The 282,627-nt window shown below is 47.5% G+C and overlaps 12 protein-coding genes and 1 pseudogene across 16 annotated transcripts; 9 read left to right on the plus strand and 4 right to left on the minus strand.

Moving 5' to 3' along the window:
* Positions 1–81,751: 81,751 nt before the first annotated feature.
* Positions 81,752–110,010, minus strand: Sema4f (ssemaphorin 4F). 3 transcript variants are annotated; one of them, XM_059256737.1, is made up of 14 exons: positions 109,842–110,010; positions 107,098–107,249; positions 106,093–106,152; positions 105,768–105,866; positions 101,143–101,236; positions 88,975–89,094; positions 88,725–88,876; positions 87,927–88,105; positions 87,584–87,731; positions 87,254–87,476; positions 87,009–87,118; positions 86,728–86,900; positions 83,177–83,235; positions 81,752–82,931 (listed from the first exon to the last, which is right to left on the minus strand). In XM_059256737.1, exons 1-14 carry the CDS (start codon positions 110,008–110,010, stop codon positions 82,318–82,320), a joined length of 2,352 nt encoding a protein of 783 aa, XP_059112720.1. In that variant the 3' UTR covers positions 81,752–82,317. The 3 variants fall into 3 exon arrangements, with proteins under 3 accessions (XP_059112720.1, XP_059112721.1, XP_059112722.1); XM_059256738.1 differs by lacking the exon at positions 105,768–105,866; XM_059256739.1 differs by lacking the exons at positions 88,725–88,876; positions 88,975–89,094; positions 101,143–101,236; positions 105,768–105,866.
* Positions 110,011–120,211: 10,201 nt separating this feature from the next.
* LOC131906438 (small ribosomal subunit protein uS19-like) lies at positions 120,212–120,703 on the plus strand (annotated as a pseudogene).
* A 3,298-nt stretch (positions 120,704–124,001) lies between these two features.
* M1ap (meiosis 1 associated protein) lies at positions 124,002–198,740 on the plus strand. Its single transcript, XM_059258022.1, has 9 exons — positions 124,002–124,247; positions 132,233–132,418; positions 145,499–145,667; positions 167,100–167,273; positions 172,107–172,269; positions 172,924–173,065; positions 194,565–194,771; positions 196,775–196,915; positions 198,342–198,740. The coding sequence occupies exons 1-9, from the start codon at positions 124,011–124,013 to the stop codon at positions 198,498–198,500; spliced, it is 1,578 nt and encodes a 525-aa protein (XP_059114005.1). The 5' UTR covers positions 124,002–124,010; the 3' UTR covers positions 198,501–198,740.
* Positions 198,741–199,485: 745 nt separating this feature from the next.
* Positions 199,486–202,554, minus strand: Dok1 (docking protein 1). The gene is made up of 5 exons (XM_059256740.1): positions 201,959–202,554; positions 201,353–201,652; positions 201,122–201,215; positions 200,820–201,004; positions 199,486–200,638 (listed from the first exon to the last, which is right to left on the minus strand). Exons 1-5 carry the CDS (start codon positions 202,223–202,225, stop codon positions 199,829–199,831), a joined length of 1,656 nt encoding a protein of 551 aa, XP_059112723.1. The 5' UTR covers positions 202,226–202,554; the 3' UTR covers positions 199,486–199,828.
* Positions 202,555–202,791: 237 nt separating this feature from the next.
* Loxl3 (lysyl oxidase like 3) lies at positions 202,792–220,129 on the plus strand. Its single transcript, XM_059258024.1, has 14 exons — positions 202,792–202,880; positions 204,049–204,393; positions 205,991–206,154; positions 206,946–207,160; positions 216,629–216,848; positions 217,174–217,354; positions 217,469–217,623; positions 217,829–217,996; positions 218,128–218,290; positions 218,456–218,699; positions 218,801–218,916; positions 218,990–219,126; positions 219,240–219,351; positions 219,830–220,129. The coding sequence occupies exons 2-14, from the start codon at positions 204,075–204,077 to the stop codon at positions 219,901–219,903; spliced, it is 2,268 nt and encodes a 755-aa protein (XP_059114007.1). The 5' UTR covers positions 202,792–202,880; positions 204,049–204,074; the 3' UTR covers positions 219,904–220,129.
* A 133-nt stretch (positions 220,130–220,262) lies between these two features.
* Htra2 (HtrA serine peptidase 2) lies at positions 220,263–223,943 on the minus strand. The gene is made up of 8 exons (XM_059258025.1): positions 223,289–223,943; positions 222,973–223,177; positions 222,689–222,883; positions 222,419–222,451; positions 222,117–222,222; positions 221,895–221,964; positions 220,734–220,829; positions 220,263–220,635 (listed from the first exon to the last, which is right to left on the minus strand). The coding sequence occupies exons 1-8, from the start codon at positions 223,918–223,920 to the stop codon at positions 220,470–220,472; spliced, it is 1,503 nt and encodes a 500-aa protein (XP_059114008.1). The 5' UTR covers positions 223,921–223,943; the 3' UTR covers positions 220,263–220,469.
* Positions 223,944–224,061: 118 nt separating this feature from the next.
* On the plus strand, positions 224,062–227,431 carry Aup1 (AUP1 lipid droplet regulating VLDL assembly factor). Of its 3 annotated transcripts, XM_059258026.1 has the most exons (12): positions 224,072–224,233; positions 224,312–224,449; positions 224,529–224,679; positions 224,899–225,083; positions 225,286–225,358; positions 225,440–225,513; positions 225,742–225,808; positions 226,298–226,400; positions 226,506–226,625; positions 226,727–226,842; positions 227,026–227,144; positions 227,247–227,431. In XM_059258026.1, the coding sequence occupies exons 1-12, from the start codon at positions 224,184–224,186 to the stop codon at positions 227,281–227,283; spliced, it is 1,233 nt and encodes a 410-aa protein (XP_059114009.1). In that variant the 5' UTR covers positions 224,072–224,183; the 3' UTR covers positions 227,284–227,431. The 3 variants fall into 3 exon arrangements, with proteins under 3 accessions (XP_059114010.1, XP_059114011.1, XP_059114009.1); XM_059258027.1 differs by lacking the exon at positions 227,247–227,431 and having other exon boundaries at positions 224,062–224,233; positions 226,727–226,877; positions 226,964–227,064; XM_059258028.1 differs by lacking the exon at positions 227,247–227,431 and having other exon boundaries at positions 224,063–224,233; positions 226,964–227,076.
* Positions 227,432–227,537: 106 nt separating this feature from the next.
* Dqx1 (DEAQ-box RNA dependent ATPase 1) lies at positions 227,538–237,511 on the plus strand. The gene is made up of 12 exons (XM_059258029.1): positions 227,538–228,028; positions 228,215–228,460; positions 228,685–228,878; positions 229,204–229,591; positions 229,919–230,152; positions 230,242–230,341; positions 230,436–230,594; positions 230,696–230,887; positions 234,855–234,974; positions 235,129–235,319; positions 236,625–236,815; positions 236,988–237,511. The coding sequence occupies exons 2-12, from the start codon at positions 228,233–228,235 to the stop codon at positions 237,142–237,144; spliced, it is 2,154 nt and encodes a 717-aa protein (XP_059114012.1). The 5' UTR covers positions 227,538–228,028; positions 228,215–228,232; the 3' UTR covers positions 237,145–237,511.
* A 1,477-nt stretch (positions 237,512–238,988) lies between these two features.
* Tlx2 (T cell leukemia homeobox 2) lies at positions 238,989–240,306 on the minus strand. Its single transcript, XM_059256741.1, has 3 exons — positions 239,907–240,306; positions 239,285–239,522; positions 238,989–239,205 (listed from the first exon to the last, which is right to left on the minus strand). Exons 1-3 carry the CDS (start codon positions 240,304–240,306, stop codon positions 238,989–238,991), a joined length of 855 nt encoding a protein of 284 aa, XP_059112724.1.
* An 8,670-nt stretch (positions 240,307–248,976) lies between these two features.
* On the plus strand, positions 248,977–251,712 carry Pcgf1 (polycomb group ring finger 1). The gene is made up of 9 exons (XM_059256742.1): positions 248,977–249,124; positions 249,547–249,652; positions 249,781–249,933; positions 250,086–250,157; positions 250,300–250,405; positions 250,563–250,596; positions 250,693–250,779; positions 251,443–251,523; positions 251,600–251,712. Exons 1-9 carry the CDS (start codon positions 249,032–249,034, stop codon positions 251,645–251,647), a joined length of 780 nt encoding a protein of 259 aa, XP_059112725.1. The 5' UTR covers positions 248,977–249,031; the 3' UTR covers positions 251,648–251,712.
* A 5,073-nt stretch (positions 251,713–256,785) lies between these two features.
* Positions 256,786–258,690, plus strand: Lbx2 (ladybird homeobox 2). Its single transcript, XM_059256743.1, has 2 exons — positions 256,786–257,157; positions 258,205–258,690. The coding sequence occupies exons 1-2, from the start codon at positions 256,962–256,964 to the stop codon at positions 258,591–258,593; spliced, it is 585 nt and encodes a 194-aa protein (XP_059112726.1). The 5' UTR covers positions 256,786–256,961; the 3' UTR covers positions 258,594–258,690.
* A 14,130-nt stretch (positions 258,691–272,820) lies between these two features.
* On the plus strand, positions 272,821–279,486 carry Ccdc142 (coiled-coil domain containing 142). The gene is made up of 9 exons (XM_059258032.1): positions 272,821–273,878; positions 274,244–274,330; positions 274,406–274,555; positions 274,643–274,773; positions 274,847–274,960; positions 277,926–278,040; positions 278,464–278,641; positions 278,766–278,965; positions 279,104–279,486. The coding sequence occupies exons 1-9, from the start codon at positions 272,924–272,926 to the stop codon at positions 279,358–279,360; spliced, it is 2,187 nt and encodes a 728-aa protein (XP_059114015.1). The 5' UTR covers positions 272,821–272,923; the 3' UTR covers positions 279,361–279,486.
* A 112-nt stretch (positions 279,487–279,598) lies between these two features.
* Mrpl53 (mitochondrial ribosomal protein L53) lies at positions 279,599–281,074 on the plus strand. The gene is made up of 3 exons (XM_059258030.1): positions 279,599–280,221; positions 280,404–280,516; positions 280,620–281,074. Exons 1-3 carry the CDS (start codon positions 280,130–280,132, stop codon positions 280,778–280,780), a joined length of 366 nt encoding a protein of 121 aa, XP_059114013.1. The 5' UTR covers positions 279,599–280,129; the 3' UTR covers positions 280,781–281,074.
* Positions 281,075–282,627: the final 1,553 nt, after the last annotated feature.

Raw genomic sequence — 282,627 nt, forward strand, 5'->3', positions numbered from 1 at the left:
TTCCATGTGGGCCATTGGAGGTGTTGTAAGGATTATGTCCTTAATTATGTCACCAGCCTGTGACGGTGTCCCAGCCTAAAAAGCGGGCGTGCCCTCTCTGTGTCCACTTTTCCACTCTCTCTTTCTGTATTCTCTCTCTGTGTCTCTCTCTGTCTCTGTCTGTCTCTGTCTCTGTCTCTCGGTCTCTCTCTGTCTCTCTCTGTCTCTCTCTGTCTCTCTCTCTCTCTCTCTCTCTCTCTCTCTCTCTCTCTCTCTCCCTCTTTCTCCCAATAAAGCTCTAGAAAGGTAACCATGGCTCGTGATTCTTCCCCCATGGCAACATCCGTCGGCATGGCCGCCGCAGGCAACAGCCAGCCATGAGCGCAGCCGCTTAACCAACAGGTGTTGTTGAGACTTCTTGGCTGTCCTGATTTGTTGGTTTTTCTGCTAGTTTTAGGAAACCCCAGCATCACAAGTTAAATACTGATTCCACTCACACTTTAATGAAAGTCAACATCCCACCCTCTGTGCCTCCTTCCCCACCTGGCCAGAAGGTGCCCTTCCCTCAACTCACCCATACCTCTTTCCTTTTTTTTTTTTTTTTCATTTCATTTGCTTCTATTGTTATTGTTGTGACATTTTTTTTTCGGTTTTTCGAGACAGGGTTTCCCTGTGTAGCTTTGTGCCTTTTCCTGGAACTCACTTGGTAGCCCAGGCTGGCCTCAAACTCACAGAGATCCGCCTGGCTCTGCCTCCCGAGTGCTGGGATTAAAGGTGTGCGCCACCACCGCCCAGCTGTTTTGACATTTTTATTCTATTTTATTTTATTCATATGAGTGCTTCACCTGCATGAAAATATGTGCCTCGTGTGTATGCCTGGTACTCAAAGAATTCGGAAGAGGGCATCAGATACTCTAGAACTAGAGTTACAGGTGGTTGTGAGGCATCATATGGGTGCTGAGAACCTAATCTGGGTCTTGCACAAGAGCAAGCACTTTTAACCACCTAGTCATCTTGCCAGCCCCTTGTTTTTGTTTTCTTGAGATGATCTTCCTGGGTAGTCCAGCCGACTGGCAACTCACTATGTAGCCCAGGCTAGCCTCAAACCTGTGGCACTCCTCCTGTCTTCACCTCCCAGGTGTTGACAGCTTTGTCCTGTGCTTTTGGATGTTACCAGGAAGGTTGTCTTATCTGTCACTGTCTAAATACCAAGCTCGCCAGTTGGCTCCTTTGACCAGGGCGGGGAGGGGACTCAGACTCCAGGGTCATTTGGTTTGTTTAGAAAAGAAAGCTGCCGGCGGTGGTGGCACACGCCTTTAATCCCAACACTCAGGAGGCAGAGGCAGGCGGATCTCTGTGAGTTCGAGGCCAGCCTGGGCTACAGAGTAAGTTCAGGAAAGGAGCAAAGCTACACAGAGAAACTCTGTCTCGAAAAAAACAAAACAAAAACAAAAACAAAAAACACAAACAAACAAACAAAAGAATGTGTTTGGCTGGAGAGATGGCTCAGCGGTTAAGAGCACTGGCTGTTCTTCCAGAGGTCCTGAGTTCAATTCCCAGCAACCACATGGTGGCTCACAACCATCTGTAATGAGATCTGGCGCCCTCTTCTGGCCTGAAAGCATACATGCAAACAGAGCACTATATGCATAATAAATAATTAAAAATTTTTTAAAAATTAAAAAAAAAGTAAGTTAAGGCAGTCCCTCTTTATGGCTCATAAGGCTCAGAAAGCTAATGAAATGTACTGTGCTGTGAAACTCAGGAAGTCACAAGACTCATAGTCCCCTCCCCAAGGTCATTCAAGGACTGGACAATTTCTGAAGAAGGAGAAACTTTTCGGCGGAATTGCCCACTAGCTATTTGGGGAGCTCCAGAGATGCAGTTTTCACGAGTCACCATCCAAGCTGGGGTGGGCTTTAGGTGATGCATCTACTTGCAAATAACCCCAATAAACTCCCTGGGTCACTTAGCTAGACATGAGTGAAATCAATTCTTTGGTCTGTCGTTAGGGCCCTACTTAGGGTGAATAGACACTGTTCATGTCTCCCCAGGAAAAGTCACACCACACCATGCAACTGTTCCCTCTTTTCCACATTCACAGTCTAGAATCCATTGCCAAGCAACCTGATAAAGGACCTTAATCTTCTGTAAGGACAAGAGCTCCAAAACTTATCTTTTCATGAAAAAAGAAAAAAAATCATCTTTTGATCTGTGCAGAGTCAATCATCAGTAAAGCAGTAATAGATTAGTAATGTCTGTCTTGATGGTGGACATAGCAAGATATATTCTTTGTGTTTTTCATCTTTGGTCCACAACCAGCTGAATTATGGAATTGTTGAATCTATCATATCTAGGAGCAGAATTCAGCCCACTGCATCTGTTCTTGGAGCATAGAATTACCATTTTTTTTTAATCTGTATTCACCTGGGTATCTAGATCCCATTTCATTATGCTACCCAATTTCTTGCATTGAATTAAGTATTTACTGAGATCCATATACTGAATGCTATTCTAGAACAAAATGTCTTCTTATAATTGTTTCTGTGCCCCCCACTTTAAGTCTAGCCTGTGATAGATAATTGCACAATGTACATTTAGGGTGACCTTTTTTCAGTTCGTCTTATTTCGTTATTTTTATCGTGTGTGTATATGATATGTGTAGTGCAGGTGTGTGCATGTGTGTGCCACAATGCACATGTGGAGGTTTGAGGACAAGTCTTAGGAATCAGTTCTCTCCTTCCCCTGTGGGCTCTGGGCCCCGAGCCCTGGTCCGCAGGATTACACAAACACTCCACCCTCTGAGCCACCTGGCTGGTCTTCCGGTTAATTTAAGTTCTACCACCAGGTGCCAGTTACATAAAATCAAGCTCTCCTGTTTTTTAGTCCATAAATTTCAAATGTATAGAAGTAGCTCTAAAGTTTCAAAAACCTGCTAGGCAAGGAGGTGCATACCTGAAATACTCAGGAAGTAAAGACAGAAGGACCCCAGGAGTCCAAGGCCGTCCTTAGCGCCGTAGTGAGTCAGAGGGCACCTTGAGCTGTGTGAGTTCTCGTTTTAAAATGCTGCTGGTGATGATAGTAATCATTTTAAAAATAAAGTTTGGGGTTAAAGAAATGTTAAGAGTGATTACTGCTCTTTTAGAGGACAGTTCCCAGTACCCACATCAGGCATCTTACAACTGCCTGTAACTCTTCTGGCCTCTACAGCCACCCACATACATGTGTGCATATACCCACACATAGACACACACACACACACACACACACACACACACATTTACACCCTCACTCACACACACACACAACTTTTTGCACTGCTGTAGATCTGTAGATTGAACCTAGGGCCTTGGGCATGCAAGGCAAGCACTCTACCACTAAGTAATATTCCCAGCTCCGAGAGGTCTCATTAAGTTGCTCAGACTGACCTTGAACTTGCTTTGTATAATTCAGGCAGGTCTTAAATCTTCAATCTTCCTTCCTCAGTTTCTTGAGTGCTGGGATTATAGGCATGAGCTGCCACACCAGAAAGACACCACTCTTTAAAATATTTGTTTGTTTGTTTGTTTGGGGGGTACATGTGCCACAGCAAGCTTGTGGAGGTCAGAAGACAATTTTCAGGAGTTAGTTCTGTCCCTCCACCGTGTGGGTCCTGAGGATCAAACTCAGGTTATCAGGCTTGGAGTTAGTTCTGTCCCTCCACCGTGTGGGTCCTGAGGATCAAACTCAGGTTATCAGGCTTGGTGGTAAGTGCCTTTATCCCCTAGATCCATCTTGCCAGCTCTAGAGGTACCACTTTGATCAACACATACATCTTCACCCTACTCTCAAGTATCACTTCAATCCTACCTCTTCTTGAATTATTAGAATTGCTTAGAAGTACTTAGAAGTCATGTCTCAATTTTCTATCCTCTGTATTCTACATATTTTTCCCTTTTCCTCCACATTCTAGGAAACTCTGTTCAGCTGTCCCTCACATATTTCTGCCTTTATCTTGTATGTTATCAAACCTGTTCTTTATTGGTAGTTTTTATATGTGTCTCTGTGTGTGGTGTGTGTGTGTGTGTGTGTGTGTGTGTGTGTGTATTTATTGCATAGTCACGTTAGTGTGTATGCATGTGTGTGGTATGTGTGTGTTTATGTGTGTATGTAAGCCCTGTGGCTGATGTCTGGAGTCTTCCTCAGCCATTAGCCACTGTGTTCATTGAGGTAGGGTCTCTCAATTAAACTCAAAACTAGCCAACGTGGTTTGTCCAGCTGGCCAGCTTACCCCGGGGATCCTGTCTCTCTACCTTTTGATGCTAGAATTACAGATTACCATACCCATTCCTCATTTACATGCATGTTGGGGATTTGAACTCCTTTCCTCGGGCTTATACAGCAAGTGCATTACCCACTGACTAATCTCCCCAGCTTTTTAGGAGCATATTTATATCAAATTTATTATTGTCATCGTTATTATGTGTACATAAGTCCAAGCACATGAGTAGCACTCTGTGCACGTGGAGGTCGGAGAACCACTTTTGGGAGTTGGTTCCACGCCCTGGGCTCATGGTCAGGCCTGCGGAGCAAGCCCTGATACTCACGGAACCATCTCACTGCTGGCTTTACCAGGATTTTAAAATTTTGCTATCTAATTTTTATTTCCTTGTGATTTTCTGTCCTGCTTCAGAAAGATTTTTATTCTACTGAGGACATCAATGCCCGAAAGTTCCTTTGGAGGTTAGGTTACACTATTTTTGAAGATACATTTGGCCCTGGGATCTCCAGTACGTTCCTTTCCCTTGTTTCTGTAATTTATTCAGGTTCTTTATTGAGCTGCTTTTCTCTTTAATCACAACCTTACTCAGCATAAAACAGCCCACGTTTGTTGAATGGTTTCTGTGTATTGTGCCGGTGCTTCGGGCTGACTCACACACTCCCCGGGACTGGGAAGAAAGAAGCATCGTTAACCTTGTTTTACAGGAGTGAATGCTGAGCCTCGGAGGTAGGTTGGGTAGCTTGCCCACAGTACAGAACTGTGAATGGCAGAGTCAGGATTTGAACCCAGACAGTCTGGCTCCAGAGTCCCAAGTACCTCTCCGTCATATGTAAGTCATTTTTAAGGGCGAATGCTTTCTAGCTCAGTATCTGACACTGCTGCACATAGATTTCAGGAAGCTCCACTTCCATTTGTGTGAAGGATGAGTTGTACACTCAGCCCCACAGTGGAAAGGCAGGTTAGGTACACAGTGGCCAGCCTGGTTCTGACTTATGCAGGGTGCTCATCCAGTTACACTGAATGAACAACTGTGATATATATATATATAAGTTGTTGTTGTTTATATATTTATTTTGTGGTGTATGTGCATGCATGTGTGTAAATCAGAAGATATTAATGGTAGTCAGCTCCTCCAGGATCGAACTCAGGACATCAGGCTTGGCAGCAAGTGTCTTTACCCGCTGGGCCATCTCATTGGTCCCAGAGTAGTTTTGAAAAACTACAGTTCTAACTGGTTCCAAAGTTCTTTCTCTGAATGTCCAATCTGGAAGCTCTTTAATTGTCAGGATTGTTTGAGCTGGAATTGGGGGGGGGAGGGGAATTACTGTTAGTCCCTCACCCTGGAATCTCCAGTTATACACACATGCACACCCCAAACACACACATAGACACATACTATCCTTCAACTTACTGTCTTCTTAACTGGTGTGTGACTGTTGGTGAACGGAAGTAGATTCCATTTCTATTATCTCATAATAGGAGTCTTTGACTCAAAAAGAAAGTAGCAGGGCTTGGGCTTGGAAGACGGCTCAGCCTGTAAATTGCCTGTCACACAAACAGAAGGACCTGAGTTCAGATCCCCAACACTCACATAAAGCCAGACAAAGCGGCCACCCCTCTGTAATTCCAGCATTGAGGGTCAGAGACAGGGAGATAGCTGGAGGTCAATGGACAGCTAGTTCATGGATAAGCTCCAGGTTCAGTGAGAGACCCTCTCTCCAAAAATACAGTGGAGAGTAATTGAAGAAAATACCAATGTCAACCTCTGACCTCTACATGCAAATACCCCCACATACATGCACACACACTACCTGAACATGTACATTCAATACACACACACACACACACACACACACACACACACACATACACACACACACACACAACCAACAGTGGGGAAGAGTGAAGGGTCTTACATTTTCAGCTACATTCTGTTTCCTGAGTCAAATGAAGGAAAGTGTATCTTACCCTTCCTTTGCTACAGATACCTCTGAAATCCTGCGTTTCTGCTCTTTCTTCAGTTTTCACGGTAGTTATTTGCCTCCCCCAACCCCCCTCCTTCACACCCTTCTCCCCCATTCTTGTGCCCATCCCCTCTTCTCTGCTATGGCTTCCTAGACACTTTAATGAAAAGTCAAGAATGTTATTATAGCCTGGCACAGTGTGGCACACTTCTGATGCCATCACTGAGGAATTCAAAGCCAAAAGATCTTAAGTTCAAGGAAGCCTGGGCTACCTAGTGAGACCCTTTCTCTAAATGAATAATTAAGTAAGTAAGTAAATAGATAAATAAATACAAATGCTGTGACAGGCTGTTGATCAGAAGAATTGTAAATCAAAGCTTCTCTCAGCCATTGCTTTTAAAGCTACCAAGCAAATTAGAACAAATCAATGATCAAAGGCACTCTGAAACATTTTAACATTGATTTCCAAGTCCAAGTCATTTCACCAAAGGCCTACAGGTACTTTTCAGCTCATCATCTTCCATCCGACAAAAATATCCAATCTAGACTATCTGGAACAGCCTGCATCTGATATAACCAATACTAGTTGTCTGCCCAACCAAAACCACCACCTCCCCCCAACACAGCATCATCTTAATGGGCATGACTACATTTGAAATAGTCTCAGATAGCCCAGGCTGGTCTTGAACTCACTCTGTTGCTGAGGATATCATTGCACTCACAATTCTCCTGCCTCCAGCACACAAATGCTGGGATTACAGGTGTGTGCCACCATACCTGGTATGTTAGGGTTACTATTGCTATGATGAAACACCATGACCAAAAGCAACTTGGGGAGGAAAGGATTTATTTGGCTTACACTTCCATATCCTAGTCCACCACTGAAGGAAGTCAGAATGAGAACATGGAGGCAGGAGCTGATGCAGAGGCTGAGGAGAGGAGCTGCTGACTGGCTTGCTCCTTATGGTTTGCTCAGCCTGCTTTCTTTCTTTCTTTCTTTTTTTTTTTTTTGTTTTTTTTTGTTTTTTTTGTTTTGTTTTTCGAGACAGGGTTTTTCTGTGTAGCTTTGTGCCTTTCCTGGAACTCATTTTGTAGCCCAGGCTGGCCTCGAACTCACAGAGATCTGCCTGGCTCTGCCTCCCAAGTGCTGGGATTAAAGGCGTGCGCCACCACCGCCCGGCTCAGCCTGCTTTCTTAAAGAACCCGGGACCACCACCAAAGGGTTGGGCCCTCTCACATCAAATCATTAATTAAGCAAATGCCTTGCAGGCTTGCCTACAGCCCTGTCTTATGGCAGTATTTTCTCAACTGGGGCTCCCTTCTCTCTGATAACTGTGTCTAGTTAACTAGCTGTGTCAAGTTAACATAAAATTAGCTAGAATACCTGGCTCCAGACACCTTTTAAATTTGATAGTTATGTGACATTATTTCAGCTGAGGAAACGGGAATATATGCTATGGGAGAATATGTAAGAGGACGGTGCATAGAAGAAAAAAAGGAGAAAGGGGGAAGCTCTCTTAAGCTGGCAGCAGGAAACCTTAGCTCTTTTCTGCACTCCCTCAATTCCTCCTGCTTCCTACCTTGAATATGCATGTGATGGCTGGATATGCAGCAGCTCTTTTAGACCATGAGCAACCTAGAATGGAAGCCCCGCCTGACTTTTTTGCAGTTTCTTGGGTGGTAAGTATGTCTTTTATTATGGGTTCTTGGGTACCTTCAGCACAGAGGGCTTGTCATGAGAAAGACCAAGCCACAGTTAAAAGCTTGCAACTTTCAACCCCACCCCTCCATCCCTGGGGAAGAGGAGAGGGACTTCAGAAGGAGTTCATCAACCATGCCCATCTCATGAAGTCTCCATGAAATCTGAAGGGAAGCTGAGAGGTGGTACAGTCTAGAATCCCAGGATTTGAGAGGTGAAACAGGAGGATCAAAAGTTCAAGTTCATCCATAGCTATATATAAGCTCAAGGCCAACCTGGTCTACATGTGACCCTTCCTAAAAAAATAATATTAATTAAGAGCACTGGAACCTAGGTTCAGTTCCCAGTACCCACATGGTAGCTCACAACTGCCTGTAATTCCAATTCCAGAGCATTCAACACCCTCTTCTGACCTCCAAGGGTACCAGGTACTCACACAGCACACATACATACATACACACAAAATAAAAACAATCTTTTTTAAAAAACTGCTTAAGGGCAGGGTTTGGAGAGCTGCTACACATAAAATAAAAATAATCTTTTTTTAAAAAAAACTGCTTAAGGGCAGGGTTTGGAGAGCTGCTGGGTCAGTGGACACACCCACGTGCCATCAGAACAGAAGCTCTTGTACTTGAGACTCTTCCAGACTGGACCCTAGGTGCCCCTTCCCCAACACGTCCCTTCGTATCAATGTGTCCTTTACAATAAACTAGGAAATGTTGTGTTCTCCCTCTAGCTCTTCAAGCTGTCCCAGAAGTTACCAAGCCTTGTTGTGTGGCCAAGTCAAAAGTGTGGGCAGCCTGGAGACAAACTACGTGCTATTCAGTCTGTAATTTTTATCATCATTAATGTGCACCGGTTGGACCTATCACTGTAACATTTGCACAGCATATGTCTTATGATTGCTGTCTGAAGCTTTGTGTAACTGAGCCCTTCGCCTATGGCTCTGCAATAAATTAAGTTGTAAGATTGCAGGTGGCATCTCAGAGAGAGGGAGGATGGGTTGGTGTTGGGGGAAAACATACATACCTGGTATTGTAAGAGACATATTGAGAATATGTGTGTGTGTGTGTGTGTGTGTGTGTGTGTGTGTGTGTGGTGTTTTTCTTACACAGTCACCATGCTGACATCCTACTCCAAATATATTTTTTAAAGGCCAGAAAGTTGGGCATGGCAGCACATATTTGTAATGGCAGGCAGGGGCAGGAGAATGGCTGCAAGTTCAAGGTTATCCTTGGCCAATATAGCAAGTTTCAGGTCTACCAGGCCCTATAGTGAGACTCAATCTCAAAAAACAAATGTGAGCTGGAGAGACGGCACAGCAGGTAAGAGCACGGACTGCTGTTCCAGAGGACCCGAGTTTGGTACCTAGCATCCATGTTGGGGGGCTCACAACTGCTTATAATTCCAGCTCAGAGTACTCATGGTGACGGAGAACACCAGCACTTACACACACACACACACACACACACACACACACACACACACACACGCTTACTTAAAAACAAAATAAGTCTTAAAAAAATTAAACAAATTTTGCAGGAAAGCACAGGCAGCGGGATGGGACAGCCACGGCCCCAGCTCTCTCACGTGATTTTCAGGTTCCCAACACCTTTCCTGGTAATGACGATTTTCAGAGGATCGTGTCACAGATGTTGACAAGAACCCGGCCTGACAGTCTACTGCACTGAGGCTGCGTAGGAATCCTGGCCTGGCATCAAGGGTTCTGTTGGATGCAGGTGCTGGGCCTCCTCCTGCCTCTGGGCATTCCAGCTGGAGCCTACATTTGCCTCCCTGGCAGAAATCTCACAGTATAGTCATTCCCCTGGCAAAATCCCAGTTTATTCCACAAAAAAACAGAGAAACAGAGCAATTATAAAAATTAGGTATTCATAAACCTTTGACTCTTCCCTTTTTAATCTTTTTTTAAAGATTTATTTATTTTTAATATTTTTTATTTATTTTACACTCTAACCGAAGTTTCTCCTCCCTCCTCTTCTCCCAGTCCCTTACCCCCCACCTCCCCTCTGCCTCACCCCCCTCCCCATCCACTCCTCCTCTGTTTCTATTTAGAAAAAGGAAGGCCTCCTATGGATATCAACAAAACATGGCATATCAAGTTACAGCAAGACTAAGCACCTCCCCTTTTATTTAAGACTGGGCAAGGCAACCCAGTATGAGGAATAGGGTCCCCAAAGCCAGCAGAAGCATCAGAGACAGTCCCTGCTCCCTCTGTTAGGAGTCCCACAAGAAGACCAAGCTACACAAATGTCACATTTATTCAGAGGGCCTAGGTCAGTCCCATGCAGGCTCCCTGGTTGCTGGTTCAGTCTCTGTGAACTCCTGTGAGCCCAGGTTAATTGATTCTGTGCATTTTCTTGGGATGTCCTTGACCTCTCTGGTTCCTACAGTCCTTCCTCCCTCTCTCCAGTAGAATTTCCTGAACTCTGCCTAATGTTTGGCTGTGGGTCTGCATCTGTTTCCATCGGTTGATGGATGAAACGTCTCTAATGACAAGTGAGCAAGACACTAATCCCAGTACAACCCATAGGCAGGCCAGACTGTAGGTGGAAGGTCATGTGGCTGGGTTGGTGTCCTAATCTCTCCACTGAAAGTCTTGCCAGGTCATAAGCGATGGCCAGTGTGGAATACATATCTCCTATTGCTAGGAGTCTTAGCTGGCGTTATCCTTGTATATTCTCGGGAGTTCTCTTATACCAGGTTTCTACCTGACTCTGAAATGCACCCCCTTTCTAGTAGTCTCTTTAAGTATTCTCCCCCTCCATCCCTCCCACCTGATCCCTCATGTTCCCATCTCCACCCATCCCCAGTACACCCATGAAATCTCAGTTTCCCCTTCCTAGGGAGATCCAAGTGTCCCCCCTTGACCCCTCCTTATTACCTAGCCTCTCCAGGTTAAACATACCATGTTTGTCTTTCTGGGTCTGGGTCACCTCACTCAGGATGATATTTTCTAGTTCCATCCATTTGCCTGCAAATTTCATGATGTCATTGTTTTTAACAGCTGAGTAATACTCCATTGTGTAAATGTACCACTTTTTTTTTCTTTATCCATTGTTTGGTTGAGGGAAACCTAGGTTTATTTATTTATTTTTATTTTCTGTGCATTGGTGTTTTGCCTGAATGTATGTCTGTATGAGGTGTCAGATCCCCTGGAACTAAAGCCACAGACAGTTGCGAGCCGCCATGTGGGTTCTGGGAATTGGATCTGGAGCCTCCGGAAGAGCAGGCAGCGCTCTTAACAGCTGAGTCATCTCTCCAGTCCCCCAAACCTTTGACTCTTTTATTGCAAAGTAGTTAGGTCCTTGGGGTTCAGGTCATTAGCATATGTCAATCAACAGCCCAGACCAGCACTCCTGGTTTCTGCTGCTGTTTCATTCACAGTTCATCATGGGATAATCAAATGCATCTATAAAGCTCCGGGACTGGGTATACAACTCAATAAACAGGGCACCTGCCTAGCATGCCAGATGCTCCGGGCTCATCTTTAAAAATTTAAAAATTTTTTTTAAAAAATCTCACTCCCTTCGATCATTTATGTATGACTTCGAAGATCTAACTTTTTTGTTGTTGTTATTTTGAGATGGAGTCTCACATAGCCCAGGCTGGCCCCGAGTCAGCTGAAGCTAAAGATGACCTTCAGCTGCTGAGCCTGCTGCATCTATCTCCACAATGCTGGGATTACACGCATGTGCTGCTCTATTAAAAGCATGATTGGATAGTACACAGCAAAGGTCTTCAAACTGCAAGACATCCCCTATCCTCATCGCTAACCTCTGAAATCTCTCACTGCGCACCTCTGTTATTCTTCCTTCCCATGATCCCTAGGTACAAGAACAACAGACAACAGTGACTTTTGTTCCGCACGGGGAGTGACCCGGGTGTGTGAATAGTGGCAGCATCAAGGCGGAAGCATCCGAGAGGTAGAGAATAAGGATCCCAGAAGCCCAACCTTTGCTCCGGAGCCTGAGCCAGGAGCCAGGAGGATTATCCTGAATTCTAGGCTAGCCTGAGCTACATAGTGAGACCCTGTCTTACAAAACAAACAAACAAAAACAAAAACGAGGGTGTGGGGCAGTAAGAGAAGTGGGGCCTCGGAAGAGTTGTCAGAGCGAAGTTGTGAAGACACGGAGAGGGATAGGGCGTGGTGTGGAAACTGAGGACGGGATACAGATAGTCTACCTGGAGCAGGGAGTTTTGCCACTCCTAGCTCCCCGGGGACACTCGGGAGGGAGACTTCACAGCTAAGGGTGTGGTCTCCAGGGGACAAGAGGGGTGGAAAAAGGCAGCGTGTCCAGTGTCTCCTGCTTCACGTGGACACTGCCTCACTAGGATCAGCGTGACCACCATGGATGTCAGCCGGGCCTGGCTCCTCTTCCCAAGGTCAGGCTCCCCGAAGCTGGTTACCCAACCACGTGGAAATGAATCAGGGCCCCGCCAAGCTGCACGGGGCTTGGGTGTGGGCCGGAGCCCTGGAGACTTACACAAGCCTAGAGAGCTGAGGTCATCGCCCTCAGCACAGCTGCCCTGAGAAGGCCAGAATTGACAAAACCACGCCCCCCGCCCCTCCCACCCACACAGCCCAGGGACCCGGAGATCAGTGACTCTCAACAGCAGAAAGGCTTTAATGCTCTGGGTTGGCCTTCTGATACTCCCTGTCACCTCCTGGGTCTGCATATTAGCATAATAGTGTCCTTCCTGTCTGCCTCCGAGGGCAAGGGATGGAGGTCCTGGGTATGCTCTGGACAGCTCCAAGCTTGACCTTTAGTGCCTGGCCTGCCACCTGGTTTTGGTGCATCCCTGGGGACCTCTCTGAACTGGGTCAGAGAGGAAAGGGACTCCCTCTAGAGCAGCATTCTCTTGTGGTCACCAGTCAGTATGGGTTTGGGGAGAGAGGGCAAGGCCTCCAATCCAGTCTTTGGGTGGGGATCTCAGAGCCAACCCGAGCCTTTAGCACGTTTGGGGTACAGTTACTTTCATGCCCTGAAATTGTGGAGTAAAGGTATAGAAAACAGATAACTGGCCTTGAAGAGCCCATGGCTCCTCACAGCTTCGGTTTGTCTCATCTGAGCTGAACTCAACAAGGAAGCTCAGGCAGTAAATTTAAAAGGGGATGCTGGTGGTGTAGGCCAGCTGGTAGAGGGCTTGCCTAGTTTGCACAAGGCCCTAGGTTCCATCCCCAGTACCACATCAGCCACGTGTGGTGGTCCACGTCTGAAATCCCACCACTTCAGAGCAGAAGCAGGAGGGTCAGTAATTCAAGGTCATCTCTGGCTACATAGGAAGTTTGAGGCCAACCTGGGCTTCATGAGACTTTGTCTCAAAGTAAACTAAAAACTGAAACTTAGGAGGAGGAGGAGGAGGAGGAGGAGAAGGAGAAGGAGAAGAAGAAGAAGAAGAAGAAGAAGAAGAAGAAGAAGAAGAAGAAGAAGAAGAAGAAGAAGAAGCTGCCGCCAAAGCAGCTGTAGGAGGAAGGGTTTTGTTGTTGTTTTGGTTTGACTTTCTTTCTTTTTTGAGACAGGATCTGTCTGTGTAGTCCAGGCTGGTTTTGAACTCATGGTTGTCCTGCCTCTGTCTTTTGGGTGCAGGAATTAGAGGCATGTGTCACCATACACACATACCCATACCCAACTGAGGGAGGAGTTAAACCACCACCTCTTGTCACCTGCAGTAACTGGGAACCATCTCTGTGATAAAAGTGGCTGCAGTGGGAGCTGAGAAGTGCTTGCAGAGATGGAAGTTCGGATACCTGGTACCCATGTAAAAGCCAGGCATAAGGGACACCTGTATTGCCAGCCACCTGTAATACTAGTGGTCAAAAGCTGGGGGGCAGTGGCCCACGCCTTTAATCCCAGCACTCAGGAAGCAGAGCCAGGCAGATCTCTGTGAGTTCAAGGCCAGCCTGGTCTACAGAGCAAGATCCAGGACAGACAGGCACCAAAGCTACACAGAGAAACCCTGTCTCAAAAACCAAAAAACAAAACAAAACAAATACTAGTGGTCAAGAAGCAAAGACAGGAACCCCTGGGGCAATCTGGATAGCTGGATTAGCCAGAATTGGCAAGCTCTAGGTTCAGTGGGAGCTCTTGCCTCAATAAATAAAATGGAGAGTGATTAAGGAAAGTGTAGCTGGAGAATTTCTCTCTAGCTCCCGCCAAGTCCCGCCAGTCCCGGAGCCCACTTATAAAATAAACACACAGACTCTTATATTATTTAAACTGCTCGGCCATTAGCTCAGGCCTACCATTGTCTAGCTCTTACTCTATACTAAGCCCATTTCTGTTAATCTATATGTTGCCACGTGTTCCGTGGCTTTACCTGTTGCCTCTACATGATGCTCCCTGAATGGCAGCTGGTGTCTCCTCCCCTCTGCCTTCCTCTCCTTTTGCTCTCTCCTCTCTGCTAGTCCCGCCTATACTTCCTGTCTGGCTACTGGCCAATCAGTGTTTTATTTATACAGAGCAATATCCAAAGCAGGAAGGTACCTGGCATCCGTATCGGGCCTCCACAGATGAACACACACCCTTGCATATATGTGCACCCACATGAGCAAAAACACATACACACATGCAAACATACACACACATATAAATGCAAAAAAAAAAAAAAAAAAGCCACAGTAGTGGGCAGAAAGCTACCGTGACTCTGCCGAGCTCCTCCTACATCCTGTCACGCTTGGTGTGTGTTCTGCACGGTCCTGGGACAGACATAGGCAGAGAGTCATGGTGTCAGCACTCTGGGCTTTTCTGAGTGTGACAGTTGTTTACTCATGTGTCCAGTCACAACACAGGAGGGTCAGGGCAGCTCAGCCTCAGCCTGAGGCTGGGAGGAACTCTGAGCAGAATGACCTACTAGCCCAGCCTGATCCTAGATAGCCAGGCCAGTAAGGCAGGGTGTCAGGCACAGACCAGCTCCAGCTCTGATGGACCATGGGGCAATGCCAGGGCCAGAGTGGGTGGAGAGCCGTGAAATAGCGTCAACAAAGCAGCCACCTGAAGTACAGCCAAACAGGGCACCATCGTGGGCTTTTGTTGCCTTGCTCCAGGCTGTGGGAGAGCTCTCACATTCACAGCTGGGGAGTGGGCAGACATACACAGTGAAGCAGAGGCCCCAGAAGGTCGACAAGAAAAGGACTCAGGAAACATCTGGGGTTCTGTCTTGGATCTTAGAAGGTGGCCCTAAGTCACCATGTTAGAGGAGTGAAGGGAAAGAGAATTCATGGCACAAAGTTGTAAGGGAATACAGACCAGACACCTGCCAGGGGAGACGTCTGCCTGAGAATCCAGAGCTGAGGGAAGGGGTGGGATTCTAGAGCAGAAAGAGTGTGGTGTCTGAACCTTCCCATGCACAACCAAGGTCTCTACTAGTCCACATGGAGACTGTGTATGGACTGAAAATGGTGTCCTCCTAGGCAGTAGTGGCACATAGACGCCACCTCTGTTGGGAAAGGCTCAACCTTCTCCTGCAGATGCATCCCACACCTGGGCACACAGCTACGGACAGAGGATGTAGGATTTTTCAGGTGCTGTCCACACGCCATACACCTGTACGTGGATGTCCTGGGAACAGCTCAGAGAGAACCCTCCTGTTCTCCCTGGCCGTGGGCAAGCCCGGACCTCCCAGTGAAGAGCAGTGACTGAAGGTGAGCTAAGCTCTGGCAGGGGAAGCTATGGGGTGAGAAACTGATCTTCCTGAGCTTGAAAAGCCAGCGGCCACCCGGCAGGGGAGGACTCCTTAACTGATCCCTTGTTCACAGGGCTTGGAATTCCAAGAATGGAAGCTAGTGAAATCCCCTCCCCACCTTGCAATCCCAGGACCAGAACTGGAGAAAGGCTGATAAACTAACTAGGTAGCTCAGCCACAGCCTGCAGTTAGAAGCCTGCAGGTTAGTCAGCAGAAACAATTAAAAGTGCTTAAACAAGCATGCTCTCCCCTGCCACCTTCCACCCCCACCCCACAGCATCGCATCCCGGCCCTTCCCCCACATCCTGCTTCTTCCAGTCCATCCATGCTTTGCCCCTCATCACACACACACACACACACACACACACACACACACACTCTCTCTCTCTCTCTCTCTCTCTCTCTCTCTCTCTCTCTCTCTCTCTCTCTCTCGCACGTGCACGTGCACGCACACATAGACACATACACACAGAGAGAGACATACATACACACACACGCACGCACGCACAGATACATACATACAGACACACAGACACATACATACACACACACACACACACACACACACACACACACACACACACACACACGCAGGTGTATATCTTGGAGTCCTGGTTGGTTTCATCTCAGGCAGGTCCTTCACAAATGAGAGAAGACCAAGAAGCCTCACGCCGTATCACAGAGCACATGGGGGTGTGCGGACGCTGTTTGTCTGTGTTCCCATCACAGTCCTATACATTTCCTGCCTTCATGGTACACAGCAAGTTGTCTTGCCTTCCTGTGCCTCAGTTTCTCCGTGCATGAAATGCGGGTGTTAGTAGCTGCTGCATGAGTGAGGTGATTGTTTAAATCTATAAATAGGCCGGGTGGTCCCAGCATTCTGGAGGCAGATGCAGGTGGATCTTTATGAGTTCAAGGCCAGCCTGGTCTACTGGTCTACCTAGCAAATTCCAGGCTAGCCAAGGCTACATAGTGAAACCTTGTCTCAGAAAAACAAACAAACAAACAAACAAATAAATAAATAAAATAAACACATAAAAACTTCAAACAGTGCTTCCAACACAGAGAGGCTCTTCCCTTCATAACCTTCTCTGGAACTAGGGTTGCCAATCTGTATAACATCTCATACCTTTTTAACTAAGCCATTCATGAGTCTGTTTTTATTCATTTGGCTGTATTTTCACAGTGCTAGGGGTGAAATCCAGGCCTTCAAACTTACTAGGCAAGTGCTCAGCCACACCCCAAGCCCTTTGTTGGTGTGTGTGTGTGTGTGTGTGTGTGTGTGTGTGTGTGTGTGTTCACGTGAGGACCTGTGAGGAGGGTGCACGTGCATTATGTGCACATACCCATAGAGGGCAGAGAGCAGCCCCGGGTGTCCCTCCTCAGGAGCTGTTCACCTTGTTTTTTGAGACAGGGTCTCTTGTTGGCCTGGAGCTGGCTGAGCAAGCTAGGCTTGGCTTGCTGATGATCCCCAGTAATCTACTTGTCTGGCCTCCTCGGCTCTAGGATTATACATGCATGAGTCACGGCCATGAGTTCGGAGCTCAAGCAGATCCCTTACCAACTAAGCCTCCATCGCCTCTCTTCCAGCTTTTTTGAGACAGGTTCTCTCTAGGCATGTCAGACTTGTCCAGGACTCGGCATGTAGCTCAGTCTGGCCTCAAGCTCTCGGGATTCCTCCCTGCCTCAACTTCCTAAACGCTGAGATTATAGGTGTACACCACCACACCCAGTCAGCACCTCACTTGGTGCAGCAGCCCATTTATGAACACACACAATGGGTCAAATGATGCCGCCCCACCTCGGAAATGGACTCACTGGGAAGCTTATTGAGTGTGACTTGACCCCACATGTCAGGACATGGGTGGCCAAGTCATCAGAGAATATGGCCAGAGACGGAGTTGACCTGATGAGAGGACAGGTGCTTCGGATTAGACAGGGCAGGGAGGAGCAACTGGCTAATGGCGACCACGTAGGGATACAGACGGAGTCAGCCCCATCTTCCCACTTTTCAATAGAAGCCCCTAAATACTGATTTTTTTGAAATTATTTCTATTTAATTTTTTATTAATAAAATGTATTTATTCCATGTGTTTTTCATATCATGTATCTTGATCCCATTCATTCCCTGTCTCTTTGCATCTGCCTTCTGCCCCTGCACCACCACAACCGCAAATTAAAAAAAAAAAAAATTCAAGAGGAAAAAAATGAAGAAAATAAAATGAGAAAACAAACAAACAAACAAAAAACAAAAAACAAAAAAAAAAAGAAAGGAATTAAAAATCTCGTCATGGAAGCTACAGTACGACCCAACAAGTCAAGCAGTATATTCCTTGGTCCATACATCTCTACTTGCAAGTATTTATTGCAAAGAGTCATTGGTCTGGTTTGAGGCCCCAGTCTCTACTACACATTTGATGGTAGGCCCCCACTAGGACTCCTCCTGGACATCTGTGCTGCTGCCCTGTGTTGTGGAGATCCTGCAGCTTTGGGTCTGTGGGTCAGGTCCCTTCATGTGCTCCTGCAGATCATAGATGTTGGGGCAGGCCAAGTTATAACCCTGGGTCTGGGCCTGGGCAGCTGTAGGCTTGGTCCACGAGATGAGAAATGGGGACAGCTGTCCCATGCTCATGATTTCAGGGCTGGCTCACTCACCCCTGCTCTAATAGGGTTGGCTTTGTTGTGCTGTTCTCCCGAGTGTGGCAGCCTGGTGGGGGTCAGGGATGGCTCTCCCACTCTCTTTTTTTAATTGTTATTTTTTTGTTTTTGTTTTGTTTTGTTTTTTCTGAAACTGGGTTTCTCTGTATAGTTTTGGTGCCTGTCCTGGATCTCGCTATGTAGACCAGGCTGGCCTTGAACTCACAGAGATCCTCCTGGCTCTCTGCCTCCGGAGTGCTGGGACTAAAGGCGTGCGCCACCACCGCCCGGCAACTCTCCCACTCTTTTGACCACAGGGCCATCCTCCTACTACTTATTCTCTCTGTTAGCCAGCCCCACCTATCCCTCTACTGCCTAGCTATTGGCCATTCAGCTTTTTATTAGACCAATCAGGTGCCTAAGGCAGGTAAAACAACACATCTTTAGATCATTGAACAAATGCAGCATAAACAAATGTAACACATCTTTGCCTAGTTAAAGTAATAGTCCACAACACAGGCCCAGTTGTAAACAGCTAGCTTACTCTGCTCTCCAGGCTGCCCTCTCTGATCCAAACCCTGGGAGCCTGTGGTGCCTGGGGACTGCATCTGCCTCTCCACATGTGGACTTGTCTGTCCCCACATGGACACCACCCTGTTAATTCTGTTCCTTAAGTTTTGGTTTTGTTTTGTTTGTCTGTTTTGGTATTTTTTCCAGGGATTCTCTGTAGTCTTGGTTGTCCTGGAACTAGCTCTGTAGACCAGGCTAGCCTCAAACTCACAGAGATCTGCCTGCCTCTGCCTCCCAAGTGCTGAGATTAAAGGTGTCCTCCATCACCACCCAGCCTGCCTTAGTTTTATAGTAAGTAAGAGCTGAAATCTTATATAACCCAGACTGGTCTCAAATTTGCGATGTAGGTGAGGCTAGTCTTGAACTCCTGAATGTCTTGCCCCTACCTCCTGAGATCTGGGTTTAAACCTGTTTTATTTTTTTCTTTTTTGGTTTTTCCAGACAGGGTTTCTCTATGTGGCAGTCCTAGCTGTCCTGGAACTCACTTTGTAGACCAGAACTCACAGATATCCACCTGCCTCTGCCTCCCCAGTGCTGGGATCAAAGGCGTGAGCCACCACGCCTGGCTTAAACCTGGTATTAACTTTTTAATTTTTGTCTTAGGGAAGAGATTGATATCATGTGAAAAGGCCTTACTAAGAGGAAGAACTATGGGGCCTGGTATCTCATACCTATAATCCCAGCTACTTAGGAAGCTAAGGCAGGAATATCATGAGTTCAAGGCCAGCCTAGGCAACTTAGCAACATTCTGTCTCAAAATAAAAAGTAATCACAGGGCTAGGGATTTAGCTCAATGGTGGAACACATCTCTAGCATGCATGAGGCCCTGGGTTCAATTCCCAACACGATTAAAAAATAGATGGGAACTCAGTCTCATCTGCCCTGTCCCCCCACTACACACCTGTAACATGACACATGGAGAAATGCAGAAACCTGCCCAAGCCTGACTGTTGGATCCGGACAATATGCTCTCTTCACAATTCCAACTTCAGTGTGCGATTCTGCTTTTGGGGTCCAAGATTCCCTCCTTGAGGTGCCTCCACACCTGTGTCAGTCTCAACACATTTTTCAGGGGTGCTTTTGCAAGGACATAGTGCCTCCAGAGCCCCAGGAAAACAACTCACATGTCTAGGTTTCAGTACCTGGTGACGCAAAGACTAGCGTGTGCTCCTCTGCCTTTTAAAAAGGACACAAGTCATGGAAGAAAGAAGCTGAGCTCTCATATAAATGTCACCTGTAGTTGGGTATGGTGGCATCATCTGTAATATCAGCACTGAGGAGGCAGAGGCAGGAGGATTGAAAGTTCAAGGCCACCCAGGACTACATAGATAGACCCTGTCTTCAAACAAACAAGTGTAATTACGTGGAAATTGTGAGACACTGTGAGGGTATATTTGGTATTTTTAAGACCCTCTTTTCTTGCCTGGATATATTAGTTACATGTTAGTATTGCATAGTTATTACTATATTTCTCCATTCTCCTGCTAAAAACATGTTGCTAAGTAACTGAGCCACAAGGCCTCTGAGTTTGGTCCAAGAATGTTGCAATGTTGCTCCTTCTTCTTCCTTCCTTTCTCCTTCTACTCCTCTTCCTCCTCCTTATAAGACAGGGTCTCCCTACATAGCCCTGGCTGTCCTGGAACTAACTATGTAGACCAGGCTGGCCTCAAACTCAGAGAGAGCCTCCTGGCTTTTGCCTTCCAAAAGGTTTGAAGGCATGAACAACCACACCTGTCTCAGCCTTTTTATTTTTAGTTTTAACTCGTGTGTGTGTGTGTGTGTGTGTGTGTGTGTGTGTGTGTGTGTGTGTGTACTTTTGCTACAGCTTCTTTAGCTTTTGCTTTTGCCTTGGTGACCTCAGTCTTTCATTATCATGAGCAAGGAGAAACAGAAAGAAAAGGGGAAATCACCCAATACAAAATGTTCTCATGATTCCAAAGGTTATTCTTAGAAAATCACCAATATATTCTTTATCATCTTTTACTAAACACAGGAACTATCCCAGACTTAACACCAAAGCGAGCATAATTTATTTTTATTATTAATGATTATACAATCTTTTGAGCACTTGACCCAGAGGCTAGCAACATTTAATTTTGAAAAAAGGTAAAAATAAGAACAGTGGTCAGTGTACCAGACAGTGATTTCCTTCTCACACAGCCTGCTCTGACCTCAAGACCCCTGCAGCCACCTAAGTTCCTCCTCAGCCCTCGGCAAACACCAAGCCCCGTGACTGGTGGGCCACAATGACCTCAGACAAGAAATCTGCCCCTGCAAGTCAGCAACTTATGTCCTTCTATATCCAACAATCCAAGGAAGACTTAATCTGATTTATAGAGCTTCTATGAAAGGAAGCTCCCCTTTCCTGGCAGCCCTTTTCAATCTAGGAACCCCATAAAGCTTGGAGCAATCATTCCATCAATTGTCACATTGTCTCCACACTCCTTCAGGAGGAATAAAAAGTATCTGGATTAAAGTTGCCATCCCCATTTCATAGTGGAGGCCACCATTTTCGTCCTATTCTAGGTTCCCACACTCCTCGTTTGTCATCCCATCTATATGTTACTCCATCCAGTCTTCAGCCAATACCCCTTAGGGTCTCAAGTTTTACATAATGTCCTTGAAATATCCTCAGAAACTGAATTATTCATCGTGGCCAATTTAAGTCCAGTGTGTTGATACACATCATACCATGTGCTATAGTTGACCACACATTCGGTACAGTTTATCCAAGCCTAAAAAGCTTCTCCAGGCTGCAGGTTCTTTCCCATGAACTACATAACTGCCTTAACCCCAGCCTGGGTGATCATCTCTGTATAATTTCCTGTGAAATTTACTTCACTCCTTTCCTGCATCACAGAAATCACCATTGATCTAGGAACACAGAACATGAAGATCAGATAGAAGAAAAAGACTAGCATTACAAGAAATATTTATATGGAGGAGGACATGACATGTGCACGCCATAAAGCATGACCTTGGGACACGTAGGCATTTTTGCCTTGGCCCTCTAGAGGCATGCTAAGCAGAAGATCAGGAGGGGAACACATGGAGGGTTGATGGTCCACAATCTCGGTTCCCCTTTTCTCCTATCTCTGCTGGCAGCACATCAGCCATCTTATATGCTGTCCCCGGCACAGGTATGGTGGCATTCGTGCTGTGGTACTCCTGTAGAGGTCAGAGGATGGCTTTGAGGGGTTGGGTCTCTCCACCAGGGGTTCCAGGGACAGAACTCCAGTTGTTCGGCTTGTATGGCAAGTGCTTCCACCCACTGAACCATGTCCACCTGGCTCACTGTAACACATGATTCATTTTTTTCCAGTATTGAACCCCGACCTAGAGCATGCTAAGCAAGAATGTGCTACTGTGCCGTATCCCTAGCTAACAAGTGACATCTTAGGAAATGGCACAGTAAAAACCAGCAAAGAAGAGATGTACTTGAGCCCATGCATACAAGCACAGTGCCAAGAGCCTAGCCAGCGGGCAAAGACAGCTAAGGAGGTGGCCCTTGGAAATTCACCCTGGCAGCTTTCACACTCCATCAACCCAGGAAACCCAACTTCAGGTCACCCAACTTTTCTGGTATCAAGAACCAGCAAGTGGCTGGATGTGGTAGTGCACACTTTTAATCCTAGCGCTTGGGAGGCAGAGACAGGCCAATCTCTGTGAATTTGAAGCCAGCCTGGTCTACAAAGTGAGTTCCAGGGCAGCCATGGCTGTTCCACAGAGAAACCCTGTATCAAAAAACAAACAAACAAACAACAAAGAATCAGCAAGCACCTTGGCTGGGCCTGGTGGCCCTGTACCCAGCTGGCACTGGAACACCTTCTCCTTGACTTCTGCATCCGTTTGGCAGTCTTGGTACACACTGAGACCAGACTGTTGTAGCCAAGAATGACAGAGACAATGACCTCAGTAGAACTGCAGGATTAGAGCAGAGGGCAAGGGAGAGGGTACCTGTGCTCACATGCCCGCCAAGCAGGTTGCACCAGCTGGTAGTGCCTCAGCTGGAGGGGATCAGCATTCAGTGCAGAAAAACTGTTTCCAGAGGAAAGAGCTGAAGACCAGTGACATGTAAGAAGCCCCGGGGACAGAGTAGCCTGTGGCCTCAGCCAGAGGGGTCAGGGATACATTCCAAACTTTATCATTGGGATAGTAATTAACTTGGGAAAACCCTAATTGTCACTTCCCTATAAGCAGGAATTATCACTTTTCTTGTTGCTGTTATTACAAAATACCAGACAAGGGGCCGGAGAGATGGCTCAGTGGCTAAGAGTGCTTTCTGCTCTTTCAGAGGATCCAAGTTCGATTCCCAGCACCCATGTCAGGTGGTTCACAGCTGCCTGTTACTCCACCTCCAGGGAAATACTACACCTCTGCCCTCTGTGAGAACTTGCACTCATATACACATACACACACACACACACACACAATTGAAAATAAAAATAAATCTTTTTTTTTTTAAAGTTCTAAAATACCTATTTAAAAAACACCAGACAAAAGTAGCTTGACAGGGAAAGGCTCCTTTGGAACACAGTTCTAGAGGATGCTGTGCATAACGGCAAGGAAGTCAGGAGAGCCGGAGCACGGCTGGTCACACTGCATCCGCAATTAGGAAGCAGAGGGTAGACAGGAAGTCAGGCTGGGCTGTGGAGCCCCAAGGCCTACCTCCGGTGGCCCACTTTCTCCAGCAAGATTCCACCTCCTAAAAGTTCTACAGTCTTCCAGAATATTGCCACCAGCTGAAGACCAAGTGTTCAAATACGTAGGAGACATTTCATACTCCAGTCCCAACAGAAGGGAAAACAGAAGTTTGGAACTAGTCAGTGCTTACGATACCCCAGACACCGCGTGAAGCACTTAGCATATGCAACCCTATTTCTACAGTGAAGTGAGTCCTGTGGTCATCTCCACTGCTCAGATACAGGAGTTGAGGGTTATCAGCAGCAAAAGAAGAGAGAGAGAGACAAGTTATTGTAGAAGTGGGAAATGCTGGAAATACCTTTATTTTCAATACTTACTTTAATTACGTACATGTGTATCTCTATGCTGGCATATGCATGTGGGTGGTGCTTGTGAAGGCTAGAGACGCTGGATCCCCTGGACCTGGACTCACGGGCCACCTGATGTGAGTGCTGGGAACCAAACTTGGATCTTCTTCAAGAACAGCCAGCACTCTTAACCACTGAGCCATCTCTCCAGGCCCTGGAAATGTCTTTTTAAAAGCAAGTGGATATCAAGTGAGCCAGAGAGGATAGGAGTACATTGTGAGCAGAGATCAGGTTACACCGAGGCCCAGAAGCAGGAAATGAGCTGGAGGGCTCAGTGGGGGGATTAGATGGGGAGAGTCAGAGCTAAGGAATTGGGTAGTGATATGTCATCCCAGACGCTGAAACGGATAATCACATGACCAGTCCTGTTAGGTGCACGGATGATTTCACTGTGTCTTTTAGAATCCAAGTTTGCCATTAATTATGGCTCCAGTCCTGTCTTAATTCTGCCCCTCTCCGTCAGGGTTCCCATTTCAATGCTCTAGTGTAGAATATGGTTCTTAGAAGGACACAGGACATCTACCAACCTACAGGCACACACACACACACACACACACACACACACAGACTTGCGGGGAGGTGCAGGCCAGGGGACAGAAAAGGGCAAGAGAGAAATGGAGGTGGGGGCGGCAGGGACCATGGGAACAGGCAGAGTAAACAAACAGGTCGCAGCAGCCAGAGGAGAGTCAGAAGAGGGAGCAGCTGGTCTGCGTGTCACATGTCCCTAGAGGTTAAATTGGATGAGGACTATAAAAAGACCCAGGGATTGAGTGATGAGAAGGTCACCTCGGACCACGTAAGTGTCAGATAAAGAAATACAGGCAGGAAAGGCAGACGTGCAGTCCAGCAGTCTGCAAAGAGAAAAGGAGTGTGGAGTGAAGTGAAGGGAGGCCGTTTTGACCGCAGTCTTTCAGGCAGAGGGCTGAGGGCATAGTTGTTGTCTTTTGTTTTTGTATCCCAGGCTGGCCTTGAACTCATCACACCTCAAGTTGTTCTGATCTGACTCTCAGGTGCTGGGACGTGCCACCCTGTCCCATGTATGTGTTGTGGTGTCATGCAGCAATAGCTGACCTTAAACTCCTAATCCCCCTGCCTCCACCTCCCACACGCTGGTTTGTGTTGCAGTTTTTATTTGCAGGGGTCAGGGTGGAGGCCGGGACTGTGAACAGGGATGGAAAGAGAAGCCCTCTGACCAGGGAACAGCACGTAGGGACTGATATGGACTTTAGTCTTGGATATGGGAAGAAAGCGAAAGTCTACATTTCGGGGTTCCCCTAGGAATGGCTGAGAGATGGGAGTGTGCAACCTGACCGACGTACCTGAGAAATGGGTTTATATCATTTCTTCCCCTCTAAATACTGAAAAGGCCACCGACCCAGCGGCAGAATCCAGACACTTTATCCCTCTTCGTGTATCTCTGGGGCCTTCCCTTCTTAGGGCCTCACTTTTCCGGCCTGAGGAGCCTAGTGGGGGTGGGGCACCTCGGAGGGAAGGATGGCAGAGGAGGGCAGGGGCAAGCCAGAGCTTGGTGATGCAGGATCCCAGCCCGGGGCCTTCCACATGCTGACTCCAGCTTCTCTGAAGAGCTGGGCTCCCTCCCATTGATGGAACCATTCCTGTCCCACCTGTTTTCCGATCATGCTTCCAGGCCCATTCCAAAGATGGACTCAAAAGAAGCGCACATCCAAGAGAAGGCTGGGAAAGGAGCCGTAGCACATGGGTTGGGAGAGGCCAGTGGCTGCAGCACTAGGTATCACAAGGACGGCTGTGAGTCACAGCAGCGGCGGGCGGTGGTGGCGGCGGCGGCAGCTAGAGCGGCTACAGCGGCAACAGCGCTCCTTTAGAACCTCGGCCTGCAGCAGGAGCCCAACACAGCCCTCTGCTGCCACAGTCTGGCACAGGAGGGCTGCCTGCTGGCAGACTCAAGACTCTGAGCTTTCTTCATCTGGAAGGGAATCCCTGACCCCCCAAAATACTTCTCTGAGACAGCAACAGCAGCAGCAGCGGTCCACAGTGCAAATGTCCCCGGAAGAGGTGACACATGGAATCCCAGCAGCTCTGTTTTGGTTTTAAACATTCTTTAACAGTCTCACAAATGCACATACTGAATTTTGGTTATTTCACTTTCATTTCTCTCTCTCATCCCCCTCACTCTCCCACTGAAACCTTTCTGCTTCCTAGCAAGTCTCTCTCCTGCTTAAAAAAAATTACATTTAGTTATCTACTTTGTATACGTGTGTGTGTGTGTGTGTGTGTGTGCAAGCATGTGCATGTACACACGTGTCACGATCAGGAGCTGGCTCTCTCCTTCCACTATGCAGATCTTGGGGGTTAAACTCAGGTCATTAGACTTTCCGGCAAGTGCCTTTACCCATTCAACCATCTCAAACCCCGGCCCCTTAACTTTGGGATGTGTGTGTCCCACTGTGTTTAACTAGAGTTGTTTACAAGAGCGTAGGAGAGAAAAAAGATCCCAGCGTTTCAAAGCTGAGAGGATAAGGCTGGGCACAGTGGCACATACCTTTAACCCAATGTAGGGCAGGCAGATCTTTGTGAGTGCAAGACCAGCATGGTCTACTGTGGGAGCCCATTCTCGTGTTCCTCGTGGCTTTACCCAGCAGGTCCGCATAGAGGATGATTAGACCACGGGCCTGAGTGCAGGTGTCTGAGATGGTCTGCACTTGGCTGTGCTGGGGGAGGAGGTCTTTTGCGCCACCCCTTGGCGTCTCTATAAAAACCCTGGGGCAGAGACAGTCAGGGCCCGTTGGAAAAGGTTCCAGGCCCTCTCGCGGCTATCCTTTATTTTCTATCTGTTTATCTCCGCGATATTCTCCACAATAAATCCTTCTATCTAATATTTCCTGCTGCTCGCACTCAAGAAAACTCTGGGGGAACTGTGGGGGTGGTGGGTAAATGCCCCACAGTCTACATAGCAAGTTCAAGGCTAGCCAGAGCTTCATGGTGAGACCTGTCTCAAGAGGAAAAAAAAAATAGTGCTTCAAAGCTGAGATAATCTTTAGAGTTCTCCTTGAACAGACAGGAAGCTGGGCAAGGTGGCTCGTGTCTGTAATTCCAACCCTTGATGGGGAGCCTGAGGCTGTGGGACTGCCATCTTGGCCAACACAGCAAGTTTCAAGGCAGCCTGGGGTATTGTATGAGAATGTGTCTTAGTAAAGCCAAAACCAAAGAGGCAAAACCAAAAACAGGTAGGAAACCCTCAAGTCCAGTGTCCAATGAACAACAGCCGAAGGTCGCACAGTGAGACAGAAACAAAGTAGGCGCCCGAGCCTGGGGTTCCGTACCTGCGCGGTAGAGGACAGCATCTTAGAGCGCCGCCATCTAATTCAAGCCGGAAGCCACTGGTGTCCCGGCTTCGCTGTGGCCTCACACAGCCCTAGCAAAGGAAACACGCAGGGACTGGTAAACCTGGAAGAGGAAGAGACCCTAGCTCTGGAGTGAGCCAAGAGAGGAAAGGATCTGAACTCTAAGCTCTGGAGGTCCCCCTGGGATGACTGAGAGAAGAGCGGTTTCTACCCATCTCCACCTCCCAGAAAGACCACAGGGGTCACTGACGCAGCCACAAAAATCCTGGCCCTTCGTGTCTGTGGGACAGTTTTTAGGGGCTCACTCTTGCTGCCTGAGTCACCCCAAAGGGTTTTCTCATACTCTCCAAGTTCCATTTAGAATTCTCATAGCTCAGCCAGGTGTGCTGGCTCTCCCCTTTAATCCCAGCTCTCACGAGGCAGAGGCAGGCGGAATTCTCACAGCTGGAACTGGGCAGGGGTTGTGGATGGAACTGGGTCAGATTCCAAGTCTGTCTGTCGGGATACGGCTCTGTCACAGACACTTCCTAGCTCATGGGGCATGTTATCTAACTCATCTGTGTCTGTCTCCATTACCTCACATATGATGAGACAAAAGCCATAGGTTGTTGTGAAATCACCGAGATAATTTATGAAAAGTGCTGAGCAGTCAGTGCCTGGTGTGAGAGCCTTTCTAGGCCTCTGCCCGATGAATGCTGATATCCCTGTGTGAGAACATTGCAACGGTCACATCCCATACGGTGGTGTCTCTAGCAGTGGCCAAAGGTAGATGATTGCTATGCTGACTGGTCTTACGTCAACTTACTAGCTAGAGTTATCTGAAAGGACGGAACCTCAATTGAGAAAAACGGCCCCCGTAAGACTGAGCTGTAGGCAAGCCTATAGGGCATTTTGTGAATTATTAACTGATGGGAGAGACCCACCTAACCCATGGTGGGTCGTGCCAACCCTGGGCTGGGGTCCTGGGTTCTATACGAAAGCAGGCTGAGCAAGCCATGGGGAACAAGCCAACAAGCAGCGCTCCTCCATGACCTCTGTATCATCTCTTGCCTTCAGGTTCCTGCTCTGCTGAATTCCTATTTGACTTCCTTCAATGATGAACAGTGCTGTGGGAGCCTACACCAAATAAAACCTTTCCTCCCCAGCTTGCTTTTTGGTCATGGCGTCTTGTCACAGCAATAGAAATCCTAGCTAAGACAATTGCTGAGGGGGACAGATCAGATCACCTCAAGCATCCTCCACAAAAGATTAAAAGCCCCTTCTGAGAACATGGCTCACAGAATCAACTAAGCAGGTCTTGTAGGGGTTCACAGAGACCAAAGCATCGATCATAGAGCCTCTATGGGTCTGAGCTAGGTCCTCTGCATGCATGTTATGGTTGTGACTCAGTGTTCTTGTAGGACTCCTAACAGTAGGAGTGGGGGTTGTCTCTGATTCTTTTGACTGCTCTTGGGGCCCTGTTCCTCCTATTGGGTTGCCTCATTCAGCCTTGACATAAGGGTTTGTGCCTAGTCTTATTGCATCTTGTTATGCCATGTTCGACTGATATCACTGGGAGGCCTGTTCTTTCCTGAAGAAGAGTGGATCAGGGTGGTGGTGGGGATGAGGAGGTGCTGGGAGGAGTGGAGGGAGGGGAGGCTGTGGTGGGAATGTATTGTATGAGAGAAGTATAAATAAAAAGAAAAGAAGAAAAAAAGTCCCTTCTGCTACCCCAAAAGTCTCCCCCCCCCCTGTGTGTGTGTGTGTGTGTGTGTGTGTGTGTGTGTGTGTGTGTAGGGGGTACACACTACATGTGTACATGTATGTGTAGGCTAAAGGTCAACCTTGGGTGTCACTGTCACCATACCTAACTTCTTCTAAGAAGTTTATCTAACTTTATCTAAACAGATGTGCTGTGGGATGGTCTGTATGTCAAATCTGTTGCTCTGACTGGTCAATAAATAAAACACTGATTGGCCAGTGGCCAGGCAGGAAGTATAGGCAGGACTAACAGAGAAGAGAATTGAGAGAACAGGAAGGTAGAGGGAGACACTGCCAGCCGCCACCATGACAAGCAGCATGTGAAGACGCTGGTAAGCCAGAGCCACCTGGCAAGGTATAGATTTATAGAAATGGGTTAATTTAAGATGTAAGAACAGTTAGCAAGAAGCCTGCCACGGCCATACAGTTTGTAAGCAATATAAGTCTTTGTGTTAACTTTGTTGGGTCTGAGTGGCTGTGGGACTGGCAGGTGAGAGATTTGTCCTGACTGTGGGCCAGGCAGGAAAACTCTAGCTACACAGATGTTTATAAGAACAATACTTTATTCACGTCCCTGTTCTGTTTGAACATGTTTAGCTTTTGAGACAAGGCTGGCCTCACTATGTAGCTCAAGCTGGCCTCAGGTTCATGGCCAGCTTCGTGCTTCAGCTTCCTGAGACATGAGCTACCATACCTGACTTCTATTTAAACATGTTTGAAGGCTATTACATTCTAGGAGAAAGGGCCAGTAAAAATGAACAATAGAAGGGAGGCATTGAATGAAGCCTGCAGGGGTGAAGTTAGAGTGAGGAGCTGGCTGAAAGCAAGGGATTGAACTTGTATATTAAATGAGGAGACTCACACGTCTTTACCCTGCTCGTTTCCCAGAGAGCTGGAAACCAGGTCCAGAGAATTGAATCAAAAGCAGGAGAAACAGCTACAGGTCCTACAGCTACGAATGCCTGCAAGCTCCTCAGTGCAAAAGTCTGTCTGTCCAGGTGTCCTCGAGCAGGTCTGCGGCTGTGATAAAATCCAACAAAAGGCAGCTTCGGGGAGAAGGCGGTTTATTTGGCTTACAATTTCAAGTTACAGTCTCTTATAGCAGAGGGGTAACAGTGTCGGTATCTTAAACAGCTAGCTACTCACGTCACATCCACGACCAAGAGCAGAGAGAAATGCACGCACCCACGCCCACATGCTTGCACTCTGCTCAGTTTCTCCACTCTTACATCAGCCTAGAGAATGATGTCACCCACAATGGACAGGCCTTCCCACCTCAGCTGATGTAATCAAAACAGTGCCCCATAGACACACCCACAGGCCAACCTGACTGGGACAATCCCTCATTGAGATTCTCATCCCAGGTGATACCCGGTTGCGCCAAACTGACAATTAAAGCTCGCCGTCACCATTCCCGTGTGTCCCTCTGCTGTTTTCTCACTTCATGCTCCCAGGCCATCTCCAGTCTTCCTTCTGTCACTCTAAATTAATTGGCATTTTTGAGAATTTTATAAAAATCCCATCGTACCAAGATGTACTGTTCTAAGATTCTACCAAGATTCTCTCACTCAGCGTAACTATTTTGTGATCTGACCATTTTGGGACTATATTTAAACCTTTTTTAAAAAAACAAATAATTTGAGCTTGGAATGGTGATGCACAGCTGCAATTGTAGTCTTTCAGGAGGCTGAAGCTGGAGAATCTCTACAAGTTTGAAGCCAACCTGGGCTACAAGGTAAGTTTGAAGCTAGCCTGGGCTACACGGCAAGACTTGGTATCAAAAAAATCCAGAACTACCAGAATTAATTCATTCATTAACATTTTGAAACATCTTTTGCTCTCTAAGCTGAAATTCATAGTTAAAATAACATATCAATAATTTTGCTTAAAAAAGTCATTAAGGGGATGGGGAAATAGAAAACTGGGTATAGTTCCTGCTGTGAGTCTTTAAGTTCAGATCTCCAGCACCCACATCAAAGCTGGGCACAGCAGGCTGGTCTGTAACCCTCGAATTGGGAGGAAATGAGACAAACCAACCCCAGGGCTCACTGGGCAGACAGACGAGCTAAAACAGCCAGGTTTGGGTTCAATGAGAGACCCTGTTGTAGCCGGACTTTCCTTTGGGTCGCCAGCTCACAAACAATGACATGGAGACTTATTATTAATTATGAGAGCTCGGCCTTAGCTTAGGCTTATTCCACTAGCTCTTATAACTTAAATTAATCTGCTTTTATTAATCTACATTTTGCCATGTGGCTTTCTAGCTTTCTTTCATTCTGTATGTCTGATTCCTTCCATGTCTCAATTATCTCCTCCTACTTCCTCTCTCTGCCCGGAAGTCCCGCCTATATCTCCTGCCTAGCTATTGGTTATTCAGCTCTTTATTAAACCAATCACAGCACTGCACCTTCACACAGTGTACAAATATCTCACAATACCCTGCCTCAAAAAACACAGTAGAGAGTAACAGAGGAAGACAATTTAACAATGATCTCCAGCCTCCACATGTGCATGCCCAAACAAGCATACTGGCACACACACACACACACACACACACACACACACACACACACACACTATTAAATTGTCGTAACAAAGGAGAAAGAAGAGAAAAGCAATTTATGATACAATGTAGATGTTTCACTGTGAGCTGTACATTCTGGAAAACATAATAAAGTAATTAGATGGTTTCACCATCTTACAGTGAATAAGCTCAAGACAAGTTAAAGCCATTCAAATGAATAGCATCCACACTTTCCTCATTATACTGTGTTGTATTTCTTATATTGCATTTGCCATAAAAAAACTCTAAATTCCTGCATTTGCATTCTCATGAGGAAGGGAGGCATTTACACACAGATATCAGTATATTTAATCATCAGCAGTGCCCTTGACAGTGACATGTTTTTCTAAGTCATGACAACTTTCAGTTACCAATGAAAGTCCAGTCTCCCCTATATTTACACAGTAGTTACATTCTTTAAAAATCTAAGGGGTAGATGCTGAATATCAGATGTTACATTATAATTCATAACAGTAACAAACTTACAGTTATGAAGTAGTAAATTGATTTAATAGTTGGGGGAGTCACCACAACACAAGGAACTGTATTAAAGATTGCAGCATTAAGAAGGTTGAGAACCACTGCTCTAGAGGATATGGAGGCCTGAACACAGACACACACACACAGGCAAACACTCATATACAATAAATAAATAAATAAATAAATAAATAAATAAATAAATAAATAAATAACAATTTTAAAAAAATTCACTGGGTATATTAAATCCATGTTTTAAAATTATTTGTATCTGCATATAAGCAAACTGGATGCCATGCATCAAATAATTATAAACACCCATGCTCATACAAGCTGTAATTAAATTCAGTGAATCACAAAGCCCCAAAAGATATGGAAGTAGGAGAACTACTGGGAAAAAGAAAGGATTCAGAAGGAATGAGGGGGGATAACGGGGAGGTAGAGGGTATATGTAATTAAAATACACTATATACATTTGTGAAATTACCAGAGAACAAAATCATTCCTAGGTTTTGCTCTCAAGTGTCTTGTCTGCATAGTCCCAGACATTCTTTGGCTCTTCATTAAACAATGTTTATATGGTCATAAACCAGAAACCCGCAATCCAATTTAATTGGCATAATTTAAATTTATGTAGTTATTTTGTCAGAAAGAGGAGCCAGAAATGAAGAGAGATGGCAGGAAAGTCATCTCATATGAGGAAGCAGTAAGTGAAGTTCAAAGCTGGTGACTGAAGCCAATCATATATGCATGTCACACAAGAAAAAACATGAGTAGTAAAGACGCAAGGAAACTAAAATATAACCTAGGATCCAGCAAGCCCACTACTAGGGGTCTAACCTCAGGAAATGAAGTCAGCAGATCAGACACACCCAGTGTAGCACTCTTCATAACAGCTAAGAAATGGAATAATCATGATTATCTAACAGCAGACAAAAGGGTGAAAAAAGATGTGGTATATCTGTACAATGGAATACTACTCTGTCATAAATAAGGACACAAGTCCATCATTTGCAGTCATGCCAGTGAATCAGGAAGGCATTATGGTAGGCAACATAAATCAAATACACAAAAACAAATACTGTATGATTTCTCTTACATATAGAATTTAAGAAACTAATGTAACAGGTACTTCTACCTAGTAAGACACTGGTTACCAAAGACTCAGGGGTGGGGAGCAGGACGGAAGGGAGGGAAAGGGTCCCAGTGTTTGAACTCATGCCCTTGGGATTACATGATGTCTTAATTAGAGTTTCTATTGCTGTAATGAAACACTATGACCAAAAGCATTGTGGAGAGGAAAAAGTTTATTTCCTCTTATGCTTCCAGGTAACAGTCCATCACTGAGGGAAGGCAGAAGCCTAGCAGGGCAGGAACCTGGAGGCTGGGACTAAAGTAGAAGCCATGGAGGAGTGCTGCTTACTGACTTGTGATAAGATAAAAAGGGAGATTATTGAATCTACTTTTAAAAAGGAACTACTTGTTTTAAATAGGATAAGAAATGAAAATTTTGGTCTGAATTTATCAAATGTTACTGGACTGGACATTGTTAATATATATAATGGAGTTTTTTGTCTGAATCTGTCAAATGTTAATGGACTAGACATTGTTAATGTAATTCTTGACTGTATATATTGTATATACTTACTAGATATAGTTTTTCTTGTATTAGTTATAGGCTTTTTTTTAAATTTTAGACAAAAAAGGGGGAATGTAGTGATATTGTGTTCCCCAAAATATTATGCACCCTAATAAACTTATCTGGGGTCAGAGAACAGAACAGCCATTAGATAGACATAGAGGCCAGAAAATGGTGGCACTCACACCTTTAATCCTAGCATTCCAAAGGCAGAGATCCACCTGGATCTCTGTGAGCTCAAAGCCACACTGGAAACAGCCAGGCATAGTGACACACACGTTTAATCCCAGGAAGTGAAGGCAGGAAGCAGAAAGATATTTAAAGCGTGAGGACCAGGAACCAGAGCCTGGTTAAGCTTTTAGGCTTTTGAGCAGCAGTTCAGCTGAGACCCATTCAGATGAGGACAGAGAGGCTTCCAGTCTGAGGAAACAGGATCAGCTATGGAATTGGTGAGGTGAGGTTAGCTGTGGCCTGTTCTGTCTCTCTGATCTTTCAGCATTCACCCCAAAACCTGGCCCCAGGTTTGTTTTATTAATAAGTCCTTTTAAGATTCATGCCACAGACTTGCTTTCACAGCCTGCTCCTGCTCAGCCTGCTTTCTTGCTGCACCCAGGACCACCAGCCCAAGGGTGGCCCCATTCACAGTGAGCTGAGCCCTCCTACATCCATCAAGAAAATGTACCAAGCCATGCAGCTGGAGAATTTCTCTCCAGCTCCCGCCGCCAAGTCCCACCAGTCCCAGAGCCCACTTATAAAATAAACACACAGACTCTTACATTATTTAAACTGCTTGGCCATTAGCTCAGGCCTATCATTGTCTAGCTCTTACTCTTATATTTAGCCCATTTCTATTAATCTTTACTTTGCCACGTGGCTCGTGGCTTACCGGTACTTTACATCTTCCTTGTCCTGGCGGCAGCTCCAGGCAGTCTCCCCTCTGTCTTCCTGTTTCCTCTTTTCTCCTCTCTGTTAGTCCCACCTATACTTCCTGCCTGGCCACTGGCCAATCAGTGTTTATTTATACAGAGTGATATCCACAGCAAAGCCAGGCATAGTGGTGCATTTAATTCTGGTACTGGTAGGCAGAGGCAGACAAATCTATATGAGTTTGAGGCCAGCCTGGTCTACATCTGAGTTTCAGGCCAGCCAAGGCAATGTAGAGAGACCCTCTCTCAAAAAGAAGAAAAAAGAGAGGGGGAGGGAGAGGGAGAAAGGAAGGAAGGAAGGGAGGGAGGGAGGGAGGGAAGGAGGGAGGGAGGGAGGAAGGAAGGAAGGAAGGGAGGAAGGAAGGAAGGAAGGAAAAAAAGAAATAAAATTTACAAAGAAAATGCACCACAGGCTAGCCCGCAAGCCAATCTGGTGGGGACATTTTCTCTATTGAGGGTCCCTCTTCCAAAATGACTCTAGCTTGTGTCAAGTTGACACAAAGCTAGCCAGCACACATGACAAGCGCTTTAACCACTGAGATATCCTGCTAGCCCCCAAAATTTAAAATTAGATGTTCCATAGTGCTCTTGTCACAAGGATATGCTAAACTTATGAATGATCAGTCAGTATGCCAGCTGCCCTACACAATGGAACACTATGACAATGTGATCTTGACACAACATAGCTATGTATGCAAAATCCCAAATGTGCATAGTTATTATGTCATCATTAACACATACAAAATTATATATGTATATGTACATACAATATCTTTGAGACAGGGACTCACTATGTAGCCTTGGAAGGCCTGGAACTTGGGTACACCAGGGTGGCCTTGAACTTACAGTGCTCCACCTACCTCTACCTATTGAGTGCTGGAATTCTAGGTATTGCAAGCATACTCAGTTTATGTGGTGCTAGGTATCAAACCTTTAAACTTCTGGGTAGTCACATGCCTTTAATCCTAGCAAGTGCCCTTGCCTGGGAGGGCACGTGTGGAGGTCAGAGGTTGGCATGTCTTCCTTTACTATTCTCTACCTTATTATTTTTATTTTTTAGACAAGGTCTCACCATGTAGCCCTAGCTGGTCTAGAAGTTGCTGTGTAGACCAGGCCTCAAACTCACAAAGATACATCTGCCTCTGCCTTCCAAGTCCTGGGTCTAAAGGGCACTAGGAAACAAAGAGTATAGATCTGGCAGGTGTCAGCTGGTTTCCTTTATGAGCCCCTGATATTGCTTAACTTTTTAAGTTAAGTGTGTGCATCTTAGGAAAAAGTAAAAACTAATTTCAAGAAATTAATGGCTCTGGCAGAAGTGATCTAGAAACTTAAGGGCTGTTCATTCTTAAGCTGACTTTTATCAATGAATGCCTTTCTTCTGGTGATGAGGCAATACACATCAGCTCCTCTGAAAAGGGAACCCAGGGCCAGGGACATGGCCCGGCTAGCAGAGTGCTTGCTTGCCTAGCATGCAGGAAGCCCTGGGTTTGCTCCCCAGCACCATAAAAACACCATTAAACTGCATGTGCTGGTAGTACTTAAAATCCCAGCACTTGGGAGGTAGAGGCAAGAGGATCAGAAGTTCAAGGTCATCCTTGGCCTCAGACCTAGAACATAAGAGACCTGCAGTGGGTAGCCATTCCAGCTTTGATCTGGAAGTTCTAACCCCCATTGAGACTTTGGCAACTGTCACACCTACAAGGCAGGGCCAAGGGAGGCGCCTGGAGACCCGAGATCTCGATGGGCCAGCGCTCTCTCTGTTCTGGGACCCTGAACGGTGGAGGTGGGCCGAGCAGAGCTCCAGAGAACACCGCTGGACTGCGATACACCTTCCCCAGACCCTACGACCTACCTATCCCTTAATTTGTAAGTTACACCATTAAATAGATCTCCTTTTAACTACGTGGAGTGGCCTTAATAATTTCACCAATAGAGACCCTGTAGTAGATTGAGGAGGAGTAAACATCCTATCTGATAAAAAAGAGCTCAGAGGATGGGGATGGTAAAGGACCCTTTATAGCACCACTATGGGCATATTCTCTCTCTCTCTCTCTCTCTCTCTCTCTCTCTCTCTCTCTCTCTCTCTCTCTCTCTCTCTCTCTCTGTGTGTGTGTGTGTGTGTGTGTGTGTGTGTGTCTGTCTGTCTCTCTCTGTCTTTCTCTCTCTCTGTCTTTCTGCCTCTCTCTCTCTCTGTGTGTGTGTGTGTGTGTCTGTCTGTCTCTCTCTCTCTCTCTCTCTCTCTCTCTCTCTCTGTCTTTCTCTCTGTGTGTGTCTTTCTGCCTCTCTCTCTCTCTCTCTCTCTCTCTCTCTCTCTGTGTGTGTGTGTATGTGTGTGTGTATGTGTATGTGTATGTGTGTCTGTCTGTCTGTCTCTTTCTCTGTGTGTGTCTGTCTTTCTCTCTCTCTGTCTTTCTGCTTCTCTCTCTCTCTCTCTGTGTCTGTCTGTCTGTCTTTCTCTCTCTGTGTGTCTGTCTTTCTCTCTCTCTCTGTCTTTCTGCTTCTCTCTCTTTCTCTCTTCCCTCTCTCCTCTGTCTGTTTCGCTCTTCTTTCTCCCTCCCCTTCCCTCCCTGCCTTCCCTCCCTGCCTTCCCTTTCCTGATTCATATTCTGCCAAGTCACCGAGAGCAGGAAGCTGCTTTCTCTATTATGCAGACAACAAAGAGATGAGATGGTTTTGATAATGAGGATTGATAACTGTCCAAGGCAGAGAAAGCCAGGGCCGCCCAAAAGCTTTAAATTACAACTTTGATGGCACGATCCAAGTTCCTAAAGTTGCAACTGGGACACAGAGAAGCCGCAGAAGAAGAACACAGAATGTTTTTCTCAAATACAAAGAAGGACCTGGAGTCAGATTAAACAAAGATTCCCTGCTACTGAAGCAGATCGGGTGGGGTGAGGGAAGCAGATTGAGATGTTCATCTCTTTAAATCTTGCTCTAAATTGCAGGTCAGTTGCCTTCTAAGTGGGGTGAAGATTAGAAATTATCACATGGTTATTCAGTTTCTAATGGAGAGTTTTATTTTGGTAGGAAAAGAAAACCACAGGCAGTTGTATGATGTGGGTAAGTATATGATAAGCAACTCAGTCCTACTCACGAAAGACTCACCTGCTTGGACCATAGTTCAGAGCCCGGTGGCCACTGTTCACTCCATGGCAGCCTTGCCACAGCTTCACCCCTAGTGCCTAGAAAGACTAATTGGCTCATGGTGATGTCATCTGAAACCAGGACTTGGTGAGAAACAGCCTGTTCCTATCTCATCCATGTGTGCATTTTCAGCCTTGGACATCTCAACTTCTAACTCTGTAGACAAGGCTATACTGTGGCCTGGATGCATTTCAATGGCTAGCTCATGCCCTTGGAGCACGACAGCCATTGGGGTGCAAGGGTAAGGGAGCAAGTCATTAACACCTGGCTCTCCTACCCAACCCTGGACAACTCTGAACATCAAACACAGTTCAGTCATTATCTATGGGACCAATCAAGGGTATTACAATAATATCACAGCCCAGTTTCCTCTCTGTCCAACACTGTCTGATCTTGTTCCTTCTCTTCCTCTCCCAGACTCAGGCACTGATCTCAAGAACTCCCTGTAATGAAGGCCTTCGAATTAATATAGGGAGGAAGCAAGGGAAAGGGCCTGGAGAGACTGCTCGGTGGTTAAGAGCAGTGACTGTTCTTGCAGAGGACCTGGGTCCCATTTCCAACACTCGCTCATAGCCATAGCCATCTTACAATCTGAAAGGATCTGATGCTCTCTTCTGACATCCATGGGTACTACATGTACATGCACAGACATACACACATGCAAAACACACATACACATAAATATAAATATAAATATATATATAATTGGTTTTTTCAGGAAGATTCTAACCACTTCTGAAGAGGTCCTCCCAGACTTTGGTTGATTTTTTTTTTTCATTTCTTTTTTGTTTGTGTTTGTTTGAGACAGGATCTTCCATGGTCCAGGCTGGCCTCAAACTCAATACATTGCCAAGGATGGCCTTGAATGCTGGAGTTATGGGTGTGTACCACCACATCTGGCTTCTAATTCCTTTTCTTGTTTTGTTTTGTTTTGTTTTTGTTGTTGTTGTTGTTGTTGACTGACTGCACAGTAAATAATTATGTCAAAAATCTAAGCCACTATCTTATAATTCACATACTGGATAATGAAAACGTATACACGGGAAACAGCAATGTAAATAAATATTTCAGCATCAACAACAGAAGCCCCACCCAACAAGAACCCCCACCAAGCAATTTTTAGAAGCTTTGGAGAGGAAAGAGCCACCAGTTCAAGGATCTTGAATCATTTCTATCCCTTAAGCTTACAGGTCACTGGAGACAGAAATTAAGCAAGAAGTGAAGTCCTGTGAAGATGCTTTTGGGATTCTGCTTTTTAACAAAATAATAACTTAACGGAGTTGTACATGCATGTGTCTTTGGGATAAATACTCTGTTTTACTTGCTCTCTCTCTGCCTCTTGGATGTCACCCACCAAGATTCTGAGAGTTGCATGTTCCAAGATGTATTCTATAGAACCCTTTGCTCCCTTCTGGGGATCGGCCCAGGTCTACACACAAACACACCCTCCCACCCAGTAATGACAGCTGGTCAAAAAGTGCAGGGCAGGGAACTGGGGGAATGGAGAAGGCAGCCTCTTACCACTAGACTCAGTTTTATTTGTTGCATTTTTATTATTACTTTAAATTACGTGTGTGGGGGGGATGGTATGTGCACATGAGCACAGGTATCCACAGAAATCAAAGCATCAGATTCCCCCTGGTGCTGAAGTTACAGGCTGTTGGGAGCCTCCTGACATGGATGCTGGGAACCAAACTGGGGTTCTCTGTAAAAGCAGTCCTCACTCTTAATCACTGAGCCAACTCTCCAGCCACTGTTGCGCAGTATTTGAATAAACTTTTTATTATTCATGTACATCTGTGCACTGCATGGTGCAGCCTGGTGCTGCCGAGGCCAGAAGAGGGTACTGGATTCCCTAGAACTGGAGTTACAGATAATTGTGAGCTGCCATGTGGGTGCTGAGAATCAAACCCCAGTCCCCTGAGAGAGCAACCAGTGCTCTTAAGCACTGAGCCATCCCTCAGCTACCGGAGTGTTTTGTTTCATTTTAGCCTGTGTTTGTTAGTTGGTGTTTTGAGTCAGGGTCTTTCTGTGTATCCCTGGCTGTCCTGGAACTCATGATGTCGAGCAGGCTGCCCTTGAATGCTCAGATATCGACCTGCCTCTGCCTCCCAAGTGCTGGGATTAAAGGAAGGGCTCACCACATTCCATTTTGTGACTCTTAAATTTGTTCATGTGTGTGGTATATGAGTGTGTGATGCACGTATGTGGGTGTGTGGCCGTGCACAGCTTAACATATACATGCAGAGGCCAGGACAAGATGCTGGGTATTTTCCATCCCTCTCCACCTTATTGCCTAGAAATGGGGGTCTCTCACTGAACCAGAAATTGGCTGTCAGGATCCACCTATCTCCAACCCTCAAAGGCGGGGCTAGAGGCACACACAGCCATGCCTGACTTTTTTTTTTTTTTTTTCTCTCGAGACAGGGTTTCTCTATGTAGCTTTGTGCCTTTTCTGGAACTCACTTTGTAGTCCAGGCTGGCCTCGAACTCACAGAGATCCGCCTGCCTCTGCCTCCCAAGTGCTGGGATTAAAGACATTCACCACCACCGCCCGGCCATGCCTGATTTTTTATGTGGATGCTGGGAATTCAAACTCAGGGCCTCACGATTGCAGAGCCATCTGCCCAGCTCCTGATGGGTGAGTTTTAAGTTGAACGTTTATTTTTATAAACAGCCCATGTGCTCACAGTTGAAAAGGTGAAGGGAAAGAGATTTCTGCAAGGGAAGTGAAGTTCATTCTGCCTGCCTGAGGAAGAGATCTCAGACTATGGCCGAATCTCCCAAAGGGAAGTGAAGCATAGTCACTTCTTCTCTTCTTGCTGTTGCCAATCACCTGACAAGAAGTAACTTCAGGGCAGAAGGGTTCATTCTGGCTCAGTGTGTGGTGACGCAGCCTTTAGGGAGAGGAGGGCGTGCTGGCAGACAGCCAGCTTCACGGTAGCAGGAGTTGTCACAGGTGCCCTCACATCTCACATGGCACCCAAGCTCCGCCCATCCCAGCCCCACCTCCGTGACCCACTTCCTTCAGTGGGGCTCCAACTCTTTAAGGATACAGCCCTCCATGACAGCCCCACCAGCCAGGAAACCACGTGTTCAAGTACATGAGCTGATGGACGAGAGGCATTTCAAACTGCAACAAAGACTCATTTCTCAATGCTGCATACATCTTCCTGATGGTTTATCCTGAGAGGGTGGGACTGTAGGAACAACCTGTAAAGAATAAATGAAATAAAAATAAAGCAAACTCTGCCTGCCGTCTAGTGGCCCGGTCTATACTCTGCCTCCTCCTTGGCTAAACAAAGATTTCCAAGAACTCTCTGTGTGACGGCCAATGGCACGGCAGCTGGTATAGCTCCTGGGACAGGAGTCTTTCTCAGAGCTCTTTCTTGGCCCCCCTCACTCTCCCTCAGACACTCAGTGCCAGGGTAGTGGAACACGCTTTTAATTTCAGCACTCAGGAGGCAGAGGCAGGCAGATGTTTGTGAGTTCGAGGCCAGCCTGATCTACATAGCAAGTTCCAAGCTAGCCAAGGCTACAATACATATTGAGACCCTGACTCAAAAACAGAAAAGCTGCTCAGTGTCATCCTTGCTTATACCTTTGACCCGTGTGACCTTTTTTCTCCCTATGTTCCTAATGTCAAGTCTCACTCCTGTTCACTCTAGAGTTGCAAAGTTTTCTTAGCAAAATTATCATCACTGGGCTTAGGGGTTTATATTTTCTGTGCATAAGTGTCTTGCCTGCATGCATGCATGTGTACCATGTACATGCCTGGTGCTCAAGAAGGACAGCGTAGAGAAAGACCATCCTGCAGCACTGGGTCCCCTGGAGCCTGAGCTACGAGGTGTGCTTGGAATCAGACTAGGGTCTTCTGCAAGAGCAGCCAATGGTAGCAATCACTGAGCCTTCTCTCCATAAGTTTTTTTTTTTCAAGTTTCAGAAAGTCTGTGAAAAAGTTCCCACCTGTCTTCCTTTTTTAAATTTTGTGTTATTGAGACATGTTATAATGTGATCCAGGCTGGCCTTGAAAACACTATATAGCTACATAGCTTGAACTCTTATCTTACTGCCTCTACCTCCTAGTGCTAAGATACACATGCACACTCCACCCCCAGCATCCTCAAATACCGACGTGTTATCTACCCAGAGTACATTTATCAGCACTAGGAAATAGCAATGAAACAATACTATCCACTAAATTACAGAATCTATTAGAATTTTGGGGCTGGAGAGATGGCTCAGTGGTTAAGAGCACTGGCTGTTCTTCCAGAGGACCCGGGTTCAATTCCCAGCAAACACATGGCAGCTCATACCTGTGTGTAACTCCAGTTCCAGGGCTTCTGACATCCTCACATAGATATACATACAAAACATCAATGCACATAAAATATAGATAAATTACGTATCTTTAAAAAAGAACTTTGCCAGTTGCCCACTATTGTTTCTAAAGTTGTCTTTTGAAAAAGCTTTCTACTAACTTCATGCTAAAGGACTGTTTTTAATTTCTAGGATTCTGAATATAGACATAAGAAATGATAAGAGGGAAATTTAGAAACTACAGCAAGGCATACACAAAGAAGATAAAATACACCCACCTCTGACCAAAGACAAAACTACTCATTTGTTGGGCACACTCAGAACAGAAAAGCCTGTGATAGCACACCGTGGGCTGGTGTCAGCAGTAACCAGCACTGATTCCTTAGAAAAAGAAAAATCGGGATGAGAGGACAGCCTGTGTTCTCAGGAACTCATGAGACAGGGCAGCCAATTGCAGTATGTAAACTCAGCCTGGGTCCAATTTAAATACGCTGTAAAAACAACTTATAGAATCTATAATCTGTCAACTATCAATATTTATATAATAATGCAAAAAAAGTGTTAGTTTTTCTATTAACCATCCTCAGACTTCCATTGGATTGATGTAATATATCAAAAACAATTATCCAAGCAATCTTTTCACCGACACAGAAAAGATGAGGTGAAATGGGGAGAACTCATATGAGCTATTGTATAAACCATATACTCTGATGTCGTGTGAAGCAAAGTCTGCTTCTCAGTAATGTATTAAATTTTACTTTATTTTACCCCCAAGACAGGGTTTCTCTGTGTAGCTTTGGAGCCTTTTCTGGAACTCACTTTGTAGACCAGGCTGGCCTTGAACTCACAGAGATCCACCTGGCTCTGCCTCCCGAGTGCTGAGATCAAAGGCGTGCACCACCACCATCCGTAAATTTTACTTTTTAACAGCAACAACAAAATGTTAGTTTTTAAATGCGACAATGGTACTATGCTTATATAAGAAATACTCATTTTAAATGTTATTTCATTTGTTTATTTACTTGGAGAAGCATGTGTGAAAGCCAGAGGACAACTTTGGGGAGTCGATTCTTTCCTCCCATTGTGTGGGTCCTGGGTTTGGAACTCAGGCCATCAGCCTTGGTGGCAAGCACTGATGCCTGCTGAGCCATCTTGTGGGCCCACAGACACACTTTAGAGATACTTGTGGAAATATTTACAGGAGCAATGACTACTTCAGAGTCATGGGGGTGGGGCAGGTCAGGAGTAGGTGACACAGATTAGTTCTGCACTAATCATTGCTGAAGATGAGTGACCTGTGAATCAAGTTCATTACACTTGAGTATATTTACAATTTTCTATTATGAAAAGTTCATAAGTAATCCTTTCTTGTTTCTCATCAATGAAGTCCCATTTTCTTATACTCTATTAACTTTCTGCTTAGACAATTTCATATATGTATACAATGTACTCTGGCTACCACCCCCTGCCCCTCCACCACCACCACTGACATCACATTTTGATACACTTCTCTTAGACAAATGTTTAATGATCATGTTATTGGTATATCTGGGACTAAGTAAACTTGGTGGCCCTTACCGTCTTAAGGCTTACAGCTTAATTCAGAAGATTACTCTTTTTTAAGATTTCTTTTGTAAAATGTACGCATATATGTGTGTCTATGTATGTGCACATGCATGTGAGGGACCAGTGAGGGACCAGAAAAGGATGTCAGATCCTCTGGAGCTGGAGTCACAGGCAATGGTAAGCTGCCTGGGAACTGAACTCCGGTCCTCTGCTAGAGCAGGACAGGCTTGCTTAACCACTGAGCCATCTCTTTAGCCTGGATTATTCCTTTATTTAGATATAAAGATTCCTTTATATAAGGATATAGACACATAACTAATTCCTTGAGAATTTTATACAGCATATTTTGGTCATACCTACTCTTCACTTCTCTCCCTATCTCCTTTCAGATTGACCCACACCTCCATATCCTCCCAACTTCGTGTCCTTTGGGTTTTTTTTTTTTTTAATAATCCAGAGTCAAATTTGTGCTGCCCATATACTCCTGGGTGTGGGGCTATCCCCTGGAGCGTGGTCAACCAACAGGGAGTCACACCCTTAAAGACCCCTCCCTGCCCAGAAGCTATTAACTGTCCACAGCTCCTCACTCAGGGGTAGGGGTGGGGGCTCGTGAACCCCTTAAGTTCCATGCTGGAATGATTGACTGGCTGGATCTTGTAAAGGTCTTATGCAGGCAACCACAGGCGCTGTGGTGTGGTGGTATTGTGTTCCCCAAGATACTGTGCACCCTAATAAACTTACCTGGGGTCAGAGACAAAACAGCCACAATATTAAACATAGAGGACAGGCAGTGGTAGCACAGGCCTTTAATCCTAGCATTCCAGAGGCAGAAATCCCTCTGGATCTCTGTGAGTTCAAGGACACATTGGAAACAGCCAGGCATGGTGACTCATGCCTTTAATCCCAGAAAGTGAGCCTTTAATCCCAGGGAGTGAGGCAGAAAGCAGAAAGATATATAAGGCGTGAGGACCAGAATCTAGAGGCATTTGGCTGGTTAAGCTTTAGGCTTTTCAGCAGCACAGTTCAGTTAAGAGGCATCCAGTCTGAGGAAACAAGATCAGCTGAGGAATTGGCAAGGTGAGGTAGCTGTGGCTTGTTCTGCTTCTCTGATCTTCCAGCGTTCATCCCAATACCTGGATCTGGGTTTGTTTTATTAATAAGTCCTTCTAACAGTTCACGCTACACTGTGGGGTCATGAGTGCGGCATTCCTGTCACACCCAGAAGACACTGTTTTACTCCAGTCCTTTCCGACCTCCGGTTTACCATCTTTCCATCCCCTCTTCCACGATGTGCTGTGGTCCCTAAGTCTTGTGGGAGTGTGTGTGAGATGTAGATCACCAACTTGTGAGTGAGCACTCATTTCACTCACGCTTACTCTTTGCACTTTAAATCACTTCTGATGTCCACGTTAACCACCATCCACCTCACAAAGAAACACAGAAGATTACTCTTTCACAAAGAAAACCAGGGACAAGTCAGGACGATCTGGAACAATGCATTTCATCAGCTATCATCAAATTCCACGGGTGTAATTTAGACACATGGTTTCCTGGGTGGTCAGGTGGGGAGCAGTAGGTAGGAATGAGTCGGTGAGGCAGGGGGGGAGGGGCAGAGGCAGGGAGGGGCAGAGGCAGGGGCGGGCAGAGGCAGCAGGAGTCAGGTGAAGGTTGAGCTGGCTGAAAGGAAGTCCAACTCAGGTAAGGAAAGTTGAGTGAGGGAAAAATTTCCCAGAAGACTAATGACTCCAGCTTTAAGGGAGGGCAGGAGAGGGTAGACCGAGGTGAGTCTGCCACCCACCAAGTTAATGATTCTTTGTGTCCTAGTGCCAGTAGGTGACAAATGATGCCAGCTGCATTGTTCATGTGTGGTCACTGTCATAATTATAAACTCCGGGGAGTACTGTTTACCTGTCAGCAGACTGGCTGAGTAATAGATGTCTCCCAAACCTGTCGCCGAATAAACACAACCTCTATGCTTATGATTCACGGAGTGTTGGGGTTTTCTTTGAGTGTCTAAGTTACTGTTTGGATTTACAAGGTCATGTTTCACCTGAGTGGATGTCGGGAAGCTCAACTGTCCTTTCTTTTCTTTTCTTTTTTTTGGAGCTGAGGACCGAACCCAGGGCCTTGCGCTGGCTAGGCAAGCACTCTACCACTGAGCTAAATCCCCAACCCTCAACTGTCCTTTCTTAAAGAAGCACAGCTGACCACGAGTTATGAAACACAATTAAGGAATCCAAGAAAGAAATCTGCAGTGCAAAAGCCCTTTCCCTGAGAGCTTGCCCACCTGCCTGCAAATGTTGTACTTCACCCGGCAGTTCTGTCCCCTCCCTGCCCTGTGCAGGAGTGTGAGCCTTCCTGCACAAGGCACACTGAAGTCTGTTATCTACTGTTAGAATTTATGTGTGTGTGTGTGTGTGTGTGTGTGTGTGTGTGTGTACATGCATGGAAGTGCCGTCAGAGAGCAGAAGAGAGCATCAGGTCCCCGAGAGCTGTAATTACAGGCAGTTGTGACCCACTAGATTGCACTCTGGTCCTTAACAAGAGCAGCAAGTGATCCTAACAACCCCAGTTACCATATGTTTGTGTGTGTGTGTGTGTGTGTGTGTGTGTGTGTGTGTGTGTGTGCGCGCGCGCGCGCGCGCGCATACGGGTGTCCGAGGAGAGCAGGAGAAGGGCGTTGCTTTCCAGGTGGTTATGAGCCATCTGCCATGGGTGCTGGGAGCTGAACTTGGGTCCTCCGGAGGAGCAGCAAACTGCTCTAAACTCTGGTCACAGCTGAGACATCCCTCCCACCCAAGTCTGTTATCTGTTTGTTTTAATATGATTAGCCTATCTTTAAGGGGAGAAAGAGAGATCCCTGGGGAAGAAAGAGTCGGTGTAAAATAATTAACGCCCTGCCTGGTCTAAAACAAAAAGCCTCCTGTCTCAATACCTGGGACCCAAGGCCAGCTTCTCTGCCCCTGCAGGGGCCAGCCAGCCAGTCAGGGGACGCCACAGCAGCCCACCCTTGGACGACAGCACGTGGGAGGGCCCCCATGCTCACATCCGAGTGGCCGTGGGCGAGGTTACGTAAGATCTTATGGAGCACGCAGGACTGGCCCTGGAGCCGGCAGGAGGGCGGAGGAGAGTCTCACAGCCACGCAGGATATTAATCACCCAGTCTCTGCTCACAGTCCCCCCAGCCCCACCCCACCCGCAAAGACCTCCCACCTGCTGGGCAAAGAATGCTACGCCCGCCCTCGCCCGGGGCCCACCCTGTGCTGCAGGCTTGCAGGACCCACCAAGCCTGCTCCGGTGGCCTCTTGAGTGGAGCTAAACTGGTGGGGGTTACATGAGTGACGTCTCCTACCGCGAGTTTCTGACCCAGCTTTCCGATGCGCAAGTGACTCAGCCCCGAGCGCCCTCGCGCGGACGCCCTGCGCGCTCCCTCGGTGGAGCGGACTGGACTGCAGAACTAGGCGGGGACTGGAAGGAAATTCAGAGCCGGGTACCAGATATTCCAGTTTACGCTTGCCGTTCAGATATGCTAGTTCTGAAGTACACATTAGCTGTCAAAAGAATCTAGCTTGCACACTCGCTCTCCCTCCCTCCCTCCCTCCCTTTCTTCCTTCCTTCCTTCTGTCCTTTCTTCTTTCTTTTGACCACCTTACTCCTCCTCCGAGCCAGTCTCTCTATGTTGTGGAAACTGGCCCTGAACTCCCAGCGATTCTCCAGCCTCCGTTCATCAAGTGCTGAGTTATCATGCCTGGCCACTTATTCGTGTTAATAAACTCTTACACAAATACTATTCAGTATTGTAAGGTGATGTTCACCACCAAAGCTTGTAGTTGGGGCGCCTCGGTCAGAGCATGTTTTCTACCCCTGCTCGATGATGTCACTGAGATTTCCCATTACAGTCTGCTCCGCCCTGTCTGCATTGCTCAGAGTGACCAGACTGACATCACCAAAGGTCATGGCCTGGGTCATTCACAGTGTAGCTGGTTACTCCATCACCCTTACTGTGAGCAAGGAACTCTTTCCTCAACATTCTACCACCGTGAGTCTGAACACAAGTGGATATTACAAAAGCTGTGTTTTAAATGATTGCATTAGCGTGGTGGCGGAGAGCAGGGCTCCGAGTTTGACACCAGTTACCACTAGTTTGTGATCTTGGTGTTATTTTCAGTGAGCTTTAGCTGCTCGCCTACTACCTGGAAATCACAGAGTCCTCGAGGGACTCTTGTGCTTTTCTTTAAGACTGGGTCTCAGGTACCCCAGGCTGGCCTCAAACTCACTATGTAGCCAAGGATGACCTTGAACTGATCATCCAGTCTCCATCTCCTGAGAGTGGGATTATAGGTTTGTGCCGCCACATCCCATTTACGTGGCACTGGAAATTGGAGTCAGGGCTTAATCCATGCTATGAAAGCACTCTACTAGCCGAGTTACAGTCACAGCCTCTGTTGTGCACTGTAGATGAGATGGTAGACACACTCCTGTACAGTATAGAACTGAATAGAGAGAGTTGCTTCGAGCCTGAACATCTGATACGAACTCAGGCCTTAAATTAGAACTTGCTGTTTGCAGAAGCTGGGGTGAGCTACTTCCTTTCTCTGTGCCTTGGTTTTTCATCTATAAAATGGGTTTGAGAAGCTTGTTCATGAAATCCCAGCACTTGACAGGTTGAGGCAGGAGGACTGCTATGATGAGTTCAAAGACAAACTGGGTGTTACGTCATGAGTTCCAGACCCATCTGAGCTACAGAGTGAGGCTTTCTCTCATGCAACAACAAAAAGTAAGATAATAAAATAAAATGGGGTAAGAGAATCTCATCAGGTATTTATGAGATTAAATCTCACATGAGATTATGTCTATCATACTTAGGCACAGTGAAGACTCAATAGTGTTAGTCTTTTTTCCCCCCTTATTGAGACAAGGTCCTATGTAGCCCAGGCTAGCCTCAAATATACTATGTAGCTAAGGCTAGCCTTGAGCTCCTGCTCTTTTTGCCTCCACTTCCCAAGCACTGGGATTACAGATGGGTGCCACAAACCAGACACTGTGAGTCTTTTAAGTCTTTACTAGTGTTTGTTCTTTTTAGCATTCTGCTGTTTAGAAGACTGTTTGATTTTATCCTGAGTTTTAGACTCCTGGGTAAACAGTCTTACTCTGTTTGTTCATTTTTTGGCATTTGTCTCTTGTGAATTATATGTGACCCTGCCACCACCTTAGAAGGAAGGTGTCCTCACACCAAGTTTATGGACAAAGATGCACAGGCTCAGGATAGTGTGCTTACCCACCAGATACGGACTATAAGTGGAGCCAGGGTACACAGATCTCCTTCCTCCAAGGCCAGGGCTCTGTCTGTTTACCATAGCACAGCTTCCTCACTAAAACTTCTAAATGGAGACATGTGTGTGCATGCATCTGTGTATGTGTGTGCATGCATCTGTGTATGTGTGCCTGTGCACATGCATGTGTGTGCCTGTGTGTCTGTGTGTGTGTGTGTGTCTGTCTGTCTGTCTGTGTCTGTGTCTGTGTGTGTCTGTGTCTGTGTGTCTGTGTGTGTGGCCAGAGGTCAACCCTGGTGTCATTTCTCAGAACACTGTCCACCTTCATATTTGAATCAGAGTCTCATCTGCCTGGATCTTGTCAAGTAGGCTGCAAGGCCAAGGAGCTCCAAGGAGTCACCTGTTTCTGCCTGCCCAGCACCGACTAGCATTGCAGCTGTCAAACACTATACCCTGCTTTTTTAAGTAGCTTACGGGACTCGAACTCAGATCACCATGACTGCTCTCCAGCTCTCCAGTCACTTAGCCATTTTCTCAGCACAGTGCACATTTTATTATATGATCCTCTGCCAGATACCTATGCAGGTGTGGTTTTTGTCTTTCTTTTTTGGAGACAGCGTCTCATTGTGTAACTCTAGCTGGCCTGAAACTTACTATGTCAACCAGGCTGGCCTGGAGCTCACAAAGATCCTCCTGCCTCTGCCCCCCGAGTGCTGAGATTAAAGGCGTGTGACACTATGCCTGGCCTCTGTTTTTACATTCTTCAAGTTACAGCAGCTTCCTAGCCAGACCTCAAAATTTCAAGAAAACTGAAAGAAATCTTCCTAGAAGCCTAACACCTCATCTTCACGACTTCTCAGTGGCCCATTCGCTAACGCTTCCAGAGCAGTGGCTCTCAACCTTCCCAGTGCTGCGACCCTTTAATACAGTTCTCATGTTGTGGTGACCCCCAATCATAAACTTTTCATTGCTACTTCATAATTGTAATATTTCTACTGCTATGAATTGTAATGTAAATATCTGATACGCAGGATATCTGATGTGTGACCCCTGTGAAAGGTTCACTTGACTCCCAAGGGGTTTGTGACCCAGAGGTTGAGAATCTCTGTTCTAGAAGGCAGGCTGGAGGGGGCAGCGGGAGGCAGCTGAGAGTCCTGCGCTTCGTTGTCTTCCCCAAGCTTCTCCCAACACCTGACACAGCTCTTTCCAAATGCTCCTCCACTGCGGTGACATTACTCACTTGTCATACTTCATCTCTGACAGACTGTGAGTTCTAGGAAGCACAGGATAGAGCCTAATACATCCATCCCTAAAAGTGCCATCACCCTGTCCGTTTTCTAGCTGAGCCAGGCATGGCGGCAAACATCTGTAACCCAAATCCTTGGGAACTTAAGGCAAGAGAGTCGTGGGAGTTTGAGACCGGTCTGGGCTCTGCAGTGAGATCCTGTCTGTATTAATTTGCTTCTCTGTTGCTGTGATAGAACACTGACCAAAAGCAACTTGGGGAGGAAGGGGTTTATTTTATCTTACAAGTTACAGTCCATCATTGAGGGGAAACCCCGGCAGACACTCGAGGCAGAAACACTGCTTACTGACTTGTTTCTTCTGGCTTGCTATCTCTTATAACCCAGACCCACCTGCTTAGGGATGACACCACCCACAGTGGGCTGTGCCCTCCTAAATCAATTAATAATCAAAAAAATGCCTCCACATGCATACATACAAGTCAATCTGATGGAGGCAGTTTTTTTTTCAATATTTATTTATTTGTATTCTATATGTATCAGTACATGCCTGTTGTTATTAGTGTGCACTATGTACATGCAGTGCCCGCAGAGGCCAGAAGAGGGAGTTGAATCCCCTGGAACTGGAGTTAAAGGCAGTTAGTAGCTGCTACATGAGTGCTGAGAGCCAAATCCAGGTCCTTTGAAAGCACAATCACATCTCTTAACTGCTGAGCCGTCTCTCCAGAGATTTGAGCACTCCTGGATTTTGGTATCAGTAGGGGTAGCTGTGAAGGCAATACAGACTCCATCTTAGGAGAGGTCCACCACCTTAGACCACCTGCTGTACTCATTTCCTGGAAGAACCTCAGGAATGTGCCATGACAATTCGAACAGATACAGGACTGTATGCTCCTGTAGACATTCTGTCTGCGGTTTATGGCCCTTGAAGATATCTAGATGATCCTGCCGAGCAGCCCAGATAATCCTGCTCAGCAAGTTGTGGTTTCCTGCCAAAAAGTCCAACCCAATAGCTTCAAATATGGTTTCTTGCTGAAAGTCTAGACCAATAGTTTCAAAAAATTACCTTGCTCCATATCCCTTCTACCCAATCCCAAGATGCCAAAGCATGTAATTCCCGGCTTGTGGTTTTTCCTATAAAAACTCTCGACCCCTGGTCTCGCCACCGCCACCGCTGCATTTCCCTCCATCTGCCTGGCGGCGGCCCAGGTTCAAACCTGACAATAAAAGGACCCTTACCTGCTTGTATCAGAAACCAGCTCCTTGGTGGTCTCTGGGGGTTTTGAGAAACAGGTACAACAGTAACCAACCCCCATGACACTGAAGGATGGCTGTATTAGTTAGTACTCCAGTCATTTTACTGAGAAGGCTCAGAGCTTGGATCAACCAGTATCACATGCCCAGTAAGAAAGTAATAGACTTGAGCATAAGTCTGTCCAACATGGAGCAAGAAGACTTTAACCTCTGTGCTTCCTGCCTCTGGGAGTGGCTGGGCAGCTGAAGAAGTGGAAGCCATCTCAGGGAGGTCCTCGATGTGAAGAAACATGAACATGGCCTGCAAGCAGCACCCTTCCTACATGGACCTTTGGTCCCTTCTCTTTCTTTTCGGCCTCGGTGATGGGGGCTCTTTTCTGGTTCATTCTCCAGGTGCCTGGCAATCCTGACCCTGACTCATGCCCAGGGAGCTCTGTCTCCCAGTCCCTGGCACTAGGCAAGGAAGGCTATCCAATGTCTACAGATCAGCAAAGCCCTCCATGTGACCCCCCGCATGGACTGGCACTTGTCTGCCCAGCACACTGCAATCACATTTCCAGTGAGTGGTTTTGATGGCGGTCAGCCAAAGTAAGGCCAAAGTAAGGCCAGCTCTCGCTAGGCCTGTCGCAGAAGCTGGGTCACAGAGCAGCTGCTCCTGGCATGTGTCTGGCCTCAAAGGCCAAGTGTTTCCACTCAGTTGGGCAGTCCTAAAGCCTCCCCGTTCCTCTACCCAAGTTCCCTGTTGTCCCTTTGGGGTTGATTTCTAAATACTCAACAGCCCCAGTCATTTCGGCAGTAACTGGGCAGGCAGCACCAGAACATCGGATGGCTTCCATGCTTAAGACTATTTTAAAGGTTTTAAAGGTATTCTAGTTTGCTTTTGGTTGCTTTGACAAAATACTCCACCCAAAAGTAACTCAGGGCATGAAAGGGTCTATTTCTTACAGCTCCGACGTCACATCCATCACTGAGGAAAGTCAGGGCAGGGACCGCAGCCAGGAATCTGGAGGCAGGAACCACGGAAAAGTGCTTATTTCTTTTTCTTTTTTCTTTCTTTTTTGGTTTTTTTTGAGACAGGGTTTCTTGTCTGTGTAGTTTTGGTGCCTGTCCTGGATCTCACTCTGTGGACCAGGCTGGCCTGGAACTCACAGAGATCCACCTGGCTCTGCCTTCAGAGTGCTGGGATTAAAGGCGTGCGCTACCACTGCCCAGCGAGAAGTACTTATTTCTAACTCACTCACAGGCCTGTTCTGGTGGAAGGTCCACCTCAACTCCCATCCTCCATCTCTCTCCCCAAACCTACCCCTTCAAAGCCCGCCAAACAGTGCTCCTCCCCCAGAGATGCTCAAGACCTCTCCCACTGGGTATTTAAGCTGCATCCCAGAAAATAGACACATGGTTTTCCGGTCTCTCATCCCTGTCTCCTCTCTGCAGGGCCAGAGAATCACCTGGGAACACTTTACCCATTGAACCCGGCCTTTTTCTAATTAGGTCTGATTTGGTCTGATTTGGATTGCGGCATCTGCCGAGAGGCTTATTGGGGTGCAAAAACTTTAAGGCCCATGCTTAGCTACCTTTTTTTAAAAAAAAATCCTAATGGACACAAGGTGACTTTTAATTAATTTATTTATTTTTAATGTGTATGGGATCCCCTGGGATGGGGATTACCGACGATTGTGAGCTGCCTTATGGGAACCAGGGTCCTCTGGAAGAGCAGCAAGTGCTCTTCATTGCTGAGCCACCTCTCCAGACTCTTAGGTAGCTTTTTCATATATTCCACTTCCACGTGCCGTGGGGTGGTACCGCCCACATTGGGCTGGCCCTCCTATTCAACTAATAATCAAGACAATCCCTCATGTCCAAAGGCCAGTATGCTGTAGACAATTCTTCAGTCAAGGTTTTCTTCTCACATGACCCCAGGCTGTGTCAAGCTGACCATTAAGGCAGACTATAACAAAAGGCTTATTTAGAATTTTAAACTCTTTTTTTCTGTTGTCTTTGATTCTAAACACTGACTAAGCCCCGCACTGGCCCTAGAAACCACTAGTCACATGCTAGACCCTGCAGGAAAGACATTAGCATGCCAACATGTTGTTTGAGGAAAAGTATCTTCAACTACAGAAAGTAAAGGGGGCTCAGGGGCTCTGGGGCAGGGTCACAGCAGCTTCCGGGGCCACGAATAATCACTGTTTCCCTTTGCAGTGGACTGTACAATCCAGCAGTAGCAGCAACATTGCCCGAGCCCCTTCCACGTGGTCTCTAATCCAGCCCTTCCAAGGAAACCCTAACATTTACGCTATCGTTATTCCTATTTCACAGAAAAGGAAACTGAGGCTCAGAACTCAGGTCCATCTATCTTCAAAGAAACCACAACGTAGCACAGGCAGGCTGAGTCACTCTAGATACTCTTTCAAGTTGAAAGTTACACAGCCAGAAAAAAACCAAAGTTAAACTGCAGAACGGGGGTGGGGTGGGGTGTGGGGGAGCTCCACAACCCTGACCTGCTTTGATAGAGCACCTCAGCCCCTGCCCAACCCACCGGGGGTCAATTTAATGTACTTGACCCCGGAAATCTGACATTTCTGAGGCCACCAAAATGAATCTGTTTCCTGATCCTCACATCCTGACCACTTTCTCCCAACTGAAGTGAAAAGTAGGAGGCTAAGAGTGTAGCTTAGTGGTAGAACACACGCCTGGCATACGTGAAGTCCTGGGTTCAATTCCTAGAGTGGAAAATAAGCAAATAAGAGATACAATTAAAGAAAATGGATACTAGGAACTACACATCCCAAGAACCATTTTCATCTGGGTACTGAATTAAAAGACAGAAATAAAAAGGAAAGGAAACATTGCTGGTCCTGGGTTTCGGCACCAAATGAATGAAAAAATAAAAAATAAAGAAATAAACAAAAAGGAAAAGGAATATGACTGGCCCCGTATGGTGGGGGAGAAGGTTTATTATAGATATGTGGGAGAGCATAGCCAGAGGTAGGAACATCTGGGAGAGTCCAGTGTGGTCATGACCAGACTGAGCTGGGCCGTGTGGAGAGAGGGCAAAGGAAGGGAGGGGGGAGAGAGAGGAACCAGGCACAGCAGCCAGGAGGCTCAAAGGTAAAAAGGGGGTGGGTAACCAAAATGGGTGGGTTATATAGGGAGGGCAGCCCAGTCTCCTAGCGGGAGAGTTCAGGATAGGGGGCATGGTATGCCAGCCAGGAGGGCCTTGAGTGGGGATTGAGGGATGCAGGGAGAATCTGGAGGGCTTGGCTGCCACATCTGCTTTGATGTGTTAAGTAGGCACCTCAGCCGTTTGTCCAGGTTTGAAACCTAACAGGTACCACTTTCAGGGATTGTGGGTGTGTTCATAGGGACTCCAAAACCACAGGCCACAGCGGGATTTGCCCATACCTCTGACAAACAGATGCAAAGCCTTAGCAAAGAGCCAGGGTATGCCTTCTCATCAGCAGCTCATGGGAGGGTCAATCCAGGGCAGCCGTGCTCCCCTCAATTCTCACGATACCCCGATCTGGAAGCGAAAGCTGTTATTGAGAGGCTGGGAGTTCAGTTATTAATGGAGCCAAAGACTGGGCTTTCCTTGAAAGACGCCCTCTCCAGCCAGTTCTGACCAGGCTATGAAGGGGGTTACTGAAGCCACTGGGGTGGTTTTCGGCTCTTGTTAGCGCCTCCTGATGACAGCATCTTCCTGGAAAAGGCCAAAGTTAGCCTTTCATTCTGGCCCTGGCAACAGAAAGGGCTTCCCAGCAGCTGGCAGAGGGGAGGACAGGAGAAGCTTGCTAAACTGTTTGCCAGCTGAGCCCACTCCCCGCATGCACGACACTTTTCCAGACCACGGTTGTCAACCACCCTTCCCTGCTTTGCAGCTTCTCTGGTCTTCTAGAACCCTGTTTGTCTCCATCAGTCATGCCCACAATGTCTCATTTGTTCCAGCCAGTGTATATCTGGAGAGCTGAGACTACATTTTAGGATATTTGGGGGGATGAGGTGGGGGGCAGACTAGGGTTGTAGCTCAGTTGGCAGAGTGCTTACCTAGCTATTGTGTGACAGACTTTCCACGGGGAGACACAAGTCACTCATCTACTCACCCCAGAAAGGGAGGCTAGGGCAGACCCGAGTAATAATTGAACCAATGTCTAATTTGGTAAGGTTTTCCTGGAGTTACTAATAGGACTCTGGGGGAGGGGTCCTTACAAAGAGCAGCAATGACTCAAAAGCAGCTGTGTCACCAGAAAGCCCACCACAACATGGGTGACATGTCCCCAAAACTACAACCCCAGAGCTGTCTATGCAGCCTACGGGCAACTCTATAGCCCTAACATCGCTTTCTGCGTTTGGCAGCTCAGAGTCTCCACCTCCAACAGCTGCTCACTCCCTTCCATACTGTTGGCAGTGGGCCCTAAGAATCTTCCCAATTTTTGTGCTCCCTGACACCTGACTTTTCCTTGACCTCCTAGGAGCCTTCCCTCCCAGAGGAAATGTTTGCGTGGAGGGTGTGTTGTCACTTTATTGCTGTGTTCCTTTTAGCAGAATAGTAGTAGTAGGTGTCCCCTAGCGTGGCACATGCCCTGTCTACTTCTTCTGCAGGAAGGGGGGAGGTGTTGGTGCCAGCTTGTTTTTTCTTTTTTTTTTCCTTTTTGTTAAAGTCTGGGCCCCATCCCGCAGGAAGGTGCTACTCATGGTCAAGATACCACCCCCTACTCCACGAGTTAATCCTCTTTGGAAAAGCTCTCTGTCTCTCTCTGTCTCCATCTGTCTATCTCTCTCTACCTCTGCCTTCTCCCTCTCTCTCTCTCTCTCTCTCTCTCTCTCTCACACACACACACACACACACACACACACACACACACACACACACACACAAAATGTGCTTCATTAATGCCCTAGCTGTTTGTTTATTTTCTCATTTTATTTCTTTATTTTTCTCTGTGTGCTTTAAGATTTATTTTATTGTATGTGTATGGGTGTTCTGCTTACGTGTATGTCTATGCACCATGTGTGGGCCTGGTACCCATGGAGGTCAGAAAAGGGCATTGGATCCCCTGGAACTGGAGTTATGGATGGTTGTAAATTGCCATGTGGGTTCCGGGAAGTGAGCTCTGGTCCTCTGCAAGAGCATGTGCTTAACATGAAGCTATCTCTCTAGCCCCTGGCAAGTTACTCTGTCTGTCTGTCTGTCTGTCTGTCTGTTTGTTTGTCGTCCTCTTGCTTGAGCTTCATGTTTGTTTATCTGTTGATGGAACATCTGTTCATGAGGTCTGAACTGATCTCAGCACCTGTGAAAACATTTATGATGAATACTTTTGATTATCAACAGCTAAGGCTGTGCATAATTGCTCACACCTTTAACCCCAGCACTCAGGAGGCAAAGACAGGTGGATCTCTGTGAGTTTAAGGCCAGGGTGATCTATATAGTGAGTTCCACACCAGCCAGGGCTATACAGGGAGAATCTGTCTCAAAACAAAAACAAAAACGAACAACAAAACAAGGGCTGGAGATCTGCTGGTTCATAACCACCTGTAACTCCCATTCTAGAGGATCTGACGCCCTCTACAGGCCCCCATGGACACTGCACTCACATGCACATAGCCACACGCACACATAAATTTTAAAAGTAATGAATTCTTGAAAGAAGAGAGAAATAAAGAAGTTGTCACATAGAAGTGTCCAAAACACTTCAGTTGCTGCAGACACTGCATTAGGAGGTTCAGGCTTCCCACACTTCCCTTCTCACTGGATCCTGCTGGCATTCCATGAACACGTGTATCAGTCACCACTGTTTGGTGGCTGGCGTGATTAACCTCAGACATTACTTCTGAGATTCTCTCTCACCCTGGCTTCCATGACTGCCCAAAGCATCTGGAAATAAATGCCCCCTTTCAGGACTGGAATCACAGTCTGGGCTGGACTCTCATTTGCCTCTTCAGCTTTTTTTATATTGACGCTTTTTTATATTGATTCCTTGGACCTGAATGAAGCAGGTAACCTCAGTCTCATTGCAAGGACTGTCTCATGTCCTTTCTCTTCATATTCTAGGCACAGAATTTGCTGCTGTTGCTCATGACCCAGTCAGTATTCACCCTCATCCTCCATTGTGCTTGGATCTGGAGAGTATGGAGAATCTGGGCATCTAGAGGAGGGGAGAGGGCCTCAAAAGGCCTGACCAGTTGGTACGGGACATCTGAAATGTACCAACTGAGGGGCTGGACAGGGAGGAGTTGGGGGAGGGGTGAATATGATCAAAATACATTGTATGAAATTCTCAATGAATGAATAAAGACACTGTCTTTTTTTTTTAAAGGTACTGACTGAGGGCAGAATATAAAGATCTTTTAGCAGCATTGAAAACCAGCTGAGGGAGGAAGTCATCAATCTGTCCCCAGCTGGCCAGTCTAACTGAATTTTCTCTAGCTCAACTCAAGCATAGACAGCAAATGATAGGAATGACTATGTTAGGAAGTGACCTGACGCAGGCAGATAGGGAGAGTGAGTCGTGGGTCACTGACAAGGACGTAGCTGATCAATTGGCAGGGGGTCCAGGGCAGGGTAAGGGACAGGAGAGTCACTGTCCCTCCATAGTCAAACTGCAGGAAAACCAGCCAGGACCTTGAGAGGTGTAAGCATGGGGGTACCCAGGAAAGGCAAGTTCAGGATGAGGGACTGATACAGCCTGCACTTCAAGGCACACTTGGATTCAGTACCCTCAGCAGCTACTTAGTAAGTTGGAGGCTGGCCTAGGCCACATGAGACCCTCTTTCAAAAAGGATAAAACTAAGAGCACATTTAAAAAAAAAAAGAGTGCTTCCTGTGTCCTTTAATGCCATTACACTCTTCCTCAAGACTGTTATTCCGTCAACTATCCCTTTTTTGCCTAGCCCCTACAAATCTCTTCTTATCACCCTTCCCATGAGTGTTGGAAGCATCTCAGATCTTGGCTGAATGTAGACTGAATGGCTAGCTTGCATGAAGCCCTGAATTCCATCTCCAGCACCGCACATAGATTGGATATGGTAGCTCACGCCTGTCATCTCAGCACAGGTGAAAGTGGGAAGATCCGAAGTTCAAGGTCATCCTAGACCATATTGAGTTCAAGGCCAGCCTCGGCTACAAGAGACTCAGTTGAAGGAGGAGGAGGAGGAGCAGGAAGAAGAGGAGAAGAGGAGAGATGAGGAAGGAGGAGGAGGGGGAGAGGTAGGAGAGGAGGAAGAGGAAGCAATAGCTCAGATCTATCCCATGGTAAAGCCAAGCACCTTGCCTTTTCCCCAACAGGCACTCCAGAAAGTTGCCTCCTCTCCCTGACCATTTCCTCCTTCCCTGCTCTCTCCCTTCCCTCGGTTCTGGTCTCACTCACTTTTAAGAAGCTGACACCTGCCCATAGCTGCCAACATCTGGGGCTCTTTCACTTGACCTCACTGTAACCTGGGTTCAATTCTCTCCTATGGGGTGACTGTCACCAACACTCTCTTTCCATGACTGTGCCTCTTCAATCACTCCTTGTGTTTTGTGGGTACCTCCTTCTTCTTCTGTCATCCTTAAAGGATCCAACTTCCCCCAGGTTTCATCATCTTTTCACTTAACAGTGTTCCTACGGAACTCCATCTATTTTCAAGGTCTTCACTGGGGCCTATAAAAGATAATGATTCTCAAATCCAAACCCACCAGCTTCGTCCTCCTTCTGCATGTCAGAGCATCTGACAGCCCTAGGAGTTCTTCTCCCAGAGGCTTCATACATTCAATATGTGGGTTTAAGGGAATTCCCGAAGCACTATCCTGTGGAGAACAGCTGGAGACAGAACAGGTGTCCGTACTTGGTGGTGATTCCAATGGTCTGTGTCATTAAACTGGACTACAGTGGTCAACCAGGAAAGGGGCTGAAGGTATTCTCTCTGTGTTGTGTCCTGGTTACTTTTCTTATTGCGGTGACAAAATATTGAACAAATCAACTTGAGGAAGGGCTTATTTGGGCTCTCCCAGTCTAAGGATGCCTTTCATCATGGTGAGGAAGACATGGTAAGGGAATGAAGCAGTGGGTCACACTATGTCCACAGTCAGACAGACACAAATACCACTGCCCAGCTGCCATTTTCCTTTTCATTCAGTCCAAGACTCCACCCCATGGGATGGGGCCGCCTACATTGAAGGTGAGCCCTTCATCCTCAGTTAAACCTCTCCGGAGATTCCCCTACAGATATGTCCAGAGGTGTGTCTCCTTGGTAATTCCAAATCCAGTCAAACTGACAATGAAGATTCACCAATACATGCCCCCACGGGCCAAAGGAAGACCAATGATTGGAAAATTGGAAAAGATAAAAATTCAGCTGAACCTAAAAAGGAACGTTTGGAGCTAGAGCGACTCAGAAGTGGAATTAACTGCTTTAAAATACTCTTAAGACTTCAGTTGCCATGGTTACTAGACAGTCCAGTTACTGGTCTCTAAGGCTAGAATTTACCTCAGTCAGGGAGCACTTGCCTGGTATGCCTCGAGCCCTGGGTTCAATTCTCAGATCCAGCCCCCCAAAAGGGTTGTCAACTCCTTCAAACTTCAGGAGTCTATCACTTTCTAAGAAATAAAAACTGAGTTTCTAGAGAACTGAACAAATACAATGAAACCTGGTGTTTCTGCTGTTGACTGGCCATGAGTTTGCTGGATAGAGTCTAAACCAGTGGTTCTCAACCTTCTTAGTGCCATGACCCTTTAATACAGTTGCTCATGTTGTGGTGACCCCCAACCATAAACCTATTTTCACTGCTACTTCATAACTGTGAATTTGCTACTGTTGTGAATCATAATGTAAATATTTTTGGAGGTAGAGGTTTGCCAAGGAGGTCACGACCTAGAGGCTGAGAACCACTGCTCTAGAGCCTTGAGACAGAAACGGCAGCAAGGACACTTGAAGACACTCAAGAGACTAGAGGAAGAGGCTATTGTCCAGAGAAAACCCACCCGGTGAGTAGTTGGCTTCCTGGAGTGTCTGTACCTGTTTTCTGTGTGTGGAACCGTCCACATAGGATTTGTGTTACACACGTTATGGTCGGATGTTCAGGTTTGAGTTCTGGGCCAGCAAACCTAACCCAGGGACAGTCAGAGACCCCGAAGGCCGGGAAAGGACTTTTGTGCTTATTTCTACAGACATGTCTGTTTCTTGGGTAGAGAACAGAAGACAGACAGACACTGCTCTCTGAGAAAGGAGAGTTCAGTCAGCTCCTTGGATATCTAGATGACAGCTCCATCTCTGGCCGTTCTGCCTCATAATTTTATACTTGTGGGTTTTTTTCTTTCTTTCTTTTGTTTTTTTTGTTTTTGTTTTTGTTTGTTTGTTTGTTTGTTTTGAGACAGGGTTTCTCTGTGTGGTTTTGGTGCCTGTCCTGGATCTCGCTCCGTAGACCAGGCTGGCCTCGAACTCACAGAGATCTGCCTGGCTCTGCCTCCCAAGTGCTGGGATTAAAGGTGTGTGCCACCACTGCCCAGCTATACTTGTGTTTTCTTGCTCACACCCTACAACCTCTGCTGGCTTTCTCCCCATTGAAGCGCTTTTACTGGCTAGATCTCTTAACCTGCACCTAGATTCTCCCACCTTACACGACGCCTTCAGATTGACATCTCCCTGGATTCTTTCACGCAGTGCTTACTGTTGCTCTGGACTCCCTTTGTCCTCCTCCCTCCCCTGTCCCTTGTGATCTTCATTAAAAGAATTCAGTTATATGGGGCTGGAGAGATGGCTCAGAGGTTAAGAGTACTAACTGGTCTTCCAGAGGTCCTGAGTTCAATTCCCAGCAACTACATGGTGGCTCACAACCATCTATAATGAGATCTGGTGCCCTCTTCTGGCCTGCAAACATACATGCAGACAGAACTCTATGTATAATAAATAAATAAAATCTTAAAAAAAAAAAAAAAAAGAATTCAGTTATAGACCCGAGCTCATGGGAGCTCATGGACCCTAGATCAACAGCTAGGGAACCTGCATGGGACCAACCTAGGTCCTCTGCAAGTGGGTGAGAGTTGTGTAACTTGGTCTGTTTGTGGGGGTCCCTAGCAGTGGGACCAGGATCTGCCCCCGGTGTATGAGCTGGCTTTTTAGAACCTATTCCCTATGGTGGGATGCTTTGCTTAGCCTTGATGCAGGGGGGAGGAGCTTAGTCCTGCCTCAACTTGATATGCCCTATGTTGTTGACTCCCATGGGAGGCCTTACCCTTTCTGGGGAGTGGGTATGGGGAGGGAACAGGAGGAGAGGAGGGAGGGGAAACTGTGGTTGGTATGTAAAATAAATTTAAAAATTAACAACAATAAAAAAGAATTCAGTTATATTTGAACTAAGGACTGTTTCTATTGTCTGTCTTCAGTCCAGAGCTTAGTCTACAGCCAGCCCTAGGTGCTACCCCCTGCTTTCTTCCAATGACCCGCACCTCTTGCAAGAGGCAACTGTGGCTCAACCATTTCCCTCCCCAAATGCTACTTTATCTTTGCCCCATCCTGGAAGAATACCTCAGCCCTCTCTGCCTCAGTGTCTTCAAGGGTCAGACTGGACTCTGACTTGCATCCATGGGGTCATTCCGAGGATAAGTTTAGAATTGGCCACCTGATAGCTCAATGTTCAGGGCTATTCTAAGCAATGACCTCCCAAAGAGAAGCGACAGGACGAGGAGACCTGGGGCGTGAAACACCGATAGTCTAGGTACCAGTTGTGCCAATATGTAAGTCTATGCTGGCTATATCCTCATGTTACCGAGCATGTCTCAAAACTGTGTACCCAAGAGATGAATCAACATAGGATTTTAGTCCAAGAAGAATACAGCTTGCGAAGGCAGGTCTCCAGCAAAGACTAACACATCTGTTCTGCCAGAAGGATTTCAAAGTGGTACAAGCTTTTTGGAAGGCATTGGAATAATACCTGCCAAAACTATATATGCAGGACTGGGGAGATGGCTCAGCCAACACGCTTGCCACACGAGAATGAAGGCCTAAGTTTGGATCTGCAGCACACACATAAAAGCCAGATGTGGTGGCACACATATGTAACCCCAGTGCTGGGGAAACAGAGAAACTCATTGGCCAGCCAGACTAGCTGAATTGGTAGTTCCAGGTTCAGTGAGAAAGTGTTCCTCAAAAGAAAATAAGATCAGGGTGGATGTAGATGTAACCATCTTGTTAAATAAGAAACACAGAGCCAATGCAGAGATGAAAGCCCAAGAGGTCAGAGCTAAGAGCCTCACCCTTCACTGCTGCAGCTGTCCTCTTCAGCCAAGAGAGCTACTTCCTGTCTGTCTGTTTTATAGACTTTCTATTCTGTCTTCTCATTGGTTGTAAACCCAACCACATGACCTCCTCATCACTGTCTGTCTGTACAGACCTCCAGGTCTTCTATGGTTGGTATTGAGATTAAAGGCATGTGTCTCCATGCTGGCTGTATCCTTAAACACACAGAGATCCACCTAACTCTGCCTCCCAAGAGCTGGGATTAAAGGCGTGCATCACCAACGCCAGGCTCTGCTATGGCTTGCTATTAGCTCTGACCCCCAGGTAACTTTATTTATTAACATACAAATAAAATCACATTTCAGTACAAATAAAATATCACCATAGCGGAGAAATAGCACGATGGTTAAGAGAACCAGTCTTCTAGAGGGCCAGAGTTCAGTTCCCAGTACCCACATGCAGCATCTCACAACCACATATAACTCCATTCCAGGGAATATGATACCTTCTTTTGGTCTCTGCAGGCCGTGTGTTGGCATATACATATACACACCGCACACAACCAACACATACATACATAAAAAAATAAAATAACATTTTTTAAAAGGTGGAAAGCAATTGAGGAAGATAGCCAGCACCAATCTTGCGCCTCCACATGTGCGTGCGCGCACGCTTGCACACACACGCGCACACACACATACACACACACACAAAGGTGCCTAAGAAATTAATAAAAGAGAAGGGAAGATTTTCCACATGTATCTTTTTATATTTTAATATCTTATTTATTCTCTGCCAATTTTATGTATACATACAACGTATCTTGAGTATATCCACTCTGTATATTTTTATTTTAAATGATCCCCCCTGGCACTGCGTAACCAAGGTGACGTGGTGTGTGTCTGTGATCTAGCATTCAGGAGGTGGAGGCAGGCAGATCAGGAGTTCAAGGTCATCCTCAGGTACTTGGTGAGTTCCAGACTAGCCTGGGATATATGAGAGCCTGTTAAGGAGGAGAGGGAGAAGGAGAGAGCGGGGAGGAAGGAGGGAGAGGAAGAAGGAGGAGGAGGAGAGAATGGAAAGAGACAAGACAAGAGTAAGGAAAACAAACTCTGAGGAAAGTTTTCCAGAAGAGCAGGGTGCTGGCCTGGTTGACAAAGACCAGTCTTGATCCTGGCTGGGCCTTGTCCACTCTGCACCTCCTTACCTGGAAGCCAGGAAGGGTGGACCTGGGTGCCCTCAGTTCCTCCCAGGCCTCCTCTTCTAGAAACCCAAGGCTTTCCGGGAATGGGCCCTATTTCATGTCATTGTTACTTTCTGTGCCCTTCTGCCTGTGCCCACAAACATAAGCCGACCAACCAGCGTGGGCTCGCCAGAGTCGGGAGAATCCCCAGCATCTCACAGTTCATATCGAGTTACTTCCTTCTCTTCGAGTGACATGTCAGTTATCCGTGTTCACTTGCTTCTCTCTTAGGCTTAATTTAGAAGCTTAAGTTTACACTATGGCTCGAGTTAATCCTTTTAGAAAGCAATTTGATCATATAAAAGTTAATAGTGCGAGAGTGTAGCAGAGCATCCTGTTCCTTGGTTAATTGCCCTCTACATGACAAAGTCCAGTTCTGGCTTGTTCATTCGTTTGGAATTATTTCAGTTAAGGTTTGTGAGGATGAGGGAACAAGGGTTGTAGAAGCCCATGGGTACAGGATGAGTATAGATGAGTGGATTGCTCTGCTGTGTCTAAAGTGGAGAAAGGCAAAGCTCGGGAAGTCAGAGCTGTGTGTTGGATCTGGGGACTTCCCACTGCTCTGCAACGGACAGAAGCACCACTACATGGTCTGATGTTTTGTGGCGACACATTGTGAAAGAGTTGGAGTAACAGGAAGCCAACTAAGGGCTAAAGAAGGATGGAGGCCAGATGTTGTAATCCCAGAACTTGGGAGTCGAGGCAGGAGGACTGAAGAAACTTTGAAGCCAGCTTGGTCAATTTAGCAAGTTCCAGGCTACGTACAGAGACCTCGTCCTGAAATCATCAAAATCATAATTAATGAAGGATAACAGAGGTGCTCTGGGGATGTTCTGAGCCAGCTGGCTCCACAGTTGGATCTGGTCCCAGCTCCAGAAGGAGCTGCTAGACTGTCACACCTGCTAGTGTCTGATGGACAGTGTTGGTATCACCCTGAGACACCTCTCCATCCAGCACATCTGTTCTTTTTTTTTAATATATATCAATGATTATATCATTCTGGCATGTATTAAACCTTTTTTTTTTAAACTGAAGAAGTTCTTCAGTCCAATAATCATGTCACTTGATATTTACCCAAAGGGTTAAAAAACTTACATCCACCCAAAGCATGTGCATATGACAGTATCTATAACAGCCTCGTGTATAATTGACAAAACTTCAAGGCCATCAACATGTGCTCCAAGAGGTGAACGGTGAACAAGCTGTGGACAGCCATCTGTGAACAAACTCAGACGATGGAGTACTACTCAGCACTAAATACTGCTCAGCACTAAAAATAAACGAGCTACTAGCCAAGGGTGGTAGCCCACACCTGCAATCCCAGAACTCAGGAGATGGAAGCAGGAGGACCAGGAGTTCAAAGCCAGCCTTGGTTACATGAGGTCCTGTCCCAAGGTGGGGAGCAGGGAGGAGAGACAAGTGCAAACTCCGAAGTGACAGAAGTCATTCTCAAAGGGCTCTATGTGGTGCGTGCTGCATGGCTCCAAACACTTGCCATTTGGGGAAAGCTGAATCTGCCTCACTGCTAACAGGGCACAGAGGACCTATACAGTAGTGTGCAATGAGTCTGTGTGATGCTGTGATGCTGACTACAGGTCGTATGACCTTGGTCAAAACCCATTGAAGGCACAACTTCAAAGTGATAGGGATTTTTTCTTTCTGAGACTGGGTGTCCTCACAATACCTTCTAAGTTGATCTGTTCTCCTGCCAAATTTGGAGTTTCACTTTTCTTTGGAGCTGAACAGCGTTCTGTTTTATATATGTGCCACGTTTTCATTGTCCATTCATGTGCTGATGGGCACCTAGGCTGGTTCCACTCACTTGCTATAGTGAATAGAACAAGAATAACTATGGATGTGCAGTTATCTCTGTGGGAGGGTGTGGGGTTCTCTGTGTGTACGTAAAGAGTGGAGTGGCTGGGTCATATTCTGATTCTATTTTCTTCACATTTTTAAGGTCCCTCCAAGCTGATTTCCATAATGGCTGTATTAATTTGTACCCACACCAGCAGTGAATAAAAGGGGTTTGTTTGTGTTAGTAAACTGCAAAAACTCTGGGTTTGGTGTCCCAGGTTTCAGCACCAAATGTTAGTAAATTGATGGCTGAAACTGCGAGGAGACAGTTCAACCCTAGAGGGCAAGGGTTGGGTATCCTGGACACCTCAGAGCTACTTAGGACAAGAGCTCTGCCCTGAAGGTGTCCCGGACGCCTGGAGCTGTTTAGCACAACAGTGATGGCAGAACTGGAGACAGTTCAGCCCTAGAGGGTGAGGTATCCTGGACATCTCAGAGCTACTTAGGACAAGAGCTCTGCCCTGAAGGTGTCCCAGACACCTGAAGCTGTTTAGCACAGCTGTGATGGCTGAACTGGAGACAGTTCAGCCCGGACAACTCAGAGCTACTTAGGACAAGAGCTCTGCCCTGAAGGTGTCCCAGACACCTGGAGCTGTTTAGCACAGCTCTGATGGCTGAGACTGCAAAGAAACAGCCCAACCTAGGAAAGGAAGGTTTTCTGACTTCTCGGGAGAGTCAGTCCTGGAACTGCTTCAGCAAGGAAGGGTATCCTGACTCTTTAGGAAGGTCAGGATATACCTGGTATGATGGTATGATGGGGGATGGTTTCCCCGCAGGACACAGCTATCCTGCTCCTCTCCTGGAGAGCCACAATCTCTGGCTCAGTGTTACCAGCTCTTTCTCGCTCAGTCCACTATGGGACATCCCAGCAAGGTTCTTCTGTTCAGCTCCCCCTTGCTCAGTCCACTATGGGACATCCCAGCAAGGTTCTTCTGTTCAGCTCCCCCTTGCTCAGTCCACTATGGGATGTCCCAGCAAGGTTCTTCTGTTCAGATGTCAATGAAGGTCTTCACCCAATACTCTTTTGAGAAAGAGGTTTATTTGGGAAGGAGGAGTCCAGGAGAGTAGCTGCCTCTACCAGGGTGGAGAGAACAGCTCACAACTGACCGAGCAGGGTGGTTTATATAGGATGTCTGGGGGGGAGTCAACTGTGATTGGCTAGTTTATTTTCTGCCCAGAGATTGGCCAGTTTTGTGAGCAAGGGGCAGAGATGGCCCTGATTTCAGAGCTAAACTGTGTTTCTCTCAATGGCTTTATCTGACCTATCCTTCCCTAATTCTGGGCTCCAGGGTCAGGGTGGGTTTCTCTAGCCAGCCCCTTTTCCCTACAGTTTGTTTGTTTGTTTATTTTGTTTTGTTTTGTTTTTGAGATAGAGTCTCTCTATGTAACCCTGGCTGTCCTGGAACTTACTATATAGACCCAGCTGGCCTTAACCTCATTGACATCTGCCTGCCTCTGCCTCTGGAGTGCTGGGATTAAAAGTTCCTATTTCTCCACATCCTCTCTAGCATTTCCTGATGACAGCCATCTGCCTGGTATGAGGTGGTATCTCAAAGTAGTTTTAATTTACATTTATCTGATATTTAGGAATAATGCATGCTTTTAAAATAGTTATTGGCCATTTGTGCTTAAAGAAACTGTCTACTCGCCGGGCGGTGGTGGCGCACGCCTTTAATCCCAGCACTTGGGAGGCAGAGCCAGGCAGATCTCTGTGAGTTCGAGGCCAGCCTGGTCTACAGAGCGAGATCCAGGACAAGCACCAAAACTACACAGAGAAACCCTGTCTCAAAAAAAGAAAGAAAAGAAAGGAAACTGTCTACTCAGTTTATTGTATTATTTACTGACTGGCAGTTTTATTTCCTGGGTGTCTAATTTCTGCAGTTCTTTGTAAATTCTGATTGTTAGCCTCTTGTCTGTACTGTAGATGTTAAAGATTTTCTCCCATTTATGTAGTCTCTCAGTGTGCTCCGATAATAGTTTCTTTCTCTGTGCAGAAACTTCTTAGTTTCTTTTTTTGTTTAGTTTTGTGACAGAGTTTCTCTATGTAGCCCTGGCTGTCCTGGGACTCTCTTTGTAGACCAGGCTGACCTCGAACTCACAGAGATCCACCTGCCTCTGCTTTCAGAGTGCTGGGATTAAGGACATGTGCCACCACAGCCAAACTTTTTAATTTCACATAGACCCATCTGTTGATTCTTGGGGTCAGTTCTAGTGCTACTGAAGTTCCGTCCAGAAAATTCTAGTCTACCCCAATGTCTTGAAGAGTGTTCCCTATATTTCATTGCTTCTGTTTTAGGGTTTTGAAAATTATTTATTTATTTTTATTTTATGTGCATTGGTGTTTTGCCTGTGTGTATGTTTGTGTGAGGGTGTCAGATCTTGGAGTTACAGACAGCTGCCATGTGGGTGCTGGAAATTGAACCCGGGTCCTCTGGAAGAGCAGCGTTAACTGCTGAGCCATTTCTCCAGCCCCTGATTTTAGGTTTTTGATCTATTTCAAACTTACTTTTCTACAAGGTGAAAAGAAAGAATCCAGCTTCCTCCTTTCACAGATGGCTGTCCGGTTTTGACAGCACCATTTCTCTAGTACTTTTTTTTTCAATGTGTGGTTTTGTTTCTTTGCCAGAAATTAGGTAGTCATAGCTATGCTGGTCTATTTCCAGGTCCTCCATTTTGTTCCATTGGTCTACCTGTCTATTTTATGCCAATACCAGGCTGTTCCTATCATTGAAGCTCTGTAGTATAATTTGAGGTCGGGTATTGCAATTCCTCCAACAGTGTCCTTACTCCTAATGATTGCTTTGGCTACCCGTGGTCTTTTGTGGTTCCACATGAATTTTTGGATTGTTTTTCTAGATCTGTGAAATATGACATTGGAATTTTGGTAGGTACTACATTCATTCTGTAGGTTAATTTTGATAGAATAGCCATTGTCAAACCAAACTAATTAGAAGCGATAACAGGGGATACTATGTGTCAATAAAGGGAGCGATCTGTCAAGAGGTTAGAACAATTGTAAACAAATGTACCAAGTATTGGATAGAACAGTGCCATAGAATAAACAATAAAAGGCACAAAAGGGCCACATAGGTCCTAACAGAAAGTGAGGGATTTTAATACTCCTCTCTCATATTCATATAATTCTTCCAAACTAAGTACAAGTGAAGAAACCTCAGAGTTAAGACACACTCTGCACCTACTGGACTGCACAGATGGCATACACACAACACTCCACCCAACAGATGGGGAATGCACATCTTTCTCAGTGGCACGTGAAACCTTCTCCAAAATCGGTTACACCATAGGACACGAATTAAGTCTTAACCAACAGAACATAATTAAGATAATACTTTGCATCCTATCAGGTCACAACAGAATAAAGCTAGAAACAGGCAACAAGAGAACGTACACTAGTTTTATTACAAAGCAGTGCTACAGATTAGTTTATGTCATCCATTGTCTTAAGATCTACATTGAACGTTTCCACTGCTCTTCCCAGCCTCACTTCTCGTAAATTGATAACTCCATAGTGGAAATGGGTGGTCTAGACAGGTGTGGAGGCTCATGGTGGGAGCCACAGCACTACAGAAGGAGTGCAGTGAGTTTGAGGCCAGCTGGGGCTACAGTGAGAACCGGTCAAGAAAGAAAGAAATCAAGAGAGAAATGGAGAAAGAGAAGGGAGAGGAAAGAAGGAATGAAGGAAAAAAATAGATGACGAGAAGGAGGAAGGGAGGGAGGGAAGAGGGAAGATGAATAGATACTCTTTGCTGGTTTTTCTATGACTTGACCTAGATGTTAATAAGCTCGCAGACGTAAAGTTTACTTTGGTTGTGTGGAGAGGGGCGCCAGGAAGGAGCAGGGATTTGCATTGATTGAGTGTGTTTATCTTACAATATATACAGTCCTTCCTGGGGACGCTAGTTGAGCAACATTAATTATCCAGTGGGGGTGCTAATTCATAGAATAACCAGTCAACTTCCACATTGCTGTTCAAAACCAGGCTTCCATTTGTCTCACGATGAGTCCTGACCTAAACTTCTACACTCTCTATAGCAACTTCCCCATGGCAGATGCTCCCTGAGTGTTCACTAATCTGACACAATCTGACATCATTTTTCAAGACAGAGTTTCTCTGTGTAACAGTTCTGACTGTCCTGGAACTCATTCTGTAGACCACGCTGGCCTCGAACTCACAGAGATCCACCTGCCTCCCAAGTGCTGGGATTAAAGGTGTGCACCACCACCGCACGGCTGTTTGTGTTTTAAGGAAGGGAGAAATAACACACTCAGACCCTCTAGCACAGTGCCTGGCCCTGGAAATTCAATGCCTGATAACCATTGTAGTTGGAATGAGATGTGCCCCCATAGTCGCAGACATTTTAATACTTGGTCCCCAGTTGATGGCTGTGGTGATATTGTGTCTCCCAATATATGTGCACCCTAATAAACTTATCTGGGGTCAGAGAACAGAACAGCCACTAGATAAACATAGAGGCCAGAAAATGGTGGCACACACCTTAATCCCAGCACTTGAGATCTCATGTCTTGCTTGGGAAAGACACATGCCTTTTTTAATCCCAGGAAGTGATGGCAGGAAGCAGAAAGGTATACAAGGCGTGAGGACCAGAAACTAGAGATGGTTAAGCTTTCAGCTTTTAGCAGCAGTACAATTGAGATCCATTTGGATGAGGATTCAGAGGCTTTCAGTCTGAGGAAACAAGATCAGCTGAGGAATTGGCAAGGTGAGGTTGGATGTGGCTTGTTCTGTTTCTCTGATCTTTAAGCGTTCACCCCAGTACCTGGCTCCCGTGTTTTTTATTAATAAGACCCTTTAAGATTCGTGCTACAGGTGGCACTGTTTGGGAAGGCTTAGGAGGTGCAGCTTGGAACATCACTGAGGGCTTAGAGATTTCAGAGCCTCATTCTATTCTCAGTTCACTCTCCCTGTTCCCTACTTGTAGTTTGAGATGTGAGCTCTCAGCTGCTGCTCCAGCCACCATGCCTGCCTACTGCCAGGCTTCCCTACCATGATGGTGATGGACTCCTGTCCTTGAATGATAAACTCAAATAACCCCTTCCCTCTGTCAGTTGCCTCAGTCATGATGTTTTAATCACAGAAATAGAAATGATTATTATTTTCCTTGGTGGCTTTGCCCCTCAAAAATCTGCATGAAAAAAATCCCAGCTCTTAGGAGGCAGAGGCAGGTAGATCTTTGAGGGTTCAAAGTCAGCCTTGTCTATATAGCGAGTCCAGCTATCAGTCCAGCACTATACAGTGAGACTCCTCCATCTCAAAACAAAATAAAATCCTTGAAAGCCTAGAGGTAAAAGTATGAATATAAAAAAGGAAATGTAAAAAGTATAAAAGAAACACACACACACACACACACACACACACACACACACACACACACACACGCTCCCAGTTCAACAGTGTTTGCAGAAGTTATTTTTATCACATGTAGATAGTTCATGGCTGAATGATGTGAACCCTGTATCTATTAGAGTTCATCTGTTTAGTTGTTGTCTTTAAAAGGCTCAAAGCGTCTGTTCACTTCATCATACAAAGTAGTCCCATTTCTGAGAGTGTCTACTGAAATGTACACCCATAACATGAGGCATGTTCTCAGGGACTGCTGCAACAGACATCCAGAAACACCTCAAACCCCTTTCACTCAGGAACTGGTTCAATAAACTATGACACAGCCACACAAAGGAACACTCTGTGGCTATAACCAGAGAATGAGGAAATGCTCTTAGAGCTGATAGGAAACAGCTTCCTGGATTTACGGTAAAGTAGAAAGAACAGGTGTCTCATGGGTTATAAAGCGCGCTATCTTTTCTTTAAGACTTCCGAGAGCGGCAAATTCCCCTTCCGAGATCACAGAATCGTTAACACAGGGGTCATCCCAGGACAGGTTCCACACCAGGACACTTAGGGGAGAAAGGAGAAAAACTACATCGTCGTATTAGAGAAAGCCAGGAAGTTAGTTGTTTGCTGTAACTCAACATCTACTCAGATTCTTGTGTGTCTCTCCGCGTGTGTATGTGTTTTATATTTTTTTGACACCGGCTCTTAAATAGCTCGGGCTAACCTGGAATTTCATGTGCAGCCAAGGATGACCTTAAATTCCTCATCTTCCTGCCTCCATTTCCCAAGGGTTGGGATTTTAGGTGTGTGTCACCACACCTTACTCCTGATTCTCTTAAAATAAAAATATAAAACCCTATGTACGTTAGAAAAACCACAAAAATACTTCCTTGATACTATAAATCTGGGGCCCGGGGTGACGGCTCAGCAGTTTAAAACGCTCGCCGAGTGCTCTTGCAGAGGCTCTGAGCTCAGATCTGAGCACCGGTGCCAAGCTGTTCACAGCCACCGGTAACTCCAGCTCCAGGAGATTTAGCACCCTCTTCTGGCCTCTGCGGGTACTGCCCACAGAGACACAAATAAATAACAAAATAAGAATTTTTTAAACGCTATAAACTTACTGGAAACCAACAAGAAAAATGAACAACACTGCCAGAAAACACTAGAGGTTCTGCTACAAAACCAAAATGGATTCTGTCTACGCTTGTTCTGGAGGTTCTAGACATCTTGCTGAAATAAGAGAAGCAAATGTATTCAGACGCGGTATCAAATGGAAGAAGCAGATCACAAGACGGTTTCAAACTCAGATTTCATTTCCAAACGTATTTACAGATAAGGAGACAGTTCAGTTGGTGAAGGGCTTGCTGCACCAGCATGGGGATCTGAGTTCAGTTCCCAGAACCCACATAAACATGCAGGCTTGGTGATCTTAGCACAAGAGAGGCGGAGACAAGCGGATCCCTGGGACTTGCTCATTGGCCAGCCAAAGTAGTCCACTTGGTGAGCTCCAGGCCAGTTAGAGGCCCTGTCTCAAAAAACAAAATGCATTTGAAATTTCCGGGGCGTGGTGGAGCAGGCCTTTCATCCCAGAACTCTGGGGTTGGAACTCACTATGGTTAAACCAGGCTGGTCTCAAACTCACGAGAGAGCCACCTGACTCTAACTCCAGAGTTCTTCCAGAGGACCCAAGTTCAGATCCTAGCACCCACATGTAAGTCCAGCCACCTGTGACTCCAGTTTCAGGGGATCTGACACTGTCTTCTGACTTCCACAAGGACCAGGCACACATGTGGTGCATTTAAACACATGCAGGCCAATACTCACGTGCATAAACTAAAAATAGATAAATATTTCAAAAATTTTTACTATATTTTTTTTAACTAAACTACAATAAAGTATACTGCATCCTGAACAGGACACCTAAGGATGTCCTCTGGGTCCCACATGTATACACACACACACACACAATATATATATATATATATATATATATATATATATGTTTGTGTTGAATAAATTTTTCCATATCTGAGATTATACCCCTGACCTATGGGGCTAGTTTTCCAGATCTTTCAGTATTTCCTGAATGCTTTATTGTGGGGTGTATTTATATAACAATTTAAAAAATCAATAAATCTCTTTTGCCCACTAATGGGCTGTGTGTATAGAAAACCCATTTCAGGGTACATTTCTCATAAAGTGGTGATGTTTGTAATCTGAGGCCACTTTCCAGCTCACCTCCACCTCTGAACTCCCAAATTTCTTTGCTCTGCCTGGTCCCAATACTTCATTCAATGGAAAGTTTCACATCCCTGGATGGGAAGAAGTTTCACATCCCTGGGTTCTAAAAAAGCCTAGTCTGGGCTGAGTCCCCAGGAGACCACAGATTGGTGTGAGAATGTACGCCGGGGGTCAGTCCCCCCAACCATTAGCAGCAAAGCTCCACTTCCTCCAAAGGCTGTCTGCCTTGCCCAACATTGAGAGGGTTCCGCCTCACAGTAAGTCCACCAGAAACGTCCCCCTCCCCGGTAGGCAGATTTGGAAGTCTCTCTGGCAGCCTCAGCCCCCAATGGACAGACTTTTCAGTCCCACTGTTGGGCTGAAGGTCATAGACAGAGCATGCCAACTCCAGCCACCTCTTTCAATGGTTCTTAAGGACCCTGAGTATCTCTCAATTGTGTCTCCTCCCCTGAGCTCCGGGCATCTCACTCCTGAAGACCACATTTCATGAACTCTAGGCTACCAATGCCCTCCGCATCTCAGACACATTACCTGGCACCAGTGCACAGGTAGCTGCCATGTATGCTGCTTCTGACCTGTGAACGGACTCAAGGCCTTGCACACGCCAGACAAGTGCTCACCACGGAGCTGTACCCCCACCCACACCTCGTCTTCTCTTTCTCCTCTCTGGGCCCTGAAGTTGTGACACAGCCCCTCCTGGGTCTCAATCCCAGGAGGGGACTGAAATGGCCATTTTCTTATATCTGTTCACGTCATTACAGTGTCTTATTGTCACTGCCGACTTAGAATCATCTAGGAGTCCCAACTCCGGGCACATCAGAGGGTCTATCCAGAAGGTTTTAAGCGAGGAGGGGAGACCTTCCCTGGACGTAGTGGGCACCATCCTATTGCTGGGGTGCTGGGCTTAATAAGAAGGGGAAATACGAAGCAAGCCGAGCAGCAGTGTTCAGCTCTCTGTCCTTCCTGACTGCAGACACATGTGACCCCGCCTCCTGCTCCTGTAGCTCACCTAGAGCTGTTCCTGCCCCCCACCCCCACCCCTTCTCTCCACAATGGACCAGGACCCTTAAAGCCTTGACCCAAATCAAGCCTTTCTCTCCTTCCACTGCTTTTCTTGGGCATTCTGTCACAGCGGTGGCAAAGGGGACTGACACAGGCATTGTCCAGCATTGCCCTGCAGCCTTCCCTACAGCTTCTTCATCATCCCTGCTCCATGCCCTTCCATCAGCCTTCCTGACCCAGGACCCACCACACCATTAGCGGGGAGCCAGGCTGGATGGCCTTTGCCAGGAGCTTTCCTTTCAAATCTGGGACAATGATCAAGCCACATAGATGACCCAGGGTGACTTAGTATACTGAGATTGAGTCTGTCCTCGATCCACTTGGGACTCTGGAATATATCAGTATAGTCATTCCTCATCTATCCAGAACCAGCTCTCTGTCAGTCTCCTCTTTCTATAACTTCATTAAAAACCAGGATGTGATATAAAAATTCAAAGTTCATGTAAATATGTACTAAAATACAACATTTATATATAAGTATATATTTAGATATATGTGATATATAATAAATATAAAAATAAATAAAAATACAAAGCTTATATAAATACTTATATATAAAAGTACAAAAAAATACTCAGTTCAACCCTGGGACCCATATAATGGAAGGATAGAAGTGACTCCCACAGATTGCCCTCTCACCTCTACATACATGCCACGCCACACACACCCACACACACACCAAACAAATAAATAAATGTAATTCTTTAATTAAAATTTTAAGTTGATGCTGAGGAGATAGCTCATTCAGTAAAGTGATCATGGAGCAAGCATGAAGACCTAAGTTCAAATCCCCCATGCCCATGTAAAAAGTTGGGCATAGTGGTGTATGCCTGTAATCTCAGCTCTGGGAGGGCAAAGACAAGAGACTCTCTGGAGCTCATTGGCCAGCCAGTCTAGCCAATCATCTCCAGGTTCACTGAGAGGTTGGATCCAAAAACAAAGCGGAGAAAGATTGAGGAAGATGCCTAGCATCGACCTCTGGCCTCCGTACATACACACACGGACATATGCACATCACATTTAAGTTAAAGGCAGGATCTCTGCCAGAGCCAGCCATCACTAACAGTTTGGCATGTGTTGTCCCACACAAATCTGTGACAATAGAGCTGTGTTATCATCACAAACAATAGTGAGACGACAGGGATTATCATTGCTCTTGTGGTGGCTTGAAAGAAAATGGCCCCCAAAGGGAGTGGCACTACTAAGAGGTATGGCCTTGTTGAAGTAGGTGTGGTCTTGTTGGAGGAAGTGTGTCACTGTGGAGGCAGGCTCTGAGGTCTCATACATACTCAAGCTATGCCCAGTGAGAGAGACCACTTTCTGTTGCCTGTTCAAGATGTAGAACTCTCAGCTACCTTTCCAGCACCATGGCTGCCTGAATGCCACCATGTCTCTCCATGATGATAATGGACTAAACCTCTGAACTGTTAGTGAACCACCCCATTAAATGTTTTTCCTTTGTAAGAGTTGTCGTGGTCATGGTGTCTCTTCACAGCAACAGAACCCCTAACTAAGACAGCTCTCGAGCCTCAAACCACCAGGAGCACACAGACAGTAGCAAACTGGACTTATCACACTCTGTGGTTAAAGAGAACAGGGGGTCTGTGAGTCATTTCAGTGAGGAGGCATTGGGAAGAACTTATTATGGGGTGTGGCCTTTTGCCAGGTGATTTGAAGACAGGGTTGAGTTTGGGACATTACTTGCATTAGATACTGTCAAGAAGCCAAGTCATTCTGGGACCAGGCAGTTTAATACACCCTGTTAGAGAAGAGGGCGGATTAGTGCAAGGCCAAAGCTGGAGAAGGGCCAAGCATGCATGTCCTTACATCAGCTGGGACAGGTGTAACAGGCCTTTTATTGGGGGGACCACCAACCAGCTCCCGAATCATGACACGGAGACTTATTGGTTATGAATGCTTGGCCTTATGCTTGTCCCACTATCTCTTATAACTTAACCTGTTTCTCTTTACCTACATTTTGCCTTGGGGCTTTTTACCTTTCTTTCCTTCTGTATATCTTACTTTCACTGCTTCTCGTGTCTGTCTGCCTGGCAGCTGCCTAGCTTCTAGCCTCAGGCATGTCCCTCTCTTTCTCTCTCATTCTCTCCCCCTTCTCTCTTGAGCCTAGATTTCTCCTCCTACTTATTCTCTCTGCCTAACAGCCCCACCTATCCCTCTCCTGCCTAGCTATTGGCCATTCAATTCTTTATTAGACCAATCAGTCAGGCAAGGTGAAACAAATGTAACACATCCTCACATCGTTAAATAAATGCAGCATAAAGTAACACACCTTTACACAGTTAAAATAATATTCCGCAGCATAAACAAATAGAGCACATCTTTGCCTAGTTAAAATAATATTCCACAACAGACAGGTGGGTGCATGCTCACTTCTGTGGTTTGGACGGTATTCTTGTTTGTGCCTGTGTTTAAAAGTGGTTGTAGACAGCGCTTGTTCTCATATTGATCTGTCATTAGCGTTGAGTGTCTTTATCCAGTGTTGATGTTCTATGAACTATTCCTAGCTCGACAGAACTTGCAGAGCATGAGCGCTAGGCTGGCTCCCAGCACTCTGGGGTGAATTCTTCTCCCTCGTTATTGACTCTTTTTCACTAACCAATGTTGCAGACATGTTTTCATACCAACACTGAGTCTTATTTAACCAAAAATATTTCTCATTGAGTCATTGTATTTTTCTGTTAGTCTTATAATTAATACTAATATGAAAATTTTTAGCAATACATCACTGCACAAGCTTCAGAATCTGAGAGACCTGAAAATAGTTCTTAGAAGATAACACTGTGATCTTTAGAAGACTTCTCCTCTGCATCTGTTTCTCTGGCTAAAACTGTGGCTAATTATCCCAGTCTTCCTAGAGTTGAGTTTAGTATGAAAAAAATGTTCATTATACCGTAAATACAAATTAGTATATGTAAGGGCATTGTCTTTATTTTTAGTTAAAGCAACTATTCTTATTTAGGACATTTATTCTTGGAAAAAAATAATGTGTCTCAGATAAATGGTCTAATTTCTTTGATCTGAAAGGAAAAGCAGGAAAGACCCATGTTCAAATAACTAAGTGTAAATTATTAATAGAGCTCAAAGAAAACAAAGGTCCAAGCTGGAGTGCAGAACCCAAGATAGAAAGAGGTTGCTGGAGCTCTAAAAGGGAAACACCAGAAAGCCACCTGCTGAAGAGCGTCTGTGTGGTGGTTTGACTGTGAACTCCATAGGCTCAGTCATATGAACACTTTAGACCCTAGTTGGGGGTGCTGTGTAGGGAGGCTTAGGATGTGAGGTCCTGCTGTAGGAAGTGTGCCTCTGGGGTGGGGCTTCAAGACTGTACAGCCTTACCCGACTTGCAGTTCACTCTCCCAACTTTGTGCTTGTGGTTGAGGATGAGGTCTCATCTTCCTGCTCCAGTGGCCATGCCTGCCCCTACAGTCATGCTTTCTTGCCATGATGGACTCTTATCCCTCTGGAAACACAGCCAAAACAAAATCTTTCTTTTTTTTTTCCTGGAAGTTGCTTTTGGTTGTGGTGTTTTATCACAGCAACAGAAAAATTAATTCAGTCAGCGTGAGAGGCAGAGACTCCCAGGGGCCATGACTCAGTACTGTAGAACCAAGGCAACTGGAGCTATCTGGGCTCCTGCAGGAATACCCACTAGTTCTTCCTAGTCCTCAGTGAGCCAGGTCAGCAACAGCCATATTGACTCATTCAATAAATACTTTTTGAGGTCTCTGTAGGGTACTTCTTAGGCACTACAGAGTTAGGACTATACTAAACAGCTATGGTGTGGACTGATATGAAGAGTAGAGTTTGATAAGAAGGGAAATAACTCAAACAGAATAAACAAGCAAAAAAAAAATGCTAAATGCTGTGCCAAGAAGGATGTGTAGGTAGTGTTGCGGTTTGACTAGGAAATGCCTCTCACAGGCTCATGTATTTGAATTCTTGGTCCCGGCTGGTGGTGCTGTTCGCAAAGGTTATGGGACCTTTAAGAGGTGGAGCCTGTTGGAGGAAGTTAATCACTGGGGACCAGCTTTGAGGTTTTATCACCTAGCCCCAATTCCTGTCCTCTCCGCCATGTTTCCCCTGTGGGGATGACACATGGTCTCTCTGCTTCCTGAATGCCAGGCCATCCTGATTCTCTTGCTGCCTTGCTTTCTTCCCCACAATGGACTGTATCCCCAACAAACCCTTTCTCCCATAAGTTGCTTTTGGTCAAGGTCTTTTATCCCAACGACAGACAAGCACGCGGCGTCTCTACTGGGTGGCCAGGGTGGGTGGGCCTCACTCTGGAAGTGGTATTTAAGACAAAAGCTAAATAGCTAGAAGGAGCCAGGCTTGCCAAGAATGATGAGCTTAATTGCCGTAAGGAAGGAAAAGCTTAATGTGTCCACAAATGTGAATAAAGGCTGTGTGATGGCTAGTCTTGGTTGTCTATATCTAGAATGAACTACAATCCACAAATGGAGGGCATGCCGGTGAGAGATTTTCTGCTTGGTTTGAAGCAGGTGAAGCCACTTCTAGTCTGGACCTTTGAGGTAGGAAGACACACCTCTGATCCAGATCTTGAGATGGGAAGACAGACCTTTGATCTGGGCCACACCTTCTGCTGGTACCCTATAGAAGGACATGGAAGAAGGAAGGCTTTGCTCTTTGCCTGCTTGTCCTCACCTTGCTAGCACATCCATTCCTTCACTGGCATTGGAGCCTCCTTCCTCCAGAAGGAGACCAAACAGAAGACCATGAGACCTCCAGCCCCACGAGACCAAACAACTACCAGATTCTTGGACTTTCCATTAACAGCCAGCCATTGTTGGATTAGTTGGACTGCAGCCTATAAGTCATTCCAATAAATTCCTTTTGTATAGAGAGATTCATTCTGTAAGTTCTGTAACTCTAGAGGACCCTGACTAACACAGGCTAGTATGGTGGTTACCTTGTGTGAGAGGGAAGGAAAATGAAAACAGCTTGGTTAAGGGAATAAGTATCCCAACCTGTAGGACTCTAAATTAGAAGAAAGGCTTTGGAATTTCTCCTAAGTGTCATAAGAAATCATTAAAAATCTTCATTTGGAGCTGGGCAGTGGTGGCGCACACCTTTAATCCCAGCACTCGGGAGGCAGAGCCAGGCGGATCTCTGTGAGTTCAAGGCTGGCCTGGGCTACAGAGTGAGTTCCAGGAATGGCGCAAAGCTACACAGAGAAACCCTGTCTCGAAAAACCAAAAATAAATAAATAAATAAATGAAAACGTTTATTTTGTGTATGTGTGTGCTATGCACACATGTGCCAAAGCGTGCGTGTAGAGGTCAGAGGACAACCTGAGCCAGTTCTCTCCTGCCACGTGGGTTCTGGAGATCCAGTGTGGCAGCAGGGGCCTTTACCCAGAGTTGTCTGAGCTGCAGCCATCTTTTCTACCTCTGTGAGTGGACCTTTACAGCTGGAGAGGAAGAAGTCAGGCGGAACAAGCAGACGTGACAGACAGTAGACAGAGGGACATCCTCTAACACGGAATCCTGATCCCAGAGGTTGGCACCTCACTCCTGAAGTCCTTTCTGCAGGCCTGAAAGTGTCCTACCTGTCTTCTCTCCTACGTGAGCCATGTATTTCTCGTTTTACTTCACCTGGGCCTTCTCAAAGGCAGGCATACCACTGTGTATCTGTCGTCAGTCCCAAGACTTTGGAGAACTGAAGCAGGAGAATCACAAGTTCTGGGCCAGTTTGGGGTACATAGTGAAGTCAAGGTCAGCCTGAGCTATGTAGTAAGACCCTGTCTCAAAAACAAACAAACAACAAAAAATAAACAAAAAACAAACAAACAAACAAACCTTACTTCAGCATCTCATCCTTAGCTGGATTCTATGTGTGTGCCCAATCTCCATTATTCTGAAGGAAAATCCAGTTCCATCTTGAAAATGGAATAGCACAAAGACTTGGTAAATTTGTCCCTTCCACAGAAAAGCAATGATTGTCTGGGCCCTGGTCCAGCAGAAGGAAGCTTTGGCTAGCGACACCACTCAAAATGTTTAAGAGGGCTGGAAAGATGCCTCGGCAGTTAAAGCACGTGCTTTTCTTTCAGAAGGCCTGAGTTCGGTTCCCAGCACCCACATCAAGCACCTCACAACTGCCTGTAACTTTAGCTCCAGGGATCCAACGCCCTCTTCTGGCCACTGGAGGTATCTGCACTCACACATACATATACTGACACACACATATACACATAATTTTTTAAAAAATAAATCACAGATCTGACTAAAGCCTAGACATGAGTGGTTAGGACCCTTTCAGAGATGATCCAAGAACAGATGTCTGTGGAAGGATGGCCCACCTTCCACTGCATGGGGCTCACAGTGACTGCACCTGTCATGGTGGTCTGATGGTGTAATAAAGCAATAGTTCCAATATCAACATCTACAGCTATAGGTAATGCTTTATTGTTTATACATTTCCTCATTTGGTCCTTGCAGCAACCCTGAGGTAGGTATTTCCCCACTTTACAGATGAATAAACCAACGTCCCTATGTTAGATTACGTGCCAAAGATCCCACACAAAGCCACTGATAACTCCAAACCCAAGGGGACTCGAGTAGTTCACAGGCTGCTGTCAAGGCAAGTGGAGCAAAAAACATCAACTGGAAAGGGCTGCATCACCGCTGGAGTCTGAGGCCCCTCACCAGGGATGGACGAGGCACGTTCACAGGCCAAGACCGGGACTGAGCAGAAGCAGAGCACACGGGGATTACAAAGCAAGAAACAAGGTGACGGTGTCTTCAAGCACGTGCAGAGTCTAGCTTCCGACGACTGGAGAGATGCTGGATCTCCAGCAGCAACGCATCCAGGGACCGGCCACAGGCAGCGGGGCAGGGAGGAACTGCCACGGAGTAGCACCTCCTCCACGTGGCCCATGTGGTGACTATGGGCCGTGGTCCTTTAACCTCATTAAGGCCTTTCGCTCTGATGAAAGCCATTACATTCCAAAAAATAGACACACATGGACAGACATTTTGCATACAATTTCTAGGAGTCTGTGAGCCCCAGTTGGGGGGACTCCTATTTTAGGGCAAGGGTGAAAGTCACTGAGGCGAATCTACCTTTAACCGGCTTGTATTCCCTACACACATTTCTGGGCTCCTTTTGTCATCTCGCAATAGTTAGAATGTTGTGAAGTTCATCTTAAATGGGAGCCAAGGAGAGAGGCCTTGGCCTCCACGCTAGCCAGGGAAAGCGCAGCGGCGGCATGGCAGTGGTGGCAGCCAGAGAAGAAAGACAAGGAAGAGGGTGGGGGCCACATGTCCTGCTGCCCTTCCCACCCAGAAGGTCACTTTGGGAACTTTGCTCAAAGTCAGAGAAGCTCTGTGGGGTGATGGGGGCGGGGGGAGTGGGTGGTTTCCCTCACTGACTACGGAGGGTGAAGTTGTATGGGCGATGTCCCCCATTCCAACCTTCCCCTCCTACCCCCAGAAAGCACCTAGGCACCAGCCCTGCCATTCATGCACATATGGACAGGTCTTCTAGGCACACCAGTGTATAGACACACACTCTTCCAGGAACAAAGGGAAACTGAGGCGGGAGAGATCTCAAGGCGCTCAGGGGATCATGCACTCCCCAGAGTCAGCAAACTGGGAAATCATACAGCCACCACAAGGATGCAGTGCCCACCGGCCCCCAGCTACCTCTGTGGTGCTTCCTTCTGTCCGGGGCCCATCCTAAAACAAGTCAGAGCTATGTCCTTGCTCCATCCCACAACTGATGGGCCCAAGATAGGAGGCCATGGCGGAAGGGTCACAAGGGTTGACCTCTCATAGGAATCAGGAATCAGGCAAAGGTCTGGCCCTCAGCTCATCCAGGTCTAGAGGACAGACAGACACTGCTGTCCAGGTGATCACACAGACTCCAAGAGCCGTCATGATCATCTCCCAGGTCCAGTAACCCTGGTCTCGGCAGCTGCTAGTTCCAGTGATTGCTCATGGGCTGGCAGTCATTTTCCTGGCTCTAGATGGATGTCTCATCACATGTGGCTAGAGGAGCCCCAGTGAGCCGGATGTGGGCTGGGCTCGAGCAAGAGTCTAGCAGAAAGGGTGGAGGGAAGCCACCAAAACCACTGCCCCTCTTGGCCAGGGCCAGGGGCAGCCGTTCATCTTCGGGGGAAGGGGAAGGAGGGTCTTGGCTATAGCTCGTGGTCCCAGAAGGTGGAGCCCCCAGGTCTAAGCCCACCTTGTCTCTAGCCAGCAGTTCCCTCTGTCGCCGACGCTGCTGATGGCGACCAATCAGGAGGAGAGTAAGGGATGCTGCAAGAGCCCCCAGGCAGAAGCCAACCAGCCCAGCCCCCACCACCGTGTGGGCCCGGTTTGAAGGCCCCTGCTGGCTGCCCCACACCAAGCTGTAAGCAGCCACCACACGGGCCGCTCCACCCTCCTGACACTCACAAGCATAAGCACCCATGGCCCCTGGGGTCACCACCACCTCTAGCCCATCCCTTCGGGGGGTGAGTGCCGTTACTCCATTAGGCTGGTGCCAGACACAGGATGCCCAGGCGGAGCTGGGGGAACATGGCAGGACCACATGGCCCTTGGTAGCCACTGGAACTTCAAACACTACCGGATGTTCTGTGAAGAGAAGGCACAGGCACAAAATACAGGCGGTTACTAGGATGAAGTGGGGCATATGGAGAGATGTCAGATATGACATGGAGTTGTAGGGACATTGCCAAAAAGGACTCCCAAAGAAGGGAAGGCCCTGGGTCCCTGGAGGCCATGTCTTCGAGGGTCCAAGTTTTCTGATTAAGTCAAAAGTGAACAACTTTCTAGCCGCTTTCTTTATATCCACCCACATTCCACTGAGCCATACAGACCTCCAGGTTCTTTCGGACACAAGGAAGAGACATCCGCTGACTCTATGTCTTGGACCATCCTACAAAGGAGACAGCATTTGGTAAATCTAGTGTTCCCATGTGCTTGCATCCTCCTCAGAACCTCACAGTACCATGGTACCGTACTCACTCACTACATAGCCCATCATCTTATAAATCACCCCTGGAGTCAGTCAGCGTTCTCCCCATCACCAGAGCTTTCCTAAATACCCCTCACATTCCTTGAGGTGTTTGCTCTGTCAAAGTCTATACATATTCCTAGCAGACAATCTGTTGGAAAGATGCTTGGTGGGTATGCCCTAAGAGGAAGAGAGGTTTCCTAAGAAGCTAGACTGGCTGTCCGTAACTACAAGATCGCTCTTATTTCAAACTGAGTGGTCTGGGGAGGCGACTCAGCAGGTGAGGGTGCTGGCTGTGTGGTAAGGACTTACGCTTAAACCTCCAGCCCCATGGAAAAGGCTGGGTGTGAGCCTGGCTAGGTGTGGGGCCGGGTGGAGTGTGAGTTGGGCTGGGTATGAGCCGGGCTGGTGGTGCACCACAGAACTTCAAAACAGGCGATCTCAATGTTACTCTGAAAAAGTATTCTGCAAACAGCTGGCCCAAAAAATATTCCATTGAGGGAACTGATACTAAAGATCAACAGCTGAGAATTTAGCTCGGGGGAGAGTGCCTACCAAGCATGCGCAGACCCTGGGTTTGATTCAGGCACGAATCATGATGCCTATAATCTCAGTGTGTGGCAGGATGAGGCAGGAGAGATCTGCCCAGGTTCTATAGAGTGAATTCTAGCCTAGTTATATAGAGTAGTCCAGTCCGGGCTACAGATTAAGACCTCGTTTCAAATTTTTTTCAAATTCAAAGACACTTATGAAACATATAAGCCTATTGGGATTGATGGTATTATTTGAATCTTGACTTATACAGGCTGTTTTAAGTATCTGCAAATAAGAACACTGAAACATTGACAGGGTATTTGACAACACTAAGAAATTAAGAACTGGGTATGGCTATAGTAGTATTATTCATTTTGTAACATGGTTATTTATTTTGAAGGTGTATATGTATGTGTTTGTGTGTGCACACAAGTGGACATGCACATGTGTGTGCGCAGAGAGGTCAGAGGACAATCTCAGGTGTCACTCATCAGGAGCATCCACCTTTTTTCCCTTTAAGTGCATCACGTGTGTGCAGTGCCTTCACGGGCCAGAAGAGGGCACTGGAGCCCTTGGAACTATAAGCCATCATGTAGGTGGGAACTGAACCTGAGTCTTCTAGAGGAGCAGCCATGAGTCATCTCTCCACCACCTCCACCCTTTTAAAGTGCCCTTGTGTGTTAGAGATACTCAAATATTAATATGATAGCTAAGATTTGCTTCAAAATAACTGGGAGTGAAGCTGTTAAAAACACAGGATTGGCCAAGCATCAGTGGTGGAAGGGATGGATATATGGAAATTTATCATATTAGTCTCTCTACTTTTTAACATGTTTAAAATTTCCAAGAATAAATACTTTTAGGATCGCCTTTATGTGATAAAGAGCCATACTGAAATATTCAGGGAGAGTGCGATGTCGGGGATTTGCTTCCATATGGCATATTTTTAAGGTCACTGCTGAGAGGTAAATGGATGTTAGAGTCCAAAATGAGTAAGACAAGGTCAGTCAGGAGGCTGAAGAGCAGCCCAGTGGGAGGCAACTGGGTTGGGGATGGCTCATTGGATAAAGTGCCTTCTGTACAAGCCTGACAAGTTTGGTTCCCAGAACCCACAGAAACGTTGGCCACAGCAGGAAGGCCTCTAGAATCCCAGAGACCCCAGGGCACCCCTGCTGACTGAGGGGGAGGAAACAGAACTGGAAGCTTGCAGGTAGCTATCCTGAACAGACCTTGTCTCAGAGTGGGAGGTGAAGACTACTACCCATGGTCGTCCTCTGACCCCACACATGTGCCGTGGCAATAACAGATACTCGCTGGTACTCATATATACACATACACACACACACACCATATACAAATACACATCACACACATACACATCATGCACAAACACACATACATACGTATACATCATAATACATTGTACGGACACACAAAGAAGCGACACTAGCTGGGTGGCGGTGGAGGTGGAGGAAGCCAGTAGAGCAATGAAACACTCGGGAACTGGAGTCACTATCCGTCACAGTACAACGTGCGCCATGTCGGTGTGAGCACCTGGAGGGACGGCAGTCCTTTTCCTGAGAGGAGCACGTGAGAGAAAGAGGAAACCATAGCGCGGGCTCAGACTGGCTGTGTCTGGGCTGCTATGAAGCACAGCGCGGGAGTATGAAGTCTAGGTTTACACGGGGAATTCTGCAGTGTTGTGGAATATTATTTTAACTATGTAAAGAAGTGTTACATTTGTTTATGCTGCGGAATTTTACTTTAACCGTGTAAAGGTGTGCTACACTTGTTAATGCTGCATTTAATGATGTAAGGATGTGTTACATTTGTTTATGCTGCGGAATATTACTTTAACCGTGTAAAGGTGTGCTACACTTGTTAATACTGCATTTAATGATGTAAGGATGTGTTACATTTGTTTATGCTGCATCTGTTTAATTATGTAAAGATGTGTTGCATTTGTTTCACCTTGCCTGCCCAAGGCACCCGATTGGTCTAATAAGAAGCTGAATGACGGATGGCTAGGCGGGAGAGGGGTAGGCGGGGCTGGTCAGCAGCAAGATTAAGTAGGAGGAGAAATTTAGGCTCAAGAGAGAAGGAGGAGAGAAGGAGGGAGAAAGAGAGGAATGCGCCTGGGGGCCAGAAGCCAGGCTGACAGACAGACAGACACGAGAAGCAGGAAAAGTAGGACATACAGAAAGAAATGTTTAAAAAACAAACAAACCAACAAACCTGAGGCAAAACGTAGATGAAGAGAAACAGGTTAAGTTGTAAGAGCTAGTGGGACAAGCATAAGACAAAGCCGAGCATCCATAACTAGTAAGTCTCCGTGTCATGATTTGGGAGCTGGTTGGTGGCCCCCCAAAAGAAAGCCTCCTACACGGCAGCTCTGCCAGAGACACGTTTGTGACCATCGCAGGAATGCAATCACCTATGCAGAGTGCAGACGAGGAGTCGAGGACTAAACCCTGAGGGACACTGATGCTCGGTGGCTGAAGGAGGAGGCAGCCACCAGCAGGGTGAGGGGAGAATGCACAGAAGACAAGAGGAAGGGCAACCGTGAGAGCTCTGTGCCGGCATCTGGTCAGATGAAAACCGAGAAATGTCTCCTAGAGATGATGTCCTTCCCACTGCCTGTTTGTCACGGCTGACGTGGACTCAGTGCCACTGTCAGGGCAGGTCTAGCATTAATTGGGCAGCACCAGACAGACAGACGGATGAGCTAATATGGGCTGACAGACGGACAGGCAAGTGATGCAGACACGAAACGAGAAGAAGGCCCACAGACAGGGCGGCATTAGCCTGTGAAACAGGCATACGGGAGGGGCGGAGCCACGGAGGGCAGGCGCAAGACGCATGCAAAGCAGCCCCGCTCACCCACGGTGCTCCCCACGGTGCTCCCCGGCATGGGCCACACAAGCATCAAGGCGGAAGCTCCAGGCACACACGGGGTCCTGGGCCAGGATACACTCCGAGCAGCTCTGGAGACGGCCACAGTTGCTGGTGTTCACTTGGGTCACCTCGGTGTGGGAGCCCACCAGGAGCCAGCCCTACAGAAACGGAGCCAGGAGAGAAAACGCGTTACAGCTTCCAGGCCAGATCATGAACTGGCCGCAGACTCCGTTCTCCCCTCCTGGCTCCTCAAATACACAACTCACACGGTACAATTTCATGCTCTCAACCGGCTGTGGCTCTGGGAACAAGGCCAGATCTTCCAGGACACTGAGCTGAGCGCCGATGCGCACAGCCCGGTGGATGTGTCCATCCTCTAGAAGGCAGGCAAAGAACAAGAAAATGGCATAATTCGTACTGTGCCTGGGACTCAGATTCCAGTATGTCATAGAGGACCTCTTTGTAGTGTCAGCATGCGCTGTGCAGGGAACTCCTCGATGCTTAGATATACCTGTCCCCAGGTAGAGCACATCATATTCTTTCCCTGAGAGGCTGGTCACCCTGTGGGCCACCACTCTGAGATAGGCTGTATCAGTAGTGACCAGCAGGGGGCGACCATCCGCTGGAAACACGGGCCTGTCCATGAGCGGGTGGTCTCTGATGAAGGTGAGGACGCGGTCTGGCAGGGAGAGTGAGGACCCAAATTGCTGGAGCTTCATGTTGTTGGTGATACACTAAGGGAGACAGGTCTGGGTGACAATGTTTCCCAGGGAACAGGAAGTGTTAGGGGTGTTTAGCACAGCTCTTGTCCTTGGCGACAAGACCTGCCCCACCTCCTCACCTCTCCAGGTCTGGGCTGGGGCACCTCGTTGTCCATGACAGGTAGTCCCCTGTTGCAGTCATGTTTTAGCTCTCTAAAGGGACCGTTCAGCACTGCCCGGATATCTTGGGGTCGGAAGGCACACACAGCTGAGATGGCAGCTCCTTCCCTGGAGGAGTCACAGATTGGAGCCAGGTATCTGGAGAGGGCTAGGTGACAGCAACTCATCCCTTATCAAATGAGATGATCCCCGAGACACGCATGGGAGCCATGCAGCTGAGGGAAAGAGAGTCCACCTGCATTGACCACACCAACTCCACGGACCTCCCCGCTGCCCCTCTCTTCCGCCCCAGGACCCTCTCACCACTGAGAGGAAAAGATGCCATAGAAGATGGGAGTCCCCACTCCAGGCTGAGGTCGAAGCTCTGTCATGTCCTGCAGGACCCCAGAGGCCCGGCCATGCTCAGCCCCTGGACACAGCAGGTCAGCCTTTAGAAATGTTGTCCATCTCTGCTGAAGGGTCTTCCGGCCTCCAAGGTCCCCCTGGGTGACAAGAACATGGGAAACACTCTTCAGAAGACCAACATTGGTCAAAACGTGTGTCGACCAGCCCTCTGGTTCCCTCCCTGACTTCACGGCACACATGGACAGGTGAGGAGGCAGACATACAGAAGTGGGAGGACAGACATACAGGCTGAGAAATTGGGGGTCATATGATGCAGAGGTGGACAGGGTCGTGATGATATGGGAAGTGACAAAGTTAACTGAGTACTTACAAAGAAGTACTTGAGTACTTGTTTACTCCTTAAAACATTTATGGGTTGACTTCGGTTATTATGTAAAGTGTGTGTGTGTGTGTGTGTGTGTGTGTGTGTGTGTGTGTTTCAAAGGTGCTAAAGAATACACTAGATCAGAGGCAGGAAGTGGTGGGGCAGGACTTGAACCTGAGTCCACCATTAGCTCCTGCTTTGAGCTTCTGATGTAAACCAACCTCCTGTATAGACAGTGTGTCACAGGGGTAAATGTGGGGTAGAGACAGAGCCCTCTCGCTCACTTCCTTCAAGCTCCCCAGGAAAGAAGCCTAGGTAGAGAACAGCAGACAGAGGAAAAGACAGAAGGACAAACACCTGCAGATGACAGACAGCCAAGACAGAGATCTCACCGCACACACTCGGGCCACCCGTGGGACCTTGATCCGCTCGTAGGAGTCCAGTACTCGGGAGGTCTCCGTGAAGAAGAAGAGTACTTCATCGTCCCCAGCTTCTTCCCCCCACTCAGCAGGGCTCAGGACCATGGCTGCGACAAAGGCTGGGGCTGAAGAAACCAATGACCTCAGATCCTCACAGACACAGCTTGGGGCTACCCAGGCTCCACCTGACCTGTGCCACAGGGGACCCTGTCCCCCTCCTCACCATTAAGCCAGGATGGCAAGGTCTCTGTTCGAATCCAGTCCTCAGCACGACCCACAGCTCGGGAGATAATGGGCTCCGTCCCTAGGAAGTTTTTCACAGTGGCAGTGTAGAGGACGCCCCCTGCAGGGCGACAGGGAGGAGATGGGCTGTCAGAGACACACACCCAGGAGCAGAAGCAGTCACAGGCAGAGCATGGGACAAAGCAGAGCGGCCACACACAGGACTGAGCACCCACCAAACGTCATCACAGGGGAACACCTGACTTACAAAAATGGGAATGGCTGTGCTGGAGTAGGAAGCCCGCACTGAGGAACCATCGGAAGGGCTCCGCTGTGACAGGAGCATAAAGGCTCTCGAGTGGACATTTGGATGTCACTGCAGTAACCTGGTGCTAAGCTGGCTGTCCTGAGACTCCCCAAGAGGTGGCATTTGCTTTGCGGCAAACCCCAAATCTTACTCAAGTTGTCCACTATGGGGCAGTCTGAGACCCTGGGTTCTTTCTGAACATTGCTGGGTACACTACTCTGGAACAATTCACAACTAAAGAGCACACTGGAGTGGCTTGGAGACCCCATGACAGTGAAGGTTCTCTCAGGCCCAACCTAACTCTCTAACTCGGTAAAATCGGGGCATGTCCCAACACCCTGCATTTCGAACAAGCAGGAGTTACTCTGATCCAAGTGGTGCAGGCCTCACTTTGGGAAATGCCAGCTCAGGTGATGAGAGGAAGCTTCACAGACAGTGAGGACAATGGGGGCGGGGGGCTCTTCCTCCTGTTCTGAAATGGTTGCGAGGCACTCTAGGAATCACAGTGGTAAGAGAGCATAGAAACCACAAACACTTTGGTTCAGAAGAGTCAGACAGCTCTGTCACCATGAGTAACATGGGCAAGGGCTCAGACACAGGAATAAGAAAGTGGCTGAGGGCAAAAGTCATGGCATCTGGAAGGTCTCAAGCACCGCAGGCATTATGGGAAAAGCAAGATGTCAGGAGTCCATTAGCTACCGTGCACAAGGCACTGTGCTGAACACATCAGTGTCGCCACAGGCTCCCACTAGCGTGAGGAAGGCAAGCATATGTTCAGAGACCAGGAACAAGTAGATGGAGGTGGGCACAGTTGCAGCATCTTTTGAGGGGTGACAGGGAAGTACCAGGACCCTGCATAAGCCAGGCAAGTGTCCTATCAACTGAGATATATACCCAGCCCCACAGCACCTCTTAAGAATAAATAAAGTTTGCCAGTTAAGCACTTCAAGGAGAAACTTAGGAAAGCAGTGAATAGAGGAGGCATATCCCGGCATAAGGACCATGACGGCTGACACCCAGAGGGACAGAGGCTTCTGGGCCAAGCAAGTGAGCAGAGGCAAGGCTAGAGGTGTGCAGATGTCCCCTATTTGTGACGTGTGCTCTGCCATGCCAGGAAATGTAGTCTTTATCCCACAGAGAAGACTGAACTACAGAGATTTTTTTTTTTAATGGGGAGAGTATATAATCAATTTGTGGTTTTTAAGAAAGTAATGAAGGCTGGAGGTGTGGCTCAATGTTAGAGTACTGGTCTAATCAGTGCTAAGTCCTGGGTTAGAAGCCCACAGCGACGATGGTGATGGTGGTGATGGTGGTGGTGGTGGTGGTGGTGGTGGTGGTGGTGGTGGTGGTAGTGGTGATGGTGGTAGTGGTGATGGTGGTGGTGGTGGTGGTGGTGGTGGTGGTGATGGTGATGATGATGATGATGGTGGTGGTGATGGTGGTGGTGGTGATGGTGGTGGTGATGGTGATGGTGGTGGTGCTGGTGGTGCTGGTGGTGCTGGTGATGGTGATGAGGAGGAGGACAACAGTGACCTCAATGACAGCAGCTAGGCTTGGTGGTGTGGACCTGGAATCCCAGCAGTAGGAAGGCTGAGGCAAGAAGCTCACAAATTGAAGGCCCAGCCTTAATCACAAAACAAGTTGCTGTCAAAAAAGAGAAGGGCCAGGCAGGGTAGTGCACGCCTCTTATCACAGCACTCTGGAAGCAAAGCCAGACAGATCTCTGTGAGTTCAAAGCCAGCCTGGTCTATATGGCAAGTTCTAGGACAGCCAGGGCTCCACAGAGAGACCCTGATCCAGGAACCAAGCAACAAAGATGGTTCGGATGTTAAGAGCACTATCTGCTCTTACAGAGAACCCAGGTTTGGGTCCCAGCACCCACCTGGAGGCTCACCACCATCCTTGGATTCTAGACCCAGAGGATCCAACCCCTCTTCTGGCCTCCCAAGTACTGCAGGCGTGTGATACCCAGCCATACGTGCAAAACACACCACCACATAAAACGAAAATGGAAAGAGAGAGAGAAGAAGCCACTCCTACATTAAATGTACTGTGTGATGTTTTTACTCATGAATTCATGAAAACAAAGTGATTTTTATATTTAAAAAAGGGAAGAGGAGGAGGGAGAGGAAGGGGAAATGGAAACTGGGAATACAGGAGCAAACCAAAGACGATAAAAGAGGAAGTGGAAGAGGAACAGCAACAAAGGACCATTCACACAGCTCAGGAAGAGTGGACCACCTGGGTAAGGTGGAGAGAATAAAGGGGATGGGCTAAGAAGGTATTTCTAAGGCAGAGTGTGTTAGTAAGACCTGAGCACGAATTGAGATAAGAGAGTGAAAGAATAAACTAAGGTAATTTCTCTTACAGCTTATCAGCCATAAGTAACCAGGCCAGGAAACAACAGGGGAGGACCCATGAAGAAGGAGGCTGGAGAGGAACCGGACATGCTAAGGCAAAAGGGCTTTCAGAACAGAACGGGGATTCTAGAAGGCAATTAAGAAAGGTCCAGGAAATACAGCCAGGGTCAGCACCTGGGCGTCACTGCACATCGTGCTCAGGTCCCAACAGAAACAATGCAAAGGCACTGAGCAGAAAAGTACACAGGTTAGGGTGCCCTGGGGACAGCGCCATTTAAAGGAGAGTATTCTGTGGGCAGCTGAGAGGTCAGAGCAGAAAACCAGGGGAAGCAAGGCAGGTACTTTAGCAAGGCTTGAAGGAGCCTGTGCTAGCCAGGGGAAGCAGGAGGGCAGTGTCACGCAGAAGGAAGCACAGACATCCCAGGGCAACAGACACTCTAGAAAACCTATGTTTTGTTAGCAGTGACCAGATACCCAGCCTTGACACAATCCTCAATGCAGAGTGAAACACAGCCAGGAGGCCTGGGAGATATGTGGGTTGAAAACCTCCTTGTGGGATGTGGGTGGGAAGGGGAGATGATCCCACCATTTGAGATTTCGAAAAAGGGTTTCAGCATCAGAAGACTTCGGTTTGAACTCTGACTACTTGCTAGGATCCTGGGCAAACTGACTTTCCTAAATCCCAGATTCTTCAAATGCAGAACAGAGAGAAAGCCACCTCCCACTCAGAATAAATGCAGATGCGAGATGACAATCCCAGAGCCCTAGCGAGAGTGTGGCACACGGTAGGTGTGGTACAGTCGGCTACAGCTCCCCGTGACGCTCCGGAGACATATGCTTGACTTGCCGCTAGTAGAGGAGGGCAGCTGCCAAATGACACCCCAACCCCTTCCTGAGGAGCTTAGAACAGACACCCAAACATCAGTCATCGGTCTCAGCAACACATGGAACCCCACACGAGCCAACTCGCTGTACTTGCAAGGGGGTCGGTGGAGAGAGAACCGATACAGAAAAGCTGACTGAAAAATGGTCGCTAGCCAGGCAGGGGTGACACTGCCTTTAATACCAGCACCTTGCCGGGTGGTGGTGGCGCACGCTTTAATCCCAGCACTCGGGAGGCAGAGCCAGGCGGATCTCTGTGAGTTCGAGGCCAGCCTGGGCTACCAAGTGAGTTCCAGGAAAGGCGCAAAGCTACACAGAGAAACTCTGTCTCGAAAAACCAATAATAATAATAATAATAATAATAATAAATAAATAAAAATTTAAAACATTAAAAAAAATACCAGCACCTGGGAGGCAGAGGCAGGTGGATCTCTGAGTTCAAGGTCAACCTAGTTTACAGAGCAAATTCCAGGACAGCTAGTTCCAGGGCTACATAGAGAATCCCCATCTCAAAAAGAAAAAGAAAAATGGTTCCTAAGAACACCATACCCGGAAGGCTCTAAAACCAAAACTCTGGTAGAAGTTGTGCCATGGCTGTCCTGGGAATGGAGGATGAGAGAAGGAGACGATTGTGCGTATTTAGAGAGCATGTCTTTAGGGACCAAGGTGATAAATCATTAATGGACCACAGATAAGCACACAAAGGCCTGGCTGTCACTGGAGACAAACGGTCCCAAAATGCTCTAAGGGATAGATACCCCGAGAGCTAGCAACCCTGGAACTGCAGTGCAGAGAACTGTCACTCAGAGGGGGACAGAAACGGTCCCTGACAGAGGAAGGGACCGACACCTTGGGATGGAAGGAGCGGGTGTCTGGGTGCTCTGGGAGAATCAAGGGGCTCACCACGGTCTCAAATAAACACAGGCATGAAGACCATGTCCACAGGAGGATGTACAATCACTACCCATTCTAGATTCTCCAAGACTCTCAATTCCAATGTGACAGAACTACAACCTCAATGTAGTAAAATATTCATAAATGTGAAAGTGTTTGGCCAATTATTGCTGAACGGATCAATCAGCAAACATTCAAATACACATCCGGCCCAGTGGTGCATACCAGGAAATCCCAACACTTAGGACGCTGAAGTAAGAGTATTAGGTACCCAGGTCAGCCTGGGCTACACCGTGAGACCCTGTCTCAAGAGGCTAAGGGCAGGGTGTAGTGGTGCACGCCTTTAATCCCAGCACTTGGGAGGCAGAGGCCGGTGGATTTCAAGGCCAGCCTGGTCTATATGATGAGTTCTACATAGTCTCAAAGAACCCCCAAACCAAACCAAACCAAAAGAGCCTGAGAGCTGGAGGTGGAACTCAGCAGTAAGAGGCTTGCAAAGGCCCTGGGATCTAGCCTCAGCACCAAAACAAATGACGATAAAAACTAAAAACATGCAAAAGAGAGTGAAGAGATGACCATGGCATCATGACCACAGCATCATGTAGAGTTCAGTGAATACGCTGGTTAGAAAAAAAATACTGGGGACAATTCAGTCCTATTTTTATAAAACATGTTTAAATACACACATATACAGGAGCTGGGGGGATCACTCAGTGGGTAAGAGCACTTCTGTGCAAGCACGAGGACCTGAGTTCAGATCCCCAGCCCCCACATAAAAAGCCAAGCATGATCGTATGCAAGCCTGTAGTCCCAGCACTGTGTGGGGCAGAAACAGTAGGATCACCTTAGCTCCGGGTGACAGACCCTGCCTCAAGGGAAGAAAGCAGAGAGGGACAGAGCAGGGCCCCTGACACCCCTGACAGCCTCCACACTCACAGACACAGGCACTCAAACACATGTGTGCATACACCACACCGCTCCTTCCATCCCAAGGTGTCTGTCCCTTCTTCTGTCAGTGACCGTTTCTGTGTGTGTGTGTGTGTGTGTGTGTGTGTGGTCTTCAGAAAGACTGTTGAAGATGGTATAACTACAGTGTTAATGATGTTTGTTTCTGACTAACCTTATTAGAAGAATTGCTTTGAGTTGGGTTTTTCGAAACAGGATCTTCTTGGCATGGCCTTGAACTCTTGATTCTCCTGATACAACCTCACAAGTGCTGGGATTTCCAGCTTAAACCACCTTTCTAGTCTGCTTTTCTTTGGGGGGGGAAGGGTAGAGAGGGTTGAGACCCCAAAGCTAGCCTCAAACTTTCCATGTAGGGAAGAATGACCTTGATTTTCCTGCCTCCACCTTCCAAGTGCTTGAGATTAAAGGTATGGCTCTCCACACCTGGCTAGGTTTTTTTGTTTTGTTTGTTTGTTTGTTTACACTTTTGTAGTTAGCATCTTTTACTTTTATAACTCAAGATGAACATATTTTATTTCAGAAACAGAAAAAAAAGAATTAAAAAGACATTGGAAAGCCACAAAAGATGAAGACTCACAGCTGAATAAAACACATAATTGTATGTGGAACAGATCCCCACTTGTCCGGATGGCCTGTAGACACAGGTCCCAGAAGGGTTAGCCACCCTAAAATTAACAGGCCAGATTGTGCATCCAGCAGCAACTATCCATTACACCATCCGAGTTTCACATTCCATCTGGGAGGCTGGAGAGACGGCTCAGTGGTAAAGAGCAGTTGCTGATCTTACAAAAAACCTGGGTTTGAGTCCCAGCACCCACATGGTGGCTCACAACCATCCTTGACTTCGGTTTCAGGGGACCCGATGCTCTCTTCGGGCCTCTGTGAGCACCAAGCATGTACACTGCACACAGACATACATGCAGGACAAACACTCACACACATAAAATACAATTAATCTAAAATAATTTTTAAAAAACAACACAGTAATCTCATTTTGAAGCCCAGGATAGTCTTGAACTCCAGATCTTCCTGTCTCAGTCTCTCCAAATGCTCACTTTTGAAGGAAATTGACAGTAAGGATTATCTGTTTTTTAAAAAGATTATAGTTTTCTTTCTTAAGATCTTTTTCTTCTTCCCTCCCTTCCTCCCTCCCTTTCTTTCTTTCTGTTCCTTTTTTGACAAGGTCTCATGACGCCCAATCTGGCCTAGAACTCACTATGTGGCTGAGACTGGCTTTGAACTCCTGACCCCCCATCGCCTCTTCCCCAGTGCCAGGTTACAGGTCTATGCTACCATACCCTGCTGGTCAGACAGTCTTTCAAGACAAACAGCTTCAATTCTATCAAATGTTTTCCATTTCCTTATCTAAGCATTAGATCACCAGGTTACCTTTCTTCAACCATCTATTCGTAAGATATAACTAGACAGAGATACAGTGTTTACCCCTCATTGCGTCTATTGGCCATACAGGATCCTATGCCTGTCATGTTTTAGTGTCTGCTTGGATGTCCAGGGGCAGATGTGGATTGAAGAGTTCGGATTTGACCTAAGATGTTGACAGCAGCTGCACACCTGAACATCTGCAGAGGTCCTTGGAGGAAGCATTACTACCAGATGGGATGGTTCTGGAATCCATAGAGAAAAAAGTACTGGACAGTCAGTCTCCGAAAAGAAGGAGGAGGAGGAGGAGGAGGAGGAGGAGGAGGAGGAGGAGGAGGAGGAGGAGGAGGCAGCAAAAGCTTCAGCTGTCATAGCTCACTGTCATAAAAACCTGATTCATTACAAGATGTGGTAGGAAAGATCAAAGGTAACGGGCTGCTGGCTCCAGCTTGGATGCCTGGGTGAGTAACGGTATTCTGAGCTCAGAGAGAAGGCTGGTGGAGGAGCAGATGAAGATAATGAGCTAACACTGGGGCATGATGGTTTTGAGATTCTTGTGGGACATTCAAGCACAGCTGTCTGAAAGGCAGTTGGATGTGTCTTCTCCATCCTGGTAAGGTCTGGGAGGCAGGTACAGAACCAGGAGCCATCAGATCATGGTGGAGAAAGCAGCCACAGGGCTGGTTAAGATCACAACGCGGATGAGAAGAGGATTTTGCGTGGAAGCCAGCCTTCAAAGAGCAAGTAAGACAAAGAAACTGCAAAGGACTCGCCAATGATTTCAGCCTGATGTGAATCGATTGCCAAAATATTCACATTTTTCCTAGTATAAATCTCACAAATGAGCCGGGCGTTGGTGGCACATGCCTTTAATCCCAGCACTTGGGAAGCAGAGGCAGGTGGATCTCTGTGAGTTCCTGGCCAGCCTGGTCTACAAAGCGAGTTCCAGGAAAGGCTCAAAGCTACACAGAGAAACCCTGTCTCGAAAAAACAAAAACAAACAAACAAACAAACAAAAATCTCACAAATGAAGATTCGGAGATGATTTTGCTAATTTTATCTGACTACAGTACAGATAAATGTCATATTTCAAAACTGAACTTACAGCTAGGCATGGTGGTTCGTGTCTGCTTATCCCAGCACTCAGGAGGCTGAGGCAAGATGACTAGCAGCAGGTCAAAGCCAGCCCGGGGAACAGAGACCTCTCAACAAACAGCAACAACAATAATAAACCCTAGACTTACCCCAAAAGAAATACAAGCACCAGTAACCACAGTGAAAGCTGTTTGACCTCTCCAGGAGAAATGCCAATCAAAATACATTCAGGGAAAGGGGTGGTTACATCCTTAATCTCAGCACTTGGGAGGCAAAAGCAGGCAGATCTCTACAAGTTCAAGGCCAGTCTAATCTACTCAGCCAGGTCCATGCCTCTCAATGATACATGGTAAGACCATGTCAAAAAAAAAAGAAAGAAAAAGAGAAAGAAAGAAAGGGGGAAGGAAAGGAAAAACACAAAACAAATTGGATTTTGGAGAAGAATTTTTAATTGAATAATAATAAAATAATAACTTTCAACCAATAAAATAAACTTAAAATGAAGTTTGGCTCCTTAAGCCATGTCCTAATAAGAATTTTCTTCCTGACAAAACAGAGAAGTTATCCAGAGACTCACGCATACTTTAAGAATATTGCTTAAAAGAAAGCATGCTTCATGTTCCTACAGCTAAGTCATTTGTGTTGATACACCAATTCTGCAGACCCTAGCAGTGTTTACAACAGCTACAACCCAGAAGTCTTTCTTAATGACGCCAGTGACCAATGCAGAGTTTTGTCAAAGGCGTTGGTGAAAAGCCAGGAAAAATATTGACCGAACTGTTTTATTCAAACATGAACTAGTACAAACAAGGTCCTGTCGGTTCCAACAGTAGAGAGTGGTAATCATAACGGCTGGTTGCTGTAGTCACTCAGCTCTCTGCTTGCTTCCAAACAGACAGTCACCAACTGTATGACTGGAGAGTGATTTAATCTGTTTATCTTTTAAGAATTTTCCTAAAAATAAAGTCATACACAAGGAAAAAATTCACTTTTGTGGTCCAAGTCTCAATTTTTGTTTTATATAAAATATTGTCAAGCTGGGCACCGTAGTGCACACCTTTCATCCCAACATTCTGAAGCATGTAGACTTCTGTGAGTTCAAGGCCAGCCTGGCCTACACAGCGAGACCCTGTCTCCAAAATAAATGAATAAGCCAGATGTGGTTAGTGCAGGCCTTTAATCCTGGCACTAGGGAGGCAGAGGCAGGCTTATCTTTGAGTTCAAGGCCAACCTAGTCTACAAAGTAAGTTCCAGAACAGCCAGGGCTACACAGAAAAACCCTGACTCAAAAAATAATTAATTAATAAATAATATAAATTTTATAAAGTGTCCAAAAATATAAGTAAAAACATATTGTATGATAAGCTTGGCAACAAGTGTCTAGGAAGGAAGAAGAAACTGTTATCCATGAGAATAAGTCCCGGAAGAGCAAGCTGGGAATGACAGACTGTAAGCCTCACTCACTCCATTCACTAAAACAAGTTCCAAATATTCAAAGAATTAAACCTAAGGGAACTGTTTAAAAGGGAAAAATGGTTACCTGTTCTTTAAAAGAAGAACTGAGCTTTAGAAAACATATACTCAGAAGCCAGATGTGGAAGTACAAGCCTTGGATGACAGTCTAAGGAGGCAGAGGCAGGCAGAGCTCTGTGAGTTCGAGGCCAGCTTGGTCTATATGGTAAGTTCCAGGACAGTCAGGGCTGCATAGAAAAACTCTGTCTCAAAAACTGAAATAAAAAAAGTAAAATAAAAATCAGGGCTGGAAAGATGGCTCAGTGGTCAAGAGCATGTGTTGTTCTTCAAGAGGACCCAGGTTCAATTCTAAGCAGGTACATGGTTGCCCACAACCACCTGTAACTCCAGTTCCAGAGGATTTGATCCCTTCCAGAGGATTTGACCTCTGAAGGCACTAGTCATGAACTTGTTTGCACTGACATACATGTAGATAAAACACTCATACACATATAATAAAATAAAGAAATCACACACACACACACACACACACACACACACACACACACACACACTTACCATAAAGGAAAAGGTGTGGCTTGGAATACTAATGCCCTGGCTCAACTGAGAACTTACCCAAGAAGAAGCAAAAAATAAGTACTACAACATGAAAAAAAAAGTTCAACTTCACTAACATTCAAAGAAACACAAATTAAAACAAGTGCCACTTTCAGCCTCAGATTAGCACAGATTTTCTTAAATGACAACAATATATTATGGCAAAATTAATGTGAGAAAAGAAAACACCCTCATACATTTCGGGCTTAGGGCGTGAATTGGTGCACCCCAATATAAAACCCAATTAGCATCTGATAATGAGCCATAAAATATCACACCCTTTGATGTGGTAATTAATCCATTTCTAGGAATCCCGAGATGATCAAAACTGAGGACAAAAAATACACACATATGTGTTCACTACAGCAATATGGATAATACTAAAATCTTTGAAGGAAACATAAAATATAACAATATGAAATTATTAATCAATTTACAGTATGCTCAGAAGATGAACATCATAATGTCATTAAAAACTGTCTTCACAGGTGGGCATAGTGGCACATGCCTTTAATCCTAGCACTTGGGAGGCAGAGGCAGGTGAATTTCTGTGAGTTCAAGGCTAGCCTGGTCTACATAGTGAGTTCCAGGACAGAGCTACATAGTAAGATCCTGTCTCAAAGAACCATAGATAGATAGATAGATAGATAGATAGATAGATAGATAGATAGATAGATAGATAGATAGATAGATAGATAGACCTTGTCTCAGATAGAGAAAGAGATAAACAGACAGACAGAGCTAATGGAATAAATTTTTTGTTTTTGTTTTTTTTGTTTTTCGAGACAGGGTTTCTCTGTGTAGCTTTGCGCCTTTCCTGGAACTCACTTGGTAGCCCAGGCTGGCCTCAAACTCAGAGATCCGCCTGCCTCTGCCTCCCAAGTGCTGGGATTAAAGGCATGCGCCACCACCACCCAGCGGAATAATTATTTCTAAAAACATCTTCACAAAGTATTTTTCGAGGCTGGGGCTATAGCTCAGCAGTAAGGGCTTGCCTAGCACACACAAAGCCTGGGTTCTGTACCAGTGTTGCTAAAGCAAACGCATACCTATCATTCCAGCCTTCAAAGGTGGAGACAGAAGGATCAGGAGTCAGGCTTACCTTTGGCTGCACAGAGAGTTGGAGGCCAGCCTGGATTACATGTGACTTTGTCTCAAAATAACAACAACAAAAAAAAAAAGTATTTAAAAATCATATAGAAAGTCCTATAAGTAAAGCTACATGACAAAGTTCAGAATTATATTCATGCTGGAAATGAAGTGCTTTAAAAAATGTTTCTACGCACACCGAAGATCTCAGCTCTGCTCCTGCCTGTTCTGCACTGTCATGAGCAAACAACTGGCTCTTCTCTGAATTTGGAGTCTACGTGGAGTAAACTCCCCTAAAATGTGGGTCATGTAGTACAAAAGCAATCTGTTCTCTATGCCAATGAATTTGTCATTCTCCAAGAGAAGTTCGGGCGGGGTCCACACTCGAGCAATTGCAGGTAAGCTCCCTCAAAGGAGGCAATGAAAGGAATTGAAAAACAGCCATTCATTCCCCTGAAGAACAAAGGAAGAGCCAACAACACGTGCGTAAGTGTATATGGGTGTGTGAACACATTTTAAAGGCTAAAAAGGAATATCCTAAAATACTGGCAGTGGTTTTCTAAGTAGAGATATTCTAGAAGTGCATTAAGTGATAGCCTCAAGACGCACGGGGCCACTTACACCAAATTAAATCAACTTCATTTAAAATTCCCTCATTCCATTGCAGTAGTCGCATTTCAAGGGCTTAAACAGCCAAGGTAGTAAGTGGCTACCAAATCAGACAAAGATCTAGATTGTTTCGGTTACCACATAAAGATAATTTGGACTTAAAAACAAAAACAAAAACGCTCTTTCCAAATGTATTACAATATGCACTGCAGTCAATTCCTCTTACAAACGGGGGGGGGGGGGGGGGATGCTATAAGAGAAGAAAATGAGGTCCACAGAAAAAGCAATCACACTAGAGGTGCAGAGGCCACATTCTCTAGAGAGGAGCCTGGGGGAAATAATACCTATGGGGACATGTAGCAGTCACAGGCACTCAGGGACCATCAGGAAAGGCTGAAAGGAGACATGAGTGTGGTAGACGTTCCAAGGGAAGAGAAGACACAGAAACTCAGGCAGCAAGGGTGGAGAAGGAGGTCTTCAGAGCAAGAATCACCGGTTCTTGTCTCTCCCCACTCACCAGCCATTACAGCTGCTGACCGTTGAGCTGGCTCAAAAGGACATTTCCCCCGGCCACTCTCAAGTCTTTCAACCTGCTGGAAACTGGACACATCCTACAGACCAGAAAGGGGGGGGGGGGCAGGTGGTTTAGGGTTTATGGGGAAGGTTCATGGTGAGAATTAAACATAAGATCAAATGAAGGAAAAGCCCATTTCCATTCACCTCCCATTCCCCCACACACACTCCTGTCCCCATATTCAGTCATCGTACGCCTGCTTCCTCCACCCACTTACTTCCTCTCTCTGCTTCACTCCTCTTGGCCCTCAGACCCGTGCCCCCCACTTCCTCGTGAAAGCATACCTAGAACAGCCCTAGAGAATACCAGGAGGCCGGACAAAGGTCTCTCCTCTGAAATCCTGGCGTTTGTAACTACCTGGATGTGCTACAGCCAAAGAGAGGGAAGGAAGCAGACAGCCTTTTGAGGGTTGGAGCTTTGAGGAAGGGCAAGGAAAGTGTAAGTCTCTGGGAACCAGCTGAAGCCTGGGAGCTTAGAGAAAACAAAATACCATTCTCCCCTAGGTCCCACTCAAGGATGGAGGAGAGGTCAGAGTTCACATTCAAGCAGAGAAGAAAACTGTGAAGAATGACCCAATGCTCAGATCATGATCTGAGGGCTTGATAGTCAAGTATCTTCTTCTAGGGACCTCCGGAGGGGCGGAGGTGGCAGACCTAAGACATCCACCAGGGCCAGTCACAAGTGACTTCAGTCTAGTGGACAGCACTAGCAGAGTTTCAAGACAACATCTACAAGTGGGAAGGAAGGATGGTTTTCACCCTAGGACTCAGAGGAACATCACTACAGTTGGTTTCAAATCCCAGTTATGACACGGACATGCCAGGCATGCTGTCTCTAGCTCGCACACTCAAGTAGACATCCGCTGTGGCTGCAGCTGAACTGTCCTGAGGCTAGCCAGAGGTGTGAAATAAAGACGTAGTCTCTGAGCTTAGTGCTGCCACTGGACCACTCGCCTTGCTCCCCTCTTTCCTGCAGACGGCAAACAAGGTTTGATTTTGCTGGCACAATTCTTGAAGAAGTCTTGTGAAAACGAGATGCAATCCGGTCGCCTCTCCAAAAGAAGATATTGGATCAAAAAAGCATTTTGGAATGGAAGACCCCACAGACGCACAAGACTCCGAGTGTGTGGTAATGAGAACCTTGTCTGAGGAGAAGGATGGTGGTTTTGTGACTGCCAAAGTGCTCTGGCCCTCTAGAAGTGCAGTTAGCAACTACTGTGGCTGCATTTCTTCCCTCACCTGAGCTACTCCTTGCCCTAGAATAGATGCACCAACCCCAATTTACCTCCACACTTACCTCACATCAGTCTTCCAGAATCACACACACACAAATACACACATGCCCATGCACATACACATGACCCATCATTGCCTGTAGTACAAACGCTAACCCAACCTACTTATTTTCTACTACTTCTCAAAATGATCTTTGTTCCAAACAAATCACCTATTATTCCTGGAAAACAAACTGTTTTCCCATCTCTGTGCTCCCTTTCTTTTCACCAAAGACCAAAAAGATGGGCCTTTTCTCGGTACCCAAGCACTTCAGTCTCTATGTATCAGCTGGCATGTTCATTTCCTGGAAATATCCCATTCCTTGGCTCTTGAAACTCTATCTTCCTGGAGTCCCTTTTCCTATTTGATATTTGTTTCTCTAGCTCCTTCTTTTCCTAGCCCCATCATGTATATCCTTAGGCTCCATCTGTAGTCTTTCTAACATATCATTTAAATATCCCATTCACTCCTCTATTTCCAGCCTTTCTGTTTAAACCATTGGTCAAGCACTCTGGGACTGATGCCCTCCAATGGGCCTCATGTCCTCCAAACCCGAGTCCATGCTTCCATTGACTGGTGGGCATTCTCACAAAGTTTACGTCAGCTTCTTCACCCCCTGTCCCCCCCCCCCCCCCAGAGCTGAGGACCCAACCCAGGGCCTTGTGCTTGCTAGGAAAGCACTCTACCACTGAGCTAAATCCCCAACCCCAACTGTCAGCTTCTTAAAACTCAACAAGTCAAGACTAGCTCTCTCCCAGTTTTCCTGAGTGCCATTATCATTTCATCTAACCTTCTAACCTTTGAGAAAGTGAGCCACCCATTGACAAACAGGTTCTGATTATTCTCTGTCCAAAATGGCCTTGAACCAGGCTGTGAAAACAGAAGACCATCTCACTGATTTTCTCTGTTTGTATGTGGAGATCTTCAGTACATCACATCTCCACGTCAATAGATCGTCTCTCACTATCAGCTGTAGAAAAGGCAAGTCCCTAAAGCTAAAATCTGGGGATGGATAGGAAGGCTCTCCCTGAGCAGTGAAGCTAGAGTTGGCCTTCTGGCCTTGTCAAAAAAAAAAAAAAAATAGAAGGCGTATAAAGGACGTAAGATGCATGAACCATGTCAGAAGTCACAGGAGATGGAAGCCAGATGAGGTCCCCTGTGTGCAGGCTGGCCACACAGACAGGGTTGTAGAACATATCTAGACTAACCCAGGTTCAGATATTGGCTCTGCCTCTGCTAGCTACATAATCTTAAGCCACGGCATCTCATTTCTCTGAATAACAGTTTCCTTGCTTATAAAATAGAAATAAATCATACCTGAATACTATGATATGGTGATTAAATTAAACTTAATTGTGAACATAAGGTGCCTAAGCCCACAACAGAGTGAATGCCCAATGCTTTTCTGGTGATCATTACTGAAGCCTAATATTTTTCTCTATTAATGGCTGGAGTTCCCTCAACAAGTCACATTAAGGAATTTTCTTCCAATGTGTGATGGAAGCTGGAACTGAAAGCTAGCAGTCCATTGCTACAACTGGTAGATCCAGGGCTTCATAAGAACCTTCATTTCTCCACAATCATCAATGAGTGAGCTATGTCTAGATCAAAGCTTTCAGGACACAGCTATCCACAATCTCAATATCATCAATCGGGAACATGGGAGGTTCAGCACTAAGGGTAAAGCAAGGACACAGTCAAAGAGAATAGGATAGGTAAAAGCAACAGAGGATGTTCAAAAGGTCTACTGAGTAGGCTTGGGATGGAGCATGGAGGGCTAACAGAGTTAACCTCTCCCTCCAAAGAATGGCCCCTCAGCTCATGAGCCTGTTAGATAGGTAGTTTCAGAAAAAATACTGAACTGGTGGGACACAGAACCCTGGCTTCACTTGTCATTGCTGACATCTCTCAAGAATGGAGAGGGGCCCAAGTCACACTGATCACCCCAGGCATGGCCAGAACATTTTCCATCTAGGTACTTTGGCTAGGACCCATTAGGGTCCCAACTCAGAGATCCCAGGAAGAAAGGAAAGCCCAAGAAGATGAGATGAGATGATCATACTCTGCATAATCCCTGACTCTGATATTCATTCCTCTGGGATCCCTATGCCTGAGCAGACTGGGAGAAATAGCTCTGCTACCTTGTGGGTCTGGTGGGAATTGTAAAGAATTAAACCTTCAATATTGGTTGCTGGAATACCGAGGTTTTCAAGTATCATCCAGAACCAATAAGCTATTCCAGACTGAATCACCCAGACTTTTGTAAAGAGCATATGGAAAGAATTCAACAAGGCCAACTAACCCTGAAGAAAGCCTCAGATGCTAACTGGATCCATCCCAAGCCAGAGCTAGGGTGCTCTTGAACAGAGGTTTTTGGAGATGTATACTGCCTAGGCCCAAGTGGATCACTGTATTAGTGCAGACTGTAGAACAGTCTATCAATATCTGCTGTTCAGGATCAAAGTCAAGAAAGGAATACACTGCACAGTCTGTGTGCAAAAGACAAGTAGGGTTCTTGACTCACCCCAGGACTCAGTCCCAAATCTGCTGCCAGAAGACCAGTGGTGACCACTGTACAATGAATAGAGAAAGGTCAGAGTTCCAAACATGTAGTTGTGACTAGACTAGACATCGTCAACAACATATTGTTGTTGATGCCAAGGCTGCCCGGGTTTGAGGCTGGGAAAGTCTACAGGCCTTCGCCAAGGAACAAGATCTAGAAGAAAATGTGGTTGACAGAGTGGCTCACCCCAAAGGCAATATCAAGAGCACAGAGCCAGCTGGTACCACATTGCATGGTGGTGACATCAGAAGTCATGAGAGTCACACCCTGTAGAGAATGGGGTTGGCAGAGGATGCCAGAAGATGATGAGGCATGCTATGAGAGAAGAGAGACTGGGCTGTTCTGATGAAGAAACAGGCTCCAGCTGCTTGGCCAAAGCCCTTAGTGGGCAAAGCATGAGTGTCTGGCTTCTGAAGTATCTCTTGGAGTTGTCCAAACCCCAGGCCAACCAATGCCCAGCAACACTAACTCCATTCACTGTCTCACTGCATCTTGTTACACTGAGCATACCTGACCCTCTACAATCTCCCTTTCCCATTCCTCTGTGAGGGCATCCTCTAACCCCCACCCCCCACCCCGCCCACCAATACTTATCCTACACAGTGGTTGTCTTAACCATGCCCAACACGGTCACTCACAAAAAACCCTTCGCACCCTCCCACCCACCACCCCCAAGTAACTCCCACTGCTGCAGGCTCCCCCTCCCTCTCCATCTGGTCCCTGTCACTCACAATAACCCCGCACTTCGGATCAAAAGCGAAGGTGCCACAAGTGAGGAGGTGAGAGGCATTGGCCATGGCGAGAATCTGGATAAAATTGTGACATTCGTCCTGGTGGGTCAGAGATGGTTAGAGAGAATCAGAAGCCATGGGTATGAGAAAGGATGGGGTCAGGTATAGATAGAGGCAGCTGTGGTATGGGGGAGTATGGGTGACGTGTGGTGTTAGAGTCCTTGCCTGGACTCTTCAGGACAGGAGCGCTACAGGGGGCTGACCCAAAGTCAGGGCTGGGCCAAGGTCCCCACAGGGTGAGGACAGGCTGAGGGCTTACACCTACCTCTTTCTTGCCTTTCTTCCTACAGTTCTGTCTGTGAGCCTCGGGCACCGTCCAGTCAATCTGAGAAAGAAGAAGAACTCTTTTCCCAGGTTCCTTTCCCCCTGCATACTGAGGTCGGGGGAGAAGAGACGGTCCTACAAATCTCAACATTCTGGAAACTTCCGAGATTCCCCACTCACTTCTTTTCAAACTGGAAGTCCCCCACCCATTAATGAGTAACAAAATCAACTGTGAAATCAAAACCACGTTTTTATTTTTGAGATAGGGTCTCAGGCAGCCCAGGCTGGCCTCAAACTCTTTGTAAGGACGAGGATGACCTTGATGTCTCTACCTTCCCAGTTCTGGGATCACAGACATACACAAGATTTTTATGTGGTGCTGGAGGTCAAATTCAGGGCTTTGTCCAAGCTAAGCAAAGCACTTCATTTACTAAGCAGATCCCCAACCCCAAATCACATTTTTAAGGAAACAGAACAAATCACAGAACTTGTCACATACACGACTGTCAGTGCTGGTCCAAAGAAATTTTCTGTCAGGACACATTTACATACTTGTGCACTATGTCAAGGTGTACTAGAGTTCTTACTAATACATGGCGAAAACAGTTTGCAAACTCTCCCTGGAAAAATCACTATTCTAGCGACAACCTCTGTCCACTGCCCCTCCCCCGTCGCCATGTGTCCCCATCACAGCTGAGACGGGTGGGGAGACCCCCGTCCCATTATCTCCTTCCTTACTGGCAGACAAAGGCTTTACAGCCTGTATCCTCTATTCCATACAGTGATGGTCTTAACCATACCCACCACAGTCACTCACCGACAACCCTTCCCTCCCACCCATCACCCACCCACCACCCCCAAGTAACTCAGGCTGCTGCAGGCTCCCTCCCCCTCCTCCTGCTCCATTACATCTTTAGTTAGTAGGAAACTCTCCCACCTACAGCCCACGGAATGATGGCTTTAAATGTATGCTACAGACTGGGTCAACCCCACTGTCGTCTCTCACCCTGCGGGGTCTTTCCCCCGAGAAGGGCAGGCTTAAAGCGAAGATGCTGTCCCGGGCCCCGACGTAAAGCGTGTGAGAGGCAGGATCCACAAGGAGAGCCGAGTAATTGTATGTATGAGGGGCAGCAAACCGGGTGAGATAGGAGTCAGCCTCTGGAAGGAAGAAAAGGAGAGAGTGACATCAGCCATCCCCTCAGAGACATAAGGTCCCCAAAGGGGCTGCTCTTGGTTGTCTCCCAAGGACTCTTTTTTTTTTTTTTTTTTGGTTTTTCGAGACAGGGTTTCTCTGTAGCTTTGCGCCCTTCCTGGAACTCACTTGGTAGTCCAGGTTGGCCTGGAACTCACAGACATCCGCCTGCCTCTGCCTCCCGAGTGCTGGGATTAAAGGCATGCGCCACCACCGCCGGCCCAAGGACTCTTTATTTGGCAGCCAACAAGGTTTGAAAAAAAAAGAACCTGGACAAGCCAACCAGCTTCCTGTCCCCAGTGAAAGATAACTGAAGAGGCCAGAATAGTTAGCACATGATCCAGGCATGCTTTTTTTTTTTTATAAAAAGAACACTTTTTAAAATGGCACAAATATTAAATCTGTCACTCCTACACTCAGCAATGTGATACAAAATATTAAAATACCTATAGAAAGTGTTAGTATTTTCCTGATATGCCTCAATTTTTTTTTAAAGATAAACTCTCATTATGTAGCCCAAGCTGGCCTTGAACTCAAAATACTCCTACCTCAGCTTCCTGTCAGCTGGAATTAAAGGTGTGTACCACCATAATGGGCACCCTTTTGCCAACACATTTGGAGTGCACTTCCTCTCTTACCCTACACCCTTGGCTTCCCCTTACCCCATTCTACCCAAAGCGAGAGTGGGACGAGTGTGTGTTTCTGAAATAGACCATTCTGCATTTAAACGTGGTTCTTCCACTTACCAGCTGTGTGCGCTCACATAAGCCCTCTCAGGGCCTCACCTTTGTGTGTAAACGCCACAATCCAGGAGTGTTGGGAGAATAAAGGGGGTAACAAGTGGGCATGACACCCATCTCACTCGTGGTCACATCCTGGCTTCCCTATCATCTTTCTGCTTAGACCCAAACTGATCATTATCAGCGTCTAAAGCTCTCAGCTTTTTGAAGTTCAATAACAATTTTGTGTGAATTCACCTTTGCTCAATGTCTGAGTCTGGGGAGCCGAACTCTTCACCAGTACATCTCGATTCCAGCTGCCTCATCAACTCGGATGCCCTCAAGAGAGTAGTCCAGCTACCAGCCCATTCATCCCTAGATATGCCAGTGTGAGCCCCACCCATCCCACCCTTCCACATCCACATTGTCTCTACTTCCTAGTCTGAAGCTTAGTATAAGCCCTGAATTGTTAAAACTCCTTTTGTGTTACCTACTCTGCTTTGCCTGGCCACCTAGGCCTCTCTGTCTGGGTTCCTGGATATCAACAAAGACTGGCGTCCACAGCTCTTTGTAGGGTAGGGGTTCGCCACGAACTGAAACTCCAGAGGCTCTGATCCCAACTTTGCCTTCAGGACTCACAGCATCCTTAGATGTCATTTGGCGTGAGCGTAAGCTTTAAGTTACTGTGACCCAGTTGTGAGTTTTGGCTTCATTGAGAAGAAAACGAGCCCCATGCCACACTCATGTCCACCTCGGCAAAGAGTATTTAAACTGTAAATGCCATTTTAAACTTCATAGCACCCCTGACTTCTCCCATGTCATCATAAAGGACCTCAGCCCTATCCTCTGTTTTTAATATATAATTTTTAGGTTTCTTTTATTATTATTATTATTATTGTTGTTGTTATATGTATCTTTGTCTGTATATAGGGTCGTACAAGTAACCACAGAGTCCTGTTCCCTTAGAGCTGGAATTGCAGGTGGTTGTAAGCCACCCGACATGGATGCTGGGAACAGAACTCACATCTCCTGGAAAAGCAGCCAAATGCTCCTAACACCTGAGCCATCTCTCCAGCCCCCTTCTCTGTTTTTGTTTGTTTGTTTTTGTTTGTTTGTTTTTAATGAAGAACTTTGAATCGACTCATTGAAGTGTTTTCTAGCATTCAAAGTAGGGGATAGGTAGAGGGAGCAGCAAACATTCAGGAAATTGAAGTGAGTTGATAACGAAAGGATGGGAAGGATAAAGCCGGAGATGTCAGCCGTATAGGAAGTGGGTGGAAAGATCTGGGTCTGGAGGCGGTGGGAGGGCGTTTGAAAGGACAACGGGACCGGGGAGGGGGGAAGTGGGGGGAGAGAAGTTGAAAAGACTGAAATGCTGGGTTAGAGATCAAGGTGGATACCTCGACTAGAAAGAAAGAATAGGGAATAGCATGGGCTTGGAAATGAAGTGATGAGTGTGGGTGTATTGCGGGAAACAGAAGAATAAAGGACTGATATGGACAACCTTGGGCAACCCCCAGGTGTTCCCGGGGCTTCCGTATTCAGGTCTGCAGGATGAGGGACTGCACCCTGTTGAAAAAGGGGGCTTCGGGAGCACTGTGGTTGTGTCTTGGGAGCTGAGGTGCAAGGCCAGGTTGGGGATAGGATAGGGTGGGATGGGATGGAATGAGATGAGATGGAAAGGTACGGAGTAGAGGTCTTGGTCTCAGAGGGGTGTGCACCGCACAGAGGGGCCCTAGATGCTGCCTTTGGGGTTAGCAGGACAGGTGGGTGTGGGCACCTGCACGCAAGGGCTGGGCTCCGTGCAAAGGGCTGAGGACAAGGGTCTTTGCGTCTTACCGGAGATGGGCAGCGAGGTTCTGGGCACCGAGCGGGGGACGCGGCCGCACACCGGGGCACTCAGCATCGCTAGCAGCAGCAGCAGCGACGGCGGCGGTGGCGGCGGCGGGAAGGGCGACACCGGAGGTGGCCGGGGGCCCGGGCGGGGCCGCTCGGCCCTGGCCAGCATCTCTGGCTCCGCCTGATGCCGGGTGGGGCGCGTCCAGCCGATTCTGATCAGTACCGCTACAACGCGGGCCTCGGCGCCTTTCGGGTCCCTTCGGCTGAGCTCGGCCTGCAGCGGAGAGATGAAACACAACCCGACTCCACCCCCTCACGAAGGAGCCAATGGAGACCCTGTTTCTTCCTATAACCAATCAAGATTGAGTGGAGGCGGGACGAGGAAGAGAGGCCCAACCCAGGTGGAGGCGGAGCTAGGTCAGGTGCAGGTGTGAGTGTCTTCCTCAGACGAATGGAGGTGTCCCCAGGTTTGGAGTCACCCGTGAGTTTGTTGCAGTCGCTCCAAACCCCCAAATATCCATGTCTGGTACTACTAGGAATATATATGTAATACTATGAAAAATATGTGGGTAAATGGGAGCACGAACCAAATTTTCCAGAATTATTTCTTTGTTCCCTGCACACACAAAGATACGGTTGTAAAGGCTGGAAAGATGATTCAGTGGGTAAAGGCACCTGCTGCTAAACTTGAAGTCTGAGTTTGATTTCACCCCCACCCCCACACTAGGGGCCCCACAACATGGAAAGTTGAGAATCCACTTCTTCAGGCTGTCCTCTGACGTCCACGTGCATGCCATAGGACTAGTGCCCCCACACATCCACAAAATAAAAAATTAATATGAAACACACATATATATGTGTGAGTATATTAGTTACTTTTCTCATTGCTGAGATCCAGCTTAAGAAAGGATTTATTTTGGCTCACAGTGGAGAATATAGTCCACCAAGATGGAAAACACTTGGTGGCAAAAAAAGCGAGAATGCTGGCCACCCTGCATCTGCAGTAAGGAGCGGAGAGGCATGCTGTTGCTCAGCCTGCTTCCTGGGTTTTTGTTTTTGTTTTTCCATTCCCCCGATGTCATCCCAGGAGATGGTGCCATCCATAATTAGTGTGGGTCTTCCTACCTCAACCAAATCTAGTAACTCCCTCACAGAAATGCCCAGAGGTTTGTCTCGGGGTGATTTTAGATTCTGTCATGTAGGCATTATTAACCACCACATTACGAAAAACCGGGCTGGAAAGATGGCTCAGCGGTTAAGAGCGCTTGTTGCTGTTACAGGGATCTTGGGTTTTCTTCCCAGCGCCCCCTCGGTGGTTCACAACCATGTGTAACTCCGGTACAAAGGATCTCATGCCCCCTCTTCTGGCCTCCACAAGCACTGCATGTACAGGGGACACAGACATACAAGCAGGCAAAGCACCTACACACATGAAATAAAATTAAAAATCTCAGTCTTTAGGTAAGAACTACGGTGACCAGAAAGTGGGTTGGCCAGAGTCAAGAGGGACCACTGGGGACTTGAGAGGAGAATCCACAGAGGTGCATCCAACGGAAGAGGCCTAGGGTGGCCCCTCAGCGCTGCTCTGCACATAGTACTCCGTCATTTCTAAGCAGCTTTTAAGGAGCAGTAGCTGTGTTTCGGGGCAGGACTTTGAGATATGAAGTAACGTCCTCCTGTCCCAGAGGGAACTTCTGCTTACCAGGTGTTTTACATACATAATTTTGTTTCATCTCCTGGGGATCCAGCTGGGAAGTGGAAGGCTGAGTCAGAGAGACACTGCCAGCCACCACGATGACAAACAGCATGTGAAGATGCCGGTAAGCCATGAGCCACGTGGCAAGGTATAGATTTATAGAAATGAATTAATTTAAGCTGTAAGAACAGTTAGCAAGAAGCCTGCCACAGCCATACAGTTTGTAACCAATATAAGTCTCTGTATTCACTTGGTTGGGTCTGACGGCTGTGGGACTGGCAGGTGAGAGAGATTTGTCCTGACCATGGGCCAGGCAGGAAAACTCTAGCTACAGGATCCTGGGAGGGAGACCTGAAACAGAAATTAACACTCCCATGTTACTCTATCAGGAAACTGTATTGGGATTTGATGTCGTAGAAGCAGAGCTTTTGGGCTTCCCACACACCAGCAGTTTTTAGCTCTGTAAACTCCTGCTCACTGAAGTATGCCTACTAACCCTTTATCAACTCTCACCTTCACACTGAAAAAGAGAATTGACTGGTAATAGCAAAAAGAAAAAAAAAGAAAAAATTAAAAATGTAGAGGTTGTAGTATGTATGTAATTTGTATGCTACCAAATAGCACATTTAAATTCAGCAATTTTGTTACATATAACTTGATACGATGTTGTGAGTTATTTAAATAGCACAGTTATAAATAGATTTAACTGTACTTACTTTCTCAATAAAGCTATAAAAAATTCTTACTTATGCCGGGCGGTGGTGGCGCACGCCTTTAATCCCAGCACTCGGGAGGCAGAGCCAGGCGGATCTCTGTGAGTTCGAGGCCAGCCTGGGCTACCAAGTGAGTTCCAGGAAAGGCGCAAAGCTACACAGAGAAACCCTGTCTCGAAAAACCAAAAAAAAAAAAAAAAAAAAATTCTTACTTAAAAAATTCCCACTTGAACCATAATAAACATATACTATGGTCTAGTTAAGAAAGAACCTGGTGGACATGAGAGATGGCTCAGTGGTTAAGAGAACTTGCTGCTCTTCCAAAGGACCTGAGTTTGGTTCCCAGCACCCATGTGAAGCATCTTACAGCTGCCTGTAACTCCAGCTCCAAGAGATTCCACACTGTCTTCTGGCCTCTGCTCCCACATATATATGACATTCGCTCACACATACACATACATAATTTTTAAAGAGAGAAAGAACTTGGGTTTCAAGTAATATGGATGTAAACATCTATCAATTTGCTAAGGACTAACCAAATAATTCACAACAAAATTGTGACATTACCTAGTTATCATTGTTAAGAATTTGTAGAAGTTACATAATTATTGTGGTGGTTTGAATAAGAAATGTCCCCCACAGGCCCAGGTATTTGAACACTTGGTCCCCAGTCTGTGGCACCGTTTAGGGAGGTTATTGAAACTGTAGGAGATTGTCTTGCTGGAGGAAGTATGTCACTGGAGCTTTGGGGGTTTATAACCTCACCCCACTTTGCCCTCTCTGCTTTCCGGGTGCAGTTGAAGATGTGATCTCTCGGCTTCCTGCTCCAACCACCTGCTACTATGCTTTCCCCACCAGTATAGACTCTCCCTTTGGAAACACAAGCCAAAATAGACTCTTTCATAAGTCACTTTCGGTCATGGTACTTATCACAGCAACAAAGAGTGACTAGTACAATTATAAATCAAGAATAACAGCTGAAGGCAGAGAGCAGCTGGAAGCATCACTATTGCCCTTTATAAAATTGCAGGATTTTATTCTACTTGTGGTGTGCACACAATAGGTATTTTACAGACCAACAGTACATCTCAGCAGTGACTGGATAACGTGCCCGGCCATCCAGAAATGCACTGATCTGCTTTGGTGTTTTAGTGTTAATACGCCTAACAACTGAGTTGGAATGGTGAGTAAACAGCCCTTAGTCACCTGTAGAATGGAAGTCTAGGATGGCATCTCATGTTGTTTGTGAGCAATGAGCACTTGCTTTGTTAACTCAGGCTGACTGAAGACTGCTTCAGTCGTCATATGCTGTTCTGTCCTCTAAGGAGGCCTCTGTGTAAATAAGCACTTGCTTTCTAGGAAGAATCCTTGAGCAAATCCTGACCAACTCTCTAATCTTGATCATGTTCCTATTAGGTGCACATTTAGTATTGGAAGACAATTGTGGTCAGTCATGGATTTCTACTACCAACCTTGTTTTCTTTCTGTGATCAAAACTTCAATCAACCCAGTTTTAAAAAATGACATTTGTGGGGTTGGAGAGTTGGCTCAGTGGTTAGGAGCACTTGTTGTTCTTGCAAAGGACCCAGGTTTGATTTCTAGCACCCTCGTGGAGGCTCACCCCTTCCTCAGGCACCAGGCATGCTCTATTTCTATTATTTTTACTTTGTGTTGTCATTGATGATTTCATGTACATTTTTGTCTCCTTTGAGAATTCCCATATAATTGATTTCTAAAAGCTTCAAGGCTCAGGTTAGGGGATGGGGATATAGCCAATGGAAGAGAGCTTGAGGGGAAAAAATGAGGAAAGTGGGAAAGAAGGGGAGGAAGGAGGAACAGAAAGGGAGAAGAAAGGAGAGAAAGGATGGAGAGATAGAGAGGGAGGGAGGGGAAGAGAGGAGGAAAAAAGAATTGATGTGTTAAGGCAGTGTCGCTCACACTTGTAATCAGAACATTCAGGAAGGTTGAGGCACAAGGATTGCCTGGGCAGCGTGAGTTCAAGGCCAGTCTGGAGTGCATGGAGAGACCCAATCTCAAAAAGTAAAAGGGGCTGGAGAGTTGGCTCAGCAGTGAAGAGCGCTTGTTACAGAGGCCCTGGGTCTCTTCACAACACCAGTACTGTGTGGCTGTACACAAAACAACAGTCTGTAACTCTAGGTGCAGAGGATCCAACGCCCCCTTCTGGCCTCCTCAGGCACTGCACACACACAGTGCACAGACATGGTAAAACACTCATATACATAAAACTAAAAAAGTCTTTCTTAAAAGGCAAAAACAAAAGAGAATTTTTATAGCCAGACTCTGTCACTTTTAACCCATTAAAATCTTCCTACTTCAGCCTCCCAGCTAGAATATGTGTTTAATAGTATTTCCTGACGGGCGGTGGTGGCGCATGCCTTTAATCCCAGCACTCGGGAGGCAGAGGCAAGAGGATCTCTCTGAGTTCGAGGCCAGCCTGGTCTCCAAAGTAAGTTCCAGGAGAGATGCAAAGCTACACAGAGAAACCTTGTCTTGAAAAACAAAAAAACAAAAACAAACAAATAGTATTTCCTTAGCTATTTCATAAATACAGACACATACATAAAAGATGAAGAGAAGTAAAAATAATTCTAGTATGTCTACAATCCAAGTTAAGACAGGTTGAGAAATGCCGTGTACCTGTTATCCTAGCTAAGACCAAAGAACGGCAGAGCCACTATCAAAAAAGATAAGAAAAGGCAACTTTCTTTCACAAGAGGGTCCGATGGCCATGGTTTGCGTTCTTCCATACCCCAGTCAAAGCATTCTACAGTGTGCTCACCATCAGGGCTTACTGAATAAAACTGTTGGCCAAGTGAAAGCTGTGGGCAAGAAAGGTTAAAGGTAAAGGTTTAAAGGTTGGGAGGGGATAACGAAGGGAAAGTTGTCCAACTTCACGCAGGTTTTCTGAAATCTACAACTGCCGGTGGACCATAGAGGACTAGTCTCAGGACGTTTTGGAACTTGAGCAACAGCATCGGGCGTGAATGAAGCTGAGTGACCCCGGAAGTCAAGGGCTGGGGGGGAGAGGACACCACCACCTGCAGTGAGATGGCCTGAGGGCTCACGTCCAGGCACCAAGGGGTGTGGGAGGGGTCTCTGAACTGGAGGAGCCTGAGAGGAAGAAGCCCCAGAGGGACAGAGCCTCAGTGGGAGGAGCTTAGAGGGAGGAGCATGAGGGAGGGGAGGTCCTACAGGGGGAGGCCCCTATAGGGGAGGAGCTTAGAGGGAGGAGCATGAGGGAGGGGAGGTCCTACAGGGGGAGGCCCCTATAGGGGAGGAGCTTAGAGGGAGGGGCACCAGGGAGGGGGAGGTCCTACAGGGGGCGGCCCCTATAGGGGAGGAGCTTAGAGGGAGGGGCACCAGGGAGGGGGAGGTCCTACAGGGGGCGGTCCCTATAGGGGAGGAGCTTAGAGGGAGGGGCACCAGGGAGGGGGAGGTCCCTATAGGGGAGGAGCTTAGAGGAGGGGCACCAGTGAGGGGGAGGTCCCTATAGGGGAGGAGCTTAGAGGGAGGAGCCCCTGAGGGAAGAGACCTGGGGGCGCAGCCAGCGTGGAGGAGGCGGTACCTAAGGGCGAAGCCTCAGAGGAAGTTGACTGTGAGGAGGAGGTGCCTGTAGGGGAGGAGCCTGAACTTGAGGTGAGTGTTTCTAAGGGAACAGCTGAGTAGGGAGGAGTACTGAGACGGGAGGAGCGGGTGCGACAGAGAGTGCTACCTAAAGAGCGACTCCAGAGGACGGTGCCCCAAAGGGGGCTCCCTTCAGCGGGTGCCTGAGGGAGTTGCCTGAACTGGGGTCCGACGGGTTGCCCCGAGAGAGACACCCGAAGGAATGTGAGGGGAACGTCTAAGGGAGACGTCACCCGAGGGTCTGAAGACGAAGCCGCCCATGGACTAGAACAGTTGACGACGGAGTGAGCGACACTTGAGGTTGTAGGCTAGAACTCTGGGGTGCTGGAGCTGCGCTTTAGTTTGATGGGGAGGGGAGGAGCAGGCGGGGGGGGGGGTGGCGGTGGTCCAGGGGAGGCATCTGAGGTGGACTCCTGAGGGAGCAGAGCCTGAGGTAAGGTCCTGAGAGGGCGTGCCTGAGGGGACCCCTGAGGTGACTGTGTCTGAGGGGTGGATCCTGAGAGAGTTCTGGGGCGTCTGAGGTGTGCACTGGAGAGGGCGTGCCTGAGGGGAGCAGGCAGCCTGGCTGGCGGGTAACGACGCTTGGTCCTCAGGCCTCCGGGCAAGGGAAAAGACCGAAGGGCTCGGGGGTCAGGACCGCGCGCGCCTCAGAGGCGGCTCTAGGGGACACACGAGTCAGCCCCGGCAGGTGCGAGGGCGCCGTCTGCTGGGTCCGTGAGGGCGGCAGGACCAGCGGGTGACCCGTCAAGGCCGTGCTTCAGAGTCCCGGAACTGACTACAGGAGGGAGGCTTAAGTCTCCCTCCCTCCCTCCCTCTCTCTGTCTATCGTCGTGGTGTCGCCCTCCCCCCCTCTCTCCCCAACGTGAATCTGGTCTAACTTCTTCAGTAAGAAAGAAACAATGAACTCTGAAGGTCAAAGAAACTTTTTGTCTCCCCTCTCCAAGGGAAACCTTGACGTCTTTTTTTTTTTTTTTTTTTTTTTTTGGAGCTGAGGATCGAACCCAGGGCCTTGCACTTGCTAGGCAAGCGCTCTACCACTGAGCTAAATCCCCAACCCCAATCTTGACGTCTTTAAGACTCTTGAAAATCTATTAATTTATTATTTTTTTAAATGGAGGATAGGGTCCATGCAGGCAGAAGTTCTTTGAACCCCAAGAAGTATGGTTTGGTTTGGTTTGATTTGTGGTACTAGGGGGAATCCAGGGCTTTGCACGTGCTGGTGACACCCTCCCCACAACACACACACACACACACACACACACACACACACACACACACACACACACGCACACACGGGGAAATTTTAATGGCACTCTGCTCGAGGGAGAGTAGTTGGATCACTTACTGCACAGTCAAGTGTCCTAAGAGGTATAAATGCACAGCACTGGTTCTTTAAGGAGCGAATGCAAAGGGGCCCTAATCTGCTGTGAGAGAATGCTAGGAAAGGAAGGTCGCAAAGAGCCCAGCTGGAACCTGAGTGTGTTCATGATGAAAGAAGCCTGGGCAGATCCGAAAGAGCTGAGCCTGGCCCAAGGGTGGAGATCCAGGAAAACACACAGGCAAAAATTTGAGGCCAGGATGAAGAGTTTGGGATTCTGTTCCAAGCATTGTTGAAGGGCTTCCTATGTTAAGGTAGAACTAGTGTGCTATGTCTGGCTTTAGGTGGGTTTCGGGGATTCATATCCCAAGTTGTCAGGCTTGTTCAGTGAGCACTTTGCCCATGAGTCATCTCTCCCACCTTATTTCATCTGGACTTTGTGTTTATTTGTCATACTTTCCTGTAAATATTTTGTAATATTTTACTTGCAATGAAATGAATCACAATCCATTTCCTAATACAAAACAAGATAGATGTGTGAGAAGATATACAAAATTTTTATTAGAATTATTTCCCACTGACCTAAAATAAAATAACTGTACAACCTGAAACATGAGGCTGTCCTAATCAGTGGGGAAACACAGAAGGCTCTCTTCCTGTGAAAGTATTTAGGAGAATGTAGAGTTCATATTTCACATGCTGTAATAACACTGAAAAATGTTTTGTTTGTATTTAAAAGGGGAGGAATAGCTTCTGGGCATTGGGTATGATGACATATTCCTGTAATCTCAGTACTTCAAAGGTATCAGGAGGACAAGGGTTCAACGCCAACCTGGGCTATAAAGTAGGATCTGTCGAAAAAATAACAACAAACAAAATTGTTTTTAAGCAAAACCTCAGTGGTTTGAACAATGCCATGTGCTTTCTTTCTTCTCACAGGATAATTTATGATAGACCACACTTTCTTCCTACGCCTCAGAAAATTGTTAGACTCCTAAGTTTGGAGCTGTTTAAACATTTGCCTGAGAGTTCCTTTAATGATTCTGTTTTTGCTAGAGGTACTTTCCTCTAGAATATCTGCATCCTTTTTGTCATATCCAGTTTCCTATAAAATACTACATAGACTAGTCACAAAGAGAAAAGGAAGCAACACACTTACTTTGCTGCCTGGACTCTGCAGTGACCATTCACTGAGGGACTTTAAAAGGAGTTATATAATTGCTTACTGATAGTCGTGATTGATATACATATGTTATTTCCATAATGGTTTATGTAATTGCTTCATTAGTTTCCACAGCAACCTGAAATCTGAATTGTTCTGATGGACTAGTGTTAATTACCAGCCCTGGAGTAGCTGAAATTGGCATGAAATGAACCTGTGTGAAGTGCATGCTGCCTGCATCTAAAATGATGTTTTCAAGCTGGACATAGTGGCTCACCTCTGTAATCCTAACATTTGGGACACTGAGGTGGGACAATGTGAGTGTAACGTCAACCTGGACTACATTAGAGTTCTAGGCTAGCCTGGACTACAAAGTGAGACCTTGTCTCAGATAGATGATAGATAGATAGATAGATAGATAGATAGATAGATAGATAGATAGATAGATAGACCTTGTCTCAGATAGAGATAGATAGAATAAAATGATGTTTTTTATATATATGAAGGAAAATAAGCATATAAGTGTGGTGAATAAGCCTTCTGCGTGCCCATTTTTTTCTGTATCAATATATGTGTCACCCTCAAACAGAATATTCCATTTAGAAGCTGGCCTTGTACACTAGTTCATTTGTTCATTTTTGATTATTTTGTTTGTTTCTGAGACAGAGTGACCTTGATCTTGTGATAATCCTCCTGCTTCAGGCTACTAAGCCATGTACTACTTTAAAAGTACAGTTAAAGGGTTAAATACTATTCTTGCTTTCTTGGTAAATACATTAGGCATTGATTTGGATTTCCAGTTCCAAGAGTGCTTTTTTTTTAAAGATTTATTTATTTTATGTGCATTGGTGTTTTGCCTGTGTGTATGTCTGTGAGGGTGTCAGATCCCCTGGAACTGGAGTTACAGACAGTTGTAAGCTGCTCTGTGGGTGCTGGGAATTGAACTCGGGTCCTCAGGAAGAGCAGCAGCCAGTGCTCTTAACCACTGAGCCATCTTTCCAGCCCCCAAGAGTGCTTTTAAGCCAGAGTTAGTGAAATGGTTCAGCTGCCTCAAGTTCAATCCCCAGAACCCACCTAAAAGTGGAAAGAGAACCAAGAACACAAAGTTGTCTCCCCTGACCTCTATATACATGTTGTAGCACAAATGTACTCTGTATACATACATCATCCACACACAAACACAATAATAATATTATTAAATTAAAATTTCAAAGAGTACTTTCAGGTGCAGACATGTAATCACAACTACTACAAAGACTGGGGCAGGAGGGCATCATGCTCAAGGAGAGCTTGGACCACAGATTGAGTCCAGTTCTGCCTGGGATTGTTCAGCAAGCCCCTGTCTAATGAAGTAAGGGATAAGATCAATTATGATTCTATCCAGTAGGGAAAGAACATCAAACATTAAATGTTTAGTTGTGACAGGATGTCACTATGTATCCCAGGTTGACGATGAACTCGGGATCCTCCTGCCTCAACCTCTGGAGTAAGGCGTGTGTCACCGTCCCTAGAAGTACTTTCTTTTCTTTATTTGCCTTGCCTTGTTGGCACCTTCACTATGGTATTGAATGGGCGTGATGGTAGCAAGCTCTTCGTCTTATGGAGAAAACTGTCAACACATTACTATTAAGAATGATCGTTGAGGGCTGGAGAGATGGCTCAGAGCTTAAGAGCACTGACTGTTCTTCCAAAGGTCCTGAGTTCAATTCCCAGCAACCACATGGTGGCTCACAACCATCTGTAACGAGATCTAGTGCCCTCTTCTGGCCTGCAGTCATACATGCTGTATACGTAATAAATAAATAAATAAATCTTTAAAAAAAAAAAAAAAAAAGAATGATCGTTGACCTGCGCAGACGCAGCCCACGCTTCCTTTCCCGAGCAGCCGCCAAGACGGCTAAAGTAAAGCAGAAGAAGATGTAGATCTTCTGCAAGTTCACCTACTGCAGCATGGACCTGGAGCAGCTGCTGGACATTTCCTATTGTCTGTGAGCACCTGATGCATTTGTACAGCGCCCCACAGAGGCGGTGCCTGAACCTGCGGTGGAAGCCGCACTCATTACTCAAGCGCCTGAGAGAGGCCAAGAAGGAAGCGCCACGCAGGGAGAAGCCCAAGGTAGTGAAGACCCACCTGAGGGACATGATCATTCTGCCCTAGATGATAGGTAGCACGGTAGGCGTGTACAACGGCAAGACCTTCAGCCAGGTGGAAATCAAACCAGAGATGATCAGCCACTACCTGGGCGAGTTCTCCATCACCTACAAGCCTGTGAAGGCTGGCCTGGTATCGGAGCCATGCTCTCCTCCCGCTTCATCCCCCTCAAGTAGCTGTGGCCAATAAAGACTCATGTTTAGTCCCTTGGAGGTGCGGAGGGGGGCGGGGGCGGGGGGGGGGGGAGATTGTGGTGCTGGAGATGGCTCAGTGGTTCAGATCACTGACTGCTCTTCCTGAGGACTAGGGTAGGGTTCAATTCCTAGCATCCACACGGAATGTTCACAACTGTCTGTGACTCCAGTTCCAGGATGTCTGGCACCCTTACACACGTAGGCAAAACACCAGTGCACATAAAATAAAAATAAACCTTAAAAAAAAAAGAATGATTGTGTGACCAAAGAGATAGTTTAATGAAACTGCTTGCCACACCTGAATTGGGATCCTCAGTACCCACATAAAAAGCCACACATGATTGGCCACACATGATTGCATGCACTCGGAATCCCAGCACCATGAAGGCAGAAAGATGAATTCTTGGGGTTCGATGGCCAGCTTAATCAGCAAGCCCAAGTTCCCAGGCCCTGTTACAAATAACAAGTTAGGTGAATCCTGAGGAATGACTCCAGAGATCATCTTCTGGCCTTCATACATACGAAAACATGTGTGTACATATACATATAAAAGAATGAGTTTGTGGCTGGGAGTGTGGCTTAGTGGTAGAAGATATCATAGTTACTGTGGGGGGGAGGGTCCTAGGTTCAATCCTCCATCTAAAAATATAGAATGGGTTTGCTCCAGGGTTTTTGTTTTGATGGTGGTGGTTTTTATTATGCAAGGTCTCATTCTGTATCAGAAGGCTAACAGAACCCACTGCAAATTCCAAGCTGGTCCCAAACACATCATCCACCTGCCTCTGCCTCATGATTACAGGTGTATGCCATCAGGCCTAGGCTACTCTACACTTTTTTTTTGAGATTGAGTCAATGTTAGATTAGTCTGGCCTAAACCTCACAATATAGCTCAAACTAGCCTCAATCTTCCGGCCTCAGCTTCACACCTAGTAGGATTATAGGCATGAGTCACCATGACCTGCTGCTCTAAGTTTTTACTCACATATTTTAATCAGATTATTCTATTCCTAAATTACTAAGGGACTTTGTCATGTATGGACATTGGATTTTAACAAAAAGTTTTTGCATATCTATAGAAGATCATATAATTTTCTCATTTAATCTTCCAATATGGTAGATTATTATGATTCTGGTGTTTTATTAAACTTAGGTTCTTTGGTTTCTTTCAAGACTAGTTTTCCTTATTCTGGCTGGCCTCAAGCTGGAAGCAGTTCTCCTGCTCCAGCCTCCCAAATGCTGAGTTAGAGGTGTGTGTGAGCCACCATTCCTTGCTAACATTATGCTTCTGAGATAAACCCAATTTGGTTATGTTATTTTTATATGTATGAATGTTATGCCCACATGTGTGTCTATGCACTACTTGAGTATCTGGTGCTTGAAAAGGCCTAAACAGGATGACAGAGTCCCTGGGACTGGTGTCACACATAATGGTGAGCTGCCACATGGGTGCTGGAAATTGAACCTGGGTCCTCTGGATGAGCAGCAAGGGCTCCAACTGCTGAGCCATCTCTCCAGTCCATGATGCATTATTCTTTTCACATGTTCCTAGCTTTAATATTCTTGTTTTGTTTGGGACTTTTACATCTAAGTTCATGAGTAAAAATAATCTTACTTTTCTGTTTTTTATTAACAAAATTTGTTCTTTGACAATTTTATACATGTAGATAATTCATTCTGGTTGCTCTCCCTCCTATCATCTTCTCTTATTCCCCTCCCACCCTTGCCAGCCCCCCTTCTTCCTTAAAAATCTCTTTCCCACATTTACTAGTTTTTGTTCTGTTTAGTGTCATATATAACTGGATACTGTCTATGCCTCCCCATCTTCCAGAATCTGTTAGCTGCAAACAGATCAGTAATAAGTGGTAGGACCCTATGGGTGCCTCCCCCTTCCATAGCTGACTGTTAGGAGGGTTAGTAGGCACAGCTGCTTTGGTTTTTATGATTATTATGGCCATGTTGCAGTTAGAGGATGGCATTTTTTAGGCCTTCTCCATATCTTCCATTTCTTCCATCTTTCTGACTCCTCTTCCAAAGTGTCCCTTGAGACTTAAACGGATAATGTAGATGTCTTATTTAGGGCTGAGCCTTTGGTCATCCATCCTTTATTCTCAACATCTTGTGCAAGGTCTTCTCTGTTCACTGCCAGGAGTGGCTTCATTCCAAAGCTGATAGTCTCCTTCGTCTGTGGGTATAGACGTAAGTATTTAGAAGGTGGTTTATTAGTATGTCAGTTTAGCTAAGCAGCAGTGTTAGATTCCTCCACTAGGGCCCATGAACTCTACAGTCATGTGCTTTGGACCAGGTTTACAGAAGTAGGTGTAGGTTTCCTCTTATAGAGCCAGCTTGAAATCTAACTGGGAAGTGGTTGGTTACTCCTGCCCCATAACAGTCATGCCACTATCGCATCAAGGGACACATCTTGCCAGGAAGGTTAGTACCATAGTTCCTAGGGTTCACAGCTGGGTAAAACTGTTGGTTCTTCTTGCCCCCAGCAGTCTTTGTAGCGCCTTCCAGCACTGGGAGAGGTAGCCCTCAAGGAGGAAACTTCTGGCTCGGTTCCCACTTGATTTCTCCATAGCTTTTATCCTAGGTGGGTGGTGCCTTCAGCAATAGGAGCTTATCAATTAGTTATAATGGGGAACCAAGAAAAACAGCAAGAACCTTTACTGTTCTGGGAGCATCCCTGACCCACAACTCCTATAGAGGTATCCCACACCTGCACTGTGGGAAACCTTACAATGTGGTAGGAAACACAGACGTAGAAACAAGTTACAATACAGCATAATAAGCAACAACAAAACTTAGGAGGGCAAATAGCCTACACAAAGCTTGATTTGAGGCACAGTGATGCTTGTCTATAATCCCTGCACTTGGGAGGTGGAAGCAAAAAGATCAGGAGTTCAAGATCATCCTCAGCTACATAATGAACTCCAGGCTAACCTAGGAAACACGAGACCCTGTAGAAAAACAAAAAACAAACCTGATGTTTGACTTTTGTGTAACCCCTTTAGTCTTTAGTACTTCCACTTAGCATCTGTAAGCATTCTCATACTTACACTAAAACATCTAGATCCCTTGGGTGCCATTAATATGGGATGACCTTGACAAGTTTGATTTAGTACCCAGACTGAATCCTTTTCGGATTTATCCCCTCAATTTATATTCTTTGCTTCAAGTACCTAACCCAGTTTTATGAAAGCCAGCCGTTTCTTTTTCTTTTCCTTTAGGTTTAGAAAAATATCCGTTATTCAAGTAGTGGCTACAGTTCCACAACTGGTTTTTGGCTGCCATGAATCGAAGGAGAACTAGTAGAGGGACCTCTCCTACCACGAAGATAAGTCACCAGCCTCCAAGGCTTCTCATTGTGCATATTGCTGTACCTTCCTGGGCCAACATCTGCCCCAACCTCTGTGAGGCCTTACAGAACTTTTTCTCCATAGCCTGCAGCTTGATGGGCCCCAGCCGCATGTCTCTGTTCAGCTTGTACACAGTACAAAACCAACACGAGTGTATCCTCCCATTTGTGGTAAGTCTGTCTACACTCGCAGTATCCCAAAAGCAAATGAGCTTTCCACAGCAGAGCTCACGGTTGTTACTACTTAGAGTAAAAACCACATTGGGTCCTCGTATCCACCTGGCCCATGTGAACCAGAAGTCATCCTGTGTATATGGGGGCGTGTGCTGCAAGAGGAAAGTCTCTAAGTTGTTGATTTTGGGGTTGAAATAGGCTGCCCACCATCCTTCTCCAGGAGAGAGGAGAACCCTTAGTATTTGCAGTTCTTTGAAATGTAAACAGCTAGGTCCTTTTGCCCTCTTTGAAATGTAAACACTTAAAGAAGTTTCCAGATCACTTCAGAGGTCTGGTTATTCAGTCTCTCCCTTTCTCCCAACTTGTCCTGGGGTAAAACTCAAGGCCCTAATTTTCTTTGCTCAGAAAATCCTAACGCAAAACAGAAACTATTTTATCTGGGCTCCACTGGGTGAAACTTTCATTCCCTTCAGGTAAAAGACCAACTTAAGGTTTTAGAAGGAGTGAGGAGACAGGGACCATGATCTTTACAAAGCTCCCTCACAGTTATTTATTTTCTCCCTCAAACAAAATTTAAGTCTTCCCCTTTCTCTTAGACATAATTCGAAATCACAGGGATGGGACTCTCCTTCTTTGAGTCACCCTTGCTGCTAATTCAGTGGACAGATAGTATGTCTTTAAGATAACTAAAAGATTGCCGGGTGGCAGTGGCACATGCCTTTAATCCCAGTACTCGGGAGGCAGAGCCCGGCGGATCTCTGTGAGTTCGAGGCCAGCCTGGTCTACAGAGTGAGATTCAGGACAGGATCCAAAACTACACAGAGAAACCCTGTCTCGAAAAACCAAAAAAAAAAAAAAAAGATAACCAAAAGAAGGAATTTCACAGACTTGTTGCTGATTATGTGTGGAAAATTAAATTAGAATCCACTCATTTTTTAATTAATGTCTCATTCTCCTCATTGGAAGTAGAAATATAATATCTCTTTGGGTACTATAAAGTATGAAAATAATACACATTTGTTTGAGTTTGCTTTCTATTGCTGTGATAAAACACCATAACCAAAAGCAACTTGGAGGGGTCGATGCAAAAACTATAGCTCTCATCTTAAAGGGAATTCGATAGTTTATTCTGGAATCATTTTGAGTGACCACGGCAAGGAAACACAGGTGTAGGTTACCCCAAGCCCCATATTCCAACTTGGAAGCAGGTTTATGAAGTTTTATAGGACAAAGAAATTCATAAATCAAGGCAAATTTAAAATACAGTACAAGTGGGTACATTAGAACGCAGTTACAGCGAGATGATGGGGGAAGCTTTGCTCCAGGCCTAAGATGCTGTCTGATGACACTCTTAGTGCTATGAGCTGCAGGAAAATATTACAAGAACTCAGCTGGTTATGGCAGAGCCACTACCTGAAGGGATCAAGGAATTCCTTAAGAGGAAGCCAAATCCCAGGGAGCTTTTGGTGTTATTTGGCTTGTTAAATATCAGCTGTCTTCTGTTATGAAAATCATGTGTGCCTTCATAGTTTTTCCAATTGATTTTTCCCTAAGAAGGGCTAACAGTGTGGACTGATCACTCTCTGGACATATACATTCAAGGTATTTGGACAACAGCCTCAGGAAAGGCTTCCTTTGCCCCAGCCCATCCATTTCTCCCCTTTCAGTACTGGAATCAGATATCTCCCTTAGCCACATTCAAGGACTAACAGAAATAAAGTCCAGACCACCACATGCTAGTCTCCTAATTTAAGGTAAATTTCACAAGAAGACACCGCCTAGGTCAGGTGGACCTTAAGTAATAGCTTTGCACAATTTAGCTCAACCCTCCTTTTCTTACAGCCTTACTAACTTTATAGACCCCCCAGCTTCTAGGAATATTTAGATAACCTTCTGCACTGACAGCTATGCACAGCCAGAACCCCAGTTCAAGGCTCCCTGTAATTATTATCATTGGCAGCATCCAGCCAGGTCCATCCCCAGACGGAGGAAAGTATCTTATTAGAGATACCTCTGTACTCTCTAAGAACAGACTTAAGCATCCAGACTACCCATTTGAGAAGGCCTGGTGGATGTGCCAATTAAGCTTAACTACCTCCTTTCCCAAACCTTTCCTCTAGTTCCGGATCTCCCTTTAACTATCACCAGAGGCATCTAGCTGTACAGGTTGCCTAGCGACCAAGCACACTTTCCCCCACCCTGCAGAAAAACGGCAGATAGCTTGGAAAGATAGGAGCCACTGGAAAAAAGAAGACAGTTTTCTTTTTTTTCTTTTTTTTTTTTTTCCAGAGCTGAGGACTGAACCCAGGGCCTTGTACTTGCTAGGCAAGCGCTCTACCAATGAGCTAAATCCCCAACCCCTAGAAGACAGTTTTATTTTCTCCCATTGACCTAGAATCTTATAGGCTCTTATAGAATCTTATAGAACTTATAGAATCTTAACATTTTCTACCAATCACATTTAAGATTATAGTTGAGCACATAAGATCCCTCTTAGATATTACCTGATTTTAGCCTTTAGTTAATTCATTTCCCCATTAGTCACTTCCCTTTGGGTTGCAAATGATAATTAACAATTACTGCCCCACTATGTGATTCTTATCACCCCTCCATTTGACGCTGGAAGCCTGGCTTTGCACTGCCAAGGGATTACTGCTTTTTTTTTTTTTTAGGGGGGCGGGGTTCGAGACAGGATTTCTCTGTAGCTTTGGAGCCTGTCCTGGACTAGCTCTGTAGACCAGGCTGGCCTCGAACTCACAGAGATCCACCTGCCTCTGCCTCCCGAGTGCTGGGATTACATGCGTGCGCCACCACCGCCCGGCGGATTACTGCTTTTAAGTATATATATACTGGGACTCCCAGGGCACGGGAGGATGGAGAAGATTTGGAAGAATAAATGACTGGACTAAGAGCTTGGTGTGCTGAGATTCTATTTCCCGAAAATAGTCCTCGCCGTTCGTAGTTCTCTCTCCTGAGCCCCTGGGATGTATAATATTAAGGCTGGTCCCTCTAATATTATACAAGATCTTAGTTGGTGTGTGCTTGTTATCCCAGTGCGGGGAGGCAGAAACGGGAGGGTTCCTGGTGCTCTAGCACAGCCAGATCAGCATGCCTCAGGTCCCAGTGAGACACTGTCTCAATAAAATAAAATAAAATAAAATAAAATAAAATAAAAGGCAGATGGCTCCTATAATGACTAACCTTGGTTGTCAACCTGATACACCTGGGAAGAAGAAACCTTAATTGAAGAATTGCCTCCATCAGATTGGCATATGGGATGTCCGTGGGAACATTTTCTTGATTGCTAGCTGAGGTAGGAGGCCTTAGTCTCCTGTGGACAGTGCCATCCCTGGGCAGATAGACTGTGCAAACCAGTAAAGTAGCTAAGCAAGCCAGTAAGCAGCATTCCTCCAAGGTCTCTGCTTCAGTTCCTGTCTGAGTTCCTGCCCTGGCTTCCCTCAGTGATGGGCCATAAGCTATACACTGAAATAACCGCTTCCTCCCCCAAGTTGCTTTTGGTCATGGTGTTTATCACAGCAACAGAAAGCTAACTAGGAAGCTTCTGAGGAATGACACTTGAGGTTGACCTCTGGCCTCAACACACACACACACACACACACACACACACACACACACTTCTCAAGACACTGTACGTACCATAATGGAGTACAATGAGGGGAACCTAGGGCTGTCCAGTCTACTCCCTTAAGTTTCCAAGCCTCAGTACAGAACAGGAAAATCCAGGCAGGTGCCAGCCGTCCTCTTGTGTTCAGAAGTAGGATCTGGGGCTTCAGAGAGACCAAGGTAGCTAGAGGGAAAGGACTCTATATGGGAAAGGAAAGAGAACTCCCGTTTCCTTTTTAAAGGAAGCTTTTTAAGGAGCTATATAAGTCAGTCAAGTTGCAAGCAAGAACAGATGGCATACCCAATCTGAACATTTTTCAGAGATACAGAAAGAGAATATTTGCAGAAGTGAAGGCAGCATTTAGGCAGAGTCAATAAAAAAAATAAAACAGTGCAACAGCTAGTGCCTCCCATTGGACACACCTTTTTAGAAGCAAAAGTGTGAGGAAACACACTGAATTGGTCCCTAGAGATTGGCCTCCAAGGATACAAAACCAGAGAGAGAAAAGTAGGCAATGATCTGGAAAGGCAAACAAAAAACTTTCCAGTATGGAATGTTGTGATGATTTTTCTTCAGGTGGCTTTATCTCACTGCTATATGTGGTATATGTGGCCTTTTTAAATCAATTGACCCCTTAATCACTCCATTAGGAAAGGTAGGCAGTTTTATACTAGAAACCATGAACTTGTCAGGAGCTTAACTAAGCTGGGAAACAGAACTGATCTGCCAGGTGCCAAGGAACAACGAACTACAGAAAAGGGTTAAGGCTAATCTCCTGCTGAATGGGACTAATCAAGAGTCTAACCTGGGCAAAGTCCCATTCCATCTTGTTGATAGTGGTGCTGGTGGTGAATTTCTGTATTTCATTTCTTTTGTTTATTTAAATTGGTCGTACTCTGTCAACCAGCCTGGCCTGGGGCTCACTGTTTGGCTCAAGCTGCCCTCTAATGTGTGACAATTCTCCCCACTTATTCTACTGAGTGCTGGGACTACAGGTGAGTCAGCACACCCAGCTTTCCCCATTTTTCTCAGAACAGTTGAGAGGTACATGTATTGGCACAGATGAAGGGACAGTCTCCCTGTTGAATGAACCCCAGACAAAAAGCTTTGATGGTTTTAATCAACCTGGGGTTAGAGAAAGCGAAGAGGGAAGGCTAATAATAGAAAAGAACTGAGTCAGGGTAGAGAAAAGTGAATCCAAGTTTCCCCGTTCTCTCATAAAGCAGTCTTGGCAGGAGCTCTTGAGGAGAACGTAGCTGTAGGCCTGAGAGACCCAGGAATGCAGGTGGCAGAGATAGGCAGGCAAATCTCCCAAGAACAGGCTGTGCCGGGCCAGCCTGAGTCCTTGACCACATCCTTCAGAGACTGCGGTGAATTGGCTGTGCACCAAATCCAGGTGCAAGCTGCCGTTTGTCTTCCACCACCACCCCATGGAAGCTGCCAGGGAAAGCCTTGTCGTTGCCTGTAGGCAGTCCTAGAAAAAAAAAATCACCTTTAGGACTCCTCGTGGGTAACTCAGGAAAAATGACAAGCCAAAATTTCCTTCCCATAGAACAGTGAATTCAGGATAGTTAGAAACTCAAGAAAATTGTGAGGATGATGCTACCACATGATGTATAGAAGCAATCCAGTCTACAAGGGAAACAGGCCCTTAATTCTATTTTCACTGAACTATATAAACATCTGACATTTCCTGTCTGCAGAGACACCTCAAAATGTAAATTCAGAAAAGTACCATATGGGAAATTGTAGCCAGGACAGACCTAAGATTACCCCTCACATTTAATTTTTTAGTATCATCAAATAATTTTGAACCTTTTATAAGGAATAATGACAGAGAATTCATAATTAAAATATTAGAATTCCTTTTATAGCCATTGTGACATGAATATAAATAATTCTAACCCAAATGATTAATTTCCCTCTCAAAGGAGGATTCCAGAAGAATGTCCTTACTGTGAAACTCTTCCTAATTCTTTTTAATTTTTCATTACAAAGAATTTATTGAAATTATACATTATCTAGAATGAGATATTAGGATTCAAACTGCTCTAGTTTAGCTGTAATGCTTTTCCTCATTTTTGGTAGCTGACGTCTGATCATGTCAAAGCAACAAAGGATGTAGATAAAGGTAAGTCTAAGAAAGATGGTGTGGTAGAATGTAATTGAGAGCAACAGGAGAGGGGAATGAGAATGAGACAAGGAAATAGAGTCATTCTATCAGGTGTGAGTGAAGTACTGTTAGAGGAGTCATTTAAAGGAATCAGATAAACATGAGTTCCGAAGATAAGAACCGAAACAGGCTCAAATCTTCCTAGTGTGACAAGAAAAGTGTATAGAAAAAAGGGAAATAAAATACACAAGACAGCGATTTTCTAAAAGCTGTAAACCAGACAGTGTTGGGGCTGGAGAGATGGCTCACAAGCTAAGAGCATGTGTAGATATAACCGTCTTACTAAATAAGAAACACAGAGCCAATGCAAAGATGAAAGCCCAAGAGGTCAGAGCAATAGCTAAGAGCTAAAAACCTTACCCTTCACTGCCGCTGCTGTCCTCTTCAGCAAGAGACCTACTTCCTGTCTGTTTGTCTTTTTTATAGATTTTCTATTCTGCCTTCTCATTGGTTGTAAACCCAACCACATGACTGCCTCGTCACTGCCGGTCTGTACAGACCTCCAGGTCTTCTATGGTTGGTATTGAGATTAAAGGCGTGTGTCTCCATGCTGGCTGTATCCGTGAACACACAGAGATCCGCCTGGCTCTGCCTCCCGAGTGCTGGGATTAAAGGCGTGCACCAGCCTGGGCTACCAAGTGAGTTCCAGGAAAAAGGCGCAAAGCTACACAAAGAAACCCTGTCTCGAAGAAAAAAAAAAAAAAAAAAAAAAAAAAAAACGGCGTGCACCACCACCGCCCAGTTTCTGCTATGGCTTGCTATTAGCTCTGACCCCCAGGCAACTTTATTTATTAACATACAAATAAAATCACATTTCAGTACAATTAAAATATCACCATAAGGCTGCGCAGCCGCTCGTGTGTGTTTCATTTGGTAGGGACAAGTGGGCCCAAGGTGCACTAGGAAATGTGGGAGAGGGCCCGAGAGCCCGAGGATGCAGCCAAGGGAAGATGGACATCTCTAGAGGAAGTGTTTGGAGACTAAGTGGGGAAATAGGTGTATGAAGATCTGCTACACTGACTGGGAGGAACTGAGCCATGAGAAGGAAGCTGTTTGTTCTGAAAACACTTATTTTTAAACATTCAGTTTTTACTGAGTACTGCCCTAAGCACTGGGAATCAACTTCGAACGTAACAGGAAAGACCCCTGTTCTCAGGAAGCTTAATTCTAATGGAAAAACAGCAGACATTAACCAAGAGTTAGAGATGCTATGAAAGAACACAACTGGAGACTTCCAGGGAACTCTGCCTCTAACTCTGTGATCTTCTCCAAGTCTGTCAGTACCCTGGAACCAAAATCCTCCAGGAACATGCTGATAGTTGAACAAGGTGGGTTTATTTCTAGCTGAAGCACAAGAGAACATTTGTCATGATGAATCGTGGACGTCTCAGTAGGAGACCTTAGGTAATGTGGAAGAGGATTTGAAGAGGCCCTGGAGCGAAGTGGGAGTAATTCTGAGATTGGACATCGCAATCTTATCTGGGGGAAGTTAGATTGAAGCTAAGTAGTAATTGGTGATAGCCCCTCATGTTAGCCAGATTCAAGTGTTTATTCTTTGTAGCTGTGTGTGTGGCTTGGATAATGGTCATGTTTTATCTGTGTTCACACACACACAAAAAAATCATCATAAGCATGCACCACTCTTTCAGAGGACCCGGGTTCAGTTGCCAGCATGCTTCAGTTCAAGGAATCTGAATATCCTTTTTTTGTTTGGTTGGTTGGTTGGTTTGTTTTGTTTTGTTTTTTGTTTGTTTGTTTTTCAAGACAGGGTTTCTTTGTGCAGCCCTGGAACTCACTCTGTAGACCAGGCTGGCCTTGAACTCAGAAATCCACTAGCCTCTGCCTCCCGAATGCTGGGATTAAAGGGGTGCGCCACCACTCTCCGGGTTAGGAGGAAAGCTCCCTAACTGACTTGCTCCCCATTGCTTGCTCAGCCTGATTTCTTACATGACTGAGAACTACCAGCCCAGGGTTGGCACAGCACATAGGAGGCTAGGCCCTGCTACATCAACCATTAATCAAGAAAATGCTCCACAGACAAGCTAATAGACCAATCTGATGGAGGCAATTCCTTGATTGAGGTTTCTTCTTCCCAGGTGACTCTAGTCTGTGTCGATGTGACAGAAGCCAACCAGCATACTGGGTTACTACAGATTTGTGTCTTTGATTCCTTTGTCTCTGCAGCAAGTGAGAGGGAACTTCGTTAGGCTGCAGGCCTGCATCTCAGAGCTGCGCATGTTAGAGGTGGAAGGTTGTTACAGACCACATCACACCTTGCTGCCGTTGGCTGTAGAGGATGGGCTCCAGCAATTCAAACAGTTCAGCAGATACATGGCCACAAGTGCTGCTCAGCCCTGTACTTCCCTGGAGGTGAGTGACGCTGGTTGTAGGGCACGAAGCCATTTTCCCGTTTCCATCGGTGTAGGTGATTCGTTATTTATTATCCTTATGTTGTTCTGTTTCATATACATTGAGTGTCATTTTCAAGGCTAGATGTTCAGCTACCTGCAAGTAGAAGATTATTTCCCTTTCCCATAACCCGTAACCTATTCAGTCCTTTTTTCTTTTCTCCTCAATACTTTGTCCTTTTTTTCTGCGCACACACGTGTGTGCGTGCGTGCGTGCGTGTGTGTGTGTGTGTGTGTGTGTGTGTGTGTGTGTATGTGCGCGTTTTGGATTCCCAAGACCTAGAGTTATATGCAGTTGTAAGTTGCCCAGTCAGGCACTGGGAACTGAATTTCAATCATCTGAAAGGACACAAAGTGGTTTTGTTTGTTCAGTTATGTTGTGTGACCGTGTGTAGGTATACACCTGTATATGCAGGTGCCCACAGAGACCAGAAGCATTGGATCTCCTAGAGCTTGGGTTCCAGGCAGTAATGAGCTGCCTGCTATGGGTACTGGGAACCAAACTCAGGTCCTCAGGAAAGTAATCCATGCTCTTAACCACTGAGCTATCTCTCCTGCTCCAACAAGTACTCTTTTTTTTTTTTTTGGTTTTTCGAGACAGGGTTTCTCTGTGTAGCTTTGCGCCTTTCCTGGAACTCACTTGGTAGCCCAGGCTGGCCTCGAACTCACAGAGATCCGCCTGGCTCTGCCTCCCGAGTGCTGGGATTAAAGGCGTGCGCCACCACCGCCCGGCCCAACAAGTACTCTTAACTGCTGCCATGTTTTCAGTCCCATCCACTCCGTTCTTAACACGCAGAAGGGCATCAAGAAAAACTGAAAGCAGGGGCCAAAGTAAACCATAAGGAAAAACTGAAATAAAAGTGAAATCTGAGTACACCTGCCTCCAGATATTTGGAATTTGCAAGGTAATCGTTAAATTGCCTAAATTAGCTCTGTTTTCTATCTGTCTGGGTACCCATAAAGCCAGACAGGGAGGGTCACACCTGTAATCTCAGAACATAGGAGGATGACGCAAGACTGAACCAGCCTGGGCTCTGTGGTTAGTTCCAGGCCAGACTAGGTTACAGAGTCAAACCTTATCTCAAAGAAAGAACCCAAAATAAACAAAAAATGTAATTGTCTTTAATCAAAATTTTTAAAATTTTATTTTTATTGTTTATATACATCACGTCCCAAACCCAGTTTCCCTTGCCTCCACCACCCCTCGTCCCCCTCTCTCCCCTAGATCCATTCCTCCTCTGTTTCCCTTAAAAAAAAAAAATAGGCTCCCCAGGGATATCAACTGAATGTGGCATAACAAATTACAATAAGACTATGCACAAACCCTCATATCAATGCTGGATGAGGTAACCCAATAGGAGGAAAAGGGTCCCAAATGCAGGCAAAAGAGACAGAGACACTCCCTACTTGTGATGTTAGGGGTCCCACAAGAACACCAAGCTATGCAACCATAACAGATATGCAGAGGACCTAGCTCAGACCCATACAGGTCTCTTCAGTCTCCATGAGCCCCTATAAGCCCTGCTTACTCGATTCTGTGGGTCATTTTCTTGTGATGTCCTTGACCCCTCTGACTCCTACAATCTTTCCTCCCCCTCTTCTTCAGGCTTCCTATGGCTTCATCTAGTGTTTGACTGTAGGTCTCTGCATCTGCTCCGATCAGCTGCCAGACGAAGCCTCTCTGATGACAATTGAGCTAGGCACCAATCTATGAGTATAGCAGAATATCATTAGGAATCATTTCATTGACTTTTTTTGTTTTGTTTTGGTTTGGTTTTGGTTTTTGCCAGTTGTATTTGGTTCTATCTTGGGTTTCTGAGCTGTCCTGCCTCTGGTTCCTGACCATCCAAGCAGTGTTAATATGCAGTTCTCTTGGCATGGGCCTCAAGTTGGACCAGTTATTGGTTGGCCACTCCCACAAGTTCTGCACCACCTTTACCCCAGCACATCTTGCAGGCAGGAGAGATTGTATGTTGAAGGTTTTGTAGCTAGACTGATGTCCCAGTCCCACTGCTGGGAGCCTTACCTGGTTATAGAAGGTAGCTGGTTCAGGCTCCATATCCCCCATTACTAGGAGACTTCACTGGGTCACCCTTGTAGATTATAGGGAGTTTCCACTGCACTAGGTTTCTACATCGTCAGCCCTCCCCATACACCCTAATTCTAGTCATCTCTCCCAAAACTCTCTCCCTCCATCTTGCCCCTCTCCTGAATCCTGCTGTCCCCATCCCCACTTGCCCCCAGTTCACCTGCAAAATCTGTTCTGTTTCCCCTGCCAGGAAGATCCATGCCCCCACCCACTCGAGCCCTCTTTGTTACTTAGCCTTTCTGGTCTGTGGATTGTATCATTATTTTCCTTTACTTAACAACTAATGTCCACTTTAAGTGAGCACACACCACGTTTGTCTTCTGAGTTACCTCTTTCAGGATAACTCTTTCTAGTTCCATCCATTTGCTTGCAAATTTTATTGTTTTTAACAGCAAAGTAATACTCCATTGTGTAAGTGTGCTACATTTTCTTTATCCAGTCTTCCATTGAGGGACATCTAGGTTGTTTCCAGTTTCTGGCTATTATGAATATAGCAGCTATGAACACAGTTAAGCAAGTGTCCTTGTGGTATGGTGGAGCACCCTTTGGGTATATGTCCAAGAGTGGTATGGCTTGGTCTTGAGGTATATTGATTTCCCATTTTCTGAGGAATATTGGTCTTTAATCAAATTTTGACTTAAAGAGACTAAATTTTCTTGGGATTAGCAAATGTCAAAATTGATGCTATTCTGATGCCAGGCTGAGACAATCTTTAAAAATCTTAAATAAATTATGGGTAGCTATTCTGTGGATACATTTGTGAGTGGGGGTTAAAATAATCTGTTTTGGTAACCTCTAGCTGCAAACACATGACTGGAAAAATAATAGTGTGGAGCTTCCCATTTCCAGTTTCACATGTAAATTGTTCTAACAATTATTAAAATGCTCTGCTTCCAAAAAAACCCAGAACTCCAACTTATGTAATAAGAATGTGTAATAAACCAAGCTTGGGAAATTCAATCATCCAGTACACATGAAACACTAATGGGTGGAAACTACCCAAAATTCTATTCCATGTGAAGGGCTGGAACCGGAAAAATGAGAACGTGCTGACACCTACCGGTCACTGAGCAAAACTCATCCCAAAAGGTAATTGGTTTGCATGCCACTATCCACTAGGACACTCACAGATCTGGTTTTACAGGTTTTTTCAAGACAGGGTTTCTCTGTGTAGCTTTGGAGCCTGTCCTGGAACTCACTCTGTAGCCCAGGCTGGCCTTGAACTCACAGAGATCCGCCTGGCTCTGCCTCCCGAGTGCTGGTATTAAAGGTGTGCGCCACCACCACCTGGCTGTTTTACAGGTTTGAACTGGAGCCTTAACCCTCAAATCCCCTGTCAGTTTACTACAGGAAAAGGAGGAATTCTAAACTCATCCTCTCAAAGAAGAAAGCCTGACTGGCGTTACATAATATATGATATAGATTGCTTGTTATATTATATATATATGGGGGCATTAAACTCCGAGCTTTGCACGTGTTGGGCTGCACTCTACCACCCAACTATATCACCAGTCCCACTTGGTCATTTATTTTTTAGATCTTTGGTTGTATAAATATCTCTCAATGGTCTTGCTTTGGCTTTATGTTGCCTGATTAGGTTTTATGATTATTCTGTGTTTCTGCACCCATCCTGTTGTGTACACCTGTCATTCTTCCTACACTCAACCCATATAAGTTCCCTCTTATCCTACCTGGTCCCCCCCTTTCTCATTCCTTCTCCCTTTACCTCTTCAATATAATTTTCCATGGCTTTCTTAAACTCTGTTGCTCCTGATAACATTCCAGACTTCACCCTTCCACCTGTTTTTCTCAGTTGCCCTAACACTGATCCCTGTCCTTACTCAGCCTGTCTCCTGGCCTCAGGAACTTATAACTTAGTGCATACAGTACTATCCTTGTTTCTTTGTATCCCAACAGTTATTGAAGTTAAATGAATGACTATGTTTTCAATATTATGATATTTACATTGTGTAATAGCTTCTACAGTTCCCACACCACCACTCCAAGATTGAACTATGAGTGGTGTTGTGGGTAGTGCCCAGCATCCCGGCACATGGACTAAGGGTTTAACTACTACACTGTATCACTCACAACTGACTGTGGAAGTATGTCACCTCAGCCCTACTAGTCCTGCCGAACATTGCAAATACTTCAACTGAAAAAAATACGGCTGAATTTTAAAAATTCCAACCAATGAAATAACTCTAGATACCCAAGTAACAGTGAAGAAATACAAGAAACATGAAGAAATCAAGACAGTGTAACCCCTCCGAAAAATGTCAATTCCCCAGTGATGGGTTCAGTGAAAGTGAATTAGATGAAATCCCACACAAAAAAATTCAAAAGAATAATTATATGAATGTGTAATAAATCAAAGAAGACACAAATAGACTCCTAAGTGAAATCAAGGAGCATGAGAATAAGCAATATACCATGGAGATAATCCACACCAATACTTATTGTAGCATTATCCACAACAGCCAAGTTAGAGTCAGTCTGGATGTCTCTCACCAGAAGAATGGATGAAAATGTGGTTTATGTACACAGTGGAATTTTGTTCAACCAGAAAGAAGAATGAATTACATCATTTGCAGAAAATGGATGTAACAAGAGATTATCAAATTAAGTGAGTTAAACCAGATTCAGAAGGACAAAAGTCACATTCTCTCACTTGTGGATCCTAGATTTTATACAGATAGATAAAAATCATATGTATCGATGACATAAAGTAGAAACAAAACTGTCTAGGAAGGAGGAGGACTAATGGGATGGGGAAGGGTTGGAAGAACGAGGGTTATATTCAACTCCTCCAAAACCATTCAAAAAAAAAAAGAAGGTAGAATAAAACATTTGGTATTAAGAGAAAAGAATTCACCAAGCTACAATTTGTGAGAATTATCCTTGTAGGGGATGGAGAGAAGGAAAATAATACAGGTTAGAAATATGTATCAATGCCTGAAAAGTGAAGCATATCAAAGAAGGTAAATGAAGACTTTTTTCTTAGTCTTAATTCATGAAACAGATGACATTTTGGTCAAAATAACAGCAACAACATGTTGGCTGTGCATACACACATATGTTTATAAGTAAGCGAAATCAGTGGTAGCAGTGATATAAAAGACAGGTGAAAAACTAGGGGTTTTGTTGCATGTTTCAGAGTTACAACCTATTCTGGCCTCAAACTTGCGATGTAGCTGAGGATGGTCTTGAACTTTTGATTCTTCTGACTCCACCTCCCCAGTTCTGAGATTATAGATATGTGACTTATAGATATGTGACACGATGCTTGGCTCAAAATTATTATCGTGGCATGCTTATACCACCTGTAACAGAGTAGTGTTATTTGAAAGTGAACCTGGATGAGTCATGAATATAAATACACATTGCAAGCTCTTGGATGACTGCTTTGTAAAGTTCAAAAAAAAAAGTATAACCAGTGTGCTAAAAATAGAAAAGAATTAAAATCATAGGAACTGCTTAACTAAAATCATGAGAAACACAGCAACGTGGCTCAAGGTAGGGTGTTTTCTAAGCGTGTAAAAAGCCCAGGTTCAATCCCAGCAGAGGAGAGAGAGAGAGAGAGAGAGAGAGAGAGAGAGAGAGAGAGAGAGAGAGAGAGAGAGAGAGAAGGAGGAAGAGAGAGGGAAAGTGAAACAGGAAAAAAGAAGGCATGTGTGACGGACATAAAATAGTGATAGTGTAGGTCAGTCCCAGTGTCACTAATTGCTTTGAATGTCAGTGACCTAGAAGGCCTAGTTAAAACATAGGGAATGTCAGAATGGACCAAAAGAAAGACTTGATTATGTCTACAAGAAACCCACACTAGAATTTGCTCAGCCACTAAAAGCGCTTGCTGCTCAAGATTGGGAACCTGAATTGGATCCTTGAAACCCACAGTAGAAGGAGAGAACAACTTCTGAGAGTTGTTCTCTGACCTCCATACTCACACCATGGCACGTGTGCACAGACAGACAGACAGACACACACACACACATACACACACACACACACACACATAATAAATAAAATAAATGATTTAATTTTTAAAAGAAGCCCACATTAAATATAAAGATAGAGATTAAAAGAAAGTGTGTGGCCATGGATCTCTGCATCTGCTTCCACCAGTCACTGGATGAGAGTTCTATCATGACAGGGTGTTCGGCCATCCGATCACCAGAGCAGGTCAGCTCAGGCACTCTCTCGACCATTGCCAGTAGTCTATAGTGGAGGTGTCTTTGTGGATTTCTGGGGACCTCTCTAGCACTCTGCTTCTTCCTATTCCCATGGGGTCTTCATTTATCATGGTGTCTCTTTCCTTGAACCTCCCTCAACTGAATCTACTAGGCTAGGCTGAGTCCCCAGGGGAGACCTTGCCTGGGAGGAGGTGGGAATGGGGGGTGGATTGGAAGGAAGGCTGGAGGGTGGGAGGAGGAAGGACAGGGGAATCCGTGGCTGATATGTAAAATTAAATTAATTATAAAATAAAAATACTTATTAAAAAAAGAAAGTGTGTGGAGAAAAACATATACCAGTCAAAGCAAGAGGAGTTGTATTAATTCAAGCAAAGAAACATCAGGGTACACAAAGTTATCAGGGACAAAGAAGAATATTACATAATAATAAGAAATCAGTTATTCCAAATGACGTGATAATTCTTTTTTATTTTTTAAATTTTTTAACAATTTTTAAAAAATATTTATTTATTATGGGGTGTGGTGGTGCACACCTTTAATCCCAGCACTCAGGAGGCAGAGGCAGCCAGATCTCTGTGAGTTCGAGGCCAGCCTGGTCTACATACATTCCAGGACAGCCAGAGCTACACAGTAAGACCCTGTCTCAAAAACACACACAAAATTCACGTGCATGGGTGTTTTGCCTGCACGTATATAAGTGCATTGCAAGCACACTCAGTGCCCAGCAGGCCAGAGCAGGTTCTGAATTCCCTGAAACTGGAGTTGTGGAGGGTTGTGAATTAAGCCCATCCTTGAAAGAACAGCCAGTGCTCTTAACTGCTGAGCCATCTCTCCAGCACCAATACAATGACTCTTTTTTTAATTATACGAAGATTTTATAGATTAAAAATAAACAGTGAGCCGGGCGGTGGTGGCGCACGCCTTTAATCCCAGCACTCGGGAGGCAGAGGCAGGCGGATCTCTGTGAGTTCGAGGCCAGCCTGGTCTCCAAAGCGAGTTCCAGGAAAGGCGCAAAGCTACACAGAGAAACCCTGTCTCGAAAAACCCAAAAAAAAAAAAAAAGGAAAAAAAATAAACAGTGATAAAGTTAGATTAGTCAAACATATGACACAGGAATGTAAATACTCCCACAACTTAGACATGACCATTTTACTTCAGCAAAATGGTATCGTTTGTCATATAAATGTACTGTTTGTTAGATTTTACATTTATAGTTTACTTATGTTCAATTTAAATTGGATTTCAGTTCAACACGATAAGAACTAGAGCCATATAGAATTCATGTTTTGTTTCAATGAATGCATATTTAAATAAAGTGCTACTAAAAGCAATTTCTGAACACTAGGAGTCCATAAGATAATTTTCTTCTCTATGTATTAAAATTTAAGATAGATGACACACTGCGGCTGTTCACAAAGTATTCTCCTTTGTGGTTGTCCTCAGTGACTGAGAATATGGTGACTTCTGTCCAAAGACAACCTTGAGGGGACAGAGGACTATTTTGAAGCTTCTGAGCCAGGGAGGCTCAGACACCACACTTAGGGTCCAAGACATGAAATTAGAGGAGTTCTGGTGTCCTCTGATGGAGGAAAATGAGGATGAAGACACGGAGGAAGCTATGAAGCATGAAGCTACGCAGAATTACAGATGTTAAGTGTCTTCCATGCCAGGTACAACCCTCACCACAATTCTGTTACCTGTGGTATATTCCTTGCTCGCTAGATGAGGAACTAGGGTTCAGGAAAATTAGTAGCTCATGTAACGTCACAGGGCTAGAAAACAGCAGAAGCAGGTCTCCTCACCATTGTCATTTCCACCATAGCTTAGCCTCTGGAAGCCACCAGTGAGCTCTGAGAGGAAGACCCATGATCAAATTCCCTGCCAGGAATCTCCAAGCATAAATTTTGTTAAAATGACCAGACCGGAACAATATTCATCAGCTCCCAAAGCACAGGAAGAATAGGCAAGAGGGCTGGATTATTGAATGGCTCACTTTATGCATCAAGTTGACAGGGCCATGGGTTACCTAAATAGCTATAGATAATTATACATTGTTCTTTTCCCCCTTTTATTGAAAATAACTTTTTTCTCATATAATATATCCTGATTATGGTTTCCCCTCCCTCTGCTCCTTCCCATTCCTCTCCACTTCCCCTCCCATCAGGTCCACCCCCTTTCTGTCTCTCATTTTACCCTTTGAGTGTTATAAATAATGCATCGTTGAACACTACTGTGCAAGGATCTGCTTGAGGGCCTGTTTTCAAAAGCTAAAATGTTTACACCTAGAAAGTAAATTGCTGAGTCATATGCTAATTGTACAGCTTACTTTTGAGAACATCCAAATCTTTTCCATGTCATTGTCAACTTTACATTCCTGTAAATAAAGCATAAATATTCTGTCTATTTTTTTTTTAAAAAAAAAAAAGAAAACAAACAGGCGTCTAAAGGATAATAATAAAATAAAAAATAATACTATAAAACAAAAACTGATACATTGGAGTAGAATGAAGAAGAAGAAGGAAAAGAGCCCAAGAAAAGGCACAAGAAATAGATGAAGACTCCGAGCCCCACTCATTTGAATACTCAGGAATCCCATAAAAACACTAACCTGGAAGCTGTAATATATGCACAAAGGACCTGTAGGGTAAAAAGAGATTGTGTGTGTGTGTGTGTGTGTGTGTGTGTGTGTGTGTGTAATAAAATTAAAAACTAAGATAATTTTTTAAACACCATGACATGATGTCATGATATCATAACATAATAATATAACAATTCTTATGTGAGAGTCTTACATAGATGCACAGTGTCATCTATGTGAGGCAAGAATGTAACAGAACTTCAAAGATGAACAGATGAATCCACTGTTTTTAATGGAAACCTCAGCACCTTCTATCAGAAATGGACAGATCCAGCAGGCAGAACAACCTATGGGTATAACTGAACTCATTAGACAAATCAAAAGGATTTAATCAACATCTATAGAATGTCATCTAAAAACAGACAAATGTATAGTATTCTGAAGCTCAAATGGAACACACACAAAGTTGACCATACTGTGGGCTGTAAAGGACTCCCTAGCAATTTCATACAAAAATCATATAGTGTCTGCCCTCAGACCGCAGTTGAATTAAACTAGAAACCAGTTCCAAAGATAACTGAAAAGGCCAAGTGTGGTGGTGTGCCTGTAATCCAAACACTAGGGAGGCAGAGGCAGGCAGATCTCTGTGAATTCAAGCTCTATGTAGAGAGTCCCTGTCTCAAAAAACAAGCAAAAGAAAACAAAGAGAGCTGAAAAGGTCAAAACACACGTATGTACACGCGCGTGGGGGCACACACACACGCACACACATACAATGAAGCAAAGGGGGAAAATCTCAGAAAGTTCAAAAATATTTTGAACTAAGAAGAAAACGGAAACACAACTTGAAATTTGTGGGATACAGTAAAAAAAACAGTGCTGAAAGGGAAATAGCACTGAATCCATATATTAGAAAAAAATTATATTCGATACTCTAAGCTTCCACTTTAGGAAACTAAAGATAAATGAGAACATAAAGTCCAAGTAAGCAGAAGAAAAAGAATAAGGATAGAGCAGAAATCAATGAAGTTGAAATTAGAAAACACTCATAAAATAAAATACTGATTTTAAAATTGAAAAAAATCATACATAGAAATTTTAAATGAATCTTTTTTAAACATTAAGTATGTATATATAGAGAGAATTAATTTTAAATGCAAATAATCCAAGCAATAAGCAAATGAGCTGAAAAGACACTTTCCAAATGAAGGAATGAGGCTAAAGACCTTAAGAGATGGCTCACCCAAAAAATCATACAAGTGGCAAGTGGGCATATGAAGAGATGATCTACATGATTCATTGTCACAAAATTACAAAAAAAAAAAAAAAAAAAAAAAAACCAGCAAGCACTACTGCCCTCCTATCAGATGAGTACAGTCCAGAACACCAATGATACCAAATGCTGACAAGGATGTGGAGCAACCGAAACTTGATCTAGTTTTAGCAGGAAGACAGTTGGATGTTCCTACAATGGTAAATATTGTCAACTTGACAGGATCTAGAATCACTTTGGGGACAAACTTCTAGTCATGTCTGTGAGAGAGTTTCCGGACTGGATTAACTGAGGGGAAAACTCACCCTAAATGTGGGTGGCACCATTCCGTAAGTCAAGGATCTGGACTAATTAGAGAGCAAGCTGAGCAGCAGCATTCATACCTCTCTGCTTCCTGACTGTGGACACAGTGTGTCTGTCACCCCATTCTCCTGCCATCATGCCTCTCCTCCATGATGGACTGCATCCTTTGAACTGTAAGCCAGAATAAATCCTTCCTCCCTAAAGTTTCTCCTTGTCAGATTTGACTTCAACAATGAGAAAAGTAACTAACATGGTTTCTTACAAAATGTAACTAAAATTTTATCATACAATCCAACACTTAGGGCTTTTGTATCTACCTAAAGGAGTTAAAGACTGTGCCCACACTCCCAGATGATTATATTAAGCTTCATTTATGCTTTCCAATCTTGGGAGCAAAAAAACAGTGTCTTGTCTTTATTTTAGGGATTTTTTTTATTTTGGAGACTTTCATATATGCATGCATACAATGTGTTTTGATGAAAACCACCCCCATTTCCTCCCCTCTAGCACCCCCCAAATCCCCACCACCACTTTTGCCTCCCAACTTCATATGCTCTTTTTTTTTTTTTTTTTTTTTTTGGTTTTTCGAGACAGGGTTTCTCTGTGTAGCTTTGTGCCTTTCCTAGAACTCACTCTGTAGACCAGGCTGGCTTCAAACTCACAGAGATCCGCCTGCCTCTGCCTCCCAAGTGCTGGAATTAAAGGCGTGCGCCACCACCGCCTGGCTCATGTGCTCTTTTTTTAAACCCAAGGTTCATTTAGTGCTGCCTATATATGTAAGGATGTAAGGCCATCTACTGGAGCATGGGCAGCCTCTCAGAGGCCACATCTCAAAAGAAAACTGGCTCTCCCTCTCCCAGCGGCCATCAATTGCAAATAGCTAGAGGTGAGACTTCATGAGCCCCTCTCCTATCTGTGCTGGGATTTTGGTGGCTTGTTCTTGTACAGATCTTGTGCATGCAGTCATAGCCACTGAAACAATTTCTCTTAGTAGATTAACGGATAATACATTGTGGTCCATCCAGACAATGAAATACTATTCAGCACCTAAACTAAATGAGCTATCGAGTCACAAAAAGGCATGGAAAAACCTTAAATGTACACTACTAAATAAAGGAAGCCAATATGAAAAGACTACATTATTTGTGATTCTAACTACACAGGACCCTGGAAAAGGCAAAATTATGGAGACAGTAAAAAAGGTGACTGATGAGCTAGGAATATAGTTTAGTGAGAGTATGTGCCTAGCAAAGATAAGGCCCTGGGTTCAATCCTCAGTATTCAAATTTAAAAAAAAAAATGCAGTGAAAGGAATGGGAAAATAAGCGAAGAGGATTTTTAAGGCAGTGGAAACATCCTGATGTTTTAGGTAGATGTCATTGTATGTTTGTGCAAACCCATAGAATGTACTACGCTAAGAACTTGTCCAAATGTAAACTATGGATTTGAGGTTATTATGACTTTTCAATTGACATGAATCACTTGCAGTAAATGTACTGATCTGGTAGAGGAAAATAAGGAGGGAAAAACTATTCATGTGTGAGGGCAAGAAGTAAGCATTATTGCCGGGCAGTGGTGGCACAAACCTTTAGTCCCAGCACTTGGGAGGCAGAAGCAGGCGGATCTCTGTGAGTTCGAGGCCAGCCTGGTCTCCAAAGCGAGTTCCAGGAAAGGCACAAAACTACACAGAGTAAACCCTGTCTCAAAAAACAAAAAAAAAAAAAAAAAGAAGAAGAAGAAGTAAGCGTTATTGTGTCCTTCTCAATGTTACTGTGAACCTAAAACTATTCTGCAACAGTAAAGCATTCAGAACTAACACTAACAATTGTACTTTCATCTACAGCCCTCTTTGCTAATTAAAAACACTTATATACAAAATAATTGCATATGTAATTGTCTTCCAGAGTCTCAAAATCCAAGGCAAAACTGATCATTGAAAACATTTATTTCAATGGCATAAAAGATCCTAATTATACACAAATGCCTTAATACTTCTTCAGGTCCAACATACTGGTGAAGGGTTAAGTACATTTTAGAGTCAAAAGAAATCATTTCTCTGGATCTGTGCTGAGAGAACAGATCCATCTGAGAATGCAATACATGGAACCACCACTGGGAGGGGCGCCATGGGCTCTCTAAAATGTAGGGCACATGTAGTGAGGGAAACCTCAGTACCCTGTTCCTCTGTTTTCCTGTGAAAGAAAAATATTTTGAGCAGAGGAAATGCTACCAGCATTTAAATTTTTTTTTTTTTTTTTTTTTTTTACCAAGGATGAATAAAAAAGACCAGAACACACTTATGGTTTCTTCCTGGTCATTGTCTAGGCACTACCTACAAACTATCTGGGATTACTGGAAAGGATTTTGATGATTAATTATTCTATCAGAATCGGTCACAGGGAACTTTATTTGTATCACTTCCTAGCCTGCTGACTAGGATCAAGTGAAGTTTTATTCCTAAATTGATTTAAATCTCTCTCTTTGTACTAAACACAACAGCTACTATCAAAGACTTAAAGGTCTGTCTTCCAGAATAGATTGTATGTTCCTCACTGTGGGTATCAACAAAGGCAGGCATCTCCATTATTGTCATGATTTCATCTTAGATTACTATCCTGACTTCTCAGCCTGGAAAAGAGGTGATCAGACACCTGGAGGAAGGGCTGAAAGACATAAACCTGCTTAGTGTCAGAAGGCTGCAAGTGGTGGAGATCACGAGAGACATCCAAGAGCATATGGACTCACCGTCCCCCATTGAAGAACCCAGCAGTGGTGGTAAGAATTTTGCTTTTTGCTGTTTCCCATGCTGGTCTTGATCTAGCAATCTTCCTGCCTCAAAAATGTTTATGTTGGGGCTGAAGAGATAGCTCAGTGCTCATGGTCAATTGTTGCTCTTATAGAGGACTCAGGTTTGGTTCCCAGCAACCACATGGTGGCTTGCAACTGTAACTCCAGTTCTAGGGGATCCCATGCCCCCTTCTGGCCTTGGTGGGCACTGGATATGCACATGGTACACAGAAGTACCTGTAGGTAAAACACCCATACACAACAAAAATAAAATAAACAAACCAATTATTTTTAAAGGGAAAAAAGTAGGGTATGATGGCCCATCCCTGTAATTGAAGCATCTGGAAGATGGAGGCTGGTAGCATTGGAAGTCCACACTACATAGGAGTTTGAGGCTGGCTTAGGCTCCATGTGACTGGAGAGAGAGAAACCCACGTTTTCAGATTTGGTGACATAAAACACTTAGAACAGTGCCTGCCATAGATAAATGCCATGTGCTGGTATTAATGGTAGGATAATTGAAGTATTTGTAGTGCTTTTTAATATGCCTGTTACTGAGAAAATTTCAAACTCTGGTAATTTATTGTTTTACTAAAAGGAATATGTGACCATCAAAATACTTTTCAACTTAGAAGCCTCTCTTAATCCCACCACCCCATTACAGGATTTTTAGTTTTGTACATTGCCACTTAGTTGTCCCTTGTCACATTTATGTCCCATAGGTGGAATCTGTGTAATTTTTTTGTTTTCATCTAACATAATATAAAACTTTTACATAGTTCTCATGGTCCTTCGTTTCTGGTTTTTGTCTATTTTTGTTCCAATTTCACTCTTAAGAGAAAATGAGAAAGTGTTTGCCCAAGAAATAGATACAAACTCTCACAGGGAAACCTATATGCTTCCTTCACCCTATGCTCTTTACATGTGAACCAACCCTGTATCGACAGCAAATTCCTAATGATCTTAATCATCTTAGGATCTAGGAAATTCTGCTAATTCTAGCACCCAAGACTGGCCTCGTAGATCATAGGAGTAATGTTGCTATCTTCTTTGGGGATTTTTTTGTGTTGTTGTTTTATTTTTTATTTGTTATTAGTATGTGCATTTGCACCTATGTGTGTGCATGTGGGCACATGCCTGTGGAAGTTAGAGGATAACTTTGGGGAGTTCATTTTTAGCAGGGTGTCTCTGGTTTCTGCTGTTCTGGGTAGTCCAAGATAACGGATGTGCAAGCTTCCAAATGATTCTCCTGTGGCTGCCTCCTAAGAATGCTGGGATTACAGGTGCATGCTACATCTTCCTGTGTGTTCCAGGGATCAAACTCAGGTTGTTGGGTTTGTGTGGCAAGTGCTTTTTACCCATTGAGCTATTTCACCGCAGAAGTAAGTCTTTTTAAGTTTTTTCTTCTTGTTTTCTTATTTGCTGCAGTGTTGGGGATCAAACCCAGTGCCTTGCACCAACATAAGCATTCAACACTGGGCTAAATCTCTAGCTCCTTAGAAATAAATCTTGTGGGTTGGAGAGATAATTTAGCGGTTAAGAGTGTTTGATGCAGCCGGGCGGTAGTGGCACACACCTTTAATCCCAGCACTTGGGAGGCTGTGAATTCGAACTCTGTGAGTTCGAGGCCAGCCTAGGCTACAGAGTGACTTCCAGGAAAGATTCCAAAGCTACACAGAGAAACCCTGTCAAAAAACAAAAGAAAAGAGTGTTTGATGCTTGTAGCAGTGTGAATGAAAATGGCCCCCACAGGCTCGTACACTTGCAAGCTTAGTCCCTAGTTGATGAGCTGTTTGGATAGGATTAGGAGGTGTGGCCTTGTTGGAGGAGGTGTATCACTAGAGGTAGGCTTTGACGTTTCAAGCCAATGCCAGGCCTAGTCTCCACCACCCCACCCCACCCCGTTCCCCCATCTCCCCACCCCTGCCTGCTACCTGTGTATCAGCATATAAAACTCTCAGCTATGCTCCAATGCCATGCCTGTCTGCTTCCCACCATATTGATCATGGTCTAACCCCCTGAAACTGTAGCAAGCCCTCAATTAAATGTTTTGTTTTAGAAGAGTCGCCTTGGCCATGGTGTCTCTTCACAGCAATAGAACAATAACTAAGATAATGCTCTTCCAGAAAACTCAGGTTTCCTATATCACTCACTATGACCAGCTTACAACCACCTTTAAATATACCTCCAGAGGATCCAAGGCCCTCTTCTTGCTTTCTCAGGCACCCATATACATATGGCATATATTCACACAGACACACATGCATACATATTTTTTTCAAAATGAAAGAAATCTCAACAGGGATCCATATTATGGTGCTTCTTGGGAGTGCCCAAAGCTTCATTCGTGTACTTTAAAGAAGTTAGAGTTGGAACACGATGGTAGATAAAACACTCAATATCATTAGAATTCAGTTCTCCCCAAATTGACCTACTAACATGATTCCAATCAAATTCCATCCGAGTTTTTTGTCGATTTTGTCTTGGCTTGGTTTGTCTTTTTTTTATTTTGAAACAGGGTCTTGCTGTGTAGTTCTGGCTGGCATGAACTTGTGGCAATCCTCCTGCTTCAGCCTCCTGAATGCTAGGATTACAAGTATGTACTGCTATGCCCAGCTTCATTTTGTTTGTTTTGTTGTTTTGTTTTGTTTTTTGCTTTGCCAAAGCCTAGGTTACATATCACCTAGGCTGCCCTGGAAATTAAGATTCTCCCATTTCAATCTCAGAAATTGTGTGCCACCACACCCAGCTCACTTTTTCTGTTGTTGTTGCTAATCTGATGAGCTAATCTTATGGAAAGTGTGTGTGTATGTGCGTGAGAGCACTCTTGTGCATGCATGAATCCAGGTTAAGGCACGTGTTAAAACTAAGGATTGCCTTGTCAGGTGTAAAGGTGATGCATAGATTTGTTAAATAAGACAGTATTGGGGCTTGTCATACAAGCCAACCATGGATCTTTTGCCTCACACGAATAGTGCTCTGGATATTACACCCAGCACTACACAAAATAACATACAACATCGTATTGACACAAGAATAGATGATTTGTTCTGTCTGGAGCAGATTTTTAATCCCAGAAGTAGGAAGTAACATGAAAACTTGATATGTGTTGTGGCTGCCATGGAAAAACAATGAAAAAAGATTAATCAATCATTCTAGAACTATCAACATTCCTTACAGGAAAAAGGGAAATTGGACCTTTACTTTACAAAATGTGTAACACTTTAAATGGATTAAAAACCTAAATATGAAAGATAGAACTTTTAGAAGGAAATGTGTAAGGAAAAAATTTCTGTGATGGTTGGTGAGGAGAAAAAGGAAGTATTTCCCAAATGAGACACAGAGTCTGCTAACGATGGAAGACTGAATAAGTGTCCCTGTGTTAAAAATCAGAATTTCTGTTTGTCAGAAGACACCATGAACAAAGTAGTCAGAAAAAAAAAATCACAACTACAGCTCTAACCCGTAAAACCAGTAAAATACAAATTTGGAATACAAAATTTGAGACATCATCATAAAGTGGAATGTCACAGTGACTGAACCACAGCTATGTAGAACAATGTGAGGAGTGGAGAAGCAAGGAACTAAAGACATCCAGACAATGGCGCTTCTTTAGAAAGCTCAGGGCATTAAAACAGTAAGATACTGCTTAAGGTAGTAAACTGCTCTCTAACAGGAAAAGGATGACAAGGAATGCAGTGTGTGGTGAGGCTTCCCCTGAAGATCAGAGAACAGCCAAATGACAGATCAGCACTGCTGATGCTATTCTTCAGCTCAAGTTAAACAAAAGACTTCATGACTGTCCGGTTATTGTTGAGTTTTTGGAGCTTACATGAACACACATAGTATGTCTTCATTTGCATATAATAAATTTTATAATAGCCCTCTAAAGAATGGGTAAGCAATAAATATGCCAAAACTAAAAAGGCCACAGCGATCAATATCCTTTGGCATCTTGATGGCATCTGTCCAGGTTGACAACCGTCTGCACTGATTGGGTATCTAAGTCTTGAACCAGTTACAAATCAACTTAACGAGGCTGCCAACGAGCCTACATTTCTCAGCCGTGTACACAAGGATATCAGGTTCCTTGGCTAAGTGCTCACAAGCCATCTGTTTAAAATTTCCTCCCAGAGTTGACCAGGGATCGATGTCAAGCTCCCTTGGAAAGGTATTCTAGCCATATGTGTTCTCAGGAAGCACCAAATGTTAACAATCCAAACAAAGAAGGTAGAGATTCATTGCTTCTTAGAAGACTCCAGAAGACCTAGGTGAGGACTGGGCCTCCGCTCTGTACGTCAAGCAGTTGTCAGACTCCAGTGTCTCAGGGAACAGGCCAGAATGAGCAGCTGCTAGTCGAGTTTGTCTTTGATAACTGCATTAAAGTCATTTTCCTGTGGCATTAAGACTAAATTAGAAGCTCTGTTGTGTTTGCTACCTAAAGATTTTTAACACAGACAGACATTTGTTTCATTAACAGAAGCCATGGTCTAAGAAAAATAGCAACCTCCCTTTCATAATTAAAGTAATAGGAATTTAGCAGAATATCTGAAGTTATTTGAAAATTGAGATTTTAAAAGTTTGGCCTTGCCAGTTTGAGGAATAATCTACACACCAGAAGTTACAGTCACTCAACACATACATGAGTTTTCATAGTAGTATACACCTGCACATCATCACCTCAGACAGGATAGGAAACACTTCCATCATGCTCAATAGGCCCCTCCTGTCTCATTGCAGTCAATCTCACTGGTTACATTTAATATAAGTAGAATCATACATATATACTTTTGTGTCCAACCTTTTTCATTCAGATATTGAGATTTGTCCATGTTGTTTATATCAGTTAATTTCTTTTCATTGTTGAGTAGTAATATTTTACTTAAATGTTATGTTTTGTTTAACTATTTTCCTGTTAGTGGACACTTTGGTTTCCAATTTTTAACTATGAATAAAGCTGGTATAAATAGCTATGCACAGACCTTTCTGTGTATGTATGTTTTCATTTCTCCTGAATTCTTATCATTCATTTTTTTCTCACACATATACTTTCAACCCATTTGTGTGTTTATATTTAAAGTATATTTGAGCCAGGCATGGTGGCAAATGCTTTAAATCCAGCACTCAGAGGCAGAGGCATGTGGATATCTGAGTTCAAGGCCAGCCTGGTCTACAGAGTGAGCTCCAGGACAGCCACGGCTACACAGAGAAACTCTGTCTCAAAAAAAACAAACAAAAATAAATAAATATATAATATAAATAATAAAATAAAATTATTAAGATAAATAAAACATTTGTTATATAGAACATATCTTTATATTCATTCTGATAACCTCTAAGTTTTATTTGTAATGTATGCTCCATTAATAATTACCTTAAGTATATGGTTCATTTTAGGTCTACCATTTTATTTTTTGTTTGTTTGTTAACTCAGTTTTTGCTGGTCTTTTTTCCTCCTGCTTTCCTGCCTTTGAGGGGTGTTTAAATATTTTTAAAATTGGGGACTAGAGAGATGGCTCAGCAGTTAAAAGACCCAAGTTCAGTTTCCTGCAACCACTTCAGGTGACTTACAACCACCTGTAACTGTAGCTGGAGTTTTCCTGTGTCCACCCAGATCCTGCAGCCGCTCAGACCCAAGTAAACACACAGAGACTTATATTACTTATAAACTGTATGGCTGTGGCAGGGTTCTTGCTATCTGGTTCTTATATCTTAAATTGACCCATTTTTATTAATCTTTAAGTTGCCACGTCGCTTGTGGCTTACCAGTACTTTTACATCTTGCTTCCTCTGTGTATGGCTGGCGACTCCTGACTCAGCCTTCTTGTTCCCAGAATTCTCTTCTCTGCTTGTCCTGCCTATACTTCCTGCCTGGCTACTGGCCAATCAGCATTTTATTTATTAATCAATCAGAGCAACACATTCACAGCATACAGAGCAATATCCACAGCATGTAACTTCAGCTCCAGGGGATTTAACTTCCTTTTCTAGCCCCCAAAGGCACCTGAATACACACAGAAAGACACACTCATACACATGAATATTTTTTTAATTTAGCTGGGTACGGTGGTGTATGCCTTTAATCCCAGCACTCAGGAGGCAGAGGGAGGCAGATCTCTGAGTTCAAAGCCAACCTGCTTTTTTTAACATAATAGATTCCAGGCCAGCAGGGCTATGTAATGAGACCCTGCCCACTCCCCCCTAAAAAAAAAAAAAAAAACAAAAAGCAAAACAGAAAAAGCATTTTAATTCTATTTTATCTATTGTAATTTAGAGATTCATCTTAGAATTTACATTTGAATTCACAAAAATAATTCACATTTTTTGCAGCTTCTCTGGGGAATTATATATCTTTTGTCTTTTTTACAACCTAATTAGAATTAATATAGTACCATAGGGCTTAAAAATCTATTTTTAAACTTTTTATAGCCTACTTAAAATTAATATAGCACTATTTCATGTAAAATACAGAAACTTCACAACTATGTAGGTCCATTTATCCCTCCTCAAACATATATTCTTTTACTTGTTAATTTGTTTGTTTGTTTGTTTTTGAAATGGGGTCTCGTAGACACCAGACTGGCTTTGAAATTAATATACAGCTGAAGATGACCCTGAACTCCTGACTCCTGCCTCTATGTCTCAAGTTCTTAGCCCTAGGGTTACATATATATTATTGTTTATGCTGTAGTTATCATATGTGTTCAGTGCTCTCAGAGGCCATAAAAGGGTATCAGATGCCCTGGGACTAGAGTGACAGATGCTTGTGAGCTGCCATGTGGATGCTGGAAGTTGCCCCTAATTGCTGAGCTGTCTCTCCAGCCCCTAGTCTTAAATCCTGGATCCTCCATCTTTACCCATATATTTTTGCCACTTCTAAAGCTTCTCATCCATTCCTAAGAGGCCAAGTTTCCTTTGGATATCATGTCCTTCCCCTTGAAGGACTTTGGTATTTCTTATAGCATGGCTCTGGTAGTGACAGTTCTCCTCATTACTATTTATCTGAAAATGTCTATTCCGCCTTTATTCTTGAAAGCATATTTGTCTCATACATAGAATTATGGATTGCCTGAGCTGTTTCAGTAATTTAAAGCTATTTCACTGTCTTCTGGCCTCCCCTGGTTTCTATCCAAAAGTGACAGCCCTTAAATCATTTTCAGCTATCTGGAAAGGATCATTTTTCTGACTGCTTTCATGAAATTTGTCTTTGTGTTTGTTTTCGGCAGCTTGATAATGCCATAACTAAGCATAGATTTCTTCTTAATTATCCTGTCTTAAGTTCACTGAGCCTCTTGAATCTATATGTTCTTTTTCAGGGTCTGATCATTTAGTTGTTGCTCTTAAAGACTTCTTTCTGACTGGACTCAGAAATAGAAGCTCTCAGTGAGGATAACCTACATCTTCTCGCATTCTGTTCTTGGCATTTTTCTTTGGCTTGCTTCATTCTCCTGGATAAAAGCTTAGCAGATTCTGCAGCAATCTCCTTGTTTTTCTGAATGTGTTGTTTCTTCAGAGCAATGTTGGCATCTGTGTTGCAGGACGGATAGAATGGCAAGACTCTGAACCTGGGTGCTCTGCTTCTGGGTTTACCTTCTTTGTTTAAGGGCTTCCTGACAACCTATTGGCAGGCATCATCTCTTTAGAGAGATTGAGTAGCTTCAGGATGCTGCTAGCCCTTTTGGGCTCCAACTGCTAAGGCACAGTAGTATCTGTCAGCCTGGGAATAGCCTTCTCTCCCTTTTGACCAAACTGAGAACTCAGACTGGCATCCACAGTGCCAAACAGACTTGTGCTTCCTCTCTCCAGCTCCCCTTGGTCTATAACGAGAATGCCACTTACTCAACAGCAGGTACACTCTGACATGAGTCAAGACACCTTGCCTCATGGGAAAACCTTTTTTTGCCATCCCCACCACTGATTCAGACAACGTAATCCTTCCACTCTTCACCAGAGCATTAGCAGCTACTTCTGTGGCCCTGTGCTCCTCATAGAAAGTACGAAGTTGGCACTCACCATCCACTTTGATGTGTTTTTCAATATGTTTATGATAGGTGCTGACTGGGAAGGAAATATACAGCTTCATCTTGACAAAGCTGACCGCTTAGGAGGCTCCAGGAAAAAGAGCTTGAGTCTATATGCTTTATTTTTCTTTTTAAGACAGGGTCTCACTGTGTAGCCTTGACTGGCCTAGAATTCAATTTGTTGATCAGACTGACCCCAAACTCACAGAGACCCACCCCACCTGCTTCTGCCTCCCAAGTACTGAAGTTAAAGGTGTGCACCACCATGCTTTACCAAACCTATATGCTTAAGTCTGTAACCTAAACTGAAATTTTTTTGCCATTATTTCTTCAAATATTTTTGAGCTACATCCTTTCTTCTCTTCTAGGACTCCAATTACCCATATGTTAAAGTGGTGTGTGCCTCTTCATCTGATTTGTTTGTTTGTTTGTTTGTTTGTTTGTTTGTTTTGGAGACAGGGTTTCTCTGTGTTGTTTTGGTGCCTTTCTTGTAACTCATGCTGTAGACCAGGCTGGCCTCGAACTCACAGAGATCTGCCTGGCTCTGCCTCCTGAGTGCTGGAATTAAAGGCATGCGCCTCCGCCACCCGGCTTTTCATCTGATATTATAGTGCTGGGAACTGAAGGTTTTGTGCATGCTAAGCAAGCTCTCTACCAACTGACCTGTGTCCCTAGCCCCCGTCTATGTTGTTCACTTTCCTTTCTTCGGGTCTTTACGTTGCTCGCTTTTTCCTCTCACATTTTTGGCCTGCTTTTGAGCCCATGTGAATATTTTTGTTTAGATATTGTATTTTTAAGCCCTTACATTTCCATTTGGTTATCTTTTATATTTTCTGTTTCTCTACTGACATTTCTTACATTCCTATTCATTGTGAACAAACTTTCAATTCCTCATTGAGGATGATTTTAATTATGCTGGTATGAAGTCCTTATCTGGTAGATGCAACATCTTTATCATGTTAGGGTTTGCATCTGTGATCTGTGTTTTCCATTGAGACTGAGTCACAGTTTTCTTGCTTTCTCTGCCAAAAACATTGTGGTTTTATTTTATGAATGTTATGATATAGAGATTCTAGACTCTATTCTGTTGCTTTGGAGTGATTTTTTTTTTTTTTTTTTTTTTTTGTCAGTTGATCATTTGTTAGCCTCAGACTGCCGCTCGTTGGTCCTATGGTGAGCAAACACTCAAATTCTCAGTCCCATTCTCTTTATACTTGTTTTGCTTGCTGTTGTTGTTGTTGTTATTTGAAACAGGGTCTCATTGGGTAGCCTTGGCTGCTGTGGAATTCACTATGTAGACTAGAATGGCCTTGAACTCACAGAGATCCACCTGACTGCCTCCTGAGTGCAGGAATTAGAGGTGTGCGCCTCCTTGCTTGGCCTCAGTCCCGTTCTTTAAGCCTAAACTCTAAGCTGTGTTCAGTTTGCCCCATATGTGTAATGCAAGGGCCAGCTGGGGCCTTGGACTGAGCATAAGCATGTCATTCAGTGCTCTCTGGCTCGGCCTTCTCACTTTCTGGAGACTCTGGTTCACCTGTTTTCTTCCTCTGACAAGGTCAGTGAAAGACAGACTGTTCTCTCAAGGTTTGGGCCAGGGAGACGGCTCAGTGGATGCTTATATACAAGCATGAGGACCTGAGTTTGACCTCCAGCACTCACATTAAAAGGCCAGACACTACAACACCTCCTATAATTCCAGAACCAGTGAGGTGGAGGCAGGAGGATCCCAGGGGTTTACTGGCCAGACAGTCTAGCCAAAACGGTGAGCTACACATTCAGTAAGAAACTCCATCTCAAAAATAAGGTGGAGAGCAATAGAGGAAGACACTGCAGTTGACCTCTGGCATCTGTACATGCAAGCATGGGACCGCACACCTGCACACACATATATGCCCTCCCACACACAGAACTAAAGGAATACATGTTTTTATTAAAACCTAAGCCAATGTAAGACTTGTCTCAGCAAGTAAAGGTACTTACTGCCAAGCTCAAAGACCTGAGCTCCATACCCTAGTTCAGTCTCTAGGAGAGAACCAACTCTTACCATCAGACTACCACAGGCACACCTACACACACACACACACACACATACACACACACACAACTATTGTTGACAAGATGAAAAAGGCGCTATGATGTCAAAGGACAACGGAAAACTGGCGGGGGGGGGGGGTGCTGGGATTTACAACACAGGACATCTAAACACAAAGTTGCAACAGCTCTTTTAGGGGGGAGTTGTAAATATCTTTGAAATTTTTATAGAGGTTTCTTTTGAGCCACCAGTTCCTCTTTTATGAATGCAGTGTCCTGAAAACACTCTTCCAGTGATGCAAATATGCACGGGCACATGCAGAATCACAGTCGTGCAGCCTAGGTGTGCATGCACATGCATCCTTCGGGATTTTCTTCAGTTTCAGAGACCTTTTCAACTTTTTCTTACTCAGCTTAGCTCACTAGGCAAGCTCGATGATCCGAGTTCAATCCCCAGATTGCACAGTGAAATTAGAACACTGACTCCCAGAAGTTGTGCTCTGACCTCCACACTTGTTCCCTGGTCCATGTGCAGCTGTGTGTGCCTGCTCGCACACATAAATAATGATGATTAATAATAAAATTTTAAGTGTTTAAAGGAGACAAGATGCTCTGCTGCAGTTGTTGGGGCCAGGCCATCAGACTGAATGTCTTCCCAGCCCTTTCCTCATCCACCCTTTCCTGTCTTCCTCTCTCAACATGGTGCCTGTGGAAACACTACTGCCCAGTCAGCTTTATGTTTTTGATGATCAGTTTACATTAAATACTTTAAAGTTGTGTGATATATAAATTAATGTCTGGGGGCTGGAGAGATGGCTCAGAGGTTAAGAGCACTGACTACTCTTCCAGAGGTCCTGAGTTCAATTCCCAGCAACCACATGGTGACTCACAACCATCTGTAATGAGATCTGGTGCCCTCTTCTGGCCTGCAGTCATATATGCTGTATACATAATAATAATAAATAAATAAATCTTTTTTAAAAATAAAAAATAAATTAATGTCTGCATGAGTAACAAAAGACTTTTGTTTTTGAAACAGGGTCTCTGACTGCCCTGGTACTTGGTACCTACCCCATAGCCAAATGCACAGAAATTCTGCCTCAGTCTCCCTAGTACTGCAGTTACAGGCACGTGCCACCATGGAGGGTTTTTAAATATCTCCTAACTAGTGTTTACCAAGCCAAACAATACTTACTCTGTTTGTATGTTTTATTGATATGGGAGATACGTGGGGCATCGCAGCCTCAGATGTCACCCTCCTTTGAGACAGGTTCTCTGGTGGGTCTAGAGCTCACCGGTTAGACTAAACCAGCTGTCCAGTGAGCCCCAGGTATCCTCCTGCCTCTGCCTCTCCAGTGCTTGAATTACAAGTGTGCACCACCACACCCCAGCATTTTCACATGGAATCTGGGGATTGAACTCAGGACCTCATGCTTATCAGGCAAAAAATTTTTGCCAACTGAGCCATCTCCCCAGCTCCAAATACAACTTTAGACTTCAGCATATTTCAATCGCTACTAAGCAACTTCTTTTACGTAGGGCTTCATTTTCTTTTAATAAAATGAAAATAGGACCATTGAGAACCATAGTTTAAAATGTTTTCTTTCAATTTGGATCATATACTTCATTGACATTTTTAGCACACATGAAAAAAGAAAAAGAAATGGCAAGGCTTTTAAAAGTGTCTAAAATGTTCGCATCCTTGTAGACTTCCGAGAGATAACTTTCATCTTTATGCCCAGGAGCTGCACGGTGCTTTCAAGTCTACAGTGCTCCCGGGTGTCCAGTGCCCTCATTTTCTACTCAGTGAGCTCTCAGCCTGGGCATCACTATCATTTCCAACTTACAGCATTAGTTACTTTCCTGTGGCTGGAATAAAAAAACATGACCGAGGCAACGTATAGAAGGAAGAGTTTGTTTTGGCTTATGGTTGCAGAGGGGGCAGAGTTCAAAGGTAGGGACAGCATGGCAGCAGGCACAGCAGCGGGCAGCGGACAGGCACCAGGCAGTGGACAGGCATCAGGCACCAGGCACAGCACCAGGCACCAGGCACAGCACTAGGCATCAGGCACAGCACCAGGCACCAGGCACAGCAGCGGGCAGCGGACAGGCACCAGGCACCAGGCACAGCAGCGGGCAGTGGACATGCACCAGGCACTAGGCACAGCAGCAGGCAGCAGGCACAGCAGCAGGCAGTTGGACATGCACCAGGCAGCAGGCACAGCAGCGGGCAGTGGACATGCACCAGGCACTAGGCACAGCAGCAGGCAGCAGGCACAGCAGCAGGCAGTTGGACATGCACCAGGCAGCAGGCACAGCAGCAGGCAGTTGGACATGCACCAGGCAGCAGGCACAGCAGCAGGCAGTTGGACATGCACCAGGCAGCAGGCACAGCAGCGGGCAGCGGACAGGCACCAGGCACCAGGCACAGCAGCGGGCAGTGGACATGCACCAGGCACTAGGCACAGCAGCAGGCAGCAGGCACAGCACCAGGCAGCAGGCACAGCAGCAGGCAGTTGGACATGCACCAGGCAGCAGGCACAGCACCAGGCATGGCAACAGGAGAGCTCATATCTTCAACCACAACCACAAAGCAGAAAGGACAATCTGGCAGTAGATCCAGGCCTTAAGCTCTTCAAGCCCACTCCAGTGACACACTTCCTCCAGCAATGCCACATTTCCTAAACCTCCCCAAATAACGCCACTAACTGAGGACCAAGTATTCAAATGCCTTAGACTGTAGGGGGCATCCATTCAAACCAGCACACAGATGTAAGAGTTGAAGTGACAGAGGCCAAGTAACTGGCCTGAGGTCACAGAGAAACTATTCAGCAGCCTGGCATTGAAGCATTTACTGAACCCTGCTGTGTGCCAGGCACTAGGCTAGTCCCGGTGACATGGGGATGGACAAGGTACCAGGGGTGACACACAGCAGTGTATATATATATATATATATATATATATATATATATATATATATATATATATATATATATCACATATATATATATCACATATATATATATATATATATATATATATATATATATATATATACACTCTGGTCTGGCTAAAGCCCCTCTGACTACATCTGTAGCATCCAGAGTAGGCACAGTCACAGAACCCAGTGCAGGGTTAGCTGCCAGGGAATACTCATAAGACTACTAAAGGACAGTCCCCATGTGTTCCCTTAAAACACACAAACCAAAGAACAAGAGATTCAGGGACTAGGGAGATGACGTAGTGGTTGTCACTAAGCCTGATGACCTGAGTCTGACCTCTCAGACCCACATGGTGGAAGGAGGGGACTGACTCCTGCAGGTTGTCCTCGGACTGCCACACATATGCACGTGTGCATGCACACATGCACACACAACACACACACACACACATACACACAAAATAAATAATTTTTTAAAAGAGAGCTTCAGGGGCTAGAACTATGGCTTACTGGCTAAAAGTATGTCAAGCCCCTGCAGAGGATGGGAGTTCAATTCCCAGAACCCATATCAGGTGACTCATAACCACACATGATTTCAGATTCGGGAGATCTAATGCCTCAGGCCTCCACAGGCACCTTCATTTACAAGCACACATCCCCATGTACACAAGTATACAAAATAATAATAAATGTTGGCTGATATCTTAAGGCCGACAGAGACTTTCTGAGAATCTGGTAAAGGCTTCCCCTACCCAAACGCACCTTCACACACACTGATGACGCTGTATGCAATTTCAGAGGGTTCTCACTCATGACTCCCAAGAGCAGGCCACATCAGGGCTCTTGGTAGAACAGGGCTGATCTCTAGGACCTTGTGGGAGTACTTATGAGCTGCAGGACTGTTTGGGAGTTCCATTTTCTTGGAACCACCTAAGGCCCACTAACCTAGACATTTTATGTCAAGAAAAATACAGTCATCTAATACACGTGTAGAATCCCATCAAAAACAAACTTCAGAGGGCTGGAGAGAGACCTCAGTGGTAAGGGGCTCTCGCCCTTCCAAAGGTCAGGGGTTGCTTCTCAGCACCCACCTGACAGCTCATGGTAGTCTGTAAATGCAAGTCCACGGCTTCTGCACCCCCTCCCCCAACACGAAACACATACATACTTTCAGGTATACACACATACCCAGAAAATAAAATATTTTAAAAGATACGCTAGAGTTGTGTGATACTGCTTTAGAGTTATTTAGGCTGTAGGCATTATTTGACCCCCCTGCTACCCCACCTCCAACCCCCAACCCCCCCTTCAGAGCTTAATGAGCTCCGTGAAGGCTGTCACTGCTTGTGACCACTAGGGGGCAGAATAGGTCCACACATAGACTATGGATGCGGCCTCCTGTGGAGACAATGACTCAGGCGAGGCTACCGAACAATTTAGCTGTAGTTTCACTCAGGCACCCTGTCAAGGGGGCCTGTTTCATCAGTTTCATCACACACAGAATGCCCTGCCTTCTAGCCAACGTGGGAGCTGCTCTTCAGCATCCAAGAACAATATTTTCTCTCCAACTCCCAGGTTTAGCACGTTTAGTTATATGTATGAGTAACACTGCAGCAGGTGCTGGTGTTCTTACATATGATGAGGCAGAAGCCAAGGACAACAACCAAAAAAAAAAGTTTCAAGAAAAATGAAAGCACTTTTTTTTTTTTTTTTTTTTTTTGACCTATGAGAGTGACTCATTCTGTAGATGAGAGAAGAGGGAATGGGCTGGGCATGTAGCTCAGTTACTAGCATGCTTATCTTAGACACACAAAGCCCTGGGCTTGGCCCTCAGCACCACATAAACTGGCTACAGTGGCGAATGCCAATCCCTATCATCCCCACACCCAGACAGTGAAGACGGGAAGATGAGAAGTTCAAGATCACGTGGCTACATGATGGGTGTGAGACCAACCTGGTCCATATGAGACCCTGTTTTATCTCAGCGTAACAGTGAGAGGGGGAGGAGGAGAAAGGAGAAGAGGAGGAGGAGGAAAGTTGGACCTACTGCATGCTATTTATAAACATCTCACACTGTGGTGCTCCATGGCAACTAGGAAATAGGTTAGTGTCCTCACCCCAGAACACACAACTAACAATATTCAAAGGCACCATTCAAGTCCTGGTCTTTCCACTAAATCTCACTGCCTTTCATAGACTCAGGAGAAGAGACCCTTCAGAAGAAATAAATGTGTATGATTACCTTGAGAGTATAACACAAGAGTATTAACATCATGAGTGTGATTAACACTGTATAAATGAAGCCCACAGACATCCAGTCAGTCCTAATTAAAGCAGACAAAGGAAGACAATTTCAACATAGCTCCTGGACGAAGTTCTGAGTCAAATGCTGGAGGAGGCGCATGCCATGGATTAACAGAGTAATAAAAGTCCTAAGGAAGGAAGGAAGTCATGTGACAGGGAGACTAACTTAGCTGAAGCAGAGGAGTCACAGGAAAAACAAAGGGAGGCCCTGAACTGGGGGATGGGGAGGGTGTAGGAGAAAAGAAGGCTTCATTTAAATGGAGAAGACCAAATGTGTCCCCCAATCACAACTGTGACTACACAGAATGTAAAATGAACTATACGCCTGCCAACATCCCCTACAAACAGAGGGTGGATCAGGACATTTGAACTTGATCTTGAAAAACAGGACGTCAACAGGTAGTAATGAGGAGGAACAGCCTAGGCCATCACAGAGGAAGAGGAGGGTGGGATCTCTGAGGAACGGTGGGTCATACCAAGTGCTCCAAGGTGACTAGGTGACAGTAGAGTCGAACATGAGTCCTTTGGAAGAACAGCCAGTGCTCCTAACGGAGGAGCCATCTCTATCTTGTCCCTGAAAGGATACCACTCCTTCTGAGACAGCGATATGAAGACTCAGACCTGAAGCGCAACACCACTGTGGAGACAACATGAGAGTTTCTTCAAAGGAAAAAGTTCTGCTGTTACTGTTCCTGGAGTACATACGTTAAGAAGTTAGAAATGGGACTGGAGCCGGGCGGTGGTGGCGCACGCCTTTAATCCCAGCACTTAGGAGGCAGAGCCAGGCGGATCTCTGTGAGTTCAAGGCCAGCCTGGTCTACAAAGCGAGTTCCAGGACAGGCACCAAAACCACACAGAGAAACCCTGTCTCAAAAAACCAGAAAAAAAAAAAAGAAAGAAAGAAAGAAGGGGGGGGTTAGAGAGATGGCTCAGCAGTTACAAACATTAGCCGCTCTTCGAGAGGTCTCAGGTTTGCTTCCCACCAATTCCCATCATCCATAAGGTGCCCCACAGTTATCTGTAACTCCAGCTCCAGGGGATCCAATGCCCTTTTCTGGCCTCCATGGACACTGCACACACATGGCCCCCAGACACACATTCGGGCAAAGCACCTATACACATAAAAACAAATAACATTTTCAGAAAGTCAGAAACACGAACAATGAACACGGCTGGGGAGGACTGGCTGCCTGGCTCATCTGATGGCATGGCATTTCCACCGCAGAGGTGCCATGTTCAAGGACTGGTTATTCCAAGTGGCTTGGCCAGCACCCTCTCGGGCATTTAGCTTCCCAAGCTCAGAACTAATGGAAAAGCTAGAATATTTAGAGAAAGAATTGCAGCTGCCATTATCTGCAAGAGCAGAGATGACACCCACATCTGCCACTGGGACAGGTGTAGGAGCCACGCTTAGAGAAGGTCTCTGTACCCCTGTTGCTTCATCTGTGTTCCACTTCTGGTGAGTTTTCTCCCTGTCCACTGTGCATGTCCATCCTCGAGACGTTACAACAGGACCATCAGTAAAGCTACTGCAAAGTCCAGCGGTTTGCATGGCATCCTTGTGCAGGGCGTCATGCTTGTCTTTTGTCTTGTTCTAGTCTTAGAGTATTTGCTGTTAAAGGAAACATTTCTCCCTTCTTTTTTCTCTTTTTTTTTTTTTTTTTTTTTTAAGATGTGGTTTCACTGTGTTTCTCTGGCTAACCTGGAAGTCTCTATGTAAAACAGGATGGCTTTGAACTTACAGAGATCCACTTACCTCTGCCTCTTATGTGCTAGGTATGAGCCAGCACACCCACACACCCACCTTCATTCATTTCTTCTAAAAAAAAACAAACAAAAAAAAAAACTGTTTTTCCATGGTCTCATCACTCCATGTTAAATTCATAGTTTTAACTACTTTAGGAACCCCTTTGGTTGCTGTTGTTATTTCTAGGTTCTTATTATGGATAATGACGTCTCCCCATTTCCCAGCATTAGAGTTTTTAATCTTCTACCCTTTATACTCACTTCTCTGAGCCTCTCTTTTTTAAAAATCTATTTTTACGTTATGTGTATGAATGTTTTGTATGTATGTGGTGGGGACCCACAGAGGCTCCCTAGTAAGGCCCAACTCACAAGGTCAGAGAGTCTGAGCTTGCTTTACCCAGCAGGGATGCATAATAGGATGATTTGGCCAAGGGCATGGTTATCAGGTGTTTTGAAGGGCCTGCACTTGTTGGTACTTTGTGCCTCGACCTTGAAAGGGGGAGGTCTTTTGCTCCTCCCCTTGCTGATGTATAAAAAGTCTATCATGATTAAACCCGGGGCAACTGGGTATTGACCCAGGGCCCTCCCAAAGCTATCCTGTGTCTCTGTCTTTCTCTCCGTCTACGTCTATATTTCTTCTATTATTTCTCAATTCCTCACTCCTCCCCTCAAGAACCCTCGACAGGTCAGAGCTAGCCTCCAACAGTATGTGCATCACATGTGTGCCTGGTGCCTGGGAAAGCCAGAGGGTGGCCAGCTGGATCCCCTGGAAACTGGAGTTAGAGGCAGTTAGTAGCCAAAGTGTAGGTACTGGGATTTGAACCCAGATCTCCTTTAGAAAGGCAGCTAGTGCTCTTAACCACTGAGCCACTTCTCCAGCCCCTCAATTCCATTTCTTTAGCTCTATACTTGCCCTTGTAACTTTAATAGCTCTTTTGCCTCACTAGGGGAAAGCTGCTCACTCATCCCTAAACGTGTTACTCAAATCAAAGTTCAAAGGCTTAGGAAAAAAGAACAATAAACGAGCAGTTGTTCTCCTATACCATCACCAAATCCACGTAATTTTTAAAATATTTCTTTGGCAATATCTTTATGCTTATTATCATAGTACCATAAGACACGGTGGAACAGATGAGAATTTGAGAAGGAATGCTCGAGAATAATGCTGCTTTTAAAATTCCACAGGGGCAGCCGGGTGGTGGTGGCACACACCTTTAATCCCAGTACTCGGGAGGCAGAGCCAGGCGGATCTCTGTGAGTTTGAGGCCAGCCTGGTCTACAGAGCGAGATCCAGGACAGGCATCAAGACTACACGGAGAAACCCTGTCTCGAAAAAAAAAAAAAAAAAAATCCACAGGGGCAGAGAGTTGTGCGTGCTCCTGACAAGTGAATGAAAGAGCTAGTAATGAATAAATCTGCATAACTGTTTAGCAGAGTTGATCATGCTGACCAGAAAAAAGAAACAAAGTGTGCTTGCTATCCCTGTTGGCCGCAGGAGAAGTCCTCGAATGAGCTGTGAAGTCATCTAATGGCCCACACCTCCTGTGTTGGAGCCAGCACACTGGACTGAACCTTCTTTGTTCTGGTGGTGGAGAGTCTGCCACCTCTACCAACTTGTCCTCAGGAATGTCGTTCTAGAAATAAACGGCCCTGCATTCATGAGTCACACACAGAAGTTAATTCATTTGAGCCACTGGCTTTTCTTAGGCCCTTTGTATCTCAGCAAGCCCCTCAAGGTTTCTCCTTAGCTCTTCCCTCACGTTCTCTGTCCAAGCTTTCCTCCACTACTTTCTATTTGACTTTCCCTGACAGCCGTTATCTGCAGACCCCGATAACAGAGGCAGAGGTAGATCTGGCTGAATTCTGAAGTACTCCAGGAAAGCCTGTCAACCCACCTACCCAGAGACACTCATCACACGCCAGCCCAGCCCCTCCTCTTTATGTCAAACGCACTTGTGAGACAGCGTACCGATGACTAATTCCATCATCTATATCGTAAGGTAGAGCCCAATACAATGGTTCATCTTTTTTCTTTGAAATGTGCAGAAGCATTTTAAGAGGTAATAATTAAATTTATAAATGACAACATAAAACTGATATGGCCCTTGTTAATCACTAGCCTGCATTGTTGTGTAATTTTTCATACATTTTATATTCTAGAATATTTTAGTGTTTTTTTAAAGATTTATTTTACTTATTTGGGGTGTGTGTGTGTACATGCCATGTTTGTGCAGGTGCCTGTGGATGCCAGAAGAGGACATTGGATCCCTTAGAGTTTCAGGTGTCTGCGAGTTGCCCAGTGTGAGTGCTGGAACCGAACTCTGGTCCTTCGCAAGAACAACAAGCATTAACTACTGAGTCATCTCTCCAGACCCTTAGGCTATTTTATAACAGAAGTACACAGTTCAGATAAAAAGTAAAGAATGTAGGAGTGTAACTAAGAAGGGAATGTGTCTCAGAGCCCTGCCCGTTTCTGCTCCCCAACAGCTGACAGTTGGATGGCGGCCGCCTTGCAGACCTTTATAAAGATCGTGTGCATACTCACGTGTGCACTTATGCAGGTAGTTTTATGTCCACACACATGGGGTCATATCTGCCCTACAACTTCCTTCACGGCTCCTTCTAGATTCCCATGTTGGTGTATTTATCTTTAAATGTTAACAGTTACATAGTACACACCAGTTTGAGTGTGTTGTAATTTGTTTAAGCATTCCTCTGTTGATGGACATGAGACTTGCTCCCTGTTTGGAGTTTGATTGTTGGTATGACAATGCTGTGCCTAATGTCTTTGTATATGTGTCCTGTATACACTCCAAGACTGTGTCTAGCACAGATCCTGAGACATACACTTGATGTGTCGGGAGATAGGTACACTTAAAGTTTCTAATTTTCAAGATTTCCAATTAAAAAATTAAATGTGTGTGATGGCTCATGTTTGTAATCCCAGCAACTGGGAAGCAAAGGCAGGAGGCTTGTGTCAGGGTCAAGGCCTGCTCGACACAGTGCATGCTGGGTCAGCCAGAGCTACATAGCAAGACTCTATCTTGAAAAAAAATCATTTAATTAAAAATTAAACACTTAACTGGGTGTGGTTTTGTGCATGCTTTTAATCCCAATACTTGAGGTAGAGGCAGGTAGATCTCTATGAGTTCAAAGCCATCCTGATCTACATAGTGAGATCTAGGAGAGCCAGGGATACACAGTTAAACTCTGTCTCAAAAATAATTATAATAACAACAGCAATAATAATTAGACACTTGGGCTGGAGAGATGATTCAGTAGTTGCTATTCTCCCAGAGGTTCCTGGCACACAGGTAGCTCATAACCATCTGTAACTCCAGCTCAGGGGAAGCAGACACCTCTTCTGACCTCCACAGATACTTGCATTTGCATACACATACCTACATACACACATACACATAATTAAAAACTAAAACAAGTGGCTGGAGAAATAACTCAGCAGTTAAAAGTACTCTTCTAAATTCAATTCCCAGCACCCTCAAGATAGCTCACAGCAGCTGTCTATACCTCTGGTTCTAAGGCATTTGATACCCTCTTTGCCCTCTGTGGGTGTCAGGCACATTTGTGATGCACAAATTTACATGCAGACAAAACACCCAAACACATAACTATTTTTAACATTTTTAGATTTATTTTATTATTTTACATGTATGAGTATGTTCCCTGCATGCATATATGTCTACCACATGCATGGCTAGTGCCTGCTGAGGTCCAAAGAGGGTGTTAGATCCCTTGGGACTTGAGTTACAGACAGTTTTGAGCCACCATGTGGGTGCTGGCTATCAAACCCAGATCCTCTGCAAGAACAATGCTCTCAACAGCTGAGCCATCTCTCCAGCCCCAACATGTAAATAATTGTTAATTAAAATAAATCTATTTTTAAAATAATTGTAAAGACTTATTTGTATTTTTAATTATGTGTATGCCTGTGTGAGTGCATGTACCCTTGGAGTTTAGAAGAAGAGAGAGCATCAGACCCCAGGAACTGGAGTTACAGGCAGTGAGCCACCTGATATAGGTGCTAGGGGTTGAACTCAGGTCCTCTGCAAGAGCAGTACATACTCTTAATAGTCATCTTCCCAACCTCACCTTCTGCCCCCCCCCAAAAAAAATCTTAACGTAAACAATAAGATTTTTTTTTCTTCGAGACAAGGGTTTCTTTGTGTAGCTTTGTGCCTTTCCTGGAACTCACTTGGTAGCCCAGGCTGGCCTCGAACTCACAGAGATCCGTCTGGCTCTGCCTCCCGAGTGCTGGGATTAAAGGCGTGCGCCACCACCGCCCGGCACAATAAGATTTTTTTAAAAAACAACCTCCCCAAAAAACTACCTTAACCACCATTTTCCTTTCTTCTGCAGAGAGTGCTATCCTGGAAGCTGACATTGTCCTTCAGAGTCTCGACAACGATGTTGTCAGCATGGAGATCTTCTTCAAAGCCTGGCTGCATAATAGTGAAACCGACCAAGAACACATCCATCTTCTTCTTGCTCCACAGACCCTTCCTCCTTCTTCCAGGGCAAGAGATAATCCAAGTACACAACCCTGAAAAGATAGGTTCTGTGGGCTAAGTCTGTCCTTGTCTAGGATTAGAAGTCTAGATGACTCTGGTGAGTCACCAGAATACAGATCATTTGAGGCCTAGGGGTTGGAGGAGGCTTGGGTGACGCTGTCTAGTGACAGCATGGATATAAAGAGAAAAGCTCTACAGAGTGGCCATCCCAGCCAGCAAGAGCCAAGCAGTTACAGAGGTAAAGTCCTTGATGCCTCAATGATAAGAAATCAGCTATACCATAGCAGGATACACTGAATCATGCACTGTCCTCAGTATTCTCACTCTTAATGTGGTAGGTGTTGTTGGTACTATAATTCAAGAGTCTGTTACCTTGGTAATATCAGCACTGCCTGTGGTAAGAATAATAACAGTAAATAAAAATCTTCTCGGGGGCTGGAGAGATGGCTCGGCGGCTAAGAGCACTGGCTGCTCTTGTGGAGGACTTGGAATCAGTTCCCAGCACCCACAAGGCAGCTCATAATCTCCTGTAACTCCAGTTCCAGGGGATCTGACACCTTCTTCAGCCACTACACTCATGTAGTGTGCATACATACACAAACAGACAGACAGACACTCATACACATAAACTGAAATGAAATTCTTAAAAAGTCTCACTAGCTAGACATCAAATTGAGAAAACTCCAACAACTCAGAAGCAAGCTCCGAGGAGGGCAACCTGAGCCCAGGATCATGTTCACAAAGAAGTTCAGGCGGCTAGCCAGCACCAGGCATGTCAACAAGGTCCTTGATACTGTAGTGGCTGGTGTCAAATGGACTTAGCAGTATAATCAGCCACACTGAGTTTAAGAAGGGCGACTCCTGAGGACCCATCTCCTCAGGGAAGACATTAAAGTGTGTTTGGGGCTGTCAGTTTGTACCCATTTTCTCCACAGAACAGAATAGTGGTAGCAACTACAGAGCTCACTGGGGGTTGTAAGTAGAACTGGGTATCATGCTTTCCAAAGCCCTTTCCCAGGTGCTGACATGACATGTGCTTTATACCACCTCTGAAGGCTCCGTATATATGTTAATATATTTTAGTGTATATGGGTATTTTGCCTGCATGTAAGTTTGTGCACCATGTGCATGCAGTGCTCACAGAGGCTGAAAGAGAGCGTTGGATCCCCTGAAGCTGACAGATGATTGTGAGTTGCCATGTGGGTCTGGGAACTGAACCTGGTCCTCTGCAAGAGCAGCCAGTGTTCTTAACTGCTGGGCATCTCTCCAGCCCCAATTAACAATGTGTTTAAAATCTCTTCTCCTACTGTAATAGAACTCTGCTATGACTGTCACCTTTTCAGGATGGGGGAAAGCCCTCTGGAAGTCTAATTATATAGGAATGTGGTTCCCCTCCTTCCAGGGACAGCTATCAGATTCTGCATCATTTTCTTTTTTTAATTATTATTATTTTTTAATTTTATAATTTAATTTAATTTTACATATCAGCCACGGATCCCCCTGTCCTCCCTCCTCCATCGTTTTCTGTTTAACCCCAGGGCTTGGGACCAGCAAGATGGTTCAGTGGATAAAGGCACTTGCCACTAAGCCTGACAACTGGAGTTCAGTCCCAGGTCCCATGGTATGGAAGAACAGACTCCCACAGGTTGTTCTCTGGCCTACACATATGTTCCATAGCTCACACACACACACACACACACACACACACACACACACACACACACACACACACACCTAGGGCCTGGAATGCCTTTGATGGCTTAACCTGATAATAACCTGTTTTCCTTTGCCTGTAAAATGTCTCCCCAGGACCTCCTTTGTATCGTGTCCCAAGCGATCCTACCAGTTCCTCCCTATCCCATCCTCTGGGATTCACTCATTCACTTTCCTCCCTTAAAAGCAGCCAGCAGCTTCACACAGAAGCCGGCTGATGTTCGACATCTGTGTGCCTTTCCCCTGCCAAATTACCATGCTGGCTTCTTTTCTTGATAGTTCCCTCTGCTGTACACACCACCACCAGGCAGATGCTGTCACCAAATATGTCATCAGGTCTAAGACGCTATCCATTATAAGACATGCCACTATTTGTATGCAATTAAGAACGGAAGCACTGTCAGTTAAACACGACATACTGGTTTCTTGTCACTTCGCAGTATAATTGTATCCTTCCTGGGAGAATTCAAGTGCTAAGATTGTCTGCCTGGCCAATAGCAATTGTAAGATCTTTAAAGATCTGTCTTAGTGTGTGAAAAATCTGTCTACAAACCAAATATAATATTATACCTGTGTTTACACATGAAGAAGGTAAGACAAAGAAATTAAACTCTTTCCTAGGGCTTCACAGAAAAGCACAGGGCCCCTTCTTCATCTTAGGATCAGAAATCTCTATTTGTACTCTTCACAATTCTTGCCCGGAATACACTCATCAAACACAGGTCTACCTACCTCCAGAACTTAGGCCTTTGCCCACTACTAACCCACCTGGTGCTTAGGCCACTCTAAACAAAAGGGATAGTGATTCACTTCTCTCACTAATGGAGTTGGGACCCTCAAAGACCAGGAACTACTGCAACCTATTTTGTCCCTACTGCTACAGCATCTGTATTTCTCCAGCTTCCCCCCACACCACCTCTCCAAAGCTTTTATTACCAGGGTCAGAGCCAGAATATAGTCCAACTGTAGCCATACTTCAGAAGTCTACAGAGCTTCAGCGTGCATGCATATCTTAGATCAGCTCTTCTACAAGCGAGGGCCTCACTGGAATCCAGATGTCAGGCACAACTGGAAAGGAGTCTGGAGAAATTAGGTCTTTTCCAGAGTGATGCAGCCCATGGAGATTATAAACAACCACAACGAAGATCGGACTGTAGCTACCTGTTATTTTTTAAGCTGATGTAGTCCGTGTAGACTTCTGAGCACGAGACTCACCACATAAAAACAAGATCTCTGAGCTGTCCTGACACAGGCTCCTTGAAGGAATGTTGAGTCTTCTTTTTAAGCTTCTCCACCTGTTTTTCATGACTGCCTGGAGCACTTCACCGTCTCTCTGGGCTTCCCTTAGAGGTCTCCCTGTGCCGGAGTGTGTAGGCAGCTGAGTGTCTTGTTCTCTGGTGTGGGCTCTGCCATCTCTGTACCTGAGCTCCGGATGGTGAGAAGCACCCCAAAGATTTTGATTTAATTGGTCTTACACAGGCTGGCCTGGAACTCACTATGAGCTTAGCCTAGCCTGGAACTCCTGATCCTCCTGCCTCCACCTCCTGAGAACTGGAGTTATGGGTATGCACCACTGCACATGACCTCTTAGGATGATTCTTACTGCAACCAATGAGACCTTCATCCAGATGGACAGAGCTTCCCAATCCTAAATCCCAGTGACCAGTAATGGAGAAGTCAGGCAGAGAAGAAATGAAGGGAGGCACATTCCTGGACAAAGTCCCTCCTGGGTTCAATGAGATAAATTAAAGTCTACGTCTTATGAACTGGGCCCAGGAAATCCAGCTGAATCTATCGCCCACTCCATTTTTCCCATGTTACTTTGACATTTTTGTTTGGTTTTTAAATTAGTATATAACATAACAAATGTTAGTTAGATGACACTTTCATAGATGTATGCCACTGCAATTACTTCTGCTTTTATTTTTACCTCACGTGGCAGTCTGGTCATTCCACAAATCACCAGAACCTACGAGCCTTCTCACAAGGATTCAGTGTTCATATAGTTGCAAGTTTGCTATTGATATTCCAACCAGATCTATATTTTAACGTTTCGTAGCATCAAGGATTCAGGCATTTGGCACCTGGAGGTAACTGCTGGAATAGAAACCTAATTCAAAGCCAGGAACAGTAACACACACCTGAAACCACAGCACTCGTGAGGCAGAGGCAGGAGGACAGGAGTTCAAGGTCATCTTCAGCTACATAGCAAGTCAGAGGTCAATCTGGGCTGCAGGAGAGCCTGCAGGGGGGGAAGGGGCCTGGAGAGGTGGCTCAGCAGTTAAGAGCGCTGGCTGCTCTTCCAGAGGATCCAGGTTCAATTCCCAGCACCCACACGGCAGCTCACACCTGTCTGTAACTCCAGTTCCTGGGCTTCTGACACCTTCGCACAGACATATATGCAGGCAAAACACCAATGAATACAAAATAAGAATAAATTATTTTTTTAAAAAGCCAAAATCTTCATAGAACAGAGTAGCAGACAGAGACAAGTGTAACTCAGCACCAGCCTATGCACTCCTGTGGTCTAACCCACCGCTGAGCTCCACGGCCTTGAAGATCCAGTACTCAGGCTCCTTCCAGGCATTAAACACAGGCTATTTCAGGAACGTGTTCCTCCCATAGTCCTGAAGGCCCCCTGGCAGAGGCCAGAGAAAAACAGTAGCAGTCAGCTGACTGTCTGACTTCTGCTTTCCTGTTCTTCCTTCATCTGACCAGCACGCTTGCCAAAGCCGCAGGGAAGCAGCAGAGGCAAGAGTTCCTTCTGTGGTTACCCAAGGGCCTCTGCATATTATCCCGGGTTTGAGACCTAACAAACATTAGCTGCTCCGGCGAGGACACCTGTCCCTCCTGAACTGAATGACAAACCAGACTTCTTGCTAGGAGACAAATGCTCAGTGAGCCCAGCCGTAAAGCAAAGGAGCATCACGCCAGGCTCAGAGAACAAGTAAACAGTGAGGATAAATAGCTATAACACGGGTGGCAGGTCTGCTTTTCCTCCCCAAGCCAAACTTGCTTTCTTTTTCCCATTTTCCTACCTCCTCCTAAGCCCTGACTGCCTAGTGAAAGTGAATTTGTCTCACAGTGACAGCCTGAGGTAACTTGTAACGTGGCCTCTTCCCTAACTCTCCTTTGATTGCAGTATGCCTGAAATGTGACCTCCAAGAGCGATTTCTCAGCCCATCCCTGCTTCCTGGTACGGCCGATGGCCTGTTGAGAATAGATGACCCCAAAGGAGACATCAGCACACTCTACCAGATGGCTTCCCTGTCATCAGACTCTCCGTACAAGCTGCGAGTGGTCAAGTATGCTTTGAGGAAACCTAGCCCTTCTACTCTGGTCTTATTGATTCCACGGCCTGGAAGTGCAGAGATTCAGGTTATATCTGGGCAGTCAGGAAACAGTCCGTGGCCAGGTAGCAGTTATAAGCATGTCATGAAAACAACAACAGTGAGGTTGGGCTCCTCAGCAAGTAGAAGCCAGAGGGACAGATGTAGACTTGGAGATAGGGGCAGGAGTTGGAAACATGGCCTCTGAGTGCAGAGAAAGCAAGGTCGATGCAAAGGTGTTCAGCCATCCAATGGATGTTTGTCAAAAGCCATAGGGTTAGTGTAGGAATGAGCGTTTCAGGGGCAAAGTGTCTCAAGATCTAACTTCAGCTCTACCACTCCTCTGGGTCCTAGGAGTGCTGCATCAGGGGATCCAGCTCTCAGGTAGAACAAGGATGGGAAAGCCCAGCTTTGCTGCGTTCTTGTTCTTACTCTAGGGCCCCATGGAAGGCTGTTGAGCTCTAAAAACTTTCAGTGTGCCCGATTCCATGCTTGACACTGACCACACACTCTATAAATTACACACCCTGATCCACAAACTCCCAGAAGGCCCTAGATCCAAGCTGAATTTAGATGGGTATGGTTAGAAGTAGACTCCCGATACCACTAAGAAGAGTCTTTCTTTTCCAGGGCTCTTAAATCCAGTGCAATCTGTGAGTCCCTGACCTATGGACTCCCCTTCATCCTCAGACCTACAAGCTGTTGGAAGCTGGACTGGGATGAACTGGAAACAAACCAGCAACATTTCCATGCTCTGTGTCACTGCCTGCTGGTGAGTGCCCTGTTTCCCAGGCCAGAGTGCTCAAGTAACAGCTAGAGAAAAACAATCACTAACTCTTCCCTAACCCCAGACCTGTGTCAACCCCGAAAGGATGGAGAACCTGGAAACACTCTGGATTTTACAGTCAAGGTAACATTACTTTTGTTAAATGCACCCAGAGGAAACATTAGTGCTCTCTACCAGATGGCGTTCCAGGCATCCGCCTATTACCGTCTGACCAACTGATCAAGTGTGGTACAAAAGAACCTCCCCACTCCATACAAACGCTAGTTTGTTTGTTTGTTTGCTTTTGAGACAGGGTTTCTCTGTGTAGCCTTGGTTGTCATAGAACTAGCCCTGTAGCCCAGGCTGGCCTTCAACTCATAGAGATCCACCTGCCTCTGCCTCCCAAGTGCTGGACAAATGCTATTTTTTATACATTTGATCTTTTGATTTTGTGCACATATATGTAGGGGGTGGTGCACACATGCCATGGCGCATGTGTAGAAGTTAGAGGAGAACTTTAGGGAGTCAGTTCTATCCCTCAGCCATGTGGGTCCTGGAGACTGAACTCAGGGTTCAGGTTTGGCAGCAAACATCTTGACCAACCATGCCATTCACTGGGCCCAGGTGCTGTTCTTATTGATAGCATGGCTACAAAGTCCAGAAATTCAGATCATTTCTCTGTCAGCTCAAAATCAATTTGGGGCTAGCAGTTACAAGTACTGATGAAAAAGCCAGGTGAGGGTGCTCAGTTTGTAGCAGAATCCTTCCTGAAATCAGTCATAACCCCTTATTTTATAAGCTTTAAACAGAAGTAATGATGCTTTCAAACCTACTTCCTTTCTGGACTCGAAAAACAGCTTAGTGGGTAAACGTGCTTCCCAAATAAGCCTGATGAATCTGAGTTCAATCCCTGGGATCTACAGTGGAGAATGGGAATGGACTCAGGAAACTGTCCTCTGTGGCACACCTGTATACACACACACACACACACACACACACACACATACTGTACACACACACTGTACACACACACACAGTACACACATACACTAATAATGGTAAATGTTTTTGAAGTCCCACAGCCTTTCTAACACTGTACTCCTTATCACGGGTCATTTGAAGAAGTCTGTGGTCCCGATCCATGCCAGACACTATGTTAAGTCCCAGATACACATTCAGTGGCGGCATAATGGATACATTGGTGTCCTCAGGAAACTTAGCCTGTAATGAAAGAGACAGAAATATATATATGTGGCTTAGACTAGAGTATCAGAAGTCAAGGTTAAAGAAATACAACACAAAGCCGGGCGGTGGTGGCGCACGCCTTTAATCCCAGCACTCGGGAGGCAGAGCCAGGCGGATCTCTGTGAGTTCGAGGCCAGCCTGGACTACCAAATGAGTTCCAGGAAAGGCGCAAAGCTACACAGAGAAACCCTGTCTCAAAAAAACAAAAAAACAAAAAAAAAAAAAAAAAAAGAAATACAACACAGAAATATTTGTAGGCATATACAATCAATTAGAACTCAGTGTGGGGTAGGATGTGGGAGTGAGGTAAATGCAATGTCCAGCAACTGCTTGCATCTGACTTTATGTCAGTCCTTGGAACAAAAGCAAATTTTAAAAAAAAGCACAGAAAACTAATGTGGCCTGGCCAGATGGCTCAGTGGGCAAAGGCAGGAGAGAACCAACTCCACACAGTCGTCCTCTAACTCTGCACATGTTCTGTGGCACACACACATACACACACACACACACACACACACACAAATTATACACACGTACACAATAAATAATTTTTACACAATTTTTTAAAGAAAAAGAAAACTAATGAGGGGCTAAAGAGATAACTTTGCAGCTAAGAGAGCTTACTGCTCTTGCAGAGGGCACAGGTTCAATTCTCAGAACCCACATCAGAAGGCTTATAACTTCCTGTGATTCCAGTTCCAGGGAATCTGATGCCTTCTGGTCTCTACTAACACACACATGGTGCACATACACACATACATACATTCAGGCCTACACACATACATACATTCAGGCCCACAGGCATACACATAAATTAAAAAAAGAAAAAGAAAAAAGAAACCAGATGTGATAGTGCTCACCTTTAATTCCAGCACTTGGGAAACAAAGGCAGGTGACTGTCTATGAGTTCAAGACTAGCCTGGTCTACATTGCAAGTTCTAGGCCAGCCAGAACTACAAAGTGAGACCCTATCTCAAAAACCTAAAAAAAGAAAAAAGAAAACTAATGCAACACTTAAACCAAAATAAAATAAGTAAGAAGAGAATCTAAGACAAGATACTGAATAAATACTTGGCCTGGAGCTGGAGAGATGGCAAAGAGTTTAAGAGTACATGCTGTGCTTCCACAGGACCTGAGTTCAGTTCCCAGCACCCACCTTGGGCTGCTCACAACTACCTGTAACTCAAGCTCTAGGGAGATCCAACACCTCTGTTCTGCACAGGTAGCTGCACTCACATGCACAGACCCACATACATATAATGAAAAATGAAATACATCTTTTAAAAAGCAAAGGCTTGGCCTAGGTGGGCATGAGTGGCAGGCCTGCATGATAGCCTTGGACCAAAGGGCAGCACAGCACTGTGTCTTCTACTATCAGAGGCAGACTTCTTTTCCTGTTTCAAAGTTCGTACTCCCCTTTGGGGCCCACCCACTGAGTTCCTGTTTCTGGTCTGAAGGATGTCCACCTCCTGTCTTTGCAGAGCACAGACAACAGATCAATCAGTTCTGAGTGCCCAGCAGCTCAGTTTACTGTGTACTCCACCCACTTCCTCCAAATCTTTGAGATGACCCATCAATCAGCAGGCATTTCCCCCAAGTGCCTTCAATCTTCTTCTTTTCTTTGTGATGTATTGGAGATTGAACCCAGGATCTCACACATGCTAGGCAAACAACTTCTGTTCTGTATCCCCAGACTTCCTTTTATTTTTTTGTTCTGAGACAAATCTCATTTAAGTTACCCAGGGAATTTAACTTAACCTATAGCCCAAGCAAGCCTTGAATTCAAGACCTTTCTGTCTCAGCCTCCCTGAAATAGCTAGAATTACAGGCCTGAGTCAGGCCTTTTAAAGACAAGGTCTCATATAGCCCAGGTCGACCTTAAAGTTGCTATGTAGCTGAGGATGACCTTTATGCCTTCTGAGTATTAGTGTTATACACAGGTACCATCATACCTTGTTCAGTGCTTATAGCACAGGATTTTTTGTTGTTTGTTTTGTTTTTGTATTTTGAGACAAGTTTCCTCTATTATGTAACCCTGGCTATTCTGGAACTCACTATGTAGACCAGGCTGGTCTTGAACTCACTGAGATGCCTCTGCCTGCTGAATACTGGGATTGAAGGTATGCAACACTATAGTACATATTTTACACATTTTAACACATTTTCCTGAAAATTTACATCAACACTTTAGCCAGGATTATAGCCCAAGAAAAAGAAGCAAAGATATACACATACAAGATGTTCACCTCAGTGTTATTTCCAGAGGAAGAAAATTAGAAACAATTTAGTGTCCTAAATAGATGAATGGGTGCCCTAGCTGGCTTCTTGTCAAGTTGATACAAGCTAAAGTTATCTGGGAAGAGGGAACCTCAACTGAGATGCTTCCATGACATTGGTTGATAGGCAAGTCTATAGGGCATTTTCTTGATTAATGGTCGATGTAGGAGGTCCCAGTCCATTTCAGGTAGTGCTTCCCCTGGGCAGGTGATCCTGGACTGTATAAAAATGTAGGCTGAGCAAGCTGTAGAGAGCATCCTCCATGCCCTCTGCTTCAGTTTCTGCCTCAGAGCTCCTGCCTTGTGTTCCTGACCTGGCTTCCTCTGATGCTAGACTGTCAGCTATAAGGTAAGCCTTTTCCTCTCTAAGCCTCCTGCACTCCTGCTGCAGACTCCCGCTGCAGACTCCTGCATTTCGCTGGGCTAGAATCCACTTAGTATCCGGGCATTCATGATTGCTCCTTGTTCATCTTTTGCGTTTATGCACTTATTTAGGAAGCAGGAGGTTTACATGCCATAACACCCGTGGGAGACAGAGGACAGCTTGCAGGGGTCGGTTCTCTCCCTTCCCCACGTGGGTCACAGGGATCTCATGCCACAGTTTTCTCGGCCCTGTTTGTTCCTAATTGTATTAGCATCAAATACTAGTCTCCTAGTGGGTGGAGGGGGTGAATTAGTTTTCGAAAGGCTCTTCATCCATGCTTTTTGAATGACACCTTCTCTGAGTGGCATAAATCCTCAATGGCAGTGTGATAGAGGGAAGGGTTTTTTCACATGTTTCAAGTCATTCATTCAACAAGAAATAGTTTTATACTTAACTATGTGACAAGACTTATTACTTAGGTTGGACCTCCCTAACCTTCTTTTCACAAGTTGCCCAAACTTTTGTGTTTTAGATGTTTATTTTTATTAACATGTATGTGTGTATATCCATGTGAGTGCATGCCACTTGTGCATGGGTGCCCACAGAGGCCAGAGCTAGAGTTGCAGGCATTGTGACCTGTCTGACATGGGTGCTGGAACCAAACTTGGGTCCTCTGGAAGAGCGTCAAGGGCTCTTAACTGCTGATCCAGCTCCCCAGCCCTGTGTTTACAAAACTTTACCTCCATCTTTGGATTTGTACTTTGACTTTTGTTTCTTTTCTTCTTTTACACTTTGTTCTCTTCAGATCTGGTGACCCCTCGGTTCCCAGGGCAGCTCTGTGCTCTCTCCTCCTCACACTGATGTTTCCCCTGCAGCCAGCTTCTGCTTCTGACGTCTGTCTTTCTGTTACGAGCAGCCCCACCACTGTCTAGGTCACCCAGGCTTGAAACCTCAGCCACTTTCAGCTACAGTGTCCTTTACACTCGTCACCCAGGCCACATCAGCTTTCCACTCCTAAACTGGAGATGTCCTGGTTTCCTGCTCCCAATGCTTTTCTCACAAAAATTTTTTATAAACTCCTAACTGCCCTTACCCAACCTCCCCAGCTTCTTTTTACCTGTACATTGACACTAAATTACCCTTTCTTTTCTTTCTTTAGTTTTATTTTTCTTTTTAGACAGGGTCTCGCTGTATAATCCTGGCTGACTTGGAACTTACTATGTAAATCAACCTGTCTTTGAATACAGAGATCCATCTGCTTGCAAAATGCTGGGATGAAAAGCGTGCACAACCATGCCCAGCCTCATATTACCTTCTTTTTTGGTTTATTTTTATTTGTATGTGCATTGGTGTTTTGCCTGCATGTATGTCTGTGTGAGGGTGTTGGATCCTGGAGTTATAGACAGTTGTGAGCTGCCATGTGGGTACTGAGAATTGAACTCAGAACCTCTGAAGAGCAGTGCTCTTAACCACTGAGCCATCTCTCCAGCCCTCGTATTACCTTCTTGAAGCAGTCCTCTGGCCATCACATTTTCTCATGTGCCTACACCCACTGGTTTAATGAACCTTGCTTGTCCTCTTGTGCCTTAATATTGCAGCCATTTCTCCACTAGTCTGGATTCTCTCCTTGTTTCCCCTGCTCTGTGTGGTTTATAGCAATGCCCATAAACTAACCTTGAAGTATGGCATTGAGTCTGCCACCTTCAGCCTCAAAATATTTCATGTCTTCAGCTGCTGGTGTAGCTCAGTGAAAGAGAACTTGCCTGGTGTGCATGATGCCCTAGATTTGATCCCCAGCACCACACACACACACACACACACACACACACACACACACACACACAGAGAGAGAGAGAGAGAGAGAGAGAGAGAGAGAGAGAGAGGCACACACACACACACACGTATTCACACAATCTTACTACTATTTATACCATAAAATCCGTGTTTCTTAGTCTAGTATTCAAGGTCCAGCTTTCTCACCCATTATTCTCTTCACATCCTATATATTACAGGCAAATGCATGAAGAACGTTAGATTTCTCCACTTTTGGTCCTCCTCTGTTCATGCTGCCCCTTCTCTCCTCTCCATGTGTTCAAATCCTGCCCTAATCTGAAAGACTCAGCTCAAACGGTGCTTCCTTAGTGAGCCCTTTCCAGTTGCCTTTTTACTAGATTTTACGTATTCTATTCCTTTTTAGAGAAAAGCATATCTCAAGTAGTGTCTTTTAAGTGTATGTCCTATGATTTGACTTCAAGATTTAGATGTAAATGTGATTTACCCTAAAATCCAGAATGACACACTTGCCTTTTCCTGGTATTTCTACACTTCTCTACTTCCCCAACCAAGTCCTCAGCTTTAGTCAAATTTTGGCTCAGAGCAGAAATTCCTCCTTTGTTACCTCTATTTTTTTTAAAAGATTTATTTATGTGGGGGTGGGGTGGCATGGGGGCTTATAAAAAGGGCATCAGGTGTCCCCTGTCTCTCTCTGCCTTTTCATCTGAGGCAGGATCTCGGTCTGAAGCTGGAGTTTGTGAATTCCAGACTAGACAGGAATGCAGTAAGCCCCAGAGTCCTCCTGACTCTGCCTCGCTCAGAGCTTGGGTCATGGATCCTTGCAGGAGTACCCGGCTTGTTACATGGGTGCTGGGATCCAAACTCCAGTCCTCTGGCTGCATGGCAGGCACTCCTTAATTACCAAGCCAACCCCCCTGCCCCTACTGCTGCTACTCTTGAGTGGCTCAGGGTGGTTTTCTAAAATATTCTGGTGAAATATCCCTATTGCACAAGAAAATCCTGAACTTGATGTCCTGTTCCTTTATTGTTTCCTAACTGTGAACTTAAGCAAAAACTCACATCTCTAACTGCGCTGTATTTATGCATTCATAACCCTAACAAGCACAGTGGCCCCGTGTGGTTTAGTCTCTGCACAGATGATATATTAAAAAACATTATCCAGGGACCCCAAAGTAATTTTTAATTAATTATCTTGTGTTTTCAAAGAACACCAAAGAAGATCCATCTTGTAAACACAATGGTGTTTCTCCGATCTTCCTCCTCTGCTTAATTATCTGTAACCTGGAGCTGACCCTATGCCCTTTACACACAAGTGTGCACATACACGCAGACTCTCACCACATCCTCGGGGCCCTGCTCCTGTCTTCCTCCTCCCACTCAGCCACATGTTCTAAGTTGATTCTCTGATGTGACCAGCCTCACCGCCGGCTCCTGTGTACAGTACTCAAGTCCAGGGCTAGCTTCTCCCATGAGCGGCACAGCGGGGAGAGAGAAAGGAAGGAGAGGTACATCGGAGCCATGCTGGTAACTCTGTGGTCTCTGTCACACCTAACAGAAACTATAAGACGTGCCTTGCATATTTTGACTAGTTAGAGCTGTGTGTGTAAAGCACCCAGCACATGTTATTATAACCCTAACAAGCACAGTGGCCCCGTGCGGTTTAGTCTCTGCACAGATGACATATTAAAAAACATTATCCAGGGACCCCAGCTCAGTTATTGGTTAGTACTTTTATAATTTCCACTTGTTTCTTCCTGCTGTTTTCTTTCTTTTTTTTTTTTTTTTTGGTTTTGTTTTGTTTTGTTTTTTGATACAGTGTCTCTCTACATAGTTATGGCTGTCCTGGAACTTACTATATAGACCAGTCTGGCCTCAAACTCACAGAGATACGCCTGCTTCTGCCTCCTGAGAGCTAGTTTTAAAGGCTTATACCACCATGCCCGGCTCTTCCTGATTTTTTTTAACTCTTATTACATTTATTTGTTTGTTTGCATATGTATGTGTCTGTGTGTGTGTGAGAGAGAGAGCCCACAAATGTGGAGATTAGGGAACAGCTTGTAGAAGTCAGTTCAAGCCTGACGACCTGAGTTTGATCCCCCATTTTTTTTTTTTTTTTTTTTTGGTATCCAGCAGTATTTAATGAAAGCCACACCTGTATATAAATGTACTGTAGAGGCTCCAGTTGGTAGAGAGGGCTCACCCTTCCCTGGACCAGGCAGACAGACATGCAGGTACCGTGCTGAGTCATGGCTGGGCAGCCATACTGCTAAAGCTCAATCTTTCCTCCAGAGCTTCCAACTGCAAGCCTGGTGTACTGTGTGTTCCCCCTCACCCTAAAAGATCTCAACTCTAACCACTGCCACCCAAGTCCACTGAAAGCCTCTCAGCTTTTCTCAAGTGTTTCTGCCTCCAGACCTATATAACTCTAGCATGTCACAAATGTTCTGAGTGGAAGACTGACTTGAGTCCCACCCTATCCTACCACCAGGTCTCCACCAAAAGAGCTGCTAGGTGCTCTGTTTCCTTGCAAATGTCTCCTAGAAGGGGGGAATCCTAGATTCTGAGTTCCACTACCACTACCTCCATCCCCTTCAACTCAAATTCAACATATGCCCTCAGGGTAAATGAAGCCATCACAATTCCCTCCTCTGTCTAGATTCTTCCCTCTCAAGAGACTATTATTATACCATAAAATCCCTATTTCTTCGTCTAGTATTCAAGGTCCAGCTTTCTCGCCCATTGTTCTCTTCACATCCTATATATTACAGGCAAATGCATGAAGAACATTAGATTTCTCCACCTTTGGTCCTCCTCTGTTCATGCTGCCCCTTCTCTCCTCTCCATGTGTTCAAATCCATGACAATACCTCACTACAAATGGTCTCTCTGTGTACATGAACTAGCTTTTCTGACTGTCCTAGGAAAGAGAAGCACCCTGACCTCTGAATGCAGAAGTAGCTCTTATCACATGCTCATGTATTCCCCCTTGGCCATCTGACTACATGCACAGCATATTTTCTAATTTGTCCCCAGCTAGAGAGTTGACTCCATGTTTTCACTTTCGGGTTCGTGGGCTTCCCCACAAGTGAAGGTATAGGTCAGTTTGTCCACTGCTTCCTCTCCTCCACCTCTTCATCTGGAACAGCTCTTCTGGACAAAATACACACTGCAATAATCAAATCCTTGCCATTAGTACAAACCCATCAGGCTCCCTGGCTGCAAACGGTGTGTAACTTTTCCAACTGCGTTTTGCACATGCTCTAAGCCTTAGTCAACTGCAGTTAGATGTGTAATTTCCATTCCCTTATTTTTTTAACTGAAAATCACTCCATTTCTGTCTTCCTCAAAGATTATTTGTTTTATTTAGTTATCTTACTTTCATCAAAAAAGCTTTACCCAGTCTTTCTGAAAGCTAGGTATTCTGCAGTGTTGTGTGACACTATTTCTGGGGAGACATGAACAAGCATCTACTCCTCCTAGACAGGAAATTGATAACAGACCAAAGTACAGATCCCACCAAAGTCCAGTGTGGTGAACCAATGAGTTTTATTGAAATTACTTATAAGAGAATGGCGAAGGATTATTTACAGAAGCAGAAATGACTCAAAGACAGCTGCATCACCAAAGTCCCACCCCAGCATGGTGACAGCTCACAAAATCTGGGAACCTAGAGTGTTCTTTCCAGGTAACTGAGTTGGTCTGTGCCTCCTCCAGGCAACTAGACTGGTCTCTGCTTCTTTCAGGCAGCTTGCTTGTTCTCAGCCTCCTGTAAACAGTTTTCTAAGCAATCTTGTCTGAGGATATCTCTCGACAGTCCTTGTGTGTGTGTGTGTGTGTGTGTGTGTGTGTGTGTGTGTGTGTGTGTGTGTGTGTATGTGTGTGTGTGTATGTGTGTGTGTGTGTGTGTGTGTGTGTGTGTGTGTGTTTGACGGAAAGGGGCCTAGTAAGTCTGGTCAGTTTCAGGGACTTCCTGAAGGTTTTGAGTAATTTACTTCCTGAGCTTAATGAACATCCCTGAAGGATGGAGTATTTCACCAAATATCCTGTTGTCTCACCTCCTTTCTGACATCCTGTATCTTAGGGAGCTTCCCTCCAAGATGGAAGGTTTTACTCTCAGAGATAATCACTACATGACATCCACTGATCTCATAAATTTCAGTCTTGGATTAATCTAGATCATAAGAGTCGTGTCCTTACAACATCCTTTGATGCTTTTACAGACCTATATCTAAACATTACCCAATTATTTTTAATTTAACAAAATACAAAGCAACTAACAATTAAATACATCTTAATTTTAGGGAAAAAAATGAGAGGTCTCACTACATAACTCTGGCTGGCCTGGAATTTACTATCTAGACCAAGCTGACCTTGGATTCACAGAGATCCACCTGCCTCTTCCTCTTGAATTCTGAGATTAAACATATGCACTAGTATGCCTAACTAATTTTAGAAATGTAATATTTTTTTATGCTGACTTTGTGCCTAACACAGTTCCAGGTACTTTACAACTATTAGTTTGTTTTATTACCATAACCATCCTATAAAATAACTGAAAGGAGAAGGATCCGCTCAGGACCCCCAAGGCCAAGTTCTCCACACAAAGGAGATTTATTTGTCCCAGAGGGACAGAGAGCAGGGAATAAGAGACAAAGACAGGAGATAAAGGATGAAGGAGAAGGGGAAGGGAACAAGGGAGAGGGGCAGGGATATTTGTCCTTAGTGGGACAAAGTTCTGCCTCTGCATAGAGGGCAGACAAATGGAGCCCATAGGAAAATGGCATTTACAAAGGTACCAGGGGGAACCCCAAATTAGGATGAGGTGTTTCATTTTAATTGGGTATGTTAATTAGGTGAGCCAAAGGGGGCTTCTGATTGCTGGACTTCAATACTTTGATAGCAGGGCCTTGGTAGTCAGCCTGAGGAGGAGAAGTGGCCAAAGAAGGGAATAGACTTGGTGGCTAGCTTTGGGAATGTGATCTAATGGTTTTTAGCAAGGCAAAGGGGACAGGGGAGAAGGGCTAGGCCTGCCAGAGCCACATGCTCGAGTGGGTTAGTGTCCCTTCAACAAGAACTATCTCTATCTTGCAGATGAGGAAACTAAGGTGTGGAGAAATGGTAGAGTCAGGACAGAACCCAGAAAGCTGGTTCCAGGGCCCAAATTTTAAACCACTCTGCAGCCGTGTGGAGTTGGTTGTCATGTTGATGGCAGGTGGTCTCTGAAGCGTATTTGTTACTTGGTAACATCCATCCAAGTAAGGCTCCCTTACTGTTTGTCAGGGAGAACCTTAGGGATCGCTAGCATTTCTGACAGTGTCTCTGATCCTGCTCTGGTCTTAGCTCTCTCCTCTAACCAATCTCCTTAACTCGTTATTTGGTCTTTATGTGCTGTTACATTTTTTTTCTAAGTTTACACAACAATTTCATGAAATGTGGTAGGGAATAAATACATAAGGAAATAAAATGAATTTTTCCCAGTCTTTATGAGATGAAACCATCCATTGCCAGGAAAATGTTGTTTCAATTACCGAAGCCTACTGTGTAGTCCCAGTTATGCAGCTAATGACTCACTTTCCACATCCTCGTTCCTCTGACAAAGTCAGGTCTGTATGAACGAGAAAAAGAAATGAAAACACCAGCTAAGTCTTCCAGTTTCCTACTTCAAATGTCAGCGTCTCTAGAGACACATTCCTGAGTTTCCAGTCCCTGTCTGCCCTAATTGGCTGCAGAAGTGACAGAATTCCAGCCAGGATGTGTCCAGCGGGAGTCTGAGCACACAGGCTGCGGGTTGGCTGGACTGTGAGTGGGTGGGGAGACGGAAAGTCCTTGGCTGTAGAGGCGAAGAGTGAAGACCAAGATTCCAAGCTGGGAGTGGGGTGACGGCAGGTCAAGAGCCTTAAAAAAAAAGAGTGAGGGTAGAGGCTAGAATCTGGAGGTTGGGAGGGGAACAAGTATGAAGGCAGAAGGCTAGCATGGGTCTTCAGCATATCTCCTCCAGTACAGTATTATAGACAAGGGATAAAACCAGATATCTTTGTTTCTGCTCTTGCCAGCAAAGTGTGCATCTTAGTTAGGGTTTTTATTGCTGTGAAGAGACACTATGACCACAGCAACTCATAAAAGAAAGCATTTAATGAGAGTTTGCTTACAGTTTCAGAAGTTTAGTTCATTGTCATGGCAGGGAGCACAGCAGCATGAAGGCAGACATGGTGCTGGAGAAGCAGCTGAGAGTTCTATGTCTGGATCCATAGGCACAGGAAGAGAGAATGAGCCACTGGGCCTGGCTTGGGCTTTTGAAACCTCAAAGCCCACCCCCAGTGATGTGCTTCCTCCAATAAGGCCACACCTCCTCCAACAAAGCCACACCTCCTAATCCTTCTCAAGTAGTGCCATTCCCTGTGACCTAACATTCAAGTATATGAGCTTATGGGGGCCATTCTTATTCAAACCACAGTGGTTTCTACTACTTTTTACCACTGTGAGTTAAAATTTTGAGGGAGTTTTGTAAGGGAAGAAGTGTTTGCTTGCTTGTTTATTTGTTTGGAAACAGAGTCCTACACTGTCGTCCAGGTTTGCCTGGAACTTACTACCTAGCCCAGGCTGGTTTTCAACTGTGGTGACCCTCTGACATCAGCCTCCCATGAGCCACCACAGCAGGCAGCTGTGAGGTTATTTTTCATTGTTGTTGTTTTACTTTGGTTTTAGTACTTTGTCAAGACAAGGAAGTTCTATCCTGATTCCTAGTATGTTGTTCCTTTTTACTGTGAAAGGTTATTGAATTTTGTCTAAAAAAATTAAATCTACAGGATGACTATATAGTTTTTTTCTCTTTATTTTATCAGTATACAATAATCTATTGACTGATTTTTTTAAAATTTTAAACCAAGGGATTGGAGAGATAGCTCAGCAGTTAAGAACACTTGTTCCTTTTACAGAAGACCCAGGTTCAGTTCCAGCACCCTCATAGTGCCTCACAACCCTCTGTAACCACAGTTCCAGGATATCCAATACCCTCTTCTGACCTCCATAGACACCAGGCATGCATGTGATTGATACACAGACATACCTGCAGGCAAAACACCTAAAAAGATCACATAAAATGATCTTGTCTTCTGCATGCTATCTCGATTGCTGTAGATTCGTATTTACAACTACCCTGCTACATCCAGAAACCAGTTCCCTTGTAGCCTCCTCTACCTATGGCTCTCATAGTCTTTCTGGCCCTCTCCTCCACCACGATCCCCGAGCCTTGAGTGGAAGAGTGTGATTCAAATATCCACAGTCTCTTCTCTTCTGCACCTTGACCAGTTGTGGGTCTCTGAGTTAACCACTATCTACTGCAAAGAAAGAAGTTTCTCTGACGAGGGCTGAGATACACTCTATTCTGTGGGTATTGCGATAAGTCACCAGGAGTTGGTTTACTGCTGTGTCCACTCAGCAGAGGAACAGAAGCAGGTTCTCCCCTAGGGCCCATGTTCTGTCTAGCCACGGATTCTTGGCCCGAGTAATGATAGCAGGTATGAGTTTCAGCTTGTGAAGTGGGCCTTAAATCCAGTCAGAGAGTTGTTTGTTACTTTCATGACATCTGTGCTGATGTTACACCGCTGGGCATGTCTTGCCAGAGCAGTCGTTGTTGGAGTCCACAGGGTTCACAGCTGGGAGAGGTTGGTGGCTCCTTTTCTCCCCCTCACTATAAACCCTGCCTTAGCAGTTTGTCACAGATTTTGCTGTTATGTTTTCAGTTCCATTCACTGTTAATTGTTTTCTAATTTCTCCTGTGATTCCCTCAATTATGCACATGTAGAAATATATTGTTTTATTTTCACATATTCATGAATTCCCAAGTTGCTTTCGTTATCCATTTCTTGTTTCATTCTGCTGTGGTTGGAGAAAACATTTCGGATGAAGAATGTTGACTTGTGAAAACTGGGTAATCTGTTTTAGAGGGTTGGGACTCTTTTACCATGTTTACGGGAGCCAGTGTGAGAGCAGAATGGTTTTATTAGTCTTTTTTTTTTTTTTTTTTTGCTTTTTCAAGATAGGGTTTCTCTGTGTAGCTTTGCACCTTTCCTGGATCTCGCTCTGTAGACCAGGCTGGCCTCAAACTCACAGAGATCCGCCTGGCTCTGCCTCCTGAGTGCTGGGACTAAAGGCGTGCACCACCACCACCCAGCTTATTAGTCAGATTTTTATCACTATGGAAAAATACCTGATATAATCAAGAGAGGGAGCACTTATTTCGGATCCCAATTTCAAATGTTCAGAACATAGTCCTTGGTTCATTTGATTCTGGGCCCATGATAAAAAAAAGATCATGCAGCAGAGACTAACTACTCAGTCTGTGCTAGACAGGAAGCAGAGAGAGTTCCAGGAAGGGAGATCAAGGCAAGATCTAACTTCCAAGGATACTCCCCTAAGTTTCCTGCAGCTAAGCCCCACCTCTTAAAGTTTCTAGCTTCTCCCATGTGGTTCCACCTACTGAGGACCAAGATTTCTACACTCAGTCTATGGGAGCTATTTTAGATCCAAACCATGGTACAAGAATTGGATGCTGCAACAGCTTCTTCTATACTCTTCATTCCATCCTTTCTAGGGTGAGAGAAAAAAGCAAATGCTAAGCAAACCTAATTTCTTCCTTGTTTTCTTCCAGTTTCCAAAGGCCCAATGCATGCTTATCTTGTCGTCTCTTTTCCTGGACGAATTAGACCAAGGAGATGCCTCCCTTTCCACAAGCAAAGCTAAATGGGTGTTTTGTTCCTCCCTGCTCCCTTGCCTGCCTCTGAAACACCTCACTGCACAACTAGCCATGTTTCATTAATTGCACACTGCATTTGTTCAATGGCCATCACATTGATGCCAGACCAAGGCAGTGCTGGCCTATGAGATTCAAGTTTCTCCCTGCTCTAACAAATACTCACCTGACTCCTTGCAGGGTTTGTATTAGTGCCTCTGTGATTTCTGTCAACCAGAGGTCAGTAACCATATCCTCTTCCTTCCCTTTGCTATCCGTAAGGAGTCATTAAGCTGTAACTAGAAGAAAACCATACATACAACTGTAAATAAGTTGGGGGAGGATGATCTTACTCAGGCTGAACTTGGAGTATGGTGTACCATTCAGACCTGCCCCTGTCCACATCTGCTCTGAGGAGAAAGAACCTGCTTTGTAAAGTCTAAGCCACATTCTATGGCAAGATCTCCAATTACACATTAAACAAAGGCATCTTTCACATACTGTACATTAGCTACCTTTCTCATTGATGGGAGCAAATACCTAACGAGGAACAACTTAAAGGAAGAGAGATTTATTTTGTCTCACAGTGAGGAGAGACACCATGGTGGGGAAAGGGCTCGGCAAGGAAGGCTCACAGTGGCAGAGGCACAAGGCTGCTTGATCACATCTTGGTGGACCAGAATAGGAATCCAGGCCAGACTGTAAGCCTCTGCGGATCCACTTCCTTCGGCTAGCCTCCTAAAGGTTCCCTCCCAAACAGCTCCACCAACAGGGGACTGCAGCCAATACATGAGCATATAGGAGATATTCTACATCCATAGCATAGTATCTTCCTTCTGGTAAGGTTAGCATCTAAATCATGCTCTTTTCCTTAGAACCAGCCAAAGTATATTAGCAAAGTATATTCGCAGTTATATATGGTCATTGGCACTGTTCCCCTTGAGGACTCCAAAGGCTGCTGGTTTTGAGATGTTCCCAGTACTTTTTCTCAGCCTCAGATACTTGCTGTGGCAGTTAGCCACACCCAGCATAAGCACAATTGCTCGTCCTAACAGGTCAACCTATAACTTAGCTAACATCCTCAGACTTGGGGCCTAGACTTCCAGTCTCTAGTGCCATAAGCCACTACCCAGGGGGAGATGCTGCAGTCCTAAACAGGAGCCTTCAAGTTCAACCTCCTTCCTCCTCACTCTCTCCAGATGCTCCTGGGAACTGAAGATAAGTTAACATTGTCCTCTACTACGGACTTATTATTTCTCTCCCAGAGCTTTCTGACAATCTCTTTATGTGTCAAGCCCATAAGTTTTAAAACATTCTATAAAATTCTTTCAGCTACAGAAAAATCTAAGGAGAGGGAGGAGACAAAAAACAAATCTTCTCGGTCCTCTGACAGTCCCAACGTTGGCAGAGAGTTTTGAGACTGCTGTCCTTTCTACATACCAGCTAAATAACAGAGACTTAGCTGTTGTCTCAGAGTCAATCAGCTCAGAGTCCAGTGTCTGAAAGTGTTCTGTGTGCAACACTCAGAGATTCTTAGCAAGCCCATAGTGTAACATGTATGACTCTTCTTAAGGATGAGATCCAAGAAACATCACACACCAGGGCCCCTAGCTCGTTGCCTCAGTGGCAAGATCTCTCATGCTTAGTCAAGTCTTGGGCAGGTGGTTAACTTATCAGTTTGTTTAGGACTGAGAAGTTTTCTGGGACACGGGACAATCGTTCCTAAATATAGACCAGTCAGAAGAGTGGGTCATGTGACGTCTTAGACAAACATCCTTTATGAGCTTCCCCCTTACTCTATTATAAATGCCAAGAGGACACAGAGTATATCTAGTGAGTTTCTGCACACCTAGTGCTTGGAACATGATAAGTATTCAATAAAAAAATCTTTATATGCATAAGTGTTTTGCCTGCATGTATGTGTGTGTGCACCTCATGATACCTAGTGCCCATGGAGATCAGAAGAGGGTGTCAGATCCCCTGAGAGTGGAGTTACAGATGACTGTGAGCCACCATGAGGGTGCCAGGAATTAAACCTAAGTATTTGATTCTGCAAGTGCTCCTAACCAATGGGCCATCTTTGCAGCTCCCTACTCAATAAATTTTAACAAACTTACAAACAAGTGCTTGAACTGGTACAAAATAGAAGATTGAAAACAATGATGGTTGAAATCCTGAGCCATAATCAGAAGTTACTTTGGCCAATTAAAGCTAAGCAATTACCTAGTCTTCCCTAAGACTTAGCAAGGCCGTGTTCCCATGGTAGGCAAACACTCTGACACACACATATACCATAATTTTAACGTTATTTACTCCCAGCTTAATGGATTCAGTAAGCCTCAGGTAGACTTTGCATCACATTTTGAATCTGTTCTGCAGGGGGGAGGGACAAAATTTTAGATACAAGCAAAATAATAGCACTATATGAACTTTTTTTATTTTTTATTTTTTGTGTATGCATTGGTGTTTTGCCTACATGTATGCATGTGTGAGGGTGTTGGATCTTCTGGATCTGGAGTAACAGACAGTTGTGAGCTGTCATGTGAGTGCTGGGAATTGAATCTGGGTACTTTGGAAGAGCAGTCAGTGCTCTTAAACACTGAGCCGTCTTTCCAGCCCGCATATGGACTTCTAAGGTTCTCCACAATGCTCTTCACACAGTGTCTGTGGCTGGGTAAGCATTCCACTGTTTGAGATCATTATTATCATAGTTATAGTTATATCACCTATCTCCACCCATTCTTTTATTGAGGAAGCATCATACTTCTCATCTATCTTTATCCAAGATTTTATTGAAGAGGCACCATACTTCCAAAATTATCAGCCCCTAACTGTCAACCACAAGAACAGTCACAGCTTTTCTTCTTGGAAGAATGAGTGGGTTCCCTCCCCTTGCCAGAGACCACCAGACCCCATGGTGTTCTGTGCCACATGGTTTGATGGCACTGAGTTAAGATGGCAGAGATTTCCCTCCTCTCTCCAAAGCCACCAGCAGGTGGTAGATGCCTCCCTGAGTCACTTTTCCATTGTCTTCCACAAAGTACTGATGGTCCCTTTCCCATTGTCTTCCACAAAGTACTGATGGTCCCTTTCCATTGTCTTCCACAAAGTACTGATGGTCCCTTTCCCATTGTCTTCCACAAAGTACTGATGGTCCCTTTCCATTGTCTTCCACAAAGTACTGATGGTCCCTTTCCCATTGTCTTCCACAAAGTACTGATGGTCCCTTTCCCATTGTCTTCCACAAAGTACTGATGGTCCCTTTCCATTGTCTTCCACAAAGTACTGATGGTCCCTTTCCATTGTCTTCCACAAAGTACTGATGGTCCCTTTCCCATTGTCTTCCACAAAGTACTGATGGTCCCTTTCCATTGTCTTCCACAAAGTACTGATGGTCTCTTTCCCATTGTCTTCCACAAAGTACTGATGGTCCCTTTCCCATTGTCTTCCACAAAGTACTGATGGTCCCTTTCCATTGTCTTCCACAAAGTACTGATGGTCCCTTTCCATTGTCTTCCACAAAGTACTGATGGTCCCTTTCCATTGTCTTCCACAAAGTACTGATGGTCCCTTTCCATTGTCTTCCACAAAGTACTGATGGTCCCTTTCCATTGTCTTCCATAAAGTACTGGTGGTCCCTTTCCATTGTCTTCCACAAAGTACTGATGGTCCCTTTCCATTGTCTTCCACAAAGTACTGATGGTCCCTTTCCCATTGTCTTCCACAAAGTACTGATGGTCCCTTTCCCATTGTCTTCCACAAAGTACTGATGGTCCCTTTCCCATTGTCTTCCACAAAGTACTGATGGTCCCTTTCCCATTGTCTTCCACAAAGTACTGATGGTCCCTTTCCATTGTCTTCCATAAAGTACTGATGGTCCCTTTCCCATTGTCTTCCACAAAGTACTGATGGTCCCTTTCCATTGTCTTCCACAAAGTACTGATGGTCCCTTTCCCATTGTCTTCCACAAAGTACTGATGGTCCCTTTCCATTGTCTTCCATAAAATACTGATGGTCCCTTTCCATTGTCTTCCACAAAGTACTGATGGTCCCTTTCCCATTGTCTTCCATAAAGTACTGATGGTCCCTTTCCATTGTCTTCCATAAAGTACTGATGGTCCCTTTCCATTGTCTTCCACAAAGTACTGATGGTCCCTTTCCCATTGTCTTCCATAAAGTACTGATGGTCCCTTTCCATTGTCTTCCATAAAGTACTGATGGTCCCTTTCCCATTGTCTTCCACAAAGTACTGATGGTCCCTTTCCATTGTCTTCCATAAAGTACTGATGGTCCCTTTCCCATTGTCTTCCACAAAGTACTGATGGTCCCTTTCCATTGTCTTCCATAAAGTACTGATGGTCCCTTTCCATTGTCTTCCATAAAGTACTGATGGTCCCTTTCCCATTGTCTTCCATAAAGTACTGATGGTCCCTTTCCCATTGTCTTCCATAAAGTACTGATGGTCCCTTTCCATTGTCTTCCATAAAGTACTGATGGTCCCTTTCCCATTGTCTTCCACAAAGTACTGATGGTCCCTTTCCATTGTCTTCCATAAAGTACTGATGGTCCCTTTCCATTGTCTTCCACAAAGTACTGATGGTCCCTTTCCCATTGTCTTCCACAAAGTACTGATGGTCCCTTTCCCATTGTCTTCCATAAAGTACTGATGGTCCCTTTCCCATTGTCTTTCAAATTATTCTTATGTTGGAATGATAGAACTAGTATGAGTTTGTTGTTCCCCATCTTGTGTAACTGGGAAATTGTTACATTTGTGCCAGATGTGATTAATGGTCTCTGCCAGCAAAAGGGCATAACTTACCAATGACTATAACCATTCTGACTCCATGTTTATTAGAGATCTGTGGTTTTCCTTGGAAAAGGACCATAGAAAGTTGCCTTGTTTCCATCTCATCAAAAAGGGTGTGCCTGCAGATTCATTTGTAAATGTTTGTCTTCATTCTATCCTCTGCTGTCTCCATGGCATGTGACACTCACCACTGCCCCCAGGGTCCAGCCCTTGTTTGTCCTGTGGACTGGCTGAGTTGATCTCAGGGTCCTGTCCCCACCCACTGTCCTGTTGTACTAAAGCTTTCCCTACACACTTCCTCTTTTTCTTCTTGGTCTGCAGGCTGCTTCAGCATCTTCTTAACCCTTCACTGGGTTATATCACCTATCTCCACCCATTCTTTTATTGAGGAAGCATCATACTTCTCATCTATCTTTATCCAAGATTTTATTGAAGAGGCACCATACTTCCAAAATTATCAGCCCCTAACTGTCAACCACAAGAACAGTCACAGCTTTGCAGGGGCATCCCCACAGTCATCCGTCCCATCCTAACTGCAGCTAGTGCAGCATCACCAGACTCTTGTTCTCAGAACAAGACCCGATGCTCCAAACCATCCTCTACACACCTCCATTTCAAGACTAACTTTAAGACTTGGGGGTGGGAAAATAGCTCAGTGGTAGAGTGTTTGCCTAGCATGTGTGAGGCCCTAAGTTTAATTTCTAGTGACACACACACAAATAATAATAATAATAATAATAACAAAATAAATTGTTATTTATTTTGGGAGGGGAGGCTGGGAAAATGACTCAGTCAGACCTGAGTTTGATCCCTAGAGCAACCCACATTAAAAAAAAAAAAAAAAATCTACCATGGTGGGACAAGCTTATAATCCCAGTGGTAGAGAGGCACATGGATCCCTGGGGCTTACCAGATAGCCAGCCTAGCCTACTTGGTGAGTTCCGGGCCAAAGAGAAACCCTGTTTAAGAAAACAGGCACCTGAAAAATGACACCTGAGGTTATCTTTTACACACACACACACACACACACACACACACACACACACACAGAGTTTTAATTCTTAGAGCCAGGCATGTTGGCTGATCCCAGCACAGGAAGTTGAAGCAGCCTAGCAAGCCTGGGCTACAATAGTGAGTTCTTAGATAACCTGGGCTACATAGCAAAAGCTTTTCTTAGGTGGGGGAAGAAGAGGAGGAGGTGATTTAATGTTATCACATTCAATTTCTAGTGCAAAAAAATGTATTTAGGAAGAATTATAATTTTAGAAAGAATTTTTGTTTGTTTGTTTTTGTTTTCTTGAGACAAGGTCTCATATATAAGCCAGGCTGGCCTTGAAGTTGTGATCCTTCAGCCCCCATCTCCTGAGTACAGGGATTAAAGGTAAATACCCCCACACCCAGCTGGTAAAAAAAAAAAAAATCTGGGATAAAAGAGATGGTTCATTGAGTAAAACCACTAGCCATTCAACCCTAATCACTCAAGTTCAATCCAAGCACTCTAATCGTTTTTACTTTATGTGTATGGATGTTTTGCCTGCATGTACATCCATACACTACTTGGGTACCTGGTGCCCATGAAGGCCAGAAGGAGGAGGCAATGGATCCCCTGGAACTGGAATTACAGATGGTTGTGAGCCACCATGTGGGTCCTGGAACTGCTGAGCCATCTCTCTCTCTGGGCCCTGGTGGCATGCATCTTTAATCTCAACACTCCTATGGCAAGATAGGGGTGGAGACAGGAGAATTGCCCAGAAGCATGTGGATCAACTAGCCTAGAATAGACACCAGAAACAAAAACCCTGCCACAACAAGAACCAAGTTCCAAAACTTGTCCTCTGACATACACACACCATGGCACATACATGCCTGCACACACACACACACACACACACACACACACACACACACATAAATAAATCACATACATACAACATACACAAGATTGTCATTTTTCAGACTCCACACTTAGTATTTAATAGTCTATCTGGAACGTACCCACTTCAAGTTAAAGAACAGTTCTTAGTATATGTCTTCACCAAAACCTTTTTGTGTATTTTCTGTAATTGTGTAAATACACACACACACACACACACACACACACAAGCCTTTTTGTGTATTCTCTGTAAACCAGGCAGGAAGAGCAGTAATTGTGCTATCAGGAGCTCCTCCCTTCTAAGGGCCAAAGTGAAATGTGTCTTTCCTCCTTGACACCCCAAAGAGAACTCAGAATCTTCAGTTGGGGTTGTCCTCAAAACAACCAAAGACTGAAGATGTATGTCCTTGTTGCAGAAAAGAGACTGGCTGCTGTTGGCCAGAGGGGAACCCCAGATCGCCAGACACAACCAGAATGTCGCCGCCAGCAGCTTCTACGTGATCACACCATCTCAGTCTCTCACACTGCTGGTGAAGTTGGTGGCCACGAGGGAACTGATGCTGCCTGGCTTCTTCCCCCTGCTATCTGAGGACCCCCCTGAAGACAGCCTGAAGATGATGGAGGCAAGTGCAGCCTTTGTGTCTTAGTGTCCTCTTGCTGTGAAGAGACACCATGACCAAGGCAGCTCTTACAAGAGAAGGCATTTAACTGGGGGCTGGCTTACAGTTTAGAGGCTTAGTCCATTACCAACATGGTGGAAACCATGGCGGCACACATGGCTGGAGCAGTGGCTGAGAGCTACATCCTGATCCTCAGGCAGAGAGACACGGGGCCTGATGTGGGCCTCTGAAACCTCAAAGTCCACTCCCAGCGACACACTTCCTCCAGCACGGCCACACTGCCTAATCCTTCCAAAGTAGTCACCAACTGGGGACTGAGCACGCAAACCTATGAGCCTGTGGTAGTCAATCCCGTTTAAACCACACACCATGGGACAAATAGAAGGGAGCTTGAGAAAGGGGTGAGGGAGAAAAAAGTGGACCATAAGGGAACAGATGGGGAGCAGATGGGGTTTGTTACGGCCATCTTAGATAAAAGCCAGGATAGAAAATGAAGTGAGAGGAAGTCAATGGTCCGATTATGAAAATTAATTGAGAAGAGAACCTGGTTTGAGGGAAATAAGGTTTGTGAAGAGATAGTTGAGAGAGAAATGGGCCTCGACATAGACAAATAATTGGGAATTAGTGCCATCCATCTTAAGAGAAGATCCCGCAAATGTGGGCACATGTACAAACCTATGCATGCACACACACATATATACCCCTGAAATCTGATGTAAATGAGTGCCAACAAGTAGCTAGCTGCGAAGAAAAAGGGGCCAGTATCCCAGAAGGGAAAGCTGACAGCAGGCAGGAGAGGAAGTCCAGACAGGAAGTCCAGGTCCAGGTGCTCAATCTGATCTGTTTAGCTTGGTCCGGAACGCCAGCCGTCATGAGCCTCCTCTCATCTGCACTGGGCATTGCAGAGGAGGCTGTGAGGTTTCATAGAGGAGAGGGGGACAACAGGAAGGAAGGGACCAAAGCCCGGTGGGAGCCATCGAACCAAGACATGATGGCAGTAAGGGAGATGCCGATGGGAAGACATGGGCGGATTCTCACGTCTTCAAGTGTTTGTCACGGTGCTCTAGTGTGTGTGTGCCGAGCCTCTAGACAGATGGCAGTGTGTCTGTGGCTCCACCTGCGCACCTCTGTGTGACACTGCATTCCTGTAGTGTGTATATGCATGCTTGTGCTCGGGGCCTCTGCTGGGGAAGAGGAGTAAAAGAAGTCTGAAATTCAAATGCAAAGCAGCCAGCAGGCCAGGAGGCAGCCTTCTTCGGCACCCCCTCTCCCCTCCTCTCCACCTCCTCCCCTGTGCTCTCCCAGCCCTCCTCCTCTCTAGATCCTGCCTTTCCTCCCGGGTTGGGGTGGAGAGGGCTCTGGACTGGGAGAGTGGGAACGGCAGGCTGAGGAGCAGAAAGGACAGAGTCTGGGATTGTGCTTGCTGCTCGACAGCCATGGGAAGGCAAAGAGGTGGGCAGGAGTGCCCTGGCTCCCTCGGGAGGGTCTCCCTTCACGGCCAGTGGTTCCTGGCACAGGATGTTGTGGCCGGAAAACCTAGCTACTCAGGAATGCTGTGCTCCAATGGCCTCCTTCTCCGCCCCACTCACCTCAGGCTGAGAACTCCCTGTACTTGTATTGAGGACTGGAGCATCTCAACCCTGCCTGTAACCTGAAGACATACCCACCCTCGGCCTCCACACTGGACTCCTTGTACCTCTCGGGGAGTTCTGGTTTTTCTCAGAACCCAGTGACACTTCCTGGGGCTAGTACTAGGGGCTTCAGAGTCTCTAACCACCAGGCGTTCCATCTACTTCGCCCGACATCAGCACACTCTCGTGGGCGGGCGGACACCAGCGGGACTCACCTATCTCAGCCTCAGCCGCGGTCTGGGGTCCTCCCCATCCCCCAGCCTCTCACATGCTCAGGTCTCTACGGGGGCCTCTCGTGTTCTATGACCTTGATTTCCTGAATTAAGCGTCCCTCCTCCTCCTCCTCCTCCTCCTCCTCCTCCTCCTCCTCCTCAGAGCACACTAGACAGCCTGGAGCTGGGGCCCACCTACAACCCCCTGCAAGTGGAGAGCCACCTGTACGCACATCTGAGCAGCACCTATGCCAAGCCTCAGGGGCGCCTCTGCACAAGCTGGGAGAGCCGGGGCCTTAGAAAGGTACCTCTCCCTCGTCCGTCCCGTCCTTCCCTTTGTCCCCATCCCCTTTGTGCCCCGAGTCCAAGGCTCCGTCTCCACCCCGCAAGAGCACCAGAACAAAGAGAGTGGCCCACTCCACACCCCCACGGGTGGAGGGGAAAACCAAGCTGAAGAAGGAGAGAGAACCTGCTGAGGCAATCGAAGGCCGTAGCTGAGGGAGGGGGAGCGGACAGGGGGCGGTGTCGGTTGGTCTGGGGTCTGTTTTGTTTTCCGGAGACTGGGCTCACCACGCAGCAGTACAGCCCAGACTGATCTTGAGCTGGCCATCGGCCCGCCTCAGCCTCCCGGGGGTGGGGAGGGAGGGTGGGGAGAGGTGACATGGCTCATGCCATCACACCTGTGGCTTAGGTATTCTAACTGTGATGTTATCTGCTGGCTGTCTTGTTAAGCAAACAGGCCACACTGGAACGCCAACCACTGCCCTCTCTTTGGAAAGAAAACAGGGCTGACAGGGAGGCGGGACTAGAACTGCCTAAGGGAAGGGAAAGGAAGGCGCCTAGAGCTCCAGGCGCGGGCCAGGCTTTCTTTTTTTTTTTTTTTTTTTTTTGGTTTTTCGAGACAAGGTTTCTCTGTGTAGCTTTGCGCCTCTCCTGGAACTCACTTGGTAGCCCAGGCTGGCCTCGAACTCACAGAGATCCGCCTGGCTCTGCCTCCCTCCCGAGTGCTGGGATTAAAGGCGTGCGCCACCACCGCCCGGCGCGGGCCAGGCCCAGCACGGGCCAGGCTTTCTAACAAGAGCTCACTTACTCTTCACAGTACCAGCAAGGGGAGCGTCACAGAGGACAGGTGAGGGGCCACACCTGGACTCCTACCTCAGAATGGGGCTCCGGAGAAAAGGCTCGAAACCAAAAGCCAAGCATGGTGGCTCACACCCGTAATCCCAGCGCTCAGGAAGCTGAGGCAGGAGGATTGCTGGACACTTGAGGCCATCCTAGGCTACAGTGAGACCTGAAAAGAAGGGCAGGAGAGATCAGAAGGGAAACTGAAGTGTTTCTAGGAGGTCCATGGTCTATTGTATTAAGGTTTCCTTTTGCTCAGAGGACTTTCCTGATTTCTCTGTAACTGAGCATTTGGAAAAACCCCCATTTTTGTCTCAGCTAAAATTGCTGAAGGATGTTTCTAAACTCCGGAAGAAGCAATGACCAGATGCACAGGAGCAGAGCCCACCGTGAGGGCTTGGTAGGCAAGCTGACAGAGAAGGGACACCGGGCAAGAAGATGCTGCAGAGGTTGCAGCCCAGGGGACTCCAGTCACTACCCTGGGCCTTCAGGGTGTCACTCCAGGAGTGAGATCTGGGAAGGAATTAGGACCAGAGTCCAGCAGGAAACAGTGACAGGAACTTGGGAACTGTCTGGTCTTCACAGAGGACTCTGGTTGTTCTTTGCAGGCTGGACAGTTGCAGACCAGCAGAGTTCGAGCCACAGTGGTCCCCTTGCCAGTGGCTCCAGCCCCAGCTAGAGCTCCCAAGACGTCAGCAGCCAGCAAAGCTTCCTCAGGAACCTTCCTGCCCTCTGATTCAGAGGAAGAGTATCTTTCTCAGACATAAGTCCCCAGCGCCAGGACACAGCCATTCCACACAGATGGCTGCCTGAGGGCAGATCTGCCTGCTCTCAATCTGCGCCTGTGAGCTCAGGCTCTCCCACCTCGGTCCCCAGTGCTGCCATTGCCCAACCCAGGGCTGAAAGCAACACACCCAGGCCTGTCTTTTGTCCAGCAGGGATTTTCTTTCTCCTTTGGATCATTTGATAGTGTTGACACAAATAAGTAAATGCCCAGTAAGCCTCTACCATTGTTCGGAGCATTCCTAGGCCAGAATTTCTTCCTGCAGCTCTGTGTAAGAAGGTGGACGAGGTCAGGTCACCCTTGGGAAACTGCAACTCAAGAATTTCGATGAGGTTTTCACAGCTCCAGAAAAACCAAGACATTAGAACCTGAACCCTGGTCCAGAAGAGTCCCCCTCCCAAACCACCCACAGCAGTTCCCTTCAGCTTCAGACCCCTGTGAGCAAGCGTGTGCGTATGTGGAAGGGGCAGGGTGCTGTAGTGCTGCCCAGCAGAAGGGAGTGGACACTGTGAAAGAAGCTTACTCCACACCTCATCTCCTCTCCCCACACTGCCTCCCTTCCTGTCTGCTCCCTTGAACTACAGAAAAAATAGCTGCCATTTAGAAAGCACCTTCCGATGCCTTAGATGACACTAAGTGCTTGGGCAATGTATCCACTTCAGTGCGAGCAACCCATGGAAGCCGAGCCAAATTCTCACCCTTGGTGGAAGGACAGTGGAGGAAAGTTAAGGACTGCGGACAGCAGATACCTGACCCAGGGTCACAGAGCTAGAGACCAGCCCAGGTGAGCCCGCGGCCACCCAGGCTCTGAGCCACCACAGGTAGACTTCCCTGCCTGGGGCCCTTTCCTCCTTCCCTGGTCCCCAACATGTTTCTGGTTCTTCTCTTGATCTGTCTACACTCGCCTCCAGCACATGCTGCCACTGTGTCTACTCACACACACAGACTTTTTCAACCCAAACTGGCTTTAATGAGATTTATTTTATAAATTAAAAAATACATCTGCCAAAGAACAATACAAGACCGAGGATCCATACTGGCCTCCCCAAAGTGCACCCACTCTGACCAGCAGACCCCTTCCATAGGCCTAGTCCAGGAGCCATCCATTCCTTAGCGCTGCCGCCTCCCCAGAGCCTACCTCTCAGCCTTATCATGTGTTCTACTTCCTATGACTTCCTGGGGCTGGTCATCCCTCCATGCCTCTGGTCCCCTAGTCTTAACATAGGCCCCTCCCACCCTCTGGTTCCGGCTGGTTAGAACAGGTTTGATGTTCAGTGCCACCTCTCCATGAAGCTCCTGTCAGCAACTGTCTCAGGTGGAGCCCTCTGACTTGACCCCTGCCCCCTCACTCCCTACTCCAGAAAGCCCACAGTCCCAACCCCCTGAGGTCCCGCTCTTCTGGACCTGGCTGTACAGAGCTGTGTCTGAGCTGTGACCTTTGCTGCCATTGCCGCCTGTGGTACCAGGGTCAGGAAGGGCCAAGCCCTGCGGCTTGGGGGCAGGGACAGGCTTCGAGCTCCGAGGAGGCGGCACAGCATAGTCATCTGTAGCGGGGTTGTAGGGGAGCTCATAGCCCTCCTCCTTCGCCCGAGCCTGGCACCACCATGCATCCTTAGGCTCCTGAGGCAGATCATAAAGGCCCCGGGGAGGGGCTGGGGCCAGGCCCTCAGGTTCATCATAGATGGGGTCCTCTTTGGAGTCTGTCAGCTTGGTCTTCAGCAACTGCTGCTGCACGTGCCCATACAAGTCCCAGTAGAGAGGTTTCTTCGAATGCACCCCCTCCCCTGCCCTAGCAGGGGTGCTGCCCAGGGGGTCTGAGTATAGAGAGTCCTGAGAAGGGCCTGGGAGAATCCGCAGGGAGTCTAAAGGCTCAGCATATAGGGCTGGGGGGCTGCCCAGGGGCTCCTGAGGGACAGGAGGGGAAGCTACCTTTCCCTCTGCCTCCCCTTCATGGGAGTCCGTCCTGAGGATATCTTGTCCCTGTCCCGCCTTTCCTTGGGCTTTCTGCTGCTGGATGGCAGCCTCAACTGCCTGAAAGATGTCATTTCCCTGTGCAGTCTGGAAGGTGAAGGTTCCAGGGCCAGAGGGGCAGCGGCGACCCGCTTCAAAAGAGAACATTACCTGAGGGTGTGGAGGGAAACATAAGAGCTGAGTCATAAGGACTGTCATAAGAGCTGAGTCACAGGTCTGACCAAGTCAGTGTATCTGCAGAGAAGAGACCACCTGGGAACGGAATCGGTCATCTACACCCACCCCCATCTTACACCCTCCCTGACAGTCATCCTCCAGACAGCCCCTGCACCTTGTCCCGGCCGTAGCGGCGCAACAGAGTGTAGGGCCAGAAAAGGAGCGGCTCCAGGATTTGACTCTGGGCTCCCAAAGTCAGGAGGGTCAGCTTCTCAGCCTCCACCCTCAGTATGTAGGAGCCTTGCAGGCCGCAGCGTTCTGAAGCCTCCGTCCTCTGCGTGGTTACCCAGAACTGGGAGCCTGAAAGGAACACATAGAAAGAGGAAGGAGCCCTGGGGCAGGTTAGGGCCTCGGCAGACTCCAATCACTAGCTCCACGACAGCACATCTCCCGACTCCATTCATGCCAAGCATCTACCTTCCCAGGTGGGACTGTACAGCGAATTCTCCAGCATCTCCAGGGCAGAAAACTTAGGCGGGTTCTCCGTCTGCGCCAAAGCCCAGCTGCCTTTCTGCGGAAAAAAGGAACATCGAGGAATATGTAATTCCCTTAGGTCTGGAGTGGGTGCAGGAGGTTCAGTGCTGCGGTAATAGCCCCCATTCTCGCAGTGTCCCTTAGGCCCAGGGCCGCTCACCCCCATCCCCTCACCGGAAAGGCATTTCTGCATAAAGTCTGCACCCAGGCGACGCTGGACGGGGCGTCCGCCGCCAGCAGGTGCGAGCGCTGCGCGGTGTCCAGGCGGAAGGCAGTGGCGCCGGGCTCAGGGGGACTCTCCACAGACACAGGGGCCACGCTCACACACTCAGCCAGGCGGATCATCTTGCAGTCCAGACGGCGAGAGCCGCCTCGGCCCCCTCCAGTGCTCGACCCCTTGTGGTCAAAGAACTCCAGCCGCGCTACGCCGTGGGGACTAGCTGGGTAGAGCACAGCCCAGGTTTTCCTCCACCTCTGGGAAAAAAACGAAAGACGCGGGAGTGCGGGGCAGCACGCGCCCCACGGGGAAAGAGAGACCCACGCAGGCCGATCTGAGTCTGGGGCTTCCCAGGCAGGGACACTTTCCCAAAGATAATGCCATCCCAACTCCGCACCCAGGAGGGTACAGCCTGGGGCTTCAAGGGGCTCTACAATTGCCCGCGCGGCGTTTCGACCTGCTTCCGGCCCCTCTCCTCTTTCTGGATACTTTCACCCACTTCTAGTCCAGAGGGGTTTCGCCATCCCCCACGGCACACACAGACACACACACACACACACTACCTTGGTCCCAAAGCGCTGACTCTGCAGAAAGAGCGGACCCTCCATCACAGCCCCTTCCATGGTCCGGGCGGTTCCTTCCGCGCTTCCTGGCCCCAGGGGCAGGGGGCGGGGCGGGGCGGGGCTGCAGGGTGCCAGAGGCGTGCCCGCCCCTCCCCGGCCCCTGCGGCGATGATGGGGGAATGGAGGAAGAGGAGCCAGCAGGAAGAAGTCAGGGTCCCCAGATAAGAGGACTGGGGCCTTTATCCTACTGTTGCACAGTGGCGCCATTCAGGGAAGCCGTGATTGACAACCAGAGGGCCCTAGTGCCTGGGAAATGGGGGCTGAGAGTGACGTCATATGCTTAACGTGACATCGGAGTGAAAGCCGTGACATCATCCGCAGGCACCCCGGGAGCACCATAACAACCAAGGGGGCCCCCTGGACGGGACATTAGTTCCCCTTGCGGGACCTGCTCCCATGGCCCAGCCCTGGAGTTGAACTGGACTGTTAATATTCTGCCTAGCTGGAGTTGTGGAGGAACGGCTGGGGGGCTGGAAAGTTTCCCGCAGCCACAGGGGCCGATCCCGAAACCGTTTGCAAGTCCAGCATCCTGACCGCGGCTGCCTGGCCTCCAACCTGCGGGGAAAAGAAAGCTTCATTGAGCCAGGAGAGGGGGGGCGCAGGGGGACGGTTGCAGCCAGCTCCACGGGGGAGGGGAAGATCTAGAGGAGGGAACTGGCCTGGCTGGAATGGAGGGAGAAAGCGGAATGTGGGAGGGCTCTAGGGGACGTGGGAGGGACCGACGAAGAGGGGGGAGGAAGGGGGGGTCCGGTCTCCCCTGGCCGAACTTTTTTTTTTTTTTTTTTTTTTTGGAAGTCCTAAAACTAATCTCCAGGACCAGGACTCTGCTTCCAGCCTCTGGGGCTCTGCCTAGGCGAAGAAGGTAGGGGAGTCACTGCAGGCCCGGAGAGGAGTTGGGGATGGAGAGGATGGTGGACCAGGGGGAAAGTTGATTTGGGATGGAGTCGGAGAAGCCAACCAGCTGACAGTTTTATTATTGCTAGAGGAGCGAAACACCAGAGTGGAGAGCTGGGCAGACACTGGGGATGGAGGCTTCAGGGTGCAGCTGGGAGGCTCTAAACGGAACACCAGGGCTTCCAGGCCAAACGCCTCCAGAACAAAGCTGTCTTGTCTGAGTTGGGGGAAGCAATTCTGGGGGCCCCCTTGCCGTGGAGGGATGTTTTCAGCCCTGGATGGAGAAGGCCTGAGCTGAGGAGCCAGCCCTAGCTTGTGGTTGCCCAGTAACAGAAACAGTGGTGTGACGGAAGCTCGGACAACCCCACACCAAACCCTACCCAGCTCGAACCTAGCTCTCCTGGAGCCCCTGACCCCGCAGGGTATTTGGGAGCCCATGTGCTAGGGAGGGTGGCTGAAGGTTCTCCTACCCTGTTTAGCCCAGCATTTCCTGCCTGGGCATCTGCTTCCATAGAAAACCACTAATAGCCCTCTCATTCATCGTTCTGAGATCTCAGGCGGCGTCTGCTCTCCCAGGCTCCCCTTGCCTGTACTGCTTGCTGCCTGAGTCTGCCTGCTTCATGGGTCCCCCTGTCATTTCTCCTGTGCTGCCCCGTGGCCTTTATTCCCTCTCGTGTTTTGTGCCTCTCTGTGTCTGTCCCCAATACTATGCGTTTGGGTTTGTATCCCGTCTATCCATATTCAATGTGTCTCTCACCCTGTGTCTTTCTGGTTTTTGTTTTTTTTTTTCCCTTCATTCCCACAGTCTCCCTTACTCTCACATCCTGTCTGCCTGGGTCATCCTCTCTGTGTGCCTGTTTTCAGTCTCTCTGTTTATCTAGACCATCCTCACACTCTTGGCCTGTAACCCCCACATCCACCCCATGAATGGGAGTAAAATGGTGATGACGGTAATGACGATAATGCTGGTCAAAGGAGGGGAGGGCATTGTGGGACATAACAACTTACAGCGGTTCTATTATTTGCAAAGGGAGAGTCTCCCTCCCTCACCCCCAGTCTGGGTCTCTCAGGCTGTGCCTGTTTTCTTCATGTCCCTACCCTCATTTAGTGCGAATCTCTCCCTCTCTGTCCCTTAGTGCCCCCGCCTCGGGCCTTGCCTGCCATGCGACCTGTCAATGTGTGGTTTCCATGGGGACCGCTGCTGCTGCTGCTGCTGCATTTGCTGTGCAGCTCCAGTGTGGGGTCTCCATCCCCTTCCACTGACCCAGAGAAGAAGGTGGGAAGCCAGGGGCTGAGGTTCCGGCTGGCGGGCTTTCCTAGAAAGCCCTATGAAGGCCGTGTGGAAATACAACGTGCAGGCGAATGGGGCACCATCTGCGACGATGACTTCACACTGCAGGCTGCCCATGTCCTCTGCCGGGAACTGGGCTTCACAGAAGCCACAGGATGGACCCATAGTGCCAAATATGGCCCGGGAACAGGTGAGCAATGCTCTGGGCTAGCCCAGATGTTACCTAAGTGCAGTTCAAGTACAGAGAGAAGAACGCCATGATGGTACAGCCACAGGGACGCGGGACACCAAGACTGGATAGAATTAAGTAAATCCACAGATAATAAACCATCTAACATAGTAATTTCCGGGCCATATGCCCTGAAGCTAGCCCGTGCCTTTCATGAGCCTCCAATGTTCCATGTGCAGAAAAAGGAGAGGGTTGATAAATTCTCTTCTGCAAAGTAAGATTCTGAAAGCCATGCACAAGGACAGCCCAGTGCAGGTGAACCCTGAATGATCCAAGTGCAATTAACTTGATGAGAATGTGAGGTCAGGTGAATGTTGTCTGCATGTCCCATTGCCAGAAGGGGTCACATACCACAGCTGACAAAATCAGGATCCAGGCTAGAGCTAACACTATCAAGCTGGAACTCATGTGGCTCAAGTATGAGTGTGAGGGTTAGGGCACAGTCCTCTGAGGGTGGAAGTGCTCTCAGACCATATGGACTCACAGTGGGGCCGATGGGCGGATATGCGGATATGCGTGCATCCTGGGGTTGTGTTGATCCCCCTGTTCCCAGCAGCTCTACCACTTCCGAGATAAAGTGCCACTTGGAGATGCCACACTTTGAGAGGGACAGTGGGAAGTGGGCTAAGGATGTATGTAGCTCAGAGGTAGAGTGATTGCCCTGCTCAGCCCTCCAGAGAGAAGGAGGGAGGAAAGGGGAGACAGAGGAAGGTGAAACCACTTTCAGAAGCCACGTTTTAGGAGGAATGGCTAAAAAAACCCCAAAAGTCTGGCACAGAAACAAACAAACAAAAAAGCCCCAGTTAGCAATTACATGATGCTGGTGTTCAAATTCAGCAAGGACAGTCTTGGCTGAAGGGTTTTCTGGGTGGCATCAAAGGACTGAGTCAGACCTAGTTGGGGAAAGTTGTAAAGACCCACAAGGACTTTCCGATGGTTATGTGGCCACGTGGGGCAGAAGGGTAAGTAAGCTCTGTTAGACTAGGTGAGGTGCCCCTCACCTAACACTGGCTGAGACACGTACCTTTGAGGAGGCCCCTCCCAGTTCTGAGTGGTCGGTGATACTCAACAGCATCTAGAAAGTAAAAAAAGGATTTCTGTGGCAGCAGGCAACATAGGTATACAGAAAAAAGCCGCAGAGAAGGACGTCAGAGTGAAGTAAAAGACTTCCCAAGTCTCAGGGAGAAGTCAAAATCTTAAGTTACATCGTGCTTTGGAGCCCTGGTCTATTTACATAAAGTATTTGTCTTCTGGCAGCTCCAGTCTGAGAATGATTAAGTATGTACGTACTACGGCAGAGCACTTGGCACACAGTAGGTGCTTACTTATAGCTATTGTTAAATGGACCCTTATTGCTGAGAATTTAAATGTTGGTTCTTGGTTGTTATTATTAATTCACCCTAATCAATTTCTCAGTGTCCCGGATCACCACCAACCTTGTGTCAGCTTATACCCTCTTCCCCTCCAGAGTCCTTACCCCTTCTCCATCTCCAGCCCCATCACTCCCTCATCCTTCTCCCTCAGGCACTCCTCTGTTTGCTCATCTCCCTTTCCACAGGCCGGATCTGGTTGGACAATCTGAGCTGCAGTGGGACTGAGGGAAGTGTGACAGAATGTGCCTCCCGGGGCTGGGGAAACAGTGACTGTACCCATGATGAGGATGCTGGCGTCATCTGCAAGGACCAGCGCCTTCCTGGCTTCTCGGACTCCAACGTCATTGAGGTCTGCAGTACACACACACACACACACACACACACCAAAAAAGCTATGGGGTGGCTGTATGTGATTAGAAGAGACATTATAAAGGGATCCTGTAAGCCTTTATAGGATAATGTGGGTTTCCGGGAAATTTGGAAGGCGGGGGCCCAATGAGGTGCCGCACTGCCAAATCCAATTTTTAAAAATGTATATGGGTGTTTTGCGGCCATGTACAGTCTGTGTACCCCGTGCATGCCTAGAGTAGGCAGAGGCTGGAAGAGGCCACTGGATCCCATGGAACTGGAATTACAGGTGGTTATGAGCTGCCTGCCATGTGGGTCCTGGGAATTGAACCCCGGGTCCTCTGGAAGAACTCTAGCCCCCAAATCCAATTATTTTAAGTATTCACACTGGAGTTACTAAACCTGGCATGAGCCTCTCCAGTTTCATTCCTGGCCACCTGTCCCTCTCCTCCAACGTTTCTCCTCTCCTTCAAACTCTTTCTTACTTTTCCCTCTTCCTAAGACACTTCACTGCGAAGCTTGCCTCCTCCTGCTTCAAGCAGATTTATCAAGGCTTCCCTTTCTCAGTGCCTTCGGGCCCTGTTATTACTTCTCGGGCATAGCATATACTCTGCTACTGTCACACTGCCGTCTGGGGCACATCCCCCATCTAGGCAGCGGGCCTGGCATCGTCCTTGTTAGCCCTGTCTCAGTGGTCCCACCCTTGGGTTTTACAGCAGACACAATCGGGGCTCCTTCGGGGTGGCACGGCACGGCTGCTGGAGCTCTCCTCTGCCTTTGGTCCCATCTCAGGTGGAGCATCACCTGCAAGTGGAGGAGGTGCGACTCCGACCCGCCGTGGACTGGGGCAGGCGACCCCTGCCTGTGACTGAGGGCCTGGTTGAAGTCAGGCTTCCCGAGGGCTGGTCGCAAGTGTGTGACGAAGGCTGGAGTGCCCACAACAGCCACGTGGTCTGCGGTATGCTGGGCTTCCCTGGAGAAAAGAGAGTCAACATGGCCTTCTACAGGTGCGGGGCCCAGGGGTGTTTGCAGACTTTGGAGAGGATGAGGGAGCCTGTGGGAAGCCCATGTCTAAGGGAGGGGACGCAGGGAGACTGCTGTGACACAGGCGGCCGGCCGGGAAACCGAGCGTGACCTCGAAGGCTCTTCTTCCCCAGGATAGGAAACAGGCAGACAGGCGAGCGGGCAGAATGCGAGCGCGTGCGGGTGACGTCATCGGTCGGCAGGCAGATTTCTGGGGCCTGGGCGCTGGGGCCTCGGGAGTTCAGAGTTCACAGAGGGTGCGGCTGCCTGTCGGAGGCGGTGCCTGCGGGTGTCTGCACAGGGCTGCGCCTGGGGCCTCAGAGACTGTGACTGGCCGGCGCCGCCGAGTCACCCACCCTAGAGAACGGTTCTGAGCAAAGGGCGGCTTCCTTCCTGGAGCATCTCATTTGGAAGTTTGGATAAACAGCCCACGCTAGTCGGGCAGATACTTGGAGATCTGTTCAGTGTCGATCTGCAACCTGTGTTTGCAAGCCCCAAATGCTCGCTTTCTTCAGCTCTTACTTATTTCCCTCGCCTGCAGGCTTCACGACAGCTAGATGACTTTCCATTGAGCGCACTGCATAAGATGTGACCCAGTGGGACAGGGCATTGTAGGAGTGCCAGTCTTTGAAGAAAGTTGGCGTTTATCTGGTGTTGAACCAGAAAAACGGTTTCAGGTCTTATCTCTGATACGGATAAAGCTGCCTTTTGAACCTGACTATATGCTTGTCAGAACGCGGCGAGAAGCTGTGCTGACATCTGTCTCCAGCCTCCAAATTTAGTGATCCTCCATAGAGAGCTATCATAGTAGTTTGAGTGTAATTTTATCATTTCAGTAATTTTAGATCTCTAAGGACTGCCATATGTTTTCCCTAAATGCTCACAAACTTTCTGTTTAGCAACTTACTCTCAAATAGCATTTGTCTGTAGAGTAAGAAAACTTTATTTTTCTCCCTTTCTTTTTTTCTAAAGTCGGTACATTCTCTAACATCCACTCATTTCCATATTTGCTGGAGTTCTCTTTGTTGTGGTGCCCAAGCACATCCGAAAGTTCTTTCGGCTGCCTGCGGACTGACACCATTTTACAAAAGCTGTGTGCTGTACCTTTATTGTCATCCAGGCTCTGTCTTTCAGGATCCAAACACCAGCTTCTAAAACAGTTGTAGGATTTAAGCCCCAGCTAAGGATGGAGCGAACCAAGACCTAGAGGGTCACTCATCCAGCGTTTATCTGATGCCCCACTCTGTGCTGGCCTCAGTTGTAGACTTCAGAGGTTCCACAGTGAACACAAGCATTCTTCCTCTGGGCACCAGGGGCACCCAGAAAATAAGTGAATTTAGGAAATGGAAGGATGGTGGTGTTACCGTGGCCTCTGTCAGAACGAGGTTCCTGTCCTCTTACTCAAAAAGCTAAAAGAGCGCACACAAATAGCAAAGTCGGAAAGGATTTTGTTCAAAGGTCACGTGGAAGTGTGGAACAGATAGGCTGCAAGAGAGCAAGCAGCAGGCAGCAGGCCACCTGAGCTAGACACCTGGTCACTGCCCAGGGCTTCCTTTTGTGGGCCCAGGAGAAGCAGCTGGTTGTTAAGGGGTGAACCATGGACAGTTTCCTATTTTGATTGGCAGGCTTGGGTTATATAAGCCTTTGTTTACTGCTCATGTCTTTTCCCATGATGCATCTGATTTTAATCATACACACACACACACACACACACACACACACACACACACGTAATCATGCATAGGCATATGATGGTGAATTGGAGCTTTTCCCTAAAAGTATACTCAGAGAACACAGTTTACCCTACTGCACTGGCCCCCAGAACCTGCCTAGGCTGGATAGGCTCACTGCCCTAGTTCCTGAATATGTTCCAGGATGCATTTGCTCCAAAAAGGGAGTTACTAAGGGTTGCTAGGTCAGCTGTATGCCAGAGTGACCCAGTTGCTTTGTTCAGAGATAGGTGTGCATGCAGCAAGATGCAGGCAGGGGTCCCAGGGTGCCAAGTGCTCTGCTGAGAAAGGGGATGTGTATGTGTTATCTCAGGCCAACTGAGTCCCAGTTTGCTAAGCTAGCCCTGTGTGTGCCTGTCTCAGTGGTGTGCAGGGAGTAAGGGGTAAGGAGGGGGAAGTGGGGGAGACACAGCGGTACAGACAGGTAGGCGAGGAAGAATTGTGAGAGGGGGATGGCGAGAAGGCCTTCTTGTCTTCACATTAGTGTGGCTGAGCCGAGTAGACCAAGGACAGCATGGTAGGTGACGTGATACAGGAGGTGGTGGGAAGAACTGGTGAGCTGGGTCAAAGAGGGCCCCGTGGGAGACGGTGGCTTCACTCTGTGAGGTAAGGAGCCATTGGAGGGTTTTGAGCAGAGGTTTTGTTTTGTTGTTGTTTTAATTTTTATTACATCTTTACTGATTTTGAGTGCGCTGTGAGTAGATGGACGTCAGAGGGGGATGTGCGGAGGAGGTTCTCTCCCATGTGGGTCCCAGGGATGGAACTCAGGTTAGTCGTCTAGACAGCAAGCTCCTTTGTATGCTGATCCATTCCACCTGTCCTGTCTCCAGAGGTGTCTTTGTTTTGTTTTCATTTGAGACCACATCGCATGTATCCCTGGCTGGCCTTGAACTCCTGATCCTTCTGCCCCCACCTCCTAAGTGCTGGGGTTATGGGTCTGTATCACCATGCCCAGCTGATGGTTGGCATTTAATCACATTTCCAATCATTACTTTGACTTTGAATTGTTTTATTTTATTATTATTATTATGTGTATATGTTCATGTGTGTGTGTGTGTGTGTGTGTGTGTGTGTGTGTGTGTGTGTGCACTGTGGTGCATGTGGGAAGTCAAAGGACAACTTTCAAGGGTCAGTTGTCTCCTTCCACACTGGATTCCTGGGATCAAACTCAAGTTATTAGGTTTCAATGGCAAAAGCTTTTACCTACTAAGCCATCTTGCCAGCCATTATCCTCTTGATTGCCTTACTCCTTGCTCCGTTTTTGTTTCTTTAAAGATGTGTGTGTGTGTGTGTGTGTGTGTGTGTGTGTGTGTGTGTGTGTTGGCCAGAGGTCAACTTAAGGTGTTTTGGGGTTTTCTTTATTAAATTGCAGGTGTGCACCACTGTGCCCAGTTTTGTATTTATAGTTTTTAAACTTGTTTTGGTGTTCTAGAATATGTGAAAGCTATAGAACTTTAAAGGAAGGAAAGAATGGATCGCTATCAGAACTCTTTGCTACTCTTGTGCAGGTAATGAAACCGAGGCTCCAGGAGCTTCAGTGTTGTGGAAGAAGACACTTCTTTATAAAAGACAGTCTCCCTAAGTAACAGCTTGAACTGGCCATCCCTCTGCCTCAGTTTTGAGTGCTAGGAATGAGGACTTTTTCTACTATGTCTGGTTTGAGAAGTCACTCTTCCGTTCATGTCACTATGGTACATACTTACCGACCTCCGTGCAAGGTGTGGAGAGTATAAAGATGATAAGTGAGGAGGAGGTAGATAGGCACCAGATCACAGGTACAGGCCATGCTAGACCTTCCTAATAAAGGTAATGGGGAGAAGACACTAGAGTGGTTGGTTGTTTGGTTTATTTGTTTGGGAGAGGCACAGGGTCTCTACATAGCCCTAACTGTCCTGGAACTCACTGTGTAGGCCAGGCTGGCCTCAACTCACAGAGATCGAATGCCTCTGCTTCTCAAGTGCTGGGATTAAAGGTGCTACCACATCCAGTTCCAGTAAAGTGTTTCAGTGAAGCTTTGCATGATGATAGTCACCCATAAGCCCAGCAGTCTGGAGCCTACGGCAGGAGGATCTGGAATTCTAGAGCAACTTGGAAACTCTGTCTCCAAAAAAGAGGGGGGAAAAGTGTTTTAATGAAGAGGTCTGTGAGATGACATGATCAGGCTGTGGCCCTGCTTTTTCAAATGGGTTTTCATAATAAAATAATTATGGGACTAGAGAGATGACTCGGTAGCTAAAAGCACTTGCTGTTCCTTCAGAGGACTTGAACTAGTTCCCAGCTCCCACATCAGATCTCACAAACACTTATAACTCTAACTTCAGGAAACCCAATGTCTTCTGGCTTCCATGGATGCCTGCACACACATACCCACACATAGACACACACACATAGACACACATATACACAGACACACACACACAGACATACACATGTAAGTAAATGCAAACTTTTAAATAATTACTTTGATGAAACAAATATCTTTTAAAACAATTAAAAGCTGGATATGTAGCTTGTGCCTTCAAGGTCATCCTTGGCTACATAGTGAGACCCTTCTCAAAAAATACAAGGAGAGATTGCTGGAGAGATTGCTCAGCAGTCAAGAGCCCCGGCTGCTTTTCCAGACCACACAAGGTTCGAGTCCCAGCACCTACACAGTGCTTCACTGCCATCTGGAACTCCAGTTCTGGAGCTCTGATGTTATCTTCTGATCTCTGAGAGCATCGGGCATGCATATGGTGCACAGACACACTGCAGGCAAAACACTCATACACAAAAAACAAATTCACACACACACACACACACACACACACACACACACACACACAAAAGTCATGCCTGATGATGGCATATGTCTGTAATCACAGCACATGGGAGGCTCAGGCAAGGGGATTACAAGTTCGAGACCAGCCTGGACAACACGCAGGGAAGAAAAGTAAATAAACAAAAATGCACACATCAAACCCTAGTGCAGCTTCATACAGTTACTATGTCAAAACATGGGAGCACTCAAGAGAAATGGCAGGCCAGGGACATGGACAAAGAAAAGATATTCAAGGCGACAACAGGGAACGCCATGAACCTCTGCTTAAAAAGCGGATCCGAGGTCTGCGCTCACCAGGTACAGGGATTCCGCCCTGTAATTCTGATGTGTGTGACACAGAGGCAGGAGAATCAGCACCGGTCAAGTTGTAGGCCAGGCAGGGCTATACATCAAAGTCCCTGTCTCAATCCCACACCGCACTTCACTGCATGCCCCACCCCTCCCAAAGGCATACGCAGGATTGGACAGGACAAAGAGGAGCCATAATTAAAGTCTTCAAAATTAAAGAGACAATGAGGAGAAATTGAATTAAGGAAACCTGGAGAAGGAAGTAAGTCAATTTTTGAGGCCAATTTAAAAGATTTACTTCCCTGCAAGCATGTTTGGGAGATGAGCTCAGCTTGTGAATGACCAGGCATGTGGGACTGGAACTTGGGCAGGAAGAAGACGCACAGCCAAACCAAGCTAACGTCCTCAAATATGTAGGTCTCTGTCCCTGGTCCAGCAGTCTCAGGCCTAGACAGTGCCATGCCAGGGCCTTCCTTGGAGAGACCACCCTAGAATCTCTCTCTCTCTCTCTCTCTCTCTCTCTCTCTCTCTCTCTCTCTCTCTCTCTTTCACACACACACACACACACACACACACACAAAGGAGTAAAGGAGGTGCAGACAGCCTCCCGAGGCCTGACCCGAGCTAGTTCTCTGTCCTCCAAATCCCAATGCCCCCCTCTGTAATCAGACTTTCCTTTTGGGCCACCAGCTCACAACTAACAACACGGAGACTTATATTATTAATTATGAAAGCTTTGCCTTAGCTTAGTCTTTTTCCTAGCTCTCTTATAACTTAATTAACCTGTTTCTATTAATCTGCCTTCTGCCAAGTGGCTTGGTTATCTCTTCTCTGTACTGTTCCAGCTTCCTCAGTGTCTCACTGATATCTCATGGGCACTTAGATTCATTCCGAGTTCCTCTCTCTGCCCAAAAGTCCTGCCTATTTTCTCCTGCCTAGCTATTGGCCATTCAGCTCTTTAGTAAATAAATCACAGTGACATATCTTCATACAGTGTAAACAAATATTCCACAGCATCCCTCCTCTGGCCTCCCCTGAGGTTTTCCACAAACCTCCAGACCCAGAAGCCCTCATTCCTTATTTTATTTTATTTTAATTTCAAGACAGGATTTCTCTAGGTAACAGCTCTGGCTGTCCTGGAACTCGATTTGTAGACCAGGCAGGCCTCAAACTCACAGAGATCTGCCTGCCTCTACCTCCTGAGTGCTGGGGTTAAAGGCGTGCGCCACCACCGCCCGGCCCTGTTCATCTGTCTTGATCTAATTTCTAAAGGTCTTGCTACTGGGACACTGTTCTAAGTCCATGGCCTTCACTGAGGCTCACCCCCCTATTCATATGCTAGGACAGCCTATAGGGCCTTGGAAGTAGCTGATGACATCATACTACTCTTGGAATAGTTCTCTATTAGGAAATGAATCTTGGGACCGGTTCTGGCTACATTGGCCTTTTCCACTTGGTTCTACACCAATCCTGACTTGATCTTGTCTTATCCTCACAGAAAGTTGAGGAAGCGAGCGGCCAAAGCCTCGGCCCGACGCCCCAAGCCCCTTGGAAGGTAAAGGGGCAAGAGCCCCGGGACCTCCTGCCAGCCCCTGAGGCCTCAGGAGGTGGATGGATGGATGGAAACCTATCCATGTCCATCCTAAAACCCAATCCTACAGCTTAGGAATGTAGCTGGATCATGGCTGCTCCCAGGGGAGGGAGGGAGGAAAGCATGGGAATGGGTGAGCTTTGATCTTAGGGAACGGGAGGAGGAAGTTACGTGGGAACAGCTGAAGAGATACTTGTGTCTCTCTGTTTCTCCCAAAAGGCTTCCACTGCAGCTTCAGCCCCTGCGGGTTCTTCCTCCTCCCCACCCACCCCCACTTCCAGCTCAACTCCCTTGGTCCAAGAACATTTCCACTCTCCCCTCCCTTGACCTTCCGCTGACCTCTCCTCTCCCTCACCTGGATTTCCATAACTAGATTCGCCTTCAGTGGCACTGATTTCAGTGAGCATCGGGAGTTGCTGACTATATGCCCTCCTTCAGCAGTCCTTATGCGCTCGGAAATCAGTTGCCCTCCCCATACGGTGAACAAGGGGTCCTTCTAGAAGCAGGATGCTTCACTTCTCCTGGGCCACATCCTCACCCACTGCCTCTACCAACATCTTTCTCCTTTTTGCAGAACAATCAACAAGTTTAAAGTCAAACACAAGCCCCGAGTGGGCAGGGGGCCAAGCAAGAGGTAAATGGGTTTGAGTCAGAGGCAGAGAGGAAGCGCGGCGGGCAGGGGCAGGGCTGTAAGCAGGGAAGGGTCCCAGACAGGCCTGTCGGACTGGTGGAACTGAGGAGAGGTGGAGCGGCCGCTGTGACGATCACCTTCCAGATCCTTCTAGAAATGTGAAGTGAGGCACTGTGATGTGAGTCTCTGGGGACTGTGTTAGTCGTAGGACTTTTGGTTCTTGCCCTGTGTGCTTGTCTTTCCTCTGTGAGTTCCAGTAGAATCTAGCACTTCTGACCCACGCCGGCCTCTCCCCACAAGATCACGGTGTGGCCAAGATACGGGTGTTCTCATCCTGCTTTACTTGATGAATGCTTCTTATTTCTGTTTTTTTAAAGTAAATATTACTGGGAGCTGGAGAGATGGCTCAACGGTTAAGAGTGTACACTGTTCTTCCAGGGGACCAGAAGTCAATTCCCAATACCCACATTGGGCAACTCCCAACTGCCTTTGACTTCAGCTCCAGAGGATCCAGTGCTGATGCCCTCTTCTGGCTTCCTCGGGCACCTACAGTCACGTGCACAAACCTACACTCTGACACATACAAATATTTAAAGGGCTTTTTAAAAAAGTAAACATTACCAGTTTACCTGGTGTGGAGGGCAGCCTATGGAACCTTTCCAGGGATGACTTAAGAATCACAGACCCACCTGGCTACTTGTTAATAGTCAGGCATCCAGTTCCATATTTTCTTCCTGACCTCCCTCAGAATTCAAGGGAGTAGGAGACTTCCAATCCTTCCATCCAACTTGTCTCTAAAAGGCAGGCAGCACCACTGAAATCTCCCTGACAACTTCTTTTTTGTTGTTTTGGTTTTCCGAGACAGAGTTTCTTCGTGTAGTTTTGGAGCCTGTCCTGGATCTCATTCTGTAGACCAGGCTGGCGTCAAACTCACAGAGATCCGCCTGGCTCTGCCTCCCGAGTGCTGGGATTAAAGGCGTGCGCCACCACCACCACCAGGCCCTTCTGACTGAGGACCAGAGAAGGCATCCCTTCCGTTGTCCCCTCTTCTCCTCAGCAAGTCCAGCGTCCCCCCACCCCACCCCACCCCCATGGCATGCCTCACTCATGGGCTTCTGTCCTGGTAGCTGTCCAAGAGCTCAGAACTTGATGAGTGTGAGTTCTTGCAGCCCTCTGTGGCTTGAGTCATCTTTGCCCAACATAACTATCCTTTGGTTCCCCCCGACCCCCACATTAAAGCGTGCACTTTATAACCACTTTTTACTGGTTGTAGGGAGAGGGTGAGCGAGAGCTGAGAAGTTAGATGTCTTTTCCTATGAAGGCCTGACTTCAATTTTCAGCCTAACAGAACACTGAGAGTACCTGATCACTTTGATTTTCGGGATCCGTTTATCCTGGGCTTCCAAGGGTATTCTGTAAAGTGTCCTGCTTCCTTTGCCTGCTTTGTGTGTGTGTGTGTGTGTGTGTGTGTGTGTGTGATTCAAGACATCTACAGCTCAAATCGGGTCTTGGGCCATGTTGGCCATTGGGATGTCCATAGGCACCTTCCCTCTTGGGCCATGTGGTCCCTCCAACTTTCGTCTGTCCTGCACTTGTCTTTGTTCCAGAGAGCCGTCACCAGCCCTTTGTACTGCCATCTTCCAGTCTACTCTTACCATAGCTGTCTGCCATATTATGACAGGGCTTCCAACCTGGAGGCCCCTCTGACCTCTGAGAAGCCATTGAGATGCAGACCTCCTCAGGACTTTGCATTTTGGCTCACAGTCATTTGGCTTGTTCAGTCACCTCCTAATAGAAAGGTCTGCTCACTGGCTGTTCAGGCCAGCTTCGTTTGTGCCAGCCGCTCCTTCTGAGCGGTCTCTTCTGGCTTCCCACTCGATTTGCATGGCCGCCTTGGCCTCAGCCTCAGCCTGACCCTCCCTTTGGGTTATTAAGAACAAGATTGCAGCTGGGGGGTGGTGGCACACACCTTTAATCCCACCACTCAGGAGGAAGAGGCAGGCAGATCTCTGTGAGTTTGAGGCCAGCCTGGGCTACAGAGTGAGTTCTCAGTTACACAGAGAAACCCTGTCTCAAAGAAAAAAAAACAACAACAACAACAACAACAAAACAACAAAAACGAACAAGGTTGCTATGAAACCTGGCCACCCTTCCCCTAGGGTTCTGCTGCAGAAAGTCCCCCAAAGACCCTGACTGGGTAGCCAAAGCTCTTTCAGACTACACACTGTCTCTCTACACACTAGCAATCCTGTCTCTCCCAAGGAGGACACAGAAGGGGGAAAAAGAGGGATCAGAGGTCATGAGAAGTTGGGGGCGGGGTGACAGGTGGCTGTGGGGCAGGGAGGCAAGAACTCAGCCTCACCCTACTGCACCTCCCTCCTGTCCCCGCAGGATGCTGGCCCAGAAGCAGCAACACTCCTTTGGTCTGCACGGGGTAGCGTGTGTGGGCACAGAAGCCCACCTCTCGCTTTGTGCTCTGGAGTTCTACCGTGCCAATGACACCAGCCGGTGCTCCGGGGGAAGCCCTGCAGTGGTGAGCTGTGTGCTGGGCCCTCTTTACGCCACCTCTACTGGTCAGAAGAAGCACCAACAGCCGAAGCCTCAGGGGGAGGTAAGACAATGAATGTTTTCATTCTGCTCTACTGGGGATCGAACCCCAGGCTTCACACATGCTAGCTAGGCAAATCGACCATTCAGCTACACTCCCAGCCCAAGACAGTGAATGTGACCTTTTCCTACAGAGTGTGGGAACTCCCTAGCCTGCCCTCTACTAAGAACAGCCCTGACCTTTAAAGACAGGGAACCTTCCCGTGACTATGCCACAGACCTGATGACACCCACTCTGTCATAAAAATCTCACTCATCTCCCCAGGCTACATAGCCCTCCCCAAATTAATGTTTCTATTCACCTCTTTGGGCATGTCTGTCTTTTACAGGTCCGTGTGCGTCTAAAGGGTGGTGCTCACCCTGGAGAGGGCCGAGTGGAAGTCCTGAAGGCTGGCACATGGGGAACAGTCTGTGACCGAAAGTGGGACCTGCAGGCAGCCAGCGTGGTGTGCCGAGAGCTGGGCTTTGGCACTGCTCGAGAGGCCCTGAGTGGTGCCCGGATGGGGCAGGGTGAGGGGAGAGGATGTTCACACTACTAGGGGTACAGTCCTTAGGAAGGTTTGGAGTCCTCTGGGGCATTGACGTTCTAGTTTCAACCTCCTCAGCCCTGACTTCTGACTCTAGGCATGGGTGCTATCCACTTGAGTGACGTTCGGTGCTCTGGCCAGGAATCCTCCCTCTGGAAGTGCCCCTCCAAGAACATCACCGCCGAGGACTGTTCCCATAGCCAGGATGCTGGCGTGCGATGCAATCTCCCCTATACTGGAGTGGAGACTAAGGTCAGTCATACATTCTACTTTGGGTCTTTCTGTCTAGGCCTAGCCTCCAAAACATGGCCTGACTGCATCCAGCCCTTTATCCCAGGCCCAGCCGTCCCACAGCTCCCACATGACCCTGCCATTTGCCAGCCCTTTCTCTGTCTCTGCTCCCTGCTGTCACCCCTAAAGCGTCCCCCTGCACTCCTTCTATTCTGTACCTCTGCAGATCCGACTCAGTGGGGGCCGGAGCCGTTATGAGGGGCGAGTTGAGGTGCAAATAGGGGTACCTGGGCATCTTCGCTGGGGCCTCATCTGTGGGGATGACTGGGGGACACTGGAGGCCATGGTGGCCTGTAGGCAACTTGGTCTGGGCTACGCCAACCATGGCCTGCAGGTAAGTGAGGAGGAAAGGGAAACCCAATCTCTTGTCACCAAAGCTTTGGGCAAAGGACTGTGGAAACAAGTCCCTTGGCCCTGGAAACTGGAACCTATGGCCTCACCAAAACCCCCACCTACATCCCCCAGGAGACCTGGTACTGGGACTCAGGGAATGTAACTGAGGTGGTGATGAGTGGAGTGCGCTGCACGGGGTCTGAGCTGTCCTTGAACCAATGTGCCCATCATAGCACCCACGTCACCTGCAAGAGGACAGGAACCCGCTTCACTGCAGGAGTCATCTGTTCTGAGAGTGAGTGGCGAGTGGGTAGTACAAGCTAGAGAAGCAGGGCTCTGGACCACCCCTCATTTGGCGGGAGACGTGCTGTGATCTGGAGGGGCACTCCTTGGCCATGGGAACCCTGCGTCCCATGGGGACCCTCAGCGGTGACTCCCATCCCTCTCTCTTCTCACGCAGCTGCTTCAGACCTCCTGCTGCACTCGGCACTGGTACAGGAGACTGCTTACATCGAGGACCGGCCGCTGCACATGTTGTACTGCGCCGCTGAGGAGAAGTGCCTGGCCAGCTCCGCCCGCTCGGCCAACTGGCCTTACGGCCATCGGCGTCTGCTCCGATTCTCTTCCCAGATCCATAACCTAGGAAGAGCCGACTTCAGGCCCAAGGCCGGGCGCCACTCTTGGGTGTGGCATGAGTGCCATGGGTGAGAGGGCAAAAGGGGGCCAAAGAGACAGGCAAGGCTACAGGGGATGTGACAAGCCCGCTGGAATCTGGGAAAGAATCACAAGTTCCCTTGTCCCACAGGCATTACCACAGCATGGACATCTTCACTCATTATGATATCCTGACCCCCAACGGCACCAAGGTGGCTGAGGGCCACAAAGCTAGTTTCTGTCTAGAAGACACTGAGTGTCAGGAGGGTGAGTTGGGGCCAGAGCGGACTTAAGCCCAAGCCTAGTCTTGCCCTTCGCTGACATCCAACACTCCCTTCAGATGTCTCGAAGAGGTACGAGTGTGCCAACTTTGGAGAGCAGGGCATCACCGTGGGATGCTGGGATCTCTACAGGCACGACATTGACTGTCAGTGGATCGACATCACAGATGTGAAACCAGGAAACTACATTCTCCAGGTGCCTGGCCTCTGCCCGGGATTTCGAACGTTGCGGTTTGGGGTGGGTGATGCAGACACCTTTGGACCTTAGGGGTGCAGCTGGGTCATCCCAGCATTCTCTCTAACCCACAGGTGGTCATCAACCCCAATTTTGAGGTAGCGGAGAGCGACTTCACCAACAATGCCATGAAATGTAACTGCAAATATGACGGGCACCGCATCTGGGTGCACAACTGCCACATCGGTAGGTGACGGGCGGCCGGGGAGGGAGGAGATCTGGGTGCACAACTGCCACATCGGTAGGTGACGGGTGGCCGGGGAGGGAGGAGGAGGAGAAAGCCTTCATTGCCCAAGTGGCTTCTGCACCTCCCCACCATTCCCTAGGATGGGCACGTGTTCCTGCCGCTGCAGGGAGCCAGCCCCTCACAGTGCCCCTCTACTCTGCAGGGAGCCAGCCCCTCACAGCGCCCCTCTACTCTGCAGGGAGCCAGCCCCTCACAGTGCCCCTCTACTCTGCAGGGAGCCAGCCCCTCACAGTGCCCCTCTACTCTGAAGGGAGCCAGCCCCTCACAGTGCCCCTCACAGTGCCCCTCTACTCTGCAGGGAGCCAGCCCCTCACAGTGCCCCTCTACTCTGCAGGGAGCCAGCCCCTCACAGTGCCCCTCACTCTGCAGGGAGCCAGCCCCTCACAGTGCCCCTCACAGTGCCCCTCTACTCTGCAGGCGATGCCTTCAGTGAAGAAGCCAACAGGAAGTTTGAGCGCTACCCTGGCCAGAGTAGCAACCAGATCGTCTGAAATGCCACCACCTTTTCAGCAAACCACCACTGGCCCCTCAGTGGCAGGGGTCTGAGGCTGCCATTACCTCAGGAGCTTACCACAAGAACCCCTGATGTCAGCAGGCCCATTACACTCATCCACCTATGCTCTACGGATGATGAACTGTTGAACAAAAGTTGGTGCCTCCCTTCCTGGGTCGGCTGTCAGTACCTTTGGCCAGCCATGGAGAATCAGCCAACAGACCCATCGACAGACAGAACACACCACAAAGAACTGCCCCACACGGGATGGGGAGGTCAGGAAGGTCAGCTCCCACAGCTCTGCTAAGTTCTCCTAAGTACTGCTTTACCTCTGGCCTTTTGGTGGGGGAAAAGATCCAGCCCCCAGTTTTGACTGAAACATGTTGCTAGATATAATTTTATTTTATATAAAATGTGTTCTTCAGAGCCCAGGATTGGTGCTGGTGTTTAGAGGAACCTGCCCTCTATAAGTCCATTGACTCCTCGACCAAGGTGCACTCAGAACCTAGGCGAGGAAGGCAAGAAGGAAATCAGAGTAGGAGCTTCATACTCTTGCTAGTCCAGTCATTCTGTGACCTCAGGGGTCACATACAAGGTCAGTGTTTCTGATCCCCGCCGGATCCGCACTGCCAGCTGGGATTGGGTTCTAACAGCCTCGTAAACATCTTCAGCATTTTGTACCATTTTCTCCCCAATGGCCAAGATCACGTCACCAGGCCGCAGACCAGCCCTGTGGAGGATGAACAGGGCAAGGAAGGAGGAGACAGCTAAGCTCAAGGATACATGCACCCCCCTCCGCCCCACCTCACAGAGCAGGCTTTCCATCACCTGTGTGCGGGGGAGCCCAGGATAACTTTATGGATGAGGACACCGTGCTGAACATCAGGAAAGCTTGGTTCTCGGAGCTGTAGTTCAGCAAGGATGCTGAAAGGGTACAGACCGCCCCATTAGCTACGCCAGGCCCGCTCTCATCTTGACAGTCCACTTTTTACCTTCTAGTGTTTAGGAAGTGGAACAGACACACGAAAGACAGCTAACTCCAAATGATATGCAACGTCGAATCAACTGCACTTTTGTCATTCTGGACTTCTACTTTGTTTCTCAAGACAGACTCTGCTGTCTGTGCAGCAGCCCCAGCTGTCCTGGAACTTGCTTCATAGACCAGGCTGGCCTTGAACTCACAGAGACCCACCTGCCTCTGCCTCCCAAGTGTTGGATTAAAGGCGTGCGCCACCATGCCCAGTCCTGGAATTCTACTTTAAGGAAAGGGTAGAACTTAAGCTGAGCCTAAAAGGATGGATCCTATTAATCATATGGAATAAGAAGGTATTAAGACAGAAGTGAGCCGGGCGGTGGTGGCGCACGCCTTTAGTCCCAGCACTCGGGAGGCAGAGCCAGGCGGATCTCTGTGAGTTCGAGGCCAGCCTGGACTACCAAGTGAGATCCAGGAAAGGCGCAAAGCTACACAGAGAAACCCTGTCTCAAAAAACCAAAAAAAAAAAAAAAAAAAAAAAGACAGAAGTGAAGCTGGTCAGTGGTGGCACGCACCTTGAATTCCAGCACTAGAGAGGCAGAGGCAGGCGGATCTCTGTGAATTCAAGGCCAGCCTGGTCTACAGCGAGTTTCAGGGCAGCTAAGGCTATACAGAGAAACCCTGTCTCGAAAAACCAAAAACAAACAAAAAAAAAAGACATAGAAATGGAAAAATCCAAGTAGTCCTGAAGAAGCAACAAGGCAGGTCCTACAAGTCTAGGAGGTGATTAGAGATCGGTGGAAATGTCCTTTAATGCTAGGTCAACGAAGTCTCTAAGTCACAGCAGTGACATGATGCCATCCATCTAGTGAAAAGGTACAGGATGCAGCAGGGTGAAAAAGTTGTGACAACAGCTCATCTTAGAGAAGGACAGACATGCAAGCAAAACCCGTAACAGAGCGCAGCCGTGAAGCACAGAGACACCTGTGGTCCTACCTACCATGACCCTAACACACCTGGGAGTCAAAGTCAGCATCATCACTCCGATGTAGCGGCGCTGGGACCCACTGATTCCAAACCAGGAATCTGTAGAAAGAGGACAGAGGGGTCCACCTAGCCACAGCCCTATCCCTTACCTCCTACCAGCAGAGCCCTCTCCAGCAAGCTACAGCGAATGCCCTTCCCCCGGTCCCATCCTCCATTTTAAGGGACCCCCTTCCCCAGAAAGAAAGGCTCACTTTTCTTTTCCCCGCGATGCAGAAACTCCCTAAGGCGATCAGAAGGGATGGCAAAGGAGATTCCCGCTGTCACCTTCATGGTGTTCACTCCAATCACCTCCCCATCCTGCGGGGACACAGCCCTCTGTCCCCTAGCCCACACACACGGCACAGTAGCAAGGACTTGGGGGCAGGGGTCTGGATACCAGGGAGATAAACAAGTAACTACAGAAACTTAACTGAAAATCCTTGAATGACAGAAAAACCCACCCTTCCCACACTGAACCCGGGGTATGGATTCTTAGAACGTGGATGGCACTTACCAGGTTAACCAGGGGACCGCCAGAATTTCCAAACTGTGGGAGAAGATGAAAGAAAACATCAAAGAAGTCTAGAATTCTATGTCTCTCGGAATTCTATGACTGTAGGCATAACCAGGGTGTAAGGAAAATTTTCAGATTCTGTTCCCAGCCCATGAACTAGAGTAGCTGCATTCTGCAGCCCAAACCCTACTACAGGCCCAGCCACCACACCAGATAGCTGTCCTCCCCAACTCCAACCTAGCTCCAAATTTCTCTTCTATCAGGACGCACATCGATAGCTGCGTCGGTCTGAATGTATTCCACGTTGTTCTGCGGGAGTCCCAGGTCCCTGGCTGGACGCTGAGCAGAGCTGACAATGCCGGACGTGATCGTGTTCTGCAGCGCAAAGGGACTTCCCATGGCAACAACAAACTCCCCTTGCCGGACATCAGCAGAGCGGCCGAGGGGCAGTGTGGGAAGAGGCTCCTTAAGGGAAATGAGTACACCCAAACCGGTCATTTTAAGAAGCGAGCAAGGAAACAGCTGCCATCAGATCTGGCCTACTCCATTCCCACCTTGGTTGGAATCCTCAGCGTGGCAATGTCTGCTACAGGATCCACAGCCGTGACGACGGCCTCGTAAGTGTCTCCGCTAGGCAGCCTCACTCGCACCCGGCGCCGATCAGCCACCACGTGGGCGTTGGTAACGATGAGCCCATCTGAAGCCACTACGAATCCTGAACCATTTGAGATGGGGACTTCACGGCCAGAGAAAGGGTGCCTGGGACGGGGGGGAAAGCACCGATTACACTACCCTGCAGCTTCCACCCCATCCTGCTCACTTGCCTTAGGGCAGTCGGTTTCAACACCTCCCGGCCAGCTTCACCATTACCGATCCAGGATTTCGATATAGACCACAGCAGGGGCTGTCTTCTCCACCACATCTGCGATGAAATTGTACTGGCTCCGGGGAGAGTTGGGTGGCGGAGCGGGAACAGCGGCCAGCACCGCGGGAGAACCCCGCCCCCAGCCCCACAAGAGCAGCAATATTGCTCCCCCTGCGCCCACCGCCACCGCCAGCCATTCGCGCCAACGGGTTCCAGAGCTCCTGCAGGCCTCCTGGGTACTAGAGCCTGGAGTCCCCACGGTCCGCGGTGCCCAGAGATCCGGGGTCCCAGGCGTCAGACACGCCCGTGATGCAAGGACCCCCACAGGCACCCGCGCCGGGAGGCTGGGGGTCCCATAAGCTATCCGGGCTTGAGGGTCAGGAGTCCCTGACGTCAGCAGAGCCCGGACATCAGGGGTTAACAGGGGGCCCTTCCCCCAGAAGATGCCCCCCAAAGCCCGCCATGCCCGAAGGCTCCTGCCTGCACCCCGCCCCGCCTTCAGCGCAGCCATCAGCTCCGCCTCGGCTCTCTCCTTGCCCGCCCTACTCAGAGGCGGTGCCCTAGAACCCAACAAACCGACTGGGAGAAGCGAGGCACGCCGGTATCTGTCCAGTACATGTCGGGAATTGTAGTCCATTCAGGACGCGCTCGCTTGGGCGTACACACACGCGCGCACGCGCGCGAACCCCCTCCCCCCACCCACCCACCCCCGCACACACACACTCTCCAACTTTCCCCCGGGCCGCAAGGCATGCTGGGAGCGCTAGCCCTTCCGGGGCGCCTCCGGACCTCGGCTTCTGGCCTCCCCGCGGAGGCCCCGAAGACTCCGCCTTCCCAGGAGCCCCTGCGGCCCTGCGAAGATGGCGGCGACGGCGGCCCTGCTCTCCTGAGGCGGCTGCGATGGAACCTCCCCCAGCTCCGGGGCCGGAGCGGCTCTTTGACTCGCACCGGTAAGCGCGGCGGAGGGAAGAGACCGGTCAGCGCGTCCTCTCGGCTCCGGCGCCTGATCGCGTCGCCTCTCGCCGCAGGCTCCCGAGTGACGGCTTCCTGCTGCTGGCGCTGCTGCTCTACGCTCCGGTCGGCCTCTGCCTCCTGGTCCTGCGCCTCTTCCTAGGGCTCCACGTCTTCCTGGTCAGCTGTGCTCTGCCTGACAGCGTCCTCCGCAGGTGCGGGCTGCGGTGCCTGGGGAGCACCGGGGCTGGGCCCGGCTCGGGAACGCACCGTCACCGCCGCCTGTGTCCCCAGGTTCGTGGTCCGGACCATGTGTGCGGTACTGGGGCTCGTGGCCCGGCAGGAGGACTCCGGACTCCGGGATCACCGCGTCAGGGTCCTCATTTCCAACCATGTCACACCTTTTGACCACAACATGGTCAATCTGCTCACCACCTGTAGCACCGTGAGTGGGGGCGAGGCCGAGAGCGCCACCGGGTGGCTCCCTGGGCCCGAGCTCAGTGCTCAACTTCACCCATTAGGGTTCTCTCGGGGAACACCCGATCCTTTTCCCTCGCCCCATAAACACCACCCCACGCGTCACCTTTTTCTTGTCTCTCTTTTTTGTTTTTTGACGTTTCCCCCCATTCTTTTCTTCTTGCCTTTTTCTCCTCCCTGCTCTCAGCCTCTACTCAACAGTCCCCCCAGCTTTGTGTGCTGGTCTCGGGGCTTCATGGAGATGGATAGGCGGGTGGAGTTGGTGGAGTCACTCAAGAAATTCTGTGCTTCCACGAGGCTCCCGCCCACACCCCTGCTGCTCTTCCCCGAGGAAGAGGCCACCAATGGCCGAGAGGGGTTGTTGCGTTTCAGGTGGGTAAGGACAGGGATCCGGCTCCAGTTGAGCGGGTTGTCAAGCTCCTGGGTAAACCTGCCCTCGTTCATTTCCACTTTTAGTCCTGCCCCTGAATTTCCTAATTCCCTGGTTACCTGCTTAGGTAGTTGGACAGTTTCTTTAAGTCGGGTATGAGTTGTTGGTTGGGCTACGCTGGACTCCCTCCTCTCTCTCTCTTAGTTCGTGGCCGTTTTCTATCCAGGACGTGGTACAGCCTCTTACACTGCAAGTTCAGAGGCCCCTGGTCTCTGTGGTGAGTGCATGCTGGACAGGGGATCTCTGGGGAAGCCACCTCTGACCCTGGCTTAGGCCTCACTTCATGCCCTCCCCTCAGACGGTGTCAGATGCCTCCTGGGTCTCAGAACTGCTGTGGTCACTTTTCGTCCCCTTCACGGTGTATCAAGTAAGGTACTAATTGTCTTCAGTTTTTGGTGGCTGGGAAGATGCTCACTTCAGGGTCAAGGAAGTAGTGGCCTCTGCCCTGCCTGTCTGTGGACTTGTTAATGTCAGAGTTCCACCACAGAGGCAACGCTTATCTACCACCTCCCCCCTTGTCACTCCCGTCCCGTGTGAATGGGGAAGGGACGACACCCTTCGTCCTGGTGCCTTGCTAGGGTAGTGCTCTGTTTTCTGCAGGTGGCTTCATCCTGTTCATCGGCAGCCGGGGGAGGAGCATGAGGAGTTTGCTCGCCGTGTACAGCAGGTGGGAGTGAACTCGGGCATGGTGGAGGTGGGGCCCTCTTCAGGGGACTCGGGCATGATGGAGGTGGGGTCCCCTTCAGGGGACACGGGCATGGTGGAGGTGGGGCCCTCTTCAGGGGACACGGGCATGGTGGAGGTGGGGCATGGTGGAGGTGGGGTCCCCTTCAGGGGACTCGGGCATGGTGGAGGTGGGGCCCCTCTTCAGGGGACTCGGGCATGGTGGAGGTGGGGTCCTCTTCTGGGGACACGGGCATGGTGGAGGTGGGGCCCCTCTTCAGGGTACATTGGCATGGTGGAGGTGGGGCATGGTGGAGGTGGGCCCTCTTCAGGGGACACGGGCATGGTGGAGGTGGGGTCCCTCTTCAGGGGACTCGGGCATGGTGGAGGTGGGGTCCTCTTCTGGGGACTCGGGCATGGTGGAGGTGGGGCCCCTCTTTGGGGGTGGGGAGAAGGCCTGGAGTGGCTACAGTTACCTTTCCATTCTCCCTAGCTGGTGGCCAAGGAACTGGGCCAGACAGGGACACGGCTCACTCCGGCAGACAAAGCCGAACACATGAAGCGACAGAGACACCCCAGAGTGCGCCCCCAGTCAGGTGTGCGCCTCTGTGTTCAGAGACGTTTGCTTCGGGTGGTGTGACTTACTGTGCTTGTCAGCTGCTCTCCTAGTCTCCACTCACCTGCTGCTTTTTCTTCAACAGCACAGTCGTCTTTCCCCTCTCCTCCCAGCCCTTCTTCTGATGGGCAGCTGACTACTCTGGCTCAGAGCGTCAAGGAGGTTTTACCCCATGTGCCATTGAGTGTCATCCAGAGAGACCTGGGTATGGGAAAGGGTAGTTCCACAGAACGACACACACAGGAAAAAGTGGGGTGTGACAGAGAGGGTGTGCAGGAAATGGACACTCTGCTCCTCTCTTCCCAGCCAGGACTGGGTGTGTAGACTTGACCATCACGAATCTGCTTGAGGGGGCTGTGGCTTTCATGCCTGAAGATGTCACTGAGGGAACTCAGTCCCTGTCCACAGCCTCTGCCCCAAAGGTGAGAGCCACGAGTAGTCAAGGCCAAGACTTAGGGTAGGTCGGGGCAGTCTCTTTGCGCCCTCTCCCTTACTCTCTCTTTAATGTTGAGACCCTAGCACAGTGCCTCTCTTACAAAGTAGGCATTCGATGGGTGTTTAATGATGATGACTTCGCAAGCCCTCTGACATTGTGATCACCTCAGTTCCCCAGCTCTGGCCTGGTGACCCCTCAGCCCACAGCCCTAACATTTGCCAAGTCTTCCTGGGCCCGTCAGGAGAGCCTGCAGGAGCGCAAGCAGGCACTGTATGAATATGCAAGAAGGTGAGGGGGTGAGGACCATGTGCAGGAAGGAGCAAGTTGGAGAAGGGCCTGAGGAAGCTGATACGACAAAGCCTACACACTGTCTCTCCCCATGTCCCACAGGAGATTCAGAGAGAGACAGGCCCAGGAGGCTGACTGAGCCCAAAGGAACAGGATGGTACCCAGAGCCGCAGGACGGAGACTGGGGGCAGCCCTCACCCAGCTCACAACAGGCCGGATGAGTGGGTGGTAAAAAGGGAGGGATGGAGCTCCCCCAATGTCACATTAAATTCAGGGTTTTCACTCAAGGTCTCTGTTGCCTCTCTGGGTTCCTTTTCTTCAGTTGAAGAATATATGGGTGAGGATGGTCAGAATGAAACTGAAATTATCTCATGCTAAACTGAAGACAACTGGATCCCAGCTTGGCTATATTGGGAGGCTATCACTGTAAAACTACAAGTCCCAGAATGCATTTCATGAGTACAGTCCTGTCCGGTTCACACATGCTCAGTGTGGTAGCAGGAGCCGGCTTTCCATGGCTTCCTAGCAAAGTTAACCAAGGTGGAGCAAAAAAGCTCCACCCCCAAAACCAAGCTCTGGGATTGGAGTTGGAGCTTAGCCTCAGGGTGGGGCCAGAATTTACCTTTGTACTCCAGGCAGGTCTGGGTTGGTGGTGCCTGGCTGGGTGTGTCCAGAACTGGCTGCCATCCTGACACGTCTCTGAGCTGCTGGCAGGTTTGAATCCAGGATCCTTATGGCCCTGCTGTCCCACTCTCTCTTTCCCAAATTTTACTTTTTCTCCCTCTTGGGTCCTTCCCACAGATTACTATGCTTCATGTAACTCCTGCCGCTCACAAGGGCCCCTTTGCTGGTCACAAGATCTTTCCTGCCCAACTACAAGCAGGGTAAAAGTCCACTTGTGATGGCCCCTTAGAAACACCCTGCCCTGTTTCCTGGCAAGCAAGTACTGCTGGGAAGGATGGACCCCAAGGCATTATCCTCCGAGGGTTGAGGTTGGGGATCAAGCTGAGATGGGAATTTGGTATCAGTCTCCAGATCTGAGGCCTTACTGGCTGCCCTGCTTTCCGTAGGTTCTATGGACAGCCACCATGGCCTCTGGGCTGGCAGAAGAGTCTGAACCAAGTCTTGGGGAGTCTGAGCTGGCTGTGAACCCCTTTGATGGGCTCCCCTTCTCTTCCTGTTACTATGAGCTGCTTGAGCAGCGCAGAGCCTTGCCCATCTGGGCTGCTCGCTTCCTGTTCTTGGAGCACTTGGAGAGCAGCCCCACGGGAGTGGTGCTGGTGTCTGGGGAGCCTGGCTCTGGCAAGAGCACCCAGGTGGAGGAAGATCTGGGAGCGGACAGAGGGCGGGGTTAATGTGCCTTTTCCCGGGTAAAGAGTGGGCATGTGGGAGAGGTGAGCAAGTGAGAAATGAAGATGGACGTGGCTGACCTGGGGTGGTAGAGGTTCAGGAATCCCAGTTCCAATGGCCATAGTTCCTGCGCACTTCTGTCTCAAGTCCTCCAGTCCCCTGACCAGTGCCCTCCCTCTCCCCACTCCAGATTCCTCAGTGGTGTGCAGAGTTTGCACTGGCCAGGGGGTTCCAGCTGGGCCAGGTTACTGTTACTCAGCCCTACCCGCTAGCAGCCGTGAGCCTGGCTTCAAGGGTGGCTGATGAGATGGACCTGACCCTGGGTCATGAGATTGGATACAGCATCCCTCAGGAAGACTGCACTGGGCCCAACACCATGCTCAGGTGGGCCATTTGCAGTCTCATTCCCTTTACTGATGGAAACAAGCCTAGCTGTCTAGCACCTTCCCATACCCTCAGCTTAACTGCCCTTGAGTCATGCACAGTGCATACCTCACCTTCACCACAAGATACAGGTTATAGTGTGTGAACCAACCACCCTCAGCAAAGATGTAGGTTCACACTTAGTGGTCCACAGGCTTAGGAAGTCCATGACAACATCTTTTTCTGACCTTCAATATCAAAACCGAGGCACATTGAGGGAAAATACCTGGATTTGGGTCTGCTCAGTGTCCCACACTGACTCCCTGCCCACTACCAATGTCGACAGGTTCTGCTGGGACAGGCTGCTTCTGCAGGAAGTAGCCTCCACCAGGGGCCCTGGCGCCTGGACTGTGCTGATACTGGATGAGGCTCAGGAGCGGTCAGTGGCCTCAGATTTACTGCAGGGCCTCCTGCGAGACACCAGACTGAGAAACCTTCCAGGGGATCGCAGAGTGGTTGTGGTTACTGACCCAGCCCTTGAACCCAAACTCCAAGCTTTCTGGGGCAGTTCTCCTATTGTGCGTGTACCCAGAGAGCCTGGTGGAAATCCCACTCTTGTCTACAGGGACACTGTCCCTACTGACCTAGTGGAAGCTGCCTGCCAAGCGGTGCTTGAGCTGTGTCAGCGGGAAGAGGCACCAGGGGATGTGCTGGTGTACCTGCCCAGTGAGGAGGTAAACAAAATTAAAAAGTGGATTATGGGAAGCATTCCTATGCTGCCTTCTTGTCCTAGGAATGGGGCAACACATGTTAATGGTTGTATTTACTCTGCTGGAGTTTTGGTGGGGGGATCAAGGACTTCAGAATAAAGAAATTTGCCACCCACTTTTAAAATTCCTTATAATGCAGAGCTTTGTGCACAGCGAGCTGAAATTATAAGGTCCCCACTTTAGAAGTATGTATATTTTCTATTGAGTGAAGGGCCTTAGCTTTCATCAAAAAGACTTGTGCTCCCTCCCAAAAAGGTAAGAACTGCCCTAATGCCCCACCCCTCTCCTTAGGAAATTTCCCTGTGCTGTGAATCCTTGTCCAGGGAGCTGGGGACCTTGGCTGTCCCAGGGCCTCCACCACGGGTACTGCCCCTTCACCCAGGCTGTGGTCAAGCCATCCAGGCTGTGTATGAGGACACAGACATGAGGGTCCGGAAGATCGTGGTCACTCATTGGCTGGCAGATTTCTCCTTCTCCCTCCCTTCCATCCAGCATGTCATTGACTCGGGACTGGAACTTCGCAGTGTGAGTGAGAGAAATGAGGGGGAGTGGAGCTTCAGATAGAGATGGACCACTCTGATCTGTCTTGGCCTTGTTTGGGGGCTGGATGACAGGTTTACAATCCTCGGATCCGAGCAGAATCCCAGGTGTTGAGACCGATTAGCAAGTGTCAGGCAGAGGCAAGACTGCAACGGGCAAGGGGGTTCCCATCAGGTAAGAGCCTTTGCCTCAGACCAAAAAAAAAAAAAAAAAAAATCATCTCACACAAGCCCTGAGAAATTACTTCCCCAGGCCTTCCTCCTCTCAGGATCCTGCCTCCGCCTGTACTCCAAGTCCATCCTAGAACTCGAGGCTCCCCCACTGCCCCACCCCAAAGTGTTCGAGGAGAATCTGAGCTCCCTGGTGTTGCTACTAATGAGGAAACAGATTGCAGAGCCAGGGGAGTGCCACTTCCTGGACCGGCCTGGTGAGCCCCCATCCTGCCCTGGGGTGAGCCCCCATCCTGCCCCCGGGGCTACCTCTGACTGCAGACTCCGACCTGCTGTCTGAGCCCTCTGTCCCACCCAGCACCAGAAGCACTGATGCAGGCCCTGGAAGACTTAGACTATCTGGCTGCGCTGGATGACGATGGGGACCTGTCGGACCTAGGAATCATTCTGTCGGAGTTTCCCCTGCCCCCTGAGCTGGCCAAAGCCCTGCTGGCCTCCTGCGAGTTTAACTGTGTGGATGAAATGCTCACTCTCGCTGCCATGCTCACCGGTATATTTCTGCTTTTACTCTACCTTAGGCTAGGAATTCTGTCACTTGTTAGTAGGGACTTTGGGTTTTGGCTGTGCGGAGAGTCTTACCCAGGGCCTCGGTGGGTTAGGCAGCTGCTCAGCCCTGCACTGGGGTGGAGCTGCAATCACTGGTCCTTAAGCGGCCTCAGCCTTCCCACCCCTCACAGTGCCTAGGGAGCCAGGTGTTTTCCTATCTCTCCCTATCACCTCACAGCCGTCGTCTTCTCTAACGCTTCTTTCTTCTCGGGTACATCATCTCACCCACACTGTGACTAGATCCCCTCACTGTCCTCCTCGGCCCTCCTCCCCCTTCAGCTACGCACGTAATCCCTATGGAAATCTGTCCTGGGTATGGCTCACCCGCTGCCTTCCAGCAGCAAAACCATATCTCCCTGGAATGGCAGCTTCCTAGTGAGGTTCCAGATACTTAACTCGGACACTTTTGAGCATTTATTCACAACCTTTTGACATAAGAATGTTCACCACTTGAGCTTCAAACTGCCTCCTCCCTATGCCTCTGTCATATCATTTTTATTTGTTTTTTTTTTTTTTTTTGAGGGATGGGGGTGAGATTCTGGTTTTTTATTTGTATGTAGTGCTTACACATGTGTGTATACATGTGCATGAAAGTGTGTGCACTGAGGCCAGAGGATGTCAGGTGTCCTGCTCTTTCACTCTCGACTGATTCCCTTGGGACTGGATCTCTTCCTGAATCTGGAGCTAGGCTGGCATCCATCAAGCCCAAGTGATCCTCCTGTCTCCGCCCCCTACTCTTTTAAGGTTACAGGTGTGTCTGGCCACATCAGGTGGCATTTTCACCTGGAATTTGAACTCGGGTCCTCACGCTTGTGTAACAAGTGTTCTTAACCACTGAGCCACCTCCCCAGCCATCCCCCTTCCCCAGCCATCCCCCTTCCTCAGCCATCCCCCTTTCCCAGCCATGCCCCTTCCCCAGCCATCCCCCTTCCCCAGCCATGCCCCTTCCCCAGCCATCCCCCTTCCCCAGCCATCCCCCTTCCCCAGCCATCCCCCCCCCTTTTTTTTTTTTTTGACACAGGATCTCGCTATGTAGCCCAAGCTGGCCTTGAACTTGAGATCTTTGTGGCTCAGCCTCCCAGATGTTGGGATTATAAGTGTGCACCACCATGCCCAGCATCCTGTGGTTTTCATCCCACCTCTTTGGCCATCCTGTCTTCATCTCTTCCTTGGGATTCTCATCCTCTGCTTTTCCATTGTAAAGTCTCCTCAGGGTTCTAACCTCTGACTTGTGTGTCTTCTCATTCCCAGAACTCTGAGCAAGTCCATCCACACCCACAGTCCACAGTGCTGCCTCTGTCCTTGACAATCCCAAACTATACTTTGCACCTCTCTGCCAGTACCATTTAAACAAACAGACAAACAGGGTCTCACTATGTAGACCAGCCTGGCCTCTAACTCACAGAGATCTGCCTGCCTCTGCCTTCCGAGTGCTGGGATAAAAGATCTGTGCCACTGCTCCTGGCTCCCCGCCCCCCAGGACCATTCTTTTAGATCTTAGGAAAGAGGAGATGGGGAGGCAAAAAGGTAAGGAGGAGGAAAAGGAAGAAAGAGGGATACAGGGATAAGTGAAAAAAGAGAGGATAGACATCCAACTCCTGAAGAATTACACACACACACACACACACACACACACACACACACACACACACACAAGATTTTATTTCTGTGTGTATCCCTACAGGGCTGTCTACAGTCACAACATGCAGTCCCTGCAGATGCCATCAGAGAGCATCCGCTCTCCCCACCCCAACTGGAGTTTTAGGTGATTGTGGGTGCTGGGAACCAAACCCAGCTCCTCTGCAAGAGTAGCCAGTGCTCTCAACTGCTAAGCAATCTCTCCAGCCCCGTGTTCCTCCCTTTTTAAAAAGTATTATTATCGTGTATCATGTATGAGGGGTGCCAGGGGTGTGCCATAGCTCATGTGATCAGGGACAAGATTGTAGAATTGATTCTTTCCTTCCACCTATATGTGGGTTCTGGGGATCAAACTCAGGAGGCCAGGTTTGCAGGGATATGTGTGTGTGTGTGTGTGTGTGTGTGTGTGTGTGTGTGTATAAAATATATATATAATATTATATATATATATATATATAAATTTTTAAGGTTTTTATTTATTTGTTATGTATACAGTGTTCAATCTGCATGTTTTGCCTGCAGGCCAGAAGAGGGCACCAGATCTCATTACAGATGGTTGTGAGCCACCATATAGCTGCTAGGAACTGAACTCAGGATCTCTGTAAGAGCAGTCAGTGCTCTTAACCTCTGAGCCATCTCTCCAGCCCCAATTTTATTTTATTTTTTTTTTAAGGCAGGGTTTTACTCCGTATCCCAGGCTGGCCTGAAATCCACTATATATCCCATGCTCGTCTCAAACTTGCAGCAGTCCTCCTGCCACAGGCTCCCAGGTAGTAGGATTACAGGCATGTGCCACAATTCCTGGCTTTCCTATAAGTATTTCTACTAGACTAGTCCACAGTGCCTCAGCCCAGAACTGAACTCAAGCACTCTGCTCACCTGCCCCTCTTACCGCACACCAGGCTTTTCCTGTTTCCAATAACCCCATCACTCTCCTGGTCTCATCCTGTGCTCATCTGTCTCCAGAGTTTTCTCTTTTAGCTCCTACACGTGCTGTGCTTTTTCAGAGTTATCTGCTCTCCGCATAATCAGAGCCAATGGCGGTGTGGGATCCTCCTCCCTACTCAGCTGGATTCCTTGCATGGTCTCCTAACCAGCCTCGTGGACCAGCACTTGGACTTTCTTACTTACCATTCTTCTTCAGCAGTTTTTCTCCCTCCTGGACTATGCAAACCCTTTGGCATCACATGGCCAGCCTCTTACCCTGACTCTGCAGACCACTCCAGCTTCCCTTGCCATTCTGCTACACGTCACCCATCCCACCCAAACCAGATGGCTTCTAGTGCTCCAAATAAGCCATGCCCATGTTAACCTTTGTGCCATGCTGTGCCCATAGCCTCAAATGGTCCACTGTCCCTTCTCCACCCACACCTCGGACACTGACCCAAGGGGCCCGTGCTTTTCTCCCACTCACCCTCAGCTCCACCACCAGAGCCTGGATCAGCTCACCTTCTCCTTGCTCCCAGAATGCCAGGCACACTTGTTTTTCTTACTTGTCCACTTCCTTGTTGGACTCTCCGACCAGACTTGGGGGGCGATGGTGCATGCATTGGTGTGCTTGCACGAAAGGCCAGAGGAAGGAGCTCATCTTTTCTGCTAGACTGACTGGACAGCAAGCTCCCAGGACCTGCCTGTCTCTGCCTCTCAGGTTCTGGGGTTACCAGCATAGGTAGCAGTACTGTTCTTTGTTGTTGTTTTGTTTTTATGTGGGTGGTGGGGATTCAGACTCAAGTCTTGATTCTCATACAGCAAGTACCCACTGAGTCATAAGCCCAGCCTTTCTCCTACCAGATTCTTATTTCCTTAAGGGCAAAAACTTTCATTTCCAGCCATCAGTATTTATGGGAGATGGCTTCCAGGACCGTCTGTGGTGCTTCAGTCTCTCGGGATAAAATACTGTAGTGCTTGAACATAACCTGTGCATATTCTCCGATATATTGCATAACCTCCAGATTACTTACAGTACCCTGTACTGTGTGTAGGTATTATATCAATGGTACCCTATATTATTATTTAAGACATAACAGCAGAGGATTATCTGCATGCTCTCTATAGATGCAGTGTTCTTTGAATACTTGCAGTCGGGGGTAGTTGGTTGAATCCACAGAAGCAGAGCCTGGCCCTGGAGGGCTGGCTGCATTTGTCTGCAAAGTGTAAGGAAGTGCAGAGCACCCAGAATCTATTGTCTTTTAAATTAAGCTCCCAGAGGATTACTAAGTGCTACTGTCCTTCCCGACTCCTCCCAAACCACCTTCCTGTCCCCCTGCCCCCAGCCGCTCCTGGGTTTACCCATCCTCCACTGTGTGCAGAAGAAGCTGCCTTGCGTCGGGCCCTGGAGCATGCAGATGGTGATCACAGCTCTCTGATCCAGATTTATGAAGCCTTTGTACAAAGTGAGTGGCTCACTCTGCACCCTCAGAGACTCCCAGGAAATACCCAATCAGCCAACAGACCTCTGTGTGCAGGAAGAGGCGGCCTTCTGGCTGGGGGTCGTTCTTTGTGCTAGTCTCAAGGACTTAATTATAGCTGTCTCCTTTCTTCTCGCAGGTGGAGCGGATGAGGTTTGGTGTCAGGCTCGGGGTCTAAACTGGGCAGCACTGTGCCAAGCCCGTAAACTCCGAGAAGAGCTCGTGGAACTCATGCAACGGATTGAGCTTCCCCTGTCCCAGCCAGCCTTTGGCTCTGAGCAGAATCGCAGAGACCTTCAAAAAGCACTGCTGTCCGGATTCTTCCTCAAGGTTGGGGAGGGGGCTGAGCGTGATAGAATGAAAAGGCATTTTGCCTGGGGTGGTGGTGCACATCTTTAATCCCAGCACTCCAGAGGCAGGTAGAGCTCGGTAAGTTTGAGGCCAGCCTGGTCTACATAGTAAGTTCTAGGACAGCTAGGGATACACAGTGAGATTCTGCCTCCAAAATGGGGGGGGAGGGAGAGTACAGCTGGAAGGTTGGCTTAGCAGTTAAGGGGTCTTTGCGCTCTCAGAGGTCCCAGGGGATCCAGGTTCAGATCTTAGCACCCACATGTGGCTTCCAACCATCCTTAATTCAAATTCCAGAGAATTCGACACTTTTCTGACCTTCAAGGGTAGGCACATGGTGTGCATACATACCTGCAAGCAAAACACTCATACACATAAAATAAAATAAATAAATTATTATTTTTTAAATTTTAGGGGAAAAGGAATCAAAAGGTGTGGGAGGGGGGTCTAGGAGAAGAGCTAAATAGGTAAAGCACCTTGCTTCAATCTCAAGGACAGACTTTGATCCCCAGAACTGTGGGTTCACTTGCGGTTCTGGCACTGGGGAGGCTGAGACACTTGGGCCCCTGGAGCTGTCTAGCAGTCAGCCTAGCCTATTGGCACTTTCTAGGTTCTGTCCCCCAAAAGCGTGGACGGCGCCTGAGGATTGACACCCAAGATCGACACCTGAAGATTAACCCATAAACACACACAAACACACACAATTTCTTAGAACCAGGAGTCTGAGGGTTTGGAGGGCAAGGGGCCATGGACAATGCCATGCGGTGAAGTGAGGACCAGACCACAGCTAGGAGTCACTTTGAGGCTCTACAATACTCTCAGTCCGTTCACACTCTCTTATTTTTTTCTCCTCTTTTCTTCCTTTTTTCCCCCTTTATTTGGGGGAGGGGGTGTTGGGTTTTTTGTTTGTTTTGGTTTTGGTTTTGGTTTTTTTCAAGACAGGGTTTTTTCTATACAGCCCTGGCTATCCTGGAACTCACTCAGTAGACCAGACAGACTGGCCTCAAACTCATGGAGAACCACCTGCCTCTGCCTCCCAAGTGCTGGGATTAAAAATGCAGCTCTTCTCTCTCCTTAAAGGCAACGACAAGACAGACAGGCTGGCTTTGGACTTTCTGTGTAGCTCAGGCTGGCCTCAAACTCCTGCTCCTTCTGCCTCTGCCTCCCTAATGCTGGGATTACAGATGTGTGCTGCCACACCCAGTGCCGGCCTCCTTTCCTTTTTTCTTTCTTTCTTCCCCCTATGCTCTGTTACTTATTCTTTCCATATATTTGTGTTTCAATGAGGTGGCCCGAGACACAGATGGCACTGGAAACTACCTGCTTCTCACCCATAAACACGTAGCCCAGCTGTCTTCATACTGCAGCTACCGAAATCGCAGGGCTCCGGCTCAACCGCCCGCCTGGGTGCTATACCACAGCTTCTCCATATCCAGAGACAACTGCCTTTGCATCGTCTCTGAGATCCAACCTGAGATGTGAGTTTCCTGACCCTCACTCCTAATACCCTTCCTCCCCCAGGGACAGGGACCAAACCTAACCCTGGGGAGTGGGACTTAAGAAGAAGGTTTGTGGTAACATGAGAAGAGAGGGTTTGTGAGAGGGGCGGAGGAGAGACATGGATGATCTCATTCTGACTTCCTCCACTAGGCTGGTGGAGCTAGCCCCTCCATACTTCCTGAGTAACTTGCCCCCCAGTGAGAGCAGAGACTTCCTGAACCAGCTGAGAGAAGGACCTGCAGAGCCATCAGCCCAGACGGCCTCTTCCTCTGCCCAGGAGTACGGGGATGGCTGTGTTCTGCAGTGAGCTGCTGCCTAAGGAATGGAGCCAGCCTCACCACACAGCACCAAGGCAGTGGGCCAGTCTCAGAAACCCACAGTGTAGGGTCAAATACACTCCTGGAGCCCAAGAGCCAAGACAGGGTGGGAGAGAAGGGAACCGGGGGAGCCGCAGTCCAGGAGGCAGACCTTTCTTTCTCCTTTGTCCACCAGCAAAGGAGCAAATCCTGCTCACTCCACCGATGCTGCCCCACACAACCTTGCACTCTCCTTGGGACTATAAAAGATTTCCCTAGGATGCCAAGTTTGATCTTAGTTCTGTGGTGCCACACACATCTGTGAGTTAGAGATGACACTTTAGAATGAGGCTGACTTCCGCAAGCACAGCCTCCTCCCACCTCAGGCCAAGCCTTTGTGCCGACTGCCATAGCTGTCACCAGCACAGAACAGGAGTGGTCTGGCTACCTCTGTCCTTGTCACAGTGTTCCAGCCTCTGCCAGAAACAAGAGGGAACACTGGAATGAGACAAAATGCTCCCTTTAAACCAGAAAGCTTTGCAACCATCTTTAAAGTCAACTGACTATCAAAAAGCCTATGGTAGCCTCTGACTTACCTACTGTCTGAAGTCTTTCTGATTTTTATATTTAGTGTGCATGTGTGTGTGCACACGCGTGTGCATGCATGAGCATGCCATAACACAATACAGTGGGCAGAGGACAATTTGTAGAAATTGGTTCTTTTCTTCCACCAAGTTGGTCCTAGGGCTCAAACTCAGATTGTCAGGATTAGCTGCAAGTGTCTTAATCTGCTAAATCATCTCCTTAAAGTCTTTCTAACTAAAAGGTGTCGTGCTTTTCTTCTTCTTTCTGTCTGGGTACTCCTTCCCTCCACCCTTAGTCTATCAATTTCTGAATCCACCACCATCCTGCACATTGTAAATGTATTTGTGGGATACGGTGGAAAGAAAGGCTTAATCGGTGGAACTCCCCCGAGTTCCCTCCCCTGGAGATCTTGGCCTCACCGGTCCATCTGTCTCCACCCGTGTTGTCAGTGAGCTCCCCCAAAGGCAGGCGTCTGGAATTTTTTCTCTCTAGATCTAATATTAGTTTTGCCTACAGTTAATCTTGCTACAGGTCCCCAGTTTCTCCTCCCTGGTCCGCAGCACCGCTGACTTCCTGGCCTCCACATCTCCAGTCTTGACGTAGTCTTTGATTCTTCTTAGGTTTGCCAGTCCCAAAGCATATCTTGCTCACTCTAACACTGGGCCCATGAACTGCCCACTGGCTTCTCCTCCCGGTTCTCTGACCGTGTATGGCATCCGAGCCAGATACTCTTCCTAGATTTTTATCCTTTGAGTATATAAGTATCCATCTTACCTACAGCAAAGGTGCATTGTGACTCTCAAGATGGGGGAGTGGCCTGCAGGTTAGACACATGACAAGGTGAGACTGAGTCAAGAAAGAATCCTTAGCGATTGTTTTACCGTTGAGGGGATGAATTGGACAAGCCGGTCCCTGTCACAGCCACATTCGCGCGAACCAACACCTCTTCCATTACCCGATGTCCTTGATATCTTCCTTCACACCAGCTCAGTGGCCCCTTCCCAGTGGGACCTGAGCTCTGAGGTCACTCCGGGCAGAATCGCAAGTGCCTTGCCGCATCCTTCCCATTCACTACATCCTGCAGGTTGCTCTCGAGACCCAGGTTCCAGCGGGTCCGAAAATGCCGTGAAGGGCAGAGTCAGAGTGTGAACCAGGGGCCGCTGGTGGCCGAGGGGAGTCAGAGGACAGTCGCACGTCTTCCGGCTCCGCACGCGCCGCTGGCTGCACGGCACACGGCCGGCCACGGTGGCGCTCCTCGGGTAGGGGTCGCTCACACCACCGAGGCGAGTCCGGACACCGAAGCCACCTTGTTGTCCTCGGCCCAGGGCTGCAGATTCTGCAGCGCGAAGAGCGAAGAGTTGTGCAGGCAGAGCGGGTCCGGGGGCAGCGGCGGCCGCAGTGGCCGGGGCAGCGCGTCCTGCTGCAGGTGCAGCAGCAGGCGGCCCGCGCGGTGCCGCTCCGCCTCGCGCTCCTCCGCCGTCTGGCGCCTGGGCGGGCGGAGAGCCGGGGTCAGCGGACGGCGCGGCCCTTCCCCGCCACTCGGCCCGCCCGAGCCCCGCGCCTCACCGCCACTTGGTGCGCCGATTCTGGAACCAGGTCTTGACCTGCGCGTCCGTCATGCGCAGGGCCTTGGCCAGCGCCGCCCTCTCTGCCGAGGCCAGGTACTTCTGGCGCAGGAAGCGGCGCTCCAGCTCCAGCACCTGCGAGCGGGAAAAGGAGGTGCGCGGCTTCTTGCGCTTCGGGGGGGTCCGGTTTTGATAGGGGTGGCCTATGCGACGTGTCCCAGAGAAGGGCGAGAGCGCAGCTACGGGGCAGAAGAGCAAGGCAAAGTTTGGGAGTGGCCCGAGGTGACACTGAGAACTGAGAGCCCTCAGTCCTTACCGGGCCCGCATCCACTGAGGCCTCGTTCAAGAAGGGGCCTAGGAAGAGTCGGGTCCCTCCCAAACTTCACCCTGCCCCTCCTCGCGGTGGCACGGTAGGGCTGCAGAGGAAGGGCGCATGCACCCGACGACAGCAGCTCTCTCCTTACTGCCTCTCCTCTGTGGGACCGAGAAATGTGGGGTCGCGGAGGGTCCATGGGGATGAGCAGAGGGGAGGGAGAAAGGAGTAACGGAGTTGGAACAGAAAGCTAAGAGGCGAAGAAACGGGGTCTACGAGGGAAGGACGCGCAGGGGTTGGGCAATCTCACCCGTGAGCCTGTCCTTTGCAAAGCGGCGGCCGCTGTCCATCCAGGGAAAGGTGAGTCCCGCTAGGCCCCCAGCGCCGCCCAAACCCGAGGGTCCGGGCACCGCGGGGGCCGCACCCGAGGGCGGCGGCACCGGCAGCGGGCGGTGCGCGGGGACGCGGATCACGCCGCCCGGGCCCACTCCCGAGCCTCTGGGCAAGGGGGCCAATGAGCCGGCTGGAGCGTAGCCCGAGGCTCCGTGGAATCCACCCGAGAACGCCGCACTCTCCCCGTGGCTCTGGCCCGCCTGCCCCTGGCCCAGACCGCCCCCCGGGGGTTCGGGGCCGCTCAGGATCTGATCAATGCCGAAGCTGATGGGTTCGTGGTGCGGAAGGTGGTGCGGAGCCAACACCGCTGGCTCCATGGGTCCAAGCCGGAGAGGACCGGGAGGTTGGATGGCTGGGAAGGGTGTCTCTGACGGCTCCGGGCTGCGGCTTCAGGGGCCCGCGGGACTGGCCACGGCCGGGCGAAGGGGCCCCCGGGACAGCAGCATCCCTGTGCACCGGGCGCAGCCGCGCGCGTGCCCGCCCCTCCCGGGCGTCCGCGCAGGGACTCGCATCCCGGAGGAGCGTGGCCGGCGGGGGTCCCGGGAGCGCAGGTGGACGCTAGGCTGCCCAGGCCGCTGCCCGAGTCCGGTGTGGAGAGGGGTGGCCAGCTCAGGCAGGGGCAGTGACTGACAGATCGGCCTCGGGTGGGCAGCGGGGGCTGAGGGAGGGCAGGGGCGGGGCCCTGCTGTTAAAGGGAAAGGGATGGCTGGATGTGCCAGGCGCAGGCAGAGGAGGGCGCGGGTGTCAGGAAGACGCGGTGCGCGGGAGGGGCCGCTGACTCAGCCGGGATGCTCGCGCGCCCGCATCCTCCCGGGCCACCGCCTTCGGGCTGCCGCGACCTCCCGGCTTCCTCGGCAGGTGCTCTGTCCCCAGCCCCCACTCTTCGCCTCCCGATGGGTGCCGCTGGCCAGCTCCTGGATTCGTTGTGGCCCCTACCCAAATGCCCTCTGAGACCAAATCTCGTTGTGGCTTCCTGGCTGTGTAAGAAGCGGCTGGGGGACGGCGATCCGCGACCTGGAGTCCCAGGAAGAGGCCAGGTGTGGGAAGCAGACGGTGACAGGGCGCGTTCGGTGGGCTCGGGCAGGGAACGAACATCTGAGCTTGGGGCTGTGGCACACCCTCTGGCTTTTCCTGTAGCACTCCCCACCCTGGTCCTGACCGGCCAGGAATTGGTGCCCAGTTTCTTAGAATTTCGATGTTCTGAAATTGCTGTAAAACGGACCCGGGTCTCAAACGGACCAACTCGGGCCTCCACCGCGGGATTCCACTCCTCTATTTTGCATCTCGGAAAGCTATCCTCACACACTCTGCTCCCTTCCCTAAGGCGAAAGGGCGACACTGGGGACTCGCTGAGGCCTTGGAAGGCTCCCAGCTCCGGATCCTACAGACACTTCACCCCACCCAAGCCCCAGAAAACGCGCCCGGAGCGTGCCAGCCAAGAGAGTGGGGGAAGGATGAAGAGGCTCGGTGACCTTGTGACCTCTGGGCGAGGACCCAGGAGCAGAGAGTGTGTGACCTCCGTGTCCCTCCCTCGGATGGGACCCCTGCCGGGCGGGCCCCTAAGCCGAAGACACGCCCCCGCCGCCACCCTGCCTGGTGCAGGCCGCCATAATCGGGTTAGCTGGGCCGGAATTACATTACCTTCCCCAGCCCGCCCCGGCCCTGGGGGGGGCCCTGGCGCCTCCGAGCCGGTGAGACTGGGCCCGGGGAGGGGGGCAGCGGGTGGGCACGGAGGAGCTGCTCTGCTTGCCTTGGACACGTCCGGGCCAGAAGACCCCGCCCCGCTCTGCCAAGCCTGGACCCTCACCCCTGCCCACCTCCGGGCTCTGCTCCACCCTGCGGCTCTCCCGCGTGAAGCGAAGTGCCTAGCAAGTATAGACAGACCTCCTTGGGACTACTGTTCTAGTTGTTTCGTCAGGATCCCCCTGGGAAAGGCGCCCCTCCTTTCTCCAAGCAGATGGGCAGGCAGCCTGGCGCCTGGGGCAGGGTGAAGGGGTCTTTTCTCTCCTGGGAATCAGGATATTTGGGCATCTGGACAAAAACATAAAAGTAGATAAAAGTAGGCCCTCCTCCCCAGTGTTCTCGGAAGCCTGCGGGGGTTGGGGGGAGGCGATGGGCGACGGAGGGTAGTGGTGAGAAGCCCAGGACACTAATACTATGTAAGAGTCCTCTTCTACCTTTTCCACCGATCATTTTCAGCCATTCCTTTCGCCTTCCTGGTCACTGAGCGCGCGGGGGCGAGGCGGGGAGTATTTTGGCAATGGTGCTTTTTATGTATGTTCCTAGAGAACACACTATCACTTCTACCTTCCGCAGACCCCTCCCTGTTCCGAGCCACAGAGGGAGGATGCACCTACCATGAAGCCCCAAGCAAAGCAGAGTATGCTTCACTGCAGGGAGCCTTGGGACCTGGCCTAGAAAGGCAGTCCTCTGCAGAGGGACTGGCTTGCAGCAGGTGTGCCCAGGAGGGTGAGCTTCCTGAGGGAAAGTAACTGTCCTCACCAAACAGAATAAATCCTTTTGAACTCGTCCAAGAATAAGTCCACGAGTGAGAAACAGGCAAGTTGGTGAAGACCTGGCTTTCACCTTTCGAGGTCTGCGCAGGTGGCACTCACCCACTGATGACCTTTTGGGGAGAATGGTCACAATCGGCAGCACATTCAAATCTGGGAGCCAACGAGGACACTGTCTAGGGCCTGGCCGTAAGGACTGAAGCCATCCAGCTTTGCCAGCCCCACCTAGGCATTCCTCTTCTTGCCCCCATCTCTGCTTGAGTGGTTCCTGCTAGTTCAAGTTGAAGATGGAGGTTCTAGGTAAGTGTTTCCTCTTCCTCGGGTCCTAACATATGCGTTTGCGACACACACACACACACACACACACACACACACACACACACACACGGGTGTTTTCTTTTCCTTTCTTCCCTGCCCCCATTTTTTTTTTTAAATGTTTGGGATTGTGTCTTGCTATGGAGCCCAAGCTGGTCGTAAATTCTCACTCCTCCAGCTTTTCTCTTGACCTCCCAGACACTGGGCTTAGGGCTTGCACGGCACCCATTTACCGCTCAGTGTCTGATTCACTGGCAGAAGCTGAGTGCCCCACCTCGCCTTCCCTTCCCTCTCTCCCTGACGCTAATTGTCCTTCAGGACAGCCCTAACTCTTATGTCACCCGTGTGCCATCAGTTTCATCCTCCTACCTCGGGACTTTCTCATTCGGACAGTCTTCGCCTGACTTATAGTGAAATCTTCATTCCCTCTTCCCTTGTTCTGTCCATGGCCGTTGCCTCCCCCATTTCTTGCTCCTCAGCTATTTTTGTGTTCACCCAGTGGAGACTGGTTTTTCTGCACCACGTCTATTTTTTTGCACACCAGGTTGGTGGGGGTGGGGGTGGGGCAGGTCTCACTATGTAGCCCTGGCGGGCCTGCAATTCATTCTGTAGACCAGGCTGGCCTGGAACTCACAGGAATCCACCTGCCTCTGCCTTCTGAGGAACACCCAGCAACCAATTATTTCTTGAATTTTCTTTTCTAAAAACAAAACAAAACAAAACAAAAACACTAAGACTACATTTCTTTTCTTTTCTTTTCTTTCTTCTTTTTTTTTTTAGCTGAGGATCAAACCCAGGGCCTTGTGCTAGGCAAGCGCTCTACCACTAAGCTAAATCCCCAACCCCACATTTCGTTCTTTTTAGTGCTCCTTCTGTCTCTGCTGCTGTCTCTGTCTCTGTGTGTGTGTGTGTGTGTGTGTGTGTGTGTGTGTGCATGTAGATGTATCACAGTATGAATGTGGAGGTCAGAGGACTACCTTGACTCTGTTATCTCCCACCTTGTGGTCCCAGGGATCAAACTCAGGTCATCAGGCTTGGAAGCGATCTCCTTCACCTGCTGGACCAGCTCACCAACCCTCGAGATGTTCTTTCCTTTGGCTTCTATTGTGCTTTGTTTTGCTTTTTATTTTTTGTTTTGTTTTGGGCACTGGGGGTTGAACCCAGGGAGGGCCTCATGCATGCCAGGCAAGTGCCCTGCTGCTGAGCTACATCCCCAGCCCTGTTCTATTACGTTTCTCTGGAATTCTGTAACGTGGCCTTCCAGTGTGACATCTGTAGCTGTCCTCCACTGGCTTTGCTGGCTGAAGAGAGTGAGCATGCTTCCGGAGTCTGACTTTGGCTTTCCCATCTCTGTTCAGGTTTCATCATCCCGGTAGCCTCACTTCTCACACCCACCCAGACAGCACTGACACCTGACATTTGAGCCTCGGCTCAGTCTCGCTTCTGTTCTAGCTTTCTGGCCAGCTCCACGCATCTCTCTTAAAGCCACCTCAAGTCCAACAGGCCGGAGGAAATGCTCACTTCTCACAGTTCCTGTTCTTCCTCTTACCCAGGCCTACTCAGCCAGTCCCTAGCTGCCTCCTTCTTCCATGCTTTCCTTTAAAGTTTAACATGCAGCCGCCTCCTCCTCCTTTGGACAGAGTCTTCTGTAGCTCAGGCTGTGAATTTACTATGTAGCCATCACTGGCTTTGAACTCCGATCTTCCTGCTTCTACCTTCTGGGTGCTAGGATTACAGGTGTGTTTCGTTTCCACCTACAGTTCTTCCTTTCCGTTGTTAAACCCTTAATCTAAGTAGTCGCCATCACCTACATTCTTTCATTTGTTCATTCAGAATCTTTTAAATAGATTTCTTTAAATTTTCTATCTATGTGTGTTTGCTTTCTTGAGTTTATGTGCACTATATATGTGCAAGAGCCCTTAGAGGCCAGGAGTGTTGGATCCCCCTGAAGCTAGAGTTACAGGTAGTTGTGAGCACCTGCCTGACATGGGTGCTGGGAACCGATCTCATGTCCTCTTCGAGAGCAGTGAGTGCTCTGAACTGCTGAGCTGGCCCTCCAGCCGCCATTCAGAATATTTTAACACCAGCTGTTTGCTCAGATCTGGAGATATAGATGTGAATAGCAGAGGGAGGAGGTACCCAGCTCTGAAGAACTTAACATTCTAATACAAAAGTCAGATTAAAAACTAGAAAAATATTAGAAACAAATATTATATCTATATAATATATAAAGAGATATAATAGTATATATGTGGGGGGGGGTGCATGCTTGTAATTCTAACTACCTTAGGGGGTTGAAGCAGGAGGATCACAAGTTAGAGGTCAGCTGGAACAATAGTGTTTCAAAAAGAAAGAAAGAAAGAATAAAATAAAATAAGAGAGAGGGGCTCAGGAGATAGCTCAGACAACGCTATACAAATGTGAGGGTCTGAGTTGAAGTCCCAGCAGTCATGTGAAAAGCCTGGTGGGGCAAAGCACTGGGGAGGTAGTGAGAAGAGAGCCACGTGGCTTGTTAGCCAGCCAGCCTGACCTTATCACCAAGGACCTCCCCCCCCACCAAGGACACTGGAGTTTGTCCTCTGGCCTATACATACACATTTATGCACATACATGTGTGCTCACTGTAGTATGCACGTGCACACACACAACATAAGTTACATTTTTTAAAGGTTTATTTTTTTAATTTATTGGCATACATGTGTTTGCCTGTGTGAGTTTATGTGCACCACATTCATGTAAGAGCCCGTGGAGGCCAGAAGAGGACATCAGATCCCCTGGAACTGGAGTTACAGATGGTTGTGAACAGCCTGACTTGGAAACTGAGGAACCCCAACCTGTGTCCTCTGAAAGAGCAGTAAGCACTCTTAACCACTGAACCATCCCGCCAGCCCCAAGCTTGCTTGCTTGCTTGCTTTATTTATTTAAAGAAAAAGATCCAGAACCTGGTGCAGTGTCACTTGCCTTTAATCCCAGGACTTGAAAGGCAGAGAGAGGCAAACGGATCTCTCTGTTGAGTTTAAAGTCAGTTTAATCTTAGTAAGTTCCAGACAGCCAGGGCTACATAGCGAGACCCTGTCTCAAAAAACAAAACAAAACAAATGCTAGCAATTCGAAAACACGGTAAGAAGAAAAAGAAGGCAAAGAAGTGAAAGGGCAAGCGAACAGTTTATTTGTGCAGCAGGAACACAGGAGCTTCATGGAGACCCACAGGAAGGAGGAAGCAGGGATGGCCAGTGTGTCGAAGCAGAGCCCATTTTAGTATTTTCATGGAACAGACAGCGAGGAGCCCAGTGTGGCTGGAGAAACCATGAAACCATGCAAGGCGTTAGGCTTTTATTCTGACTGAAAAGCTATCAAGTTTAGATTTTTGTTTGTTTTGTTTTTTTTTAATTTATATGATGTGCATGAGTGTTTTGCACGTGTATATGTGTGTACCGCAAACATGGTGTAAAGACTGTGGAGGGCAAACAAGGGCATGGGAGCGACAGCTGGAGTGAGATTGTCGGAAACCTTTTTGTGGGTGCCGTGAAGCAAGCCCAAGTCCTCTGAAAGAGCATCTGAGCCATCTCTCCAGCCCCTGGGTTTGTCTAGGTGTGTGTGTTCCTAGGGATGACCTGGGACAAGCACTCTACTACAGAGCTGTAACCCCAGTGCTACTAAAATATCTTAAACAGAAAAAGGAAAGAAAAGAATCTGACTTTTTATTTTAGTTTTCGTTTTTTTTTTTTTTTTTTTTTCAAGACAGAGAGTCTCTAGGTAGTCCTCGATATCCTGGAACTCACTCTGTAGACCTGGCTGGCCTCACTCTCAGAGATCCGCCTTGAGTGCTAGGATCAAAGGTGTGCACCACCACACTCAGCTCAACAATCTGATTTTTTTTTTTTTTTTTTTTTTTTGGTTTTTCGAGACAGGGTTTCTCTGTGTAGCTTTGCGCCTTTCCTGGAACTCACTTGGTAGCCCAGGCTGGCCTCGAACTCACAGAGATCCGCCTGGCTCTGCCTCCCGAGTGCTGGGATTAAAGGCGTGCGCCACCACCGCCCGGCTGATTTTTTTAATCTTATAGTTTACTTATTGCTTGTTTTTGTTGTTGTATCCCAGGTTGAAGCCGGGCGGTGGTGGCGCACACCTTTAATCCCAGCACTCGTGAGGCAGAGCCAGGCAGATCTCTGTGAGCCTGGAAGTGAGTTCCAGGAAAAGGCGCAAAGCTACACAGAGAAACTCTGTCTCGAAAAACCAAAAAAAAAAAAAAAAAAAAAAAAAAAAAAAAAGAGTATCCCAGGTTGGCCTCAAAATTGCTATATAGCCTAGGATGACCCTGAACTCATGATTCCCCCTGCCTCTACCTTATAAGTGCTGGGATTACAGGACTGTGCCTTTATTATTTTTTAAGTTTTCTTGAAGTCTATTTTATTTTATTATAATTTATTTAACTTTATTTTATGTGTGTTGATATGAAGGTGTCAGATCCCCTGGAACTGGAGTTAGAGACAGTTGTGAGCTGCTATGTGGGTGATGGGAATTGAACCTTGGTCCTCTGGAAGAACAGCCATTGCTCCTAACCGCTGAGCCATCTCTCCAGCCTGTTTTGTTTTGTTTCCGAGACAGGGTTTCTCTGTGTAGTTTTGGTGCCTGGCCTGGATCTCGCTCTGTAGACCAGACTGGCCTTGAACTCACAGAGATCCACCTGCCTCTGCCTCCCGAATGCTGGGATTAAAGGCGTGTGCCACCACCACCCGGAGATCTAATTTATAATAAACTGTAAGTTTTTAAGTGTATACTCTGATTGGTCTCCACAAATGTAAATACGCATTAAACTAACACCACAATCTAAATAAGAAACATCCATCAAAAACATTGTGTTCTGTCTAAGCTATGGTCAGAATCACTCTTCCATGCTGTTGGAAGAAGGGACTGAAGAGAGAGCAATGGTGGACAGGAAGAAATTTGTCAAGACCCTCAGTGCCCCGGTAGTGATGCCCGTAGCTTGGCCCAGAGAGGTAAACCATAGCTGTAATTAGTTGATTAACAAGTCATTAACACTTTCTTGCTGGTTATGTACTCCATTCTGAAGAGGACATTTTATTCCATTCATGGGGTAGCACACGCGCGCACACACACACACACACACACACACACACACACACACACACCTTTCTGTCAAGTACCTGTTGCCATCAATCTAATCATTCCAACCCTTTTAGGCCCCTGTTCCTTCTATTACCACTCCCAATCCACACCTTCTGTTTTCTCGATCATTTTCCCCTCCACACTACCTTTCTTTCCCATTTCTATCACACTTTCAATGTCCAGGTGGTATCTCCCCTCTGGCTCCAATCTCCAATTGTACTCGGTGCTAATAACGCTTCAGAGTTTAAAAAAAAAAATTTTTTTTTTAAATTTCGTGGTAAGAGCCCAGTGATGACAGTGCACCAGTCCTGGGGACCCCTGCGTCCGCCCCCGGTGCGGGCCTGGGCCTATGCTACTGCAGGCACTCGCTGCCCAAGTATCTTCGCTGTCAGCCGTCCCCTCCTCCTTCGGCATCTGCTCTGCATTAGTCTACCCCAGGCCTCCGCAGGCGCCGATGATTAAATCATCATCATTATCCAGGGCCTATTCCCCCCACCCCCGGCAGCAGGGAGAGAGTTGGGAGGTAAGATTGCCACGTTCCCGGAGGGTCTCTCCCTCCCCACCCCGCCCAAGGCACCCTCTCCGGGACTTCGCGAAGCCGGGAGAAACTCCCGCGGCGGAGCGGAGAGAAGGCCCGCCACCCGGACGCAGTTCCGCAGCGCGGACGCCGCAGCCGAGCAGGGTCGCACTGCACGGTGAGGACCCGGGGTCTCAGGCGAGGTCGCGTCCCAGGACGCCCACTCTCCTGGGCAGCAGCGGGCGGCGATCGCCCGGCCTCGGAGGGCACAGGCTATCCATCACAAACTCCTGAAGTTGGTCCAGCGGTCGGGTGCGTGCCGTCGGAAGGACGCCCGTGGGGGGCGTGCAATCCCGGGACCCCGCTCCACGGCCCCCCACTCCCTAATGACCACGGGGAGGGGGGGGGCCAGCGGGCTCAGGTGAGCACACCGGGAGAGAGAGAGAAGGAGTGAGGGCGGGGTGTGCCGGAAGACTAGCCAATCCGGACAATTTGAGGCCCTCGTTGCTATGAGACAAGTCCCGCCCCGCAGGCGGTACCGGAAGTGGCGGGCTGGGATCAGCCTTTAAGATGGCGTCTCCTCAGGGGGGCCAGATTGCGATCGCGATGAGGCTTCGGAACCAGCTCCAGTCAGTGTACAAGATGGACCCGCTACGGAACGAGGTGCAGGGGCGGCGGGTTGACTTCTGGGGCCCGTTAGCTGTGCGAACCCAAGCGGGCGAGAGGACGGGCGGTGGCGGGACGGGCGCCCAGTGCGCCTGCGCAGCATTGGGGTGCGTGGTACGCACGCGCGATTCCGACAGGGTTGCCAAACGCTGGACTGGGACGCTTGCGCGTTGTGTCATCGACGGCGTTTGGTCTCCCTAGGGAAAGGAGGGTCGGGCGAGTCCCCGAGAAGAGAGCACCCGCTGTGCGCGGAGCCCTCTGCTGGGCGGAGGGGGAGCTCATCTCTCCCCCCCCCCCCCCCCACTTCCTCGGGCCGAGTCCAGTGACAGGAACTGCTCTGGAGCTGGGAAGTGCAGAGGGGACGTGGGCAGGGCTTGCGAGAGACGAGTGAGGAGTGACTGAGGAGGGTGTGTCCACAGGAGGAGGTCCGAGTGAAGATCAAAGACCTGAATGAGCACATCGTTTGCTGCCTGTGCGCAGGCTACTTCGTGGATGCCACCACCATCACAGAGTGCCTCCACACCTGTGAGTGTCCCGGATCCTGCCCTGTCCTCACCACGCTGCCTGCAAGCCTCTTTTGTGCAGTCTGTCCCACTCGCCCTGTGTGTCGGGTTCCCAAAGGGCCTGAGCGGCTGCGTTTCTCCTCTTAACAGTCTGCAAAAGTTGTATCGTGAAGTACCTGCAGACCAGCAAGTACTGCCCCATGTGCAACATCAAGATCCACGAGACGCAGCCGCTGCTCAACCTCAAACTGGATCGGGTCATGCAGGACATAGTGTACAAGCTAGTACCAGGCTTGCAAGACAGTGAGTGGCCACCTTGTGTTTGTGGGGCCTCCTGACGCCGGTGCTGGGTGGCAGCTTGCCGTGAACAACAGTTTTCTTGGGAACCATCTAGATAAAGAGGTCAACAGCCAGGACAAAGAGAATTAATATGGCCGCCCTTCACCCCTTCCTAGGTGAAGAGAAACGGATTCGGGAATTCTATCAGTCCCGAGGCTTGGACAGAGTCTCCCAGCCCAGTGGGGAAGGTATGTCCCTGGTGGTCATTTGGGGAATTGGGGGGAGCGGTCAAGTAAAGTCTTCAGAGCATTTCTGCTGCCCAGTTTTGCTCTCTGGGGAAAAGGGGCTTTGGAACCTGTACCAGCCTGCTCGATGTCTCCTTTTTCTCAGAGCCAGCCCTGAGCAACCTTGGCCTCCCTTTCAGCAGTTTTGACCACTCCAAAGCTCACTATTATCGCTATGATGAGCAGCTGAGCCTGTGCCTGGAGCGGCTGAGGTGAGGGGCAGGTCAGAGGTCACCCACAATCATCTGAGGGACGTAGGGAAAGGCGAAGGGGTGAGGGAGTGTCTGTCCCCTTGGTGGAAATGGACTATGGATCTAGGTGGGAGAGAGGAAAAATGGGATCCTCTAACTTATTTCTATTTCCATCCAGTTCTGGCAAAGACAAGAATAAAAATGTCCTTCAGGTGAGAGGGGCTGAGGTGGGGAGGCCTCTTTGAAAGCGAACTCCCAGCAACCCTTTCCTCACACACCTGTCCTCTTCCCCCCTTCCCTGCTCCTAGAACAAATATGTCCGGTGCTCTGTTAGAGCTGAGGTTCGTCATCTCCGAAGGGTTCTGTGTCACCGCCTAATGCTAAATCCACAACATGTAAGTAGACCCACTGTGTTATTTATGTGAGTAGACCCACTGTGTTATTTATGTGAGTAGACCCACTGTGTTATTTATGTGAGTAGACCCACTGTGTTATTTATGTGAGTAGACCCACTGTGTTATTTGGAGAACAAGATGTTGAAAGGGGAGGCACATGTCTGGCTTGGTGGCTTGTGCCTGGAAGGAAGCTGAGACAGGAAGATTACTTCAAGTTCAAGGTTAGCTCAAGCTATATAGTGAATTCCAGGCCAGTCTGGGGTCCAGAGTAAGGCCTTGTCTTCAGAAATGAAAAAAAAAAAAAGCGGGAGACAGACTAGTGGGTAAAGTCCTTGCCTTGTAAGCACCAGGACCAGAGTTCAATCCCCAGACCTAAAACAAAACCAACCTAGTGAGGTAGTGCTTGTAGTCCCAGCACCGGGGCTGGGGCTAGCCTGCCCTACTTGATGAGTTCCGGGCCAGTGAGAGAATCTGTCTCGGAAAAAAAAAAAAGGTGGATGGAGCCTGAGGAAAAAACCAAGTTGTTCTCTGGCCTCCTCAGACATAAACACACACAATGTACATACGAGCATACAGACTACATAAACACACTAGGGGCGGAGTCCAGGGAAAAGTCTCTGCCTAGTCCTGCCGAGAACTCTTCCTGCCCCATCTCCCTCTTAGGTACAGCTCCTTTTTGACAATGAAGTTCTCCCTGATCACATGACAATGAAGCAGCTCTGGCTGTCCCGCTGGTTCGGCAAGGTAAGCCAGGTGCTGTGGGCTGAGGGCCCTGCAGATGCTAGCGGCCCACTCACGTTCTCTTCCCTTCTCTCCATAGCCGTCTCCTTTGCTTTTACAATACAGTGTGAAAGAGAAGAGGAGGTAGGGGCCAGTCCTGCTTCCACCCCCTTCCCACCCCTCCCCAGATATTTATGTGAAATTAACTGTGTCTTTATTTTTTGAAATAAAAGCTTTTAAAAAGCATTTTTCACCTTCCTTCTTAACCACTCACTGCACACTCAAGCTTTGGCCTGTTTCCTGGTTCCTCAGCAGTCTCCTAGCTCTCACTGGCAAGAAGATTCTCCTCCATCTACCAAATGTCTTCAGTGACTTGCCCAAGGAGAGGGTTAGAGGCCCTCGGTGAAGTGAAACCTGGCCTCTTTGGTGAGGGAAGGCTGTCTAGATGGCAGCTCGTGCCGTCCTCGTGGGCTGCAGTATATGGTCCCAGCCTCAGTGGAAATGTCACAGATCATGTCAAGAGAGGAGGAAGAGTAATATTTCACCACTACAGGGCTGAAGAGGAGGGAGAGTAATATTTAAGGAAAAATCCAAATAATTGCATCTGGTTCTGTAGCCTGGGAAATGAGACAAGAAAGAAGCCCCCACAAATGGCTTCTAGTGGGCAGATCTGAGCCCAGGACAGATGTCTACAGAGGCAGCTAGGATGGGGAGTCAGTGAAGCTGAGATGGGAAAGGGGAGTTGAGGGGGAGCCCAGGTACAAGACACCAAAGGAGCTTGGGGGGGGGGGAGCTTCACCGAAGAGGGGTGTGGTCAGGCGAGGGCATAGCTTGTCTCTAAAAGGCCAGTGTACATGCTGGGCTCTGGCAATAATCCCAGCCAGTGTCCTGGCTGGTTTTATGGATAGCTATGTAGGAGAGTCAGAAAGTATCCCCCACCCAAAGGAAGAAAAAAAGCAAAACCAAGCAAGCCAGTGTAGGTGGTTCCCCTTTGTCCCAGCACTCAGGAGGCAGAGGCAGGCACCTCTCTGAGTTTGAGCCCAGCCTGGTCTACAGGACAGCTAGGGCTACTAAAAGAAACCCTGTATTCTAAAACAAAAACAACAACAAACAGGGCGAGGCCACACCCAGGACGTTCTGGAGGAAGCCTCAGGCTGCTGTCCAATCTGGGATGAGCCCCAATGAGCAGACTGTAAGTTTTGGGGGTTCCTGATTGTAAAGCCAAACCGTGATGACTTGAAGGCTGACTTCTGGAGTTCAAGGAGGTCTTGGTATGTAGCTAAGGTTGGAAGGCTGGCAATGAATATAAGCCACATGAGCTAAGAAAGCCTAAGCTTGCATCTGGAACCTTTCCACTTTCATTATATTGTCTGGAAACCTTACCAAGTCACCTGAGACACACGGAGAATGTGGGGCCAAGGCAAAAGGATTGCAGAAGATGAGCTAGGCCAAGTGACTCTTGTTTATAAATTCCAACATTGGGGAAGCTGAGGCAGGAGTATTACCAAGAGTTCTGTACTAGCCTGGATGGAGTACAAAGTGAGCCGTCTCCAACAATAAAAAGTGCTTTTGTGTTTGAGGCAGATGACAGGGATCTGGGTGGGGAGGGGTGGACAACAGCCTCACCTCCTCCAGGGACCCCTCCCCCATGCAGAACTGCTGTTCCCAGAAGATGACCTCAACAGCAGCTCATGCTGGGTTAAATATCCCCCATAGTGTTCTCCTACTACCTTCCCGAATCTAAAGTCTGCAAGCATGCGGCACCCTGGGTGTTCTCAAGGGTTTGTGCGGCCAGTGAGTTTCTTATGGAGGGATGGGCAGGAGCAAGGAGGAGGGCTGCTAAGCTTAGCACTGTGGGAGGTAGACTGCAGTCCCTGCAGTCCGTGTGTGTCGTGTCTCCCTCCCCACCCCCGCGCCACCCTCCCCGCCCCGCAATTCTGCGAAGGTGCTTGCTCTTGCAGCAGCTCAGCAACAAAAAGAAATCAGAGGAATTGGGGTTGAATATGATCAAAATACAAAGTATAAATTTTTTTTTTTTTTTGGTTTTTCCAATCAGGGTTTCTCTCTGTAGCTTTGCGCCTTTCCTGAATCTCGCTCTGTAGACCAGGCTGGCCTCGAACTCACAGAGATCCGCCTCCCTCTGCCTCCCGAGTGCTGAGATTAAAGGCGTGCGTCACCACCGCCCGGCAGCATAATTTTTTTTAAATAAAATTGAAAACGTCAGAGAGCAGCTTGTATCCGTGAAATCTCGTGCCCCTCCCCCACCCGCCCCTGCGCGTTAAATAAATGTTTTTGTTTTGTTTTGTTTTGTTTTAATTAAGTCCAGCCTGAAGACTAGGGGGTCGTAGCTCAGGAGTCCTGAGCACCCACGCCTGGAGATGCGGCCTTTGCTTTGAGGCTCAGGACAGCTGAAGGTGCTAAGATTTGAGTCTGGCTGGAACGATGGTCTGGTTGATGGTCGGTGGTTGCGGCAACCTTCATCCTGTCAGCGAAGTGCATCTCCAGTAGCTGCCGATGCCGCGCAGCTGCAGACTCCCTTTTCCCACCTTGACCCCGAGGTCATTCGCATCTCATATTGGGATATCACAACAATCCTTCTCCGGGAGGCGTGTGTGTGTGTGTGTGTGTGTGTGTGTGTGTGTGTGTGTGCGCGCGCCCCCGCGGAACTCAACTCCAGAACCCAATGGGTCTGGTTACCACTTAGATACACAACCTGAAAAAGAAAATTGCCCCAAGCTGAGTGCAAGTGGCCCTGAGGTTGAGGCAAGAGGATTTCTGTGAGTTCTAGGCCACCCTGGGCTACATGAAAGACCTTGTTTTAACTCTAGCCCCCCAGAGAAAACAACCCAGAGATAGAGGGACCTCTCCCACATACCTTGCTTGGTTTTTCTTTTCCTTTTCCTTTTTGTGTGTGTGCTAGGCAAGTCCTCTACCAACTGACCTATATCCCCAGCCTCTAAAAATACTGTTGTTGAGACAGGGTCTCACTATGTAGCTCTAGCTAAGCGCTCCCCTTAAGCCCAGAACTCAGGTTTAATCTCTTACTAACCCTCATTAATCACTCATGCTCCTCCGGCCCCCTCTGTGGATCTGGTTTCTCCCCAGCTCATGTTCCAGATGCTTAGCCAGGAGAAGCCCCCCTGAATGGCCCCAGGATAGTCTGCACTAGCCCCTAGGCATTGAGATGTCCTTAGTCTCTGACGTTGGGACATCTTCCCTTTAACCTCTCTGCTTCTCTTTCTCCCCCGAACTTGTGTCTGAGGACCATCCCATCCGTTCCTGGAGCCCATCTGCTGGTGGGAGGCCGTAGGCAGTCGAGGTGGACGGAGAGGAAGGCAAAGCCCCTTAGGAGAGCCCCACACTCCTCACACACACAGGAATAATTGAGAGCAGAGGTAAAAAGGACATAAAAGCCACATAATGGATATGTGAGGAGAGGTTGCAGTGTCTTTTGGGTGACGGTCTGGGATGTGGTAGGGCAGTCCCTCCTGCCTCCTGGGATCTGCTTTAATTGCAGATTAAGTGAAACCACAAGGATTGTGCTGAGGACTGAGGCCTGCAGCAGAGGCTCTACTGCCCTCCCCTACCCCCTCCATTAATAACCAATTAACAAGGTTCTGAAGCAGCTCAGCTTTCCATCGTGGCCCGGCTCTGCTCTCTGACCCTGCAGTGTCTCATTGAGCTTCCAAAGCATCCCCCAGGCTTCCAGGAGGATCTGGATGCCTGAAGTCTGGGGGTGCCATCAGAGGGAACCCTTTATTGGAAAGACACCCCTCCTACTATCAAGGGAAGTGGCCTATTGTCAAGGAACTTTTGGCCCAGGTTCCCAGAATCTCCTAAGTCCTATTTGGGGCACCCCAACTCTAAGTTACCCCTTACACTTGCCCCAGGGAATAGACAAGTGGACACTGAATAATACAGGAGCTGCAGAGGACTGCAGGAAAGGTGACATGGGGAACAGTCCAGGGGAAGGAGGGACTGTTCTGGTTTTTCATTTAACTGTCAACAAAACAAAACAAACAAACAGAATACTAGTTTTGGCTCAGCACAGTGGCTTACTCCACAGAAGACTGAGCCAGGAGGATTGCTTTGAGTTTGAGCAGAGCCTGGGTTACACAGTGAGACAAACCCCAGCTCAATCATAAATAAATTAATTAAAATTAAAACTAAAAGCCATGTGTGGTGGCACACACCTTTAGTCCCAGAGAAGTTTGAGACCAGCCTAGCCTATATAGTAAGCTCCAGGACAGCCAGGGCTACACAGTGAGATCCTAACTCAATCATAATTAATAATAATAAAACAACTTAAAGAGAACATTGGCATGCCCTTTGGGAGGCGCTGAGTCTCTATGGCTATAAGCTGTGAAGCCTTCAGCTATTTGAGGCGGATATAGTAGAAAGAGAACCCAGGCCCTTCCAGCCTCACTAACGCAGCTTCGTTGTCCCAGAGCTGCCTTATTTCAACTCAAGATGATCATGGAGTGCTCACTCGGGTGAGAATACATGTCGGGGAGAAGGGGATAGAGAATACCAAAGACAACCAGCAGACCAGACCTCAGAGTTGGCGTCCGAGCTGCCAGTGCTGCCTGCCTCGTGATCTGGCTGGGTCTGTGAGGTCCGCTCTTCAATTTGTCTTCCCTGGAGAGTGACCCCACAGGGACATCACACCTGAAACGTAAGAGCTTAATAAAATGACTGGCGGACCCACTGGTAAGCCAAGAAGAAGAGCAGGTTCTCTGCGGAGACCAGTCCTTGGGAGCAAGGGACCCCGGGAGGGCCAGCCCAGGTCTGTGTGTGTTTTAACTTACTGGGACCTCTAGGCTCCAGCATGGCAGACTCACCTGCCCCATTCCTTGTGGTATCTTTTTATGACAGTCTCCCACTAGGCCAGGTTCTCCCAAGTCTTGATCCCGGACCCCCCACACTGTACCAACCATTTCCAGCCGCCATGTTCTCTTTAAGACCGTTTCCTGGGGTTGGGTGGGGAAGATTAGGCCAAGTTAGGATACTGAGTTCCTAGCTAAGGCCCAGGATCCTAACATAATCAGCCTTGAATCCGGTTTCTAAGTACTCTGCAATCCCCAGCCCTTGGGGCCAGGGAAAGCAATTTTATTGCCCAGGAGTTTATGAGCCAGAGCGTATGCGGGGAGCCAAGCAGCCAGCAGAATCCAGTAAAGAAAGCCCAGTTTGAATGTGCACAGAGCTATACCTCAAAGCCAGAAGCCACCGGCTTCTCTCCAAGATACAGAAGAACTAAGGTTGCCAGGACACCTTCGGGCTCCAGACTCACCGCGGTCCTTGGAGGGAGGTGGGGGTGCAGAAGGAGGGGACATGGGACTCCAACCCTGCTCTAGGGGGCGGATCCGAGGCAGGGGGCCCGGATCGGAAGCTGAGCGCTGGGGGCCGAGGAGGTTGTGGAGCCAAGAGCAGCGGGAGGCGGGACCATTACAACCCGGCTTGCCATGAACTCTGGACGCCAACGCCGGACACCCTTCAGCATCGCAGACATCCTAGGCCCGAGCATGGTTCCCCGAGCACCTTCTGCGCCACAGCTTCCCGAGGCCAGTCCTGATCCCGCGTCGCCACTGTACGCGCTGGAGGAGCTGACGAGTAAAACGTTCCTGGGCCGTGACCCGCGCACTCTGCAGCCTTCTGAAGGTACAACGCCTGCAAAGTCGTGGACTTGGATTTAGTTCTCTCTCCCTCTCTGTGTCTCTGTCACTGTCTCTGTCTGTGTCTCTCTGTCTGCCTGTCTGTCTCTGTCTCTCTGTCCGTCTCTCTCTCTCTCTCTCTCTCTCTCTCTCTCTCTCTCTCTCTCTCTCTCTCTCTCTCTCTCTCTCTCTCGTCCCGTCACAAAGTTTTGTCCAACCCTGGCCGGTCGTTTTTACCCAGTCCTGCCCTCTGCCCAGGTGTCAGGAGTTGCATCTCGGGCCCCCACAACTCTCCAGCCTTAGTACCTTGCAGCGGCTCGAGGGGGTCGCCAGCGCCGCGGGGTATCGCCAGGCTGGAAAGAATCTAGGGGACCGGCTGGGCCGGTGCGTTCGCTGTACGCGGGACAATCGCGACCGAGAAAGGCCGCGGAGGAGACAAAAGGCTTGAGCCGTAGGCAAGAAACGAGTAGGACAGGGCTAGGACGAAGCAGAAAGCTCCAGAGACCTCTCGACCACCCAGCCACAGCCACAGCCCCAGCCCAGCCCCAGCCGGTCATTTCTAGAGCCTTGTCCAAGAAGGTCCTTGCAGCTGCGTTGGGCACAGAAACTGCCTCTCTCTACCTCCCTTCCCTCCCTATGCTCCCACTGTATCCCTTTTTGGCTCCCGGAGAGGGAACTAGTGTTTTTAAGAACATATAAACAGAGGGCTTTATTTGGCCACCAGGCCGGGTGGGTCACCCGACCTCAATCTAGCCTCTAACTTACTACCACGCGCAACTTGGAGCTCCAAAAGGCGTCGGGGGATCTTCTCCAACCGGCCTTGACCCCTGCACCAGATCTCCTCTGATCAGTCCCACCCACTCCCCTGCATGAGCAACCTCATCTCACCTCTTCCAGAGGCTGCTGCTCTTCGAATCCCTGGCCTGACCCGGTGTATAGGGATCGTGGTGCTGGTCCTCCCCCACACCTGCTTGAGCCCTGCGACCCTAGTTTTTCCACCCAGACCACAGCTCCTCCAAAACTGGAGGCTGACATTTCCGTTCCATCCGTGCAGGCAGAGGCGCCCCAGAGGCGCCGGCGGGTCCTGGCGCTGGTGTCCGGAGACGCCGCAAGTCGCGGACAGCGTTCACTGCCCAGCAGGTGCTGGAGCTGGAGCGGCGATTCGTCTTCCAGAAGTACTTGGCACCCTCAGAGCGCGATGGACTGGCCGCGCGGCTGGGCCTGGCCAATGCGCAAGTGGTCACTTGGTTCCAGAACCGTCGCGCCAAGCTCAAGCGAGATGTGGAGGAGATGCGCGCGGACGTGGCCTCCCTATGCGCGTTGTCTCCGGGAGTCCTGTGCCACCTGGCATTGCCAAACAGCGCTTCAAGCCCTGACCCTGGCCCTCCAGGGCCTGACTCTGAGCCCCACTTATCAGATGAAGAGATACAGGTGGACGATTGAAAGCAAGGCCTCTGCCAGCCCTGGGTGCCAGGGCCCTGGACTCCTCACCTCTGCTAGGGGCCTTGTCTGGGTTCCCGGGTGGAGGGGAGAGACCCACTTAGCCCTGTTCTGTCCCTCAGTCCACACTTTTACTTTTTTTTTTTTTTTTTTTTTTTTTTTTTTCTTACTCGTTGAGAATAAAGCCGCCGCTCTGCTGCTGCAAGGTGCCTCAATCCGGGATGCTCGCAGCCCAAACCAACGCAATCTGCTACTTCCTGGGAAGTTGGTTTTGCTGCTTTGCGGCTCCTTTAAAACGTGGTGCTTCTTTTAGCTGTGGTAGCAACCCCAAAAGGTAGGTGTCTGGCTATGCTCATTTTCCAAAAGAATCTTGAGGTCAGGATGTGGACGCAGGCATCAGCTACCCTTCAGAGAGCCGGCTGCCTTTCCCCTCAGGAGACACTGGATGGAGAGGAAGTGGGCAGGACTCCAGCGGTGGCTTCCGGCCACTACCCGCTACTGGCCACCTTTGTTCCCAGGACTCTGTCTGCAGTCTTGGAGACCTCACCACTAAACTTGAGGTTGTCCCCTATGTGATAACGTGTTTCTTTCCGTTCCATACTCTTTATCAAGCTTTACCAGGTTCCGGGCATTAAGCGCTTCACACTAAGCCTAGTGTGGGTGCACGCACACCTGTGATCCCAGCGCTTGGGAGGTGGAGGCAGGAGGATCAAGAGTTCTAGGTCAGCCTGGGCTACATCACACACACACACACTCACACACACACACACACACACACACACACACTCCAATAAACAAAGAACTCTATGATGGGACACAGTGACACCAATGTCTGGAAAGAGGGCACCCCTACTTCTACCTCTGAGACCTCTGTCTAGGTATGGGGGCGGGGCACAGCTGACTGCTGAGAGGAGCTTGATGTAGCTGTGACTGTCACAAGGACATCTTAGCCTGGCCCCACTGCTGACATCTCTGACATGCCTTTCTTCTGGCCATGAGCACCCTCCTGCAACGGTACTGGGGAGGGACCAGGAGCAGTGAGGAGTTCCAGGCCCACCCTGCCAGTCTTTAGGAGACCACCGTACAGCTAGAGCCTCAGCTGCATTCCAGGCAGGGTGAATAAGGCTGAAAGGCAGGAGTGATCCTGGTGTCTTCACACAAGAATGAAGTGCTTCGTGTGAATTAATCAGCAGGCCAGCCCAACTGACAGACTTCTGGTCTGGGACCACCAAGGACACCGCCCTTGTAGGTGGTAAGATGGGGCTCTTCTTTATGCTTTTCTGAAACAAGCTTTTGTTTTGTTTTGGTTTTGTTTTTGTTTTTCAAGACAGAATTTCTCTGTGTAGCCCTGGCTGTCCTGGAACTCACTTTGTAGACCAGGCTGGCCAGAAATCCACCAGCCTCTACCTCCCAAGTGCTGGGATTAAGGGGGTGTGCCACCATACTGGACATACTCTTTTTTTTTTAAAGATTTATTTATTTATTATGTATACAACATTCTGCCTCCATGTAACCTTGCACACCAGAAGAGGGCACCAGATATCATTATAAATGGCTGTGAGCCCCCATGTGGTTGCTGGGAATTGAACTCAGGACCTCTGGAAGAGCAGTCAGTGCTCTTAACCTCTGAGCCATCTCTCCAGCCCTCTTTTTTTTTTTAAGATTTATTTTCATCTTATGTATATGAGTGTTTTGTTTGCACATACATATGTATACTGTGTGTGCCTGGTACCCACACTGCTGGAAGAGGGTGTTCGATCTCCTGGAATTGGATGGTTTTTTGTTTTGTTTTGTTGTTTTTTTGTTCTTTTTTTTTTTGTTGTTGTTTTTGAGACAGGGTTTTTCTGTGTAGTTTTGGTGCCTGTCCTGGATCTCGCTCTGTAGACCAGGCTGGCCTCGAACTCACAAAGATCCACCTGCCTTTGCCTCCTGAGTGCTGGGATTAAAGGCGTGAGCCACCGCCGCCCGGCTGGAATTGGAGTTATAGTCAGTTGTGAGCCCACATCAGCTGGGAGCTGAACCCAAGTCCTCTGCCAGAACAGAAAGTGCCACTTCTCCAGCCCTGGCATTTTTGCTTGCCCCTCCGCCCCGCCCCCTTGCACAAAACAAAAGCACATGGTTTCAACTCCTTCAGGCACTAGCCCTATGGAGGTGACTAGGAAGCAGATGTCTAGGGAGAGAGGCAAGAGGACCAAGAAGGAAACTGGAGTTGGCACTGTACTGTAAGAAGGCATCATCTTCAAGACGTTAGGGAGGCCAAGCAGAACACTGCTTAGGGTAGGTAGGCTGATATGGTGGCGTGAGAGAGACTGCCAGAGGTCTTTGGCCACTGCAGAGAGTAGCAGCAGAGAATTCACAGCTTGGTTGGGAGAAGTGTGGGGGCAGTCACAGAAGGGAATCCATGTGATTCTAGTGACTGGGACTATATGACTGGCAACCTTATCAACTGGAAGGAAAATGGCACGGGACAGAAACTGTGACCACTGATACAGAGCTAAGATACTGCCAGTCATGTTCAAAACATACTCTTTGCAGCTGCACCAGCCTTCCGTATGCACAGGTCACACAGCCACCCCGGCCCCACCATGCCCCATCACCGCCTCCTAGACTTCCTCTGTGGGACTTTTCCGGGAGGCAGTCCTCTCTGTCGGTTGCCCAGCACTGCCCGGCTTTGGCACTGTTACACCAGCACCCCCAGGAAACCCAGGGTGGCTGGACGCCTCCTTCTGTAATGACTCTGAATTTGAGCTTCTGAAACAGAGCCCTGTTCACTAGAAGTAGTGGGTGTACAGCAGGCAGGCAGGGGGCAGGGGGCAGGGTAGTAGAGGGTCTTATGACTCACGTTCAGACGAGGCTAAGAAGTCCTGAGGAGGGGACATTGTTTAAAGGTGTGTGCAAAAGCCAGTGTGAAAATAGTTATGAATGTATCCCAACACAAAACGGTAAATTTACTGAAAACATTGTAAGGGCTGTGTGTGTGTGTGTGTGTGTGTGTGTATGCACGCAGTTTTTCATGTATATGTGGCTGCAAGGATTTCTGCATATGTATGCGTCTGTGTGCCAGTGTGCATGCATGTGTGTTTAAGTCCACATGGAGGTCAGGGGTCAATAGCAGGCGTCGTCCTCAGTTGCTCTCTACCTTATTTTATTTTATTGAGATGGAGTTTCACTTTGTAGCCCTGGCTGGCCTGAAACCCACTGTGTAGACCAGACTGGCCTTGAAGTCTCAGAGATCCACCTGTCTCTGCACATGCTACCATGCCTGGCTCCTCCTTATTAAAAGAAAGAAAGAAAGAAAGAAAGAAAGAAAGAAAGAAAGAAAGAAAGAAAGAAAGGAAGGAAGGAAGAAAGGAAGAAAAGAAAAGCAAAATGATGAGCTGAGCATGGTGTCTCATGCCTTTGATCCCAGCTCTTGGTGGGGGAGGGGCAGAGCTAGCGGATCTCTGAGTTTGAAGTTAATCGGGTTTACATATCAAGTTCCAGGTCAGCCAGGGCCATATAGTAAGACATTACCTTAAAAAAAGAAAATGAGCCGGGCGGTGGTGGCGCACGCCTTTAATCCCAGCACTTGGGAGGCAGAGGCAGGCGGATCTCTGTGAGTTCGAGGCCAGCCTGGTTTCCAAAGCGAGTTCCAGGAAAGGCGCAAAGCTACACAGAGAAACCCTGTCTCGAAAAACCAAAAAACAAAACAAAAAAAAAAAAAAAAAAAAAAAGAAAATGAAAAAGTGTCAAGGAGCAGAGGAAGACATCTAATGTACTCTTCGGGCCTCCACAAGTGTGCAAACACACATCCCTCTCGTGTACCACACATTCACACACACACACACACACACACACACACACACACACAGAGTGAACAGTGATTACCTAGAAGGCTTACTGAACACCAATCACTGTGAGCTCAATGCTTTGCAGCCTGACTGAAATTCTTGGCATGGTGCCCAAATGTTTACATCCATCAGTTTCCTGGGTGATGTTGATGGTACTGGTCTCCACGAATGGAGGTCCACAGTCCCAGGAATTCTGGACTTCATTAATTTAAAAAGCAATGTACTCACACACCTCTTTCCATCTAGGAGTCACAAATCCACAGGGCAAGTGCAGGCAAAAATCAGTTTATTTAGCAACCTGGATGGATAGTTTCCCAACCTTCTCCTTTCATCCTCTAACAACTCTGTGAGGCAGGGATTGCCTCTATTGTGCAAATGAAGGAACTAAGTTCAAACACTGAGAGACGTGCCACAAGGTCCCAGCTAATCACTGCTGACTTTTATCCTGCTTCAGTACTTTTAAGGTCCTAAATCATAAACAATTAAAAAAAATGTCCAAGGCCTATAAAAAAAGAGATGTTTCAACAATTACAAAAAGAAAGAGGTCGGAGATTTAGCTTGGTGGCCGAGAGCCCGCTCCATTCCCAGCAAGGAGGGGAGTGGAGGGAGGGAGGGAAGGAGGGAGAAGCTAATTGCAATGCCAGCAATCATTGCGTGTGAAGGTGTGTTAGTCCCACCAGCTCCAGGCGAGATCTAAGAAGGGACTTCTCAAATGCAAACCCTTGAAGAGTCTTTCGGCAGGGGGAGGAGGAAGGAATTCAATCACTGAACACACAAGAGGTCAGAAGGTGTATAGCAACACAGACAGGAAATGTTTCCAGAGGCCAGGAGCAACAGAACTGTATCTGGAACAGACGGGGCAGGGACTGAGATGAGGGAGGGCGAGCATCCATCAAGCCAAAGGGTGTGACTTGGCCATTATCCATCACTCCTGAGACATTCCTGAGCATGGCGGCGCTCTAGCTGACCTTAGAGTCCCTTAGGGCTAAAAACAGGACAAACTCCATGGTCTCCTCTCTGGCTCTGCTACAGTCTCCAAGCCTGAACTTCTGTGTAGTCCCTTGCAGTGAACCTTGGAGGACTTCAGGACTTCACTCCCCTTTGACACCCTCAGGAGATGTGGTTCTCTCTCGCGCCCTCTCTCTGCATCCTTCTCAAAGGAGAGATGGCTCAGTAATTAAGAGCGCTGGCTGCTCTTACAGAGAACCCGGGTTTAATTCCCAGCACCCACATGATGGCTCAAGACCATGTGTAACTCCAGTTCCAGGGGGTTCCATGCCCTGTTCTGGACTCCACAGGAACCATGTATATAACTGGTACACAGACCTATATGTAGGCAAAACACTTTTACACACAAAATAAAATAAAATGAGCATTTTTTAAAAAATGTATTTTCGTCTGGTGTAGTGGTGTAAACCTTTAATCCCAGCACTTAGGAGGCAGAAGCAAGCAGATCTCTGTGAGTTTAAGGCTAGCCTGGTCTACATAGTGAGTTTCAGGACAACCAGAGCTACATAGTGAGACCCTGTCTTGAAAACAAAACAAAATAAGTATGTTTATTGTGCTAGGTACAGTGGCACACACCTTTAATCTCAGCACTCGGAAGGCAGAGTTAAATTCTAGCCTGATCTATACAGTGAGTTCAGGACCAGCCAGGGTGACACAGTGAGTGTGTGTGTGTGTGTGTGTGTGTGTGTGTCTGTAGATGGGGCGGCACGGGACACGTGTGGAGGTCAGAAGTCAGTCATGTGGGTTCCAGGGATCAAACTCAGGTTTTCAACACATTTGGTGGCAAATGTGTCGACCCACTGAGCCTTCTCTGCAGCCTGATTTCATTCTGTAGCACTGCAGTAAGGATGAGGTTGCTTGTACTTAACTACATGCAGTGTGGCAAGCCATGTGCTGAATGTACTAGCTCATCCACTCCCTGTGACTCCATGATGTCGGGTTTGTGAGTATCCTCATTCAAAATTTTAAAAATTTATTTTACTTTTTTTTTTTTTTTTTTGAGGCTACCTAGTTCTGACTGTCCTAGAACTCACTATGTAGACCAAGTTGGCCTTGAACTCACAGAGATCTGCATGCCTCTGCCTCCCAAGTTCTGGGATTGAAGGCATGAATCACTACACGTGGTGCCAAGATTTATTTTACTTCTATTTATGTGTATGTGTCTGTGTGTCAGTATGTGCACATGAGTGCAGTGCTTGCAGAGGCCAGAAGATGGCGCTGTATCCCCTGAAAGTGGAGTTACAAACAGCTGTGAGCTGCCTTGTAGGTGCTGGGAATTGCTCTGCAAGAACAGTAATTGCTCTTAACTACTAAGCCATCTCTCCAGACCATCATTTTAAACATTTATTTTGGGTCAGTAAGATGGTTCAATGCGTAAAGGCTCTTACTGTGAAGCCTGGTCACCTCCCCAGGACCCACATGGTGGAAGGGGAAATTGATTCTTGCAAGTTGTTCTTTGACCTCCCCACACATGCTATGGCATGCACACGCACGCAAATGTGCACACATACACACACACACACACACACACACACACACACACACACAGATAGATGATAGGTAGGTAGGTAGGTAAGTAGATAGATAGACAGACAGACAGACAGATAGATAGATGTAATAAAATTTTAAAGATTTATTTTACTTATGTGTGTGTGTGCATACATGAGGGGGTAGACATACTTTGGAGTACAGTGGCCAGAGAAGGCATCAGACCCCTCAGCACTGACATCACAGGTGTTTTGCCAGACGCCTGCTTTGTTATGTGAATGCTGGGATTTGAACTCTGGGATTGAGCAGCAAGCACCCCTGACTGCTGAGCCATCTCTCCAGCCCCACTATTCTCATCTGATAGGTGAAAAAGCAGACAAGAAAGCCACCTGCCAGAGGCCCCACAGTGAGGGAGAAGCAGGTCCCAGTCAAGCACACGGTGGGATTCCTGCCACCCTGATGGTCTCCAGAAGACTCTCTGGTCCCAGAGCCCTTTGCGCCCACCTGCAAGAGGCCCTACCGCAGTGAGCCCCACCTGTCCCCTGCCAAGTCCTTCTGGACCTCCACTCCAAAGTCCTTTTGGACCCCCCACACACACACACATACACACACACTCAACACACACTCTAGAGCTGCCTTCTGGTGTCATTTCTTCTGACTTTCTGGGTGATGCACTCCTCCCCTGCCACCAGTGTCTCCCACAGGAGACTGGCTTCCTGGGGAAAGGAGGGCAGGCGGCCGGCCAGAAGGAGAGGAAATATGGAGAATACAAGAGAACAAGCGAGGGAGGCAAGCTTGGCATGGTGGCACACACCTTCAATTCCATCACAGAGGCTGCTTCCTATGATGAGCTGGAGAGCTGTCTAGTCTACATTGTGAGTTCCAGGCCAGCTAAGGCTTCGTAGTCACCCTGTCTCAAATAACAAAACCGAAAAGAGAGGGCGGGCCTAGGCAAACCCTGAGAAGTAATCTTGAATGGCATGGATTCGGTGGAGGACACTGGGGTGGAAATACGGGGCTTTGTTGTATTATCCTGTTCCTAGGGGGATGTGAACAATGTTGCTCACCCCGGGGAGGGAGCCCACAGTAGACCAATGTACAGATGCCACCAAAGCACAACTTGGCGGGCCAATGAGTGCTACTGGGATTATTTACAGGAGCAGAAATGACTCAGTGACAGCCGTACCACCTCAGCATGGGTGACAGCTCATGAAAGCTGGACGTCTGGAGCACACTGCCCAGCCTGCAGGAGCTCACCGGCTTGAGGAGCGTCCTTTCCAGGTGGCTCAGTTGGTCTGAGCCTCCTCCAGTGAGATCATCTTGTCCCTGTTCTTGCCTGCAGTTCAGCTTGGCTGAGAGTGACTCTCAGCAGTCCCTGCTGCTTAAACATGCCAGGGAAGGGAGGAGCCTAAGGAATCTGGTCAGTTTCCGGGACTCCCTTGGTAAGTTAGGCATCTCGCACACACTTGGTTAGCAATGGTGTAGACCCTCCTACAATTCTAACCTTAGTATTGGATCAGACATAGCCTGAGGTCTCCTGTGACTTTCTTTCTTTGTGTAGGATTACTCTGGTTATGATCTGATCTCTGAAGACTCCATGGCCTCTTCAATCAAGAGGACAAGTGACTTATCAGAGGGTTCTCATTGTCCCCTGCGTCCTAGCTGACCATGGAGGTCAAAGGCCAAGACACTCTATTTCTTCTTTGACTCTCTTACCCACACTGGTGTAGGTGCCCAAGCTCTGTTGAACACCGAGAAGGACAGCCTTACCAACCTTGTCATTTTAAGTCTGTGTCACAGTTAGGTAAAGCTTAGACAATTTGAAACAACGCAACAGTTTTACACAAATCTTGATTTTGCTGTGACTTGTTTTCCCCAATTGGTTAAAGTCTAATGCAGCAAAAATGTAGATAATTAGCTGGGCAGTGGTGGCACATGCCTTTAACCCCAGCAAGCAGGAGTTCAAGATCCGCCTGGTCTACAGAGCAAGATCCCAGACAGGCACCAAAGCTACACAGAGAAACCCTGTCTCAGAAAAACAAAACAAAACAAAACAAAAACAAAAACAAAAAACAAAAAAAAGTAGATAATTATCTGGATTAGACATACACTTTTGTTCTTTAAAGCCAGTTTTTGCAAATATTATCACAAGTTGATCAGTATAATGTTGTAGAATATTTGTTTAACTATGCAAAGATGTGTTGCATTTATTTATGTTGTGGGATATTTCTTTAATTATGTAAAGATGTGTTGCTGTCTGCCTAAGGCAACTGATTGGTCTAATAAAAGCTTAATGGCCAATTGCAAGGGAGGAGGTATAGGTAGGACTTCTGGGCAGGGAGAGTAAGGAGGAGGAGGAATTTAGGCTCAGGGGAAGAAAGAAAAAGAGACACCAGGGAGATGCCAGGGGCCAGACAGACAAGAAGCAGGAAATTAGGACATACAGAATGAAAGAAAGATTAAAAAAAAAAAAAAAAAACAAGACAAAACATAGATGAACAGAAACAGGTTAAATTATGGGACTAGAAAAAATCATCCTGAGTGAGGTAACCCAGACTCAGAAGGACAAACATGGTATGTACTCACTCATAAGTGGATACTAGATATAAAGCAAAGGACAATCAGACTACAACCCACAGATCCAGGGAGGCTACCTAGCAGGGGGGACCCTAGGATGACTGTGGCTTATAATAAGTTTTGGTTTTGCCCAATCATTGGGCAAACTTTAGTGAAACATTTCACTATTAGGATAAGAATTTGTACTGTATCAAGCTGATGAAAGAAAATGCTGGCCATACTTTCAGGAGGGGAGGCCAAAATCTTTTCAGATTATGGATTAGCCTATAGAAAAATGTCTGCCATAAATCAAACAGTGAAGGGGAAGATGAATAGGAATCTCACTTACACAACTTAAGTAAAACATAGCTCTCCGAACAGATGAAGATAGGTTTCTTCTGTATCCCAGAACCTAATCAATATTTATATGTATAATTCAGCTATCATTTGGCTTAAAAGGGCTTATTGGGAAATGTTATCATTTTTACTATTTTCTACAGAGAAAATATTTTACTGCTTAAAATACCCCTGGACTTTTGAATTATAACCTGTTTTTATGTTCAGGCTATCTGTGTACTATTTCTCCTGCAGTTGTACATAAAATGTTTTTGCATTTAAAAAGGACAAATACTATAGAATTGTATCACATGAAATATATAGAATATACAAATTCATAGAGTCAGAAAGATTAGACGTTATCCCCAGATGGAGAAGAAAGGAATATAGAGCAATGATTTCCTAAGTACAGAATCTCTGTTTTGTGTGATGGAAAAACCCCACAAATGGACAGTAGTATCAGGACATAATATCATGAATGTAATAAATCAATACAATTAATGTAATTAATGAATATCATAAACATAATTATTGAATGAATACTGTGAATGTAACCAATGAATACCACAAATGTAATATCATGAGTGTAATTAATGAATATCATAAGTGTAAATAAATAAATAAATAAATAAATAAATAAATAAATAAATAAAAGAAACAGGTTAAATTAAGTTAAAAGAGCTAGTAGGGCAAGCTTAAGCTAAGGCTGAGCATTCATAATTAATAATAAGTCTACATGTCTTTATTTGGGAGCTGGTTGGTGGCCCAAAGAAAATTCTAACTACAGTATAACCTTGGGTTGTTTTTTTTTTAAGATTTATTTATTTTATTTATTATTTATTATTTTATTTTATTTGTTTAAGTGTTTTGCTTGCATGTATGTAGGTGCACCATAAGCATGCTTCATGTCTGCAGAGGTCAGACAAGGGCTTCTGATCCCCTGGAAGCAGAGTTGTGGATGGTTGTGAGCCATCATGTGGGTGCTGGGAGTCAAACCTAAGTCCTCTATAAGGGCAGCCAGTGCCTTTAACAGCTGAGCCATCCTTGCAATTCAATCTTAGAAAGTTTAATAAATTTTAACCATCCAACCTATAGATCATCTTTGTACAGTTTATTCAGACTCTCCGGGACTTGGCTTTAGGCTTTCACTGTTTGGTTCCCTCGCTTATTTTTCATTCTTAGAATAAAATCCTTTTTTTTTTTTTTAACCATAAAAAAATCCACCCTTGTCCAAAATATTCCCATTTCTTTTTTACCCTTTTAACAAAAATATGACCTTATACTTAGATTATTCCCAACAATTCTCTCATACTCACTCACTGTCTCTTTATTTCATTCCTTAATAACACTCAAATCCAAATAACATACACGACACCTTGTAACAAATTAAGATTACCTGTACATTTTTTTTTTTTTTTTGATTTTCAGGACAGGGTTTCTCTGCCCTGGCTGTCCTGGAACTCGCTCTGTAGACTAGGCCTCAAACTCACAGAGACCCACCTGACTCTACTCCCCAGTGCTGGGATTAAAGGTATGTGCCACCACCACCCTGCTGCACACCTACTTTTAACCACCAAACTGTTTTCTTTGGAAGTCTTAAGCAAGCCTTTTCTTTGCTCCAATTTTTACTTTTCTTTCTCCCCCTGGTTAGAAAAAAAATAGTTTACATTCTAGCAAGAGCCTTGACATATTATCAAAATGACCTTGATGCTGGGGAATACAACCTTGCAGAAAAGAAAGCACATCCAGAGACAAAAAAAAAAAAAAAATCTCCATGTTAACTCTGTAATTGAAATTTCAGATGAAAAAGACATTTATTAATGTATTTTAATTCTCACTGATAGGGGGGTATTATTTCTCATTTTCTTTCTTTTTTTTTTTGTTTTGTTTTGTTTTGTTTAGTTTTTTTGTTTTTCGAGATAGAATTTCTCTGTGTAGTTTTGGTGCCTGTCCTGGAGCTCACTCTGTAGATCAGGCTGGCCTCGAACTCACAGAGCTCTGCTTCCCAAGTGCTGAGATTAAAGGTGTGTGCCACGACCACCTGGCTCTAACCCCCATTTCTAACTGCTTCTTCTTCTTCTTTTTTTTTTTTTTTTTGGTTTTTGGTTTTTGGTTTTTGGTTTTTGGTTTGGTTTTTTTTTTCCCGAGACAGGGTTTCTCTGTGTAGTTTTGGTGCTTGTCCTGGATCTCTGTAGCCCAGGCTGGCCTCGAACTCACAGAGATCCACCTGGCTCTGCCTCCCGAGTGCTGGGATTAAAGGTGTGCGCCACCACCGCCCCAGCTATTTCTTGTTTTCTAAGACAGGACATTGGCTCTTGGAATGCCCCCGGTCCCTCCATTTTAACAGTGGACCTCTTCTTCCTCCCTGGAGTCTCTCTTCGGTCTTACTCCCTTTGAGGCTTCTCTGGTGATTTGGACCTTGACTTTCTGGAGCCTTGCCTACCCTCATTAGTCTGATTTATGGTTGTCAACAGTATCTAAGCTCTTTGCTGTGTCTTTCCTTGACCCTTCTTGCACAGACCTTTTGCGTGGCTCGGAATAACTCTGTTCCCACCTCTTTAGCCCTCCATCTTTTCTCATTTTTTCCAGTCTGTCTGCTCAGTGGTTAGTTACAAAGTGTAATTTTAGCATCCCTTATCCCAAAGGCTCTTTCATGTTTAATCTCACGTATTTTTTCATCTGACTCTTAAGCCTTTTTAGGAACACTGTGGGCTCATCTTCTTTTCCTATTTACTAAGGCTTCTCTTACCTAAGGACCCCTTGGTGGTGGCAGCCATTGTAACTGAAGCCCAATCTATTTCTATACTGTCCAGAGCTTTCCTTGAGACAGCTCAACACCTGTGAAGTTCCCACAACACACCATCTGTGACTTTGCACGTCTTATGTCCTTCACCTGGGATATTCTTTCCCAGGCAAATGGGTTGGCTCTCTTGTCTGTTTTAGATCTTGGCTTAAATGTCACATTATCAGGGAGGCTGTCTCTATCACTCCTTTAAAAAAGAGAAACCTCTTAATTCCACTCTACTTCCTGTTTATGTATCTCATATGTGACAAACTGTGTTAGGTGTGACTGGTAGCTCCCCTAGATACTGCAAGTCATTGAATAGAAGAGTTTTTATTTTATTCATTATTATTTGTGTGTGTGTGTGTGTGTGTGTGTGTGTGTGTGTGTGTGTGTGTTTTCCTCCTTCCACCATGTGGGTTCCAGGGATCAAACTTAGGTTTTCAGTCTTGGAAGCAAGTGCCCTTATTGGCTGAGTCATCTCACCAGCCCTCTCAAAAACAGACAAACAAATAAACACTATTCTAGTGAATGTGTGAGATAAAAGGAGGACTATAAAAAGAGTCTCAAGATTTTTTTACTAAGCAGACAGGTTTGTGTTATGAACCAAAAAAACAACCAAATAAATGGTAACTAACTTTTCAAGATTTTATTTTATTTTATTTTATTTTATTTTTCGAGACAGGGTTTCTCTGTGTAGCTTTGCGCCTCTCCTGGAACTCGCTTGGTAGCCCAGGCTGGCCTCGAACTCACAGAGATCCGCGGGGCTCTGCCTCCCGAGTGCTGGGATTAAAGGCGTGCGCCACCACCGCCCGGCTATTTTATTTTTTAATTATATGTATCTGGGGGGTGGCATGTGCAGGTGTGCAGGTGCCTTCAGAGACCAGACACATCAGACCCCCCAAAAACTGGAGCTGCAGGCTGTTTCAAGCCATTTGATGTGGGTGCTGGGAATTGAACTGGGGTCCTCTGCCCGAGTGGAGGCATCTCTTCAACTTCAATTAATTAATTTTTAGACTTGTTGACTTTGTGGGTGGGCGCTCATGAATCTGAGGCTGGGTTCAATTCTCTATGTGACCTGTATCCTTCACCTGAGGACTTGTTAACTGAGATTCTAGAAATAAATCAGGAAATGATCAGGAAGGCACCCAAAAATTTAGCCAGCCAGTGCCCCCATATCTGATGCTTTTGTCTCTCCCTCAGTAACTGTACCATATACTTCAGGAAATCTAAACCCTTGAGGCCTTTCAAGCCATTGTCAGAGACTGGTCTCACACTGTAGCCCAGGCTAGCCTGAAACTATGTAGGCCAGGTATCGACTACCTCATGACAATCCTCCTGTCTCAGCCTCCTGAGTGCTGGGCTGTAGTGATACTCTCTTTTCCTTGCTTCAGCGTTTTTGCTCAAAATGTCCTGTGTTCGCAGTATCTTTCCAAACCACTGATGAGTCCTCAACCATGAGACCCTCAAATGCTCAGTTTTGCCTGCTGTGAGCATTATATCAGCAGCAGCCTGAGGGTCCCTTGCTGTCAGTTTGCTTAAGATCTTTTTGAGTAGGGCCCGAACCTGCTGGTTTCCAAAGCCCGCCGCTAACTCAAAACATAACACCTTGCCGGAGGCTGGCCATGATGATACAAATGCACTCTTAACTTCAGTAGAGGAGGCAGAGGCAGGCGGACAACTGTGAGTTCGAGATCAGCCTGGTCTACATGGCGAGTTCCAGGTTAGCCAGGAACATACAAAGTGAGACGCAAAGAGAACATAACAAAACAACCACAAACCCACCAACAATCATGAAGACGAAGATCAGGGCAAAGGAAGCCAGGGTCTCGCTTTCCTCTTTTCTGTGGTACCAAAACTCCTTGGTAAATCGGGAACCACAGGGGCTCCCGATGTCAGCCAGACCTCAGGGAAGGAAGTTGACGTCAGGGAGCCCGAGATGGAGAGGCCAGAGCCCTCCACCTGAAGCCTAAAATTCTACTGAAAATGTCCAGACCCTGGTAGATTCAAGGGGCCTCTCTTCCTGAGCTTCCTCCGGTCTGGTCACACCACTCACCTAACTTGACTCGCCCTACAACATTTGGCTTCAGCGCCCCCTCCCGTCAACGGTGACAGGAAAGTGAAAGTCCTGTTAGAATTTGGTTCCCGCTAAAGGCCGGGAAAGAACGAGCAGGCAGCCATCTTTGTTAGGGGCAGACGCCGCGGCTACGGAGAGCGAGTGAAGCCACGAAACTTCCGGCTGCAAGCTGGTGAGTCGAGGCGCCCGCGGGTGTGGAGTGCCGCGGGATGCGGGGAGGTGGCGGGCGTTAGGTTCGTTTGGGACTCGCCGTGCCATGGCCCGGGCGCCCCGCTCCGGTGGCTTTCTGCCTCCCCTCTCTAACGTACCCCCGTCGTGGGCGCATCCCGTGGGTGCTGGGAATGAGCGGGGCGAGGGGAGTCGCGGAGGGCCGGGGCTGCTGGCTGCGGGGAGCGTCCCGCGCCCGGACTCCGACAGACAGCCGTGGGAGCCCGCCCCGGCAAGCGGCCCGATGCCCTTCCCTCTGCAGCGGCTCCGGACCGCATTGCTCCGTCTGCACCGCGAACGGGAGCAGCTTCTGCGGGCCCGGGACTGCGCCCGCCACCTGCAGGCGGTCGTGAGGCTGCTCCGCTCCAGCTCGTCGGCCAGTGCCCTCTCCCTGCAGCAGCTGCATCGCGACCTGCAGCTGTGCCCTTCGCGTGGGGCCGCTCTGCGCCTCGGCCTCCCGGACCCCACGGAGACGCTTCTCCCGGCTCGCCCCGTCGGGCTAGCAGCCCAGCGTCTGGATGCTGCCATCGAGATGCAGCTTCGCGCCCTAGGCCGGGCACCCGCTAGCCTGGGCCTGACGTCCCAGCTAGCCGAACTGTTGCTGGCCCTTCCCTTCTACCACAAGCTACAGGGACAAGCCGTGAGCTGCGTCCCTGGGGCCGCGCGCCCATTCCCCGCGGCCCGTGTGCTCCACCTCCTGGCTGCAGAGCGGGGTTGTCAGGTGGCACATAGGCTGGCCGAGGCCCTTGGCGGATCGGGCTTGCGAGACCAACTCCGTGGGCAGTGCGACGAAGAGCGAGGGCTGCTGCCAGGGCTGCTGGGTCTAATAGGGGGTGTGGCTAGCACCGACAGCAGTGGACTGAGGCTTGGAGGGCCTGGGGCCCTGTGGAGCCAGTACTGGACCTTGCTGTGGGCAGCCTGTGCTCAGAGTCTGGACCTAAGCGTGGGACCCTGGGGGGACCCCAGAGCAGTGGCACAACAGTTGCGTCAGGCATTGTGTCAAGGTGAGTGAGGAACCCGAGCTGGCATTTGGGGGTTGTGGTGAGGGTATCTCTCTCCCTTTATCCTAGTCGGCTCACTCACCCTTGGCCTGTCAGCAAGCGCAGGTCCTTTAGAATGAACTTTCCTGAGTTTATAGGTTAAGGTTTCCGAGGCCACCTTGCTTTCCCACACGTCTTTGTTTTGTTCAGAGGTAGGTTTTTACTACGTAGTCCATACCGGCCTCGAACTCCTGCCTCAGCTTCCCACGGGCTGAGAGCCACGGGAAGTTAGTTTCCACCCGATTGAGTGGTAGAGGACATATCATGGAGTAGGCAGGGGCTGTAAACAGGGAGGTTTTGTTCCAGGCTCCCATCGTTTCCCCCATTAGCACCCCTGCCTCAAGAGTGTGGGAAGGAGCTGCTGTCTGTGTGTGACATCCTGCTTCATCAGTCTCTCCTCTGGAGCTGGGACCACGGTGAGGAGAAAGGGACATTGGGGGTGGCCCGAGGGTCAGCTTGCTCCCCCTTCAGACTATATTCTGTCCTTCCAGGGTTCTGCCGGGCCTTGGGGTCATCCCTGACGGGTCAGAGCGGCCCTGCTCCACGACCTCCTACTGCTGAGCTGCTGCAGCGGCTTTTCCCTCCACTCTTGGACGCCCTTCGAGAGCCGAGGTCAGAACGGAGCCTGTGTCTGCCTCCAGGTGAGAAGGGCGTGATGTCTCTTTCCTTCCCTCTGTTCTGCAGCTGGCTTTCTCCTGAAGGGAGCCTGTGGACCTCTTCCCCTCCAGGCCCTGCACCTGTCGCTCTGGGGCTCTGTACCCTGCAGACCACCGTGCTCTGGTTCTTGGGCAGAGCGCAGCAGTACCTGGCGGCATGGGCCCCCAGTTCCTTCCTGCTCCTGACCCAAAAGGACTTGCCTGTGAGTGGCCCGGGAGCAGGGAGGGGAGCAGCCTGGCCTGAACTGAGCCCTCACTCTCTGTCTCCTCCTGAAGCCTCTACTGCGTATGGTGGAAGAGCTGTCCAGCCTGGCCGCAGAGGCAACCCGAACCCTGGAGGTGGAGCAGCAGCTGGGCCTGGAGATCCAGAAGTTGGCTGCAAAGATGCAGGTGAGAGAGCACAGGTGCAGGGGAGAGCACAGGTGCAGGAGAGAGAGCACAGGTGCAGGGGAGACAGCACAGGTGCAGGGGAGAGCACAGGTGCAGGAGAGAGAGAGAGCACAGGTGCAGGGGAGAGCACAGGTGCAGGAGAGAGAGCACAGGTGCAGGGGAGAGAGAGAGCACAGGTGCAGGGGAGAGCACAGGTGCAGGAGAGAGAGCACAGGTGCAGGGGAGAGAGAACACAGGTGCAGGAGAGAGAGCACAGGTGCAGGAGAGAGAGCACAGGTGCAGGAGAGAGCACAGGTGCAGGGGAGAGCACAGGTGCAGGAGAGAGAGCACAGGTGCAGGAGAGAGAGCACAGGTGCAGGAGAGAGAGAGCACAGATGCAGGAGAGAGCACAGGTGCAGGAGAGAGAGCACAGGTGCAGGGGAGAGAGCACAGGTGCAGGGGAGAGCACAGGTGCAGGAGAGAGAGCACAGGTGCAGGAGAGAGCACAGGTGCAGGGGAGAGAGCACAGGTGCAGGAGAGAGAGCACAGGTGCAGGAGAGAGAGCACAGGTGCAGGGGTGAGCTCAGGTGCAGGGGAGAGCAGAGCCCCTACAGTGGCAGTGTAAGTGTGCACTAACTAAGGAACAGGGTCAGATGAACAGAGTAGACCCTCTGTACCTTGCAGTCTCCTTGGAGTCTCCACTAACTTCATTTTTTTTCTTGGTTGGTTTCTTGTTCTGCCTAAGTCTTTGCTATGGAAAATTTTCAAATATGGTAATCAACTAGTGGCCAATTACGATTCACACTCCCTTGCTACCTCTAATTGTGGTAGCCACGGACATCATTGCTTAGACTTATTTCATTAGCGACTGCAAAAAGTGGTTTTCCATAATTACATCTTCCACTTTTCCTACTAGCGTTCAATGGTTCTCCTCTCTTTAAGTTTAGTGTGTGTGTGATTATGTGCTCGTTTATTTTGTTGAGACACGGTCTCATTATGTCATTTAGGCTGGCCTGGAACTCGATATGTAGACAAAGCTAGCCTTAAACTCAGATTTGCCTGCCTCTGCTTCCTGAATGCTGAGATTAAAAGTGTATGCCATCACATCTAGCTTAATGTATAGTTTTATGGAAGTAGTACATGTCTATAGTTTAAAAAGTGAAATGTAGCTGGGCAATGGTGGCAAAAGCCTTTAATCCCAGCACTCGGGAGGCACAGGCAGGCAGATCTCTGAGTTTGAGGCCAGCCTGGTCTACAGAGCGAGTTCCATCCAGGACAGCCAAGGCTGTCTCGGGGTAAAAAGGTGAAATGTAAACTGGGCTGTAGCTAAGCAGTACAGCATTTGCTGATCATGCATCAAGCCTTTCTTTGATCCCCATTATGAGCAGGAAAGGGGGAAAGGAAGCAGCAGGATGGATCATCAGTTAAAGGTGCTTGCTGTCAAGTCTGATGACCTAAATTTGATCTCCAGGACTCGTGAGGTAGAGAGAACCAGTTTCTGCAAGTTGTCCTCCCCATATGTAAGCATATGTGTGTCCCTGCTTCCCTTCTGCATGTGCGTGGGCCTGCGTGTGTCAGGAAAGGAGTGTGGGAATTGGCAGAGTAAGCAAGTTAGTACTAAATTGTTGGGGGCAAGGCCGGGTGTGCTAGCTAATGTACACCTTTAACCCAGTACTGCAGAAGCTGAAGCAGGACTGTGGGTTTGAGGCCAGCCTGGGCTACACAGTAAGACGATCCACACATCCGGATCTTTTTTCTTCTCTTTTGTTCTCCCCTCCCCTCTCCCCTTCTTGTGTTTTGTGAGAGTAAGATCAAGCTGACCCGTGGAACTTGTGATTCTCCTGCTTCGTCTTCCCCAACCCTGGAGTTACCGGCGTATGCCACTGTGCTTGTCACATTTTTACAGCACTTCTGCCAAATGCCCATTTCTTAGATTCCTCTCCTCCGAGACAGGCAGCAAGACAAAGACCCTTTTTATTGCTGTCTCCTCCCCTTCATGGAACACAGCCTGCCACGCTACTTCCCTCTTTATTTTATGGGTCATTCGCTTTGCAGACGGCAAGGAATACTTAATGTAGGGCCGCCATTCCAAAGGCTCCTGGATGCCAGAACAGTGACACAGCCATGGGTCCTGGTCTGCATCCACTGCCTTCCTTTTTGGATGTAGCCAGGTCATTTTAGTTTCACCCTTTGCCTCCGCCCCTGCCTGGTCAGAGCACACAGACCCATCTGTCTACTATACGCTTCTGGCAGGTTATAAACCCATTTGGGTTCTGTTTTTATTTCTTGAGATGGGGTCCAGGCTGGCCTTGAACTTGTTATGTAGCTGAGGTTGATCATGAATTCCTGATATTCCTGGAGTACAGGCATGTAGGTGGACTTTTCTGTCCCACCATCTAGTTCCCAAATAACCACACAGAGACTTATTTATTTTAAATGCTCGGCTGATAGCGTAGACTTGTTTTTAACTAGCTCTAATAACTTATGTCAACCCATTTCTATTCATCTATGTGCTTCCCCAAGGCTCGTTTACCTCGTTTATGTACTTTTCACGTTGCTTCTTCCTAGTCTGGCTGGCAATTTCTGAAATTGCTCCTTCTTCTTCCCAGCATTCTCTTAGTCTGATTCTCCCACCTAACCTTATCCTGCCTAGCTACAGGCCAGTCAGCTTCTTAATTAAACAGTGACCAATGTTCACACAGTGTAAAGGAGCATTCCACACAAGCACATGCCCAACATGCCTGACTTGTCATGTGCCTTTGACTACTAAGAACTGGTAATCCTACATATTGTGCAGAGTTTGGGTCCAGACCTCATGGAAAACTCAGTTAAAGTTGTGACATTTCTCCTTAGAAAGTGCCCAGGCTCCCACAGTGATGCACGGACTCGGGGTTGTACAGACCCCACGCTGAGGCCTCAGATGGGCAAAGCACCATCTCATCGATCTAACAGGTGAACCTTTCTGACTCTCCTCCTCCCCATGCAGCTCCTGCCCGAAGAGTTGCTGAGTCTCTTTTTCCAAGAATGCCATCAACAAGCCACACAGGGCTTCAAGCTCCACATGCCAAGGGGTCGATACTGGAGGCTTCGGCTGTGCCCTGGTAAGTTTTCTTTCTTTGTAGTGCTGGGGATGAAACCCAGGACGACTTCACGCATGCTAGTCTTTCTGACTAAGCGACACGACCCCCTACACACACACACACACACACACACACACACACACACACACACACAGCCCACTGTCTTGGTAACCTCCCATGTCCATCTTCTCCTTCCGGGGTTTCCAGTGTGCGAATGGTTCAAGCCCCCAACAGTGGCTCCACACCACTGTCGCCACCCTTGTCCTTACCTTCTGTGCCCCTCCGCTGGTGCCCACTGGATTTTTTTTTTCCCCCCCGGAGCTGAGGACCGCACCCAGGGCCTTGCACTTGCTAGACAAGCGCTCTACCACTGAGCTAAATCCCCAGCCCCCACGTTGGATGTCTAGAGTCTCACAATCTGCCCTTTCTCTTCTCTCACTCCAGAACATCCCCGGGCTCCTAGTGAGTACGCAGGGATGGTGGTCTGCGCTGTGCTGGGGCCTGTGTTACAAGGACTGCAGGGACTGCCACCCGAAGCCCAAGCCCCTCCCCTCGGCCAGGCACTGACAGCCGTCCTGGGTGCCTGGCTTGACCACATCCTCACCCATGGGATCCGGTTCAGGTGGGAAGGAAAGACGGTAGTGGCAGAGGGCGAATGTCAACAGGGAAAATGGAGAGAACATCTGGGCAGAGCAGTCTTGGGGAGGCAGAAGGGTCCCGCGGCCACATTGTACTTGGACATCTAGCCTGCAGGGGGCGCTGCAGCTCAAGCAAGACTTCGGAGTGATCAGGGAGGTTCTGGAACAGGAGCAGTGGGGCCTGTCCCGGGAGCTTCGCCAGACTCTGCTCTCACTCAGCATCTTCCAGCGGCTAGATGGAGCCCTGCTCTGTCTCCTGCAGCAGCCCCTGCCCAAGAATCCAGTCCACAGGAGGACTCGCTGTTGCTGTGAGTCATTACGCTGCCCCAATCCCAGGTTTTCCTAAATCCCTCCATCACTGCTTTTAAGAGACCCACAGCCCCATCTCACCACTGACTTGGCATTAACATCACCCACCAATCTGCTGTCCACTCCTGCCTTCCCAGGTTTCTGTAATGACGTCCAGACCACTGAACTCCCCACCAGCAACCTCAACAGCCTGGAAAGCTTGGCACCCCCTCTACGGCCTGGAGTCTCCCCAGCCCAGAACGTGCACCTGCTAAGCACCCTGGGAGGAGGAGGACCTAGTCCAGAGGCTTACCTGGCTGGAAACCAGCAAGCCTGGCTTGCCCTGAGGCTGCACCAGCACCCTCGTTGGCACCTGCCCTTTCTTTCCTGCCTGGGGACGAGTCCGGAGCCCTAAGTTGCCTAGGATGGGGAGTTCCAAATCATGGACTGTTAAGCCCCAGTCAAGGAACCTTATGTTAGAGAGGCTTAAAACTGGGAGCTTGGGAGAACACATACATAAAGTACACAGTCTGGAACTGAATCCAAGATCACCCTAGTACCTGCAATCCAGAGTAATGGGCAAACTGCAGCATGAAATCTAGACGTCAGCAACAATGAAGACATGAGCTAGAAATAGCTAGGTTTGGCTCTCAGGAGGCCAAAGCAAGCTACATGCTTTCTCTTGAATCCCGGGAACAAGGCTAAAGTTAATTCATGAGGAAACACAGATGGAGCAAGCATTTCTACACGTGGGGGGCCTGTCTTAACCCTTCCTGGTTTCTATTTTCAGTCATGAGGCTGTAGGACTGTGACAACATTTAAGCTTTGGCTGTACAGTTACCAGGCTTCCTGGTAGGTGGACAATCCCTGCTGTGGTAATCCCCTCGTTGGAAGGAGCCAGGATTTAGGATGGTGTTGACCTAGATGTAGCAGGCAGGATACTGAAGGGGAAAGCTGCAGGAGACGACGTATTTTCGTGCAAACGGGGGGTTTTTGCACATTCACTGTCTACGCCGTGTGTGGCACAGGGTACTGCTAAGGGCTGAGGAATTTGCGACCCGCCCACTCTGGATCCCTCGGCGGCCCAGGAGGGCAACCGCTAAAAAGTCCCGCAGAGGCCGCCGGAAGCGGTCCGTTTCCATAAAGCGATCCCCAGCCCTACTCCTTCCGGGCCAGAGGGAACCATGGCGGCGGCTTTAGCTCGGCTCGGACTGCGGCCGGTCAAGCTGGTTCGAGTTCAGTTCTGCCCGTTTGAGAAGAACGTGGAGGCGACAAGGTACGGGTTCCGGGGAGGTGGGAGGCGCCCGCGCTCCCGACGCCTGCGCGCGCACGCTCGACCCCCCGCCCGAGTTCCAGGGCGCCTCGGAGCGGCTCTCCCTGCCCCGCGCTGCGCGCCCCTTCGTCCCCGCTCCAGGCTCCCGGGTCCCCCGGCGCGCTCACGCTGCCCTCCCACCACAGGACCTTTCTCCAGGCGGTGAGCAGCGAAAAAGTCCGTGCCACGAACCTCAACTGTTCGGTGATCGCCGACGTGAGGCACGACGGCTCCGAGCCCTGCGTGGACGTGTTGTTCGGTAGGTGTGGCTGGGACGCGGGCGGGCGACGGCGGCGGCGGAGCGCAGCCCTAGCCCTGCAGACTCGGGGGCTCCCTGACTCATCGGTTTGCATCTTCCCCAGGAGATGGGTATCGGCTGATTATGCGGGGCGCCCACCTCACCGCTCAGGAAATGTTCACTGCCTTGGCCTCCCACATCCGGGTCAGGAACGCAGCGGCAGCCGCGGCAGCATCGGGATCCAGCGCAGACAAGCCCGGCGCAGTTACTGGTACCCGGCGCTGACATTGCTTAAGAGTCCAACAACCGAATGTTAGCTTGGAACTAAAGACAGTTGTCTAAGAAGAACTGGGCTTAATCACTCACAACGCTGCGTGGAGGTCACGAAACAGACTGATGGTTCAAGGAAACCTGACACTTACCAGTGCTTTGGGGGCAACATAAGTAAGATTAGGTGGTGGAGGGTCAGGACAAATTTGAATTTTTCTTTCTCCTCTTCCCTCACAGCTTAACCATATTTGAGTTTGGCTTCATCTGTTACCCAAGTACCTTTTAATTAAATATTTATTGCCAAATGAATGTTATTTTTCGCAGGTTGTTTGCTTGGTTGGTTTTTGTGTCAGAATCTTGTTATGAGCTAACCTGAAACTTGGTCCGGAGACCAAGGTGGACTAGAAATTTGAAAGGGGGGGCTGGAGACATGGCTCAGTGGTTAAGAGCACTGACTGCTCTTCTAGAGGACCTGGGTTCAATTCCCAGCACCCACATGGCAGCTCACCACTGTCTGTAACTCCAGTTCCAGGGGACCTGATGCCCATGGCAAAACACCAATAAACATAAAGTAAAACTAAATAAAATTAAAAAAAAAAAAAAAAGAAATTTGAAAGGATTCTCCTGCCTTCAGGCTCCTGAGTGCAGGGATTATAGATGTGCATAACCACACCAGGCTTCAGTCCTCGTCTTTCTTAGTAGTATTGTCTGTTTTTAGTAGTTTTTTTACTCTCATGAGGAATCTGCCGTAGTTATGGTTTCTGTTGCTTCGAAGATACACCATGACCACAGCAACTCTTACAAAAGGAAAAACATTTCATTGGGCCTGGCTTACAGTTCCAGAGGTCCATTATCGTCATGATAGAAATCATGGAGGCATGCAGGCAGACATGGTGCTGTAGAAGGAGCTGAGAGTTCTGCAGCTTGATCTGCAGGCAGCAGGAAGGGGCTGTGACACACTTCCTCCAATAACGCTATACCTACTAATAGTGTCATTCCCCATGGGCCAAGGATTCAAACACATGGGGGCCATTCCTATTCAAAACCCCACAGAACCACTCACTCTATCATGATTTAAACTACTCTGGACTTAAACCCTACATCTGTTTAGTTTTAATCCCCATTTCTATGGTTACCTACTATCAACTTCCTTCATATGCCAACAACATTCCTAAAGTGGAATCAGTCCTACCTGGTGGCACAGACCATCCCAGCTACTCAGGAGACCAGCCTGGTCTACTTAGCAAGACCTTTCTATTCTCATTCATTCTCTCACCACTTGCATTCTCCTGCCTGGTGTCATTTTCCCTTATCATCTTTTGCTGCTACTTAAATCTTACCCTTCAGGCACATAATGGCTTATTTCTCATAGCACCTGAAATAGTTCTTAGTCTAACGGACATTGATGTGGCCATGAAATCATTTTAGAGGATTAAATGGTATAAAAAGTTATCCATTCATGCCACATGAGTATTCTTTTAGGAAACTTTAGTTTTAAGCAAATAACCATGTATATTTTATAACATAAAGGCACTCCTGTGTGTGTGTGTCTGTGTGTGTGTGTGTGTGTATGTGTGTAAGTACTGGGTTACAGTACACATTTTCTTTGTTTGTTTTGTTCTTTGAGAGAGGGATTCTCTGTGTAACAGCCTTGGCTCTCCTGGAACTCACTCTGTAGACCAGGCTGGCCTCGAACTCACAGAGACCCACTGACTTCTGCCTCCCTAGTGCTAGGATTAAAGGTGCGCACCCCCAATGTCCAGCTATTCCCATTGTTTCTTTTTGTGAGTGTATGAATATGTATATGTAGGTGCACTTGTCTGTGTTTGCAAATGTGGAAGCCAAAGGTAGGGTATTTTCCT

The sequence above is a fragment of the Peromyscus eremicus genome, chromosome 3 (genome assembly GCF_949786415.1).
Source record: "Peromyscus eremicus chromosome 3, PerEre_H2_v1, whole genome shotgun sequence".
Taxonomy (NCBI): Eukaryota; Metazoa; Chordata; class Mammalia; order Rodentia; family Cricetidae; genus Peromyscus; species Peromyscus eremicus.

Excerpts from the sequence above, each read along its gene's own strand:
- Sema4f (XM_059256737.1), bottom strand. The coding sequence starts at position 110,010 with ATGCTGGCCAGGGCCGAGCGGCCCCGCCCGGGCCCCCGGCCACCTCCG. Across the intron at positions 105,867-106,092 it reads GGAAGAAAGGCAAGAAAGAG|GACGAATGTCACAATTTTAT; the intron begins GTAGGTGTAAGC and ends CTGACCCACCAG. Across the intron at positions 82,932-83,176 it reads GTGTCCGAAAGAACCTGGAG|AACATCCGGTAGTGTTTGAA; the intron begins GTCTGTATGGCT and ends TTCTCTTCACAG.
- Mrpl53 (XM_059258030.1), top strand. The coding sequence starts at position 280,130 with ATGGCGGCGGCTTTAGCTCGGCTCGGACTGCGGCCGGTCAAGCTGGTT. Across the intron at positions 280,222-280,403 it reads AAGAACGTGGAGGCGACAAG|GACCTTTCTCCAGGCGGTGA; the intron begins GTACGGGTTCCG and ends CTCCCACCACAG. Across the intron at positions 280,517-280,619 it reads CTGCGTGGACGTGTTGTTCG|GAGATGGGTATCGGCTGATT; the intron begins GTAGGTGTGGCT and ends CATCTTCCCCAG.
- Lbx2 (XM_059256743.1), top strand. The coding sequence starts at position 256,962 with ATGAACTCTGGACGCCAACGCCGGACACCCTTCAGCATCGCAGACATC. Across the intron at positions 257,158-258,204 it reads CACTCTGCAGCCTTCTGAAG|GCAGAGGCGCCCCAGAGGCG; the intron begins GTACAACGCCTG and ends CCATCCGTGCAG.
- Dqx1 (XM_059258029.1), top strand. The coding sequence starts at position 228,233 with ATGGCCTCTGGGCTGGCAGAAGAGTCTGAACCAAGTCTTGGGGAGTCT. Across the intron at positions 230,153-230,241 it reads CGGGACTGGAACTTCGCAGT|GTTTACAATCCTCGGATCCG; the intron begins GTGAGTGAGAGA and ends GCTGGATGACAG. Across the intron at positions 230,342-230,435 it reads GGCAAGGGGGTTCCCATCAG|GATCCTGCCTCCGCCTGTAC; the intron begins GTAAGAGCCTTT and ends TCCTCCTCTCAG.
- M1ap (XM_059258022.1), top strand. The coding sequence starts at position 124,011 with ATGAATCGAAGGAGAACTAGTAGAGGGACCTCTCCTACCACGAAGATA. Across the intron at positions 124,248-132,232 it reads AGTGTATCCTCCCATTTGTG|CAAGTGAGAGGGAACTTCGT; the intron begins GTAAGTCTGTCT and ends TTGTCTCTGCAG. Across the intron at positions 172,270-172,923 it reads TACAAGCTGCGAGTGGTCAA|GGCTCTTAAATCCAGTGCAA; the intron begins GTATGCTTTGAG and ends TTTCTTTTCCAG.
- Loxl3 (XM_059258024.1), top strand. The coding sequence starts at position 204,075 with ATGCGACCTGTCAATGTGTGGTTTCCATGGGGACCGCTGCTGCTGCTG. Across the intron at positions 207,161-216,628 it reads GTCAACATGGCCTTCTACAG|GATGCTGGCCCAGAAGCAGC; the intron begins GTGCGGGGCCCA and ends CTGTCCCCGCAG. Across the intron at positions 218,917-218,989 it reads AGACACTGAGTGTCAGGAGG|ATGTCTCGAAGAGGTACGAG; the intron begins GTGAGTTGGGGC and ends CACTCCCTTCAG.
- Pcgf1 (XM_059256742.1), top strand. The coding sequence starts at position 249,032 with ATGGCGTCTCCTCAGGGGGGCCAGATTGCGATCGCGATGAGGCTTCGG. Across the intron at positions 249,653-249,780 it reads CACAGAGTGCCTCCACACCT|TCTGCAAAAGTTGTATCGTG; the intron begins GTGAGTGTCCCG and ends TCCTCTTAACAG. Across the intron at positions 250,158-250,299 it reads CTCCCAGCCCAGTGGGGAAG|AGCCAGCCCTGAGCAACCTT; the intron begins GTATGTCCCTGG and ends CCTTTTTCTCAG.
- Ccdc142 (XM_059258032.1), top strand. The coding sequence starts at position 272,924 with ATGGCCCGGGCGCCCCGCTCCGGTGGCTTTCTGCCTCCCCTCTCTAAC. Across the intron at positions 274,556-274,642 it reads GAGCCTGTGTCTGCCTCCAG|GCCCTGCACCTGTCGCTCTG; the intron begins GTGAGAAGGGCG and ends CTTCCCCTCCAG. Across the intron at positions 278,041-278,463 it reads GAGGCTTCGGCTGTGCCCTG|AACATCCCCGGGCTCCTAGT; the intron begins GTAAGTTTTCTT and ends CTCTCACTCCAG.
- Htra2 (XM_059258025.1), bottom strand. The coding sequence starts at position 223,920 with ATGGACTACAATTCCCGACATGTACTGGACAGATACCGGCGTGCCTCG. Across the intron at positions 223,178-223,288 it reads TATATCGAAATCCTGGATCG|GCACCCTTTCTCTGGCCGTG; the intron begins GTAATGGTGAAG and ends CCCCCGTCCCAG. Across the intron at positions 222,452-222,688 it reads AGACCGACGCAGCTATCGAT|TTTGGAAATTCTGGCGGTCC; the intron begins GTGCGTCCTGAT and ends CTTCTCCCACAG.
- Aup1 (XM_059258026.1), top strand. The coding sequence starts at position 224,184 with ATGGAACCTCCCCCAGCTCCGGGGCCGGAGCGGCTCTTTGACTCGCAC. Across the intron at positions 225,084-225,285 it reads GAGGGGTTGTTGCGTTTCAG|TTCGTGGCCGTTTTCTATCC; the intron begins GTGGGTAAGGAC and ends TCTCTCTCTTAG. Across the intron at positions 225,514-225,741 it reads TTCACGGTGTATCAAGTAAG|GTGGCTTCATCCTGTTCATC; the intron begins GTACTAATTGTC and ends TGTTTTCTGCAG.
- Dok1 (XM_059256740.1), bottom strand. The coding sequence starts at position 202,225 with ATGGCGCCACTGTGCAACAGTAGGATAAAGGCCCCAGTCCTCTTATCT. Across the intron at positions 201,653-201,958 it reads GTCAGCGCTTTGGGACCAAG|AGGTGGAGGAAAACCTGGGC; the intron begins GTAGTGTGTGTG and ends TTTTTTTCCCAG. Across the intron at positions 201,216-201,352 it reads TATGCAGAAATGCCTTTCCG|AAAGGCAGCTGGGCTTTGGC; the intron begins GTGAGGGGATGG and ends TTTTTTCCGCAG.
- Tlx2 (XM_059256741.1), bottom strand. The coding sequence starts at position 240,306 with ATGGAGCCAGCGGTGTTGGCTCCGCACCACCTTCCGCACCACGAACCC. Across the intron at positions 239,523-239,906 it reads TGCAAAGGACAGGCTCACGG|CTGCGCTCTCGCCCTTCTCT; the intron begins GTGAGATTGCCC and ends TCTGCCCCGTAG. Across the intron at positions 239,206-239,284 it reads AATCGGCGCACCAAGTGGCG|GCGCCAGACGGCGGAGGAGC; the intron begins GTGAGGCGCGGG and ends CCGCCCGCCCAG.